The sequence below is a fragment of the Podarcis liolepis genome (assembly GCF_965112155.1).
Source record: "Podarcis liolepis genome assembly, chromosome: 15".
In the NCBI taxonomy this organism is placed as follows: Eukaryota; Metazoa; Chordata; class Lepidosauria; order Squamata; family Lacertidae; genus Podarcis; species Podarcis liolepis.
This window is the reverse complement of record NC_139566.1, coordinates 3,009,284-3,260,739: the sequence shown is the minus strand read 5'-3', so window position 1 is coordinate 3,260,739 and position 251,456 is coordinate 3,009,284. Positions and strand designations below refer to the sequence as shown.

General features: G+C 48.4%; 4 protein-coding genes and 1 long non-coding RNA gene across 11 annotated transcripts; 3 read left to right on the top strand and 2 right to left on the bottom strand.

The window, feature by feature from the left end:
- The first annotated feature begins 13,170 nt into the window (after positions 1-13,170).
- On the top strand, positions 13,171-64,171 carry TUFT1 (tuftelin 1). Of its 4 annotated transcripts, none has more exons than XM_083477287.1 (12): positions 13,171-13,360; positions 40,592-40,666; positions 41,918-42,022; positions 44,682-44,768; positions 47,416-47,487; positions 49,179-49,295; positions 51,114-51,242; positions 52,648-52,742; positions 54,336-54,441; positions 58,963-59,046; positions 60,184-60,275; positions 63,302-64,171. In XM_083477287.1, the coding sequence occupies exons 1-12, from the start codon at positions 13,244-13,246 to the stop codon at positions 63,363-63,365; spliced, it is 1,143 nt and encodes a 380-aa protein (XP_083333413.1). In that variant the 5' UTR covers positions 13,171-13,243; the 3' UTR covers positions 63,366-64,171. The 4 variants fall into 4 exon arrangements, with proteins under 4 accessions (XP_083333413.1, XP_083333412.1, XP_083333414.1 ...); XM_083477286.1 differs by having other exon boundaries at positions 13,172-13,360; positions 60,184-60,287; XM_083477288.1 differs by lacking the exon at positions 13,171-13,360 and adding an exon at positions 25,024-25,131 and having other exon boundaries at positions 60,184-60,287.
- On the bottom strand, positions 63,851-143,124 carry LOC310694452. Its single transcript, XR_014519717.1, has 2 exons — positions 142,502-143,124; positions 63,851-64,692 (listed from the first exon to the last, which is right to left on the bottom strand). It is a non-coding gene; the product is annotated as an uncharacterized lncRNA (long non-coding RNA).
- On the top strand, positions 75,172-118,036 carry SNX27 (sorting nexin 27). 2 transcript variants are annotated; one of them, XM_083477161.1, is made up of 13 exons: positions 75,172-75,656; positions 97,381-97,612; positions 102,758-102,950; positions 105,316-105,380; positions 108,299-108,403; positions 110,559-110,637; positions 111,316-111,479; positions 113,190-113,279; positions 114,152-114,301; positions 114,444-114,572; positions 114,809-114,868; positions 116,438-116,500; positions 117,801-118,036. In XM_083477161.1, the coding sequence occupies exons 1-13, from the start codon at positions 75,238-75,240 to the stop codon at positions 117,846-117,848; spliced, it is 1,797 nt and encodes a 598-aa protein (XP_083333287.1). In that variant the 5' UTR covers positions 75,172-75,237; the 3' UTR covers positions 117,849-118,036. The 2 variants fall into 2 exon arrangements, with proteins under 2 accessions (XP_083333287.1, XP_083333288.1); XM_083477162.1 differs by having other exon boundaries at positions 75,212-75,521.
- LOC310694205 (neuronal acetylcholine receptor subunit alpha-7-like) lies at positions 137,076-159,955 on the top strand. Its single transcript, XM_083477204.1, has 10 exons — positions 137,076-137,466; positions 144,570-144,709; positions 144,918-144,962; positions 145,338-145,447; positions 147,931-148,010; positions 151,235-151,402; positions 152,673-152,867; positions 153,986-154,072; positions 155,852-155,961; positions 157,443-159,955. The coding sequence occupies exons 1-10, from the start codon at positions 137,415-137,417 to the stop codon at positions 157,947-157,949; spliced, it is 1,494 nt and encodes a 497-aa protein (XP_083333330.1). The 5' UTR covers positions 137,076-137,414; the 3' UTR covers positions 157,950-159,955.
- A 1,674-nt stretch (positions 159,956-161,629) lies between these two features.
- CELF3 (CUGBP Elav-like family member 3) lies at positions 161,630-243,907 on the bottom strand. 3 transcript variants are annotated; one of them, XR_014519568.1, is made up of 14 exons: positions 243,054-243,906; positions 213,801-213,883; positions 185,438-185,486; positions 184,125-184,253; positions 181,745-181,824; positions 179,399-179,542; positions 176,825-176,975; positions 175,186-175,335; positions 173,597-173,662; positions 172,529-172,639; positions 170,942-171,085; positions 170,480-170,623; positions 167,468-167,551; positions 161,630-163,016 (listed from the first exon to the last, which is right to left on the bottom strand). XR_014519568.1 is itself a non-coding variant. In XM_083477229.1 (13 exons), the coding sequence occupies exons 1-12, from the start codon at positions 243,196-243,198 to the stop codon at positions 170,496-170,498; spliced, it is 1,377 nt and encodes a 458-aa protein (XP_083333355.1). In that variant the 5' UTR covers positions 243,199-243,907; the 3' UTR covers positions 161,630-163,016; positions 170,480-170,495. The 3 variants fall into 3 exon arrangements, 2 of the variants coding, with proteins under 2 accessions (XP_083333355.1, XP_083333354.1); XM_083477229.1 differs by lacking the exon at positions 167,468-167,551 and having other exon boundaries at positions 184,125-184,250; positions 243,054-243,907; XM_083477228.1 differs by lacking the exon at positions 167,468-167,551.
- Positions 243,908-251,456: the final 7,549 nt, after the last annotated feature.

Sequence of the window (251,456 nt, the reverse complement as noted above, 5' to 3'; positions counted from 1 at the left end):
TTTTATTTAAAATGCATCTCTGGGTTATTTGTGCGGCATAGAAATTCATTCATTATTTTCCCCCAAAATATAGTCCAGCCCCCCACAAGGTCTGAGGGACAGTGGACCGGCCCCCCGGCTGAAAAAGGTTGCTGACCCCTGATTTAAAACATAAGAGTTGTGAGTGGAGAAGATGTGGTGCTTGCAGAGGTTGGATGTTAGCTGTTGTCATCACTAACTATTGGCCATGGTGCCCAGGGATTACAGTGGTACCTCGGGTTAAGAACTTAATCCGTTCTGGAGGTCTGATCTTAACCTGAAACTGTTCTTAAGCACCACTTTAGCTAATGGGGCCTCACTCTGCTGCCGCGCAATTTCTGTTCTCATCCTGAAGCAAAGTTCTTAACCCGAGGTACTATTTCTGGGTTAGCAGAGTCTGTAACCTGAAGTGTCTGTAACCCGAGGTACCACTTTATAGGAACTGGAGTCCAATGTTACAACTACGCCTTGTTTTAACAGATAAGCAATCTCTCCCAACTCTGCAATGACTCTGTGATCCCACAGGAGCTCAATTCAATTCAGCAACAGCATTGAAAACAGAAGGGAGGGAGTCATTGACATTGAGTGGCAAGGTAAAGGGTAGGCCTCTGACCATTAGGTCCAGTCGTGGCTGACTCTGGGGTTGTGGCGCTCATCTCGCTTTATTGGCCAAGGGAGCCGGCATCCAGCTTCCGGGTCATGTGGCCAGCAGGACTAAGCCGCTTCTGGCAAACCAGAGCAGTGCACGGAAATGCCGTTTCCATTCCCGCCGGAGCGGTACCTATTTATCTACTTGCACTTTTGACGTGCTTTCGAACTGCTAGGTTGGCAGGAGCAGGGACTGAGCAACGGGAGCTCACCCGTTGCAGGGATTCGAACCGCCAACCTTCCCAAAAACCCGGAGGGGAAGAATGTTCTCCATTGCTGGGCACCTAAAATAACAATAACCGCACTGGTGCCCAACAGTAATCCCCAAGAACATGGTTCTCAAGGCCTGGCGCTGTCCCTTGCCGGTCCCTAAGCTCTGAAGTGACTGGATTTCTCCCTATGTGGCCCTCTGGTTCTTTGCATCGGCCCCCAGACTTACCCTGGTGCATAGGTGTATTAAAACCTCTCACTTTTGCCTTGTTGTTGTTGTTGTTTAGTCGTGTCCGCCTCTTCGTGACCCCCTGGACCAGAGCACGCCAGGCCCTCCTGTCTTCCACTGCCTCCTGCAGTTTGGTCAAACTCATGCTGGTAGCTTCGAGAACACTGTCCCACCATCTCATCCTCTGTCGTCCCCTTCTCCTTGTGCCCTCAGTCTTTCCAAACACTGTCCAACCATCTTGTCCTCTGTCGTCCCCTTCTCCTTGTGCCCTCCATCTTTCCCAACATCAGGGTCTTTTCTAGGGAGTCTTTCTCTTCTTATGAGGTGGCCAAAGTCTTGGAGCCTCAGCTTCAGGATCTGTCCTTCCAGTGAGCACTCAGGGCTGATTTCCTTCAGAATGGAGAGGTTTGATCTTCTTGCAGTCCATGGGACTCTCAAGAGTCTCCTCCAGCACCACAATTCAAAAGCACCCATTCTTCGGCGATCAGCCTTCTTTATGGTCCAGCTCTCACTTCCATACATAACTGCTGGGAAAACCAGAGCTTGAACTATACGGACCTTTGTTGGCAAGGTGATGTCTCTGCTTTTGCCTAGCAGTTGTACAAAGGTAAGCTATGCATTGCCCCTCCCACTTTTGCCTCTGGCCCCGCCCACCTCAGGAAGCAAACTTCTGCACCCTTGTCGTCGGCGCTATAACTCACCTGGGCCACCAGGAAGTCCCAATATTTGCGACGTGTCACTTGAACCCAGGCCCACGCAGAGCAGTTCTGCAACCTGGTGCATCTCAGTCATAACACATTTTGCTGGGGAAATGTCACAGAGATTTGTTGCATAACTCAAAAGAGTGAAGGGAGTTTGCTGGAGAACTGGGCTGGGTGCCTAGGAATGGGTTTCCGGCACGCCCTGAAATTGAATCCTCCTCTCCTGGCCTACATATTGAGCAAAGCTGGGGGAAGCCGGTCTGATAAGCTGATAAGTTTCCCACACCCTCCTGGTGATTATTCTTCCCAGTCCTTTAAAGGAGCAGAACTCCACCCTGTGGTGTGTGGTTCCAGCTTTTGGGAACTTAGGAAGCTGTCTTGTATGCAGTCAGATCATTCATTCATCCATAGCTGTCCACTTACAGATTTGAAAATAAGGGACCAGCAGCCTCGAAAATAAGGGACCAGCAGCCAAAATAAGGGATTTTCCCAGCACAGGTATGTTCAGCTTCTGAGCCACTCCGGGCCAAAGGCAGAAAGCCCAGCCAGCAGCCAAACGAAGCCTCAAGCGGTGGTTCCCACAGCGCAGCAACCCGGCAAAGGGGATGCAGCAAGGAAAAGCACCGTCCCCTCTCCGCTGGGAAGCGCTGAGCAAAGGCGAGTCCCCAGGCAAGGCGGCCGATTTGATTGGCACAAGGCATGCAAGCTCCACCCCCCAGTCGTTCTCAGACTCCTTATTGGGTGAGCAATGCAGCCAAGCAACACGGTTGGAGCCTCCCTCCTCCCTGGCTGGGAGGGAGGGAGGGAGGGAGAGGAGCTGCTTCCTTTGAAACCTGGGAAATTTAAGGGACATCATCAATAAGGAACAGCAGCGGGACACGGCGCTGGGATAAGGGAGTTTCCTGCCAAATAAGGGACAGTTGACAGCTATGATCTGGAGATCAAACTCAAGACGTTCTGCATGCAAAGCTTGAACTACAAATGGTTTCAAATTGGATTAGGGATTGTGGGTTTGAGATCCCTTCATTGAACACAGTTGGGTTAGATCAGGGGTAGGCAAACTAAGGCCCAGGGGCCGGATCCGGCCCAATCGCCTTCTCAATCCGGCCCGCAGACGGTCCAGGAATCTGCCTGTTTTTACATGAGTAGAATGTGTCCTTTTATTTAAAATTCATCTCTGGGTTATTTGTGGGGCATAGGAATTCGTTCATTTTTTTTTCCAAAATATAGTCCGGCCCCCCATAAGGCCTGAGGGACAGTGGACCGGCCCTCTGCTGAAAAATTTTGCTGACCCCCAGGGATTCATGGGGAAAGGTTTAGCTAGGCGGCCCACATGTTTGCCTAGCATTATTATTATTATTATTATTAATTACTTAATATTATATTAATTTTCTCCTGCCAACCTAGCAGTTCCAAAGCACAAAGTGCAAGTAGATAAATAGGTACCGCTCCAGCGGGAAGGTAACTGGCTGATAAATAGACCGTTGTCAAACGGGCATCTCACTTCTCTCAAAGGGAAGAGATCGCCTTTCGTACCAGGATGGGGCCGCTGCTCTTGTTTTGGTATAATCTACATAAAATCACATGCGCACCTATGCAGTATATATCCCGTTTTCTTTCAGCTTTGTAATTAGACAAGTCGTGTTGCGGCCTGCTTCCCCAATCTGGCGGTATAATCCCAGTAAGATCTGCAGGAATAAAACCTTCCTTGACACAACTTTACGCCATTTCTGAGCTGTGCTTTATTCTAGCCCTCTCAGCTCTGGTCCACAGCCCTAAATTAGGGCTTTCCCCCTCCCCACCCCCACCCCATTGTCATTGTGGGCAAAAACACCTGTAACCGTCAGGCAGAAATCCAACTGGTGCACCTTTCCCCTGGCACAGAAGTCTCTACCTGCTGAGTGGATTTCTGCAGCTCACATTCCATTTCTCGAATTGAATTCGCTCTTAATTGGGCTGTCGCCTGATTTAAACAGAGCTTTATTACCTAATTGATTAATACCATCTTGAAAGAGGCATTCTCTGTTCCTTGCTTGAAATGTACCAAATTCCACCCCCCACCCCAGTAAAAGAGAGAATTATGCCAAAAGACCCTGAAATGTTTACAGCCATTCAAGGGACATTCAGCTTGATGGTAGCAGAGCAGCAAGACTTTCACATCATCGGAAGGCCATATATATATGTATATATCTGTATCTCTGACCACAGCCATTGCCTCCCCCATCTATATATTTTTTACAAGCTAATTCATTTTACTGAAAGCAGATTTAGATCAACGCGAGAGGCAGCTGTGGTTTCCAAGACAAACACCGCCATGAGCCGAAAACTAACACATTAACTTTTTCCCGCCGCCAAACTGGAGATGGCGGATAAATTTGGCTCGGTTCCCGTTTTAACAAAGGAGCTCCTGCGCTTCTTGAAACAGTGTAAGAACCGGAACAGCCAGGTGGTACATGACCCCAGTCAAGCTTGCAAAAATCTATCACTTGCCCGATAATAAATGTTGGAAATGTAAAGAAACTGAAGGTACATTCTTTCACCTTTTGTGGACGTGCCCAAGGATTAAGGCTTTCTGGGAAATGATCTATAATGAAATGAAAAAGGTATTTAAATATACCTTTCTGAAGAAACCAGAGGCCTTCCTCCTGGGCATAGTTGGCCAATCGGTGTTAAAGAAGGATAGAACTTTCTTTATGTATGCTACAGCAGCAGCAAGAATTCTCATCGCAAAGCATTGGAAGACACAAGATTTACCCACTCTGGAAGAATGGCAAATGCAATTAATGGACTACATGGAAATGGCGGAAATGACTGGCAGAATCCGAGACCAGGGAGAAGAGTCGGTGGAAGAAGATTGGAGGAAATTTAAAACTTATTTACAGAAACATTGTAAAATCTTTGAATGTTGATGACGTTGAAATGAATTGAAGGGGTTCTAGCAACAAGGTAAAATGTAAGATGGGATTGATAATAGATAAACTAAATTGGATATGAATTTGCTGAACCAATTTTAAAAAAGGGATACAAAAAAGGGAGGCGTGAGGAAGTCAGGAAAATAAGTTAACTAAAGATGAGTTAAAAAAAGAGGGAGTTTTGTTTCTTCTTTATGTGTTTTTCTTTTTTCTTCTTTTTTATGCCTAATGTTCGTATTTTTGTATTTTGACTTTGTATTTTTCTGTTTTTGTATTCTTTTTGAATTTTCTTATTGATAAAACTTAATAAAATATTATACAAAGCAAAAAAGAAAAGAAAAAAAAAGAACCGGAACAGCCATTCTCCACAACCTGCCCCTCTCTGGATTTTGCAATGCCCTCCTCTAACCCACCAAAAATGTCTATAAAAAGGCAGGCATTGTTTTGTTCTTAGTTATTTATTTCATTAACTTATACCCCACTTTTTCCTCCAAGGAGAGAGTGGTCTCCATCGTTCTCTCCCTCCTCATTTAACCCCCACAACAGCCCTGAGAGGTAGGCTAGGCTGAGAGGCAGGGACTGGCCCCCAAGGTCGCTCCTGGCGAGTTTCATGGCCACGGGCAGAATTTGAACCCAGATCTCCCAAGTCCTAGCCTGACACTCTTAACTGCTACACCAGTTAGGAGTAAGTGTGTGTAGAAATTCATATACAGTGGTGCCCCGCAAGACGAACGCCTCGCGAGACGAAAAACTCGCAAAACGAAAGGTTTTTTCGTTTTCAAGTTGCTTCGCAAGACGAATTTCCCTATGGGCTTGCTTCGCAAAACGAAGCTTGCCCCACAAGCTCTGGGGATAGCGGGAAGCGCAGCGCGTCTTCCCCGCTGTCCCTGGACCTCTTTTGAAGCAAGGGGCGGCGCGGAGAAGATCGCTTCTCCCCGTTGCCAGCCCCGCAAGCTCCGGGGACAGAGGGGAAGGCGCAGCGCCTTCCCCTCTCTCCCCGGACCCCTTTTGAACCAAGGGGCGGCAACGGGGAGAAGCGATCTTCTCTCCGCCCCTTGCTTCAAAAGAGGGGACAGAGCGGCGCTTCCCCTCTGTCCCCAGACGGTCTCCATAGGAACGCATTGATTGATTTTCAATGCATTCCTATGGGAAACCGTGCTTCGCGAGACGAAAAACTCGCAAGAAGAAAAAACTTGTGGAACGAATTAATTTCGTCTTGCGAGGCACCACTGTATTCATGAGAAAGACATGCAAGTAGATCTGCCCTATTCCTGTAATTTGTTTCAAAACTACTTTTAGATATTGAATTTTGTATTGGTGCAGCCCTAACTCTGAGACCTAATGTGGAAGGGAGGGTAAGAAATCTAATAGTAGTAGTAGTAGTAGTAGTAGTAGTAATATAATAATAATGTAATAATCAATAAATAAGAACAATCAGTTGATGATGTATTTATTGAGTTATTACGTTTATACATATCCCACCTTTTTCTCCCAGGAGGGTGGCATATACAGTTCTTCCGCCTCCACAGCCCTGCGAGGTAAGTTATACGTTAGCGAGACAGCGGCTGACCAAAATTTGGGAGACCAGCAGCCACTCCTAACAAATGCATGTTCTTGCTAGTTAGCACGAGAAGGGGTTAATGCCACAGAGCTGTCTTGCTGAGAGGCAGATAGTCAGACCATAGAAAATGTAAATGGTAGAGAGGGCTGTGTGTGATGTCATTTCTCCTCTCTTCCTGTTTCCTGCCCCCTCCCTCCCCCTCTCCCTTCGACCAGTCCTAGCCACAAGCATGAGATGGTTTTCACTGTGAACACAAGCATTTCACCAGCATAGTTTTTACTACTGCTTGTTTTCCAGGACCTGGTCCAGCCCTCTAGGAGTTCCCAAACTGATCTGAGGACCTCTCAGTGATCCACCAGCTCCATTGTTGGACTACAACTCCTATCATCCCTGAGCTCTGGCCTTGCTAGCTAGGGGTGATGGGAGTTGTAGTTCAACAATCTCTGGGGACCCACAGGTTGAGAAGGGCTGCCGGGGAACAGCACACTGTCATAAGAAATAATATGTTTAATTCTCTTATGGGGTATCTAGAGCCCGTGTAGAGCCCTTAAGCAGGTTCCCTATTGGTAGGAGAAAAATAATAGAGGCCAACTAGAGAATACAGTGGTGCCTTGCAAGACGAAATTAATTTGTTCTGCGAGTTTTTTCGTCTAGCGAATTTTTCGTCTTGCGAAGCACGGTGTCGGAAAAGTTTTGGAAAAGCTTCAAAAATCACCAAAGTCTTTAAAAACCTCAAAAAAGGCTACTATGTACACTGTGTTCTATGAGTTGCTCCTCGAAGTCAAGTCGCAACTGTATTAACGGTGCTAAGAAAAAGGAAACAAACTTGCAAGACATTTTCGTCTTGGGAAGCAAGCCCATAGGGAAATTCATCTTGCGAAGCAGCTCAAAAACCGCAAAACCCTTTCGTCTAGCGAGTTTTTCATCTTGTGAGGCATTCGTCTTGCGGGGCACCACTGTATTGAGAAGCAAAGTGGCTAGTAAGCCTGATCTTTATTAAAGGAAATAAACTGTTGCAACAGGGTCCCCACTCACCACACGCAGGAGGGAGGAGAACCCCCAACAATGGTGTGCCAGCCTCTATAAAGATTTTTGAAATTGCCCACCCTGTAGCCCAATAATAATAGTAATAGTAGTAATAGTAATAATAATAATAATAATAATAATAATAATAATAATAATAATAATAATTTATTTGTACCCCGCCCATCTGGCAGGGTTTCCCCAGCCACTCTGGGCAGCTTCCACAAAGACCAAAAATACACTAAGATGCCACACATTAAAAACTTCCCTGAAGCCCAAGACCACCCCCAAAAAACATCATACCTACATCGCAGAAGGAGGCGGTCTACAGCAGAAATTTGAGAGTGTTGCTTCTCTCCTGTCTGCCAGGATCCCTGATAATGCCTTACTTGATTGCATTTTCTGGGTAGCTTGACATTCCTTTGAGATGGTAAATATTTTAGTTCCTGAATCTCTTATGTATATTGATAGTTTGCTCAGTTTAACAGATACTTGCCAGACTGTATCTGAAAAGGAAGGTATAAGCCCCTAGAGTCAAAAGACAATTGGAAAGCTTTTCCCATTTCCTTCCTCCTTGCAGAGAAAATTTTGAAGTCAATTTGGGAGAGTCAAAATGGCTTCAGGATTGCTCTCAAGCACTATACTTATGCATGTGTATTTGCCTTGTACGTTTATGAACATTTATTCTGTATTTGTGACCTTAGAATTCTCATAACAGCACCCATTGCATTCAATATTCAAATTGATCTTTAGTTATTTAACCACTTCACGATCGCTTCTTTTCTTTCTTAGATTGTGTTTTATGGTGCAGCAAATTGAATTCTATCTGCAATTTGCATTCTGTACAGGACAATTTCTAGAAAATGAAAGAGGCAATTAAAAGGCAATTAAGAACCATCCAGCGTCGTTTAGCACGGCCCATTAACAATGGCTACAATAAGCAGGGAAATCATTAAGGGGTCTGCCAATAACCTCAGCCATTTCCCAACGCTTTAAAATACGCACTAAGATGCTGGCAAATCATCGTGAGGACTTTGAACATTGCAAGCTGGTGCAGATAAGTCTCAAACTGCAGATGGCAGCCGAAATTGACAGATTTGTCTATTCCTAAGCCATCCTCCTTTTTAAAAAAATCCATAGCACTGGGCATATTTTTTAAAAAATATTTTATTAGTTGAGTATAAGAACATGTCTGTGTATGAATAGGGTGAGTCTGTGACCTGGCTCAGGAACTAAGTATTTATCATTACAAAAGACTGGCCAGGCTCCCCAGGGTATCCAATCAAGTAAGCATTAACAGGTAACCTGCCAGACAGGAGATAAACAACGCACTCAGATTTCTGTTGTAGACCGCCCTTTCTGTGATGTAGGTATGATGTTTCTGGGGGTGGTCTGGAGTTTGAGGGTGGGCAATTCCAAAAGTCTATATAAGGGCAGACACACCTTTGTTCTGGGTCCTCCTCCTTTCCTGCGTGTGAGGGGAGCACCCTGTTGCAGCAGATCAATAAAGATCAGGCTTACGAACTGCTTTGCTTCTCCATATTCTCTGGTTGGCCTCTGTTATTTTCTACGACCGATGGAGAACCTGCAAAGGACTCTATAAGGGCTCTTGTGTCCCCCATAAGGGAATAAGGGCAGATTTTTTGTTTATTACATTATAAATGCTGAACTTGGAAGCGACAGCATGCTAGGAGCTGTCCAGAACGGGTGTCGCCTCATCTGTTCTGCTCAGGCTCTTCTTAGCCCAGGGAAACAAATTTCAACCAGGTCGTTGTTTTGCTGGCTTTACAAGGAAGGCTTGGTGGCAGGACACCTGCCTGGGATGAAGAATGTGCTGTGCTTCCGACAGAAACCAGTCCTTTGTTCAGAATCTTGAGGACTAGGGACTTGCGTCGTTTTTAGGGGAAGAGCTCAGTGGCAGGACACCTGCCTGGCAGAAGGTCCCAGATTTGATCCTCGGTGGCCTCTGCAGGTAAGGTCGGGAATGTCTCCTGTCTGGAGAACTGCTGCCTGTCCGAGCTGGCTGGATGCTGGGGTCTGACTTGGGAAAAGCGGCTTCCTTCATTGCTAAGTCAGGCATTTCTTCAGCGGGTTGTGCTGACATTAGCTGGTGAGAATATTCACCTCCTTCATTTCCCGGTTCTCGAAGGATTGTGGCTGCTGCTGCAAAGCACAAGAGCGTGCTGGGTGTGTGGGTGTGTGGGTGTTGTTTTTCCCTGGTCAGTTGGCAACCCAAGAAGGGAAGATGCAGCCAGACATCGCAGCAACAAGGCTGATATCAGATTTCTCGCAGCTCCAGTTTATCACCACCTCCCAAATGCGGAAGTTGGGGCTTTGTACCTTTGGAACAAAAAAAACAGTTGATCAAACGCCAGACCCTTTGACAGAGTAGCCGTGAATTTTCCAGGGCAGGCGGAACTCCATGCCACATGAAAGCACCCCCTGTCGCCCAGAGGCACAAGTGCAACTCAGATCTGAGGCCCAGCATTTGAGGCGCCTTCCAGAAGCTCACGGCTTAGTCAACAGCCCTTTGGGAAGGAATCCAAAAAAAGGATGACTAATCCCCTCCGCTTTTTAACACAAGCAAAGCTTCACCTATGGGATTTCTGACTGTAACATTCCACTGCAAAACTTTTTCGAATTCTGCCTGTAATTAAAAGGCACAGAGCCTCTCGGCTGCCTTTTAAGGATGGCAGCCATAGGGAATGTCTGCACATCCTCAGAGGCACTCTTTGTCCTGAGGTTTGTTTACTACGGATGACACTTCACACTGAATGGGCTTAAGGGCCGTGCGAGGATTTGAATCTGGGTCTTCCGGAGCCTAACTTGCGATGCTAAACCAGGAGATGGGATCCTGATAGCCTCAACCTCCTCCAACCCCCGCAAAGTATCTATGGTTTATTTTAAACTATAAGTGCCATGGAAAAAAATAGACAATTGAACATCCCCCCCCCTTTTCTTTGTAAAGGTTTCTCTGCCTTCACATTATTTCTATTGGCTTTTCAGTGAAAATGCCTATTACCGTATTTTTCGCCCTATAGGACGCACTTTTTCCTCTCCAAAAATGAAGGAGAAATGTGTGTGCGTCCTATGGGGCGAATGCAGGTTTTCACTGAAGCCTGGAGAGCGAGAGGCATCGGTGCGCACCGACCCCTCTCGCTCTCCAGGCTTCAGGAGAGCCCCAGCGCCAGCCCCACAAGGTCGGGGGACAGAGGGAGGCGGAACGCTGCCATCCCGCTGTCTCCTGAAGTGGTTTGGAGGCTGATGGTGGGGAGAAGAGTGCTTCTCCCCACTGCCTGCCCCACCACTCCGGGGACAGCAGGGAGACGCAGCGCGTCTCCAGGCTGTCCCCGGACTTGATCTGAAGGTGGGAGACGGGGAGAAGAGCGCTTCTCCCCGCTGCCTGCCCCACAAGCGCCTGGGGGGGGGGAATAAATTTTTTTTCTTTATTTCTCCCCCAAAAAACTTGATGTGTCCCATGGGCCGGTGCGTCCTATGGGGCGAAAAACAAGTCTCGAGGCACAAAGCTCATCTGCTTTCTCTCTCTTTCCGAATCCTGCTTTTCTCTTCCTGCTCTGCCTGCTGTTGTAAACAAAATCTGCCCTTTTTTCCCTTATGGGGTACCCAAGAGCCCATATAGAGTCCTTATGTGGGTTCCCTATTGGTAGGAGAAAATAACAGAGGCCAGCCAGAGAATATTGAGAAGCAAAGCAGCTCGTAAGCCTGATCTTTATTGATCTGTTGCAACAGGGTGCTCCCCTCACCCGCAGGAAAGGAGGAGGAACACAGAACAACGTCTAGACATTTTAAATTCCCTGCCCTGGAGCTCAAGACCACCCCTCCACACATCATACATACATCACAGAAGGGGTGTAACCCAAGACCACCACCCCACATACCTACATCACAGAAAAGGCGGTCTACAGCAGAAATCTGAACGCATTTTCCCTGTCTCCCAGGTTATCTGCCTTTCCTGATAGCCTGTCACCCATTAAAATGCTGATTACTCAATTCCTGAGACAGTGGGAAGGCTCCCTGACCCCACTCCCTCCTTGCAGAGAAAACATTTGGTCAGCTTGGAAATCAAGAATGGTTTCAGGTCGGTCTTCCTCTGCTGATCTATGTACTTGCTTGGTTGGTACACTTATGAACATTTATTATATATCTAGGGACGCGGGTGGCACTGTGGGTTAAACCACACAGCCTAGGACTTGCCGATCAGAAGGTCGGCGGTTTGAATCCCCACGACGGGGTGAGCTCCCGTTGCTCAGTCCCTGCTCCTGCCAACCTAGCAGTTCAAAAGCACGTCAAAAGTGCAAGTAGATAAATAGGTACCACTCTGGCAGGAAGGTAAACGGCATTTCCGTGCGCTGCTCTGGTTCGCCAGAAGCGGCTTAGTCATGCTGGCCACATGACCCGGAAGCTGTACGCCGGCTCCCTCGGCCAGTTAAGCGAAATGAGTGCCGCAACCCCAGAGTCGGCCACGACTGGACCTAATGGTCAGGGGTCCCTTTACCTTTAAAAGAGGATTGGATGTATTAATTAACGGAGGTTACCAGAACCTCCACAGCCAGAGGCAGCAGTGCGTCTGAATACCAGTCGCTGGAAACCATAGGAGGAGAAAGAGTTCGAATCCTGCTTGTTCAAATCCACAGGCCTCTGGTTGGCCAAGGTGAGAATCAGAAGCTGAACTGGTCAGGCCCCCTTTGGCCCGATTCGGGAGGCTTTCCTTCTGTTCTTAATCCTGGGAACCGTAGTTTCCCCATGGGCAGATCTACAGTTCCCAGCACCCTTAAAAAACAACAACACATTGATTGCACAAAACTGGAAGACTGGAGAAATACCAACTAAAGAACAACGGCAATAGAAGTTGATGAACTATGCAGAACTGGCAAAAAATGACAGATAGACTAAGAGAAAAAGACAACAGTGACTTTGAAAAAGATTGGGAACCATTCATATTATATTTGCAGAAACAAAGAAAGTTAATAGACTTGATGGCAGGATTCAAATAAACATCCACATTATCAGCATCAGAAAATGTTTAGAAGATGGTGAAATAGGATGGTGTATTTACTTTTATTTCTATGTTTTTAGGTTTGATGTTATGTCTAGTATACCTGAAGGAGCGTCTCCATCCCCATCGTTCTGCCCGGACACTGAGGTCCAGCTCCGAGGGCCTTCTGGCGGTTCCCTCCCTGTGAGAAGCCAAGTTACAGGGAACCAGGCAGAGGGCCTTCTCGGTAGTGGCACCCGCCCTATGGAACTCCCTCCCACCAGATGTCAAAGAGAAGAACAACTACCAGACTTTTAGAAGACATCTGAAGGCAGCCCTCTTTAGGGAAGCTTTTAAATAGATTATTGTATTTTAGTGTTTTGTTGGAAGCCGCCCAGAGTGGCTGGGGAAACCCAGCCAGATGGGCGGGGTATAAATAAATAAATAAATAAATAAATAAATAAATAAATAAATAAATTGTTGTTGTTGTTGTTGTTGTTGTTGTTTTCTGTTGAGAGATAGCAAAGCGGGTGAAAGGAGAAACAAACCAGAAGCGGAAGTTGGGGGAAGTCTTGGAGGGGAAGGAGGGAGGAATATATAGTAAATGTTCAGAATTTGAGATGTATGTAATGAATGAAATAGGAAAATGAATATTATTTTTTTAAAACAACAACACCACATTCCCACGGGAGAATGTGCTTTAATTCTGTCGCTGTGCATGCAGCCTCCCTGATGTGTTTGAAGACTTCCTTCCATCGTTGGGCCTCCATGATGTAATTTCGAGGGAATGTGACAATTAGGAGGAGGAGGAGCAGCCCAAGGGAAAGATGGAACGCCTCTCTCAGCCGAGCTGGAGGTCAGACCGGCTCCTCTGCTCAGGCAGCTGAGGAGGAGAAGAAGAAGGAGAGGTTGTTGTCGACAGATGCTCCGAGCCGAAAAGGCGCCATGGCCTCCTGGAACCGTCCCAGGAGGCTCTCCATGCCGGCCGGAGGGATAGGGAGAAGCTGGCTGCACCCTCATCTCTGGGGCCCAGAGGAGGACAGGAGGGTCTTCTCCCCCCAGGTGAGTCTCTGAAGGGGAAGGGGCTCCCCGCAGAGTCTGCTTGGTGACCTGGGTCGGCAACTGGCGGACCTTGTGCCAAATTTGGCCCAGGAAGGATGGATGAACTGGATTGGGGACCTTTTGGAAGCACATTCGATCCCCACAAAAAATATGGGAATTGTCGTTTGTCAAGGGTGCTAGGAATTGTAGCTCTGTGAGGGGCGAACTAAAGTTTCCAGGATTCTGGAGGGGTAGGTGTGTTTTAAATATAGTTTGTCGGGGTGCTGGGAACTGTAGCTTTTTTAAAAGAGGTAAATGGCCGTTCTCAGGTTATTGGGGTTCGTGGCTGCTTTCAATGTAGTTTGTCAGGGGTGCTGGGAAATGTAGCGCTGCGAGGGGTGAACTGCATTTTTCACGATTCTTGGGGGGTGTGTGATAAAAGTTGTTTGTCATGGGTGCTGGGAATTGTCGCTCTGGGAGAAGTAAACTATAGTTCTCAGGTTATTGGATGGGGGTGTTAAAAGTAGGTTGTTGGGCGTGCTGGGAACTGTAGTTCTGTAAATTACAGTATACTGGGTTCTTTTTGTGGGGGGGGGCAGTGCTTTAAAGATACGGTGTGCTGGCGACACTGGGAAGCAAAATTGTACTAGATGGAGATCTGTCAAGCGATGTGGGGCCAAGGAAGCTCACGGCTGACCCCTTGGGCAAAATCCGCTCCCGTCTAGACGTCATCCCTGAAGTGGGATAAACGTTTCTCCTAGGTCTGTGAGGATGAGGCCAGATAGAGCCTCTCCAGCCAGGAGTGGTCTACCTGCGGGGAGTCCCTGGAGGTTTTCCCGCCTCAGAAAGGGGGGTCTATCTGGCTGTTGGTGTGGTGAGTGCTTTGGTGAGAGAGAGAAAAAGATGTCTCTTCATTTTATATCTTTCAGAGGAGGCTCTCGTAGGAACATTGGGAGCTGCTGGCTCCAACCAAGTTAGCCCAGGGGTTCATTTAACTCAATATTGTCTACACTGACTGGTAGGCTCTCTCCAGGGGTTTCCGGCAGGGAACATTCCCAGCTGTACCTGGAGATGTTAGGGATTGAACCGAAAATCTTCTGCATGCAGGGCAGCTGCCCTGCCCATTTAAGCTGCAGTCTTTTCCTTAAAAAGAAATTGAGATTCCAGTCCTCAGCGTTCGAAATATGGGGCTTATTTAAAGATAGGAAGAAGATGGGAAGCTGTTTCCCAGCCCTACCAAGAGATGCCAGAAATTGAACCCAGAACCTTCTGCACCCAAGGGAGAAGCTCACCCACTAAGTCCTTCTCCTGCAACGAGTGTTTACATGCTGCATTTGACAAGTACCGTGGTACCTCGGGTTACATACGCTTCAGGTTACATACGCTTCAGGTTACAGACTCCGCTAACCCAGAAATAGTGCTTCAGGTTAAGAACTTTGCTTCAGGATAAGAACAGAAATCGTGCTCCGACGGCGCGGCAGCAGCAGGAGGCCCCATTAGCTAAAGTGGTGCTTCAGGTTAAGAACAGTTTCAGGTTAAGAACGGACCTCAGAACGAATTAAGTTCTTAACCCGAGGTACCACTATACACAAGCTGTGCAGCCACGTAGCTGCTCACCTCTCAGGTTCAACGACAAACGTGTTCACTCTTTCCCACAAGCGTACACAGCCTTTCCCACAAGCGCTGGCCCACGGCTGGAAGCAGCCTGTGCTCCGTTTAATGCGCCGATGAGTCTTGAGTCCGTGAGATGTGCTGGTCAGAGTGTTGGACCAGGACCTGCGCATTGTCCGACTGCTTTAAAAGCTCCCGACGACTCGAGACAGCGAGCCACGCTGCGATCGGCAGAAAACAGATGCCTGCTCTTTTTTATTTTCTCAAAAAAGTATATTCATTTTATAACACAAATAAAAAACACAAACAGAAAAGACAAACAATACAAACCAATTCTTGTCATATCCTTTTTTCCCTAAATATTGTTAGGTGAGCTTCCCCAAGTCCCACCTATCTGATTTTCATTTTACTTCATCTTTAGCAGTTTACATATATCATAATTTCTAACCATCTTTTTTTTATCACACTTAAAATAACTTCACCTTTTATCACTTACAAATAATACTATTTTAAAATACCCGATCTTCTACTTCTAACCCTACAGCCTATACCCACTTCCAAAGCTATTCTAAGGTTTAAATATTAGCAATTTTTTCCAAATATTCCTTAAACTTCTTCCAGTCTTCTTCCACCGTCTCTTCTCTCTGATCTCGGAGTCTCCCGGTCAGTTCGGCAAGTTCCATATAGTCCATCATCTTCATCTGCCATTCTTTGATAGTTGGTAAATCTTGTTTCTTCCAAGTCTTCGCTAAACGGATGCCTTTTCTTGAAGCAATTTGACTTGTTAATGCAGGAGAGGGGAACCTGCAGCCCTTCAGAGGCAGCGGCTGTGTAGTGGTTAGAGTGCCGGACTAGGGAGAGACTCGGGTTCAAATCTCCAGTTGGCCATGGAGCTTTGATGGCCCGGTCACAGCCTCTCAGCCTAGCCTACCTCACAAAATTGTTGTGAGAAGAACCTTGGGATATCAATGTAATAAATATTGGAAATGAGTTATTTCAGGACTTAAGATGTGGGGGTAGCGATTGCATGGTTATCTGTTATTGAGGGGCACCCGGGCTATTGGCTGGGGTGGCCTTGCACCCCAATAAACCCTCGTTCTGGGTGTGTGTGTGTGTGTCAGAGAGTGATACACCTGCTTCGGTGTTGAATATTCACTGACGTGTGCTTGACATCTTTTCAGCAGCTTGATTAAAAAAGAAGTCTGTACGTGTGATTAATCCTCTGTAATTTGACTCATTTAATCAATTAAACAAATTAGCATTTGGACAAAACCTCAATATGTTTTCAAGGTATTTAAGGACGCGTCTGCTGACACGACGATGTGATAAGCAGAGACGCCCTCTCAAGGAAAAGGCATATGGATGGGCTCATCTTGAATTCTGGTAACTCAGCCAGATCTCAAGAAGCTGGCACAGCAGAAGGGGCGTAATTTGAACTCAGGGTCTGATTCATTTGAAAGAAACCAATTGTGTTTTTTGAAAAGAAAGTACATTTGCATGTTGATGGAGAAGTATATTCAAATCACCTGGAGGAGGCAGTCAAATTTAGATAGGAAATACGTCATGCATATCTGACAAAAATTTGCAGGCTACAGACTATTTGGTGTGAAGACTTGCAGGCGGAAGCGCTGAAAGGAATTTATTTATCTTTTTGGTATAGCTTTTCTGTTTCATTTTTAACGAAAATGAATATAATGCATATAAGAGAGAGAACAAGCATAGCAACAGATACCAGATGAAAATTAAAAGATGAAAAGCAGAACTATAAAACTGATACCGAAGGGAACGGATCCAGCAAATGCAGGTTTTCTCCTTCTTCAATGTCCTCCTTTAAAAAAAAAGAAATTCTCTCTCCATTTCCAGTTTTTAAAAGCACAAGGCAACTTACAATAACATGAATATAACAATATTTCTCAATCTCTCTGTCTGATCAGATGTAATACATATTGAGAGGGGAGCTTGCTATCTTTAATGCTCTTTCAGGATAATATTCAGTAGCTGCCTGTCCAGCAGAAAACTCCAAGGTAAAGCTTTCCCCCTTAGCACAGAGCTGCAGTGAAGGACATAAGCTACACCTGCAGAATTTCTGCCTGTCACGTGGTATCTCTGCCCCCCAAACGATGGCAGCCTCTGTTTCTTTTGGCCAAACAAAGTTCCTGTTTCCTTTTTTTTATTCTGTGACTGTGCATGGACCATATATTTAAAGCACCCCTCCAATAATGTTGGGAACTGTAGTTTTTTATGGGCGCTACGAACTTGCAGATCAGTGAAGGGTGAACTGCAGTTCCCAGGATTCTCAGGGTGGGAGGGATGTGTTTTGTGTACACACCACTCAAGTTCCTTCTCAGCCTCACCTAATTAAAATTCCTGACCTGTGCAGGACGTATTTAAATTTGTTTTGTTCTTTGTATTGTTCCAAAATGTCATTGGCAGTGACATTACCAATGCCTTGAGGGTGGACAGGACTTCCTGATGACTTCCAGGATAAAAGTTCCAAGAACAGAGTTGCTCTTCATTATGTGTCATGTGTGTGCAACTACTTTTTGGGGTTTTTTTAATGCCATTGTCTGCAAACACTTTCCCTATTGGTTGACCTTCTCTGATGACACAGAATGTTCAGCTGCCTCCAAAGGGCAGTCGCGGAATGCAGAAAAACGGATGGAACTGCAGAGAGACGACAGCCGGGAAATTAGTATTTCTGTGGCCAGAAACAGTTTTATGAAGGGAGGAATATCAAATATGGCACAGAGGCAAGGAGATCGCTTGAAGCGGAATTGAGGAGTCAAGGGGCTTGGGATAAAATAAGGGGGTGCTAGGACAGGTTGTGTGTGTCAGCGAGGGGTTCAGAGAGGTATTTTGTTGTTGTTGTTGAGTCGTTTAGTCGTGTCCGCCTCTTCATGACCCCCTGGACCAGAGCACGCCAGGCCCTCCTGTCTTCCACTGCCTCCCGCAGTTTGGTCAAACTCATGCTGGTCTCTTCGAGAACACTGTCCCACCATCTCGTTCTCTGTCGTCCCTTCTCCTTGTGCCCTCCATCTTTCCCAACATCATGGTCTTTTCCAGGGAGTCTTCTCTTCTCATGAGGTGGCCAAAGTCTTGGAGCCTCAGCTTCAGGATCTGTCCTTCCAGTGAGCACTCAGGGCTGATTTCCTTCAGAATGGAGAGTTTGGATCTTCTTGCAGTCCATGGGACTCTCCAGAGTCTCCTCCAGCACCAGAATTCAAAAGCATCCATTCTTCGGCGATCAGCCTTCTTTATGGTCCAGCTCTCACTTCCATACATCACTACTGGGAAAACCATAGCTTTGACTATATGGACCTTTGTTGGCAAGGTGATGTCTCTACTTTTTAAGATGCTATCCAGGTTTGTCATTGCTTTTCTCCCAAGAAGCAGGTGTCTTTTAATTTCGTGACTGCTGTCACCATCTGCAGTGATCATGGAGCCCAAGAAGGTAAAATCTCTCACTGCCTCCATTTCTTCCCCTTCTATTTGCCAGGTGATGGGACCAGTGGCCATGACCTTTTTTTTATGTTGAGCTTCAGACCATATTTTCGCTCTCCTCTTTCACCCTAATTAAAAGGTTATTTAATTCCTCCTCACTTTCTGCCATCCAGGTTGTGTAATCTGCATCTCTAAGGTTGTTGATTCTCCCCATTTAAAGGGTAAGGTAAAGGGACCCCTGACTGTTAGGTCCAGTCATGACTGACTCTGGGGTTGCGGCGCTCATCTCGCTTTATTGGCCGAGGGAGTACAGCTTCCGGGTCATGTGGCCAGCAGGACTAAGCCACTTCTGGCGAACCAGAGCAGCGCATGGAAACACCGTTTACCTTCCCGCCGGAGTGGTACCTATTTATCTACTTGCACTTTGACGTGCTTTCAAACTGCTAGGTTGGCAGGAGCTGGGACCGAGCAACGGGAGCTCACCCCATTGCAGGGATTTGAACCACCGACCTTGATCGGCAAGTCCTAGGCTCTGTGGTTTAACCCATAGCGCCACCCGCGTCCTTCTCCCCATTTGGGATCCTACAAAACATAGCTACCAAGGCTAGTAGCCCTTGATAGCTGCCCCCCTCCTCCCTGTATTCATCCAACGTTCTTTTAAAACCGTCCAAGTCAGTGGTCATCGATCTGAATCTGCTGAGCAGGGTCATCCAGAGATTTGGAGTGCGTTGTCATCAATTCGCTGATGACACACAGCTCTTATTTCGCCTTTACATCAGAAAGTGCAGCGGGGAATGTGCTGGTATGGTGTCTTATTTCAGTAATGGGCTGGACAAGAGCCTCAAGCCCTAATCTCCAGACCAGGAGAAAACAAGCAGGCTCCATCTTTCCATGTGATAGCCTTTGAGATATTTGAAGATAGCTCTCATATCTCCTCTCCTCTCTTCCAGGCTACACATACCCAGCTCCCTAAACCATTCCTCATAAGGCTGAGTTTCCAGACCCTTGATCATTTTGGTCGCCCTCCTCTGCACATGTTTCAGCTTGTCAACATCCTTCTTAAACTGTGGCGCCCAGAACTGGACACAGGATTCCAGGTGTGGCCTGACCAAGGCAGGATAGAGTGGGACTATTACTTCCCTTGGTCTGGACACTATACCTCTGTTGATGCAGCCTAGAATAGCGTTAGCTTTTTTTGCTGCTGCATCACACTGTGGACTCATGGTGAGCTTGTGGGTCCACCAAGACCCCTAGATCCTTTTTGCATGTACTGCTGGCAATCCCCCATCCTATACAGTGGTACCTCGGATTACAGGTGCTTCAGGTTGCAGATGCTTCAGGTTACAGACTCTGCTAACCCAGAAATAGTACCTCGGGTTAAGAACTTTGCTTCAGGATGAGAACAGAAATTGGACGGTGGCAGTGTGGCGGCAGCTGGAGGCCCCATTATCTAAAGTGGTGTCTCAGGTTAAGAACAGTTTCAGGTTAAGAACGGACCTCCAGAACGAATTAAGTACATAGCCAGAGGTGCCACTGTATTTGTGCATCTGGTTCTTCCTGCCTAAGTGAAGAACCTTACCTTTGCCCCTATTTAAATTCATTTTAAGGGACGTGGGTGGCGCTGTGGGTTAAACTACAGAGCCTAGAGCTTGTTGATCAGAAGGTCGGCGGTTCGAATCCCTGCGACGGGGTGAGCTCCTGCTGCTCAGTCCCTGCTCCTGCCAACCTAGCAGTTCGAAAGCACGTCAAAGTGCAAGTAGATAAATAGGTACCACTCCGGCGGGAAGGTAAACGGCGTTTCTGTGCGCTGCTCTGGTTCGCCAGAAGCGGCTTAGTCCTGCTGGCCACATGACCCGGAAGCTGTACGCCGGCTCCCTCGGCCTATAGAGCGAGATAAGCGCTGCAACCCCGGAGTTGGCCTAATGGTCAGGGGTCCCTTTACCTTTTACCACTGTACTGCTGGCAAGCCAGGTGTCCCCCATCCTATATTTGTGCATCTGGTTCTTCATGTGCAGAAGCTTACATTTGCCCTTATTGAAATTCATTTTGTTAGCTTGCTTGCACCCAGTTCTCCAATCCGTTAAGGTCATTTTGAATCCTGATTCTGTTTTCTGCAACATTAGCTACCCCTCTCAGTTTGGTGTCATCTGCAAATTTGATGAGCACCTCCTCTATTCCTTCATCCAAGTCTTTTATGAAGACATTAAACAACAACGGGCCCAGGACAGACCCCTGTGGCACCCCACTTGCCAACTTTTCCCCAGGATGACGAGGAACCATGAATGCAGCCGTTCTCAACCTGTGGGTCCCCAGATGTTGTTGGACTACAACTCCCATCATCCCTGAGCTCTGGCCTTGCTAGCTAGGGATGATGGGAGTTGTAGTCCAACAACATCTGGGGACCCACAGGTTGAGAACCGCTGCATTAATCTTTGGGTTCGGTCAGTCAACCAGCTACAAATCCACCTAAGAGCCACCTCGTTCAACCCACAGTTTACCAGCTTCCTCGTGAGAATATCACGGGGGACTTTGTCAAAAACACATTGAAATCTATATATTGTATACTACACTCCCTGTGTTCATATTTAAATCAGTCCTATAACCAAAACCATGAGAACTGGAAACTTAACTGTTATATTTAAGGGATAAGGTGTAGTTCCTAGCAGCAGATCTCAAACACACACGTTCTGGGTAGGGCTGGGAGGCGAGGCCAGAGAAAACCCAGGACAGGAATAAAGTTCTTTGATGTGAACACATCCGTGTCTTTTTATTCTCCGTTCCGGTTGTTGATGTAAGGAAAGGCCAGCGCTTGTGTGAGAGACACACCCCTGAGAGTTAAGGATAAATTACAGGGCTCGCTCACCCTGCCAGAATCGTAAGGTTTAAAACGAAAACAAGAATTGGGTAAGGGCTTTTGTTTGTTTTTGCTCTGGCTGAATCCTTAGGAAAAGCTCCTTGCAGTTTCATCAGTAATTTGGTTCCCCCCCCCTATAGAATCATGAGGACTAGGAACAACCCCTTTTTTTAAACCCTGCATTTGCTCCTTAAATAAACATCAGGGTTTGAGCAATAAAGCTGGGCCTGCCGCTTCTGTCTATTTGCAAACGGCTGTGTATCTTTGCATCCTTATCCAACACAGCGGAGCCACAGGAAGCAGGTACTCTAACACAGAGCCACAGCCTCTCTCTTAAAGTAAGGTGCTAGTCCTCATGGTTCCTGAATACAGGGCTGCTCTAGAAAGCCTTATCTAGGTCTTATACCTAGTCAGGCGAATGGTCTGCCTAGCTTCATTGCCCACGCTGGTTTCCTCTGCGGGGTTTCAGTCCGGGGTCTTTCTATAAAGCACATTTAAAGCGCACACACACAAATCCAAGAAAAAGAATTGTAGTTTGTTAAGGGTACTGAGAATTGTAGCTCTGTCAAGAGGTAAACTATAGTTCCCAGGATCATTGCTGTGTGCATTAAATGTGCTTTAAATGTGTGTACGCAGCTTATTCTTCATCAATCCAAGAAATATTACGGAAACCAAAGATCTGGCTTGTTAGCAGCGTGAAATTCAGCCCTCTATATCACCTCCTGGCAAATAAAAAACCATAGTTTTTGAACTATGGTGCTGGAGGAGACTCTTGAGAGTCCCATGGACTGCAAGAAGATCCAACCTCTCCATTCGGAAGGAAATCAGTCCTGAGTGCTCAGTGGAAGGACAGATCCTGAAGCTGAGGCTCCAAGACTTTGGCCACCTCAGGAGAAGAGAAGACTCCCTGGAAAAGACCCTGATGTTGGGAAAGATGGAGGGCACAAGGAGAAGGGGACGGCAGAGGACGAGATGGTGGGACAGTGTTCTTGAAGCTACCAGCATGAGTTTGACCAAACTGCGGGAGGCAGTGGAAGACAGGAGTGCCTGGCATGCTCTGGTCCAGGGGGCCATGAAGAGCAGACACGACTAAACGACTAAACAACAACAAAATGGGGAGATCAGATTCTGCTTAGAATCATAGAGTTGGAAGGGACCCCTGAGTCCATCTAGTCCAACCCCACCAATGCAGCAATGTGTAGCTGTCCCTTATGGACACAGTAAGAACAGGATGCGAGACTAGGTGGGACTTTGGCTTCATCCAGCAGGGCTCCTCAGATGTTCTGATGGAACCTCCAGCTCATAGGCGCCGACTCCATGGGGCTTGAGGGGGCCCGAGCCCCCTCAAAAATTTGTTTGGGGGGGCTCTGCCCCCCCAATAATCTCCGGCACCCCTCCAGCAGAGCGCCACCGCCGCCCTCCCCCAGCCCAAAATGCACAGGGTCGGGCTGCATGCCTCCTGCCCTCCCTCCCGAGCAAAAGCTCCACCCAATTTCCGCTCCGGAGCTGATTAATAGGCGCAGCACGCTCTCCCCTATTCGCTCGCGAGGAGGCGGCGCCACTTTATTTGCATATTCATGAGCTCATTTATTATTCATGAGCTTTCCCGGGCCCCCCCAATATTTTTTATAAGTCCGCGTCCCTGCTCCAGCTCCAGAGACAGTCCATCTAGATTTCTGGGTTCTTAGGGGCACTTGGCCACTGTGAGAACAGGAAATTGGCTTGATCCAGCTCCAGGGCTCTTCTTACATTCTTAACAGCATGGGGGTGGGAGGACTGACTCCTGTAGACCCCAGTTTTGAAGGCTCCAGGGGGCCAGGAGCCTTCAAAGCAGAACTGATTCCCAGTGATATGGAAAGCCACAGAGAGGATCAGCAGACTCACACTCTCTGCCATTTCCCTTGTGCCAGGCGCTGGTGGGACCTACGGGCATTGATGGGTGGGCAGGGGGGCGGAGGTTCGCACGGCTGAGAAGAGCATGCCTCGCAGCAGGTGCATTAAACATGAGATATGCCTAAAGTGTCAAAATTGAAATGAGGAAAATATGGAAACAATGAGGAGAGGCAGGACTGAGATGTGGAGATATGCTTCAGCGATCCAGACCGTAGGGAGCTCCGAAAAATTAATAATTATAATTTGGGTTATAATTTGGTCTTTTTTATTTTAGTTTTTTATTTTAATTGGAGTATTATGATTGGATATATTAAGTGGATGTTTTTTTATTGGAAAATCAATAAAAATGATTTTAAAAAATAAAATAAAAATAAAATGAGATGTGCCACTCAAGAGAGAGAATGCCACTCATTTGGTTTGTGGCACCTGCCAGATTACATCCTGAGGGCATGTGGGCCTTGTCAGAAAAACAAAACAAAACATATTGGCCACTGTTGAGCTCAGGCTTCAGGGCCTGGGAGCAAACTGGCACAGGCTGTCCTTGCCAAGCTGCAGTGCTGGGTTTATGGGCCAAAGATGGCTCCAGGAGGCCACCTTCCATGTCAGGTCGGTGGAGATGTGCCTGAAGGTGATTGCTTAACAGCACGGGCAAAATGCACTCTGCACATGCTCTTGAGATATGGTGCTTGGTGTTTCTACTTTATATATTTAGTTCTCTTCATTATCACATTTCTACCCCACGTTTCCTCCAAGGAGCTAGTCCATGTCCTTCTCCCCCCATCCCTTCTCAAAACAGCCCTGTGAGGGAGGTTTGGCTGAGAGGTTGTGACTGAACCAACGTCATGGGACTGTGTGGGGATTTGAACCCTGGACACGCCCAGATCTTAGTCCAGCCCTCTAACCACTATACAACACTGCTGCCTATATGTATATATGTGTGTGTATTTATTTGCCCAATCGTTTGCCCAATGAGGGGCTCAAACCCAAGACCCTGAGATCGAGTTTCATGTTCTGACAGCTGAGCAATTTTCCCCTTTGTACAGTAACCTCGTTTCCACACCCAGACAACCCAAACATTAAATGCCTTGCCAGAGTGTGTTGTTTTGTGTAGCTCTGACTGGTGCTGTTTGCAAAACAATTGTGTGTCTCCTGCTGTATCTGGAAGTGACGAAAACTAAAGCAAAGCAGTTTACCTGTAAACTACCTGAGCCTGGAAGGTGGCTTACAATACCATGCACTCAGTAACTAATGCATGACTATTACTAATATTTAATAAGCCTAATCAATAACAATTACAATTGTAATTTTTAAATAAAATTGTCATTTCTTAATTATGTTTATTAATAATCGCAATCAGTAGCCAAAACTTAATTAATGAGTTTATACGTAATTATTAATTGGTTAATAGCCAATAATTAATCATTATTGGAAATATTAAAATGAATTATTATTGACTGAAGGCTGGATCACTGAGGACGGCAGGCATCCTGACTCTAGAGGCAATTCCCTGCCCTCAAACATTTGCAGACTTTATGCAGGGTACTAACCAATTAGTTAATAGATGAATACATTGCCAATGTATTAATATAAAGGGACAAAGCGAGTGCGCATGTGCGGGGGAAAGGGAGTAGGGAGGGGGAAGGGGGCGGAGCCTAAGGAGTCGCCGAGCTGCGGCGGACAAAAGAATGACGGCGAAGGTGGGCGGGCCTTTGAGAGCGCGCGGAGGCGTGGCCAGCGCGAAGGGAGATGACGCTGCAGAACGGAGGGGTGGGCGTGGCCAGCGCTGGCGGGCGAGGAGGCGAAGGGGCGTGGCCGAGGCGGCAGGGGCGGGAAGTGGGCGTGACCGGTATATAAGGAGCGGGCGTGGCCGGATGAGCCTTCAGTCGCCAGGAAGCGTCGCCGGGAGCGGAGCGGGCAGGGAAGGTTTGCTGCAATGAACGGGGCTCGGAGCCTTTGCACGTTGGTGGATCTGCAACCGGAGGGAGAGAACCCGGTAAGCGACTCTGCACCTTTTCAGCCTCCCCTGGTCGAGGCTTTTTAGATAATTAAACTTTTAAATAAAACTTACTTTTCTCTAATATTTAAAACCTTTGCAAGACTGTAGCAATCGTAAAGAGTAACGAACAGGTCCCGTAGCAAGTATTTTACTTTTTAATATCATTTTAAAAAATTCCTTACCGTTTGTAAAGCAGCGTTCCTCTGCACCTTTTCGAGGCTTTATAGATAATAATTAAACTTTTAAATAAAGCTTACTTCTCTCTAATATTTGAAACCTTTTGCAAGACTCTGGCAATCGTAAAGAGTAACAAGCAAGTATTTTACTTTTTAATATCATTTTTTAAAAATTCCTTACCGTTTGTAAAGCATCGTTCCTTGGTAACTTTATTTGCTATTTTTTTAAAGGAAAAGAAAAAGGATTTTAGGTTGCTAAGTGTTACTCAGAGTAGGTCCACTGAATTTTCGGACCCTGAATTAGTCGTGTTTCTTCAATGGGTCTACTCTGAGGAGCATCGAATTAACCGCCTTGGAAAGTGATGTGCCCTGTTGATACTAAAAAGAAAATGAAGTTTTGCAATTGTGCGTGTGTGTGTGTGTGTTTTTAATGCAGTGCTGTATTTAAGAATAACGCGGCATCCGAGATGTAAAAAGAAAAACGACTGTCAAAAAGATAAACAAGTCCTTTCTAAGTCAAAATCTGATTATAATGCGATACTAAAAGCAGCCAGAAGTGTAGGTGTGTGTTTGACAGATCATGGTTGAATCCTGTAAACACTTGGACTGTCATCTTGTCCCTGAGAGTACAACTCCTTGAACCTTAGTGGAGCTTACTTCTGAGTAGATCCATGTAGGGTCGCACTGTTGAGTGCAGCTGGCACTCTGTTAAATACGTACTGTACAAGATTGTGCTGTGTGGTGGTTACTCGTAATGTAAATACTAGCTGTCGCTCATTACACTTCGTAAAGGTTGTCTCTGAGCATGTGCAGTTGGCCCTTGTGTCAGCAAGTTCCAGACATTTATACAGTATTTGTTAGTCTCAGTTTCTTTTTTTGCAAGTCACCCCTAAAGCAGAGGTTACAGCTTTTTGGCTGGGGGGGGGGGAGGCATGGTATCCACAATTCTGGGCCAGAAAGCTCATATTTGGTGTGGAACAGACAACTAGAGACACATTTTTTATCTGGGATTAGTCTGAACTTGTGTTAAAGTCAAGTAGACTCAAGATTTAAAGAACAAATCTATTGCTTCAAACCTAAGTTTGATTGCTCGGAAGTAACTCCCCGTGGAATTCTGTGGGGTTTACTTTTGAGTAGGTGTAGCTAGGATCACCGCCTATATGTATGCATGAGTCTGCTGATCAGATTGCTCTGTTTGCTTCTTCCTTGGGTCTCCTGTTATAAAAATAAAGGAGAAAAGCAAACTATGTTTTAAAGAAATACATAGGACACGCTCCTTTGTAAGGAGGGGGCTGTATAAATTTTTACTAATATTCTTGCGGTGACTTCTGAGTTGTAACACTTAATATTTGAGAGGCTCAACGGTTTTGAGAAGTATTTATTTTGCAGGGTGATCTGTGCAAAATGTCAAAGGCAGTGGCTAGATTTGGGAAATAATTGACTTGCTGCAGTTGAAGAAGGATTCCACAAAAAGTTTTTGTAAGCTTATATTATCTGGCCTTAACACTGACCCTTGGAAGCGAGGAAGGAAAGCTTTTGTGTTCCCATTTTGCAGATGGCAATGGGGCAAATGGAGGCCAGGAGAAAATGACTTCCCTCAGGCCACCTGATGAGTTTGTGAGGACTACCAATGTTCACCGCAGTTGTGTTTTACCTTTTGTCATAGTGATTTTTGTTGTATGAGGTAGCCCGGAGGTGACATCTATTCCCATACGTTTGTGAGGTTGCAGTTACTAAAGGCCTCCCTCCTTCTAGGACTTATTTTAGGGCAGGGTCCATAAAAATCAATGATTGTTTTTTAAAAAATATGATTTTTTTTATTTTAATAGGTTTTTTTTTTTAAAAAAAAAATGCTTTTGGAGGAAAAATCTTTCTAAAGGTAGTTTTCTGTTTAGGTTACATTATAGTCCAAAGGCTGTTCATCAGGAAATAAGGATTTGTTTTAAGTTAACAAACATGGATACATATGCTACAATGTTATTGCTTTAGTTAAATAAGTTGTTTAAATTGTTATTAAGTAAATGATTATTTTTCTCCTTCCACTAAAGTACAGCAGAAAAGTTGTCCAAATATAAACAGTTCACTTATTGAACCTCACAATAATTTCATAATGATCTGTCTATGTATTTCTAATAGTATAACCAAATCAGTGATTTTTGATATCACTGTAAAAACCGCTCTGGAAATTTATTATTCCAAAAAGGAAGCCTTCATCTGGTTGTAATTATTGAGATTATACCAGCAAGAATGAGTCTTTCTGTAAAAAAAATGAGAGATTTAAATCAAGTCTTACTGACTAGTGATTTAAATCGTGATTTGAATCAGACCCACCCTGTTTTAGGGACTCTCCCACCATTACCTCTCACTTGTGAAGACCGCCCAGTGATCATCTCTCTCTGGTGAGTTTGGGGTTGTCCCATCTCCCACTCCCCCCCCCCCAATAAAATTCTTAAAGCAGGATCCCTGTGACTCTTTAGATCCCAGGGTGGATTTAGTTGTAGGGGTCTGGGAGTCAGCGACTGGGGCTTGGCCTGCTACCTGGGGAGTCCCTACGGGTTTCCCAACATCTTACTATTTTGGGTGTGCTTCCAATGGGGTTGCGTGGTCTTTGATCGGAGTGTTTTGTACTGTGAGATGCAGGAATGAGTCTCGTTTCTTTTCTTTTTCTCCCAAAAAATTTTTAATTTTCCAAAAAAATTTTTTTAAACAAACACACAAATAGAAAAACATAGATCTCAACCGTATTTAAACCAAACTTGGTAACATTGTTGAGTGACTTCCTCATATCCCCCTGGTTGAATTTCAGTGTATATCATTTTAACGGTTTTCCAGAGCCACTATTCTTATAAAATTAACTTAGTCCCTTAAAATATTTTTATTTTCCTTTCCAACTCTGTATTAAACATATTAATTCATCCTATTATCTGATTATGTCGTGTCTGTTATTTGCAAGCTTCTCCAATTAGTTTAACTTAACATATTTTACTAAATAGTCTTTAAATTTTGTCCATTCTTCCTGGTAATCCTCCTCCTTCTGGACTCTTAGGAATGAGTCTCGTTTCTCGGGTGCCCGAGAAGCAGCGGAAAGTCAAACGTGATTTAAAACTGTTATCTGAAGGAATTGCAGGTTGGCTGTTTTGACACGTCCAACCTTTTGGGGATGGCACCAATAATGACATGATGATGCCACTCCTTGCTGCTGAAAATGGTTGCTTATCTGATGTCTCCGCTGGGAGATGAGGAGGGCAAATTAATGAGATATTCCTGAAATAGGCCTTTTTGGGGGAAGGGAGGTGGGGGTAGGAGTTGAAAGGATGGATGGTGGGAACATATTTTTCAAAAAAATTAATGCAAGTTCAGGCGGATGATAATGTCTTGCATTTTTGCAAAACAGAGTTGGTGTCTGTTGTGTTCGTTAATTTATTTATTTAACAGAATTTACGTGCCACTGAATTGTAAATCAAACCTCTTAGAGGTACACAGAATTGTAAACTGCCCAGGTTGGTTTGACCCGAGAGCTAAATTTACCTGTGTTTACTCTCCTTAGAGAGGTAGGTAGGGGATTGTAGCTCACCTGCCTTGTCTCTCTCTTCTTCCTTATCTTGTTCTTTGTCTCTGCTGTTATCTGGTTTTGCAAATTCCTCTGCCCACCCAAATTCTTGAAATTGCTGAATCAAAGCATGAACTTTGACCATCTTGCAAATCGCATCCTTCACCTTAAAAGGCCAAGATAATGAGTTTCTCCTTCCTAGCCTTGTCCTTGGCTTAATTTACTGCTCATTCCTTGGCATTTTAAAAAAGTAAAACAACAACAACACTCTCAACAGGAGTTTTTTTCCTTTCTTTAATGCGTAGCTGTCGCTTGGATAAAAATTTGGGCATTTGACCCAGCAAAAAAGAAAGATTTATCCAGTTGACCAGTCAAGTAACAGTGAAGCCTTTTGCAATTTATTTGTGTTGGAACAGAAATGTGATTTAAATCGTTTAAAGTTTAAATAATCAGCAGGCTTAGCAGGTAGGCGGAACACAAAAACAAACTCTGGTTTAGAAGCAAAGGAATCCAGTTCCTTTTTATTTAATGTTCCAACTTTGCACAACACTCCCTAAGGCTTCCAATAAATAAACAGATCATGACACGCGCTTTTTATTTAATCCTGGAACACAGAATCTGCTTCAAGTCAATTTTTTAAGGAAGGATATTAAGCCAAATAACGTAACAGCAAGCTTTTTTTTTTTTAAAAGCCAAACCTGAAACAAAGGCTGGTTTTGCTAAGTAGACAGCAGTCCACTTTGTCAGGCCTCATAGAATCTTTGACTGCTGGCGAATTGACAGCATTTAAGTGGTCAGTTGGCTGGGGTACAAAACTTAATTTTAAGCCGAAGGAGGAAGGCTTATTGAGTGGATTTTAGCATATATATGCTGCTGAGCGAGTAATAAAAGGTCAAAGGGGGGGGGGGACGACCATCTCTTCTGGTTAGAAACAGGGATGCTCACCTGATCCCCATCATTGCTTACCTTTAGGAAAACCTTTTTCCTTTCTGCAAGGCCTTCGGCTTTCAGATATCTGTAGGCTCCTTGATTGGGTGGGATGTTTTAATCCTGCCTTTTAAAAACACAATTGTCTTTTTGTTCTGTTTTAAGCTGGTTTTAATGTTTGCTTGTTGCTTTTGAATTGGCTTTGTGTTTTTTTTAGAAAAGACTCATAAGTTTAATAAATAAAATCATGCACCGTATTTTTCGCTCTATAAGACACACCAGACGACAAGACGCACCTAGTTTTTGAAGGAGGAAAACAAGAAAAAAAATATTCTGAATTTCAGAAGCCAGAACAGCAAGAGGGGTCGCTGCGCAGTGAAAGCAGCAATCCCTCTTGCTGTTCTGGCTTCTGGGATAGCTGCGCAGCCTGCATTCGCTCCATAAGACGCACACACATTTCCCCTTACTTTTTGGGAGGGAAAAAGTGAGTCTTATAGAGCAAAACATACGGTAAATAAGCAACTGGAATGCTTAGCTAGGATGCAACTCAAATCTCCCTGCCCCAAGGTGGTTGTTCCCTGCCCACTCCTAAAAAAAAAAGGTGTTTTGCCAGGGATGTATTGTGTGATCATTGAGAAGGAAAGTTACCTGTTTTTTTTATCTACTGTGACCCTCTGTTCTTATTAGGCAGGGTTATGAATGTGAAGTCCTGGCTTATCACAGACTTCTGAAATGGCGTCTTTGTGACTCAGATTTCATTTGGAAAACAGTATCTTTATTACAAATTTTAGTTTGCAAGACACGGGTTACGTTCAGAAGTGGGCTTTTTGTGTGGGCTAGTTTTCCTGGTCATAAATTGTAGCGCTTGCGTCTTGATTTTCAGCATTTCGTTTACATTACAATGCCTTGCACTAGAAAACTTTGGCTTTTAAAAAATCAGTTTACTGCCGCATCACGCTGAATTTTAAATGGCGGTAAAGAACTGTAATTTTGTCACTGCAAGTTTTCCCGAGTTAACAGTCTTGCAAATGCTCCCTCTCCTACAAGAAATGATTAAGGCAGAAATTAGAGCTAAACTTCCACTGAATACAGCCATGGCATTTCAGGACTCCAACTAGGTATTTTAAAATTCCTAGGCAGGGTCATAGCAATAGCATTCCTCGTCTTCAGGGTGGATTTATAAACATCTTCTCCCACCCTTCCCCACCTTGAGTTCTTGAGGAAAGTGACTGTTTTGACGATTCTTATTTTCATCAGTTGTGTGCTAAGCCCATCCCAAACCTGTTATAAGATGGCGCTGTCTGTTAAACCACAGAGCCGCTTGGGCTTGCCGATCAGAAGGTCGGCGGTTCGAATCCCCGCGACAGGGTGAGCTCAGTCCCTGCTTCCGCCAACTTAGCAGTTTGAAAGCACACCAAAGTGCAAGTAGATAAATAGGTACCACTCTGGTGGGAAGGTAAACGGCGTTTCCGTGCGCTGCTCTGGTTTCACCAGAAGCGGCTTAGTCCTGCTGTCCACATGACCCGGAAGCTGTACGCCGGCTCCCTCGGCCAGTAAAGCGAGATGAGCGCCGCAACCCCAGAGTCGTCCACGACTGGACCTAATGGTCAGGGGTCCCTTTACCTTTCCCTATCTCTTGTTTTGCGATGAGCCAGTTTTGTGGTTACTGTGTGAATGTATCCAGGTTCTAGCAACCGAGGGTGCCTTAGCGGTGACTTCACAGGCGCTGTCCACTAGGTGCCTGTGGCCTTTCTGCAATTACATCCTGGATCACAAGAGCCTGGCTAGCTGGACTCCTATATAAATGTTAGTTACTGTATTACCAAATACGTAACATGCTTGCAGTTGGGAGCTAGTTATTATCAAATACATAACGTGCTTGAGTTTGGGAGTCGGAAGTTTGTGATGTAGGTTGATGACACAACAGCAGCAACAACAACAAACCCAGAGGGATTTTGTGGCTAATATCCTACCTGGGTGGATACTGGTGATTAAGCACACTGAGGACTAGTAACTTGCCTCTCTTCCCAAGTTCAATGCCCAGTATCTCCAGTTAAACCACCTCAAGTCGGATTGTTGTGGAAAAGACTTCTGGCTGGGCTCTAAGCCCTGCTGAAGAGAAAATGTGAAGGCTTTGTACAACAGCCGTGTAAAGGAGGCCACAAACTTTTTCTTCTGTTCACATCTTATCAGGTGGCGGCTGTTCTTTTTATTTATTTATTTAACCTGTCCTTCCTCCAGTTTTCCCAAGGCTGTGTATGTGGTCTCATCTTATCCTACCAACAGCCCTGTGAGGTACGACTGTGTGACCGACTTAAGGTTCACACAGTAGATTTTGGAACCCGGGTCTTGATGACCAGTAAACAGCAGTGCACCACATTGGCTAAAATATGTCAATTAGTGCCTTTTTAATCGATGAGCGTTGGAAAATATCACCTGCATCAAAATCTCCACTTAATTACCGTATTTTTCCGTGTATAAGACTAGGTTTCCCCCCCCCCAGAAAATAATGTCATAAATTAGGGGGCGCCTTATACACGGATACATCCTCCCCCCAAAGCGGGGGCATCTTATACATGGGGGCATCTTATAGATGGAAAAATATGGTAAATGTTTGCCAATCCCTCCCTCTCAGCCTAATCACCCTGATCTATTGAGCTTTGTGACTTGAGTTGAGATTTGAACTCTGAACCTAGTCTGACTCTCATTCTACACCTCACTGCTCCTTCTCCCCCCGGGAGCCACCACAGTTAAGACACCGCCCTCCCATTACCACCCTGTTATTAGTTTCCGTCTTAGAGAAGAAATAAATACATTTATTTATTTCATAAAATTTATACAAATCTTGATTGTAAAAAGCCTCCAAGTGGTTTTCAAAAAATGAGTAAGACTCATTACCCGAAGGCAGCATCTACTCACTGTAAGTGACCATCCCAACGGCTGTTTTAAGGCATCTATTCCTCTTAACCTTGGGAAAAAAACTACAAATAGGGGTTTGGTTATGTGCTTCTTGCTCATTAGTGTTTTGAAAAATACCTATCCCTCTGACCTCATGTTTTCTCATAAACGTCGCTCGCAAATGGGTTCCGATGGAGTGAGGAATGTAAAGATAATTATAACCCGGCGTGGAAAATGGGACTGTAATCTTTCTGCAACATTTAACATGCCCCTTGCCGAGTGGGTAATTGTGCCGGGGACTCGGGAGAATCGCATTTGCGTAATCAAGACATCTCCTGGGACTTAAATTGCGGCGTGTTGCTCGTTCAGTCATTTATTTCTCAGGAGAGAGCCGCGAGGCTTAGCTGCAATTTCGTTCAGCTGATCGCATCTCGGCTTGAAGTGTCGGATCCAGATGTGTGTCACAGCTCTCCTGACACAGCACATAATGCCTTTTGAGGTTTTAAAAGAGGAATCTGGCTGAGCGGTGGACAGCAAAGGTGAATGGAGATACATTGGAAACTGGTTCTCTGAAAACCTGGGGAAATCTGTGATGAAGACCACCAACCCACAGCCCCTGCTAGATGTAATTAGTGTTGTTCTAGATGCTCTTTTCACTTGCAAATTGATTTTGCGATGGCTCTTTGTGCAAAAACGCTAAGGGGTTGTTTTTCAGAGTCTCGAGTCCACAGACAGTGCAGATCTCTAGCAACTGCCAATGCTTGCATGATTTCTGAACTGGGATGAACCTTAAGTGCTTTAAGGTCGGGCATTTCCCTAGCCAAGAAATAAAATAGAAAATTGACCGACTGGCCAGAGCAACCACCCCCAACCTGGTCCACACGTTTTGGACCACATCCGTGAAGCAGAACTCCCTCCGTTGCCTCTGCTGGGGCAGGCCAGCTCCATCCAGTCTCCTCTCCCCCCATATTTCATTGGGAAAAGCCATTCCATCAGGCTGCGTCAGTGGGAGAGTTGGGAATCAATAGGGCACGTCTCATCATCTTTTCTGGAGACCCCGTTGCCTTAGGCACCTCCTGCCCCTGAGCTACGCCAGCATTTGGTCATTACAGGAACACCTGTTGAGAAATAGGTGCTTGAGTTTTCCTCTTCCCTCCCTGTCCCTTTTCCCTTGTGTGTCTTTTTTAAAAAAATTAAAATATTGAGGTAGGGACTGTCTTGTTTGGAATCTGTTAAGCAGCAGCAGGATTATCCACTTCTGTGCCTGTTCTCCTTTCCCATCCCGGCTAGCCACCTAGAAGAATTTGCAGCTAAGAACTTACACCTGGATTTGTGCTTTTTCCTGGGAACTGTAGGGTGTTCAGGGTGCTGGGAATTGTAGTTCTACACCTCCCAGGATTCTCTCAGGAGTGTGTGTGTGTGTGGGGAGGCCATGATTCTTAAAGTGTTATCGCATGCTTCCAAATAAACAAGCATAAGATTCACGAAGGAAAAATTCCGTGCTTAGGCTGTTTACATAGAGCAAGCTCGTTGACCGTTAACAAAATATTAACTTCTACACCTTGACTTGTATTTTCTGGGGTGGTTTTCTGTGTGTGTGTGTGTGTGTGTGTGTGTGTGTAGATATATAATTCCCCCAGGGGCTTTCCCACCTTGATATTGATGAATGCAGTGACTCATTTCCTGAAACACTCAGCCGATCTGTGAAGTTCTGCCCTCCCCCTTACCATATATGGGGCGATTGCAGAATCTCACCTGTGTATTTTGTGTTTGCGTGGCGATGGCTGCTATAGAGACCAGCTTAATAACCGCTTCGCTTGACCTGCCACGCCTTCAGAATTCTTGGTGGGGCTGGTAGATCTCTGCCGCAAATCCTCATATTTCAGGAACTGGAGCCAGTGACCCAAACAGGGAAAAGGTAGTCAGCCGTTGGAAGAAAATCTGCAGTTAGTCGAATCTCTTGGAGATAATCAACCCTCTTTACACCAGCGAATTTCGACCATATGTTAGTGGGCATTGTGATTCAGCAACAACTCCCAAGTTGAAGAAACCATTGTTCTAGATCATGCCCCCCCCCCTTTGAAGGGTTGGACTACGACTCCCATCATCCACTGGCAGTGCCAGCAATGGATGATGGGAGTTGGAGTCCCAGCAGCGTCCATTTTTCAGGCATCAGGTTGGGGAAACCTATGTAGGCGCAGAAATGCGTTTTTTGTTTGTGAGTTGTGTATGGCCACATTCACACCATGTATTTGAAGCACAAATTCTGGTTGTGGTAGTTTAGGCTGCTGAGAGTTGCTAGGAGAATGTCCTCCCCACCCCCAATTGTATCAAATATTCATATAGCATCAGATACTTAAATTGGTTTCTAATTGTATTTTTATTGCTGCTTCTGTTTCTTACGTTGCCACATTATGGCTTGAATCCTGTGGAATTTGGATTGTAACATGATAGAGTAAAATGTGTAAGAACTAAAAGAAGCAATAAAAATAATTGCAAATGCTACCATGGGCAGGAAAAACAACAACCATTAAGCCAGTCCCCCCCCCCCCCCCGGACTCTTGGAGAACCTCTGACCTAGGCATTAGCCCAAAGGAGATGGAGAAAAAGTGGGGGGTGAAGACAAGGCCCGGTATTCCAGCCACCCTCTTAGTTTTGGTGATTCCCACAGGCACCCACCTGCATTCTTCCAAGTTTGTGCATAATGAGGTCTAGAACCTTGTTTGTGTGTACGTGTTTTTAAAAGCTGAAATTCTCTGAGATCAGAATTTGGGGCTCACTATCATACTACGTGTGGGTTTTGCGTGCTCCTGGATAACAGAACGAGCCTGTTTATATTTTTTATTTTGGTTCGGCAGCTCTGCTGTGGGCTTTGATTCGGGAATCAAGAAGGCATTTTCTGCTCTGCCCTGTAGTGGTTGCACGTGGCGCCATGTCTGTTCCACTGCAGTTTGCCTTCTGCCAAAAGCTACATCATGGGGCTCACTCTCTGCCGTGGCGAAACCTCATAACTTGCGTAATTACATTACGTAAATGATAAAGCCCTTACGTTATGCCAGGCGAGTTCTTTTCAGCACAGAGGGAACGTATTGTGAGCAAACCGAAAGCGGAATACTGATTGTATTCTCTGGGTTGAATTCCTTTCCAGACACGAGACAGATAGATGTGGTGCAGTCATTTGACCCTCTTATACCCCACTTGCTATCTCCAGCTGAATCCCCCCCCCCAAAAAAAGTCAAATATCTTCTTGCAAATGTGAGCATGTTTGTTCAGGAAGGAGTCTGCACCTCTGGAGCAGCAGCTGGGTTTTCCTGGGTGTGGAATGACACATTGCGGAGATCCTGCTCCGAGTTTGCCTAAAAAATGTTGCCATCCCGGTTTGTTCCCGATTATTGCTTCATAAGCCCTGGATGTCGTAATTGAGAATTGGGACAGACCCAGAGCAAGGGGGAAAAGCCCCAAAATGTCAGAGGTGGGCGGAGGATGCCTTGCCCTTGTGCCACAAATCGCCCCAGGTCGGCCCGGACTCCTGGCCGCCTGCCAACGTGGTGCTGGAATGGTGTGGTTTTTTTTGAAACTGCAAACAAGGTGACGACAGTGACTTTAATAGGCTTCGCCAGAGCCTTTTGCCCGCCAGGTAATTAAGGTACGCCTTTCTGTGTCACATTGAAAGACGTTGTGCTCTCGAAGCAGCTTCTGGAACGCACGCCCTCTCGACTGGAATTGGGCGTTCAAGGGCTGGCGGCGCACGTACAAATTGCTGGCGATTAAAGCAGGGGGGACGTGGGTCGGTCCTAATTGTGGCCCCCTGGGCGTCCAGGTGGGGTCACGGGTATCCTAAACAGGTGTGTGCTGTTCCACAGAGGTGTGATGTGCTGAAGTCTGCTAGTGCTTTTCCGTCCCTGGACAGGACGCTCTCTCTCGCGCCTTGCCCAAATGCTCATGCTTTGCTGATCACGCCGTACTTGTCTGCGTGCTGATAGCGCCGTGTTAATTAGCTGAACGGCGGAAGGATCTTGGCTCACACCAGCACCCACGACACTCAAGCAGTCTGCTCACGAGGAGCCCACCAGCAGGAAAGGAAAGCAACAGCGCTCTCTCAGATGGTGTGCAAATTTGTCGAGAGAGGCCCTGTGTCAGGTGTTGTGTGACATTGACTGTTGCACCCCTCCCCCTGTGTCACTCCATTTCATAAAATGTGTTCAGGACGTCGAGGGGGTGTCTGAACGTAGGGCAGTTCTCCAGTAAACCAGGCCTAGGCCACCTGTCATTTAGGATTTAATTGTTGTTGTTTAGTTGTTTAGTCGTGTCCGCCTCTTCGTGACCCCATGGACCAGAGCACGCCAGGCACTTCTGTCCTCCACTGCCTCCAGCTGTTTGGTCAAACTCATGCTGGTCGCTTCCAGAACACTGTCCCACCATCTCGTCCTCTGTCATCCCCTTCTCCTTGTGCCCTCCATCTTTCCCAACATCAGGGTCTTTTCCAGGGATACTTCTCATGAGGTGGCCAAAGTCTTGGAGCCTCAGCTTCAGGATCTGTCCTTCCAGGGAGCACTCAGGGCTGATTTCCTTCAGAATGGATAGGTTTGATCTTCTTGCAAGAGTCTCCTCCAGCACCAGAATTCAAAAGCATCAATTCTTCGGCGCTCAGCCTTCTTTATGGTCCAGCTCTCACTTCCATACATCACTACTGGGAAAACCAGAGCTTTAATTATACAGACCTTTGTTGGTAAGGTGATGTCTCTGCTTCTTTTAATATTAAGGATATTAATATTTTTTAAAAAATTAAGGATTTAATAATAATAATAATAACTTAAAAACAAGATTAAAATAAAACATTAAAATGCAGCCTCATTTCAGCAGAAACTCAAAAACTTTTTGGGGGGGATGAAAACGTCAAGTCTTCACCAAGGCCAACTATCCAGACTGGTCCTACGTGGGCCAGAAAAAAGCCAGGGAAGTCCCCAAGTAGGAGTTCCATCACAGAAGGAAAAGGGAAAGAGGGGAAGGGGATCAAGTTGAGTCCAAGCCAAAGGCCAGGCGGAACAACTCTGTCTTACAGGCCCTGTGGAAAGAAATCAGATCCTGCAGGGCCCTGGTCTCATGAGGCAGAGCGTTCCACCAGGCAGGAGCCAGTGCTGAAAAGGCCCCGGCTCTATTGAGGCTAATCTTTGAGATTCCTGCGTTGTCGGGGGTTGGACTAGATGACCCTTGGGGTCCCGTCCAACTCCACATTTCTATGATGCCTTTCAGGTGGTTTCTGACTACAGCTCCCATCCAGGGTTCGAAATTCAACAGGCCCAGGCACATCCCTGCCTGCCACCTGGAGTTGCACGCCTGGGGATCCTTGGATTTTGACCAGGGGTCAGCACACTTTTTCAGCAGGGGGCCAGTCCACTGCCCCTCAGACCTTGTGGGGGGCCGGACTATATTTTGAAAAAAAATAATGAACGAATTCCTATGCCCCACAAATAACCCAGAGATGCATTTTAAATAAAAGGACACATTCTACTCAGGTAAAAACACGCTGATTCTTGTTTGTTTTTTTAAAATGATATTTATTAAAATTTCAGAGAAAAGAATTACATTAAAACAAGAAATACAAAAATAAAAAACAAAAATAAAAATACAAGAAAAATATAAAATACAAAATACAGAATAAAAAAATAAAAACACTTACAAAAGAAAAGAAAAAAGAAAAAAAATGGATCAATCTTTCCATGCCTTACATTCATATCCTTGTTTCCCTGACCTCCTCATACCTCCCTTTTTTGTATTCCAATTCAATTAGTTAATTCAGCAATTTCTAAAACACGCTGATTCTTGGACCATCTGCGGGCCGGATTGAGAAGGCAATTGGGCCGGATCCGGCCCCCAGGCCTTAGTTTGCCTACCCATGATCTTGACTGTTTCCACACATTAGCAACACGTCCTGTAGAATCCTTCCCGTTACGTTTTATCTGCACAATCGGAATGAATTTCGGGAACCAAGAAGTCACATTGGAAAACATGACTTGGAAGCCGCCTCGCCCCAAAATGGCCATTCAGAATTCCATTTTGGTGGCCGTACGCCTGGTTTAAGGAGCCGTTTGGCTAAATACAGATCTGAGTTTCCAGCTCTGCTCCCATCATCCCTTGAGTGAGCTGCCGTTTGCCGTGGAAATGTTCACGCTGAGTTTGTTGGGTGTGTGCACAGCTGCTGAAGGGCTCCGTATCTGCTGTGGATGACTTCGCAGAGAGAGAAAAGACACCATAACTTTAGAGCGTCGCTTCTGCCGTGTCTCAGAGCCCTGATGTCTGGCGCGCGCGCTCTCTTTCTCTGTGTGTGGCTAAAATAAGTCTATTTTCACGCTTGTTTACAAGGCTGAGAACAAGTTGCTGAACAAGTTTGGCTAGGGGCAGAAGGAGAAAAGGAAAGCCTGCATGTTAAGCTCTTTACGCAGCGCGGGGAGGCGGAAGCGAATCCTCCGCGCCAACTGTCTCCCATGAATTAAAAATGAGTGCCTGTCTCTCAGGCAGAACCGCGCTTGCATTGATTCCTGCAGAGCCGAAGTTGGGCAGAGTCAGCCTGAGGCCTGGGAGGGTTTGGGGACTCACAGGAAGCGGCTTTCTGCAGATCCAGACCTGTAGTCCCTCTAGTTCAGTGCAGACTGCACTGGCTGGCAGCTGCTTGCCAAGGTTTCAGGCCGTGGGACGTTCCCCAGCCATTCCTGGAGACGCCAGCGATGGAAGCTGGGATCAACGGCCGCTCTGCCCCTGAGCTGCCTTCTCCAAAAACAAAGCAAGGCTCTGGTCCTCATGGTTCTGAACACATGGGTAGTTTAAATGGGGCCTTCTGCATGCAGAGCAGCTGTTCTCTACCACCTCTGGCTGTTCACTATGAATTGCTAGTCACCCAAAGCTGTTATTTGTTCATAATAGTGCCTTTTTGGGAGAACCTCTTCAGCTGTTAGACGGCGCTTCATTTCCCCTGCTTAAGATCCCTCTGTAAAATCAACCCATCCCGTGAAGCATTGGCATTCTTGAGATCAGGAGATCTGCTACACACCATGACAGAACCAGGCCTCCCGTGTGGTGGCCCCTAGCCTTTGGAACTCCCTCCCACTGCACGTATCAGACAGGCGCCTTCTCTCTCGTCTTTTTGGCACCTGTTTAATAAGTTCCTCTTTCGACAACCTTCTAAAATCTCCATCCCAGCTTCCTTCTCTCTTAGATGGGTCCAAGTTGATTTCAAGCAACTGCCGTTATGTTGAGACTGTGTTTTGTATTTTAGGATATACAGGTGAAACTTGAAAAATTTGAATATCGTGGGAAAGTTCCTTTATTTCCGTAATCCAACTTGAAAGGTGAAACTAATATATGAGAAAGACTCGTGGCATGCGAAGCGAGATATGTCAAGCCTTGATTTGTTACCATTGCGATGATCATAGTGTACAGCTTATGAAAACCCCAAATTAACAATCTCAGAAAATTAGAATATTCAAGGAAATCAGCAAAACAAGGGTTGCAAATCGAGCAAGATTGGACCTCTGAGAAGTAGAGCATTTCTCGCTTTGCATGTCATGAGTCGATCTCATATATTAGTTTCGCCTTTTAAGTTGAATTACTGAAATAAACGAACTTTTCCACGATCTTCTAATTTTTCGAGTTTCACCTGTATATGCATATTTTATAGACAGCATATGCAGTTCTATATAAGGGTTGATTATGTTTTGATCATGCCGCAAATTTGGGATGCCTCGGGGGAAGCGATCCACGAATGAAATCGACAACAGCGCCTTGAATGACAACCTTTCTACGGCTGTTATATTTATTAGAGATCGCTTTGGGATGCAATTTGCAAATAGTGGTGAATGTTGCCAAGCCAACCTATTGAGCGTGTCTACCTTGCCGTCTTGTTTTTCAGGACAGTGTGAAAATACTAAGACTGACCCTCCAGAATGACCTTCCTGGAGACAGGCGCGACCAAGGGAAGCAAAAGGTGAGTGGCTTGTGTGAATAAGGCCTCGCTTGCTATACAGTGGTGCCTCGCAAGACGAAAAGAATCCGTTCTGTGATTCTCTTCGTCTAGCGGTTTTTTCGTCTTGCGAAGCAAGCCCATTGACGGATTAGCGCTATTAGCGGCTTTTAGTGGCTTATCGGCTTATCAGATCAGCTGATAAGCGGCTTAGCGGCTTAGAAAAAGGGGGGGAAGGAAAAAAACCCCGCAGGAACTCGCAAGACATTTTCGTCTTGCGAAGCAAGCCCATAGGAAATTCGTCTAGCGAAGCACCTCCAAAACGGAAAACTCTTTCGTCTAGCGAGTTTTCCGTCTTGCGAGGCATTCGTCTTGCGGGGCCCCATTGTACTATTTTAGCAGCCACGACTGCCCCCAAAGAACCCTGGGAGCTGTAGTTTGTTGCGGGTGCTGAGATTTGTCAGGAGACCCCCCCCCCAGTCCCCCTCACAGAGCTGCAACTCTCAGCAGCTTGACTGAACCTTCCTAGGAAATTTTGGGAACTGTAGCTTTGTGACGGGAATTGGGTGGGGGGGTCTCCTCACAACTCTCAGCACCCTTAAAATGCTACAGTTCCCAGAATGAGGGCCGTATTTAGGTTTGATGAGGCCCTGAGCTACTGAAGGTAATGGGGCCCTTTCTATGTCCAGCTGTCCTTTGTCAACAACAAATTGTCACTGTTTTTTTGTGCTGAATATATGCTATATGGAAATTGATGGACCTAATAGGCATCTAAAGCCATTTGCACATCACAAAATATTTATTTTATCAAAGTAATTGTTGAACTGTAACCTGAAGCGTATGTAACCCGAGGTACCACTGTAATCATCATCATCATCATCCTGCCCTCCCCAGCTGAAGCCGGGCTCAGAGTGACAGTTACATAAGATCACAATCAATTAAGCAATAAGGCGGAAAGTGGTGGGAAGTAGGGGAAGGAGAGGTGGGGAAATATTGTTAAAAAGGTGTAGTTATAGGTATATCAGTACTCTAATCTGAATAGTTAAATTGTGTTAGTAGTGTTATTGTGGTTTTTGTTGTATGTGGTTTTTGTGGTTGTTTGTATTGAAAAAATGAATAAATAAATTTAATAATAATATTAATAATAAATAATAAATAAAAGAAAATCACAATCAATTAATTAAAATACATTCTAAAATAAATTCAATCTAAAATCCAGAGGGTAAGCAGAAAAGGGAACCTGCTCACACGAAGCCTTCGTTTTGTCTCCCGCAGCCGGTGGGGAGGGCCTTTGCCATGGTGGCCAACCGGCCCCCCAGCAGCCACGCCTTGGCCTCGGAGTACGTCAAGTCCAGCGAGGGCGACGAGGAAATCATCAAGGTGAGCTGGGAGCAGCCGGCGCTCGGCTTTCGCGGCTTTATTTTTAGCAGACAGGGTGTTGTTGGCCAGCGAGAAATAGAAGGAAGGAACCGGCTTTTCAGGGAGGGTCTTGTAGTCCAGGGGGGCAGAGCAGCTTCTTTTGCAACCAGAAGGTCCCAGGTGCAAAAGCCCAGCATCTCCAGGCAGGGTTGGGAGAGACTCCCTGCCTGCAGCTGCCAGTCAGTGTAGGCAGTATGGAGCTGTATGCCCAGATGCTTCAGTATAAGGCAGCTTCTGGTGCCTCTGCTCAAAGCAGCCCTCTTGCTCAGAAACATGAGGACTGGAGCCTTGCTTCATTTTTAGGGGGGGGGGTGCAGCTCTGTGGGAGAGTCCCTGCTTTGCAGGCAGAAGGTCCTGGGTTCAATCCTGCCCCCCATATCTCCAGATGGGGTTGGTTTCTTCTTGAAACCCTGGAGAGCAGCTGCCAGCCAGTGTTGGCAGCCCTGAGGTAGGTAGACCCCAGTGACCTGGCTCTGTAGAAGGGCAGCTTCCTGTGTTCCTGTTTAAGGTCACGGCGTAGATTTAAAGCACCTGCCTTCTCCTCAAGGGCTCATTTTATTTTATTTTATTTCATTTCTTTTTTATATATAAAATTTTATTGGTTTTTCACAGTTTTTATAAACACAAACAATACACAAAACAAACAAACAAACACACAAACAAACACGTATAATTTCATATCCTTTTTTCTTAAACCTTACTTCGCCGACTTACTTACCTCCCCTTTCTACATCCCAATTTCCAAAATTATTTCAGCAAATCCTAGCACTTGGTTTTATCAAATTTTCCCTTATTCTTTTCTTTTACTTAATCTTTTACAGCTGTAGTCCCCATTTTTTCCTAAAGCCTTGACATTTTAGCATTCGTTATTTTATTTTATTTCATTTCATTTATGCTTTTCAAGTTTATACATTTCACTAATTTCACAATCCTTTTAACATTTCATAACTTTGGCTTCCTTCCCCCTGTTTCCGCGGTTCCTTACATTTATTTTTAATACCTTTTGCCTATCCAAATTCACTTAATTTGCTCATTTATTCATCTGCTTTAAATATATGCTCTTATAGAACTGCGGGTCATTGCAATAATCCTGCCAATGTTCTTATCTGTTTACAATTTATCAGCAAATATTCAATAAACCATTTCCATTCTTTTACAAAAAGTTTGTTAACTTGATTTCTTACTCTTCCAGTAAGTTTCTCCGCCTGTTCTGTAAGTTTTTGTATCCGTTCTTCCTTTGCTTCCCCTCAAGGCTTCCTGGGAACTCTAGTTTGCCCCCTCACAGAGCTGCGGTTCCCAGGATGCTTTGCAAGGGGAAGCCGGGTGCTGTGGCTCTGACTTCTTTTTCGAAACATGAGGACTAGAATCTTTTGCTGTTAGGAAAAGGTTTGCAGCTCAGCAGCAAGGCTGTGTAGGTGAAGCTTACAGAGGAGGCTGTGTCCCTCCTGGTGTTGCGGGACTCCAGCTCCCATCACCCCTGGTAAAAATAAACTAAATAATAAAAATCAGAAAGTTTAAGGGAAAAAATTAGAAAATTGAACAAAGCCTTAATGGAATAATAATAATAATAATAATAATAATAATAATAATAATAATAATACTACAGTGGTGCCTTGCAAGACGAAAAGAATCCGTTCTGTGATTCTCTTCGTCCTGCGGTTTTTTCGTCTTGCGAAGCAAGCCCATTGATGGATTAGCGCTATTAGCGGCTTTTAGCGGCTTATCAGCTTATCGGATCAGCTGATAAGCGGCTTAGCGGCTTAGAAAAAGGGGGGGGGGACCCCCGCAGGAACTCGCAAGACATTTTCATCTTGCGAAGCAAGCCCATAGGAGATTCGTTTTGCGAAGCACCTCCAAAACGGAAAACTCTTTCGTCTAGCGAGTTTTCTGTCTTGCGAGGCATTCGTCTTGCGGGGCACCACTGTAATAATAATAATAATAATAATAAATTTATTTATATCCCGCCCTCCCCAGCCGAAGCCGGGCTCAGGGTGGCTAACAACAATAAAATAATACAACATTCTAAAATCATTTCATTAAAATTAATTCAACTCAGATTGATGGCAACCATTAGGCTAAAATTCTGTGAAGATTGCCAAAGGAGGGAGTCAGGCTGTGCCCTGGCCAAAGGCCGGCTACAAACCTCGTTTCACTGAACTATTCAGTTTCCTCTGAAGGAAATAGAAAAACCATAAACCTTAAATGACCAAATTTTTTTTAAAAAAGGGGTAGAACTCCCAAAAATTCTGAAGTGTTATAATCATAGGTAAAGCAAGGTTTTTCTAATTTTTAAACTTTTTGATTTTTATTATTTAGTTTATTTCTACAAGCTAATATTTCTAGTCGATTACTTCTCGTTTCAGGGATTTTCATTTGTTTTGTGCAATTCTCAGTTCCGTCTTTTTTCTGCTGACTCCCCTCATCCCTGGTGGCTGGCCATGCTTGATGGGACTTGGAGTCCAGCCACGTCCGGAGGGCTCCAGCTTGCTCCCCAGCCCTGATCCTCAACCGTTCCTCAAGCGCACGCCTGTCCCATCTTGCGCCGGGTTTGCCTCCTTCCTATCAGGGCAGCTTTCCTTCCCAACTTGATGGGCGTTCTGATTTCTCCTCTGTGACTCAGGTCTACCTCCGAGCCCGAGCCGAGGACAGGGCCCAGAACGAAAAGAGCCTCCATCAACTGAAAAGTGACGGCTGTCATCTCCAAGCGGTAATTAGCGTCCTTTTAAATAATGTGTGCTGGCAAGTAGCGGGGAGGTAATTTTGCAAAACGGAAGGAGGTGGTGGCACGGACTCTCAATGGGGCACTGAAGGGTGTGTGTGTGTGTGTGTGCAGAAATAACATAAATACCGTATTTTTTGCTCTATAAGACTCACTTTTTCCCTCCAAAAAAGTAGTGGGAAATGTTTGTGCGTCTTATGGAGGGAATGCAGGCTGCGCAGCTATCCCAGAAGCCAGAACAGCAAGAGGGATCGCTGCTTTCACTGTTATTCTGGCTTCTGAGATTCAGAATTTTTTTTTTCTTGTTTTCCTTCTCCAAAAACTATGTGCGTCTTATGGTCTGGTGCGTCTTAAAGAGTGAAAAATATAGTATTTCTGAAGTTTACTGCAGCGGCTGAAGAGGCAAGCAACTTTTCAGTTGCAGCCGGAAAGGGAGGCTTGCCTCTTCAGCAATTTGGTAAAAACCTGTTGCTACCCAGTGTGTTTTTCTCCCACCGGTGCACAGATTCCGTCCCAGAAAAAAATTATTTGTGCATTCTTGCTGATGCATTCTGCAAAGGGGAGTAAGGAAGGCCCTTAAGACAAGTTGCAAAAGGCAAACCTTTGTGCAGAGGAACGAACGCCTTGTGTTGGAGCTTGGCTATAGAAATCCGCTCCGCCTAACTGGCACCAAAGGGTGTTTTCTCTCTCCCCCCCCCCCGCCTTTTTTGCATCAAGAAGCTCGCTGACTCACGCCCGCCTTAGAAGCGCTGCCGGATCTGAAGCCCTAATTGCTTTGCTAGCTGGAAAGGATCTGTCAGGAGTTGCCTTCTGTGTTTTGTCTGCCCGTCTTGGCCCAGCTGCCTGCGTGCCACACCTCGCAGCGAGGGCCTCTCCCCGCTCTGAAGGTGTTGGCGGTTCCTTTGGCAAAGTCCCCGGCGTTTCCCAAGAGTTTTGGGAGGTCTGCAACCACAGGCAGCCTGATGGGTCTTTGCTCGGTTCCTTCAAAGATGAGAAAGTCTGAGATGGAGAGGGGTGTTTTGTTTTTGACAATAGTATTTATTGATTTTCAATAGACATAACAAAAAAGAAATTATGCAACAACACAATAGAGAAGTGAAAAAGAAGAAAAAAAAGAATAACAAACTTAAAATACGTAAACAGAAAAAAAGAAACTCAATTAATTAATTGAAATCCATTTCCATAAACATTTTAGTTGACTTCCTCTAATCTCCTCCATCTGAATTTCCTCTTAATTTGAATGTAGCAGTTTCCAGTATCATTATTTCATAAAACAATATTACAGTCGTATTCCAATTTCTTTACCTTTCTTATAGTACATTTTCTTATTTATATATTTAAGTCTAATTTAATCCTAGGCCTGATTGGTTCTTTCAAGTGGTTGCATTTCTTTAATATTGGAATATTTGTTCAAATAGTCTTTAAATTTCTTCCGGTCTTCTTGGTAGTCCTTTCTGGTCGCGGATTCTCCCGGTGAGATCAGCCAGCTCCATAAATTCCATCATCTTCATCTGCCTGAGACGGAGAGGTTAGACTGAGCCAGAGGGGGAGCGGAGCGAGGGTTTGGCTCTGTTTATATCCCGTCTTTCCTTCCAGGAATTCCAGGGCGATGTACGGGGTGTTTCTCTCCCCCAACAAAAAAAAATTCCCCGAATTTATCTCACAACAACCCTGTGAGGTCAGCCAAGCTGAGAGGTTGTGATGAGTCTGTCTGTGTTTGTGTGTCGGGGGGAAGAGCAGGAATGACTGGCGTCGCTCAGGAAGCAGCAGCCCCCATGGACCCTGCTAGAAAATTGCAACCTGTGTTGCTGATAGAAGTATTGCGACTCATGCAACACGTTGGCACTTACCGTATTTTTTGCTCTGTAAGACGCGTTTTAGCCCTCCTAAAAAGTAAGGGGAAATGTGTGTGCGTCTAATGGAGCGAATGCAGGTGGGAGGTTCTGCTCAGCGCTTCCTTTAAAGAGCCGCGTGGAGCGATTGTGCAACTCTTGGGGGCTTTTCCCCGAGGAGGGAGAAGGGCTGCCCATCTCCCTCCTCAGGGAAAAGCCCCCAAGAGGGGGCAAACACTCCGCATTGCAGCATAGCTGTCAGCTTACAGATTTGAAAGTAAGGGACCAGCAGCCTCGAAAATAAGGGATCAGCAGCCAAAATAAGGGATTTTCCAAGCACAGGTATGTTCAACTTCTGAGCCCCTTCAAGCCAAAGGCAGAAAGCCCAGCCAGCAGCCAAACGAAGCCTCAAGCGGTGGTTCCCACAGCGCAGCAACCTGGCAAAGGGGATGCAGCAAGGAAAACCACCGTCACCTCTCAGCTGGGAAGCGCTGAGCAAAGGCGAGTCCCCAGGAACGCGGCCGATTTGATCGGCACAAGGCATGCAAGCTCCACCCCCCAGTCGTTCTTAGACTTCTTATTGGGTGAGCAACACAGCCAAGCAACAATATACTTTTAAAAACTGTCCTAAAAATGACGTTACCCATCAGCTGCTAAAAGCCTGGCGATAAATACGGTTTCTTTATCTGCATGATTAAAAGGGTGTGAAAGACAAGTCTGTGTGGAGTTCTGTCACGAAAGAAGTGATGTTCTGGTCCCTTTCCCCATTTTATTTAACTTCATTTGTATGTCTTCAAACACAGAAAACGCTGGACAAGCCGAACGGGATCCGTCCTCACAGAACTACCTCATATCGAAGCGTGTCACTATGCCAGGTCCGTGCGCGAGAGTCCGTGGTGGTGGTGGTGGTGGGCTGACGGTTGGCGTTCACAGGTGGCCTCCATGCCTAGAAGGAACTCAGGTTGGGGAGAAACTGGGCTGGTCACAAAAGGGCCAGCTTGTTCACTCGCTCTGACCTAGAGCTGAAGTTAGGGGAGAGGGGAGGCAGTGTGGTGCAATGGTTAGAGCCTCAGGCCAGTGGGGTAGGGAATCCTCACTCTGCCGCTGGGTGATTTTGGGGGCCCCCGACCTTGCAAGGAGAGGCCAAGGAAGTGAAAGCCCTGTCCCTTGCCTTGGATCTTCTTTCGGGGGGTGGGGGGGAGATGTTAATGCAATTAATTAATGCCTTGAGCAAGGTGAATCAGCTTGCTTGTGGCTCGTTTGCACATTATTTATTATTGCATTTATACCCCACTGTTTCTCCAAGGATCTCTAGATGGCCTATGCACCTCTCCCTTTCTCTTCACCCCCCCACCCTCACAACAACCCTGTTAGGCTCAGAGATGCTGGCTGGCCCACTGTGGCCCCAGTGGGGATTTGAAGCCCAGTCCAGCACTCTAACCATTGCACCACCCTGGATGTCAGCCCCAAATGGGGAGGCAGCCCCAAATGGGGAGCCCCAAATCGTTGGCAGTTCAGGCGTGGGGAGATCTCAGGCCTGGGGGAGCCTAAATGTGCCCCTCCAGGCCTCTGTGTCTGGTCTTTGCCCAGCCACTCTGGGCGGCTCCCAATCGAGTGTTAAAAACAATACAGCATAAAATATTAAAAACTTCCCTAAACAGGGCTGCCTTCAGATGTCTTTTAAAGATAGGATAGCTGCTTATTTCCTTCACATTTGAAGGGAGGGCGTTCCACAGGGCGGGCGCCACCACCGAGAAGGCCCTCTGCCTGGTTCCCTGTAACCTCACTTCTCGCAATGAGGGAACCGCCAGAAGGCCCTCGGCGCTGGACCTCAGTGTCTGGGCAGAACGATGGGGGGTGGAGAGGCTCCTTCAGATATACTGGACCAAAGTCATTTAGGGCTTTTAAGGTCAGCACCAACACTTTGAATTGTGCTCGGAAACGTCCTGGAAGCCAGTGTAGGACTTTCAAGACTGGTGTTATGTGGTCTCGGCGGCTGCTCCCAGTCACCAGTCCAGCTGCCGCATTCTGAATTAGTTGTAGTTACCGGGTCACCTTCAAAGGTAGCCCCACATAGAGTGCACTGCAGTAGTCGAAGCGGGAGATAACCAGAGCATGCACCACTCTGGCAAGATAGACAGCGGGCAGGGAGGGTCTCATCCTGCATACCAGATGGAGCTGGTCAACAGCTGCCCTGGACACACAATTGACCTGTGCCTCCATCGACATCTGTGAGTCCAGAATGACTCCCAGGCTGCGCACCTGGTCCTTCAGGGGTACAGGTACCCCTTTCAGGACCAAGGAATCCCCCACACCCGCCTGCCTCCTGTCCCCCAAAAACAGTACTTCTGTCTTGTCAGGATTCAACCTCAATCTGTTGAGAGAGAGCGAAGTAGGAAACTAACCTATTATTAAAAAAAGCCATCCCCTTTCATTGCTCCACCCACTCTTGTTTCTGGCCCCGCCCACTGCTGGTGTGCGGCCCTTGGGAGGCTGCCCCCAAATGGGAAAGTGGCCCTCCGGCCGAAAAAGGTCCCCCTTGCTTATAAACCTTACCTCCCTTCAGGATGAGCCGACGTACCCCGGAGAAGACATCTCGGTAATGCGGGAGACCACCAAGAAGCTGTTCACGAAACTTCAAGAGGCCGAGAAGCGCCACCAGTCGGACAGAGCTGCCTATGAGGTCAGAACACAAGAAATACCCTCTGGATCAGGCCAGCGGTTCCCAAACTTTTATGGGGGGGGGGGGTCACCGCTCCCTTGGTTCCATAAGCTCATCCCCAGGACCCGCAACCTTAACCTACAAAAATCATGATTATGTGGTTTTTAGCTGTAATACTAATAAGGGAATATGAAAAATGGATTACTAATAGGTAAAAATTTAATGTCACAATATTTTAAGATTAAAGACTAGGATAAACAAAGAGGGGAAGGATTTGCTGAGCTAACAAACTGAACTGGAATACAAAAAAGGGAGGCGTGAGGAGGTCCGGGAAACAAGCTAATGAAAAATAAGTAATGGAAAGATTGAGTTGTTTTTAACTATTTTTATTTTGTATTTTTCTTTTTTCATTTTGTAATATTTTGAAAATCTTAATAAATATCTGTCAGGGGTTTAGGAGCAGAGGCAAGGGCAAGGGAGGAAACAGAGAGCGAAGGGGAGGAGGCAGAAGAAAAGATGAGTGATGACGACGACCCGAGATCTCCGAGTCTTTCCAGTGAATCAGAGGATTCACAGAAAGGAGCACCAGTGGCCAGGGCAAGGGGGGAGTCTAGGGGGGCACCCCAGGAAGATAGAGCCAGAGGGGACTCAGAGGAGAGCAGTTGGAAATCGGGACCAGCGTCACCGCCAGAGAGCAGGGAAGAGGAAAGGAGCCAGGGGGCAAGCGCTGGCAGCTCACCACAGGAGGGAGGGCACGAGTCAGGAGTGGCCACACCTCCATCGGGGAGCGAAGAAACGGTTAAGCGGAAAGTGGAAGGTTGGGCGCGCGCGCCAAGTTCAAATGCAGAGGAGGGTGACGCAGTAAGCAGCCCGGAAAGGGAGCCAGGTCCTAAAGCCCGGCGCAAGGAGACAGGAGGGTCCGGGGGGTCAGCGTCAGAAGAATCCCGGAAGGAAGAGACCCTGGGGGGTAGAGGGACCCAGAGGAGGACAGTCAGGCGGAAAAGGTGGAGCCGGGCTAGGATATTAAGTTGGTGCACACGGGGCGGAGACTCAGACGGAGCCTCGCCGATCTAGCTACTAGACGTAGAGTTGCGCGCAGCAGCGTGAGAATGGAAACTGTAACTCAATAAAGACTTTTACTTAATGATCGCTGGCTAGCGTGATCCTCTGTGAGCTAGGATCTTCAAGCAGCTCTGACAATATCTTTAAAAAAAAAACTAAAATCATGATTCAAAACTGCAGTTTGAGCGACCCGCTTGGGAAGATCGTAACACAATAACATTCAAAGCGGTCGCAATCAGTTGCACATTCTTCAAAATCCAGTTCGGACAGTTTAGCTTGACTAATGCAACAAAACTGACGAACTTGATCCAGGGATAGCGGCTTTTCAAAGTCTGACCATCATTTATACCTCCAGCACACCTGTGTAGGGCTGGCTTTCAGCGTTGCGATACATCACCAGCTAAACATTGCGATATACAGTGGTACCTCTGGATGCAAACGGGATCCGTTCCGGAGCCCCGTTCACATCCTGAAGATAACGCGACCCGCATCTGCGCGAATCGCAATTGGCCGCTTCTACACATGCGTCTAACGTCATTTTGACGTCTCGCAGGGAGGGAACTGCCAGAAGGCCCTCGGCGCTGGATCTCAGTGTCCAGGCTGAACGATGGGGGTGGAGACGCTCCTTCAGGTATACAGGACCGAGGCCATTTAGGGTTGATGATGGTAGGATGATGGTTGCCAGGCTTTTGGGGTGAACAGTGCAATTTCGCTAGCCGTGTTTGTGTGAAACGATCGACATGCATGCAAAAGTGTCCCTCTCCCCTCTTCTTGCAGACGTCCATTTCCCATTATCGGAGAGAAGCCGAACATTCGGGAGCAGCTCTCCGAAGGGCGGAGCTGGACTTGGAAGAGAAGGATTTGAAGCTGGAGGAGCTGCAGAGACTCCTGACGGGGATGGAGAAGGTACTCGCCTGACGGAAGACGCCGGCGGTTGTCCGCAGGGCAGATTGGCGCAGCGAAAGCCGTTGTGCCACTGGGCCAAAATTGAGAGAGAATGCAAATTTGCTTGGTTTGGTGATGCAGCTAATTGTACCTTTTTGTTTAATTTAATTCAGAACCCTCTTTCCTTTAGTTGTCTTTTATTTGGAGTGGCCCTTGCAAGCGGAAGATGGCATTAAAAAGAGTCTAGCAAACTTATCAGAGACCAAACAGTGCCTTAGACTCTGGAAGGGAGTAGCCGTAGACCAGAATGCCTTTAAAAAATAATAATAATAAAATGTAACGATACCATTCAACCAAAAACATGCTGGTTTACAGCTTAAAAGACTAGGACTAGCCGCCTGAGAAATAGTTTCTATCCAAATGCGATTTTGGTTTTAAACCCAGTGTAAGGGGTCTCTAGGGGGACTCGGGTGGCGCTGTGGGTTAAACCACTGAGCCTAGGACTTGCCGATCAGAAGGTCGGCGGTTCAAATCCCTGTGACGGGGTGAGCTCCCATTGCTCAGTCCCAGCTCCTGCCAACCTAGCAGTTCAAAAGCACGTCAAAGTGCAAGTAGATAAATAGGTACCTCTCCGGCGGGAAGGTAAACGGCGTTTCCGTGCACTGCTCTGGTTCGCCAGAAGCGGCTTAGTCCTGCTGGCCACATGACCCGGAAATTGTACGCCGGCTCCCTCGGCCAATAAAGCGAGATGAGTGCCGCAACCCCAGAGTCAGTCACGACTGGACCTAATGGTCAGGGGTCCCTTTACCTTTACCTAAGGGGTCTCTATGGGAGTGTATTGTATTTTTAAAATGGGGTATCAGGTTTTTAGGGGGCTAACCAGGTTGGGATAGCATGCTTGTTGGTTTTGAATGTCTTGTGTAGATTTTTTTCCCCTTCCAATTTCGTTGTTCTGTATGGGACAATGACAATAAAGATTATCGTATCGTAAAGCAACATTTCCCATCCTTGCGCCTCCAGCTGTTTTAGGACTACAACTCCCATCATCCCTAGCTAGCAAGACCGGTGGTCAGGGATGATGGGAATGGGAGTCCAAAAACAGCTGGAGACCCAAGGCTGGGAAACACTGGCTTAAAGTACCCACACCTGCTCAGGATGGGAATCTAAGAAGAACTGTCGCCTTTTCATCCTCTGTGAATCTGCCCCGTCCTCTTTTAAAGACATTCATGTTGGCAGGCGTCGCTGCCTCCAGTGAGAGCAAATTATGTGCGTACTGTGGGTCAGGAATACTGCCCAGCCCCACGGCGTTCTCCGTTCTTCCCCTCCCTAGGTGTAGCTTTTTGGGTTTTTTGCAAGGCCTGCTGTCGGATCTGAGAGCCTCGCGGCAGCCACCTTAACCCTGCCTGCCCTTCTCTCCCCGTTGCAGGAGCACAAAACTCTGCTACAGAAGATGAGAGACGACGAGTCTGAGCTGGAGCAGCTGCGCAGCGTCGAGAAGGACAAAGTTGCCGAGCAGGAAAGGTGAGAGGCTTGAGCCCCAGGCGTGGTGGATCAGTGGGGCTGGGGACTTGTGTCTGACTTGCGTCCAATAGGGTTTTGCGACGAATAGCACAGAACAGGGCGTGGGGTGGGAGGAGAGATAATAAACAGATCTCCATTTGCATATGGGTTACATTCCGAGGCACAACATGTTTATGTGAAATCATGTATATTGGAACACCATTGGAAAAACCACTAAACACCCTCCAAACTTCTGGAAAACCCTTTAAAAAAACAAAAAAATTCGCCAATCTCCACTGTGATCACTCCTTGCTCAAACTCCCAATGCTCCACAGGCCTCAAAGTTCAGTGCTGGGATTGCTAGATGCTATTTTTGAGTCATTTTTAATAATAATAAATTTTATTTATACCCCACCCTCCCCAGCCAGAGCTGAGCTCAGGGTGGCTAACACCAGTAAAATTAGAATAAAAACATAATAGGGGAAAAACAACAACAAAACAATTTAAAATACAGGTTAAAATGCAATTTAAAATGCAGCCTCATTTTAAAAGTAGCCCAATGGTCAAAACCAAAAGGGGAGGGAAAACATAAGGGTCAGACTGAGTCCAAACCAAAGGCCAGGCGGAACAGCTCTGTCTTGCAGGCCCTGCAGAAGGATGTCAAGTCCCACAGGGCCCTGGTCTCTTGGAACATAGCGTTCCACCAGATCGGGGCCAGAACTGAAAAGGCCCTGGCCCTAGTTGAGACCAATCTAACCACTTTGCGACTTGGGACCTCCAAAGTGTTGTGATTTTGCCGTTTTCGTGCTCTTTTGGGGCTGTTTTCACCCCTTTTTATTCCGCGTCTGAGTTCGCAGCGATGCACGCGCCTGCCCCGAGAGCACTTAAATGGGGTTTTGCCCATGCAGCCGCTTTTCTTTTTTTTCTTTTTTTCAATTTTTTAAATTCAAAATTATAACAAGACATATTATCCAAAAACATATCATCCTTGTTTCCTCCCCATTTTTCCTCCCTCCCCCTTCCTTCCCCCACAGAACCCACCCACCCCCACCCCCCGACTTCCCTCAGTTCCAGTCTTTGGTTTCTCTAAGAATGCTGTTTTCTGCATGTTACAAAGTTCTATAGAGCCTCAAACTATTTAGCTGATTATTATCAATAAAAAGTTTGTGAATGTTTATTCAAAACCTGCCAAGGAGTCCAGTTTGCTTTGTTGCGTCTTCAGATACTTTGTAAAGGGTTCCCATTCATCCTTAAAGTCACAGTTATCCTTGTCCTGTGGCTTGTCTGTCAGTTTTGCCAGTTCTGCATAATCCATCAGTTTCTCTTGCCATGATTCTTTAGCTGGGGTTTCTTCAGTCTTCCATCCTTGTGCTACCAGAACTCTTGCGGCCGTTGTCGCATACATGAAGATGTTTTTCAACTTTTTTGGCAGGTCTTTCCTTACAATCCCCAACAAAAATGCCTCGGGTTTTTTAACAAATGTTAAAGGGAACATTTTCTTCAGTCCGTGCAGCTGCTTTCCAAGCTGGAACGAAAAGCGGGATCTTACGAAACTGGCTTTTGCATAACCTGCGGCCTCTTTCTCCTTCTTCTTCTTCGTCCTCCTGCTCTCAGGTCGGCCAAACTGGAGAAGGAAGTTGCCACTTTGCGAGAGAAGATCCACCACTTGGACGACATGCTCAAGAGCCAGCAGAGGAAGGTCCGGCAGATGATTGAGCAGGTGGGTGCTGGGGATGAGCTGTGCGCTGGGATGGAGCGTTTTGGGGGTCTTGTCCCCTCCCTGAGTTTGGGGTTACGCAACCTGCTTCTTTCTCCTTCCTCCACTCTTACCCCTCCGCTTGCCAGCATCCTCCTGTCTCCAGAGATAATGTTGTGCTAGACCTGAGCGTAATACAAAGAGCAGGATGAGTCCAGCATCCTTGTTCCCGCTCTGCTCTCAGCCAACTCCCTCCCTGCCTTGCTTCCTACTTAACAGCCAGTACGAGCAATGGCCCTGCCTGTTCACTTCCTCCTCACCCTTTGTCACTGTCACTGTCAATGTCCGGTTCACAGGCGATCGAAATCCCGGCTGGGGATGTCAGGACCGGGAGCAAGATGGGGTGGGAGCAGGAATGGGGGGTCCAGAAGCCAGGAGTCAAGAAGCAAGGGGCCGAGGATCAAGAAGCAAGGAGTCGCGAAGTCAAGGGTCTGAGGGTCAAGAGGCAAGGAGTCACAAAGTCAGGGGCCGAGGATCAAGAAGCAAGGAGTCACAAAGTCAGGGGTCCGAGGATCAAGAGGCAAGGAGTCACAAAGTCAGGGGCCGAGGATCAAGAAGCAAGGAGTCACAAAGTCAGGGGTCCGAGGATCAAGAGGCAAGGAGTCACAAAGTCAGGGGTCCGAGGATCAAGAGGCAAGGAGTCACAAAGTCAGGGGTCCGAGGATCAAGAGGCAAGGAGTCACAAAGTCAGGGGCCGAGGATCAAGAGGCAAGGAGTCACAAAGTCAGGGGCCGAGGATCAAGAAGCAGGGAGTCACGAAGTCAGGGGTCCGAGGGTCAAGAAGCAGGGAGTCACGAAGTCAGGGGTCCGAGGATCAAGAGGCAAGGAGTCACAAAGTCAGGGGTCCGAGGATCAAGAGGCAAGGAGTCACAAAGTCAGGGGTCCGAGGATCAAGAGGCAAGGAGTCACAAAGTCAGGGGTCCGAGGATCAAGAGGCAAGGAGTCACAAAGTCAGGGGCCGAGGATCAAGAAGCAAGGAGTCACAAAGTCAGGGGTCCGAGGATCAAGAGGCAAGGAGTCACAAAGTCAGGGGTCCGAGGATCAAGAGGCAAGGAGTCACAAAGTCAGGGGCCGAGGATCAAGAAGCAAGGAGTCACAAAGTCAGGGGTCCGAGGATCAAGAAGTAAGGAGTCACAAAGTCAAGGGTCCGAGGGTCAGGAAGCAGGGAGTCACGAAGTCAGGGGTCCGAGGATCAAGAGGCAAGGAGACGCGAAGTCAGGGGTCCGAGGATCAAGAGGCAAGGAGTCACAAAGTCAGGGGTCCGAGGGTCAAGAGGCAAGGAGACGCGAAGTCAGGGGCTGAGGGTCAAGAAGCAAGGAGTCGCGAAGTCAGGGGCCGAGGATCAAGAGGCAAGGAGTCGCGAAGTCAGGGGTCCGAGGATCAAGAAGCCGAGGTTCAAGAACCAGGAAGCAAGAAACCCAAGGCGCGTGCTGCTGTGGCAAAGAGCCGAAGCAAAGTGCTGACCTTATATCCCTTCCTGGCTCTTGCCATGAGGTGCTGTGAGTTACCAAGCAGCCTCACCTGTGTGGCTGTGCCTTGCCTCTTCAGAACAAACTTAGGAAGGCCCCAGTCCTGCAAAGACCTATTGGTCACAGGGCCTGGCTCCTGCATGCACACCTGACACCCTTGGTCTCAACATTGTCCCTTGTAGAACTTGGCAGGTAGGAGGAAGAAGGGGGTGGAGTAGAGGAAGTTGGCTCCGCCTCCTGTTGACACAGGCTCCACCCCATTGACACAGGCTCCACCCCTTCGGCTCTGGCTCCACCTCCCATTGGGATTCTTTCTCTGCCTTCTTCCCCACCAGTCCCAATCGGCACCAGGCTGCCACTGGGAGTAACCCCAAAAGAGCATTTTTGCGTATCTGCTCTTACCTATTTTACTCCGGAGAGTTTATATGTCACTTGAATGTCAAAAAGCTCATTGGACCGCAAAGCAGATTACGGAGAGAATAAAGCAAGGGAATTACCTGTTTTTCAAAAACCTGTCGAACAATTGTTTAAAACCTTCCAAAAAAAAATTAATGAAGAGCTATAAAAAGCCATATTAGAACACACGTCAGTGCTCTGCGTGTCTGGATAGGCTTGTCTTCGTGCATTTGTAAGTCTAGACGGTGAAAGTGAGCTAACAGCCAAACATAACAGAAACCAGATGGTAAGATTAACAAATAAAAAAGAGAGAGTCTCTCCGCCTTTAAAACCAGCCGTGTGTGTATCTCCCTGACTTGGGAAAGAGTTAAACCTTAAGCCCTGTGCCAATTATTTTGGCTTCTGTTTGATTTAAAACTGACCTCCCAGCTTTTGAGTGACTCAGACCTCAAAAGGACTCTTGTAACTAAGCCCTTTTCATGGAGGTGTCTGGGGCTGATGCAGTAAAGATTCATTCTCTCTCTCTCTCTCTCTCTCTGAAAGTTCTGCAAATCGGCAGAGGATTAGGGATTCAAACTTAAAATTGTGTTAGAAAAACCTACCTAAACAAACTCCACGCAGCTGAGAGACCAGCAGCTTTTGGAGCCTCCCAGCTGGTCATTAGAACAACTTACGGGCTTGAGTTTCCTTCTTTCCTCTTCCCTCCCAATTGGTTTTCCTTGTGTGCTGCGGCTTTTTAGATTGTAAGCCTATGGGGAGGGGCTGTTGCATTTTAAAAATGATTTATAAGCTGCTCTAGGAGCCCTATTAATCAGGCAGCATGTATTAACTGCAGAGAGAGAGAGTTCTGTGTCATCGGTGGTAGTGGATTACAGCTGCATTCCTGACCCTTGACCCTGTGGGCTGCTGGGAGTTGAAGTCCAGCAACATCGGGAGCTTTCTGAAAATTCCTCACCCCTCCTTTGACAGCTGTGGCCCCACATCATGGGAGTTGAAGTTTGATGTTGCATCTTTGCTTTGAGATCTGTCTGTCTCTCTCCCACCTTCCCCATGATTACAGGTCCCACTTTCTCTGGGGGTGGGGGTGCTAGTTTTAAACCCCTGGTGCAACTTAAAAGGTAAAGCAGTGTTTCCCAACCGGTGTTCCGCGGCACACGAGTGTGCCGTGAGACGTTGCCTCGTGTGCCGCGAGATGCCTGGAGGGAGGCGGGCGAGTCGGGCGGCGAGAGGCGGGGCGGCGGCGGCGAGGAGAGGCCGCGCCTCCTGCTGCTGCCTGGCGCTCCTCCTCGCAGCCGGCAGCGCTGCCTGGGCGCCTCCGCGCGACTCTGCCTCGCTGGGTTTGGTCTCCCAGCAGAGACGGGTCACACGCGCCCCTCCCTCCCTCCCTCAGCCTGCGCGGAGGGAGAGCCAGAGAGAGGCATCGCTCCTGCGCAGCGGGAGAGGGAGCAGCCGGAGCGATGCCCCAAACGAACGCATGGGACCGGAGGGGAAATCCTCTCCGAGGCGGATTGAGCGCAGCTGAGAGAAGCCTTTCGAGGAGCTGCCGTGTCCCCTGGAAACCCCCTTCCCAGCTCTGCCTGCCTGCCTGCCGTGGGGCTCGTATCGCCCTTTAAAGGGCGCGGGAAACTAGAAATGTGGGGACTTGGGGTTTTCCTCAGGCTGAATTCCGAGCAGAATTCCGAGCGAGGGACTGAGGGACGGCGGCAACTGAGGCGGCGGCGAGGATCCGCGTCGAGCCGGGGGCGGCTCCGCGGTGGTGGTGCCGAGCAGCGGGGCAGCGCGTGCAAAAGGGAGGAGCGCGAGACAGCGGAGGAGGAGGAGGCCGGCATGTCCGGGCAGCAGCAGCAGCAGCAGCAGCAACTCCCGGCGACGGCTCCTCAAGCCCCGCCGCCGCCCCCTCCTCCGCCCGCTATCGCCGCCACCACCACAACAGCCGCCGCCGCCTCAGTTGCCGCCGTCCCTCAGTCCCTCGCTCTGCTGCCTCCTCCCACCCCCAAAGCTTGGAGGTTCCCCAGCAAGGGGGAGGGAAAAAACTTTCACTTTTGTGCGTCCCTCCCGGCGTGACGCTGCGCGCTGACGTCACGGGGCGGGGCTTTAATGGTGGTGTGCCGCGAGATTTTTTTTCAGTAAACAGGTGTGCCGTTGCCCAAAAACGTTTGGGAAACACTGAGGTAAAGGGACCCCCTGACCATTAGGTCCAGTCGTGGCCGACTCGGGTTGCGGCGCTCATCTCGCTTTATTGGCCGAGGGAGCCGGCGTACAGCTTACGGGTCACGTGGCCAGCATGACTAAGCCGCTTCTGGCGAATCAGAGCAGTGCACGGAAACGCCGTTTACCTGCCCACCAGAGCGGTACCTATTTATCTACTTGCACTTTGACGTGCTTTCGAACTGCAAGGTTGGCAGGAGCAGGGACCGAAGAACGGGAGCTCACCCTGTTGCGGGGATTCGAACCGCCGACCTTCTGATCAGCAAGTCCTAGGCTCTGTGGTTCAACCCACAGCGCCACCCGCGTCCCTGGCGCAACTTACCTGGGCCATTTTGGGGCATGTTTGCAGCTAGCTTCTCCTTTTCTGGAGACTCCAGGGCTGTTCATTTCTAACAATCCTCCTTCTCCACAGCTTCAAAACTCCAAGACTGTGATTCAGTCCAAAGACACAATCATCCAAGAGCTCAAAGAACGTGTGGCCTACCTGGAGGCAGAGGTAGGCATCCATTTTTATTAAACTTCCTCATCCCGTTGTCTGCAAGATATTGACATTAAAAGGCCGGGGTTTTCTCATGAGTTGTTGTTCTTCTATGCATTGAGTGGGGCTAACATTGGCTGCAAACCCATATAGTCCCCTTTTAGAGCCATCCAGCGCAGTCCCCTGTCAGCTCACCTTGTGATCATATTTCTCCCTACGATGTTTGTTCATATGGCTGCAGATTATTACAGTTTTATCCAACGTTAGTCCTACTCGGACTCATTGAAATCAACTTGCCTAGCTTAGGTCTGCTAATTTCGGCGGAGGTCTACGCTGAGTAGGGCACCAGTCCTGAAGCCCACATTTTGGATGCTCTCCTTACGTACGAGATACTCTTTTAAAAACGTAAAATGCACCGCTAATAATTCTCAGTGCATTCACCTGCAAAAACCAGGCATGGCGTACACAGCCTTAAAAAAACAACAACCTGTTTTTTGCACGTGCTTTAAGGCTGCGTGCACAGCCTTAAAAACACCTATTTTTGCACATGCTTTCCCATTGTGAAATCTGGAGAAAATGCGTAATCCAATTTTGGGGTGGGGTGTTTGCATTTCGATTTTGCAATCTGGGTGGTTAAAGACCAAGCGCATTCCTTGCCCCAGAAGAGCGCTTGGCTCGGCTGCCCCCTGGTGGGGCGTTTGTGGTGCTACGGGAATGCCGGCCGGGTCCAGAGGGGACTCTTGCAACCTGACTCCAGGTGTGTTGAAAGGACACACACAGGCACGAAATTAACTTGCAGGTGGGACTGCTTTTCCTCCCCGCCAAAATGAGCATCAAAGCAGAGGAAATGGCGCCATCAAAGAGACATTCAATGCACATTTTGCCAGTTTCTGCCAAATGCGTAGTTTTTCTCTTGGCACGCCCCGGCCATGATGCTTTGCTCCCGCTACTGAAATGCCGTTTGTTCTTCCAGTGGTTCAGGCCAGTTCTGTCTGCCTCCCTTTTTCCCGAGCGAAATGTTGCTGGTTTAATGAACATGCCCCCTTTTTTAAATATGGTTTTAGAGCTGGAAGCCCCCCACCCCGAGTTCGTTTAGACCAGCCCCCTGGAAATCAGTGAAATCATTCCTTTCACTCTCGTGTTTTCTCCCTTCAGAACCTCGAGATGCACGACCGCATGGAGCACCTCATTGAGAAACAGGCCCAGAGCGCCGGGGTCCACAATGCAAGGCCCCGCTCCAAATCAGAGTACGTCAACAGGTGAGCGGCTGGGAGAGGGGGCGGGGAGGAGGGGGTTGCCACCTGCCCTTTAGGGGCAGTGGCAGCCAGCCTGGGGTGGAATAATAATAATAATAATAATAATAATAATAATAATAATAATGATAGATAGATAGATAGATAGATAGATAGATAGATAGATAGATAGATAGATTTGTATCCTGCCCTCCCTGGCCAAAGCTGGGCTCAGAGCGGCTAACATCATATAAATAAGACAATATGCACAATACAATATACAGTATGCAAATAAAATAACATTCAACATTCATTAGAATACAGTGGTACCTTGGGTTACAGACGCTTCAGGTTACAGACTCTGCTAACACAGAAATGGTACCTCGGGTTAAGAACTTTGCTTCAGGATGAGAACAGAAATTGCGTGGTGGCAGCGGGAGGCCCCATTAGCTAAAGTGGTACTTCAGGTTAAGTACGGACCTCCAGATCGAATTAAGTTCTTAACCTGAGGTACCACTGTACTATTAAATATCAGCACCTCAAGATTAAACAGAAATCCACTCTTAACAGTTACAATAAGTAATTCCCCAACTCTAGTCAATAAAATAACAGCAAGCCACAGTGCACAACATAATGCAATACAACATGAGAAGCAGAGACTGGAGGGTGGGCAAGGCAGGTGGAAAGAGGCCTTGCCTGGTGGGGTCTCGCCCCTCAACTCCTACACTCGCCCCTCAACTCCTACACTCCCTCAACTCCTACACTCCCTCAACTCTCGCCCCTCAACTCCTACACTCCCTGAGCCATGAGCCCCTTTGGTGCACCCCCTTCTCTTCCTCCTCCCCAAAGCAACTTACACGTTCCTAAAATGTGAATAGCTTAACACGCCTTCAAAGCGATGGGCCAGAATACCTAGGAAGTGCTCATCCACATATTCAGTTCACTGCAAAAAGGGACAAGTCCTACCCACTCACTGCAGAGTAATAATAATAATAATAATAATAATAATAATAATAATAATAATAATAAATTAATGTATTATTTGTTACTATTATTATTTATACAGCGCCCATCTGGCTGAGTTTCCCCCACCACTCTGGGCGGCTTTCAATCGAGTGTTAAAAACAATACACCATTAAATATTAAAAACTTCCCTAAACAGGGCTGCCTTCAGATGTCTTTTAAAGAGAAGATGGCTGCTTATTTCCTTCACATCTGAAGGGAGGGCATTCCACAGGGCGGGTGCCACCACCGAGAAGGCCCTCTGCCTGGTTCCCTGTAACCTCGCTTCTTGCTATGAGGGAACTGCCAGAAGGCCCTCGGAGCTGGACGTCAGTGTCTGGGCTGAATGATGGAGATGGAGATGCTCCTTCAGGTATACTGGGCCAAGGCTGTTTAGGGCTTTCAAGGTCAGCGCCAACACTTTGAATCGTGCTCGGAAATGTACTGGGAGCCAATGCAGATCTCTCAGAACCGGTGTTATGTGGTCTCAGCGGCCGCTCCCAGTCCCCAGTCTAGCTGCTGCATTCTGGATTAGTTGCAGTTTCCGGGTCACCTTCAAAGGTAGCCCCAAGTAGAGCGCATTGTAGTAGTCCAAGCAGGAGATAACCAGAGCATGCACCACTCTGGCCAGACAGGGAGGGTCTCAGCCTGTAGACCTTGGAAGGGGCGTGGCTCACGGGGGGGGGGGGGCCAACCAGAATGTCCCCAGCATCTCCCGTTAGGGCCAGGGAACGGACTCTTGCCTGAAACCCTGAAGAGGCGCTGCCAATCAGTGTCGACGATGGTGAGCAGATTGGCAGGGCAGCTTCCTGTTTTCCTCTTTGAACCCTTGATTCAAAACCATGGGGACTGGGATCTTGACATTCCCCAAGTGAAGGTACGCAGGCAGCAAGCTCCAAGTAGGCCCATGTGAGCGAGAGGCCATCCTTTGGTTGGCATGCAGCCAAGAAAACGGGGGCAGTTGGCAGGCCCCCAGCTGGCTCCAGCCCAGCGGCCGGTGTGCCAGGCGAACTCCAGTCCTTGGGGCTGCATGAATCTGTGACCCGAGGGCACGCAGTTTGTTCAGCGCACTGTATTTTTCGCTCTATAAGATGCACTTTCCCCCTCCTAAAAAGTAAGGGGAAATGTGTGTGCATCTTATGGAGCGAATGCAGGCTGTGCAGCTTTCGCTGAAGCCAGGAGAGCAAGAGGGATCGATCCCTCTTGCTCTCCTGGCTTCGCTTCGCTGGAGAGCCGCTGCACAGTTTTCCCTCTCTGCGCAGCGCCCCTTCAGCGAAGCGGGAGGAGAAACAGAGCTCTTTCCGTTTCTCCTCCCGCTTTGCTGGAGAGGTGCTTTTCTTGTTCTCCTCCTCTAAAACTAGGTGCGTCTTATGGTTGGGTGAGTCTTATAGAGCAAAAAACACAGTAAGGTAAAGGGACCCCTGACCATTAGGTCCAGTCGTGGCCGACTCTGGGGTTGCGGCGCTCATCTCGCTTTACTGGCTGAGGGAACCGGCATACAGCTTCCGGGTCATGTGGCCAGCAGGACTAAGCCGCTTCTGGCGAACCAGAGCAGCACACGGAAACGCCGTTTACCTTCCCGCTGGAGCAGTACCTATTTCTCTACTTGTACTTTGACGTGCTTTTGAACTGCTAGGTGGGCAGGAGCAGGGACCGAGCAACGGGAGCTCACCCCGTCGCGGGGATTTGAACCGCCGACCTTCTGATTGGCAAGTCCTAGGCCCTGTGGTTTAACCCACAGCGCCACCCGCATCCCTAGCGCCACCCGCATCCCTTTTTAAAATACGGTACATCAGGACAAAAGGAAACATGTCTGATCTCCTCCGTGTCCAAAGCAAGACAGCTAAAGCAAAAGCTATACACAAACTTCCCAGCAAGCTGTGCTGGAGTGTAAACAGGCATGTGACACACAGCAATCATTCCTGTGGATGATAAGGTGGAACGGAATATCCCAACACCTTTACCTCCACGTTTCCTAATGTCGGCTTATTCTCTAATATCTCTCTCCCTCCCCTTTGTCTTCTTTCTCTCTCCTGCAGCAAACGCCTTACCAAGTCTCCAGGCCCCAAACCTTTGCCTCTCATCCGAGTGCTGGAAACATGAACTCAAACCCCTCTCCTCCGCTCCCTGCTCCCCGGAAAAGGAACCCTCTGCAAACTCGCCGGGCCCTTAGTCCATCGCCAGCTGCTTCGCCCTTGCTGCTCGCTCCCCAGAGGCAACCAACTCCCTTGTAGCGTGTGGTGGGTCTGTCTGGGGAGCCCCATCTGCCTAGCAGCACGGCCTGCTTGAAGCTGCAAAAAAGAAAAAAAGGAGGATTTTCTGAAAAGGGTTTGATCGGGACGGGACGCGAGGACGTTTGAAGGCCAAAAGGACGCTTTTGCCCCACCCAAAGGCCGCAAGAAGGAACCTTTGCAGTCCTTGCAATTGATCTGTAAGGCTGGTCCCTTTTTGGAAAGAAAGTGCCTTTTTAGTAATTATATATATATATAATTATATATGTCATGTATATATATGGCTATTAGCTCCGTCCAGCGCTAGGAAGTTCAGTTTTTATCCCCGTTCAAGCCAGTACGCCCATCAAGGGTTACTTTCAGATTATTATTAACAGTGTAAAGGCGCATTGGGTTTGACAAAGTTGAGGAGGAAAGATGTGTTCTGGTTTCTTCCCTCTTCTCGCCTCCGAAAGAATTATGTCTCGCCGACTGCCCATCCACCTCTCAGGCAGAGAGTGAACTTCTCCCGTCAAACTCAGCCTAGCCCCCTAGAGAACAGAGATTACCCCATGTCTGCATTTAACCCTGTCGGTTGGCCGCGCCGCACCGTGGCAGAATGTAGAGGATCGACTCGTATCATGTAATCTAGCATTGTGTGAATGTAGAAATAAATACTGAGTTGAGTGTTTAAAAAAAGAGGAGGTGTTTCATATGCATTAAGCAGGGGTCAGCAAACTTTTTCAGCAGGGGGCCAGTCCCCTGTCCCTCAGACCTTGTGGGGGGCCAGACTATGTTTTGCTGGGAAAAGTGAACGAATTCCTATGCCCCACAAACAACCCAGAGATGCATTTTAAATAAAAGGGCACATTCTACTCATGTAAAAACACGCTGATTCCTGGACTGTCCGCAAGCTGGATTTAGAAGGCGATTGGGCTGGATCTGGCCCTTTGGACCTTAGTTTGCCTAGGTAAAGGGACCCCGACCGTTCAGTTGTGGAGGACTCGGGGGTTGTGGCGCTCATCTCACTTTAGTGGCTGAGGGAGCCAGTGTTTGTCCGCAGACATGTGGCCAGCATGACAGAGCCGCTTCTGGCGAACCAGAGCAGTGCACGGAAACGCCGTTTACCTTCCCGCTGGAGCAGTGCCTATTTATCTACTTGCACTTTGACGTGCTTTCGAACTGCTAGGTTGGCAGGAGCAGGGCCCGAGCAACGGGAACTCACCCCGTCGCGGGGATTCGAACCGCCAGTCTTCTGATTGGCAAGCCCAAGAGGCTCAGTGGTTTAGACCAGTGTTTTTCAACCTTTTTTGGGCAAAGGCACACTTGTTTCATGAAAAAAATCACGAGGCACACCACCATTAGAAAATGTTAAAAAAATTAACTCTGTGCCTATATTGACTATATATAAAGTAATTCTCTTGAATAGGAATCAAATAAACACAAACACTTAACATCAGTGGTGGGATTCAAAAATTTTAGTAACCAGTTCCGACATTCAAGCATGGTTTAATATTTTTTCTTTAATGGCAAACAAAAACGTTGCGGACGGTTCTCTGCTCAGCGGGGATCGATCCGCTGATCCCTGCTGAGCCGGCGGATGACAGCTCCATCTTCGCACTGTGTGCGGAGAGGGAGATGTCAGAGCCCTGCTGCTCTCTATGGGGAATCGGATGAGAGCGGACCACCTGTCCGCTCTCATCCGATCCCATCCGATCTGATCCCCACCCAGGACGGATGGAAAATAGGGTGGACACAGTCCGGCGCCCGCCTAGTGGGCGAAAAAATCTTTCGAATTTTTCAATTTTTCCCACGGCACACCAGGCAACATCTCGCGGCACACTAGTGTGCCGCGGAACAGTGGTTGAAAAACACTGGTTTAGACCACAGTGCCACCCGCGTCCTTTTAGTTTGCCTACCCATGCATTAAAGCAAGGGTAGCTTGCTTTGAGTCTGCTTCTAAAAAAGATCTTTGCAGCCTGCTGTCGGTTGATAAACTTTGCAGCTCAAAGGGGCTTGACCCCCCCATCCCTTGGAGAAAGCTCCTTGGTGCGCGCGCACCTGCTTTTGAGAACGTTAGGAGTCGCCTCTTGGCTGGGTCAGAACAAAGGCTACTGCATCTGGATTCATTTTGCAAAAGTTGGGGTCTGCCTGCCGGAAACTTTTGGCCGCCCGGATGCTATGGCACCCATCACCCCTGGCTTATCGCCCATGCTTGTGGGGCTGGTGGGAGTTATAGTTCAGCAACACCTGATGGGCCAAAGGTCCCCCACGCCTGAAACCTATTCTCAGCCCTGCCTGGCTCAGCTACAACTTCCTTCAACCCAGAGCGTGGGCGATGGCAGCTCTCCAGAAAAACAACAACTGCAGGTTGGGGAAGGCAGGGTCTTAGGCCATGGTGGGGAATGTTTTCTGCCTGAGAGCCGCATTCCCTTCTGGGCAACCCCTTGAGGTCCACTTACCGGGGTGGGCTAAAGGGAGTGGATCAACACATGCAAATTTTACCTTTTTCTACAGTAGGCTAGTTTCTAAACACACAGCCCTCTCTCTGTCTGCCCGTCAGCAAGAAGCATCATCAGAGTTCAAGGAGGCATTTCAGCCATGCAGAAATAATAATAATAATAATTATAATAATAACAATTTATTATTTGTACCCCGCCCATCTGGCTAGGCTTCCCCAGCCACTCTGGGCGGCTTCCAACAAAATATTAAAATACAGTAATGCATCAAACATTAAAAGCTTCCCTAAACATGGCTGCCTTCAGATGTCTTCTAAAAGTCTGGTAGTTGTTTTTCTCTTTGACATCTGGTGGGAGGGCGTTCCACAGGGCGGGCGCCACCACCCAGAAGGCCCTTTGCCTGGTTCCCTGTAACTTGGCTTCTCGCAATGAGGGAACCACCAGAGGACCCTTGGAGTTGGACCGGGGTGGAGACGCTCCTTCAGGTATACTGGACCGAGGCCATTTAGGGCTTTCAAGGTCAACACCAACACTTTGAATTGTGCTCGGAAACGTATTGGGAGCCAGTGTAGGTCTTTCGAGACGAGTGTTATGTGGTCTTGGCAGCTGCTCCCAGTCACTAGTCCAGCTGCCGCATTCTGGATTAGTTGTAGTTTCCGGGTCACCCTCAAGGGTAGCCCCACATAGAGTGCGTTGCAGTAGTCCAAGCGATAGATAACCAGAGCATGCACCACTCTGGTGAGACAGTCCGCGGGCAGGCAGGGTCTCATCCTGCGTACCAGATGGAGCTGGTAGACAGCTGGACACAGAATTGACCTGCACCTCCATGGACAGCTGTGAGTCCAGAATGACTCCCAGGCTGCGCACCTGGTCCTTCAGGGGCACAGTTGCCCCATTCAGGACCAGGGAGTCCCTCACACCCACCTGTCCCCGAAGAACAGTACTTCTGTCTTGTCAGGATTCAACCTCAATCCATTAGCTACCATCCAACACTTGAGGGGCATGCAAAGCACGGGAGATGTGGGTGTGTGGCCTGCAAGGGTGCTGGGGCCACATAGAGGCTTGGAGGGGTCCGCATTTATACTGTGGGTCCCCTTTTGTCTTAGTCCCTGCAGGCAGTGGCTTCCACATGGATAAGGATGAACACAACCTGTCAGAAAAACCTATACATGTCTCTGCATTGGAGGACGAGCCTGTTACGATATGGATGCAATGCGGCAGCGAGCTGCAGTTAGCTGGAAAGCAAAACATGATGGGCATGTTGGGACTGTTCCGTGGGAACAGAGGGACAGTCTATTCACAGTGCTGAGCACCGGATTTAGCTCAAGAGTGTAATTTGAGCTGTACAGGAAGTACAGGAGGTGGAGTTTCTCTCTCTGCTGTTGGAGTTTGAAGAGAGCAGACGTGTTTCTCTGTAATGCTGCAAAGACAGAAATAAAGGCATGTAAATACATTTCTGTCTATCTCCCCTGCCTGGGGAGGCAGGGAAGAATGGTGTGTTCTTCTCACGCTTGAGGAGGATCGCCGATCGTGACCTAGCCTGGATCCTGCTCGGGAATGCAGACAGGGAGGTCAACAGGAGATCATGCCGGGTGCCTGAAGAGTGGCCAGTTTCTCCTGAGAGGCAAGATTTCCTGACAGAGCCTTGGGAACCCAGAGAGGTGCTTTATACCAGTGGTGGCAAACCTTTTAGAAACCCAGTGCCCAAACTGCAACCCAAAACCCAGTTATTTATCGCAAAGTGCCAACACGGCAGTTTAATCTGAATACTGAGGTTTTAGTTTAGAAAAAAAAAAGTCATATGTTAACATCTTTTGTCTTAAAAGGAAAATGCAATAACAGAGCTTTCAATGATGCAAACAGCTTTTTATGGAAAGGTAAAAGTTTGCATTGTCCTTGCTTGGGAAATCATGAAAAAGGGAATTACTCCCAGACAACATGGCCGTTTTGACAATTTCCCTTCAAGAAACTCTTCTTTGGGAGATTTCAAATGGCCATCTGCCATGGAAGCTGTAGTTGAGATCCCGCATGTAAACGTAATAGGATGTATAGTAACAATCACAAAGTTAATGGACTTTGTCCCTTTTTCTTTTGTCAAAATATCTGTATTGTGATTCATCCTCTTATACCTATCCCAGATTGGGAGTGTTATGTACTGAAGTTCTCACCCTGGGCTACCAGGGGGATACTGTAGATAGTTTTCACTCAGGTCCACATATGCAAATAAGGGATTGAAAGTGATGTTCAGTGATTGGATAGAGAAAATGGTTGCTGTTGCGTTGTAGTGGAGCTCTATATAAGCAGGCTGGCTGAACCCTTCAGTTCAGTTCTGTCCTGGCTTGTGAATAAGCAAGAGCTGTTTGAAGAATCGCTGTGTCGTCTGATATGTTCACCCACAACATAACAAGGAGGGTTTTTAAAATTTTCTATATATTTGAAACCTGATAAAAACAACTAAAAACTGGCACCATAGAACAAGTCAACCTTTTCTGGTAAGTCTGAGTGGTAGGCCTGGTCCCTGAGAAACTTGCGGGAGGGTGAATCGCCTACCTTTTGACAGGATGATTGATGTGTTGCAATTTAGATCCTGCATCTCAAGATACAAACCTTACCAGGGTGTGGCTTACAAGCAATATCATTCAATGGACAGACTTCAAAAATATATGCTGCTAACCTATTTAAAAGGCACTGGGATCCTTTCCACAGGGCAGCTGGCGATACTCATTTTGACTACGTACCTCTTCGTCTCTTAAGCTGGGAAAAACAATGCAATGCAGATAAAAGTAAGTGGAACCCATAAAATCGGGATTCAGTTTAACTGCCTGCTGGAATGAAAGAAGACTTCACTTGGTGTTGGAAGTTCAACAGGGAGAGTGGGCCTGTCTGACCTCAACTGGAAGGAAGATAGGGAGGCATTGCCCTCACGTCCCACTATTTGTTGTTTAGTCATTTAGTCGTGTCTGACTTTTCGTGACCCCCTGGACCAGAGCACGCCAGGCACTCCTGTCTTCTGCTGCCTCCCGCAGTTTGGTCAAACTCATGCTGGTAGCTTGGAGAACACTGTCCCACCATCTCGTCCTCTGCTGTCCCCTTTTCCTTGTGCCCTCCATCTTTCCCAACATCAGGGTCTTTTCCAGGGAGTCTTCTCTTCTCATGAGGTGGCCAAAGTCTTGGAGCCTCAGCTTCAGGATCTGTCCTTCCAGTGAGCACTCAGGGCTGATTTCCTTTAGAATGGATCGGTTTGATCTTCTTGCAGTCCATGGGACTCTCAAGAGTCTCCTCCAGCACCACAATTCAAAAGCATCCATTCTTTGGCGATCAGCCTTCTTTATGTTCCAGCTCTGACTTCCATACATCACGACTGGGAAAACCATAGATTTTACTATACAGACCTTTGTTGGCAAGGTGATGTCTCCCAGAGTGGCTTACGTACATTCAATTAAAACAAGACAAGTCTCTGCCTGCAGGCTTATAATCAAGAAAGAAAGAAAGAAAGAAAGAAAGAAAGAAAGAAAGAAAGAAAGAAAGAAAGAAAGAAAGAAAGAAAGAAAGACCACCACGACACACAAGGAAAAAGGCACAGGGAGGGAGGAGGAAAAAAACAAATTCGGGCCCCAATTCTTAAACAATTTTTTGGGTGGTATGATCAAATGCTGGCACAGTGTGGGGGTAGAAGGCACCTGCTGGAGCTGGCCTTTCGGCGGAGCTGACGGAGCAAATTTTCTGCCTCCCATCTCTCCCACTGAGGCAGTCGGAGGGAATGGCTGCCCCCAGGTGACAGCTATGGGTGAGGAGGCCTGAGGGAACTGATCTCACAGCAGAGCTGATGGGTTAGCCTGTGTTTGGTGCAATAAACCCCAAAACCCACAGCCCACTCTGAGATTGCACCCATGGCCAAGGGGCGGGGGAAACGCTAGCAGTTGACATCATCCCCATCGCATGCAGAAACCACCCCAAGTTTCAAATTCTGTTTCTTTAGTCCACCCCATAATACAAAGCTCTTGTAACTCTGAAACCGGAGGGAAGCCTGCTTTGTGAAGGCTTGTTGTGTCAGGAATCTGAGGCAGGAATACCTGGAAACTGTAATAAACAAAAATCTGCCCTTATTCCCTTATGGGGAACACAAGAGCCCTTATAGAGTCTTTTGTAGGTTCTCCATCGGTCAGAAATAACAGAGGCCAACCAGAAAATACTGAGAAGCAAAGCAGCTAGTAAGCCTGATCTTTATTGATCTGTTGCAACAGGGTGCCCCCTTCACATGCAGGAGAAGGAGGAGGACCCAGAACAAAGGTGTGCCCGCCCTTATATAGACATTTTAAATTCCCTGCCCTGGAGCTCAAGACCACCCCCAGAAACATCATACCTACAACACAGAAAGGGCGGTCTACAACAGAAATCTGAGTGCGTTGTTTACCTCCTGTCTGACAGGTTACCTGTTAATGCTCACTTGATTGGATACCCAGGGTAGCCTGGTCAGTCTTTTGTAATGATCAATATTTAGTTCCTGAGCCAGGTCACAGGCTCACCCTATTCATACACAGACATACCCTTAAAACAGGATTTGTGAACGAAAAGATAATGGGGAGGCCTTTCCATTTTCCTTCGACCTTGCAGAGAAATATTTGAGGTCAATTTGGGAGGGACAAAATGGTCTCAGGACTTTTTCTGTGGGGTTTCAGACATGTGGTTTATATGTGCAGTTATGAACATTTATTATATTTATAAGACCTCAATTTTTAAATTTCAAAACAAACCCCGCTGTGTTCCAATTCAGCAAAGATGGGACCAAATGAAGACTGTTAATTTGATCCTGCAAGGGTCCCTCTCCTGTATGGTAGAGCAATGTCAAGCTAGCTGCACCCAGGGGTGTGTGTCCCTGCATGCGGAAAATGCAAACGCTTTTACCTGCCCAGGTGCGCGACTCTTGCAGGCGGGCCTTCCAGGCAAACATTTGCTGTTGCAGAGGTTTGGTTGAGTGCAAAACAACAACACGCACAACCCTGCTCTGTTTCCCCTTAAGCCGACGCAGCTGTGAGCATTTGCAAACATTGACTCGATTTGCTTCCCATTAGCCCATATGTGTTGACAATCAAATGCGCAAGCTGTTAATTAATATCGCCCACTTCTCCTCCTCTGGTTGGCGGGTGCCTCTGGGAGGAGAAGGGTGCCTCTCGCCTTTCGGAAGAGGTTTCCCTGAGTCTCCGAGGAAAATGCGGACAGGTATAGAGGGAACTCTGGGAATTGTAGCTCTGGGTGGGAAGGGGGAACAGAGATCTCCTAAGAACTCTCAGCACTCTTGTTGTTGTTTAGTCGTCTATTCGTGTCCGCCTCTTTGTGACCCCCTGGACCAGAGCACGCCAGGCCCTCCTCTCTTCCACTGCCTCCTGCAGTTTGGTCAAACTCATGCCGGTAGCTTCGAGAACACTGTCCCACCATCTCGTCCTCTGTTGTCCCCTTCTCCTTGTGCCCTCCATCTTTCCCAACATCAGGGTCTTTTCCAGGGAGTCTTCTCTTCTCCTGAGGTGGCCAAAGTCTTGGAGCCTCAGCTTCAGGATCTGTCCTTCCAGTGAGCACTCAGGGCTGATTTCCTTCCGAATGGAGAGGTTGGATCTTCTTGCAGTCCATGGGACTCTCAAGAGTCTCCTCCAGCACCAGAATTCAAAAGCATCCATTCTTTGGCGATCAGCCTTATGGATGGTCCAGCTCTCACTTCCATACATCACTATTGGGAAAACCATGGCTTTAACTATACAGACCTTTGTTGGCAAGGTGATGCCTCTGCTTTTTAAGATGCTAACGAACTAAAACTCCCACAATTCTTTGACGTGGTGGTGGAGGTGGGGAACCATGGCTGTTTAGAATTTATGGTGGCTGTAGCTATGTCCACAAATTTCAGTGGGTCTGCACTGGGTTATGCAAAATAACAGCCATAATGCCCAAAATTGTTTATAAAACAGGAAAGCAGGGTACAGTTTAATATTTCTGTGTGTGCACAGTCCGTTAAGTGAGCAGGAAAGTCGCACTGAATATGCAAAGGTTAATTTGTAAATGTCGGAACAACAAATTAGATGGTGTCTGATCTAGCTGGGATTCCTGCCTTGTAGGGGGATTGGATTTAATAATAATAATAATAATAATAATAATAATAATAATAATAATAATAATAATAATAATAATAATAATATATTTATACCCCATCCATCTGCCTGGCCCCCCTTCCAACTCATGATTGATTTTATGGCTCTAAATAACATGGCTATCATAACAGCGAATGTTGTCAGCAAAACTCGGTTTCATTTTTATCTTATTTTCAAGGGTGGGTTCAGGAAACGTTGCACGCTGTGAAAGAACCAAGCCAGGCCCCCGCGCTGTGGTTGCCCATAGCAACCTGCTACCCACTCCCCACTCAGCGGAACTACAGCCCCCGAAAGCCCTTGCGCGAAAGAGGCGGGGGGCGCCTCCCCTGACGCCGCGCGATGACGGAGAACGTAACTCTCCGCTTGCTCACGTTTTTCCCCCTTGGAGCAGCGGCCCTTCCAAAGGGGCGTGTCCTGGTCTGCCTGTCTCGATTCCTGAACTCCAAATCCCATGAGGCATTGCAGCAAAGGCGCGTGCGCAGTCTTGGCATAGCGGCGCCCAGGGAACCGTTTTAGACTTACTGGCTGCCCTGGACTGCAATTCCCATGAAGCTCCGCGACGAGGATTTAGGCTCTAATTAATGAGTTATTAATAATTGAGATCATTTATTAACATGCAGTGCCTAATGTTTATTAGCGCATGGAAAGAGAATTGCATTCCCCCCCTTCTCCCTGATTTTGGATGTGACTTGCCCAAAATTGCAAATCCTGTAACATTTCCCCCCCAGGATTAAACTCCTGTGAGGGTTGGTAGCTACAGCACCGGAGGAAGGAGGCACATCCCCCCCAGCTCGGACAATAAAGGGATTTTAGACGCTGGACTTAATGGTCTTGTGGGGAGGGAGGCAATACGATACGAGATGGTAATGACTGTTGCTTCTAATGTTGCAAGTCTCTCCATCTTTTTATTGCATTTATTAGGATTTCTTTACGGCTTTCATGTCCCATCCTTTAGCCAAAAAAGGCTCATAGACTGTGTATACCTCACCAGCTTAAAACACAGCTACGTGGTTCTTTTTTCTGTTTGGTTCAAAGCTGTTTTTGTGGGGGAAATGCAGGATTTCATACAATCGTGGCTAACTTTGGGAGTGCGATTGATGCAGAGTAAAACGCAGGTGTGGTCTAAACCACTGAGCCTAGGACTTGCCGATCAGAAGGTCGGTGGTTCGAATCCCCGCGACGGGGTGAGCTCCCGCTGCTCGGTCCCTGCTCCTGCCAACCTAGCAGTTCAAAAACACATCAAAGTGCAAGTAGATAAATAGGTATCACTCCGGCGGGAAGGTAAACGGTGTTTCTGTGCGCTGCTCTGGTTCGCCAGAAGTGGCTTAGCAATGCTGGCCACATGACCCGGAAGCTGTACACCAGCTCCCTCGGCCAATAAAGTGAGATGAGCGCCACAACCCGAGTCGGCGACGACTGGACCTAATGGTCCCTTTACCCTTACCTTTGCCATACAGCCACCCTTCCTTCCTGAGACTACATCTCCCATGATCCCCGCCTCCCTGCGCCTTTTCCCTTGGCTCGCCTGAGGGAACCACACAGGGTACTACACTAACTAGACCAGAGTTTCCCAGCTGTTTTTTTTTTTTTGGACTACAACTCCCATCACCCCTAGCTAGCGGGACCAGTGGCGAGGGATGATGGGAACTGTAGTCCTAAAGCAGCTGGAGACCTGAGTTTGGGTCTACTATGCGTGCGTGGAATCCGCTTGCCCGCTTGTACGCATGCGTCATTGTGTGTGCGGCGCCGCCGCCTATGGAAGCCGGCGAGCTGAAAAGGAGGCAGAGGGAGACGGAGGCATATAGAGGGAGAGGGGGCATGGCCGGTCACGTAGCAGCTCTCGGGGGGGGGGGGGAAACAGGGCTCTACCATTGAGCTATGGCTCTTCCACAGCTGCATATATACATATATTAAAAATGCAAATCGCTGAGGTTCCCCATCCCTGCTCTGGTCTTCTGAAACAGGAGGCAATTGGGGAAGCCAGCTATCCTCCCACTTCTCAGCGAGGGGGGGGGGAATTGGGAAGGGCGTTAACCATCTTCCTGGTCCTTGGAGCCAGACTTAACTGTTGTTGTTGTTTAGTCGTTTAGTCATGTCCGACTCTTCGTGACCCCCTGGACCAGAGCACGCCAGGCCCTCCTGTCTTCCACTGCCTCCCGCAGTTTGGTCAAACTCATGTTCATAGCTTTGAGAACACTGTCCCACCATCTCGTCCTCTGTCGTCCCCTTCTCCTTGTGCCCTCCATCTTTCCCAACATCAGGGTCTTTTCCAGGGAGTCTTCTCTTCTCATGAGGTGGCCAAAGTCTTGGAGCCTCAGCTTCAGGATCTGTCCTTCCAGGGAGCACTCAGGGCTGATTTCCTTCAGAATGGAGAGGTTGGATCTTCTTGCAGTCCATGGGACTCTCAAGAGTCTCCTCCAGCACCAGAATTCAAAAGCATCCATTCTTCGGCGATCAGCCTTCTTGATGGTCCAGCTCTCACTTCCATACATCACTACTGTGAAAACCAGAGCTTGAACTATACGGACCTTTGTTGGCAAGGCGATGTCTCTGCTTTTTAAAATGCAGGCTACTACAGTGGTACCTCAGGTTACAGAACTTAATTGGTTCTGGAGGTCCGTTCTTAACCTGAAACTGTTCTTAACCTGAAGCACCACTTTAGCTAATGGGGCCTCCTGCTGCTGCCGCGCCACCAGAGCCTGATTTCTGTTCTCATCCTGAAGCAAAGTTCTTAACCTGAAGCACTATTTATGGGTTAGTGGAGTCTGTAACCTGAAGCGTCTGTAACCTGAATCGTCTGTAACCTGAAGCTAACTAGACCAGAGTTTCCCAAACTTGGGTCTCCGCTGGGTTTTGGGGGGACTACAACTCCCATCATCCGTAGCTAGCGGGACCAGTGGTCGGGGATGATGGGAACTGTAGTCCTACAGCAGCTGGCGACTCGAGTTTGGCTCTACTATGCGCGCGGAATGGGCTCGCCCGCTTGTGCGCATGCGTCCTCGCGCGTGCGTGCGTGCGGCGGCGGCGCCTACGGAAGCCGGCGAGGAGGCGGAGGGAGACGGAGGCAGGGAGGGAGAAGGGGGCGTGGCCGGTCGCGTGACGGCGCTCGCGCTCTCCGAGGGGGGGGCGGGGGGCCCCAGAGCCGCGGCGGCGTCTTGCTCGCGCCAAGATGGCGGACGAGGGGAGCGAGGGGCTGCCGCGCTCCGTCCTGCCGGGCCCGCTGAGGGGCGGCAGCTCCGGGGGAGGCGGCGGCGGCTCGGGCTCCTTGTCGTCGTCGTCGTCGTCGTCGGCAGCAGCGCCGGCTCCCTCCTCCTCCTCTTCCGTCGCCACCGCCGCCACCTCCCCCACGGCTCCCCCTCAGCCGCCGCCGCCGCCCTCTCCCGCCCCCCCGGCGGGGCCTCGCGTGGTCCGCATCGTCAAGTCGGAATCCGGCTACGGGTTCAACGTGCGCGGGCAAGTCAGCGAGGGCGGGCAGCTGCGCAGCATCAACGGGGAGCTCTACGCGCCGCTGCAGCACGTCAGCGCCGTCCTGGGCGGGGGGGCGGCCGAGCGCGCCGGGGTGCGCAAAGGGGACCGCATCCTCGAGGTGTGAGTACGGGGGGGCGGGGACGGGGGAGGGGAGGGGGGAGGGAGGGTCCCTCATCCACCCCCCAAAAACACACACGCACCTGCAGCTCCCCCCTTTCTTCACACGCGTGTGCGTGTGTACACACCAACACGTGCGCAGCGTGAGGCTGTACACCCCGGAGTTTTATTTGCGTGCATACGTGTGTGTGTATATATATGTATGCATATGTATTACACCCATGCATGCATATAATTCAGAGCATCCTCTCCCCCCCTTTCTGCACACGTACACACCAACACGTGTGCAGCGTGAGGCTGTACACCCCGGAGTTTTATTTGCGTGCCTGTGTGGATATGCATATGTATATACACCCATGCAAAGGGGACAGCATCCTCGAGGTGTGAGTATGGGGGGGCGGGCCCCCAAAACACACACCTGCAGCTCCCCCCTTTCTCCACATGCGTGTGTGTGTGTATACACCAACACGTGTGCAGCGTGAGGCTGTACACCCCAGAGTTTTATTTGTGTGTGTGTGTGTATATATATATATATATATAGATAGATATAGATATAGATAAAGATATACAGTATGCATATGTATATACACCCATGCATGCATATAATTCAGAGCATCCTCTCCCCCCTTTCTGCACACGCGTGTGCGTGTGTACACACAAGCACGTGTGCAGCGTGAGGTTGTATACCCCGGAATTTTATTTGCATGTGTGTGTATATATAGATCGATCGATCGATCTATATATATAGATAGATAGATAGATCAGTATGCATATGTATATACACCCATGCATACGTATAATTCAGAGCATCCTCTCCCCCTTTCTCCACACGCGTGTGCGTGTGTACACACCAACACGTGTGCAGCGTGAGGCTGTACACCCCAGAGTTTTATTTGTGTGTGTGTATATGCATATGTATATGCATGCATATAATTCAGTTCTGTTCTCAAGACTCATCAAATACCACAGCTGATGCCTCTGCTTAGGGGTCTCTCCCTAGCTACCTGCAAATCCCAATTTTAGATCTCTTCCCTGTTTTTCCCCCCTGTGGGTCTGTGGCTCCCGAGTTTATGCATAGGTTCAGTTGTGTTGATAAGACTGCCTTATCACTAGCACTGTCCTTTCGCAGCGCCCACACAAGCACACATGTGTAGAGGGAGTATATCTTTATGCCTGAGTTTATGTCTATATATTTAGCTGTGTTTTGATGCTGAAGATGGTGCTTCTTAGTATCATGGCCCCATTCAAGATTTGCACCACAGGTGAGGGGATGCATTTAGTGTGCGTAACCTGCCACAATTATTTATTGTTTGTTGATTTCACCAAATTTATATACTGCTTGGTTGTAATAAAATCTCCAAGTGGCTTATAGTTATGTAGTCATGTTCTTCATATATCTATATATGTATCTGTGTGCATGTACTCCCAGAGCATATATATATGTATGTTAGGGGTGTGTGCACTATGCCCCCCCCCCCACAATTGCATTTTGCTAAGTTATACGCAGAGTAGGCCCATTGGAATCATATGGACTCAAATGAACCAAGTGGATTGATGTCAGTAGGTTTGCACTGAGGATGACTTAGCCAGATACGACCCATATATAGACATGCAGAAAGAGTCTTGTGAAATATTGACGGCCAATAAATTTATTAAGTCTTAATAAGTCTTAATGGGCTTCATTAGGGGCATCTGATGAAGTGGACCGAAGCCTAGCAAAGCTTATATGTCCCAATAAGCCAGCTTTCAAATTCCACAATACTTTTTTTTTTTATTATTTAAAAAAGCTTGTTCTATATGAAGCCAGCACAGCTAACTCTCCTGGAAACATACCTAGTTTCAGAGTAAATAATAGATTATACTACATTTGTTTTTTCACTACAGCTGAGATTTGTTGGGCAGACAGTGGATTGTTCCCACCACATCATATGCACGCTATTTGTATAACCCATTCCAAATTATGTAATCATATTCTCTCTTTTTCTGTTTTAAAAAATTAAATTCTTGCAGTACACCATATAGCTCATACTCCTTCTTTGTATTCAAGATATCCATTAAAGGTGAGGGGATATGTGGAGCTCCCCATCCTTTTGGGGGCAACCCATCTACAATTATATAGAAATGTTCCTCACATATTGGGGGGATACCATATTGTGCTGCTACTTGCATCCTGGCCTGTTCAAGGTTTTCACTATAGTTGAGGGGGTACTTGGGGGGAAGGACACCCACTCAGAAGTTTTATTCCATTATTCCCTCTTTAGAAATGAAAAAAGTTTGATACAGTATTCTGAGATTATATCAGGCTGAGCAAAGGAATGTTTAGTTTGTGGGAGAAGAGTTCTCTGCTTAATGGTTTATGTAGCAATATTCTCCCTGTTAAAGGAAATGTGTAAGGGTTTTTCAGATTACATCATTGCTGCTTTAAACTTTCTTCTACAGGTGCATTTCACTTTGGTATAAACCACCCACAATTCTTATAGCAAAATTCTAATGTTGATTTAGTACCTCTCCAGAGGACAGCATACACAGCACTCTCCCTCGTATATCTAGGATTTCCCTATAACTGCAAGGAGAGATATGGGGAGCCCCTCCCCATTCCTCCATCAGCAGTTAATATTGTGATACATTGCATCAGAGATAATGCTACTCTTTAGAATGGTTGGTTCAAGACTGGCTGCAGCTGTAGGGGATGGATATTATTAAGATACAGTATTATTATTTTTCTTAATTGTTTTTCATGGCTTATTCAAGGCTTTGTTTTAGCTTCAGGCTTTTAGTCATTTCCAGATTCCTCTTTCCCTGTATGTTAATGAAATAAAAGTGAGTGTAATGTTATAAAATGTAGGGAGTTGGTTTTTTTAATCCCACCTTTCTTCCATCATGGAACCCAAGGCAATGGGGTGCATGGGGTTCCCAGGGAGTCTTCTGTTAATACACTGCTCCAACCCAGGCCTGGTTAGTGGTAGCCCCCTGTGCCTTCAGACCATACCCTATGTGGGATCCTCCACTTGGAGACACGTTACTCGCTCGCCTGTTCTCATAAGCGCCTCTCTTTTCTCTGTTAGACAGGTAAAAAGAAGATTTGAAAGTCAGCAGGCAGGGTTGGAATATATGCCTGTGTGTGGCCTTCCTTCCCCAAAGGGATGATTAAGGGGGTATTGAATACAGATGAAAACTGGGAGTCCCTTATTATTTTCCCCCAGTTATAAGTTGGAGAAGCTTGATTCTGATTTTTTTTTAACCACCCTGTGTAACCGACTTTAGTTTCTGCTGAACGTAACATTTTTTGTTCTGCTGTGGCTGATTCCCCTCCTTCTCTCCTAGAAGATGGTTTTGTTGCTACTGGGACTTTATGAAGTGTAAGCTGCTTTCAGAATTTCATGTTAATAAGATAAAAGTGGGGGGGGCAAGATTATTGGGGGCCCTGTCTTCTCTTAGAGGCAATGCCCCCCCTAGTATCATGGGCAATCTCTACCTTCTTGAATATGCTAGTATTGGTAGCTATTTTCATTAAGTAGGGTTGCTTTTAAAAAAATGAAAATAACCAATCTACTCTACCGACGTGGGCTGCTATACATTCGGATTTCCCCAGACATTTCAGCGATTTCTGCCTGGACACTGCTTAAGGGGGCTGAATACCAGACATACGGCAACCCTCCATTAAGAAGCTCCTGGTTCAGTCTATTCCCTCCCAAGCTCTCCCCTCAAACCTCATCTCCATGAAGGTGGAATAGAGAGGAGGACTTGTGTCCAGGAAGTGTCTTTATCTCCTAGCAGGTTATCCATGAAACCGTTGCATTGAAATGGTCCTGCTTAAAAAAGCCTGATATTCCCTGACAAAAGTAGCAGAAAATGTTTCTCAGTATTCTTTGGATTGGAGGCAGTTCTCCCAACCTGGTGTTTTTTTTTGTGTTGCAGCCAACCGAGTTCTACTTAGAGAAGACGAGTTGAAATTAGTGGACTTGAGTTGTATGGATTTCAGTGAGAGTCTGTTCTTGAGTAGGAGTAGCACTGCTTGCAACACTTGGGAGCGGATTTATTGGGTGTGGGTGCAATAGTTAGAAACAAGATTGAAGCACTTCTTTTGCTCTCTGATGAATGTCTTGTTAGGACTGCTGTACAAGTCAGCTGGTCTTTTTCTGTTTCTTCCCCTGTTCATTCTTCAGAGCAAACCAGTTCCTAAGAACATCTGTTTCATTTAAACGTTTTTGTTGAATACCGACAAAGAGTGTCTCTTTACTAGGAGAAAATGAAGAGTTTTGTAGCAGTTGGAAGGATGCGTTGGACGTGCTGAGTTTGGATTCCCTTACTGGCTCCGTGAATTAAACTGTTTTGGTCCATGGGATGGCTAAAAAAATTGCCTACAGGGCCAGCTTCTCTGCAAGACCAGTTACCCTCCCTACTAGTGGGTGCTTTGAGTTTTCTGTGCCGAGTGAGTTTGGGAGATGTCAGGAGAAGGGGAAAAAATGTGTCCTCATTTTAGTCTTGTTAGTTGGGCAATGTTCCCATGAGCTGGAGAAAAAGTCACTGGTTTTTCCATTGCATGAATTAAACCCAGCATGGACAACTTTCTTAGTCAACCCTGGGTGGGGATTTTCGTTTTGCATGCTGCTGGCTTGGCGGACGATTTGTTCCGGTGCTTGGCAGTGGCATAAGGTTGCAGTGCCTGCGTGGAATAGGGTCACTTCCATTTAAGAAGGAGAAGAGGTGGTTTGTGCTGTAAAATGAGGAATTAGGTCAGTGCGAGGTTACCACTAACGTGGCCTAGAACAGCAATATAGCAGCTTCAGGGGTGGGGTTGTGGGGAAACAAAAAATGATATTGGACCCTTCATATCTTCCGGGATTCTGCACCTGACCGAACACATTTGGCGTTTAAGCTTCCATGCACGCACAAATTGGGTCTTACTAAACTCACCATGGGGATCAAAACAGGACTCTTTCTCATGCGTTGGAAGTGTCGAATATACTCCCTATTTTGGTCATACTGGTGGTTTATAGACATTACTGAATCTTTCCATATAGAAAACTTTTAACTTGTCATCCTTCTCTGAGGAACACCTCAGAAGGACTTTGTTGCTGTCTGAATATTTGCACACGCAACCGAGCATGTATGGCTTTAAAACATTTTGCTTGTTCTGTGGTTTATTCTGTGTAGCATTAATCCGTGTAGCATTAAAGATTGTGAGCCCCTTAGCACAATGAGAGGTTGGTCTTTTGCAGGACACCACCTGTTTGATACTCTTCGGGTTCTTGTGAATAAGCTCAGCTTATTCTTGTGACTTGGCTGGAGCTCCTTGCTCCATTTTCTAGGCATGTGCAATCTCTTCCCATCCCCATGGAGAAATTCTGGGAGTCCTATCTCATGTTGCAAGTCAACCCTGCCCTTAATTTTGCCCAATCCCTCTCCTCGGTCTGTAATAGGAACATGCTACTGGTTCCCTACCTTAACAGTGTTGCTGGGTCAGGGCAGGGGCCCACCTAGTCTGACATTCTGTTCTCACAGTGGCCGACCAGATGCCTTTGGAAGGCCTGCAAGTGGACCTGAGTCCAACAGCACACTGCCCACCAGTGATTCCCAGCAAAGTGGTATTCAGAGGCATGCTGCCTCTGAGTCTAAACTGAATCACACCATATAAATGCTCTTACAATGATGATTTAAGCTAGCCCTGGGAAAGATAAGACTCCGTTTACCGGTACTGAAAGGTGAATATGAGCCTTTTTGTGTATTTTAAAGTTCTACTTAAAATATCTAAAGCCTTCCCAGGAAATGTAGCCCTGATTTCTTCTTATACAAGTGAAACAGCACAGAGTTGAAGCTGGCATACTTTTACACTGGATGTAATTTCGCCTCTCCGAGTATGCCCCACGGAGGACCTTGAGGTCCACAAATGACAACATTTTGGAGGTCCCAAGTCATAAGGGGCTTGGGTTGGTCTTCACTAGGGCCAGGGCCTTTTCAGTAATGGCCCCGATTTGGTGGAATTCTCTGTCACAAGAGATTAGGGCCCTGCGGGACTTGACATCTTTCCGCAGGGCCTGCAAGACAGAGCTGTTCCGCCTGGCCTTTGGTTTGGACTCAGTCTGACCCTTATGTTTCCCTCCCCTTTATGATTTTGACTTTTAAAATGAGGCTGCATTTTACATTGCATTTTAAGTTGTATTTTAAATTGTTCTTTTTCTTTTTTCTTATTATGTTTTTACTGAAATTTTATTGGTGTTATCCGCCCTGAGCCCGGCTCTGGCCAGGGAGGGTGGGGTATAAATAAAATTTATTATTATTCTTCAGATCACTGAGGTATGCGTGATCTTGACTTTGGAGGATGACGCTTGTGAGCTGTACCCAATGCTAGTCCTACTGGTGGCAGACCCAATGAAAATGATGGTCTTGGGCCCATGAATTACAGTGGGTCTCCTCTAGAACTTAGTTGGAGGCAAACCCTGTGGATTTCACCAAGGGCCTCCAGCCTTTCCTGCCCACCTCCCATCCCATTTTGAATACTATTTAGGTCCAAATCCTTCAAGTATTATGGTCATGATCTGGCCCTATTCTTTAAGTTTGGGTGTGGGAGCAAGTCAAGCCCTTATTGCATGAGAGGAAGTGATGTGGGGCTCTGTGTGCAGGGCCATCCCACCCGTGAGACAAGATGAGATGACCGCCTCAGGCAGCAGGGTCCACCTGGCCTCCAAGGAATGCATCTCTTGCAGCAGAGGTGGCTGTGGCATGCTCCTTAGAGGCCGGATCTGCTGCTTCCTTGGCATCCTTCCCAGTGCCCCCTCCACAGTGGCCTCTTGGCAAACAGGCACTGCTGCTGGTCTCCTCCCACCCCTAGGGAGGAAATGGCAGGGGCTGCCCTCTGGAGTCCCCAGGGCTCTGCTCGGTGTGATTCAGGGCCCTCTCCTCCCTTGTTCTCGATGTAGATCTTGATTCCCCGCTTGTTCCCTATGCAGATCTTCACCGACCTCTTCTTCCTTGGCAGGTGGGGGACAGGACGGGACGAGATGCCACTTTGTGGTTTGCCTCAGGTGCCAAACTGCCTTGGACCAAATTATGCGTTGTATCCAGCTAGGTTATCCTCTACGGATATCAGGGGCCCCAAGTTAGCCATGTCCTTTAATCTCAGTGGGTCCACACTGTGCTTGACTAACCCTAGGAGTCAGAGTCCAGGAAACTTAAATAAACAGAAGAGTTCTAAAGATTGTTCCTGTCTCTGCCTCACAAATTCCTACCCAGTTGGGGAAGTCAGATGCTTGTGTGCTTGCTAAAGATGTCTGGCTGGCCACATCTGCAAGCAAGTAGGCAGGGCTAAGAGAGACCTTTGGCCTTGTCCACCAATGCATTTCTTGATATACACAGTTTTAAAAATCAAAGTTTTGAATTTCCTGGCCTGGGAAATTTGCAGCAACAAATGCCATCTAATCCAGTGGCTGTCAACAAACAGTTTAGAGAATGAGTTGTTCTTTTTAGTAGTGTCTGGTGGAAAGTACTGGATATTTAGGATGCGCTTGAGAACAAGATAGTTTTTGTTTAGCAGCTTGGGATATGGCAGGGTTAGGCAACCGATGTACAGACCAACAGGTGTTTCTTGGAGGAAACAAGAACAAACGTTCATGTTGACTAGTATTCATCGAAGAGGCACTATTCAGTGATCAAGACCTATATATTTTAGATCAGAGGTGGAAAATCTTCGGCCCCCCTTCCAGATGTGGCCCTCAATGCCTCTCTGTCTGGTCCTCTGGACTTCCTCCAGGTCATGGATCTCCCTGACTTAACACCTTCCTCAGGCGCTTTTGCCTAGCTGGAATGTGTCCTTCAAAAGCTTGCCTGGATGAAAGACTGAAGTGTGTGGGAACTTCTGCTTTTCCACGGCTGGAATGCACCTTGCTGCACAAAGGTTAGAGTCACCTTGATTCCCTGTCTGGGGGAAAAGGTGAGAAACGAATGAATGAATGAATGAATGAATGAATGAATGAATGAATAATAGGTTGCTTATGAGGTAATGCGACCCTGAGGCTGGAAAAAAGTTGTTTGCTTTAGAGGAAAAACCCTGGAATCATGATTCACAATCAATATCTGTAAGCATAGGAATGATTCCTTTTTTACAACACGTGTTATACCGTATTTTTCGCTCTATAACACGCACCCGACCATAACACGCACGTAGTTTTTAGAGGAGGAAAATCCATAGGCATGCCACCCGTAAGCATTTCCTCCATAACACGCACAGACATTTCCCCTTACTTTCTAGGAGGAAAAAAGTGAGTGTTATGGTGCAAAAAATACGGTAATTTCAGCACCACTGATGGCGTTTTGCCACGTCAACAGGTGCCATTGTGCTATTAATTTCTGAGTTGCAGAAGTTAACAAAAGTTCACTCTATGTGACATAAAATCTACTGAGGGCACTTTTTTTGCTTTCTTTTGCCCCAGTTTCATTCTGGTTATTGTGATTGTTCTGCTAGGTTCTGTGCTTCGTTCCCAAGAGCCATGTGCCCCACTTCTAAGAAACCAGACTGAGGAGTTTGCTTTCCCAGAAGTCTTGTTTCCAGCTGCTAAATAGTCTGCTGCTCTTCTGTGGCTTCTAAGCTGAAGGTGGGATGGTGCTTTGCAGTGGGCCAGGGAGAAACAAGTTCTTTCCCCTGGTAGGCTGGTGACACATAGGGATGCAGGCAAGGTAAAGGTAAGGGGACCCCTGACCATTAGGTCCAGTCGTGGACGACTCTGGGGTTGCGGCGCTCATCTCGCTTTACTGGCCAAGGGAGCCGACGTACAGCTTCCGGGTCATGTGGCCAGCATGACTAAGCCGCTTCTGGCGAACCAGAGCAGCGTACGGAAACGCCGTTTACCTTCCCGCCGGAGCGGTACCTATTTATCTACATGCACTTTGACGTGCTTTTGAACTGCTAGGTTGGCAGGAGCAGGGACTGAGCAACGGGAGCTCACCCCGTCGCGGGGATTCAAACCGCCGACCTTCTGATCTGCAAGTCCTAGGCTCTGTGGTTTAACCCACAGTGCCACCCGCGTCCCTACAGTTAGGCAAAGTGGTGAATAATTGTTAGCTGGCATCGTAATCCTCATCCCCAAAATTTATAACTTGCAAAAGTGTCTAAAGCATTCTGGGCATTGGACAGGAAGAAGACATACTGGTCCCTTCATACAGCAGAGAGAAAGTGTTGATTTAACCCAAGCCAGACCCTTGGTCCATCTACCTTAGACTTGTCTACACTGACTGGCAGCAGCTCTCTAGTGTTTCAGAGAGATCCCACCCCCACCCTAGACAGAGATGCCAGGGATCAAACCTGGGTGCCACCTCTTTGCCCATTTGTAGTCTAAAAAAAATAAAATTCAGAGAGAAGAGGGGATTTGGAGGGGGGGACCTTTGCACTGGAGAGGTCAGAGTGTTTCTTTTAAAGTAGAACCTTTGCACTAATTAACCCGTGGGGAGGAAAAGGAATTGCCTCAGAACACCAAGAAGGAAAAACAAAAGTTTTGAGTCACTTTGTAAAGCGGAGCAAAGGAGACAAGAAAGGGAAGGAGGCCAGGACAGGTAGGGCCAATTGATGTTGTAGTCCAGTAACCGTGGGGCGGAGACAAAGGCAGGGCAAAGTCTCCAGAGTTCACATTCTGCATGCAGGAAGTCCCCTGGCATCTCCAGGTTGGTGAAAGCCTTTGCCCTTGGACATTGGAGTAGATTACACATGCCAGGCCAGCCTCCCCCAGTAGCTGACTGGGGGCTGTTGGGAGTCATAGTCCAAAACATCTGGAGGGCACCAGGTTGGGGAACACAGGGCTAGGGGACCAGTGGCCTGCCTGACAAGACAGCTTCCCACACCCATAAGCTTCCAGACAAGGAACCTTCCTGCCACCCCCCCCCTCCAGAGATGATTGAACTGCCCTGGCAGCCAGAATATTGAACCCTCCTGCTTGAAAGCCCCTTTGCTTCCCATCCCGTCCTTGATGCACACAGCGAATCATGAGGTCACCCGCTTGCCTGCGCAACAGAACAAAAGCTAAACTCTTTATCATGCAGTACAAAGATACCCGTCCTTTAAAGGCTGGTTTTTAATTTTGCCGGAGCTGCTGCCGGGAGCATACAAAGTGGAGGGTCTCTGTTCTTTCCGAGTCGCTTCTGATAACAGAACTTGCCCTTCTGTGCACTGTGGAGGGATCTAGTTAGGTCCCCCACCAGATAGGATGACGATATTCCCTTGCAGTCCTGCTCGGTGGCTCTGCTATTACTGGAGTGGCATTGGCAGCAGCGGCTCCCACACCCGTGCCAGTAAATGTGACTTGGCTCATAAATCCTGGCCGCTCTCCTTCTTCCCCTTCTTGGTTTCTCTTTCTTTTTTTACTGTTCCGCTATCAGCCGAAAGCCCTTGAGGGAGGATCGTAAACCATTCCTGCGTTCTGGGCATCACCTCCTTGTAGAGTGGATAGGTTTCTTAATAGGAGGGTGTCAGGCACCTTGAAAAGGTTATTGTGTGGGCAAAGCTACCTGAGGCAAGATGACGCCTTCCTTTTCCTCCCCCACCAGTGCCCATGATCAGGGTAACTTTGATGCCTGCCCCAGCAGAGGTCCCTTCCTGTCCCTTGTAGGATCTGTGACAGTGATTGCATCTTTAAGGCCACACCACCCTGATGGTTTTAGGGTTAGGCAGAGAGGATTGGACAAAGTCACAAGGGATAAGGCTTTCTAGGCTCTGCGTCCACGGTCAGAGGCAGCGACGCTCCTGGACATCTGAACGCTTTGCAACAACTGCCTGATGCATTCAGCCGGACAGGAAGGGAGCGTTACTTGCAAGTAAAGCCCGCTGAAGATGGCAGCCGTTAGTTACCTGCTTTCTCCACAGTCTCAATGAGCCGAGGGGAATGCAAAGCTTGGCGAAGGCATAGAATTGGTCTCTGAAAGCAGGGCGGTTTCCCATCTACATTGGGATATTTTCACAGTGCTTGAGCTTGGGAGAGGCTGCCAGAAAATGGCTCAGTGAAGGGATCGGCAGAGTGAGCAAGGCCAAAATATTTCTGTCTTGTGGGCTGTCTTAGCACTTAAAAAAAAAAATAGCTGCAGGATTCTGCATTAGGACGCGGCATTTTGTGGGTGCTTCTATACTTGCTCAGGAATTGGAGTGTTGGATTCTCCCCCCCCCCCGCCCTGCCCGGGAAGCTCACAAATAGTGTGTGAAGGGTGGTAAAAAGTAAAGCACCCCTGACAGTTAAGTCCAGTTGCGAACGACTCTGGGGTTGCGGCGCTCATCTCGCTTTACAGGCCGAGGGAGCCGGCATTTGTCCGCAGACAGTTTTTCCGGGTCATGTGGCCAGCATGACTAAGCCGCTTCTGGCGCAACCAGAGCAGTGCACGGAAACGCCGTTCACCTTCCCGCCAGAGCGGTACCTATTTATCTACTTGCACTGGTGTGCTTTTGAACTGCTAGGTTGGCAGGAGCTGGGACCGAACAACGGGAGCTCACCCCGTCACGGGGATTCAAACCGCCAACCTTCTGATTGGCAAGCCCAAGAGGCTCAGTGGCATCCGTGTCCTTATGAAGGATGGTAGCCCTCCCTTATTGTTAATCCCCTGCAGCTGGTAGTCAGAGGTAGACTGTCCCTAAACCCAGAGGCTCTATAAAGTCATCATGGCCAATGACCTTTTTATCTCTGCTGTCCAAATCTGTGGCCTTAGGTAAATTTCGCAGCTTAATTAACAGGTTTTAAGAAGTACCCTTCCTTTTGTGGACTTACTGCCATTCAGCTTCTTTGGGTGATTCAGAACTCTGGTATTCAGTGGGGGAAAGACTGCTTCCTTATACTGTTTAGTAATGATACAAAACACTGTCTTACCTATCTGCCCTTTAGGCGCTTTTATAAGAAAAAGAAAGAAAAGGCCCCCAATGTTAGCCTTTCCCCAGTGGAGAAACGGCTCTGTCCTTTGATAATTTTTGTTACCCTTTTCTGCACCTCTTCTAGCTCTACTGTATCCTCCCTGGGATGAGGGGGGCGGTATCCTGAGTTCTGGCCAATCATGAAATGCCTTGGGTAGGGTTAGTTTTCTCCTGGCCTCCTGTACCCCATCTGTGAAATGGGCATAATAAAGTCTGCCCAAAATGATTTGGGCCACAAGTATACGAAAGAGTGCCTCCTTCCGTACAGACTAGCCTGGGGGTTATGATCGGTGAAAAAGACCCTCCTGGTGGTTCTGTTGCCCTCAGACATTTGAGGGGTGGGAGTGGCTCTTGAGAGGGCCTCCTCAGTGGTGGCCCCAAGAATGCAGAACTCACCGCCCATAAAGATGTGCCTGGCAGCATCTCTCTATAGTTTCTGGTGTTGATGTTTTCAAGTGCTTCAAAGCACGGGTTGTTTAAAATTAATATTATTTCAATACAAACCATCACATTAATGTTTTTAACACTCTTAAAACAGTTTCACAACCCTGTTCTTTTGTTCTCATTTAATTTCCGAAACCACCTTCAGCATGACCCCATAACGTTTGCAGTGTGGTTTAGTGGCTGAAGCTCTTCCCAAAAGAGCAAAGATTGTGTTCCTTTGTTGCAGACTTCCTAATTGAAACAAAACAAATTACGCGAAAGCATGCGAGAGGAAAGCGGTGCGGGCAAATCCCTCGCGGGGCTCTTGCTCCATTACTTGGACTGCTTCCAGGCTGTTTCCCCAAAGGAAATAGCTGGCAGGGCTTGGCCTGCGCTGGAAGGTGTGCCTCGCCAGCACCAGACGTCTTTAGGAGGCTTGTTAAATTGAAATTCCCCCGTGCTGAGAATTCTGGATCTGCCGGAGCCGAAGCAAATGTGCTTGTGCGAGATCCGGCTGGCGTGCGATTTCTTTGGGAGCACATTTTTGCTGTGCCTCAGTTTCCCCAGACAAGGCGCTGCATTGGGCGGCCGTGTGGGGAAGAGAAGATGTCTGGAGGGAACCAGCTTTTCAGAGCATAGCTGCAGTTCTTAGCTCATTTGCCTTCCCGACCAGTGGCGGCTGGTGCCCACTGGGAGAGTTGGGTTTTGCCCCCCACCCTCCTGCTGCATTCAACAGTATGGATTCTAAGGAGGAGACTTGCATGCCAGCTGTGTAAGCGAGAAGACAGGCCGGTGGGCTTGGAGGAGGCTGGTGCCCCATTGGCGTCATAGACCAGCCTCCCCAGCTTCCCACAACCTTGAGGAATACACCAGTGCACTTGAAAGAATTTATACCAGTGACAAAAGATCTGTGCTGGCGGTCTATTAGTTACAAGGCCAGTGCTTTGCTGCTTCCATTCCTCCACCTCGTCCTTTTATTTATTTATTTCTATACATCCCACCTCCTCTCCCCCCCCCCCGAGAACCAGGACTTAAGGCTGCTCACAGAAATGAAAACAAATACTGATAAAACACACTTTCTGCCTAAAATGCAGATGGGGGAAAAAAAAGGTACCGCCTGCACAACTTGGCAGTGATGAAAGTGCATTATGCCCCGTCAAGGGGGCTTTTTTTTACATCGTGGCAGAGCCCGCCCGCTGTTTCCATTCCTCAGCTCAGCCTCAGGGTGGGTCATGAACCAGTGACCTGAAGGGTGTTCAGCTGCCCAAAGACCAGCCACCTTTCACCAAGGGGTGGGGAAATTTGCAGCGAGAAAAGAGAAGTGAGGGGCCCTTGGCTCCATAGGCCAAAGCAAATCGAGCGGCAGCCCCCAGTCCGGCACTGGGCCTTCCTGATAGCCAGTGTCTTGGCGGTCGGTCGGTGGCTCATGCTTTGAACAGGAGAGCAAGCAGGCAGGCAGGATGTTCTGCTGTGCTGAAACCGGGGAAGGGCGGGCGGGAAGAGAGAGGCTGCCAAATTCTCATTATTTACACCAGGCCTGTCCAGTCCACCCGCCTTACCCTCCTCGCTGATTGCAAGAGTTGATCTTGTGCACTTGTGCCTGGGGAGGGATAGATAGAGCAGCCCCCCAACCCCCTGACAGCATGTATATGACAGCATATAAGTTATATATTTAGATAGTTTAGTCCCCCCAACCCCCTGACAGCATGTATGTTTTAAACATAAGTTATATATTTAGATAGTTTAGTTCTATCAGTGTTTAATTGTATTTTAACGATTGAGATTTTCTGTGTTTTTAGCAGTTCTTGTTTTTATCCGTAAGCTGCCTAGAGTCCCGTTAGGGAAAAAGGCGGGTTATAAATAAATATAATAACAATGACGATGTCCAAGCTCCCGCACTGCCGTAGATAAAAAAATAAATAAGAAATCCACAGATCTGCTTGGCCTGGCCTCAGTTTGGAATCGCTCTCCTCCTCCCAACAATCCTCCCTGGGGACAGGGCAGGTCTGCTGCAACAAGAAGAGGTTCCTTGTGGGAAGGGACAGATTTCAGGTCCCAGGGGCCAGAACCAGGAAACGTCCCCGAGATTCAGAGCGTGGCAACTCCCTGGTGCTTGTTTTCCCTTTCTTCCAGAAGAAGGAAGAGAATTGAAGCACAACAAACCCGAACAATTAATTCATTCACTTAAAAAAAGAGGCAGCGGTAGCACCAGCGGCCGCTGGCAATCTCTTCCCTCTGTGCTTCTCCGTTTCGCAGATCTGCAGCTCTTGGCTTTCGCTGCTGGTTGTTCCCAGCTGGGTTGCCATGGAGACCTGACTGCAAAAGGTCCTAGCCTTTCAGTCCCCTCTGCTGTGGCATGTGGAGATGCCATGGGAGGGTCGGGAGCCGGATCGGGGCCAGGAACCAGCAGCTTCATCCCCAGGGTTGAAGGTGCAGTTGTGCTGTGTTCTTAAATAGCCCTGCATGCACCCAGTGACTCTGTCATTCTGGCAAGGTGAGCTCCAGGGAACTGGTTCTGTGTTGATCTCTCCCCGACTGGCCTAAGTGCTGTCCTGTGAGGGGGGGGTGTGTGTCTTCCCTGCCCCTGGGTCTGACCGTCGTGGTGGCTGCAGCTGACGTAGCAAAGGAGCTCTGTGTAGTTCCTTCACTGTACAAAGCGTGACTTTGGTTGTTGCTCCCAGCTGGCTGCTGCAGAGATTGGCTTTGCTCATCTTCGCCTCCATGTTTTAGCTGTGCATGTCAACGCAGGAAGTTTAGCTGCAAAAAGGAAGAGAAAGGAGGGTGCAGGTTGTGTCTAGGGAACATCAGAAGCTGTCTGACGCCAAGCCGAAGCATTGGCACTTCCAGCTCAGTATTGTCTTCGCTTCCTAGCAGAGGCACCCGGGAGTTTTCAGACGGGCCGCATTCCCAGCAGTGCCCCGTTGACGACCCTGATGGACCCATTGGCTCCCCTGCAGTCCCCCACCATGCCTAGAGCAGCTTTGCTTCAGCCAGGTTGCAAAAGCCCCATGTACCTTCAGACTGTAGCATAAAGGTTAAACTGTCTGCTTAGATAAATGGCAGCAAAACAAGGCAGAGCAATTTTTTAAAAACCTGACCACAGGTGGGAGTTGGAATCCTGCAACATCGGAACGGCGTCCTGAGTCCAGGCTCCCCACTGCTGGCTAATCCAGCCTCCCTTAGAAGGGAATTGCGCCATCCTGGTGCTGCCACTGAGAGAGACCCGTCTCCCACACAGCCTCCCCTGTCTCACCTGGAGCATGCTCTCCAGCCGTGAGCTGAACTCACATTCTGCAGTGGTTTTAGGCTTCCAATAACCTGGGGGATGAGTGACAGTGGACAGATGAAGTCATTTCAGTGGCAATTTGTTCAGATTGTAAGCTATTTTACTCTTTTGAAATGAACTTGCCCTGGCACGGCCCTTGAAGTAAGACACAAATTTGGATCTCTAGTTCATGGGCAGGCAGTTTCCTTGTGATGGATGAGGCCTGGGATTGGCTCACACCTTGATTTTTTATTTATTTATTTCGGCAGCAGATAATGTCCATTTAGCCGGGACGTTGCTGGCGTGGGAGCCAGGACACCCACCACTCTTTAAAGTGTTGAATAAACTATTTTAGATGCCTTTAGCCAACAATCTTGCCAACCGAATAAACACAGCTAAATTTAGTTCTGTAGCGGGAAAAGAAAGCCAGTGCTCCTCCTTGGAGGTCTGTGAGGGAACTGTGGTCAGGGTGTGCGCCCAATGTGCTGGCGGACGTGAGCCTTCTGAAAACAGACTCGTTTGTTGTGGTCAGTTTTCTCGGGCCTGTGTGGTCAAGACCAGATTTGACAGCCTCCTCTCCACTGCATCCTGCAGCTGTGACTTTATAGGTGAAGATTCCTGCATTAATCCTACTACTACTACTACTACTACTGTACTAAGGGATGTGGGTGCCGCTGTGGGTTAAACCAAAGAGCCTAGGGCTTGCCGATCAGAAGGTCGGCAGTTCAAATCCCCGCGACGGGGTGAGCTCCCGTTGTTCGGTCCCTGCTCCTGCCAACCTAGCAGTTCGAAAGCACGTCAAAGTGCAAGTAGATAAATAGGTACCACTCCAGCGGGAAGGTAAATGGCGTTTCCGTGCGCTGCTCTGGTTCGCCAGAAGCGGCTTAGTCGTGCTGGCCACATGACCCGGAAGCTGTATGCCGGCTCCCTCAGCCAATAAAGCGAGATGAGCGCCACAGCCCCAGAGTCGGACACGACTGGACCTAGTGGTCAGGGGTCCCTTTACCTTTACCTTACTACTGTACTACATTTATTACATATACCCTGCTCATCTGACTGGGTTGCCCCAGCCACTCTTGGCCGATGGGGGTTGGACTAGATGACCCTTGGGATCCCTTCCAACTCTACAGTGCTATGATTTTATGATTCACAGGTGGGACTCTGCCTTGTTCAGGATTTGGTGTGGATATTTTGTGCCTGTATGTATTAAACGAAGCTGGGGGCTCTGCCAGGGTGCAGGCCTTGTAACAACCCTCCCCTTGCCTGCTGGCCCTGCTTTGCACCCTCCTTGAGTGTCTTTGCCTGGCCTGAATATGCCCTTGAACTCTCACTGTGTGACTTGCTCACCTGGGTGGGGGATAGAGAGGGGTGTGTGTAGAAACTAGCTTACTGTACCAAGGTAAAATCTCTGTCCTCTGCCCACTTTCATGGTGTGCACACCCTGGAAGATTGCCCAGAAGGCTTAAAAAGCCCCCGCCCCTGGCTTAAACATGAAACCTGTTTGCTGTAGGTGAGCTGCAGACTATGATTTTTCATCATCATCATCATCAAACCTTTATTGGCATCACTTACAAACATTCAGAATAAATAGGCCAGTGCGATCTCGTCACCATTTCAACAGTACAGTCATTTGCCAAAGGGAAGAGGAGGCGAGAATCTATTTCATCTCTGTGGGTCTCCAGCAAGGGCAGGATCTTGTAGCGTACTTTGGCGACAAAAAAATCGAATAGCGGAACTTAGCTACTGTCTTGGTGAGCTCCTGGTCTCTCCCCTGTAATAAGAAGCGTATAACCTCTGTCTCTGGTTTCCATGTTGGAATACATAGATGGTCTAGAAATTGTTGGCGGAGATCACACATTTTACATTTAAGGACCATGTGAGCTAGAGTTTCCACCAGGTGGGCATTGCATGGGCAGATCCTATCTCCTTCTGCCATACCCGCAAACCTACCCCAAACCATGATTTTTCCCCTGCAGACATTCCCTGGCTGAACTAGCATCCCAGGTAGTTCCGTCCTTTTCCCTGAGACCGTAGACATCGGCTGCCAGAGTCGATAGCTCTGGGCTACATGAAGGGTTGGCTTAATGGAGGCAGCAGTGCTTCTGTGCGCCACTTGCTAGAAACTCTGTGAGGGGAGGTTGCTCTTGTGGTCAGGCCCTGCTTCTGGTTTTCCCATATGTCTCTGGTTGGCCACTGTGAGAACATGATGCCAGACTAGGTGAGCCATTGGCCTGATCCAGGAGCCTCTCCTTGTGTTCTTACGACTTGGTTTAAGGCAGCACCCATTGAGCCTTCCGGGGGACTCCGTTCACATCAGCTTCCCACCTTCTGTCTTTCCATCTTGAAGTCCTGGCAAGTCCTTTCTGAAAACGTGGACACGGTGGTTTAGCATCGTAGGCTGGCAAAGACATTAATCAGTGCAAATCCTATACGTTTATTAAAAAAAACCCTGTCCTCTGACTTTTAGGACCTCAGAAGAAGGACCTTTAACGATGAATTTTATGGTTTGGTGTCTATATCCCGCCTTCCCATTGCTTCTCCCCCAGCCATTCAGACTTACTCTGCGCTGGCTCCGTTTGTAGTTTTATATCCTGTGGCTGGGACCCCAAGGTCCCCGTACAATCTTCTGTTTGCGCACAGGGGCTTTCCAGCCTCCCTTTTTCAGTGGCAGCCCCCTGGGAAGATTGTGGAGGGGCTCCTGAGGCACAGAGGTCTGCAACTGGAAGCGAATGCGAATAACACCCTCTCCCTTTTGTGCATCACACACACACACACACACACACACACGCCACAAGGATTCAGTATTCCTTCTGCAGCACAAAAACACCTTTAGCCTCCCTTTTGACTTGCTTTGCCTGAACACTTCCTGCCGTCTGGCTCACTTTAAAAAGTGGAACTCTCCTTCCTGCCCATAGCCTCCCCCCCCCTCCCCGGCCAAAGGCAAAGCCTCTTCTGGGTGGCCATATATCCCCATCGTCTAGCAGATAACATAGGAAACTGCCTTACGCAGCGCCAGACACTTGATCCCTCTTGTTCAGTGTTGTTTACACTGACTGGTAGCAGCTCCCCAGGGTTTCGGGCAGAGGGTCTCTCCCAGCCGAGCTTGGAGAAGCCGCCAGGATTGAACCTTATGCATGCGAAGCAGGTACTCTGCCACTGAGTCCATCGCCCCACCTTGTCCGCCTTTGAGATTGTGAGTCCTCTGGGGGCAGAGACTGCCGGTGCCGTGTTCTGCTCAGTGCCTGGCACAGTGCCAGTTCTTAACCACAGATCAGTGCTCTCCTTCCAAGCTGTTGGCGAGAGAACAGTAGCATCTTCAGGATTCCCAGGGGTCTCTTTCATGTCTGTTCCACCCAGAGAGCAGCAGAGGTCAAGGTAGCCAGTGGGGTATGTGGAGCAGCGGTAAAGGTAAAAGTAAAGGGACCCCTGACCATTAGGTCCAGTTGTGGCCGACTCTGGGGTTGCAGTGCTCGTCTTGCTTTATTGGCCGAGGGAGCTGGTGAACAGCTCCTGGGTCATGCGGCCAGCAGGACTAAGCCGCTTCTGGTGAACCAGAGCAGCGCGCGGAACCGCCGTTTACCTTCCTGCCAGAGCAGTATCTATTTATCTACTTGCACTTTGACGTGCTTTTGAACTGCTAGGTTGGCAGGAGCAGGGACTGAGCAACGGGAGCTCACCCCGTCGTGGGGATTCGAACCGCCGACCTTCTGATCGGCAAGTCCTAGGCTCAGTGGTTTAACCCACAGCGCCACCCGCGTCCCGTGGAGCAGTGGTACATGGACACTTCTGGCTCTGGGGGTTCTAGGGAAGGCCCCTGAGATGCTGGCATCTACTGCTCCTGTCCCCTCCAGTATTCTCAGTTGTGAACTGGGGAGGGGATGGAAGAAGACAAGCAGTAAAGCAGATGATTCCTCCCACGATGCTTTGCTGTCCTCCATACTGCCATTCTCCAAGGGGGTTGAGAGATTCTGCCCCCCCCCCACCAGCTCACATAGCAAGCCTTGGTGGTGGTGGTGCTAGAGCAGCCTCTTAAGCATGCAAAGGCCTGGAGGAAATGTCTCTGCCTCCCCCTCCTGTTGTTTATTTGGGTGGCCTTCACATCTCCAGAAGCCTCCCTGCGCTGTGGTTAATGAGTTATTCATTTGCATCCCACCCTTTTTCCGCAAAAGAGTGGCATGCGTGGATCCCACCCTCATTTAATCCTTGCAACAGCCCTGAAAGGGAGATTAGATTGAGAGGCAATGACTGGCCAAAGGTCACTCCCATTGAGCGTCATGCTCAAGGGGGGATTCGAACCCTGGTCTCTCCGCAGGTCCTAGTCTGACTCCCTTTTAACTGCATTTGCTCTCTGGCAATGGTTGTCTCTTTTCCTTGGAGGGCTCCCCCTTCCACACTTCCTGTTCTTCATTCGGCTTTGCATTGGTGAATTGGACTCTTAATATACAGAGCTGGGGAACGGCTCTCTTGCTATCCTGCAGATGACCCCCCCTCCACTGGCGAGGGGCACATGGATGACTTGCCTGTTCTCTTGGTCGCTCTGGAGGGAGACCAAGAGCCACAGATGTGCAGGGACTCAGTGCCTCTAATTAACAATTTTACGCACAGTCTAGTAGCTGCTGCAAGGATACAGGCTTCTAATATGCCTATTGCTTTGTTGTTGTTGTTGTTGTTGTTGTTGTTGTTTTGAAGATAAATGTCTCAGGCTCCCTGTGGGTGATTTTCCCCTCAAGCTCAATGTTCTCTCTGAATTCAGGCTCGCCCAAGCTCCTCTGGACTTTTGAGGCATTGTTCTCTGCAAGTAAAAGTCCCCGGAGAAGGAAATTCCTCTCTATTGGGGGAAGTGTGTGTGTGTGTGTGTGTTGCGTTTTCAAGAGCCAGAAAGTTGCCTTCCCCCCCGCCTCCCGCACGGCTCTGTTTACAAAACATTTCCTTCCCAAGTTCCCAAATGATTTTGCCCGTGTGCGCCTTAAACGGGAGCTCCTGTTGAGTTTGTAAATGGCATTGAACAGGGCGGCAAGTTCTGCAGCCTTAGTCAGTAACTAGTCTGAGCTGCAAGGTGTCTCCTGAAGAATTGCTGCCCCTTCAGCTCCCATCATTGTGTGTGTGTGTGTGTGTGTGTGTGTGTGTGTGAGAGAGAGAGAGAGAGAGAGAGAGAGAGAGAGGTTAGGTTACTCTAAATGCACCTCCTCCCCATAGACATCACTTTCCAAATATTTCCACCAAATCGTCTTTACTGCATAGGTTTCTGGGTTAGTGGCACCAGCCAGTGAGTTCAGTAGCTTGGAGAAGAAGTTAGGAACGAGAGCAAAGGACATCTAGCAGCCCTCAATGGGAGGCTTATTTATAATATTTGTTAGTTGCATTTCTCACGGAGTGACACAGATCAACTTGCATTGAAACCAGTTAGGAACATCCAACAACAGTCTAAAAACACAGATAAGACAGATCAGGACTTACTCGTCCCACCCCACTCAGAGAGGCCACAGTGCCCCCATTCAAATCAAGGGCCGAAAGCCGAGGCAAAGAGAAAAGTCTTTGCCTGGAGCCTCCAAAAGATGGTGCCAGGCGGGACTTCCTGGGGAGAGCACCCCACAAGTATAGAAAGGCCTGATCTCATGTTGCCCCCCTCCTTTTATATCCAAGTGGAAGCTTGTAAAAAAGGAGTCTGCGCACCTTGCAGCAGAGATCATCTTGAAATCCACACACCACACAGGTTATTATTAAATGATGCTGGCAGGCAATAGCTAGGCACACTTCTTTTTTGTAATGAGATTTTTATTAAAGTGTTTCATAATATGATAAAGTAGCTGCTGCAAAAATAGAAATAGAACAGGTAGAATACGGAGCCCTCTCTTAAAACTAATTCTTATCCCTTACCACTCACAAAAGATGGTAGCTCATTCTAACTCTCGCCTGTTCCTATCTCTTCCCAGCCTTTTACATGCCTTAAGAGGGGCCCGATACGCCAGAAGTAAGGCAACAGGGAAAGTCCTGAATTTTAACACCCCCTGTCCCTTTATTTTCCTCTGATTTTCAAATCCTAGAGCTGTTCTGTTGCTTCAGTTTCTGCACTCTTTTTTATTTGCTAATACTGACTCCGGTAACGTTGGCGCCAGGCCTCAAGCTTGTGGAACAACCGTCTCCCCCTTCTCCTCTGCCAGGAACGGCGTGAACGTCGAAGGGGCGACGCACAAGCAAGTGGTGGACCTGATCCGGGCGGGGGAGAAGGAGCTGATCCTGACGGTTCTGTCGGTGCCTCCCCACGAGGCGGACAACCTCGACCCGAGCGACGACTCTCTGGGCCAGTCGTTCTACGACTACACTGAGAAGCAGGCGGTGCCCATCTCCATCCCCACCTACAAGCATGTGGAACAGAATGGTGAGAAGTTTGTGGTGAGTACCAGCCCGGCTGGGGGGTCCCCTCTTGGGTGCCTGTGCCTCGTGACGGAGGGCTTTGGAACGCTCTTTCTGCTCCCCGACTGGTATAGAGTCCGGCTAGCAAATGTTTGGGCAAAAGAGAGAGTGCTGGCCTTCAGCGTTTGCCCGTACAGCCTAGGACCCTCGTACCTACAGCACTGCCTCTCCCGGTATGCCCCACGGAGAGCCTCAAGGTCCATAAATAGCAACACCCTAGTGGTCCCGGGCCCTAAGGAAGTTAGATTAGCTTCAACCAGAGCCAGGGCCTTTTCAACACTGGCTCCGGCCTGGTGGAACGCTCTGCCTCATGAGACCAGGGCCCTGCAGGATCTGATTTCTTTCCGCAGTGCCTGTAAGACAGAGTTGTTCTGCCTGGCCTTTGGCTTGGAGCCAGTTTGATTCCTTCGCCCTCTTTCTTTTTCCTGTCTCCTCCTGTGATGAGGCTGCATTTTAATGTTTCAATGTTTCAATATTTTATTTTAATCTTGTTTTTAAGTTGTATTCATTCAACTTGTTTTTACTATTGCTTGTTAGCTGCCCTGAGCCTGGCCTTGGCTGGGGAGGGCAGGGTATAAATAAAAATTATTATTATTATTATTATTTATTACACAACTCTCCTGTCTGTCTCCTTCTCTCTGGGAGAGGAACGGGATTCCTCCTGTTCTGTAATGTGAAGGAGGGGAAAAACAGCAGGAGCCCCCTTTTCTCCAAACTGCTTGTGCAAGTCTTTGGGAACTCCCTGCCTCATCCCCGAGCTTTCTGGCAAGCAGAAAGAACTCAAGAGAAGACGGTCCCATTCACACTACACATGACAGTGATGTCATTTTCAGCAGCCATGGCTTTGCTCCCTAAGGATTCTGGGTGCTGTAGTTTTTTAAGGGTGCTGTGACCTGTTAGGAGACACACACCCTTTCCCCTAGGAGCTACAATTCCCAGAGTTCCCTGTGAAGAGTGATTGTTTGTTAAACCACTACAGTGGTACCTCGGGTTACAAACACCTCGGCTTACAAACTCTGCTAACCCGGAAGCAGTACCTCTGGTTAAGAACTTTGCCCCAGGGTGAGAACAGAAATCGCACGGTGGTGGCAGCGGGAGGCCCCATTAGCTAAAGTGGTGCCTCAGGCTAAGAACGGTTTCAGGTTAAGAACGGACCTCCGGAACGAATTAAGTTCTTAACCAGAGGTACCGCTGTTTGGGAATTGTGGCTATGGGAGGAGACTAGGGACCTCTTGACAACTCTCAACGCTCCCAGACTCCCAGAACTGGCCTGGGTACGGCTCTCGCTGCATCTTCCGATGTCCAAGTCTCCATTCAAGCAAGACCCCTGTTGCTCAGTGGTAGACTTTGCACATGGCAAGTCCCAGGTTCAGTCCCTCAAGGCATCTCCAGCTAGGGCTGCACAGGTCCCCTGCCTGGAACCCTGGAGAGACTCTTCCTGTTGGCGCAGACAACCCTAAGCAGGATGGAGTGAGAGGCAGAGCATCCTCTTGGCAGGCAGTGGTTCCAGGAACACCAGAAGAGCTTGATGGCTCTAATTCAGCGTCCTGCCCTCGCAGCAGCCAACCAGGTGCCTCTGGAAAGCCCACAAGCAAGCCCTGGGCGCCAGAAGCAGTTCTCCCTGCTTGGGATCCCCAGAGGCATTCTGCCTCCGCCAGGGGAGGGTAGAACAGAGTCATTTTGGCTAGTAGCCACAGGTAGCCTTATCCTTCATGACTTTTTCTAAGGGTAAGGCTGGGAAATTGCCAATAAACAGATGAATCCAAAACGATAAAATGGCTGTTTTGTTGTGGCTTGACAAAAACGGCAACCGATTTAATCAGGATAAGAGCAGGCTGTGTGCGCACACTGGGCAAATGCTTTGCAAAAGGCATTCCACAACCCATTTAGCTGCCATTGGCCTCACCTCTGAAGGAGAGGACACCTGGAGCAAATTCTACTCTGACTCAACCTGGTGAAGGAAGCATGGCGATGCGTGATGCACCTCTGAGATTCCTCTTTTGGTGATGGAAAGAAAGCTAACCTCACTCTGGCCACATCCACAGAAAACATATTTAAAGTTTCCCCTGAAGAAGCCTGGGAACTGTAGTTTAAGGGTGCTGGGGATTGTAGCTTTGTGCAGGGGTAAACTATGCTCTTAAAAAGTAGAGACATCACCTTGCCAACAAAAGTCCATATAGTAAAAGCTATGGTTTTCCCAGTAGTGATGTATGGAAGTGAGAGCTGGACCATCAAGAAGGCTGATTGCCAAAGAATTGATGCTTTTGAATTCTGGTGCTGGAGGAGACTCTTGAGAGTCCCATGGACTGCAAGAAGATCCAACCTCTCCATTCTGAAGGAAATCAGCCCTGAATGCTCACTGGAAGGACAGATCCTGAAGCTGAGGCTCCAAGACTTTGGCCACCTCAGGAGAAGAGAAGACTCCCTGGAAAAGACCCTGATGTGGGGAAAGATGGAGGGCACAAGGAGAAGGGGACGACAGAGGACGAGATGGTGGGACAGTGTTCTTGAAGCTACCAGCATGAGTTTGACCAAACTGCGGGAGGCAGTGGAAGACAGGAGTGCCTGGCGTGCTCTGGTCCAGGGGGTCACGAAGAGGCGGACACAACTAAATGACTAAACAACAACAACAAACTATGCTCCCAGGATTCTTTGGGGGAAGCTGTGTCCTTTCAGTGTGTGGCATGAAGGCGACCTAGGTGCAGCAAAACGTGTTATCTGCATGGCCACTCCATGGGGACTTCAGCTTCTTTGCCATTGGACTCCCCTCTGTGAAAACCACCGGCTGTCCCATTCTGCCATGCACTGAGTAAAAGAGCCAGGAGAAGGTGATTCTGTTGCAGAGGACACTCTGTCCGACTGCTTCTTCTGCCCAGGAGGAACCAAAGACATCCCATCCCCATTCCAGAGCTGCTCCACGCTGCCTCTTTTGAACGTTCTCCACAACATAGCCCACCCCTCGTGGGTCTTTCAGTAGCCATTGAAAAGCGGAGTTATTCCTGGTCATGTGCCAGCCCTGCAGGAGTGGGGCGTGTGCCCATCTGCTGTCCCGGCCTGTGCCAAAGCGGCCTGCTGCCCACGAACTCCCAAAGGACCCAGTGAAGCCTTCAGATCCCATCTGGTCTTGTGGGGTTTGGGACCTTTTAGCCTGTGTGTGTGTGTGGCTATAAATTACTCATCAGTAATTGGAATGAGGCAGCTTATTTACGGGCTCTGAGTACACTGGGGAAGTTTGCTCACTGAACGGGCAAGACGGATGTTGCATTGATTTCCACCCCCTTCCTCTCTCCTCCCCCCCCCCTGTGAAACAGGAACTATATTTCCAAGGAGAGGCAAAGAAAATGCTTGTTTAGAAAGGATCATGTGCTAAATTGGAGTCTCCACAAATTTGCTGACCTTTTTTGTGTGTGCAAAATCTAAAAAATACATATATGAAGCTTTTGAACTATTTTTAAGGAAATAAGACTTAGACATTGGTTGCCATAAATCTGGATTTTCCCGCACATTTCAGCGATTTTTGCCTGGGCACTGCTTCTGACTGCAGTATTCCGGCTGTGTCTAGAAAATTCCAGACGTATGGCAACCCTACCAAATAATGTACTGGAGGGAGATCTGATTTTAGGGCAGAATTAGAGGTTTGTTATCCCCCCCGCCCTGGGCAGTGCATCTCTATAGATTACGCAGTTATTTACGTTGTCTTATTCTCCTTAAGAAACAAATCAGAATTCGTGATGGTAAGAACTTCAAGGTTCTTTTGGCATGGCTGGGCTAAGAGGACGGAATAACGAGAACGTGTGTGGGGTGTTGGAGAGCGTGGATAAGTAAAACGAGCTCAGCAGTAAAACACCTGCTTTGCATGCAGAAGGTCCCAGTTTCCATCTCCTGGAGAGACTCTGCCAGTCAGAGTGGACAATATTGACCTTGATGTGAGTCTTACTTGATGCAAGGCAACTTCCTGCTTACAAAACGCTGATTGATAAGAAAAATATTAATAAACTGGTGTTCCAACAGCAACATATTCTATTTTTTTAAAAACACAGTCAGGTAAACAGCCTGGGAGATAGCTGGGGCATTCTGCTTATCCACCCCCTAACTGGACCAAAGAGAGCTGCCTTATTCTGATCCAAGCCATCGGTCCATCATGCTCAGTGTTGCCCACACTGACTAGTATCAGCTCTCCAGGGTTTCAAGCAGGGAGTTTTCCCCATCCTCTACGCGGGGCTGCCCTTGAAGCTGTCCCAGAAACTCCAGCGGCTGCAGAATGCTGCAGCGAGGCTCCTCACGGGGTCTCTGCCATGGGAGCATATTCACCCAGTGCTTTTCCAGCTGCACTGGCTCCCGGTGGAGTACAGGGTCAGATTTAAGGTGCTGCTTTTGACCTTTAAAGCCCTTCACGGCCTAGGGCCCTCGTACCTACGGGATCGCCTCTCCTGGTATGCCCCACGGAGAGCCTCAAGGTCCATAAATAGCAACACCCTAGAGGTTCCAGGCCCTAAGGAAGTCAGATTAGCCTCAACCAGAGCCAGGGCCTTTTCAACAGTGGCTCCGGCCTGGTGGAACGCTCTGCCTCATGAGACCAGGTCCCTGCAGGATCTGATTTCTTTCCGCAGGGCCTGTAAGACAGAGTTGTTCCGCCTGGCCTTTGGCTTGGAGCCAATTTGATTCCCTCCCTCTCTTTCTTTTTTCTTTTCCTTTCTCCTCCTGCGATGAGGCTACATTTTAATATTTCAATATTTTAATGTTGCATTTTAATCTTGTTTTTAAGTTGTATTCATTCAACTTGTTTTTATTATTGCTTGTTAGCTGCCCTGAGCTGGCCTTGGCTGGGGAGGGCGGGGTATAAATAATAATAATAATAATAATAATAATAATTATAATTATTATTATCCTTACCTGGGGATGTGATCAGGGATTGAACCTGGAGCCTTCTGCACTCAAACCAGGTGCCCCACCCCTGAGCTACTGCCCTTCCCCATCACTTTTGCTAGATCTGAGTATATCCTTCGGCAGTGCTTAATTGATGTTTTCTTTTTAACTGTTTATAGTTTTATTATACGTTTGTAATACACGGATTCGCCTTCACCTTGTTTCCCCCCCCCTGCCCTTTTCCCGCCTCCCTCCCAGGTCTACAACGTTTACATGGCAGGCCGGCAGCTGTGCTCCAAGCGGTACCGCGAGTTCGCCATCCTGCACCAGAACTTGAAGCGGGAGTTTGCCAGCTTCACCTTCCCCCGCCTGCCGGGCAAGTGGCCCTTCTCCTTGTCAGAGCAGCAGCTGGATGCCAGGCGGCGGGGGCTGGAGGAATACCTTGAAAAGGGTACGCAGACAAGAGCACGTGGGTCGGGGAGGGGGGCCGTTGGCGTGTTCTCCACCGACAGCCGATTCATCTGAACAAACCACGGTTTGGTCAGCTGCTTCCTTAGAAGGGGAGCTGAAACAAAAGGTTTCAGAAAGGCTAATAATTCAATTTTTTAACAGTATCCCTGCAGTGAATTAGGCCACATATTTTCCATGCATTTATTTTATTAATTAATTCCAAAACATTTATACACAGCTTGATTGTAAGGAGCAAGCAAACCAACTCAAAGAGGCATACACACACACACACACACACACCAATAAAAGTGTCAATAAGAAAAAACTAGCACCAGTAATTTAAGATTAAAAAATTTAAGCAACAGAACCTGTTTTCAAGGCAAGGTAACAAGTCACGCTCTTAAAAGAGGCATTCCTTATAAGGCTTGGTGGGGAGGAATTCCTGTTCGGGGAGAGTGCATTTTTTATTTAGAGTTGCGAGAATAAGCAGATACATGCAGATGCATTAAATCATGCAACCGGCTAAACCTCATTTGATCGATCACCTGGGAAATGTCTGTGGCCCCGCCCAGATGTGGCTGGACTCCAAGTCCCAGCAGCTGCAGAAGCCAGCATGGGCAAATGACGATGGGAGTTGTAGTCCCGAGAGCATCCAGAAGGCCTCTCTAGCTGCCCATCTCTGGCCCTGGCAGTTCTTTAATCCAGTGTTTCCCAACCGGTGTTCCGCAGCACACTACTGTGCCGTGAGACATTGGCTGGTGTGCCGTGGGAGGGAGGCGGGCGAGTCGGGCGGTGAGAGGCGGCGGCGGCGAGGATCCGCGTCGAGCCGGGGGCGGCTCCGCGGTGGTGGTGCCGAGCGGCGGGGCAGCGCGTGCAAAAGGGAGGAGCGCGAGACAGCGGAGGAGGAGGAGGCCGGCATGTCCGGGCAGCAGCAGCAACAACAGCAGCAGCAACTCCCGGCGACGGCTCCTCAAGCCCCGCCGCCGCCCCCTCCTCCGCCCGCCACCACCACAACAGCCGCCGCCGCCTCAGTTGCCGCCGTCCCTCAGTCCCTCGCTCTGCTGCCTCCTCCCACCCCCAAAGCTTGGAGGTTCCCCGGCAAGGGGGAGGGAAAAAACTTTCACTTTCGTGCGTCCCTCCCGGCGTGACGCTGCACGCTGACGTCACGGGGCGGGGCTTTAATGGTGGTGTGCCGCGAGATTTTTTTTCAGTAAACAGGTGTGCCGTTGCCCAAAAAAGTTTGGGAAACACTGCAGTTTAATCGAGCCTCAGGCTGCCCTGGAAGCTTTGAGAATTGAGGGCGACAGGAAAGAGCCTTTGCCTCCTGTCCAGCCCTTCAGATTCCTCCTCTGGCATGGAAGTCTGGTTAAGGCAGAAGGTGCAAAGATTATCCTGGGAGCACCCAGTCCTGTAGCTAAGGAGGTGTGCATTTGATCAGTACTGGATGGGGGGGGCACTTCCTCCCTCTCCAACCCCACATAAATTGCATTAGCAGCCCACCTGGCAAGCGCATAATGTAGTCCCCTCCCCAGTTTTTTACAGGCTAAATGTTCAGGAGTCTGTGCTTAGCAGTGGGGCAGACCCACCACTGTTAATCTCCAAGGAACCTTGAAAACAATCCAGGGACTGAGACCTCCTCTTGTTCTGTCAATTCCCTCTTCCTGCCCGTTAACTTTAAAAAAATATATATATTTTTTACCAACAACCAAAACACAAATAGTGAAACCCCCAGGCGGCTGATACATTGAGTATACATAATCAATAATAACATATTCAAATCAACCATATGTACAATTTTATATACGTTAACACTCCTCCATCCACAAGGTTTATTTAACTTTTAACATTTTAATTGCCCCAAATTGTTCAAACCTACCCAAATAATTCAATATCTTCTCAAGCCAATCCTCCTCCTCCTCACTGACCTTAAACCCTTTCATTCTGTCTATCTTCATAGTTAGATATTCTAAAATTATAATATTATTCAGTTTTTTTCTCCATTGGTTCACATCTAACTCTTCATTTTTCCAATTACTCGCTATAATCTGGCTGGCTGCAGTTACCATCAATTTTACCCATTTACATTCCCCCCTTTTTTTAAACTCAGTGCTACTCAGACTAATAAGAACCATTAATTTAGATATTCCTTCCTACCCACAATTTCTGATATTTCTATACCAATCTGTTTCCAAAATTCATTAACAGACAATCCCACCACATATGACTGTACTTTTCCATCACTCCACATTTCCTCCAACAATTCTTACTTCCAGATTTTGTAATATGATATAACCTTACAGATGTATAATACCATTTTTGTACCAACTTCCTGCCTGCTAACTGAGCCGTTCTCCTTCCCTCTGCAGTGTGTTCCATCCGGGTCATCGGGGAGAGCGACATCATGCAGGAGTTCTTGTCAGAGTCAGATGAGGTAGGCGAGCAAAAAGCCGGACGCTTCAAGGGAGGTGCCAGAGCATGTGCAGTTGATGCTTAAAGTATGTCCTAGAGTGTTGGACAGGGACCTGGGTGGCGCTGTGGTCTAAACCACTGAGCCTAGGACTTGCCGATCAGAAGGTCGGCGGTTCGAATCCCCGCGACGGGGTGAGCTCCCGTTGCTCGGTCCCTGCTCCTGCCAACTTAGCAGTTCGAAAGTATGTCAAAGTGCAGGTAGATAAATAGATACCACTCCAGCGGGAAGGTAAACGGCGTTTCCGTGCGCTGCTCTGGTTCGCCAGAAGCGGCTTAGTCATGCTGGCCACATGACCTGGAAGCTGTACGCCGGCTCCCTCGGCCAATAAAGTGAGATGAGCGCCGCAACCCCAGAGTCGGCCACAACTGGACCTAATGGTCAGGGGTCCCTTTACCTTTAGAGTGTTGGACTAAGTCCTTGGAGATCAGGGTTCAAATCCCCACATGCCCATGAAACTCACTGGGTGACCTTAGGCCAGTCACTGCCCCTCCGCCTCACCTACTTCACAGGATTGTTGTGGGGATTAAATGATGAGGGACAGAACCATGCACGCCATCTTGAGCTCTTTGCAGAAAATGGTGGGCTATCAGTGCAACACCCCCCCCATTAAATAATAAACAAAAGGCTGTAGGTTCAATCCCCGGCTTCTCTCATCAAGGTGTCTAGAGCTTTGAGAAGCTCAGCAATGACTTTGCCTGCCAGGCATTTCAGGAGAGTTGGGAAATCCTGTGTCTTTTGAGTTCTTACTTATTGTTTTTTTGAAAAACTAACACCCACACTCCTGCTTTCTGTTTAAGTGGATTGGCCCGTCACATTTCATTTCATTTTTATGAGCCGTATACTTTGAGCCTCTTTGTGGAGGACATAGTTGGCAGAAGAGCGGGACAGACATCTCAGCAAACGGGAAAAGCAGAACAAGGTGTCCTGGGGGGGAAGGCCCCCACCTGTACGTGCATATCGAACGTCCTGTGGGGGTGTAGATAGAAGCTGCCCTTCCAGAGCAAGAACTTGCTAGGCCCTCCAGGTAAAGAGCCTTCTGAGACATGGGGCTTGGGGACCCGGGGGCCTCAAAGAGCACCTTCCTCCGTATCAACCTTCTCGGGTCCAGCTATCAGCAGGCGAGGACCTGTGGGTGGTGCCACTGCCACGGGGGGTTGCCTGACCTGTCACAGGGGTTTTTTAGTGGTAGTTCCTCGTTTGTGGGGAACACCCACCCACCCACCCCTGTTTATGGAGGCATTTGATAGCTAAAAGTTCCCTTCCTGGAAATTCTGAAATTATTTTAAGGACAAGTGATGGCTTTTATGGGTTTTAAATGATTTTTTAGGAGGTTGTATTGAACCTTTTTTTAAAGAAGTCTTAGTTGCATTAGTATCGATCCTTTTGCTGCCCCGGGCTCCTTTGAAGCAGGGTATACTTCTAAAAGTATAAGGGATGCGGGTGGCGCTGCGGGTTAAAGCACAGAGCCTAGGACTTGCCGATCAGAATGTTGGAAGTTTGAATCCCCACGACGGGGTGAGCTCCCGTTGCTCGGTCCCTGCTCCTGCCAACCTAGCAGTTCGAAAGCATGTCAAAGTGCAAGTAGATAAATAGGTACCACTCCGGCGGGAAGGGAAACGGTATTTCCGTGCGCTGCTCTGGTTCACCAGAAGCGGCTTAGTCATGCTGGCCACATGACCTGGAAGCTGTACGCCGGCTCCCTCGGCCAGTAAAGTGAGATGAGCGCCACAACCCCAGAGTCAGCCATGACTGGACCTAATGGTCAGGGGTCCCTTTACCTTTACCTATACAGTGGTACCTCGGGTTACATACGCTTCAGGTTACAGATGCTTCAGGTTACAGACTCTGCTTACCCAGAAATATTACCTCGGGTTAAGAACTTTGCTTCAGGATGAGAACAGAAATTGTGCAGTGGCGGCGCAGCAGCAGCAGGAGGACCCATTAGCTAAAGTGGTGCTTCAGGTTAAGAACAGTTTCAGGTTAAGAACAGACCTCCGGAACGAATTAAGTTCTTAACCTGAGGTACAACTGTGTGCAGAAGGGTGTTCCCCATGATACAAGGAAGCCACAGTCCACCCCCTCTCATTATGGTGGGCTTTTCCAGACTGGTGGCTGCCATATACCCTTTTAGGCAGGCTCAATTCCCTCAGCCTCTCATGCTAGGAAAGAATCCAGTTTGATAATGCAGGCTTCCACTTGACTAGGTGCAGGGAATCCTTGGCCGTCTAGATGTTGCTAAACTACGTCTCCCATCACCCCTAGCCATTGGGCATGCTTGCTGGGGCTGATGGGAGCTGCACTTCAGCGACGTCTGGGGGGCCAAAGCTCTCCTCCCCACCCCTAAACGGCCTTGGTCCAGGATACCTGAAGGAGCATCTCCACCTCCATTGTTCTGCCTGGACACTGAGGTCCAGCGCCGAGGGCCTTCTGGCGGTTCCCTCGCTACGAGAAGCCAAGTTACAGGGAACCAGGCAGAGGGCCTTCTCGGTGGTGGCACCCGCCCTGTGGAATGCCCTCCCATCAGATGTCAAAGAGAAAAATAGCTACCAAACTTTCAGAAGACATCTGAAGGCAGCCCTGTTTAGGGAAGCTTTGAATGTTTAATAGGTTATTGTATTTTAGTGTTTTGTTGGAAGCCGCCCAGAGTGGCTGGGGAAGCCCAGCCAGATGGGCGGGGTATAAATAAATTATTATTATTATTATTATTATTATTATTATTATTATTATTATTATTGTTATTGTTATTGTTATTGTTATTGTTATTGTTATTGTTATTGTTATTGTTATTAGTGGCTCCCCTCTCTTTCCCCCTCTCTTTGCGACATACCTTAAACAAAAACAATAAATCCTGGCTTTATCTTCCCGCCCTTGCACCCTAGAACTACAACGGCGTGTCGGACGTGGAGCTCAGAGTGGCGCTTCCGGACATCACGACAGTGACCGTCCGGGTCAAAAAGAACAGCACCACGGACCAGGTGTATCAGGTGAGGAGGGCAAGGGGGCATCTAGGGATGCGTTTCCTCACCGGCAACAGAGAGGAAAGAAAGAAAGAAAGAAAGAAAGAAAGAAAGAAAGAAAGAAAGAAAGAAAGAGGGAGGCTCGGATTTCTTTACTCTTGTTCCATCCAGCTCAGCATTGTCTGCACAGACAGGCAGCAGCTGTCTCGGGTTTCAGGCAGAGGGTGTCTCCAGGCTTAACTTCCCATTCTGCACGTGACGCACTGAGTCGTTTGTGTGGGAAAACTCCACCCTGAGAGACATGAAAAGGGAAGTGTGGGGCACCCTTCGTGGCTGTCCGCACCGGGGTGTGCCTTTATGAGCGGCTCTTTGCCTGTCTCCAGGAGCAGAATGAGGCCTTGGCAGGCTCTCCGGGCCAAGCAGAGGAAGCTAGAAAGTCAGGTCATTGTCGCCAGCCTTTTCCACCCCTGCTCAGTTCAAGGCCCCAGCCCTTTCCTCCTCCTCCTCTCACACCTCCCCCACCATCTGAATATCGAGAATTGAAACTGGGTGGATTGAAAAGAGCTGACCTAACCATCTCCAAAGCCTGAATCACTTTGCAAGAGGAAGCTGCGCTGAGTCCTTGCTCTAAAACAGCCTTTCTCAACCTGTGGGTCCCCAGATGTTGTAGGAGTTATAGTCCAACAACATCTGGGGACTCACAGGTTAAGAACCGCTGCTCTAAAATAACAAGCAGATGTGGGGGTTGGGTCAGGTTTCATTCCTCTGTCCTCAGAGTTAGGCTTGAGAATCAGCGGCTCACCCCCTTTTCATTATTATTATTATTACTATTATTGTTGTTGTTGTTGCAGGCGTGAGAATTAGCAGCTCACTCCCTTTTCATTATTGTTGTTGTTGTAAGATAATAACCTTTACAAACAGCCCCAAGGCACAGTGGAACCTATTATGATTATTACTTATTAATTTATTACTCTCCATTCCCTCTAAGGCAGGGTTACCCAACCTTTGGTCTCCAGCTGTTTTGGGACTACAACTCCCATCACCCCTAGCTAGCAGGACCAATGGCCAGGGATGATGGGAATTGTAGTCCCCAAACAGTTGGAGACCCAAAGTTGGGAAACACTGCTCTAAGTTGCCAGGATGGGCCACAGCATTAAAAACAAATGAAAACATCTTGGCTAACAGAATGAGCCCCTGTCTGCATTCAACCCTGTCAGTTGGTCAGCGTGACAGAATGTAGAGAATTGATACGTATAATGTAATCTAGCAGTGTGTGTATATATAGATAAATACTGAGTTGAGAGGGGTTTTTTATTCATGTTTTTATTGTAACATAATGAGCTTTACTAACAACCCAGAGGTGCAACAGCAGGGTATTTCATCACACTGTGTCCAAACCACAAGAAATGAAGTCCCACCAGCTGACATAAAAGAGTTCTGGGTCCTCTGTCCCTCTAGAGGCATGCAATTGATGTTATTTCCCCCTGCTAGAGCCAGTGTGGTGTAGTGGTTAAGAGCGGTAGTCACGTAATCTGGGGAACCAGGTTCGCGTCTCCGCTCCTCCACATGCAGCTGCTGGGTGACCTTGGGCCAGTCACACTTCTTTGAAGTCTCTCAGCCCCACTCACCTCACAGAGTGTTTGTTGTGGGGGAGGAAGGGAAAGGAGAATGTTAGCCGCTTTGAGACTCCTGAAGGGGAGTGAAAGGCGGGATATCAAATCCAAACTCTTCTTCTTCTTCTTCAAAGTCCATACGTTCGTATATGACACAAAGACAGAGGTAGATTTTCTGAAAGGTTTTCCACTGCTGGGCTGTTGAAATCCCGGCTGCAGCTAACGTCTGTGGAGCGACCAGTTTTCACATTATCAGACTGCGTACTCAGTGGCCACAGTGGTGGGAAGGCCTGAACAGGCGATTCGAGCTATTTATTGATATAATTTGAGATATTTATTGATGTGCTTGGGACCAGAATAACGAACCCCAAGGGCACCAAAGATGGAAGAATGTCCTGCAAGCGACAACCCTGCCAGCCGTCCTGTGTGTATATTAGCATCCCTTGAAGGGACAGTCGTGTGCCCAGAGACAGCCCTGCTGTGCCTTGCACTGTCCCAAGGATTAAACACCCCCCCCCCCAGTTTGTCTGATGCTTATTTTTTCTCTTCTCCCTCTTCTTGCCCTCCAGGCTGTTGCTGCCAAAGTTGGGATGGACAGCACAACCGCCAACTACTTTGCCTTGTTTGAAGTGATCAATCACTCATTTGGTGAGGCCTGAAGCCGGGTGGGAGGTTCAGAGTGTGTGGGGTGTGTGTCTTTCTTCTGCATGTTCAGAGATTTCCTTGAGCCCCTTCCCTAGGAGGGAAAAGCTCAAGCAGCAGACAAAATCCAGAAAAAACAAGAAACTGCTAAGTGGGGGGAAATGCATGATACCTTTATAAGATTCTACACATTGCGGAGGAAGCACCATATTTTTCGCTCTATAATACGCACCCGACCATAAGACGCACCTAGTTTTTGGAGGAGGAAAACAAGAAAACAAATATTCTGAACCCCAGAAGTCAGAACAGCAAGAGGGAGTGCTGCGCAGCAATCCCTCTTGCTGTTCTGGCTTCTGGGATAGCCGCACAGCCTGCATTCGCTCCATAAGATGCACACACATTTCCCCTTACTTTTTAGGAGGAAAAAAGTGCGTCTTACAGAGCGAAAAATACGGTAAATGAGCTTTTCTCTCTCCCCACAACCCAGAATATTGTAATTCAGGGCCACCCACTGGAATTAGGCAGTGAAATAGTTTAAAAGGATCTGGTTTGAGTTTAGGCATCTTTGTCTTTGGATCCGTGGGGGGGGGGGGAGCGGGGAGTTAAATGAGCACCCTCTGCATATGTGGTACCAATCCTTCACTTCCTCCTCCCCTTCACATTTCTGCATCCCCCCCCCCACAGTGCGGAAGCTGGCGCCCAACGAGTTTCCCCACAAGCTCTACGTGCAGAACTACACCTCGGCCGTGCCAGGGACCTGCCTGACGATCCGGAAGTGGCTCTTCACCACGGAGGAGGAGGTCCTTCTGAACGACAACGACCTGGCGGTCACCTATTTCTTCCACCAGGTGGGCGCCCTCGGGCGGTCTCTGTGTTCACACGGTCTTTGTGTATGTGTGTCCGTCCGTCTACTCGCAGGCTCTTCTTTTTGAAGGCACCCCGGATTGCAGAGGGTCTCACACGCATAGTGCCTGTAGAGACACGAGAGGACCATATGCGACATGTCATGTTGCAATCTTTCCAGGGAGCGGGAGAAGGAGGTAAAAGGCAGCTGGGGTAGCATGAACAGAAGTGCTTAAAATTATACATGGCATAGTGACAGTGGGCAGAGAGGTTTTCCTCCCTCTTTCAGAATACAGTCATACCTCGGGTTACAGATGCTTCAGGTTGTGTTTTTTTTGGTTACGGATGCGCCGAAACCTGGAAGTACTTCTGGGTTTCAGGAGTTGCGCATGTGCAGAAGCACTAAATCATGCTTTGCACATGTGCAGAAGTGCCGAATCGTAACCCATGCATGCGCAGACGCAGTGCTGCGGGTTGCGAACACTGCGGGTTGCGAACGTGCCTCCTGCATGGATCATGTTCTCAACCCGAGCGTCCACTGTACTACAAGTGACTCGCATCTTACACAGGGGTTTATGTCCCTGCCTACTGCACATATGAGCAAAATTGTGCAAGCCAGAAACCCCTGGGACTGGGCCCACTCACTGCAAGGGTGCAGGGCTGCTTGCTTGCCTTTGGGAAGGAGGTAGCAGGGCCAGAAGTTCAGCAGCACCTTGCTCACCTGGCTTTGGGAAGGCGGCATGGGGACTGTGGGGTGCTGCCATTGCATATTTGTGCAGGTGTTTGTGTGTGTGGGGGGGGGGAGATAAATAAATGCAGAGTGGGTTTCCTCCACCATCCATTTATTTATTTATTCCGCGCCCCCCTCCACACAAAGCTGCAATCACAGAAGTAAAATGTAGGTAAGTTGCGAGTTACCTGTACTTTGCTTTCTTTACAGGCAGTCAGCAGACCATTAAAACATTCTGTAACGATCAGCAGTTATCTTTGATAAAACTAATAACAATGCACATTAATAAAGCTGACACAGAATCAAAATGCTAGACTGCATGTCAGGTGATCATAGGAGGCCTATTGAAAATATATTTATTTACTACTACTACTACTACTACTACTACTACTACTAATTTCTTATTTATACCCCGCCCATCTGGCTGGCCTTCCCCAGCAACTCTGGGCAGCTTCCAACAAAATATTAAAATACAGTAATGCATCAAACATTAAAAGCTTCCCTAAACAGGGCTGCCTTCAGATGTCTTCTAAATGTCAGGTAGTTGTTTATCTCTTTGACATCTGATGGGAGGGCATTCCACAGGGCTGGTGCCACCACTGAGAAGGCCCTCTGCCTGGTTCCCTGTAACTTGGCTTCTCGCAGTGAGGGAACCGCCAGAAGGCCCTCGGAGCTGGACCTCAGGGTCCGGGCAGAACGATGGGGGTGGAGACGCTCCTTCAGGTATACTGGACCGAGGCCGTTTAGGGCTTTAAGCATAAGGACTAGAAACTTGGAAGTCCTAATGACAGGACGTCAGGAGCTGGCATGGCGTTTGAAGCAAAACACAGAGATGGACAGTGGAGTGGAATGGAGGGTGACCAAAGCTGGTCTAGGCATACCCAGGTGATCTTGTGTTAGCCGAGCCAAGGAGAAACAAAAAATACTGGGGTCGGCCCTAGTCGAAGAACCAGGCTGGTTTCTGAATGCTTCTTATGTCACCCAGGCTGTTGATGACGTGAAGAAGGGGTACATTAAAGCCGAGGAGAAGTCCTACCAGCTGCAGAAGCTCTGTGAGCAACGGAAGATGGTCATGGTAAGGGAAGTCCGTCTCTCCACCCCATTCGGAGAAAGGCATTCTGGGATGTGGGCTTTGCTGTTCCCGCCTGCTGGGCTGTAGCGCCTGGAAGCAGCGAAATGCCTTTCCTATATCGTATGCCGAATTTTGTAACTTGGAGTTTTTAAGATCCTTTCCCTCTCTTTTGATTGGTATTTCGTGTTTAGAATTGATCACACTGACTGCATCGAGTTAATAAAGTTTTAATCTTGGCGATGGATGGGATTGGATTGGAAATCAAAAGAGCGGCATCATCTGCAAATAAACTGATTTTATGTTTTGCATTTCATAGCCCTTAATGTCTGAAAACCTCCCTCGCTGCTGTTGCCGGAGGTTCCCTAGTAATGAATAGCCAAGAGCAGCAGTGAGAGAGGGCAGCCTCGTTTTGTGCCTTTTCCAATTTTAACGTTGGCGTTTTCAAAGACGTTTAGTCTAATGCTGGTTATGCTTACCTAATCTAGTCAAATTTTCTATTGATTTTAATCTATTAAAAGAAAAGGGTAAGTAGGAAGCCGATAAAGGAAAAAGGGGAGAGAACCGTACACAAAAAATTACTTTTAGATAGGAGAGTTAAAATTGAGTGAAATGAATTACAAGCCGATACGCCGTTTATTATTTTACTGTTCCAGCATTGGATGGACAGGGCTGGGAAGCATTTTATCGAGCCTTTTAAATCCTCTTAAATGAGCATATAAATGGGCAAGCATCGCTTTATAACTAACCCTAAGAAGCGGGATGTGGGAGCAACGCTGACTGTGCTTGATTGGCTGGCCTTTCAGCCAATCAGATTAGAAAGCAGGGAGGCTGCATCCTGCATCCCTCCTCACTTCCTGCGACTTCCTCCCCTGCAGTACCTGAACATGCTGCGGACCTGCGAGGGTTACAACGAGATCATCTTCCCGCACTGCTCCTGCGACTCGCGGCGGAAGGGTCACGTGATCACAGCCATCAGCATCAAGCACTTTAAACTCCATGCCTGCACCGAGGAGGGTCAGCTAGAGGTCAGCCGCCAGGGGTCCCTGGCTGGGGCGGTTGGGGTGGGTCTCCGCAGTGGGGCGAGAGCGGCTGAAAGGCCCCCACCCCCAAGGAGGTTCCCTCTCGTTCCCTCTCATTGACACCTCCGCCTCCTCTCCGCTCTCCCAGAACCAGGTAATAGCCTTCGAATGGGACGAGATGCAGCGATGGGACACCGACGAGGAGGGCATGGCATTCTGCTTCGAATACGCGCGGGGGGAAAAGAAGCCACGCTGGGTGAAGATCTTCACCCCTTACGTGAGTGTGGGCCGACAGGGAAGACAGCGAGGCATCGGGGAGGCGGCAGGGGCATGGAATACCTAGCGATGCTTTTGGAGCTGCCACCAGGGGGCACCAGCCTCTGACCTTTGTGGCGAAGAGGCGTCTGGTCGGTGGAGCTGCGGCTGGGATGGCGGAGCCGAACGAGAGGTGCAAACCCTCAGTCCTGAGAGATGGTTGTGTTTTCTCTTTCTCTCCCTCCCACCCCATTGCAGTTTAACTACATGCACGAATGTTTCGAGCGAGTGTTCTGCGAGCTCAAGTGGCGGAAAGAGGTGAGGAGTCCCGTTTGGCGTCATTTGTGGGGATGCAAAGCGTGTTTTTGCCTTCCACAAGGAGATCTCTTCTCTACGGTTCTCAGTGTGAGATCTCTTCCCCTACGGTTCTCGGTGCGCAAGACTGGCAAAACTTGTCTGCCAGGTTGGGAAAGGGTTTTGCAAAGTGGTCCTGCAGCAGCCACTAAGAGATGCTCCTTTCAGGAGAGGGCAGAGACCCTGTTCATGTCTATCGCTGTCTTGTGCTTGGCTGGTTCCTGCTTGCAGACTTCCTATTAGAGCAGCGGTTCTCCACTACAACTCCCATCATCCCTGAGCTCTGGCCTTGCTAGCTGGGGGTGATGGGAGTTGTAGTTCAACAACATCTGGGGACCCACAGGTTGAGAAAGGCTGTACTAGAGCATCTGGTTGGCTATTTTGCGAACAGGATACTGGACTACGTGGCGCCTCTTTGGCCTGATCCGGTAGGGCTTGTCTTATGAGTAACAATGTGGCGGGCTCTCGCCTTCATCATCATCAAAATAAATTTTTATTTATCTCCTGCCCTTCCCAGTTCAAAAACCGGGCTCAGGGCGGCTAACAACAAATGTAAAACACCTAATTGTAAAAGCAGCATAAAATACAGTATAAAAAAATGAATAACAATAAAAATCAAAAATCAATTTAGGGGAAACAAGCATTGGATAATCCCCAGGTCTAGCTGGCTGAATTGGTCCTACTTGGGCCAGTGAGGCGGCCAGGGGAGAATTAGCTGTGGGGTCTCAGAGCGGGTGATCTTCATAAAAGGGGAGGGAGAGGGAAGGGAAGGGAAATAAAAGAACAGGCTGAATTCAAATTAAAAGCTAGGTGGAATAGCTCTGTCTTACAGGCCCAAGGGAAGGAGGTTAAATCCTCCAGGGCCCTGGTCTCATGGGACAGAGCATTCCACCAGGTCGGAGCCACCACTGAGAAGGCCCTGGCCCTGGGGGAGGATAGTCTGGCCTCCTTAGGGCCCAGGACCTCTAAGCTATGGTTATTCATGGACCTTAAGGTCCTTTGCGGGGCAGACCAGGAGAGCCAGTCCCGTAATTATGAGGGCCCTAAGCCTCACCTGTGGACTTGCTGGAAGAATCTTTTTACCCACCGTGAGAAAGAAGCTGTTGAATCCGAAGAGCCCGTTGGCCTGATCTAGCTTCAGGGCTCTTATGTGGCACGTGCAAGCCAAGAACTGGAAGAGCTGCCATTTTTATTATCGCTGGGAGCCAGTGGAACGCTGCCTCCAAATTCCTGGCTGCCTCCTTAGTCTTCCCACCCCGCCTAGTGCACCTCCAGATGTTTCGGACTACAACTCCCACAATCCCCTGCTGGCATAGCCATGTGACGTTGGGGCTGGCAGGAACAGTGCAGGCGGTCAGAGCCCATTTGGAGGTGCGCCTGGTTTGGGGAAGACAAGCGATCTGTCAAGGTGGACCTCAAGAGGTTTGATTGGAAGGGTGGAGGAAGAGGCGGGGCTGACACCTCTGCTCCTGGAGCTGATTGGCCGCCGCTCGCTTCCATACTTCCTCTTAAAACAATCCTGTCCTTTCAAAGGTGGAGGAAGAGGCGACAGACAAGGATAACAAGAACTGCAGTAAAGACAACATGTGCAGCAAGGTAAGGGGATGAGGGCTCTCCCAACCCCCCAGTTTTCTAGCGCAAGTGCAGGATGAGAGCTCTGCTTCTTTTCCGTGTTGTGCGGAACGTGTTTGAGGTTGGGAACAGCTAACCCCACTTTCTGGTCTGCTTCAAAGAGGCGCTCCATTTCAAACTGGGCCGAGACGTCTTCCAAGACTTGATCTGGCTCAAAACAGCAGTTTCTGAGTGTTGCTAATAATATTAATAGGGACACGGGTGGCGCTGTGGTCTAAACCACAGAGCCTAGGGCTTGCTGATCAGAAGGTCGGCAGTTCAAATCCCGGCGACGGGGTGAGCTCCCGTTGCTCGGTCCCTGCTCCTGCCAACCTAGCAGTTCGAAAGCACCTCAAAGTACAAGTAGATCAGTAGGTCTGGTGGGAAGGTAAACGGCATTTCCGTGCGCTGCTCTGGTTCACCAGAAGCGGCTGAGTCCTGCTGGCCACATGACCCGGAAGCTGTACGCCGGCTCCCTCGGCCAGTACAGCGAGATGAGCGCCGCAACCCCAGAGCTGGTCATGACTGGACCTAATGGTCAGGGGTCCCTTTACCTTTAATATTATTAATAAAGTTAAGCCTGCAGCTTACTGCGGGAGTTCGTTCCATTCTGGGGATTGCGCCTAAGGCCAAAATTGCAAACAGCCAAAGCAGGTTGGGTTCATTGGTGGGTGGGGTTGCCAAAGTCATTTCCCCCAGAACCCTGCTCTCTTTCCGCCCCCCCTTTATTTATATATTTCCCGCCATACATGGCAAGCTGAATGCGCACGAGTTTAACGTGCATACATTGTGGGCTTAGCATAATAATAATTTGCAGTTGAAGTGGTAATTGGCGTGGCCCAGTGGTCAAGGATTTGGGAATCCCAACATCATCTTTGCACCATGGGTGGTCCTCCCCCAATCCCTGCTTTGAAAGTGCTCTTCTGAGCATGCCCAGTATCACTTTTCCTGCTTGAAATCTTGGGATTTTGTAGTTTCTTTGCCTGGGGAAACTGACTTTCCATCACTCCAGGGCAAGGCGGTGTGTGCCTGAGCCCAAGCCGAGGACCTGGGTCTGCTGGCCGGCCGGCCAACCTCCTTTAATTAACTTTCGCCTCCTGCTGTTCCCCCGCCGCTGAAGGTGCCCATGAAAGCCCCTTCCGAGGATTTTGTCAGGAATGCTTTCGCAACCCTGGCAGCTTTTAAGGCAGATTTTGTGGGGAGGGTCTGTGTCGGTAGATCACTTTTTCCATTGCTTGCCTTGGTATCTCAGCCGTCGTTCTCTCTCTTTTGGTCTCCTTTCCAGAACATCTTTCAGATGATGCGGACACAGCACAGAGACATTACGACTTAGCCTCGCGGCCGCCATGGACAAAAACAGACAAACCACACACAGACACACACACACACACAGACAGACAGACCGAGAAGCAAAACGTATTATCCCTTTCCCCGCCCCCCCCTTCCTGAAAATTAACACTTTTAAAAACGAAAAAGAGAGAGGGGGAAATGGTTTATTGTATTAAAGCCCTTAAAACTAAATATTAATAATACCATTTGTGAATTTCATGTTAAATCAACTGGGGGGCGGGGGGGGGGGGCAGGCAGGGATCCAGCCAAGCTGTTGGAAGCAGGAAGGGTGGGAAGAGAGGGAGGTGGGAGCGGGGAATCCCGTTTCTTACCACCGAAAATTATGGGGGGTCTTCTCCCCCCCCCACAGTTTGCCCCCCTTCCTGTTGTTCAAAGATGGACTCTGCTGAGGGTTTTCTGTTCTTTCCTTTTCCTTTTTTTTTTTTAAACAAACTGGATAGAGAAATGTACATCCATTTGCACTGTTTGGACATATATATGTATGTATGTAAAAAAAATTATATATACAAACTATCACACACGTATATACATATATATATAATTTCATCTCGGCGGCCGTTTAACTTTCAGAATGCTTACATTTCTACACGGAGTTTTCCTTCCTCCGGAATTTGTCATGGTGGTGCTTCTTTTTCCTCTCGTAAAAAATAAATAAATCTGTAACCGGGAAGAGAGGGGGCGGGAACGGAAAACAGCATGTAGGGAGCTGCCTTTGCTCTCATTCATAGGAATTAACTGGAGCCGAAACAAATTTCAAATGCCATCATCGTCCAATCCCAAATTTTGAAACCATGAAAGAAGTTTGAATTTCAATGCTTGAAGCCCCTTTTAAATGTGTGTGTGCGTGAGAGAGAGAGAATTTCTTCCCCCTGTTTTTGTGGCTGCATTTTGGGATGTCGGCAGGAGAAGTGGGGGGAAGTCTCTGGACAAAGCATTTCAGGAAAAACACTTTTGGTTCCAACTGGATTGAAACATCCAAGTTGTGTTTGTAATTCTGGAATTTCAGCTTGAAGATTTTGTTGGGGTTTTTTTGTGGGGGGCAGTGTTTAAATTGAAAAATTGCATCTGGGTGCCTTGGCTACTCCGGGCTTATAACACCTACTCCCCCTGTCACCCCCCACCCTTGTGGCATTTGAGATTTTGTCAGTGTCACCGCCACACATTTAAAATTGAGCAAAGTGGGGCTGGATGAGAAGAGGAGGTGAAAGAAAATTCCACCCTCCCGCCTTACTACAACCCACCATCATGGAAACATGGTTGTTGCTTGAACTGCTAGCTGGCGCAGCCATGATCGGCAGCTGGAGAGTTCTGCCCTATTCCCCTCCCAGAACTACAATTCCCGGCGTGTTTTAACAGTCAGTCCCTCCTCCCAAGGCACTCCGGAAATCGCTGCTTCCCAGGATCCTTGGGGAGGGGGAACCGTGACTGTTTAAAGCATAGCTGTCAACGTTTCCCTTTTTCAAAGGGAAATTCCCTTATTCCGAATAGGATTCTTCGCAAGAAAAGGGGAAAGTTGACAGCTTTGGTTTAAAGTGGTATCATGGCGCTTTGAATGTGTGGTGCAAATGTGGCCAAGGCGAGGAGAAGCCGTGTCTTCCCCATCCTCTTTCTTTCAAAGCATTTATGGCTCGAGATTTCCTGCCAGGAGGCGTACCAAGAGTGGTGGGGCCGGGTCAGTTGCAGGCCAGTTTCCAACCTTTAAAACAACATGGGAGATGATGGCCAAGCAAGCCGGAGTGGTGGCCCGTTCTCGGCCAGGCTTACAGAGCAGGGAAAGCAGGGTGGTGTGTGTGCATTTGCCCAGTGTCTGGAGAAGGCTGGTCCCGTGGTCACAGCTTTGAGGCACATACTGTAGGGAGAGGGGAGCCACCCATATTTTTTGCTCCATAAGATGTACCTGACCATAAGACGCACCTAGTTTTTAGAGGAGGGAAGGAGGAAAGCCCCGTTTTTTGAGGATCAGCTCAAAGTTGTACAGCTTCTTTTGCAAAGGGGAAAAGCCCCTTTTTTTGAGGATCAGCTCAAAGTTGTTGAGCTTACTTTGCAAAGGGAAAAAATCCTGTTTTTATGGGGTTCAACTCACAGTTCTGCAGCTTCTTTAGGAAAGGAAAGGGAGCCGTTTCTACAGTTTCCAGACATATTATCTAATCAGCCAGTCACATGTTGCTGGGGAAACAAATAGCTTCCATCTGCAGAACATTCAACAAGGGAGGACTGGGCAAGGGGGCAGGGTGATCAACCACACATTCGCTCCATAAGACGCACAGACATTTCCCCTTACCTTTTAGGAGGAAAAAAGTGTGTCTTATGGAGCAAAACATACGGTAAATCATTTGCCCACATGTTAGAAGTAGGGGCTGCAGTTGGGCTTAATGGAAAAGTAGGGTGTGAGAACATGCCCAAGCAGGTGTGACTTCACTGCCGCTGGACATACACTTGGATGCTTTTCTGAGGCTTTCCCCACAAGTTCAAGAGTCAGCACCTGACTTGAGAGTGTAAGAAAAGCCCTTCGGAGCAGGGCTAAAGGCCCATCGAGCCCTGTATCTCGCTCTCCCACTGTGGCCAGCCAGGAGCAGCAGGGCAAGAAATCCTTAGTTGTAGTTTCCAAGTCACCTTCAAAGGTAGCCCCACGTAGAGCGCATTGCAGTAGTCCAAGCAGGAGATAACTAGAGCATGCACCACTCTGGCGAGGCAGTCCGCGGGCAGGGAGGGTCTCATCCTGCAAACCAGATGGAGCTGCTAGACAGCTGCCCTGGACACAGAATTGACCTGCACCTCCATGGACATCTGTGAGTCCAGAGTGTAGGAAGCTACAGTGTATATTCCAGGGAAGGATCTTTGCTCAAAGAGGGAGCATGTCAAAGGTCCCAGGTTCCATCCTCAACATCTCCAGATACGACTGGAAGAGATCCCTGCCTGAAACCCTGCAGAGCTGGTTGTTGTGGACAGTCCTGAGCTACATTGTCCAGTGGCCTGTCTTGCTCGAAGGCAGCATCTTACATCCTTGTTGAAACCTGCCTTATTCAGAACCATGAGGTCTGGAATGGCGTTCTGTTTCAAGGGCAAAGGCCGCAGCTCATATGGGAGAGCGGCCAGAAGGTCCCTGGTCTCCTTCCTGGTAGAGCTGAGAACGTCCCTTACCTGAAACTGGGAGGACCTCTGCAAATCAATGTGGGCTTTGCTGAGCTGGAGGGACCCCAATGGTTTGCCTTCCTTGGTTGCTAAGGCAGCAGCCTCAAGCTGTGACCTGGAGGAAACTGGGCAGGGAGGTGAAATTGTAGCCTTATTGGACTTTACCAATTGGTAGGGTGAGCGTTGCTCCCAGATGGGAGGAAGGAAGTCAAATGACACCGAGGGTTGGTTCAGAGAAAGAGTTTATTCTGCTCTCCGGATAGCAGAAGGCACTTGCGTGGTCAGTTCACAGCAAGTCCAAAGAAATGAGAAATTTCATGCAGTATATATATCCTCTAGGCACCCTCTCCCCACTTCCCCAGGAATCCAGCCACGTCAGTTTATACACACAGGTTGGCATCACAGATGTTCCTGCTCCAGTACTTTTAACCATAAAAGGGGGTTCCTCTTCCTGTACTCTTGACCATATAAGGGTATTCCTGTTCCGGCACTCTTATCTTGGGGTAAGAAGGCCACCAACTCTCCTGGCGCTGTTCCCGGACTGCGTCAGAGTGTGGTCAGGATGTAAGATAAGACCCAGACGTGCCATCCCTGCTCCACTGGAACAGTCAAGGCCATACATTGCCGTCATGGACTGATAAAGGAGAGTGCTTTGTTTATACAGCTGGGTTCCTCTTATGCATTTGCTCAACAGCTCAAGTTAATGCATTTTAGAAATGCTCCCTTGCAGAAGGAAAAATGCGGATTTTGGGGCCCGTTCCAGACTGACTACACAGTCAGGTTTTTAGATTTGGGAAACCCATTCCTTCAAAATGACCCCCTCTAATGCCTCAAACATCTATGGGGTGTCTCTTCCTTCAGGCTTGAAGCAGGGTTTGGCTCCAACTTCTTCAGGGTGCAGACTGCAGCTGAAGGGAATCTTCCCATGTAGAATAAGAATTGCCTCCAAACTGTTGGCCCCGTAGGGTGGCCAGCGCTGGCAATGGGAAGATTGTGAGAAAGATCTTCTCTCTCTCTCTCTCTCTCTCTCTCTCTCTCTCTCTCTCTCTCCCCCCCTCCTGGGGCTGGCAGTGTGCCATGTGCCTCTGAGCTAGTGCAGAGCGCTTTCCCTCCTGGCCGAGTGACTCCAGGCAGCCTCTGTTCCCCTCTCTTTTTAGAAGAAGTTCAGACATGGAAGGCACACAGAACTTTCTAGCCAGTCAACTTATTTCCTCAACTTATCGCATCATTCCAGGCAAGGTGGGCCTCACCTCTGCTTTTCAGTGGCTCCTCCTCTTTCTCCGAGAGAGGGCTTCCAGGAGCCGGTTCAAACGTGAGTAGCTGCAGGCACCAGCCGCAGCCAGAGAAGCGTTAGAAAGAAATTGAGTTCCTCTTGTTTGCCGGAGCTTCATGAAGTTCAAACTTCTTTTTTTAGGTTTTTGGGGAGAGGAGACGGGAGTTTTCCAGGGGATTTTCGGGCTGGGGATTTCTGGTAGCCGGGAACATCCGTGGAGGAGCAGAAAGGAGTATTTATAATGGCTGATAAAACGAGCTATTGAGTGACTCTGCCTATTCCTGCACTGTCAGGGGCTGTGGAGACTTCTGTTAACAACCCTGACCTTGGGTATGGGGAACCTCTGGCCCTCCAGGGGCCTCTGAGCCGCAGCTCCCATGATTGACCATGCAAAAGTTCAGCCAAGGTTCCCCACCCCTCCCTTAACTTCTCCAACGTGTATCTCCCAAGACACAGCTATTGCATGGAGGTTTGTTACAGCCCATTATGCATTCAGTTTATCAGTCGCACAACACAGAAGGGGTCTCTGAGCAGATTGCAAAATGTTTTAAACATGATGCGTGACATGAAATCGGGGAGCGAGGAGAGCAGTGCGTCGCAGTAGCTAGAGGTGGTCCTCTTGAGGAATTTGAAACAACCACATGTTCATTCAAAATCCAATTGAAAGTAGCTTAATTTGACAAAACCGAACTTGATCCGGTGGTGCCAGCTTCTCAAAGTCTTAAGAGGCATCAACATCTCTGGCATCCCCCCTCCTTGCCGCTTAGTGCTCCGTCGCAAGGCCATCCCATCATCCACTTTGGGAACCTGTAACAATTGAAAACATTATTCCACCCAGGGGTTGCCAGGAACACTATTCTTCAGCCCTCTGAGCAACAGGGACGTTTTCAACTTCCTCAAACGTCATAAAGATGGAGACAGATACATCGCACTGGGGGGACATTGCGCAACCAGGGGACCACCACCCAGAAGGCCCCGCCATGGGTCAGTGTCAACAAGGCATCACTGCTGTTATAGGCAGATATTTCTCCTCTCCATAGAAGTCCCTGCAATGTGCTCTTACATCTTCAACTTGATTTGCAACCATTTTGACCTCTGGTTTTAAAACGTTGGCTTTTACCTTCGTTGACGTGGCTGCGGTTCTGATGTTGCTCTCTCCGGTAAGAACTTGCAGGAGAAATTGGGGCAGAGCCCCGTCAGGGTACCCAACTTGGTCTCGTCCGGGTGCTGTTGAACTCCCATCATCACCATCCTTGACCATCGGCCTTGCTGGCTGCAACTGGGAGCTGGACTCCGGGGACTTCCAGAGGGCGACCATGTTTGCTGCTCCTGCGCTAGGGAGAAAAGTTTTTGGCGTGATGGTCTCAGCCCTGGGAATCGCCCCCTTTTGCCTGCCAAAGCAACTCGGGGGTCTTAGCAAAGGTCCATTGGCCACCAGGAAGCCCACGCTTGGGGCGTGAAAGCCCAGTGGGCCTGCTCCACCACTTGGCATTCGGAGGTAGACTGCCTCTGATGCTGGAGGTTCTGTAACCCTTATGACCAGTTGTTACCAACACGCCTCCCTATTTAAAGCCATCTAAGTTGGTGGCGTTCTCCACACTTTGTGGCTGCAAATTCATTGTGTGAAGCACCTTGCAGGGTGTTGGTGTGCGAGAGGAAGGGGCAGCGAGTTGTGTAGCCTTGCGCATGCTGAAATTCAGAACCTTGCCACCTGCTGGTAGCTGGTCCCCACCCAGCCCAGAAAAACGGCAGTAGGAGAACCATGAGGAATCCTGGGAGCGACTCGCAAGTAAAATGGAAAGGAGGCAGTGTGCTGAGAGGTGAGAGTTTATGCTCTGAGCACAGATTTGTTCCTGGGCAAAGCTTCAACCCTCTGGGCCCTTGACAGCAAGAACCCAGAACTCATCAAAACCCGTGGCAAAGCTTGGGCTGGGCTGCTTTAGGTGGCGGCGGGAGCTGTGTGATTGCTCTCCTAAAGAACATTACAATGAAACTTTCTGTATGTGGAAATCTAGCATGCAAGGCTGAAGCCTAGCTGTCTCCTTGACATGCTAGATTTCTCTGTTAGGGAATAAAAAAACCCCCTATAAATCAGAGTAACTCAAGAGCCCCAAATCGCCTTCTCCCTTCGCACCCCAAATATAAGCTTGGGCGTTTCTTTGCAATTGGAAGATTTTATTATTTTTTGCTATGCACAGATCAGTTTGGCGGAAAAGCAAATATCAGTGGCCCCCAGGGGACTCAATTCTCCTGAATTTATGAGCTGCATCACTTGAAAGTAGATTCTGGTCCTTTGCCCTAGGCAAGATTTCCTCCCCTTCCCTCACTAATCGGCTCTCTGGCAATCCAGATTAAATCCGTCAAGTGCGTGGAAGCACGAATGCCTTCCATATGCATTGCACCTGTTTTTCTCTTGCTTCTCACGCTCCTCTCCTCCCTGAATTTCCCTCCTGCTTTGCAAGCGACATGTAGGTGTGTTTTTTTAAAAAAAGGCATCCCTTCCGGCTTCCTTTAACGCATCTTCATTTTCCGAGCTGGTGACTTCTCTTCCTTTTTTTTTTTTTTTAAAGGAATTACTCACAAAGCCATCCCTGGCGGCAACTCCAACGCGCCGTGTAAGCTAAGCAGGAATTTATTTATTTCCCCCCTAAATGGGTCAGGGTGTTTGTGTTTTTGTACAACAGCTCGGTGCATTCCTAATTTGAATATTCAGGAGCTGCATTTTCTTTTTTTCGATGGAGAGGCTATTCTTAGCAGCCGTAACAGGATAAAGCTCCCAAGCAGCCGCCAGGCTATGCCGGGTGATGTCAAAAGCAAATGTTTGTGGGGTACGTGTCGGCAACTGGCTGCTTCCAAAGCCACGTCCTCCCTTCCAGTTGGGGGCACAGTTTGGCTCCCACGTTGCATCTGGGACCTGCATGGCCTTCGCGGGCTTGTGCCAAAGGCAGGAACGGCATCCTTAAGGAGAATTTGTTGGCTTATTGGTGCCTTTCTGGGACGCGGCTGGCGCTGTGGGTTAAACCACAGAGCCTAGGACTTGCCGATCAGAAGGTCGGTGGTTCAAATCCCCGCGACAGAGTGAGCTCCCGTTGCTCGGTCCCTGCTCCTGCCAACCTTGCAGTTCCAAAGCATGTCAAAGTGCAAGTAGATAAATGGGTACCGCTCCGGCGGGAAGGTAAACGGTGTTTCCATGCGCTGCTCTGGTTTGCCAGAAGCGGCTTAGTCCTGCTGGCCACATGACCCGGAAGCTGTACGCCGGCTCCCTTGGCCAGTAAAGCAAGATGAACTGGCAACCCCAGAGTCGGTCACAACTGGACCTAATGGTCAGGGGTCCCTTTACCTTTTTTACTGCAATTCCGTACTTAAGGAGTGGGGAACCTGAGGGCTGAATGTGGCCCTTCAGCTGTTTCCACCCGGCCTTCGGAGCTTTCATGAGGCCACGCCCCCACCAGCCTTGTATCCATTGCTCCACCCACTTTTGGCCCCACCCACACCTGGTGTGTGACCCCCCCAGAAGAGTCCCAAGAAGTCCGAACATCAGACTTCGCCAGCCCCTGCCCCACCGAAGTAATTGGGGCTTGCATCTGAGACAGCCTGCCTCACCTTGCATTGCACACAGCTTTTAAAAATTGAGTTTTAAGAGGCAGGGGGTCTCCACTTTGTGCCGAAAGATCTCCAGCAAAGCAACATGAACCCTACAACTGCTTTTTGAACAAAAGCCTTTGGTTGCATTATCCTTGCAGTTCCCGGGAGCATTTCACGTGTTACGTAACACAGGTTTCTAACACCTTTTGGGCATGAGACAGAGAAAGAGAAAAAGCCTCTGAAAGTGACTGTTGTTGAATGCAAGAGCCTCAAGTGTTGGACAAATAAGTAGATCACGCACACACCCTGAACCAAATACTAGAATGGCCAGAGTCCGTCCCTATGCTTTAGCTAAGCCAGCATGTTGTTGCTTAGTCGTTTAGTCGTGTCCGTCTCTTCGTGACCCCCTGGACCAGAGCACGCCAGGCACTCCTGTCTTCCACTGCCTCCCACAGTTTGGTCAAACTCATGCTGGAAGCTTCGAGAACACTGTCCCACCATCTCGTCCTCTGTCGTCCCCTTCTCCTTGTGCCCTCCATCTTTCCCAACATCAGGGTCTTTTCCAGGGAGTCTTCTCTTCTCATGAGGTAGCCAAAGTCTTGGAGCCTCAGCTTCAGGATCTGTCCTTCCAGTGAGCACTCAGGGCTGATTTCCTTCAGAATGGAGAGGTTGGATCTTCTTGCAGTCCATGGGACTCTCAAGAGTCTCCTCCAGCACCAGAATTCAAAAGCATCCATTCTTCCGCGATCAGCCTTCTTGATGGTCCAGCTCTCACTTCCATACATCACTACTGGGAAAACCAGAGCTTTTACTATACGGACCTTTGTTGGCAAGGCCAGCATGGTGCCCTGTTTTGCAGCTTGCATGGGGAGTGCTCCGGGGTCCTGATGTTCATTTCCCCCCCCCCCACAAAACCTGCTGGTGATCCCTGCCGCCGTAGCTTCTGACATTTAATTGAGTTTGGGGCATTTTAACGCTTTTCCCCAAGCTTGAGGACTAGCACCTTATATACAAAGCAAAAAGAAGAGCCCTGGGGTACTCAGAATACCGAATTCCTTGCCCAATTGCAGATTCAGTCATCCCGCATTCCCCCTGTGCCGTGGAGAGAGGATATAGGTGCAAGTAAATTACCGTATTTTTCGCTCTATAACACGCACCCGACCATAACACGCACGTAGTTTTTAGAGGAGGAAAACAAGGAAAAAAAATATTCTAAACGAAACAGTGGATGTATGATTTTTGTGGTTCATGCTGTGGCCACAGACATGTGATCTGACAGTGAGTTTGGGGTAGCCCAATGCAAAAATCCTGAAGATCCATGTGGATCCGTGCTTTGTAACCATGTTTTAAGTGGGGAGGGAAGGAAAAGCACTCAAGGGACAAGGAGCACGCGTGGGGTGGGTGGAGAAGGATGCTGCTAATAATGCAGAAGAGGGGTTTAAGGGGAGAAGGCTCCTCTCCTCTCCCGCTTTGCTCCTTTAAAACAAGCAGGCTCTGCTTCTCTCCCTCCTCCCCGGCTTAGAGAGCTGAAAAGCTTTGCTGCTATTTAGTGAGCTGAGTGGGGAGGAGAGAGGGACAGAGAGCACGGTTTAAAGCAGCCAACCAGACAGGAGTCGCTTACACCTGTGTAAGCGGCTCCTCTCCCGCTTTGCTGTTTCAAAGCGAGCCACGGAGGAGGGAAGGAAGGGGAACCATGGATCCTCTGCTCACGCCTGCAGCAGATCTCTCTCCCCCCCCCCGCCACCCGTAGGCATTTCCTCCATAACACGCACAGACATTTCCCCTTACTTTCTAGGAGGAAAAAAGTGAGTGTTATGGTGCAAAAAATACGGTAACCCTCTGCAAGGACCAAATGGAGAAACCGTTCTTTTTTTTAGTAGCCCGACTCCCCCAGGCACAGACTCTTCAAACGGCTTTCTTCAGCCTGCTTAACCTGTCAGCGAGAAGGAGGAAGCCAACAGTAGCGTATTAACAGCATATTTCAGATTCTGGACTGCCAAAGCCTCTTGCCAGCAGCTGTCAGTCTTTCCACAATGCAGGGGTGGGGGGCGTCCTTCGGGGAGCAGAGCAGCCGCCTTTGCATGCAGAAAGAGTCCCAGGTTCATTCCCGACACCTTTTAAAAAGTAAACAGGAAAGTCTCATTTGAGGGCCTCTGGCAGAGTTTGACAATACTGGGCTGGGGGGTCACTGGTCCGATTCGAAGAATGGTTGAGGGACCTGGGTTTCTTTAACCTGGAGAAAAGGAGTCAAAGGTGATAGGAGAACCACCTTGAAATATCTGCCGCATAGAAGATGGAGCCAGTAGGACCCAAACCGATGGATTTGGATTCCAAGGACAGAGATTCCGACTAAACATTAGGAAGAACTTTCTGACGGTAAGAGCTGTTTGACTGTGGAATGGACTCCCTTGGGAGATTTTTAAGCAGAGGCTGGAAAGGATCTTTGGACTAGATCAGGGGTCAGCAAGGTTTACCGGCCATGGGCTGGATCACTCTCACAGAGATCATCTGTGGGCCGGACTGGCGCAGCGCGATGCCGGAAATTGCTTCTGCGCATGCCCAGATGCCGAAAGCTGCACCTGCACAGATGCAATTTTCTGTGTCTGGACATGTGCAGATGCGATTTACAGCGCCAGTGGCGTAGCGTGGGTTGTCAGCACCCGGGGCAAGGCAAGTAATTTGCGCCCCCTAACCCGTGGATTTGCGCCCCCTAACCTGTGGATTTGTGCCCCCTAACCCTAACCCCCAGATGTTGCGCCCGGTGCGGCCGGCCCCCCTGCACACCCCACGCTACGCCACTGTACAGCGCCACTCGGCGAGTCCCCACGCTGCGCTGGTTTAGCGCAGCGGGCGGGGTACTCTCCGAGTGGGCAGCTCGGGGCCGGTAAAACGGTCCGTGGGCTGCATCCGGCCCAAGGGCCGCCCGTTGCTGACCCCTGGACTAGATGGCTCTCAGGCTCCCTTCTAACTCTACAATTCTATGATAATTATATTCTTAGGAGTTCTTCTCTCTCCACCCCAATTCCTAAATTTAACATGCTTGGCGCTATCTTCAGACAGGGAAACGGGCTTTGATGGGTCTTGTTTTGAGCTCTGCTCATCTGCCTTTGAGCAAAGGCACCGTCTGCAGCTGCTAAGAGCCCCTCCAGGACTAGATTGCGTTTGTGACGCACGTGCCTTTGTTGGGTCACCCCCCCATTCTTCCCACCTTGAGATGAAGCATGTTAAAAGCGGAAAGGATCCCCCCCCCCCGTGAAAGGCACTGATCGTGAAAATCCGACTGCCGATTGCATAAAACCGTCCGCCGGGAATGCAAGCGCCGCCTAACGGAGGGTGATCGCTGGGCACATTTACACAATCGGGTGGATTTTCACCACGACGATCACACCAATCACGAAAATCTGCCCGCTGGGGGTGTGAGCGCCTGCATGCTGATCCGCCCGGGGGGATTTTGTCACCCCCCCCAGGCATGACATCTGGGGCGGGCCACACCCCACCTTGCAACGCCCCTGAGAAATGCCACCCCCACCTCAAATCCTGAACAGCTGCTACCAAGTATATAATTCCTATATACCTGGAATTAGTCTAAACATCTGTCTCTGCTCCTCCCTGATGCTGCTTCTTAAATTAATAATAATAATAATAATAATAATAATAATAATAATAATAATAACCAACTTTCTTTATACCCCACACTCCCCAGCCAGAGCCGGGCTCAGGGTAGCTAACACCAATAAAATCACAGTAAAAACATAATAGGGTAAAAAAGGGGGGGGGAAGGAAAAAATGATAATTTTAAAATACAGGTTGAAATGCAATTTAAAATGCAGCCTCATTTTAAAGCAGCTGATAAAAGATGTCCCATTTACTTGAACCAGTCATTCCCGGGTTCTCTGAAGCCATACGGCGCTCTCTTGCTCCCCTGTCTAGTTTTAATTTATTGTAGACATCTCTACATTGTGACTTCCATTGCAGTACCTTGTATTTTTGTTGTTGCACTTTTAAGATGTGGAGGAGAAAACAGATTCTTTTTGTGGGGTGGGGAAGCAAAGGGTAAAAAAAGAAAAACACAAAATCGATTCCCACTTTCCTGCAGTGTTTCATTCTTCATTTTCTTTAGAGCTAACCACTCTTAAAATTTTGTTCGGTAAAAGTCAATTAGTGTAACTAATTGTAACATATTCTTTTAAATAAAATTGATTTATTGATGAAACGTCTAAGCTTTCAGTTGGTCTTGGGGCAGGGATGCGGTGTGAAATGTATACTGGAGACACGTTTCTTAAACGAGTCTGTACATACTTGGCGTTTGCATTAAAACAAAAACACATCTTGTTGCACCTCGATCCTGCAACCTGTATAGCAGACAAGGGGAACCTCACACCCAGATGCCAAATACAGCCCCTGGGACCTTTATATCTGGTCCTTGGGACCCTGCCCAGGCCACGAACCTCCCGATGGATTCTGGCAATGCCTCCTGCTTGCTGGATGGAAGATGGAGGGGTGTGGGTGTGTTGAAACCACCCTCCCCAGCCACTCTGGGCGGCTTCCAACAAAATATTAAAATACAGGGATGTGGGTGGCGCTGTGGTCTAAACCACAGAGCCTAGGACTTGCTGATCAGAAGGTCGGCGGTTCAAATCCCCTCTACGGTGGTGAGCTCCCGTTGCTCTGTCCCTGCTCCTGCCAACCTAGCAGTTCGAAAGCACGTCAAAGTGCAAGTAGATAAATAGGTACCCCTCTGGCGGGAAGGTAAACGACGTTTCCGTGCGCTGCTCTGGTTCGCCAGAAGCGGCTTAGTCCTGCTGGCCACATGACCCGGAAGCTGTACGCCGGCTCCCTCGGCCAATAAAGCAAGATGAGCGCTGCAACCCCAGAGTCAGCCACGACTGGACCCAATGGTCAGGGGTCCCTTTATCTTTATCCTTTACCTCCCCAGGTCCTAGTCCAATGCTCTTAACCACTACACCAGCCTGGCTCTCTTACTTGGGAGTTGTAAGCATGACCATTGCAAAGGCTTGAGATCTAGAAACTTGCTCAGTGCACCTCCCTGGAAACCTGGCCTCTTCAAAGTGGATGTGGGGAACAAGACCCATTTCTGCCCTTGCCAGGAATGGTGCTTAGACTGCCTGCCCTGCTGGTGGCAAGATTTTTGCAAGCAGAACTACCGTATTTTTCGCCCTATAGGATGCACTTTTCCCCCTCCAAAAATGAAGGGGAAATCTGGGTGCGTCCTATGGGGCGAATGCAGGCTTTTGCTGAAGCTTGGAGAGCGAGAGGGGTCGGTGCGCACCGACCCCACTCGCTCTCCAGGCTTCGGGAACACATCCGCAGCCTAGGCAGCCCTGCGGGAGGTCCCGCAGGGATGTCTAGGCTGCGGATAGCAGCCTGCCGCCCAGCGCGAGGGGCGCCCTGAAGCAGAGCGCCCCCCGCGCCAGGCAGACATCCGCAGCGTGGGGAGCCTTGCAGGAGTTCCCCGCAGGGCTCCCCACGCTGCAGATAGCAGCCTGCCGCCCGGCGGGCGGGGCGCTCTGATGCAGAGTGCCCCTCGGGCCGGGCAGACATCGGCCAGCCCCACAAGCTTGGGGGACAGCAGGGAGGCGCAGCGCCGCCATCCCACTGTTCCTTGACCTGGTTCGGTTTCCCCGACCTGCTTTTGGGGGGGAAATAAAGGGGAAAAAATTTCCTTTATTTCCCCCCCAAAAAACCAGGTGCGTCCTATGGGACGAAGCGTCCTATGGAACGAAAAATACGGTACCTTCCCAGCTTTCCAAAAGCATCCTTTCTTTGGTGGCGCGATGGGGAGGTGTGGGAGAGATTATTTAGGATGTCAGAACTCCCCGGGCTGCTTACAGATAGTCGCCAAACGGAAATAAATTTCCCTTCCTCTCTCTAGAGATTTAGCGGCGCCACGGACTTCTCCGACAGCTTTCAACTACGACTTTGTGGGTCAAATCAATAAATATTCCCAAGGGGGAAAGAGGTGGAAGAAAAGAGGAAGAATCTCTGCTAAATGCAGCCTGGGGTTGAAAAAAGAAACAACCGGGAGAGGCAAAGCAGCTTTGGAAGGAGGTGAAAACAAAAAGGCTTTTTAAGTATTTATAACCCTAGTACTGATAACATCTTTTCTCAAGATGCAGGTTTTAGTGTTTTAAAGAGCCCGGCGGGGCTTGGAACAATTCGCCAACATCCCAGGGAGATTTCAAGGCCAGCGAGGAAAGATACTTGTTTGTTTATTTATTACCTTTTCTTCCAAGGAGCTCAAGGTGGTGAGTCTTGTTGTTGTTGTTTAGTCATTTAGTCGTGTCCACCTCTTCGTGACCCCCTGGACCAGAGCACGCCAGGCCCTCCTTTCTTCCACTGCCTCCCGCAGTTTGGTCAAACTCATGCTGGTCTCTTCGAGAACACTGTCCCACCATCTCGTCCTCTGTCGTCCCCTTCTCCTTGCGCCCTCCATCTTTCCCAACATCAGGGTCTTCTCCAGGGAGTCTTCTCTTCTCATGAGGTGGCCAAAGTCTTGGAGCCTCAGCTTCAGGATCTGTCCTTCCAGTGAGCACTCAGGGCTGATTTCCTTCAGAATGGAGAGGTTGGATCTTCTTGCAGTCCATGGGACTCTCAAGAGTCTCCTCCAGCACCAGAATTCAAAAGCATCCATTCTTCGGCGATCAGCCTTCTTTATGGTCCAGCTCTCACTTCCATACATCACTACTGGGGAAACCAGAGCTTTAACAATAAGGACCTTTGTTGGCAAGGTGATGGCTCTACTTTTTAAGATGCTGCTGGTGAGTCTTGTTCTCCCTATTTTATCCTCCCAACAACCCTGTGAGGAAGGTTAGACTGAGAAGATGTCACTGGCCCAAGGCTGCCCAGTGAGTTTTATACCCAAGTGAGGAGTCAGGCCCAGATCTCCCAGGTTAATCATTGCACCACACTCCCTCTGCTTTAAGGGAGCGGTGGGGGAACCTCAAATGCGGCCCCTTGGCCCTCTTTCTCTGGCCCTCAGAACCTTCCGCAGGCCCCACCCCTCTCTGGTCCTGCTCTGCATCCTCTTGGCTGGGCTGCATCCCTAATGATGATGATGATGATGATAATAATAATAATATTTATACCCCGCCCATCTGACTGGGCATCCCCAGCCACTCTGGGCGGCTTCCAACAAAATATTAAAATACAGTAATGCTTCAAACATTAAAAGCTTCCCTAAACAGAGCTGCCTTCAGATGTCTTCTAAGCATCAGATAGTTGTTTATTTCCTTGGCATCTGCTGGAAGGGCGTTCCACAGGGCGGGCGCCACCACCGAGAAGGCCCTCTGCCTGGCTCCCTGTAACTTGGTTTCTCGTAATGAGGGAACCACCAGAAGGACTTCGGAGCTGGACCTCAGTGGGCAGAACGATGGAGGTGGAGACGCTCCTTCAGGTATACTGGACCGAGGCCATTTAGGGCTTTCAAGGTCAGCACCAACACTTTGAATTGTGATCATACCCGGATGGGGGATAGAGGGGGTGTGTCTTCATTGCTCTTCCCACTTTTCCTCTGCCCCCCCCCCACATGTGGCTTTAAAACATTTCCTGAAAGGGAATGTAGCCTTCAAGCTGGAACAATCTCCTGCTTCCTTTCCGCACCGGTTGCTGAGCATGGACCCAGCCGGTCACATCCTAACAATCATCACTGGTGAAGCAAAGATCACGTAGCTACCTCCTTTTGACTTTTTAATTTTTATCTTTTCTTCATTCTCCTCCTGCCCTCCCACTGCAGGCTGCTAAGTTTTGGATGGCAAAATAAAACCTGACTCCTATTTTCTCCCGATTCCCAGCTTTGGGAAAAAGGAGACCTTTCTCTTCTTTTTGCTTACGTGGGCATTTACATCGCGCACACCCCTGGCCCTCGTGCCAAGAGCCTGATTTCAATTAGAGCTTTGGCCCCTGCCGGTTTCTGCAGTGGCGGCGGCAGCGGCACGATTTATGGCTCCCACCGCATTACAGGACCTGGAGGTGGTCCCTGATGCTGCAGAGCGGAGCTGCAACAGCATGGCCAAGGAGAGACGCGGATGCTGCGGTTTGGGAGGCGAAATGGGGCTGGATCCTGGCAGGGCGAGGAGATGGGATCAGGACCATTGCCGCGAATGGTATACCAGGCGTGCATCTTCCTTTCCAAAAGTGGAGCAAAGAGGGTGTGCGAGCGAGTGTGTGTCTAAACTAGCCCATGCCATGAAAGTAACTTTTATACAGTGGCGCCTTGCAAGACGAAAAGAATCCGTTCTGTGATTCTCTTCGTCTAGCGGTTTTTTCGCCTTGCGAAGCAAGCCCATTGACGGATTAGCGGATTAGCGCTATTAGCGCTATTAGCGGCTGTTAGCAGCTTTTAGCGGCTTATCTGCTGATCGGATCAGCTGATAAGCGGCTTTGCGGCTTAGAAAAGGGGGGGGGGAGGGAAAAACCCAGCAGGAACTCGCAAGACATTGTCATCTTGCGAAGCAAGCCCATAGGAAATTCGTTTTGCGAAGCACCTCCAAAACGGAAAACTCTTTCGTCTAGCGAGTTTTCCGTCTTGCGAGGCATTCGTCTTGCGGGGCACCACTGTATTCATGTCTCCGACCACATTGGCCGACCCTTCCGCAGGAGAATTCAACAGCTCGCATCTGTTTCTCAATGGCCTGGCAGGTTAGGAAACCGCCCAGAGCAGCAAGGAAGCGCAACAGACTCTTTTCAGACTTCAGGATTCCCCAACACGGTGCCCTTGTGGTCTTCCTCTGGTGCCCTGAAAGCCTTTGGGCTGCCCGCCGGCAACTCACTGCATCCTTGGACAGGAGGTGATGAGGGTGATTGAAAGGAAAAACTCCAGCAGCACTGAAGAATAACAAAAGGGTGTTTATTGCTAGCAATAAAGGCTCAGTGGGATTACTTTCCATAAGCTCAGCAAAGCCCCCAAAGGGTGGGACCTCCTTAATATACATAAAGGTAAAGGGACCCCTGACCATTAGGTCCAGTCGCAGACGACTCTGGGGTTGCGGCGCTCATCTCGCTTTATTGGCCGAGGGAGCCGGCGTTTGCTTCCGGGTCACGTGGCCAGCATGACTAAGGCGCTTCTGGCGAACCAGAGCAGCGCACGGAAATGCCGTTTACCTTTCCGCAGGAGAGGTACCTATTTATCTACTTGCACTTTGATGTGCTTTCGAACTGCTAAGTTGGCAGGAGCAGGGACTGAGCAACGGACGCTCACCCCGTCATGGAGATTCGAACTGCCGACCTTCTGATCAGCAAGCCCTTGGCTCTGTGGTTTAGACCACAGCGCCACCCGCGTCCCATTTAATATACATAACTGTTATCTATTAAAGCAATACATATGCATAAACCTCCTCCAGTCTAAAGTTACAACTCAATACAGTGGTACCCCAGTTTAAGTACTTAATTCGTTCCAGAGGTCTGTTCTTAACCCGAAACTGTTCTTAACATGAAGCACCACTTTAGCCAATGGGGGCTCCTGCTCCTGCCATGCAGCCAGAGCACAATTTCTGTTCTCATCCTGAAGCAAAGTTCTTAACCTGAGGTATAATTTCTGGGTTAGCGGGATCTGTAACCTGAAGTGTATGTAACCCGAGGTACCACTGTACTAATTATACCATGTATGGTTTTTCCTTCGTTACCTATTCATTGAGCAAGGGAACAAAGAACTCTCTCTAAGCCGCGCCTTGCTTGATCTCTTTGCATTCCTTTCTACCTGAGGGGGCTAGAAGCTGAACAGGCCCATGAGCTGCCCCCAAACTGTGCCGCCCGTTCTTCGAAATCATGTCTGCATAGATGCCGGAAATCGTGGCCATGCACGGCCCAGGCGAGGTAAACCTTGCCCGACCCCTACTCTACAGAATGTAGAAAAACTGCCTTTTTGAGCTTCGGGACCCACTACAGTGGTACCTCGGGTTACAGACGCCTCAGGTTACAGACGCTTCAATTTACAGACTCTGCTAACCCAGAAATAGTACCTCGGGTTAAGAATTTTGCTTCAGGATGAGAACAGAAATTGTGTGGCGGCAGCAGGAGGCCCCATTAGCTAAAGTGGTACTCGGATTAAGAACAGTTTCAGGATAAGAACGGACCTCTGGAACGAAAAAAACACCTGGATGTACATTTCCAGAATACAATATACAGTGGTACTTCGGGTTACATACGCTTCAGGTTACATATGCTTCAGGTTACAGACGCTTCAGGTTACAGACTCTGCTAACCCAGAAATAGTACCTCGGGTTAAGAACTTTGCTTCAGGATGAGAACAGAAATCGTGCTCCGACGGTGCGGCGGCAGCAGGAGGCCCCATTAGCTAAAGTGGTGCTTCAGGTTAAGAACAGTTTCAGGTTAAGAACGGACCTCCAGAACGAATTAAATTCTTAACCCGAGGTACCACTGTATTGCTCTTGACAGCTCAATCTTTGACTCCCTCGGTCAAAGCCATGACCCAGGGTGCGGTCGCTGTCATGCACTGGTCCAAATCTTTCTCCCGGTTTATCTCTCCAGGTTATCTTCTCATCAATCTGTCTACCTTGCGTATCTATTAGTGACAAGGGGGATAAATTGAATTCAGTTCGTGCTTAAAGGCAAAACTGCCTGATTTTGCACTTTATGAAACAATGCGCGAACCGAAACTCTGCCGTCCCTCGAAATTCGTACTTCCCCGAATTTTTGCAGCGCAGCTGTCCAGCCAAGTGCTGTGATTTAAAAATGCACCAACTGGGACAAAGTGTGCATAAAAACGCGTATATTGGTGAAGATAACATGCAGAAGTGCAGTAAATCCCTGGAAGTTGATTTGCAAAAAAAATGTCCCTAATAGGAGAACATGAGTATCGGCAAATGCACATATGGATAAATGAGCCCTGAAATGTTGATGTCTTTTTGCGAGGAATAAAACCAGGAGACCGTGTGAAAATGTGGAGAAACGAACTTGAGATTGGAAAAAAAAAAACGAGCAACGCCGGAGAAACCGAAATGGACAGATTCATTCATCCCTGATACCCATCTGTAAGATTCTGTTGATTTAAGTTCACAATTATTGTGGGGAGATCAGCTCCTTTCTGAACTTCCTTTGGCGTACACATCTACATGACTGCACTGCAATTTACTGTACCTGCCTCTCTCTTTCAATCTCTTCTTCATCTCCTGTTTGCCTAATCTCTAATGGTCTTTTAATGTGTGTGTGTGTGTATGAGAGAGAGAGAGAGAGAGAGAGAGAGAGATGCCATGAAATTAATGCCCCTTTTAAGTCCCATTAACGCTGACCTTCTAAAGAGCTCATGTGGCTCTTAAAACCTCTCCAGCCAAAACAGCACTGAAATGATTGAATTAATGAGAGCTGAAAAGCATCCAGTGGGCAATGATGATGTTTCATTCTCCTCTCTCCATCCCCTCCCCAGCCTCTTCTAAATAAAGATTCTCGCTGTTTCCCTCGGTGAGTGAGCTGTGCGTCCTCCGCTGAGCCAGTACAGAGCGCGATGAGGAAAGCAGACTAGTTGGCACCAGCTAGGGGGGTCTCCCGTTGCCCCCTTTTCCTTTCCGCGATCCGGTTGCGGACATGGAACCCTCTGCCCGGATTTGTGCCCTGAGCATCTTCCTTCTCTTCCAAGGTAACTTCCTCTCTTTATTATCTGTGCCCCCATTTCTCTTCCCCCTCCACCACTCCCCTGACCAGGTATGCAAAAAATACCCCTCATTTCTTTTCCCTGCCATGAAACACAAGAAACCGAAAACCTCAGAAAAAGGCAGAGAAAAGCAGGTCTCCAGCTGTTTTCAAGAAGGATTTTCCAGGGTGGATTGGACGAGAGATAAAAAGCAAGCCGGGAACCTTTTCCAATCTCCCAGGGCTTTGAAACAGGTCTGGTGTTTTTCTGAAAGCTTTTGTCTTTTCCCCTTATAAACTGTGAGATCTTTTAGCGTTTTAGGACTAGATATTATTGATCTTCCAAGATGTCAGGAAAACCCCACTTTCTGCCCTATGATTTCAAGCCGGAGTCAGGACGAAACCCCTCTCTGTTTCCTGTCCTTACAGAGGGATAAAAAATGGGGCCTGGGTTGGTTTCTTATAAAACCTCATTTTTTTCCTTTCTCTCCTCGGCTTTTACGGTTTGCAGGAATAAAAGCAAATTTGCCTGGGTTGTCTAGCTTTCCCGACTCCCCCCCCCTTTCCACTGTACCCCCACTACCACTGCCTAGCTTATTTCATGCTTGCTGAGTTTAATTTCATACATAGCCTCCGTTTCTTCGGAAGGTGGGAGAATGCGCAGGCTGCCTTGTCAGTTTCGTTTAGGGTCTCAAGTTAAAAGGGGGTCCGTCTCCTCATCCTTTTCCACCCGCCTCCCTCAGTCTTGTTCCAGGATGGATCTGCCCGGTGTGTGTGTGTGTGTTGTTGTTGTGTCAATAGTGGGTGTGTGGGAAACTGCACAGCAAGGCTGTTTCTGCCATCCCAACCTCTCACAATATACAGTGGTACCTCAGGTTACAGACTCTTCAGGTTACAGACTCTGTGAACCCAGAAATATTACCTTGGGTTAAGAACTTTGCTTCAGGATGAGAACAGAAATTGTGCTCTGGCGGCGCGGCGGCAGCAGGAGGCCCCATTAGCTAAAGTGGTACCTCTGGTTAAGAACAGTTTCAGGTTAAGAACGGACCTCCAGAACGAAAAAAACACCTGGATGAATACAAGAATACAAGATACAGTGGTACCTCAGGTTACATACACTTCAGGTTACAGACTCCGCTAACCCAGAAATAGTACCTCGGGTTAAGAACTTTGCTTCAGGATGAGAACAGAAATCTCGTAGCAGCGGCAGCAGGAGGTCCCATTAGCTAAAGTGGTGCTTCAGGTTAAGAACAGTTCCAGCTTAAGAACAGACCTCCAGAACGAATTCAGTTCTTAACCCGAGGTACCACTGTACTGGAGGTTTGCGTTTTCTGAAATTGGCAGGACGGTAGATTCCGAACACAGGAGGAATGGCGATTGCTTCAGCTTCAGCGGCGCTTAATTTATTTATGGGATTTGCAGGTTCTGGCGGCCGAGGGGCTGAGACGCTTTTCAGGAGGGATCAGGGAAAGGCGTATGAAGAGGAAAGGGGCCTGTCAACACCTCTTTATCCCTGGAGCATCCATGTTCAGAGGCAGCGCACCCTCTGACTCCCAGGGGGGCTGGAGGGAATCCACAGGGGGCAGACTGCCCCCTTCCTGGGATCATAAGCGCATCGCAAGCTTCCTTCTATGTCCAGCTTCCTTGGGTGTCCGTGGGGCTGTGAGGGAAGGAGGAAAGCTTCACCCACTTTCTCTTTGATTTATTTTATTTTGAATTTTATTTATTTATTAAAGTTCTTACGTTACATCAGTAAACATCATCATATTACACCACAAGGCTTATTATACTATAATTTTCAACATGTATACAAAGTTTGTATACTAAAAGGAAGGAAAAAAGGGCAAAAAACTATTCCAAAATCATATCTATACCAACACTTTGGACTGGCTGTCTAGCCTGTTGTATATTCCTTTTTTTCAAATGAATGTACTCTTATTATTGCATATTTCTTTACATTTTATCTAATACATTCCTGTATCAATATGTACCCTTGGTCTTCTTTCCCAACTCAGTCTCTCTCCAACGTCAATCAAATGCTAGCGTAGATAGCGAACCTTTACTGCATTTTTGAACATATATCTTATATCTATTCCACTTTTCCATAAATTTTTGTTTTGAATTGCCTCTCAGGCTATTTGTCAACTGCGCCATTTCAGCAAATTCTTGTAGCTTGTTATACTAATCCGTTATTGTCGGGGCTTCTTCTTCCTTCCACCCCTTTGCCACCAAAGTCCGAGCTGCAGCCGTTGCGTATAAAAATACCTCCCTAAAGGCATTCGGAATGTCCCTGCCAACAATACTTAACAGAAATGCCTCTGGTCTTTTTAGAAAGGTTATTCCAAACATTTTCTTTTTTTGGAATAACCTTTGGAATAACCTTTCTAAAAAACTTTACCCACTTCCTCTGTGCCATGTGTAATTTTATACGCTTCTGTCGTGCCACCTCTTAACATTTTCTCTAAACTAAAAAGTTGGAAGGGCCCTCGAGGGTCATGTAGTCCAACCCACCTTCAACTTAGGAATCTCAAGTATTGCGTCCGGGACAGATGGCCGTCCAACCTCTGTTTAAAAACTTCCAAGGAAGAAGAGTCTGCAGCTACCCGAGGGAGACCGTTCCCATACCCCCCAATATTTCTTCGATGAAAATAGGGACGTTCCATTCCATAATGATAATTTTACTCCTTTTATACCCCACACATCTTATTGGGTTGCCCCAGCCACTCTGGGCAGCTTCCAATATATTGAAAAACATAATAAAACATTAAACATTTTTTTAAAACTTCCCCATACAGGATTGCCTTCGGACGGCTCCGTGGTCAGATAACTCCATACCCTCCAATGAAAATAGGGACGTCCTAAGCAAAAGCGGGACATTCTGGGATCAAATCAGAAACTGGGACGGCTTCTCTAAATCAGGAGCATCCCTGGAAAATAGGGACACTGGGATGATCTGCGTTCCCTCCCTGCGAGAAGTGAGATTACAGGGAACCAGGCAGAGGGCCTTCTCGGTGGTGGCACCCGCCCTGTGGAACGCCCTCCCACCAGATGTCAAAGAGATAAACAACTATCTGACATTTAGAAGACATCTAAAGCAGCCCTGTTTAGGGAAGCTTTTAATGTTTAATAGGCTATTGTATTTTAATATTGTGTTGGAAGCCGCCCAGAGTGGCTGGGGAAACCCAGCCAGATGGGCAGGGTACAAATAATAAATTATTATTATTATTATTCCACTGTCAAACAGCTCTTACTGTCAGAAAGTTCTTCCTGATGTTTAGTCGCAATCTCCTTCCTTGTAACTTGAATCCATTGGTCTGAGTTCTGCCCTCCAGAGCAGGAGAAAACAAGCTTGTTCCATCTTCCATGTGACTAAGGTGCTACTGGACATTTTTTTATATATTTCGATCACGCCAGACCAACCTACCTGAATCTTTGAGCAGTTAACATTAAAAAGCAACGACCCAGTACATAGACACTGATCTGTTTCTGGTTTTCCGGCTAAGCTTTTTTCATCACAGCAACCTAATTTAGGGAGGTTGCAGACAGAGAGATTCCCTTTCGATGCTGCTACAGTCAGGCCCGTCTTACCCATAGAGGCTAGTGGCGCGGGGCGCCAGGGCGCCATGTTCTGGAGGACGCTAGGCGAGAGTCCGGCGAACACCGAACGAGTGCGCTGAGTGAGCGAGGGTGCGGGTGCCCCTCCCGTTGAGCGCTGGCTTGGTTTTTTCCCTTTTAGCCTGCAGGCGCTGAATTCTGCGGGGCGCTAGAAGGCTGAAAGGGAAAAAAACAAGCCAGCGCTCAGCAGGAATCATAGAATCCTAGAGTTGGAAGAGACCACAAGGGCCATCGAGTCCAACCCCCTGCCAAGCAGGAAACACCATCAGAGCACTCCTGACATATGGTTGTCAAGCCTCTGCTTAAAGACCTCCAAAGAAGGAGACTCCACCACACTCCTGGGCAGCAAATTCCACTGTCAAACAGCTCTTACTGTCAGGAAGTTCTTCCTAATGTTGAGGTGGAATCTTCTTTCTTGTAGTTTGGATCCATTGCTCCGTGTCCGCTTCTCTGGAGCAGCAGAAAACAACCTTTCTCCCTCCTCTATGTGACATCCTTTTATATATTTGAACATGGCTATCATATCACCCCTTAACCTCCTCTTCTCCAGGCTAAACATGCCCAGCTCCCTTAGCCGTTCCTCATAAGGCATCGTTTCCAGGCCTTTGACCATTTTGGTTGCCCTCCTCTGGACACGTTCCAGTTTGTCGGTGTCCTTCTTGAACTGTGGTGCCCAGAGCTGGACACAGTACTCCAGGTGAGGTCTGACCAGAGCAGAATACAGTGGCACTATTACTTCCCTTGATCTAGATGCTATACTCCTATTGATGCAGCCCAGAATTGCATTGGCTTTTTTAGCTGCCGCGTCACACTGTTGGCTCATGTCAAGTTTGTGGTCAACCAAGACTCCTAGATCCTTTTCACATGTACTGCTCTCAAGCCAGGTGTCACCCATTTTGTATCCTGCAGGTTCTTAAGTTCTTACCTGGAGATGTCAGGGGTTGAATGAGTCCCATTCTGCTCTAATACTGAGCTATGGGACTCCCTTCCCAGGGTACCTGCTGGCTCGCATCATCCCCTGTGAAAAATCCACATGCCATGATTGCACCAAGCGATGAGAAAAATATATAGATAGAAGCAGACCTGTGTAGCAAAGGTGTGCGTCTGTAACATGCTTTCTACCAGTAAATTCTGATTTTGCACACATTTGAGAGTAAGTAAAAGGTAAAGGGACCCCTGACCGTTAGATCCAGTCGTGACCGACTCTGGGGTTGCGGCGCTCATTTCACTTTATTGGCCAAGGGAACCGGCGTTCAGCTTCCAGGTCGTGTGGCCAGCATGACCAAGCCGCTTCTGGCGAACCAGAGCAGCGCATGGAAACGGTGTTTACCTTCCCGCCGGAGTGGTACCTATTTATCTACTTGCACTTTGACGTGCTTTTGAACTGCTAGGTTGGCAGGAGAAGGGACCAAGCAACGGGAACTCACCCCGTTGCGGGGATTCGAACCGCCGACCTTCTGATCGGCAAGCCCTAGGCTCTGTGGTTTAACCCACAGCGCCACCCGCGTCCCACATATGAGAGTTATCCCCGCTTATTCCAGGTAACTATGTGTAGAGGGGTCACGGCTTTTGGAAAGCGAAATGAATAGTTGAATTAGAAACAAAACAATAACAGTGGCGACAACGATGGGATCAGAGTCGAGTTTAGAACTGGGGTCTTCCTGACCTTATAAGCTCATTGCCTGTTCTAAACGAAGCAGCGATCCAGGCCTTCAGCTCCACGGTTTTCGCAGCCTCCAATCTTCGGCTTCATTTAAAGCTTCAGGCCCAAAGAGGCTCGTTCGCCGCTGTGGCAGCTTCAAGACTCTGCTAGCAGCAAATGACAAGCAGAGAAGCTCACGGATGCCCTGCAGCCATCGCCCAAGGCAGTGAAAATTCGGAGCCAGGCGGAGATGGAAGAAGCAGCCCCAGGAGACAGGACTCACAACACCCCTGTTGCCCCAAGGAAGGAAGAAAAACAGTGAACCAGTAAAATGGACAAAACGACTTAAGCAGACGCACACAAGAGGTGGAAACAGGAGCAGACTCATGCATTTGAAACACTCCTGTATTCACGAGGGTCGCTGTCTCAGCATAAATGCTCGCTCTTCTGCATTTGGTTCTGAAATAAAAAAATGAAGGTCTTATATATATATAATAAAAGTTCACAAATGTACCAAGCAAACACATACATAAATATATAAACCGCATGTCTGAAGCAACACAGGAAAAGAGCCCTGGAACCAACTGACCAAATTATTTCTCTGCAAGGTCGAAGGAAAATGGAAAAGCCTCCCCATTGTCTTTATGTTCACAAATCCTGTCTGAAGGGTATGTCTGTGTATGAATAGGGTGACCTGACTCAGGAACTAAGTAGTTATTATTACAAAGGACTGGCCAGGCTCCGCAGGGTATCCAATCAAGTAAGCATTAACAGGTAACCTGCCAGACAGGAGGTAAACAAAGCACTCAGATTTCTGCTGTAGACTGCCTTTTCTGTGATGTAGGTATGATGTTTCTGGGGGTGGTCTTGGACTCCAAGGCGGGCAATTTAAAATGTCATATAAGGGCAGACACACCTTTGTTCTGGGTCCTCCTCCTTCTCCTGCGTGTGAGGGGAGCACCCTGTTGCAACAGCTCAATAAAGATCAGGCTTACGAGCTGCTTTGCTTCTCAATATTCTCTGGTTGGCCTCTGTTATTTTCTCTGACCGATGGAGAACCTACAAAAGACTCTATAAGGACTCTTGTGTCCCCCATAAGGGAATAAGCGCAGAATTTTCATTTATTACAGTACATTTTTCAACAGCCTGTCCTACAATGAACTAACTGGAGAGGGCTATCGTTGCCTAACAGCCACCACGGCTGAGCTCTGTGTCCAAAATGAGGCAGCGATGCTTCTGAAGGCCAGATGCTGGAAACCTCAGGAAGAGAGAGTGGGTCTTGTGTTCGAATCCTGTTTGCGGGTTTAACACAGGCAATCTGGTCGGCTGCTGTGAGAACAGGACGCTGGACTAGACGGGTCTGAAAGATCTTCATTGGCTCCCAGTACGTTTCCGAGCACAATTCAAAGTGTTGGTGCTGACCTTGAAAGCCCTAAACGGCCTCAGCCCAGTATACCTGAAGGAGCGTCTCCACCCCCATCCTTCAGCCCGGACACTGAGATCCAGCTCCGAGGGCCTTCTGGCGGTTCCCTCCCTGCGAGAAGCCAAGTTACAGGGAACCATGCAGAGGGCCTTCTCGGTAGTGGCGCCCGCCCTGTGGAACGCCCTCGTACCAGACGTCAAAGAGAAAAATAAGTACCAAACTTTTAGAAGACATCTGAAGGCAGCCCTGTTTAGGGAAGCTTTTAATGTTTAATAGGTTCTTGTATTTTAGTGTTCTGTTGGAAACCGCCTAGAGTGGCTGGGGAGGCCCTGCCAGATGGGCAGGGTATATAATAATAATAATAATAATAATAATAATAATAATAATAATAATAATAATAATAATTCTCATACCCCTGTGTGATTTGCAGGCTCTCAAGGAGGCGTCTACCAGCGGCAGCTGCTGAAAGCCTTGATGGAGAATTATACCCCCCTGGAAAGGCCGGTGGGGGATGACGCACAGCCCATAACCGTCCACTTCACCCTGAGCCTCATGCAGATCATGGATGTGGTAAGATCCTGAGCCTGGACAGGCTTATATGAAAACAACGCACATCAAATATATCACTTTCCCCTTCCCCTCCCCTGTCCATCTTGGGGTTTTCCTTGGGGACCTGTACATTATGCACTAGAGATCTTTCCCTCCTTATTTGCCCTCTGAAGTTCCTCAATGCCTCACTCCTGAGGTTTTAACATTTCCCTTCCCCTTTTGTTTGCAGGATGAGAAAAACCAAGTTTTGACCACCAATGTCTGGCTGCAGATGGTAAGGTCATGGCTTACGGGGGGGCAGAGAAACCAGATGTACCTGTTGTATCGCGGCATCGACTGCGTTGTATCAGTAGCCCTTCTTCTGATCTTAGCAGCTGACCTCTTGCAAAGCTCACTTTGCTTGCTGCTTTTGTTTGTTGCAGCTGAGCTCTTGCAAAGCTTACCTTGCTTCCCCGCCAAGTAGTGGTAACTATTGCAATGCCTCGTGTTGCTTCAGATGAAGCTCACCTGGGGTGGGAGAACAAACGGGCCCTTAAATATTGGCAACTTCACCTTAAACAACAGCAGCAACACCCTAACCCTTTCCCTAACCAAACTAAACATTGGCAGGGTCCCATCAACGCTGCTTTTTCTCACCCCCCCCCCCCAGTACTGGTACGACCACTACTTGCAATGGAATGAATCGGAATACCCCGGCGTGAAGACTCTGCGGTTCGCCGCTAACCAAGTCTGGAAGCCCGACATCCTTTTGTACAACAGGTGGGAGAAGCTCGTAGCTGGGATATTTTGTGGTGTTCGCTGGGTGGGTAATAAGTTGGGCTTCTAAAAGAGGCAGGTGGCCAAGTCAACCAGTGGTCAAGGAACTCCCTTCTGAGGGAGGTCCAGAGTGTGGCACCAAGGCAGCAGGGCCTTTTTGGTGTTGGCTCCAGCCTTGCAGAATGCTCTCCCCAATGAAGCCCACCTGGTACCAATAACAGCATCCTTTTGGCACCTGCTTAAAACGTATCTTCCCCCTCAGGCGTCTGATGGGTTAGGGCTGCTTCTGGTGTCTTCGGATGGGTTTTGTGTCGCTACCTTTGTGTTTGCTACCTTTTCATTTGGTCTGTTTTATCGGCTTTCGTTGTAAATACATTGTTCTCTCTCCCCCCCCCCCCGCTCCCCTGGTATTTATACTTCTGCGTTTTGTAAGGCTCTCAGAGACTCGTTACGTGCCGGGTGATGAATCAATTTAACAGAGAACAACAACATAACAGATATCTTGTAGCAATGGCTGCAGGCTTAAATTCTGCAGGATCTGATTTCTTTCCGCAGGGCCTGTAAGACAGAGTTGTTCCGCCTGGCCTTTGGCTTGGAATCAATTTGATTTCCCCTCCCTCTTTCTTTTTTCCTTTCTCTTCCTGTGATGAGGCTGCATTTTAATGTTTTAATGTTGTATTTTAATCTTGTTTTTTAAGTTGTATTTCAATCAACTTGTTTTATTATTGTTTGTTAGCCGCCCTGAGCCTAGCCTTGGCTGGGGAGGGCGGGGTATAAATAATAATAATAATAATAATAATAATAATAATAATAATAATAATTACAGTGGTGCCCCGCAAGACGAATGCCTCGCAAGACGGAAAACTCGCTAGACGAAAGAGTTTTCCGTTTTGGAGGTGCTTCGCAAAACGAATTTCCTATGGGCTTGCTTCGCAAGACGACAATGTCTTGCGAGTTCCTGCTGGTTTTTTTTCCTTTCCCCCCCTTTTTCTAAGCCGCTAAGCCGCTTATCAGCTGATCCGATCAGCAGATAAGCCGCTAAAAGCCGCTAATAGCCGCTAATCCGTCAATGGGCTTGCTTCGCAAGACGAAAAAACCGCTAGACGAAGAGAATCACAGAACGGATTCTTTTCGTCTTGCGAGGCACCACTGTATTGGGGCAAATCCCAGCCTTTCCCCCTTGAACTGAAGACAGATTTTCTCCAGGGAGACAGTGGCGTCTGGCCCCTTAGGGCAAATGGGTCACTGTCCCACCAACCTGCCTGCCTTCTGCCTGCCTTTCTTCTTACATCCGGCCCAAGGGGGTGGTCCTACTCTGTCGCCTTCCCCCTTAGCCTCAGTGTTGCCCCTTGCAGAACTCAGCAGGGTCAAAACTAGAATATGCTAGACTGGCTCTCTGGTGCCACCTACTGTTGGGCTCCCTACCTTCCGCCCCATCAGTCTCAACGGTCACCAGCTTATATCCCTGGAAGGAGAGGAAGAGAATTTCATTCCTCAAGAGGCTTTGCACCTAGACTTTGGAGCGACCCAGAGTGGTTCGCCAGGTCCTAGCACAGGACTGTCACGCAAGCCTTTACGTCAGGGGTCAGCAAACTTTTTCCGCAGGGGGCCAGTCCACTGTCCCTCAGACCTTGTGGGGGGGCCAGTCTATGTTTTTTTGGGGGAAATGAACGAATTCCTGTGCCCCACAAATAACCCGGAGATGCATTTTAAATAAAAGGACACATTCTAATCATGTAAAAACATGCTGATTCCCACGGGTCGGATTGAGATGGCGATTGGGCCGGATCCGGCCCCTGGGCCTTAGTTTGCCTACCCCTGCTTTACGTTCTCTGATGGTTAGTTGAAGCAACTGGAAAGAAATCTGATTTAACATGCTTAACATAGAAAATTGAAGGAAAACCACATGAAGATAATCTCTGGATGGTACTTGACGCCAAGTAAACTAGCAAAGTAAACTAGGGACGTGGGTGGCGCTGTGGGTTAAACCACAGAGCCTAGGACTTGCCGATCAGAAGGTCGGCGGTTTGAATCCCCGCGATGGGGTGAGCTCCCGTTGCTCAGTCCCTGCTCTTGCCAACCTAGCAGTTTGAAAGCACCTCAAAGTGCAAGTAGATAAACGGTGTTTCTGTGCACTGCTCTGGTTTGCCAGAAGCGGCTCAGTCCTGCTGGCCACATGACCTGGAAGCTGGACGCCGGCTCCCTCGGCCAATAAAGCGAGATGAGCGCCGCAACCCCAGAGTGGTCCACGACTGGACCTAACGGTCAGGGGTCCCTTTACCTTTACCTTTAAACTAGCAAAAATGTATGTCAGGTACATGCTGGAAATGTAAAGGAAATGTAAAAATGCGAAGGTACATTTTATCATATGTTGTTGGACATGTAGAGTAGCTAAGGGGTTTGGGGCGATGATATATAAAGGAACGAAATCTGAATTCACTGAGCTTCTTCAACTCTCCCCCTCCCCTTCTCCTCCCCCCCCCCAGTGCCAATGAAGAGTTTGACTCCACGTTCCACACCAACGTCTTGGTCAACTCCAGCGGCTACTGCCAGTGGCTGCCCCCAGGTGAGAGGCGGACGGAGAGATCCAGAGGCAGATTGGGTGCCACATAGCGGGAAAGTGGTATCTTTTGCTAAAGGCAAGGTGGTTCTTTTAAAATGAGATTCGGAAGTCATACAAAACACAAGGGAGTGAGAAGATGATAAACAGCAAGCAATATATACCGTATTTTTCGCTCCACAAGGCACACCAGACCATAAGGCGCACCTGGCTTTTAGAGGGGGAAATCAAGAAAAAAAAAATCCCCCCCCCCCAGGCCCAGAGCTTCTTGGGGCTGCCAGGGGAAGCCCGGGTCCCCCAGCCCCAGAGAGCAAAGAAGCCAAGACAGCGAGCGGGATCCATCCCACTGGCTGTCTTGGCTTGTGCCATAGCAGCGCGCAGCCTCTCTGGCCGGAGGGGCTGCGCGTGGCTGAAGAAGCCAAGACAGCGATGGATTCTGCTCGCTGGCTTGGCTTCCTCTTTAGCCGCGCGCAGCCCCTCCGGCCGGGAGAGGCTGCGCGCGGCTATGGCAATATACTCACCTCCCGCAAAACCCCCACAAGAATCGCACACCCTTTAAGGAGCGCACGGCTCCTGCGGGCTTTTCTACGAGGAGGGAGAAGGGACTGACCGGCCGCGTCAGTCCCTTCTCCCTCCTGGGGAAAAGCCCGCAAGAGCCGCGCGAAGCTTGTGTGTGGCTCTTGGGGGCTTTTCCTGCCTGCCTCCCCCCTGCATTCGCTCCATAAGACGCACACACATTTCCCCTTACTTTTTAGGAGGGGAAAAGTGCGTCTTATGGAGCAAAAAATACGGTACATACCAAGTGAGTGCTTTAATCTGCCACTCGGAAGCCCTAAAAAAGCGGCAAAATGTAGCCTCAGTTTACGGTCAATCAGTGGGAAACTCTTCCCACAACTATCCAGTTTATAGCTAGCCAGCCCTTATGGCTTGCCCGACTGGCTACAGGCAGATCATTCAGGGCCGGGTTTAGGTCTGATGAGCCCCTAAGTCACTGAAGGTAATGGGGTCCTTTATATTATTATTATTATTATTATTATTATTAATAATAATAATAATAATAATAATAATAATAATAATAATAATTTATTTGTACCCCACCCATCTGGCTGGGTTTCCCCAGCCACTCTGGGCATCTTCCATAGAAACAAAAAAACACTAAAATATCACACATGAAAAACTTCCCTGAACAGGGCTGCCTTAAGATGTCTTCTGAATGTCAGGTAGTTGTTTATCGCTTTGACATCTGCTGGAAGGGCGTTCCACAGGGCGGGCGCCACTACCGAGAAGGCCCTCTGCCTGGTTCCCTGTAGCTTTCTCGCAATGAGGGAACCGCCAGAAGGCCCTCGGCGCTGGACCTCAGCGTCCGGGCAGAATGATGGGGGTGGAGACGCTCCTTCAGGTATACTGGACCAAGGCCATTTAGGGCTTTAAAGGTCAACACCAACACTTTGAATTGTGCTCGGAAACATACTGGGAGCCAATGTAGGTCTTTCAAGACCGGTGTTATATGGCCTTGGCGGCCGCCCCCAGTCACCAGTCTAGCTGCCACATTCTGGATTAGCTGTAGTTTCCAAGTTACCTTCAAAGGTAGCCCCACATAGAGCGCATTGCAGTAGTCCAAGCGGGAGATAACCAGAGCATGCACCACTCTGGCGAGACAGTCTGCGGGCAGGGAGGGTCTCAGCCTGCATACCAGATGGAGCTGGTAAACAGCTGCCCTGGATACAGAATTGACCTGTGCCTCCATGGACAGCTGTGAGTCCAAAATGACTCCCAGGCTACGCACCTGGTCCTTCAGGGGCACAGTGACCCCATTCAGGACCAGGGAGTCCTCCACACCAGCCCGCCCCCTGTCCCCCAAGAACAGTACTTCTGTCTTGTCAGGATTCAACCTCAATCCATTAGCCGCCATCCATCCTCCAACCGCCTCCAGGCACTCACTGGAGCTGTCCAGCTGTCCTTTGTCAACAACAAATTGTTGCTGTTTTTGTGTGTTGAACATATGCCATATGATAATTTAAGGTCCTAATAGGTATCTAGAGCCATTTGCACATCACAAAATATGTATTTTATCAAAGTACCATGCTTTTCTGTGTATAAGACTATGGTTTTTTTACTCTAATGTTCAAAATCTGGGCTCGTCTTATACACGGATAGTATCTCCCACCCCATTTTCTAAAATGGGAATCCCCCAAAATAGGGGGCGTCATACATGGGGGGCGTCTTATAGAGGGGGAAATGTGGCAATTGTTGAACTGAGATACAATTAAAAAGAAGTATATTAATAGTGAAATAATTATGAAGCTCTAACATAAAATGATTGGGGGGCCATTATTTACACCATAGGAGCCTACACAACACAAAACACTGTTGCTGTATGTACGTTTTATTTTATTGGTTTTTTAACTTATATTTTGGAAATGTACACCCAGCCCCTCCCCCTTCCCGAGGGTCTGAATCCCTATTCGGAAATCTCCAAAATAATGGGGCGCTTTGAAGCATTTATGTCACCCATTACAACAATTAAATGTTAAATTAGAGCTCCCCCTGCGGACGACTTCTAAAAAGCAGAGTTTTTTTGTAGCAGGTAAAAACCAGTATAATGATCATAAATCAGGCAAGTCAAAAGTCCGTTTTGGGGGCCTAATCCAGCCCACTGGTCGATTTAATCTGCCTCCCCATGGCAGTATATGTCCTGGGGTAAAATCCTAAAAAAAGTTCAACAACTTTTGGGTAAAACTGATTTTCCAATAGAAAACATCCAATTAAATATCCAATCATAATACTTCAATTAAACTAAAAAAACCTAAAATAAAAAAGATCAAATTATAGTCTAAATTGTATTTATTAATTTCTCGCGGCTCCCCACGGTCTTAGTCCTGCTTCTCTTTGTTGTTTCCATATTTTCCACATCTCGATTTTAAGGCTTCATAATAAAAAGCTCAACAACTTCAATCCTAAAAAAGTTTTGGTTGGCCCTCACGCATGCTCACTTCGTCAAGTCTGGCCTTCTTTGGAAAAAGTTTGGGCACCCTGTCATAAGCCCTTGTTTCCGCCTTTCTTTTCCATTGCATTTTGGCTACGTATATAATTTCTGTTTGTAATAATAATGATAATGATAATAATAATGATAATAATAATGATAATGATAATGATAATGATAATGATAATGATAATGATAATAATAGTAACCTTGGTGTGGCTCATTTGGCCCGTTCCCCCTGCACCAGGCATCTTGAAAAGCACCTGTCGAATCGACGTCCGCTGGTTCCCCTTCGACACCCAGAAGTGTGACCTGAAGTTTGGCTCCTGGACGTACGACGGCTGGCTGCTCGACCTGCGCATGCTGGAGACCGACACCTCTGGCTACGTGGCCAATGGCGAGTGGGACCTCATGGGTAAGGGGGAACCGCCAGCAAACCCAGCGCCAAGCTCCTAGCCCTCATGAGGTTGGGTTTATTATTATTTTAGACAATAGGGCTCCTGCGGCCAGGGATGGGGCAAGGAGTTCAGCTTTGTTCTCATGTAAATGCAAAACTGCCTTGTTCACGCTTTTTGAAAAACAGTGCAAACTGGAACACAGTTGTTCCGCCTGGCCTTTGGCTTGGAATAATTTGATTCCTTCCCCCTCTTTCTTTTTTCCTTTCTCCTTCTGTGATGGAACTCCTATTTGGGGACTTCCCTGGCTTTTTTCTGGCCCATGTAGGGCCAGTCTGGATAGTTGGTGAAGACTTGACTTTTTTATCCCCCCAAAAGTTTTTGATTGAGTTTCCACTGAAATGAGGCTGCATTTTAATGTTTTAATGTATTTTAATCTTGTTTTTTAAGCTGTATTTCCATCAATTGTTTTTATATTTGGTGTTAGCTGCCCTGACCCCGGTCTTGGCTGGGGAGGGCGGGGTATAAATAAAATTTATTATTATTATTTACTATTATTAATATTATTAGCCTTCTTAATTTGCACTTAGCAGGGCAGTTTTACAGCCAAGTCGGGAGCACAAAATTGCATCTGCCCGGGTAAAACATGCACATAAATGCCTATATATGAAGCCCGGTGCAAAGTCCTGGGCCTTGCAGACTTGGGTAAATGTGAGGGGCATCAGTTGGGACAGATTTCTTAGACTGGCATGACCAAATCAAACTTGTGAAAATTCCCTGTAAAAGGTACCAGAGGCCAATTGACCTCATACTGCACACAGAAATCTCTGGAATGCTGTTAAACCATCTGCTGTTGCTCAGCAACCCCGGAATGGGAGGAGAAATTCAACTGAGTACTCATTTAAACCCAAACTGACCAAATCCACACTTTACAAGCCAATACATGAATTAAACAAAGCCACCCTCCCAAATTCACACTTCTCCGAATTTTGCAATGCGCTTCTCCAGCTGAGCGATATTTATGATATTTTTGCATATACTGCGGTGAAGCGTGCATAGAAACGCATATAATGTGCAAAAAAAAATGTATTAGGAAATCGCTTTGCAAAAATGGTGTGCGGCAGGACTTTTTAAAATGCAAGTTTGCAAACTGATGTGGGCATGTGGAGGAGAACTGAACCTCAGGCTGGGGGGGGGGGCCAAAAACCTCCCCATGAGAAACAGGAAGAAACTGAAACGGATTGATTCTCTGGCGCACGCTGACTCCCCCTTCCTCCTCACCTGCTACAGGTGTGCCTGGCAGTCAGAACAAAGTGTTCTACGAATGCTGCCGGGAGCCCTACCTGGACGTCACCTTTGCGGTCACCATGCGGCGCCGAACACTTTACTATGCCCTCAACATGCTGGTCCCTTGCCTCCTCCTGTCAGCCATGACCTTCCTGGTCTTTCTCCTGCCAGCCGATTCTGGAGAGAAGATTTCCCTGGGTGAGCAGAACAATTCAAGCCGAACAATTATGCTAATTATTGCCTGTGTGGTTCCCCCCTTCCACTACCTAGCACTTTTGTTGTTGAGTCGTTTAGTTGTGTCCGCCTCTTCGTGACCCCCTGGACCAGAGCACGCCAGGCACTCCTGTCTTCCACTGCCTCCCGCAGTTTGGTCAAACTCATGTTTGTAGCTTCGAGAACACTGTCCAACCATCTCGTCCTCCGCCGTCCCCTTCTCCTTGTGCCCTCCATCTTTCCCAACAACAGGGTCTTTTCCAGGGAGTCTTCTCTTCTCATGAGGTGGCCAAAGTATCGGAGCCTCAGCTTCAGGATCTGTACTTCCAGTGAGCACTCAGGGCTGATTTCCTTCAGAATGGATACGTTTGATCTTCTTGCAGTCCATGGGACTCTCAAGAGTCTCCTCCAGCACCAGAATTCAAAAGCATCCATTCTTCGGCAATCAGCCTTCTTGATGGTCCAGCTCTCACTTCCATACATCACTACTGGGAAAACCATAGCTTTAACTATATGGACCTTTGCCAGCAAGGTGATGTCTCTGCTTTTTAAGATGCTGTCTAGGTTTGCCATCGCTTTTCTTCCAAGAAGCAGGTGTCTTTTAATTTCGTGGCTGCTGTCACCATCTGCAGTGATCATGGAGCCCAAGAAAGTAAAATCTCTCACTGCCTCCATTTCTTCCCCTTCTATTTGCCAGGAGGTGATGGGACCAGTGGCCAAGCACCCCCAAACTTGGTCCTCCAGCTGTTTTGGGACTACAGTTCCCATCATCCCTGACCACTGGTCCTATTAGCTAGGGATGACGGGAGTTATAATCCCAAAACAGCTGGAGGGCCAAATTTGGGGGTGCCTGGCCTAGCAGAAGCCCCGGCGTTCGAAGCTCTTTGCAGATATTATCTGAGTGGATTCTCACAACAGCCTCACGAGGAAGGTTGGTGTTTGTTGTACCCATACTGCAGAAGGAAGGACTGAGGCAGAGGAGTGTGGACAAGCCAGCTGAGCCTCCTGGCATTTTTTCCTTGGGATGTTGTTGGTTTTTGCCTCTTTCACTTAGACGCTCCTTCTAACCCAGTGGAATAACAGCCTGTTTTCCCCCCTGACAGGCATCACCGTTCTCCTCTCGCTCACTGTCTTCATGCTGCTTGTGGCGGAGGTTATGCCGGCCACCTCTGACTCCATTCCGCTCATAGGTATGTACGGGAGGGAGATCTGGAGATGGATTGGTTTGGCCAGGGATGGGCAGACCTTAATTGTGCTCTCTGCTCCTAAATGTGATGGAGCCAGACAATTAAACCCCTGTGTTGCAAACAATTATCAGTAATATCCAAGGCAACACAATGACCAAGTAAAACAATATCAATATCAATATCAATATCAATATCAATATAAACTCTTTATATAATCTATATGGAACATAGAACAATATGAAAAACCAAATAAACAGAATCTCATAAATCTCTGAAAGCAAGTCTTATAAGTCTTGTTATGTTACATAACTGTATGACCACTGCTCCATAGATATTGTTGTTATACAATTCCATTGACCATATATAGATGGGTTTATGAAGCATTTTTGTATCCTTCTGCTGTGCCGAAGAAGAATTCCACGAAACAGTGGGTATATCTGGAATCACTGTTCACTGCGTCTGTTTGCGGACCACTTCAGCAGCGTTGGACATCCTAAAACAAAGCTTTACGGCTTGCTTTCATGAGATAAGAATCTGACCCTTTGCTCTTCTCAGAGACTTGCATAGTCTACAAAGACTTTCAGAGACTTATAAAACTTACTTTCAGAGATTTATGAGATTCTGTTTATTTGGTTTTTCATATTGTTCTATGTTCTGTATAGGTTATATAAAGAGTTTATTTTGATATAGCATTATGGTACTTGGTCATCGTGATGCCTTTGATATTACTGATTACTACTGCTCCTAACGCGGGTGGCGCTGTGGGTTAAACCACAGAGCCTGGGACTTGCTGATCAGAAGGTTGGCGGTTCGAATCCCCGTGATGGGGTGAGCTCCTGTTGCTCGGTCCCTGCTCCTGCCCACCTAGCAGTTCGAAAGAACGTCAAAGTGCAAGTAGATAAATAGGTACCATTCCGGCGGGAAGGTAAACGGCGTTTCCAGGTGCTCCTCTGGTTCGCCAGAAGCGGCTTAGTCCTGCTGGCCACATGACCCGGAAGCTGTATGCCGGCTCCCTCGGCCAGTAAAGCGAGATGAGCGTCGCAACCCCAGAGTCGGCCACAACTGGACCTCATGGTCAGGGGTCCCTTTACCTTTACCTTACTGCTCCTAAATGTGATGGAGATAGGTTGCCATGGGCACTTTGTACAGGTTTAGAGATCATAGAATCGTCAAACTGTAGAGTTGGAAGGGACTGTGAGGGTTGAGTCTACCCCCTTGCAATGCAAAAAAGCCCCTGATCCCTGAGATATACTGCTCCTGTACCTGGAAGTTCCATTTAAGCCTCACATCTGTCAATACACCTGTCCCTCTATGGATTTATTCATTCTTAGTTGCCTGCCAGCGGAAGGCAGGCAAATGTTATAGAAACAATAATTAGGATATCACTGCTAGGTAGGGATGAACAAACCTGTTAGTTCCAGTTTCTCGTTTTCCAGTTTGCCGCTGTGTCGTTTTTTGTTTTTAAAAAGCAAACACAACATTTCATAATTGTTTTACTGCACATCTTTGAATAGACACAATTTTGCAAGCAAATTCCCCCAACCCATTGCATTTTTGTATGCTGTTCTCAGGAAAATATATTCCTTTTCCTGCGACTTTCCCCCTAACATATGCATTTTCGTACATATTTTGGTTGCAAGTAGTTTCGGAGGATTCGTTGGTTAGTGTTTTGATTCAGGAAGTGTGAATCAGGCAGGGTGTGATCCTGCAAGATCTGCCCCCCACCTGCCTTGCCCTGATGTGCACTCCAGAATCCTCTGAGTCCTTTCTCTCTGCCTCTAGGACAATACTTTGCCAGTACAATGGGCATGGTCAGCCTCTCTGTGGTCGCGACAGTCTTTGTGCTCCAGTACCACCATCACGACCCGGACGGCGGCTGCATGCCCAGATGGGTAAGCGCTTTTAAAAATCCGTTTTCAGAATCGCTGCTTTGTTTATCACCTAGCGCCTTGTATCCAACGTAGGCGACATTCACGGCACTCCTTTTATTTTTCTTAAATCGTTTTTTTTAATTTTCCAATAAAAAACATCCAATTAACATATCAAATCATAATCCAATAAAAAAGCTAAAATAAAAGAAGACCAAATTATCATCCAAATTATAATTATTAATTTTTCGAGGCTTCTCATAGTCTGGACCTTGAAGCATATCTCCAAACCTCAATCCTGCTTCTCATTGTTTCCATATTTTCCACATCTCAATTTTAACGCTTTAAACTTCTCCGTCTCTGGCTCTGCGGCATTCCTTTCAAAGCACTAGGATCCCACCATAAACACTGTCGTGGCTTCCCCCAGAGAATCATGGGAGCTGTAGTTTGTGACGGGTGCTGAGACAGGTTGCTAGGAGACCCGATTCCCCTCACAGAGCTACAACTCCAAGAGGGGAATACACCTCTCTTTTTCACATATGTAATAAGAGCGGCTACGATTCTCTACACACAAAAATGGAAGATCCCACCAAAGAATGGGGAAGTGAGGCAATGGATTATGTAGAACTGGTCAAGTTAACAGCCAGATTAAGAGAATCTAGCGATGATTGCTTTGTGGAAGGCCGGAAACACTTTTTGGACTACAGTGGTACCTCTGGATACGAACGGGATCCGTCCCAGAGCCCTGTTTGCATCCTGAAGCGAACGCAACCCGCGTCTGCGCGTGCCGTGATTCGCTGCTTCCGCGCATGTGTGTGACGTCATTTTGAGTGTCTGCGCATGCGTGACCGGCGAAACCCGGAAGTAACGCGTTTCGTTACTTCCGGGTCGCCACGGAGCGCAACCCAAAAATGCTCAACCTGAAGCAACTTCAACCCGAGGCATGACTGTATTTAACTTGTGATCAACTTCACAAGAAGGATTTGAAATATGAGCAACGGGAGGAATTGGAGAATGCAGTATGGATGGGATGGTATAAAAGAGAAAAAGGTTTTGTGCGGCAGAAGGTGAGAAATAAGAACACCATGGAATATGGGATGGGAAGCTGGAAAAATGTCTTACGTATGGAAGCGTGCATGTCAATTTTTTGAAAATTTAATCTCAATTTATTACAAAAAAAGGAAACCACCCACCTCTCTTTCCAGGGGATTCTGGGAATTGTAGCTCATCCTCCCAACTCACAGCACCATTAACAAATGATAGTTCCCAGAATTCTTTGGGAGAAGCCAAAATGGTATCATAGTGCTTCAGATGTATGGTGGAAACTTGGCCCAAGAGCATTTATTGGTTTCCGAGTTGTTGACCTTTCCCTGATGATCCGCTCCCTCTTCCCTTCCCTTGTGGACCCACCCTCCTTTCTTGGCTCTGTAATAAACGGGGTCCCCGTTTCCCCTCAACCGTAAACTCCGTTCCCTCTCCTTTATCGTCTTGCTGTTTCCACGCAGGTCCAGGTGGTGGTGTTGCAGTGGGGAGCCTGGCTTCTGCGCATGCGCCAACCCGGCGAGGACCTGGTGGGGCGGCCACACTGCGCCCCCAGCCTGCTGAGTTGCAGCTCGGACAGCAGCGACGGCGGTGGCTCGCCGACCCGGCAGGCCCGTCTCCCCGTGGCACTGCCCAACGGCAACCTCGCCTACCCCGCAGCGCTGCTCCCGGCCAAGCCCCCCGACGTGCCGCGCCCGTTCCTCCCGTCCCCGGAGCTGCCGTCCTCCAGCCCCGAGGAACTGCTTGCCGCGCCTGAGCTGGGCCGCATCCTGGAGGAACTGCACTATGTGGCTCAGTGTTTTCGGGGCCGCGACGCTGCCCAGGCCGCCTGCAGCCAGTGGAAGTTTGCGGCGGCCGTCCTGGACCGTCTGTGCCTGGTCACCTTTGCTCTGGTCCACATTGTCTGTTCCATCGGTATCCTCATGGCCGCGCCCAACTTCCCCGAGGCCATCACAAAGGACTTCCTGTGACGCTAAGCCCGCAAAATGGCAGGTTTCCCCGAAGCCTAGGTTTTGGCGTCTTCCTCTCACGGCAGGACAGGTCTTTCCAACATGGCTTCCCTCCCTAGCAGTAGGATGTTGCTAGAGGCTTCCGGCAAGGAGTATCCGGGACAATTGAGGACAACCGGCCTTACCGGCCAGAACTTCTGACCCACTTGTGAACGCTGATCTGCTGAGTTCTGTGTGCTCATCAGGAGGACCAAACGGACTCCGTACTGACACCCCTGTCCTGCACGCCAAGTCCATAACACTCGCCCTGAAGGATTTCATATCATAGCTGTCAACTTACAGATTTGAAAATAAGGGGCCAGCAGCCTTGAAAATAAGGGATCAGCAGCCAAAATAAGGGATTTTCCAAACACAGGTATGTTCAGCTTCTGAGCCCCTCCGAGCCAAAGGCAGAAAGCCCAGCCAGCAGCCAAACGAAGCCTCAAGCGGTGGTTCCCACAGCGCAGCAACCCGGCAAAGGGGACGCAGCAAGGAAAACCACCGTCACCTCTCTGCTGGGAAGCGCTGAGCAAAGGTGAGTCCCCAGGCAACGCGGCCGATTTGATTGGCACAAGGCATGCAAGCTCCACCCCCCAGTCGTTCTTAGACTCCTTATTGGGTGAGCAACGCAGCCAAGCAACACAGTTGGAGCCTCCCTCCTCCCTGGCCGGCAGAAGGGAGGGAGAGGAGCTGCTTCCTTTGAAACCTGGGAAATTTAAGGGACATCATCAATAAGGGACAGCAGCGGGACACGGCGCTGGGATAAGGGGCTTTCCCGCCAAATAAGGGACGGTTGACAGATATGTTTCAGATTCAAACTTCCTCTAGAATTTACCACTCATTGTTTTTCTGAGAGGGGCCTATTTGAGCCTGAACGCCACGGATGTCAAGAAGGCCTCATTCTCCGTCCTGCCCCGTCGCTGCCGACCGCAGAGCCATTTCCCTTCTGCTGCAGTTCATCTTCCGCCAAAGAATAGGTTATCTGTCTCGCTGCCCGCTTTGGCGAAATTACATAATATATATAATGAATTACCCCGGCATTATGTTACGCTTGACCCCGTGCATTTCGGTGAAAATGAAACATAGAGCAAATGGTGTGTTAATCGTCTTGTGGCATTTACAGACCAACAGCAGCAGCAAATACCACTTGCATTTGCTGTCTCCATTTCCCTTCCATTCTTGGGATGACCAAGTGAACATGGTCCACTTCCATGCCTGGAACTCCTAAATCAGTTTGGGACCCCTGACTTGGTTTATAAACCCTGGAGGAGGTTTTCGTGGAGACTCTTTTATAGCAAAGGAAACTAAATCGATTCACATGTCTTTGTGTGTACACATCCTGCAATGGATCGTGGCCAGGGATTCAAGCCCTGCCCCAGCAGCCTTGAGCCAAGGCCACACGGCCACTCTCTCTGCCTCAGTTTTCCTGGGCTGTAAAATGGGTACATGCCAAGCTACTTTCTTGCCGGGGTCTGCTATGAAGTCAAAGGATGCAATGAAGTTTATGAAAGCGTTTTTGCAACTGACGAGGTTCGGATTCACTGAATGTGGGAATGTTTTTATTGTGTCACACAGTACCAATCTTCTCGCTTCGAAAGGCAATGCTATGAACATTCGTATGTTCACAGTTTTGTGTATGTTAACAAGACATTGCTAAATGTCGTGCCAAAAGGAAGAGGGGGTATCTTTCCATTTTGATGGTTTGTTTGTGATCTTTCTGATTCCCGCCCCCCCCCCCCCGGTATAGTGTGTTACCATTTATGGTGGCATATATATAAATGAATTTTTTTAACACTTGCCTTCCCAGGAGGACAGAGAATGTTAGCCAAATCAAGTACACCTTTTCTCTTCTCTTTTCACAACTTTTCGTAACTACTACAGTACCTCTAAGTGATGGCAACACAGATTGGATTTGCTTTTCAATTAATTTTATTTAGACAGAAAAAAATTAAATTATTAAAAGTGGCAATAAATAATCAATAACTTAAGCATTGATATTGTCTGAAACATATAATCCAACTCTTGGTTTTTTCTTAAAATTCCTCATCACTAAAAGTTCTTCTGATTTTGGGGGTTCCCCCCCTTCTTTATTTTTTTCCTCATTTTTTCCCTTTTCTCCTTCTAAATAAAATGTCCAAGTAGTAAACCCACCTCCCACCTCCCGAGAAGGGAAAAAGAAAAGAAAAAGAGAGAGGGACAGAGAGAGAAAGAGAAAGAAAGATTTAAAAAATCCTCTAAAATCAGAAAAGTTAACATGGTGATGGATAGGAAACCCTTTTTTAAAATTTAATTGCAGCTAATCGCAATGGAATTATTTACAATTACTGGATCAGCAAGAGAGACTTGTAAACATATATTTCTTTTTTCTTCTCTTTCCTTCCTCATGGTATATAACCTTGATTTCAGAGCGCTTGTGAGCATGAGAGGTTTCTGAGCACGGAGGGAGAGAGAGAGATTGTGGTTTGATACCCCCAGCCCTCATCCTTAGGGGAGACATAGGTAAAAATAAATACAAGAAAGGACAAAGACCTTCTGTTTTGCAGTGGGGGCAAGCGGAAGAGTCAGGAGTAGGTTTTGGCCTCGGGGCTTGTTGGGTTAACTTTACACACACACCAATCTACTCAAGAGGGGAGAGTGAGCGTGGGGTGTGTTTAAGCAGAAAGGGAAGAGAAGTATTTTGGGTCTGGGGTCTGACAGAGCAGAAAGATAAGGAATGGGTAATTCAGTCAGTACCGAGAACGGGGAATTTCTGGTAAGCAAGGAGCTTAACTTCGGAAGAGACACCCTGTGTTTGGAGATCGAGCTTTGGTGAGCATCCTTTGACTTGCCCTCTCAGCGTGCGGTGAGTCCGTTCCGTGTCCTCGTATCACCACCCAAACATAAACAAGGTCTGGATAGCAGCTCTGCCATTACGGCCCTGCAGGACAACCGGGTGTATAAAACTGCTTGCCAAAGGGCAGTTGGCGCTCCTCACATGTTTGGATATGGAGATACGAAGGTTAAGGTCTGGTTTCTCTTGATATTTTTTTGCCTTTTGCCCTCTCCGAAAAACCAAAGAATGGATTCGCATGGCGGGAGGGGGATGAGCGGAAAGATTAGCTGTGAAACAGCTGGCAGAAAATGTGGTTAATCCAAAAGATCTTTTGGCCGAAATGGATACAGGTGGCTTCAGGAATGTTGGTAAGTTTTGGCGGCAACCTTGTGGCTGATTTGGAGAGGTGGGCAACTCAGAGATCTTGCAGCCGGCCTCTTCATGGGGCATAGGCTGCATCCAGTCTGTCTGTCTCTGCTCATCTTGTGAGGGATACACTGAATGACAACGGGAAGGAGTATCGCATTTCCACTGCCCGCCAGTTCTGGCTGGCCGGATACTCAAAGACCAGGTGTTTCCATTTTCCCCACTGGGTGGTTTTTGGTGTCCCGCTTTGAAAAGCTCTCCTACATCAGCCAGACTGTGATGCCCAAAGGGAGGCTGGCAGGAAACGGTGGCCAAAAGAGTTCGGGTTTAATTTCAGGTTTGCATGTGGCTCTTTTTCCAGAGAGGCCCTCTCCTAACACAACCAGAAAAAGCTTTCAAGTTTTTGTTTCTCTGTCTTAATCACTTCAGCTGGGGTCCCCAGAGCCTCACATGCCATCTTGGGCTCAAAACAAAAAGTTTTCTCGTCCAGTTGTTGGGTTATTTTGACCCCCTCCTTCCTCTTTGAGGTTTCCTCCATCCTCGAAGCATTTCTGGGTCCCTGAATGGCAATACCAAGATACTTGGGGGGTGGAGGAGAGGCACATTTCCCTTTGATATGAAAAAATATACGTTTCCACTCTGATGCATCCATCCCCAACGCAGATACGACGGGCGGCGATAAGTTTCCAGGAGAAGAAAACAGGGAGAGTGATTTGGGGTTGTTGTTTCCGGGGGTGGGGGAATATAATGACATGCTCTTTCAAAGCCCGGTGGGGAGAGAGGGTCTGGACAGGCAGTTTCTTTAGGGCGAGGACGGCTGCATTTCCACCAGTGCTCCTGTGGCTTTAAACAGCAGCGTATCTGGAAAATATCGGCACCTATAATCTCTTACATGCCTGCATCGTATGATTAAAGGTTTCCAACTCCTAAATGGTGGGCAGGTTGCTGATATTTGCAGCTGCGAGTATCCAACAGAACCCCCCACCTCCCCCCCAAAAAGCTGCTTGCAGGGGAGGCTGCCTCGTTGCACCCCTGTATGAGGCCCTGGTCTGAGATTTCCTGAGGAGGCACTCTCAGGGCAGCGACTCGTGCAGAACTCCTTTGGGGTTGGGTTGTTTTACACGGGCCTGCGTGGTCCCAAAAAATCAACCTTTCCGTTTGAGCAAAGCTTTCTCTCACCTCCTGAGAGGTTGCCTGGATCGGTGTAAGAAATTGGGTGGAGAGTGGATTATCGGAGGCCCACAAGCTGCCCGCAAACCCCTATATTGGCCCATTCCTTAGCCCCCCCAAGTCCCTAGGTTGCTGCACCCTAACAGTGCGAGAGCAAAAGGGCTGAGGACCCCAAAGATGAGGCTGGGTCCCTCTCCGGTTTGGTCCTGAGTCCATCTTTCTTGGCGTGTCTTCTGTCCAAGCTTGCCTTGTCCTAAATTTCCTTCCGCCTTGAATCTTGCTTTTAAAATTATTATTCTAAGCAGGGCTTTCATGAGCTGCATGTCTTGTGACTCCACTTCCCAGAATGCAGTGCTTCTTGGCTGGGTTGGGGGGAGGGAGGGGGCAAGGATTGGAGTGTACGGAGTGGGGAGTGGGGAAAGCCCTGTGGCTGGCAGAAGGGGAGATATATATATATAGAGAGATATATAGTGAGCCCGTCTCATCGCTCATCCCGTCCTCAAAGAGGGGCTTGGTTGGCGCAGCTGAAGGGGGATCTTCCGGGTCTCCGGCCGGTGAGGAAATCGGTGCCCCTCAAGCTCAGAGAGCCAGTGGCTTTCCTATTATCTACGAGGAGGAAGAAGAGCAGAGGAAGAGAGGAAGGGGGCAGGAGGGAAGGGGGCGACATCAAGGGGGCTTTGTTCCTCCAGTAAGCTCCAGACCTAGAAAGAGAGAGCGAAAAGGGGAAACAAACAACAGAAAAAGAACAGAGATATATATATTAAACGTCTTTCTTTCCAGCTAAAGCCACTGGGTCACAGAGAATCTGAGGTGCCTGGAAGCCTAGGACATGCAGACAGAGGAGGGTGGTTTGCGTGGAGTCCTGGGATCGAAATCTTCCCCTCGATTTCTGCCCAACCTGGGTGAGGCGGCCATGTTTGAATAGGCTGCGTCTTCTGCAGCACCTTCCTACTTGGGGGGCCGCAGAAGAGGCTCCCCTGGCCTCCAGAGTCCTCGTCCCCCCTTGACTGTGCCAGAGGATGTATGTCAATAAATCTCGTTTTGAGGGTGTGTTGCGATTCCTTCCCTGGCCGAACAACGCAGCCACGATTAAAACATCAGGCTAGTAAATTTTGAGCGGTCAAGTAAGGATGGATGGAATCCTACCATTTATGCTCCATCCCTTTCTCATTTCCCCCAGTCTTAAATTCAGTTTTCCACGTGTTCCTCAGCAATTTGCAAATTCTTTATTTCTTTTAGAGTAAACCTTGCAAAAATTCGTGTTAGGAGTGAATTTTTCATTGCGTACACATTGTTGTACAAGGTTTGGACTAAAAATGGGCACATCTTGGCAAGCGATTTCCACGAATCGGATGCATTTGTTTGTGTGTGATTCACACTAAAGTTTGCATCTCGGTGCAGACTTCTATCTAGTAAGAATTTTGCACTGCAAAGTTTGGAGAAGCACGAATTTTTGTAGGATTGCTGCGATTCGGTTCACGTCTCATTTCGGACGGTGCGAATTGGGTGGATTTGCATTCAAAAAATGCCAGCGAAACCCCCAGGGTGAAGGCAGCTGGTCTGCGCTCCGTAAACTTACATTAATAATAGTAATAAGAACCTTTTAGGAATAGCCACAGAAATACGCCTGCGGTTAGATTTGCAGGACGAGGCAATGGCGCTGATGGTGAGTCAGGTCTTAATCTTACTCCTTTCTGTCTCTCTGCCTCCACCCCACAAAGCAGGGCAGATTTCCCTCTGTTCCCCACCAACACCATCCCAAGATTCCAGCAGACAGAGTCCCCTCTAGCACAAGACACCTGCTTAGGACCATCCAATTAGCTCTGTTCTGCCATTTTGCCGTGTCTCCAAAGGCCACGGAGAAAGGCAAGATGGCAGCCGACGAGGAACCTGATCCCATTAGGGGACTTTCCGGAGTTTTGGCTTTTTATGGAGAGTGGTGGGCCGAACCCTGCTCTCAGGTTGTCATATTCCACCCCTCCTGCCTCTCTGGAGGAGGCAGTTGGCTCCTATAAATTGTGGTCAGGAAAGATTCCCCCCTTTTCTTAACCTCTGCCCCGAACTCTGTTTTGGTCTTAAAGATAACCCTCGTGTTATTCTACCTTTCCCCCTGCCTTGGGCTTAATAATAATAATAATAATAATAATAATATTTATACCCCGCCCCTCTGGCTGAGTTTCCCCATCCACTCTGGGGGGCTCCCAATCAAGTGTTAAAAACAATACAGCATTAAATATTATGGGGGCTTTGACTCTCTTTGGCTTCCCCCCATCTTAAAACCCCGGGTTGTAGCCACGATAATCCACCCGAGAAAGTTCTTTAAAGAATGTTGCAGTCATGGGAGCGGTGGAAGCAGAAAACGACCCTCCTTTTTTGGGTCGGTGGGTCTGTCGTGCCTGGTGGTTTGAAATGACCGGGATGATCGTCCTCGCTCCCCACCCCCGTCGAGAAGCCGCCCTGTGGAGTCCATCACTGGGGGGGTCCGGCCTCCACATGGCCTTGGCCACGAGCCCCACCCCACGATGCTTTTATTTCTTAGCAACTAGAAATACAGAGACACACACACACACGCACCAACGACGACGACAAAAAGAAAGAAAGCAAACACACGGGAAGAACCCACGACAATAAAGAACGACGACGAGAAAAGAATAGAGGCCTTTTTTTGGAAGCTGGGGATTCTCATGGACAAAAACAGCCCGGCCGGCCAAGCACAACAACACATCGGGATGAGAGATTCCGCGGGCAGCAACGGTTGCCGTGGAATAGCCAATTGGGAATCTCCGGGATGGATGGATGGATGGATGGCAGTGGTACCCAGTAGGTTCGCACAAGGGAGTGATGAAAAATAGGGGGTTGGGGGGAGAGAAAGAGGTTCATGCAGCAGGTCAAAGAGATGGAGATGGTGTAGGGCGGTGGGTCAGGCAGGCAAGGCAGTCCAATGGGGGTCAGGACGGGGAAGAGAACCATGAGTGTTGAGGGGGTGGGTGAATTGTGAGCACAGCCCACAGTGTGGTTTTTTTTGGGGGGGGAAGGGATGGGGGAGAGAATCACCTTTGCCAAACAAGAGTGTTGACTTGTGTCTGTTCCCTTTGCCCCAAACTAATGTATGCAATTTGGGGGGTGCCACGAACTCATGGAATATGACGCAACCCCCCTTTTTCCTGCTGTTCTCAGTCCTGTGCTCCAAATCACTAAGGTAGGTTGGAAGCGCTGCTTTCAATGCCCTTGTTTGTGATGGGAACAGCTCCTGACCTGCTTCACTGGGTACCGCATTTTTCGCTCTATAAGACGCATTTTTCCTCCTCCTGAAAAGTAAGGGGAAATGTGTGTGCGTCTTATGGAGCGAATGCAGGCTGCGCGGCTATCCCAGAAGCCAGAACAGTGAGAGGGATTGCTGCGCAGCACTCCCTCTCGCTGTTCTAGCTTCTGGCTTAGCCCCTCAGTCCCTTCCCCCACCTCCCGGAAAAGCCCCCAAGAGCCGCGCTCCCTTTAAAGAGCCGCGTGAAGTGTGAGTGCGGCTCTTGGGGAAAAGCCTGCAAGTGCCTCACACACGTTCCACGCGGCTCTGCTCAGCGCTCCCTTTAAAGAATCCCCCCCTTGCATTCCCCCTCTAAAAAATAGGTGCGTCTTATGGTCAGGTGTGTCTTATGGCGCGAAAAATACGGTAATTATTCTGCAGTCATCAAATCGGCACTATGTACCTAAACGGGTGGGCAAGGGAACCCAGTCTTGGCCTGCCTTGGGGGTATGCACCCAAGTTGGTCTCCAAAGTGGTTTTCTTCAGACCACACCTGTCTGCCATCCAGCTGATGTCACTGTGGGCCATACGCTGTCAAATCAGATCCCTGCAGCTGGCAGGATGTTTGCCAGCTGGTGAGCAGAATGTTCCTGTTCAGTTTGCAGGCGGCCAAAATACAGTGTGCAGTTTCTTTGCTTCCACGTAGCTCTGTGCTGTTCTTCACAGTCCCAACATAACGCTTCAAAATGCAGCGTCTTGTAATGTCACTGCAATTAACCAAACAATTTAACCCCTGTGTTGCAAACAATAGTCAGTAATATCCAAGGGAACACGATGACCAAATACAATGATACAATATCAATGTACACTCTTTATATAGTATGAAATATATGAAATCACATAAACAGAAAACTTACGAATCTCTGAAAGTCACAAAATATGCACTCTTAATGGATTTCATATATTTCATATTATATAAAGAGTGTATATTGATATCGTTTCGTTGTATTTGGTCACCCTCTTGCCTTGAATGTCACTGCGATTGACAGCTGTGTGGCCCCACCTTCCTTTCCAATTGACACGCCCCGGGGTGGGAAGATTGGGATCTGGTCCGGCGGACCAGTTTACAGGTACAAAACGCGTGTCGAGTGTGCCTGAGACCCCATGTAGCAAAGGTGGAAGGTGGGGGGGGGGGAGAGAGAGACAGGATCAGGGAGTGGGTGGGAGAGGAAAGGAAAACTTTTAAATAATTTTTTTAACATTCGCCCACAGAACAAAAAGCACAAACCAATTGCACAGAGCCACCAGCCAAATGCGTCTGAGAGATTAAGAAACAACCGTACAGACAGGCAAAAAAAATAATAATAATAAAAGGAACAACACACAGCACAGGCAAGAAAATCATAGAAAAGAACAGGCCACAGCGATATGGTGACGACAGCAGTAGAAAAGGTGACCGAAACCAAATACAGGTAAATTGGAGGGTGAGGCAGTGTTCTCAGGTGGGGCAGCTTGGAGTATTAAGGGATGGAAGGGGCAGAGGTGGCGCCCAGTTCAAAATCGAATAGAGACTCTCTTTTTGGAGTTTGGGGGCAGAGACGGGGGGACGTGTGGGTGCAGGGGCCGTGTGTGTGTGTGTGTGTGTGTGTGTGTGGTGGAGGGGGGGCTTGCTGTGCAGGGGGAGGCATGGGAAGGGGGGGGAAAGGAGGGAGGGGGAGATAAGTTCACCAAACGAAAACTACGTTCCAGAAACTCACGGCACATCCAGTAAACGCTAAACCACGCAGACGTCATGCAAAAAGAGTGCAGCTCGGATCACATGACGTTTTTGTTTGTTTGTTCTTTCCAAATAATAAAGAATAATAATAACAATCACTTTTCTTTTTGTTCATTCCAGAGGATGCAACTTACAAGGGGGGGCGGAGCTACGTCTCTCGCGACAGGCGAAGGGGTTGGCTTAGCAACAGAGTCGTCTCAAGATATGATTGCAACACCCTGTCGGAGGGAGGGGGAGGGGGAGGGGGGAGGGAGGGGGTGGGCGTGGTTTCGAGCAGCAAAGAAAAAAAACGGGAATTTGGTTTTCTTTTTGTTTGTTTTTGTGTGTGTGCGTGCACGCGTGGAAAAACGAACGGTTCTTTAAATTTGTTTTTTTTTGCAACTTCACCGATAAGAAAAGGGTTTTCTAAAAAATAAAATAAAAAGGACATTTAGTCAAACGACACTGCTTACTGACACATGGAAAGAAGACACGAGACAGGGGGGTTTTCGACTCTGGTCACTTGTAAACTCCCAGCATGCATTGGGAAGAAAATGGACAGATTGCGTTGTCACAACTTTCCTTTTATAAGAAAAAATGTCCCTTGATTCTTTTAGGAGAGGGGTGGGGGAACCAGTCCCAGCCACTGCAAGGGAGATTAGACTTCCCACCCCTTGGCTTAAAAAAACCCCAAAGCACAACCCACAACTGACAAGGGTCCTTAAGTGAGACTGGTGGCGAGGCACAATCTGATATGACAAATTATACAAATCCACTATTTAAAAAATAACGTTCATCTCCATTGCACCTTTCCCAATTTCATCAAGCTGCCTGGCAAACAGATCTACAAATGTTTTTAATCTTCTTTTGTTCCCTTAAAACAAACAAGACGAAAAAATGATCCCCACCTGTCCAAACTCATTTCTGACAGTATTCTGAGGGCAACTAGACCAACATGGTTTGCAATCCAGCTTACCAAAGCCTCTGTTGAACTTTTTGCCAACTCCTTGGGTTAAAAAGAATGAATTTGTAACACTCCAGAATGGAAAGGGGGCCATAACTGATGGAGGGTGGGAGGTTGGAGGAGACAGCATCCCAGAACTGACTCCTGACATTTAAACATACCAGGAGGAGAAAACACACACGCTCACAATATTTCCTTGATTTGAAAACAACCACCCAGAAGGGTCACCTAGGGCGATGCCCTGCACAAGAGGGCAACCCCCACCACACCTGACAAAGAAGCGTCACACCCGGAGAGATTTATCTGTAGGTGGGGAAATGCGAACGAAAGCAAAGGCATGGTGTGACAGGTTATAATAATAATATTTTTTTTATTTGTACCCTGCCCATCTGGCTGGGTTTCCCCAGCCACTCTGGGCGGCTTCCAACAAAGATTAAAAATACATTAAAATGTCACACATTAAAAACTTCCCTGGCCTTCAGATGCCTTCTAAATGTCAGGTAGTTGTTTATTTCCTTGACATCTGATGGGAGGGTATTCCACAGGGTGGGCGCCACCACCGAGAAGGCCCTCTGCCTGGTTCCCTGTAACTTGGCTTCTTGCAATGAGGGAACTGCCAGAAGGCCCTCGGAGCTGGACCTCAGCGTCCAGGCAGAACGATGGGGATGGATGTCATACCACACCTAGACACTAGTGAATCCTGTCCTCTCTCCCCCATCCCTCCTCACATACAGGTCTCCATTGAGCCTCCGACCTACAATACACAGCCACAACGGCTGGGATCGGACTGTCCAATTATTCTTGACGGCTTTAGAGGAGGCTGCACATGGTCTCTCTGTTGTGGCGCTGACTTGAGCCCCAGGTTATGGGTGCCCAGTGGTGATATAACGTGATGCAACGTGACATCATGGCATCACGGCACTTCCGGGGCCTGGCAGGGTCTCTGACGTTGTCTGGTAGAAACCAGAGGTCGCGTCACAGCCCTGCACTGTGGGTGCTAAGCACCCACGATTCTTTTGTGTGTGTGGGTGCCCTGTCACCCTGGGACCCCTAGACCCGGTGCCTATGTCTCTTTGAATGCCCAGACCAGGGACTCGTGCAGAAACAGAGCAGCAGCAACAGGCCCAGCTGACTCAGAGGACTGAGCTGACATTCTCTTTTCCGAAAATTGCAAACCTTTGCAAAGGTGCAGAGCTCAGCCACAGCGAGGAGAAAAGAAGTATCACCAGAGGCGTTCTGGGTAAATAAAATGGCTTTGGTGGCCGCCTCCTCAGCGCTATTAGCTGTTTCTGCTGCTGCCCCCCCCGTGCCCCCACACTTGTCCAGGCCCCCTCACTTCCAAATGCAAGAGCACAAATGCTTAATCTGAGATCTTGCCAACTCTGCTCTGCTAAGGCTGGCTGAACGTCACCGTAGTCTCATCGTATTTAGAACTGGGTTGAGCATAGATTTAAATATTGCCTTCTCTGCCCCCTCCACCTTGAAACTTCTTCCACCCCCCCAAAAAAATATGACCAGGACTGTGTCGCCCCCTAGTGGCTGGGAGGACACTGTGCAGAATAATGTCAGCCAGAACACACAGCACAGCGAAGGAGCAATCTGTGGCCCCCAACCTCAGGTGTTGCTGGACTCCAACTCCCAACAGCCCCAGCGGCCAGCGTGGCCCCAATGTGCAGGGATGGTGATGGAAGCTGTAGCCCAGCCGTCTCTGGAGGGTCACCGGTTCCTCTCCCCAGGCCTTGGTGCTCTCCTGCGGACTCTGGCAAAACCCCCACTCCCCCAGCCAAAACTTGACAGTGGGTTGCAATCTGGGCTTGCAGCAACTGGTGCAATTGTGTAAAGAGAGATATTTTGCATTTTGAGCTCTCTGGGTCTGTTGGGTGCTGTACGGGGCCCCACCACCAAGGCCTGGCATCAACATGTCCCTCAAAGAACGTGCAGAAGTACTCTGCCAGGAAGGCGTTGGAGTCAATGGGCCAGGAGTTAAGGAAAACAAGCTTTCTTGGAAGAGATTTTACGCTGCGATTTCCCTCTCGGATCCATCAATGCATTTTGAGGGACTTCCGGGGCGCAGGGGTGCGGTGTTGTGGCGCTGCGGTGCCCTCCCTCCAACCCTCGGCAGACGAACGATGCCCAATATGCCCGTCTGCCCCAGCAGTGTCTCCTAAGCTCCCTCGCCTTGGAAGGGGGGGGGGGCACCCACCTGATGGGCAGCCGGTTCAGTAGGGCCGGTTGGCGTCTTTAGGCCTCTTGAGCTGGACTTTGAGGCGTTTCATCCCAATCTGGAAACCGTTCATGGCCTGGATGGCAGCCTGAGCGCTGGCGGGATTGTCAAAACTTACGAATCCTGCAAAAGGCGGAGGGAAAATGGACAAGGAGAAGGGAGGATGGGGTGGGCGAGGGCCTGCTGTGACCTCACAGCATGCAGACGGAGACCGTCCCCCCCTCCGTAGAACCCACCCCTTGCTTGGTTTGGTTTCTAAAGCAAAGGTTTAAGTTGATAGTCCCTATGAGGAAGGCGGAGAAGGCATGCTAGCAGGGTGTTTCTCTCTCTGTGTACCGAGTGCGAGAAGGCCGCTGGTTTTTAGCCTCTGTGGATTGCGGTCCCCCATGATTTGGGGGGACCCTATTCTCTCCCCCCGGAACCCTGCTGGGCTATCCCTACCGAAACATTTGCTCTGATTGGTTGCCCGGTCCACAAAGACTTTGGCGGAGATGACGTTTCCGAAGGGAAGGAACATCTGCAAGATCTCAGAGTCTGTGAACTCCTGCGGCAGGTGGTAGATGAAGATGTTACAGCCCTCGGGACCTGGGAGAGGACGGCCATGTTTCGGGATAAAGGAAGACGGGAGGGAGGGAGGAGAGAGAGAGAATTGTTCGTTGAGAACATGCTGGAACACAGAGGGAGCTGGCTGTGCAATCCACACACCCCGTAACATTTAGATGGAAGGAGGTACAGGGTTATAAAGAGCAGAACTAGCAGGCTGAGAAACAGTTTCTATCCAAATGCGATTTTGGTTTTAAACGCATTGTAAGGCGTCTCTGGGACACGGGTGGCACTGTGGGTTAAACCACAGAGCCCAGGGCTTGCCGATCAGAAGGTTGGCGGTTTGAATCCCCGCGACGGGGTGAGCTCCTGTTGCTCGGTCCCTGCTCCTGCCAACCTAGCAGTTCAAAAGCATGTCAAAGTGCAAGTAGATAAATAGGTACCACTCCAGTGGGAAGGTAAACGGCGTTTCCGTGCCCTGCTCTGGTTTGCCAGAAGCAGCTTAGTCATGCTGGCCACATGACCCGGAAGCTGTACGCCGGCTCCCTCAGCCAATAAAGCGAGATGAGCGCCGCAACCCCAGAGTCGGTCACGACTGGACCTAATGGTCAGGGGTCCCTTTACCTTTACCTAAGGAGTCTCTGTGGGAGTATATTGTATTTAATTACCGCATTTTTCGCTCTATAGGACACACCTGACCATAGGACGCACCTTGTTTTAGAGGGGGAGAACAAGAAAAAATAAATTCTCCCCCTCTCTGTTCAGCGCCCCTTAAGCGAAGCGGCAGGAGAAACGGAGTCCCTTCCATTTCTCCTCCTGCTTCGCTGAAGGGGTGCTGCACAGCTCTCCCTCTCTGCTGAAGCCAGCAGAGTCTGGCTCTCCCGGCTTCAGCAAAAGGAACCCGAAGCCTTTGGAGCGCAGCGCGAGTTCCCGCTGTGCTCCAAAGGCTTCAGGCGACTATCCCTGAAGCCTGGAGAGTGAGAGGGGTCCGTGCGCACCAACCCCTCTCGCTCTCCAGGCTTCAGCGAAAGCAACGCGAAGCCTCCAGAGCGCGGAGGGAGCGCTCCCTCTGTGGTTCGGAGGCTTTGCGTTGCTATCGCTGAAGCCAAGGAGCCTGCATTCGTCCCATAGGACGCACACAAATTTCCCCTTAATTTTTGGAGGGGAAAAAGTGTGTCCTATAGAGCAAAAAATACGGTATGGGATACCAGAGCTTTTAGGGGGGGGGGTAACCAGGCTGGGATAGCTGGGATAGCAGGCTTCTGGGTTTTTGAATGTCTGATGTAGATTTTTTCAATTTTGTTGCTCTGTATGGGACAATGACAATAAAGAGTCTTGTATCGAAAGTGAGACATTGCCGGCACCTCAGGAGCTTCGCAGAGGAAGAGACGGACTGGATTCCAGAATGTTCCAATGGAAATAAATGTCTGCAAATCAATGGCAGCTGTGGGGTGGGTGGGGAAAGGGGCTCAGTGACCCACCTACCTTCCCGCTGCTGCTGCTGCTGCTGTTGTGGAGGCGGCTGCTGGGCGATGATGGTGGCTGGCTGTTGCGGGAAGGCCGGGCTGACCAGTCCGTAGGCGGCAGGGTAGGCGGCTGTGGGGGCAAGCGGGGCAGAGTGAAGCCTAAGCTCCTCACATTGGCCGAGCAACAGGGGCAGAGAGAGAGCGACAGGCCTGCGGTGTTGCCCGACCCGGGGAAGAACACATTGCAGGCACCGCCCAGGCAGAAAGGCTTAAGGCACAGAGCAGGCACCGTGCCCTCATAGGAATGGACAAAACCACCAGCGTTCCTAATCTTGTGTATTTCTGAACCATTTTTTCGCTTGCCAGCATTTTATCCTAAGGTACACATTTTCACATGCAGGTATGCCTAACACACACTTTTAAAAAACCAGCAATTTACCCCATCTTGGGAGTATTTCTGTATGTGGTTTTCACCAATACATGCATATACCATATTTTTCCGTGCATAAGACTAGGTTTCCCCCCTAAAAAATAATGTGAAAAATTAGGGGATACACGGATATCTCTCCCCCCATTTTCTTAAATCTGAGTCCCCCAAAATAGGGGGCATCTTATACATGGGGGCATCTTATAGATGGTTAAATACAGTATATATTTTTTAAAAATGCGCACTTTCCTCTATTGTGCGTTTTTTGTGTTTGGAGAACTGCATGGTAAAATCTGAAGCGATGCAAACTTTGAAGGACAGCTGTGTTTCAGTTCCCATCATTATTCCAAGAAGTAGGCATGAGGGAGCTTCGCGAACCAAACCAAATTCCTCCCTCCTCTCTGGACCCTTCCCAGATCTCGCTGGACCACAAACCCCACAGTTCCTTAGCGCCACTAGCCTGTGGGGTGCCAGAGACATTCCTCATCCCCGACGTAATAGATGCGGCATTCTGAGAAAGCCAATGAGCCAACATCCCTGGCGCCATCTTGGCCATAGAGCAGGCACCACGTCTCTGGCGTTGCCTGGACAACGAGGCCTTGGCAAAAGGAGACATATCGGCCCAGAATCCTATAGATCCCCATTCTCCACCCCCCATACCTGTATAGTGCTGCATCCCGGCGTACGCCTGCTGCAATGGGTCCACGGGGGCTGCTGGGCTCTGTGCTGTGTCAGGGGGCAAAAAGGAAAGAGTACACATTTATGAGACGCTAATGGCCCGCTTCACACACACAAGGCAAAACAAAATATATCTCCAAGTCGGCATGCCGGTCCTGGTTTTGTTTCCTAAGAACTAACCACATTGTGCAGCCATGGTTTGTTGCTAAATAATTGGGCGCAGTATTCCCACCTTGGATCAAATCTATGCTTCCAGGTGCCATAAGAAAGCTGCAGAGATAGCGCAGGATAGTGCGCACCCCAGAAATTATCTCTTTCAGCTTCTGCCTTCTGGATTATAAAGACCAGGACTAGGTGTCTGAGAAACAGTTTCTACCCCAATGCAATTCTGGTTTTAAACACAGCGTAAGGTAATCTCTAGGGATGTGGGTGGCACTGTGGGATAAACCACAGAGCTTAGGACTTGCCGATTAGAAGGTTGGCGGTTTGAATCCCCGCGACGGGGTGAGCTCCCGTTGCTCGGTCCCTGCTCCTGCCAACCTAGCAGTTCGAAAGCACATCAAAGTGCAAGTAGATAAATAGCTACCACTCTGGCGGTAAGATGAACGGCGTTTCCGTGTGCTGCTCTGGTTCACCAGAAGCGGCTTAGTTATGCTGGCCACATGACCTGGAAGCTGTACACTGCCTCCCTCGGCCAATAAAGCGAGATGAGCGCCGCCACCCCTAATATAGGATTACAGTGGTGCATTTGGGGTTGTGTGTGGGGGGGGGGCACGAAATCTAGGTGGTCTCAAGGACTTGGGTGTCCAGGAAAGAAAGACCGAAAAACGGGGGATGGAGTTTGTGTGATCAGAGGGAGAAGGAGACCCGGTGAGCCTCAGATACATGTGAAAAGGATCTAGGAGTCTTGGTTGACCACAAACTTGACATGAGCCAACAGTGTGACGCGGCAGCTAAAAAAGCCAACGCAATTCTGGGCTGCATCAATAAGAGTATAGCATCTAGATCAAGGGAAGTAATAGTGCCCCTGTATTCTGCTCTGGTCAGACCTCACCTGGAGTACTGTGTCCAGTTCTGGGCACCACAGTTCAAGAAGGACACTGACAAACTGGAACGTGTCCAGAGGAGGGCAACCAAAATGGTCAAAGGCCTAGAAACGATGCCTTATGAGGAACGGCTAAGGGAGCTGGGCATGTTTAGCCTGGAGAAGAGGAGGTTAAGGGGTGATATGATAGCCATGTTCAAATATATAAAAGGATGTCACATAGAGGAGGGAGAAAGGTTGTTTTCTGCTGCTCCAGAGAAGCGGACACGGAGCAATGGATCCAAACTACAAGAAAGAAGATTCCACCTAAACATTAGGAAGAACTTCCTGACAGTAAGAGCTGTTCGACAGTGGAATTTGCTGCCAAGGAGTGTGGTGGAGTCTCCTCCTTTGGAGGTCTTTAAGCAGAGGCTTGACAACCATATGTCAGGAGTGCTCTGATGGTGTTTCCTGCTTGGCAGGGGGTTGGACTCAATGGCCCTTGTGGTCTCTTCCAACTCTAGGATTCTATGATTCTATGAGATACCTGGGTACGGATGGACGCCATTTGTGTAAATGGCCTCGGAGGCCGGCTGCCCCGTGCTCTGCGTGGGAACAGGGCTGTAGCCGTTGACGCTGAGGGTGGCCGGGATGGCAGACACTGGCGTGGCGGCAATGGCAGGTGGCGTGCTGGTCCCTGTGGAAGAAGGCAGCGGAAGGTTGGCGGGGCACCAGAAACCTCACCAGGGCTCCGTGATGGAGCCGCTCGTGTCCATAAACCCCATAAATCTCTTCTTGAAATCACACATGCACCAAAGTTTACTTCTCTACGCAGCTCAGGCTGTCAGATCCGCGTGCAAAGCCTCAGTGGGAATAAACGGTGCCAGGCTTTGCATAAGACATTGTGCGTATTTTCGGCTGCTTTCCATAATCTATTCTAGCTAGAATTTCGCCGCTGCTCACCAAGTTTCAAGGCTGTCATAAGGACCGGAATGGATTTGGAAAAAGAACAAACTGGGACCCCCTCATATTTTGGACTCTGGTTGAATTGCACCCAGGTCTCTTCTCCCAGCCCCGTCTTAAAATGAGCTCTGACTTCCCCCATTTGAACTTTCCTTCTTAATAGCAAGAAGGTTGAGAGTGCCTATGAGCAGGAAGTCAGGGGAACTGAATTCCCTTGCCTTAAAAAAACCAAATACTGTATTTTTCGCTCCATAAGACGCACCTTTCTCTCCTAAAAAGTAAGGGGAAATGTGTGTGCATCTTATGGAGCGAATGCAGGCTGTGTAGCTATCCCAGAAGCCAGAACAGAGAGAGGGAGCGCTGCGCTGTTCTAGCTTCTGGCTTAGGGGCGAAGCCTCTTCACGCCACGGGGAGCCTTCACCCCAGTGCCCTGAGGAGGCTTCGTGGGGCTATCCCTGGCTTTTGCGGGAGGTGGGGGAAGGGACAGAGGGGCTGCCCTCTGTCTCTTCCCCCACCTCCCAGAAAAGCCAGCAAGAGCCACGCTCCCTTTAAAGAGCCGCGCGGAGCATGTGTGCCGCTCTTGGGGGCTTTTCCCCGAGGAGGGAGGAGGGCAGCCCATCGGGGAAAAGCCTGCAAGCGCCACACACACACTCCATGCAGCTTGTGAAAGGGAGTGCTGAGCAGAGCCTGGGATGCACACAGGCTCTGCTCAGCGCTCCCTTTAAAGAATATTTTTTTTCTCGCATCCCCCCTCTAAAAACTAGGTGCGTCTTATGGTCCGGTGTGTTCTATGTAGCAAAAAATACGGTAATTAATATTTTTTTTGGCTGGAATGGCTACGCCTGAGCCAAAAATCCACCTATATCTGTAATCAGTAAAGTTGTGGCCATTTCCAATGCAGATCATTGAGTTTATTAATCACGTCTTAAATTTAGTCACTGCCTGGGGGAGTGGCACTGTGACTTGGACCGCAACAAACAAACAAACAAACAAACAAACAAACAAGCAAACAAACAAACAAGGAAACAAACAAACTTCTTGGTGAATCCTCCCCCCCATTTTCCCCCAGAAAAAAACACACATATTGGGAGTGGGGAACATTTCGGACTCCTTCCGGAAAACCCTGGTTGGTCACAGTGCCGATTGTGTGTTTGTGTGCCCTGTGAGGAAGGCTGAGCCCGCCCCCCCTTCCTGTCTGGGCCTCCTTGGCCCCCCAACCTTACCTGAGGAAGTTGTGATGGGGGTGATGGGGGTAGCAATGAGGCCGTTGGGGTTGATGGTGGCCATCTGCTGCATCTGCACGGCGGCCATCGTCGCCATGGGGTTGAGGTAGGCGGAGTGCGTGGCAACAAGAGCTGCCTGTTGCTGCATTAGCTGAGGGCGGAAAAGCGGGGAAAGGGGGCAGGAGACAGACAGAGGGGGGTCAACAACAACAACAACAACAACAACAACAACTTATTATTTATACCCCACACATCTGGCTGGGTTTCCCTAGCCACTCTGGGTGGCTTCCAACAGAATATTAAAATACAGTAGTCCATCAAACATTAAAAGCTTCACTAAACAGGGCTGCCTTCAGATGTCTTCTAAAAGTCTGGTAGTTGTTGTTCTCTTTCACATCTTGATGGGAGGGCGTTCCACAGGGTGGATGCCACCACCGAGAAGGCCCTCTGCCTGGTTCCCTGTAGCTTTGCTTCTCGCAGTGAGGGAACCGCCAGAAGGCCCTCAGCGCTGGACTTCAGTGTGCGGGCAGAACGATGGGGGTGGAGATGCTCCTTCAGGTATACGTAAATATAAAGCACCATGGATGTCCACAGAGTCTGGCCTTACAGCCCCATCAGCATCCTGTTATGTGACCGTCCTACACCTCCTTCCCAGCAGGGGCCAGAGTATTGTCTCGCCAGAGTGGCGCATGCTCTGGTTATCTCTCGCTTGGACTACTGCAATGTGCTCTATGTAGGGCTACCTTTGAAGGTGACTCAGAAACTGCAATTAATCCAGAATGTGGCAGCTAGACTGGTGACTGGGAGCGGCCGCCGAGACCACGTAACACCGGTCCTGAAAGAAATACATTGGCTTCCAGGACGTTTCTGGGCACAATTCAAAGTGTTGGTGCTGACCTTAAGAGCCCTAAACAGCGTCGGCCCAGTACAGGTTGCACACCGTGCCGAACATGGAAGTACCAGAACGGGTTATTAACATTAAATCGGGTTATGAACACTAGTGCATGAACACTGAATCGTGCTTCGCGCATGCGCAGAAGTGTAAAATCGCAACCCGTGCATGCGCAGATGTGGCATTGCGGGTTGCGAACGTGCCTCCCGCACGGATCACATTTGCAACCCGAGCGTCCACTGTATACCTGAAGGAGCATCTCCACCCCCATCATTCTGCCCGGATACTGAGGTCCAGCTCTGTTACAGGGAACCAGGTAGAGGGCCTTCTCGGTGGTGGCACCCGCCCTGTAGAACGTCCTCCCGTCAGATGCCAAAGCTTCATCCCCCCCAAAAAAGGCCAACAACTTTAGCTTCCCACCCCTCCCTTCATGGTTAGATCACTATAATTTTTATACTGGGAGTAGATCACAGTCTCTTGTGAGTTGGACGTGACTGCTCTAGGCTATCTGAAAACTCTGCTTCCTCCTTCCCTTTCTCTGGAGGAGTGCTTGAAACGGGCTTCCTGTGAAGGCAAATCGTTATTATTTTGGTGACGGCCACCTCAAAAAAGATCCGCCCTCATCCTGTTTTCAGCAGACTCCCAACAAAGCAAGAGATGGAAAGCTCATTTTTATTGCATTTTGTTGTTGTTGTTGTTTAGTCATGTCCGCCTCTTTGTGACCCCCTGGACCAGAGCACGCCAGGCCCTCCTGTCTTCCACTGCCTCCCACAGTTTGGTCAAACTCATGCTGGTAGCTTCGAGAACACTGTCCCACCATCTCGTCCTCCGCTGTCCCCTTCTCCTTGTGCCCTCCATCTTTCCCAACATCAGGGTCTTTTCCATGGAGTCTTCTCTTCTCATGAGGTGGCCAGAATATTGGAGCCTCAGCTTCAGGATCTGTCCTTCCAGTGAGCACTAAGGGCTGATTTCCTTCAGAATGGAGAGGTTGGATCTTCTTGCAGTCCATGGGACTCTCAAGAGTCTCCTCCAGCACCAGAATTCAAAAGCATCCATTCTTTGGCGATCAGCCTTCTTGATGGTCCAGCTCTCACTTCCATACATCACTACTGGGAAAACCAGAGCTTTTACTATACGGACCTTTGTCGGCAAGGTGATGTCTTTACTTTTTAAGATGTTGTATAGGTTTGTCATTGCTTTTAAGCTTGCAAAATCTTAGAAGGGGAATGGTTGTGAGGCAGCAGGGAGTGGCTTTCATAAAAAGGAACCCACACTTCTAAAATTTACCCCTGCACATAAGGTAAGGCTCCTCCTCTTAAAAATAAAATAAAATCCCTGCATGTAGAAGATTAGCATCTCAGGGCGAATTGTTCTTGTCCTTCCTTCTTCTTGGCATGCCAGTTATCTATAATGCAGCTTTTTCAGGGGGGTGTTAATGGAAATCCCTTCCTTTTAGAAAGCTAGCGTCTGAAGGATAAGGGCCATCGCCTAGCTTACACCCTGACATGCTAGCTTTCTAGATGCAGTGAGATCATCTTAAGGAAAAGTGTGTGCATATGCACACATCAGCGTCCCTGTTTGTGTACTGAGCCAGGAAACGCCTCCCCCCCCAAAAAAAACACAGCCGGCACCGTCCCCCTCCCCACAACTCCAGGCTCCTAGAGCGAAGGGGAGCCTCTTACTGCTTGGGTGTAGGCACTGTACACCCCAAACTGCAGGGCTATGGGGCTGAACATGCCCAGCTGGTTTGCCACTTGCTGCATCCGGCGGAGACCCCGCTCCTTCTCCGTGTCGGCAAATTTCACCACGAGGCTGGACGAGGCGCCCTGAAAGGAAGAGGGAGAAATTGAGGTCTCCAAACAGAGCAACTTTGCTGAAGCTCAGGCAGACTTTCCCAAGCTGAGACAGTGTGGTGCAATGGTTAGCGTGCTGGGTTGCAACCCAGGAGATAACAGGTTAATAATAATAATAATAATAATAATAATAATAATAATAATAATAATAATTTATTATTTATACCCCGCCCATCTGGCTGGGTTTCCCCAGCAGCTCTGGGCGGCTTCCAACAGAATATTGAAATACAATAATCTATTAAACATTAAAAGCTTCCATAAACAAGGCTGCCTTCAGGTGTCTTCTAAAAGTCTGGTAGTTTATTTCTTTGACATCTGGTGGGAGGGCGTTCCACAGGGTGGGCGCCACCACCAAGAAGGCCCTGAGATACCCCCACTCAGACACGGGCCAGTCACTCTCTCCCACCCTATCCTACACCACAGGGTTGCGAGATGTGAGGCTACAAGGAACCAGGCAGAGGGCCTTCTCGGTGGTGGCGCCCGCCCTGTGGAACGCCCTCCCATCAGATGTCAAGGAAATAAATAACTATTTTACTTTTAAAAGACAACTGAAGGCAGCCCTGTTTAGGGAAGTTTTTAATGTCTGGTGCCGTATTGCTTTTAATATTTGGTTGGAAGCTGCCCAGAGTGTCTGGGGAAACCCAGCCGGATGAGCGGGGTATAAATAACAATAAATTATTATTATTATTATTAAGGGTCAGTGGAATGCCAATACTGATGGCACTTGAAGACACCTGTTTAGATCAACGTTTCCTCCTGATCTCCTGTCTTCACCCCCCAAATTCTTCTTTTAACCGTTATGCTCTGGTTAATGGGCTTTGCTCATGGCATACTTTAATCTCAGGTGTTTTAATATACAGTCGTATCTTGGAGTTGAACGGAATCCATTCCAGAAGTCCATTCGACTTCCAAAATGTTTGAAAATCAAATTGTGGCTTCTGATTGGCTGCAGGAAGCTCCTTCAGCCTATCGGAAGCCACGGAAGCCCCATCGGACGTTCGGCTTCTGAAAGAACATTCAAAAATCAGAACATTCACTTCCGGGTCGCGATCGTTCGGGAGCCAAAACGTTCGAAAACTAGGCTGTTCGACTTCCAAGGTACGACTGTGGTTGTTTTGCTACGTGTTGTCAGGCGAAAGCTCATGTCAGCCCCTTAGCCAGGATAGTCAACCACCAGGGATGATGGAAATCATGTTAACCTGTGGACAGCACCAGCTTGGGGGAAGGTCTAGAGTTTTCTCAAAAATGCACATTATTAGGGGAAAGTGTTGGTTAAATGCATACATTAATGAAAGTAACATTAAAAATGCATTATTGTTAGGGAAATTTGCTTGCAGATATGGGTGCACAAGGGGGAATTGTGTACAATGATTTGTACATTAAAGACAAAATGAAGATTTTTTTTTTAAAAAAAATATAAACTGGTGCAGAAATGCGGAGAATTGAAGTTAAGATTGGAAAAATTAGAAACGGAGAAGAACCCAAAAGGATTGATTCGTGCCCTATTTGCCGCCCCTTGATCGCTGCCGTCTTAAGTCGTGCGTGAATGCATAGCATCGGAGGCTAGCTTGAAAAGTTGGCAACCCCCTGATTTAAACAGCTATTTAATTCACAAAGCAAATTGCCGGATCTCTTTTCTGCACCCTCGGCAAATCTTTTTTTAAAAAAGTTGACAAATGTACAGGCGGCAAATCTTTTGGACTACAGTGGTACCTCGGGTTAAGTACTTAATTCGTTCCGGAGGTCCGTACTTAGCCTGAAACTGTTCTTAACCTGAAGCACCGCTTTAGCTAACGGGGCCTCCTGCTTCTGCCGCCGCGCAATTTCTGTTCTCATCCTGAAGCAAAGTTCTTAACCTGAAGCACTATTTCTGGGTTAGCGGAGTCTGTTACCTGAAGCGTATGTAACCTGAAGTGTATGTAACCCGAGGTACCACTGTACTCTTTTGGGAAAGCGGAACAGAGGGCGATTGTCCACTAGGAGGTAGCAGAGCCTGTAGAATATTTCTTCCCTCTCCCTTCTCGCTCGCTTACTGAAGGCGGAGCCTCAAAATGAAAGGACTTAATGGAAGGCAGGAGGGATTTAGCAAGACAACCTCCTCCTCCCCCTCCTCTGGCCCCCCCACAGCCCCTGGCTCTCCCTGCCCCCCACCAAGGCAGAAGTTGTGGGTCTCACCGGTAACGTGCGGCTTCCGTGCAACGTATTGATGGCAGCTTGTGCTTCTGCGTGCGTCTGGAACTTCACAAAGGCACAGCCTGGCAGAGGGAGAGAAAGGGAAAGACTCGGAGACAGAAACAGGATGAGCTTGGTCGCTGGATCAGGCCTGCGCCCTGTACTCACAGTGGCCAGTCTGATGCATCACTAGGAAGCTGTCAGATGCTGGTGGGGGCTGCTCGTGAGTAACCAGGCAGGACTCTGACCTGTCTTTTACAGGTTTTATTGTGCAAACTATTTACAGTGCAGATCTACCAAGTTCATGTCCGTCTTAGTCACTTGCAGAATCTGGGAGTGGCCCCTTCCGGCTTCTCCCCCAACATAAGAACTTCGGCACCCCAAGTCTCCTCCTCCCCTCCTTGCGTTTCACCCTCCAGTGGCGTGCATCCCTCCTGGCCAGCCCATAGCTGTCAACTTACAGATTTGAAAATAAGGGACCAGCAGCCCAAATAAGGGATCAACAATTACTTTGATAAAATACATATTTTGTTGCATGCAAATGGCTTTAGATACCTATTAGGTCCATGAATTACCATATAGCATATATTCAACACAAAAAAACAGCAACAATTTGTTGTTGACAAAGGATAGCTGGACATAGAAAGGGCCCCATAACCTTCAGTAGCTTATTTAAGGGACATCAATAAGGGACAGCAGCGGGACATGGCGCTGGGATAAGGGACTGCCCCGCCAAATAAGGGACGCTTGACAGCTATGGGCCAGCCTGGCCCGGTGAGGCGCTGGGGCTCTCAGCACCATCCTTGAGCCCTCTTCTCACTTGGCTGGCCCCTTCCCTCTCTTCTCCGCTGGAGGTGTGGCTTTTCCCACCGCTGGAAGAGGAACTGCTCCTCAGGAGTTTCGGAGGCTCTCTGTATCCCAATGGCCCCCCTGCCTCCCTCCCCTGTTCTGATGGCAGCCCCCTGACAGAAGCCCACAAGCAAGAGACCAACCACAGGAGCCCTCTGCTCTCCTGTGGTTTCCAGCGACGGGCATTCGGAAGCACCGCTGACTCTGACCGCAGAGGCATCTCCTCCACGAATTGGTCAAATTCTCTTCAAAAGCCGCCCGAGTCGCTAGCCATCACTACATTTTGTCGCAGAAGCCATTCGCCAGCCTCCCCACCAAGCCGCCCTTGTCTCTCCCGGGTTGTGCTCAGGATGGCAAAAACCAATTGTGTGTGTTTTGAGCTGTGCCTAGCTCTGATTGGCTGGGACCCGTGCCGTCATGAACCCAGCTCACCTGTTTTAAACCTCTGAAAGGCGGGCAGCCCATGGAACTGGGGGCGTGGAGGAGGACCCACTGAAACAGGGTCCAATTGGCTGTTTGGTATGTCGGTCGCCTGCCTTCTAGATGCAGGAGGAAGCCAGAGCCAGGGCCGTCTTAAGCATATCCGGCGCCGTGGTGCAAAGCTCCCTCTGGCCACCCCCACTCCTCCGTTCCTCAGAGTTTTTTTAGGGAGGACAGCGCTGCCAGCGGCGCTGGAGGCAGCGGGCAGCGGCTGGAGGATGGCTCCTTCGGCAGGGAAGAGGCAGAGGCTGGATGTGAGGCCTCCCGGCTCAGCTGGCTGCTTCATGCCGCGGTGGCCATGGCAGGCAGAGACTCTGGGCGCAGCGCTGCTTCGGCACGGCATGGCGGGCAAGGGCGGCGAGCTGATGCCGGGAGGCGCTGCGTCCAGCCTCTGCCTCTTCCCTGGCGCCCTCCAGAACGTGGCGCCCCGGCGCCCCGCGCCACTAGCCTCTATGGGTAAGACGGCCCTGGCCAGAGACAGCCGTCCAATGATCAACGCTCTGTAAGGACGTAAGATCAGGCCAACATTAGCTTGCTGTGCCCCATCGCTTTTTAAAACAGGCCTGCATGAATCAGGCCTGGCGCACCCATGAGGCAAGGGGAGGCAGCCACCTTGGGTGGAAGGAACCCCGAGGCAGCACCGGATGGGTACTCTTCCACCTCTGGCACTGGCAGAGAAGTGGTGCCAACATCAGTGCCAATTTCTGGCACGATCTCGCGAGATCTGGGCGAGATCTCGCTGGAAATCATTAGTGATCTGCCACTGTTTCTCTGGTGGAAGTGGCAAAGCGAGGCGGCACTTTCTGCCTGGCATCTATCAAGTGGCAAAAAGTGATGCGCCCACTCCGAGCATGCGTACGAAATGTTCTTAAGTAACAGGGGGCCCTTAGTCACTTCCCAGAGCAGCAACTCTCTCCAGACGTTGTTGGACTACGACTCCCATCCCTAGCCTTTGGCCAAGCTGGTGCTGATGGGAGTTATAGTTCGAGGGCACCTGCTCAGGGGCAACCTTCCGATGGCAGCGGTGGGCAGTCGCCCCCCCTTCTCCACTCACCTTTGCTGGTGCCGTCGGGACCCCGCAGTACCGTGCACTCGTCGATGTTCCCAAACGGCTCAAACATTTTCCGGACGTCCTCGTCTGTCTGCTGCTTACCCAACATTCCCACAAAGAGCTTCCTGTCTTCTGGAAGGAGGAGAAAGGAGGTTGATCAGATAAAGGCCGTCCGGGGGGAGCCCAGACTGCGCCATAAACATGCCCCCCCTCCATTCAGAAAGCTGGCACAGGTTTTAGTTTGTTTCCGGTCTATTTTACCTTTTCGGACGCCTTGAATTATTGTTGCTATTTCTCTTAGTGGCAATTACGTCTTTTAGGGTTGTATTTTTGACAATCAAGCGGTATATAAATTTCACAAAATAAATAATATATATTACCCCCCCCCCCCAGGAAAAAAAACCGGGGGGGGATTGCGCCGAAAAACAATGGAAGAATAACAACAAGAAGAATAAAATTTCCTCTTGCGTGCCCACGTAATACGGATTCGTTAAGCACGATGGGAAAGTCCCATATTGGTGACTGTGACGATAAGAAGGGGCTCACATTGGGCCTATGACATTGGGAATAAACAACAGAGAAAAGGCAGGAACAAAAATAAAAGACTTTCTCCAGACCAGCCAGAACATGGGAAGCGCCAAAAAATTAATTAATTCAGAATGTATAAATGGCATACATATATATATTTAATTTGGATATGATGTGGCAAGATTAATGAAAAAATTAATTAAAAATTATTATTTTTTAAAAGGGGAGGGAAACCCTGGAACAGTGTGTGTCTGGGGTGTGTGTGTGTGAAACTTATTAGCTCTCCACCACCTTTGCCAAAAGGGACCCCTCCAGAAGCTTTGGACTACGACTGCCAGTTGGCTGGCACTGATGGGAGTTGTAGTCTAAAACATCCGGGGTGTGTGTGTGTTTCAGGGTGGAGAAGGCTGTACAGTCGTACCTCTTGTTACGTTTGCTTCATGATATGTTTTTTCAGGTTGTGTCCTGCGGCAACCTGGAAGTACCGGAAAGGGTTACTTCCGGGTTTCGCCACTCGCGCATGCGCAGATGCACAAAATGATGTCACGCGCATGTGCAGAAGCGGCAAATTGCGACTTGCGCAGACACGCCACTGCGGGTTGCGTTCCTTTCAGGTTGCGAACGAGGCTCCGGAACGGATCCCGTTTGCAACCAGAGGTACCACTGTATTATTAAGGGAATCAAACCTGTCCAGAAAGTGGAGGCCAGCTCCTCAAAAGACCCCAGGTGAGCAGGCAAGCTGCTCTCTGAACCGCCCAGCACCCCAGAACCCCAGAGGGAGACTCTACCTCCTCTGCTTTCGCTGTCGGCTGGCTTCACCTGGATCGGTCGGTTCATCTGGAACGAGAAGGAGACAGAGGCTGTGGATCCAGATCCAGAGGGGTGAGGTGGGGCAAAAGCCATCATCATCATCATCATCATCATCATCATCATCACCATTTATTATTTATACCCTGCCCATCTGACTGGGTCTCCCCTGCCACTCTGGGCGGCTTCCAACCAAAAATTAAAAACAATACAGCGTCAGACATTAAAAACCACCTTCAGGTGTCTTTTAAAAGTAAAATAGTTGTTTATTGCCTTGACATCTGCTGGGAGGGCGTTCCACAGGGCGGGTGCCACCACCGAGAAGGCCCTCTGCCTGGTTCCCTATAACTTCGCTTCTCACAGTGAGGGAACCGCCAGAAGGCCCTCGGAGCTGGACCTTAGTGTCTAGGCTAAACAATGGGGGTGGAGACGCTCCTTCAGGTATACTGGTCCGAGGCCGTTTAGGGCTTTCAAGGTCAGCACCAACACTTTGAATTGTGCTCGGAAATGTACTGGGAGCCAATGTAGGTCTTTCAAGACCAGTGTTATGTGGTCTTGGCGGCCGCTCCCAGTCCCCAGTCTAGCTGCCGCATTCTGGATTAATTGCAGTTTCCAGGTCACCTTCAAAGGTAGCCCCACGTAGAGCGTGTTGCAGTAGTCCAAGTGGGAGATAACCAGAGCATGCACCACTATGGCGAGACAGTCTGTGGGCAGGGAGGGTCTCAGCCTGCGTACCAGATGGAGCTGGTAGACAGCCGCCCTGGACACAGAATTAACCTGCGCCTCTATGGACAGCTGTGAGTCCAGAATGACTCCCAGGCTGCACACCTTGTCCTTCAGGGGCACAGTTACCCCATTCAGGACCAGGGAGTCCTCCTTACCCACCCGCCCCCTGTCCCCCCAAAACAGTATTTCTGTCTTGTCAGGATTCAACCTCAATCCGTTAGCCGCCAGCCATCCTCCAGGCACTCACACAGGACCTTGATAGACTACAACTCCCATCCTCTCCCCTGAGTGTTTGCCATCCTGGCTAAAGCGATGATGAGAGCTGGCAACATCTGCACATGTCCCCCTCCTGCCTGTTTCCCACATCTGGGGCTAGAAATTAGGAAATGCAGTACTGGGGCAGGTGCAACTCCAGTTTCTTAGAAGCACAGCGTTTTAAAACCATTGCTGTTTCATTCCATTTTTGTATCGCTCCTTTCCTGCAAGGAGTTCAAGGGGGCATTCATTACCCCCCCCCAAAAATCTCCCCACATAGCTGACAAGCGTCCCTTATTTGGCGGGACAGTCCCTTATCCCAGCGCCATGTCCCGCTGCTGTCCGTTATTGAGGATGTCCCTTAAATAAGCTACTGAAGGTAATGGGGCCCTTTCTATTTCCAGCTGTGCTTTGTCAACAACAAATTGTTGCTGTTTTTTGTGTGTGTTGAATATATGCTATATGGTAATTTATGGACCTAATAGGTATCTAAAGCCATTTGCACGCAACAAAATATGTATTTTATCAAAGTAATTGTTGATCCCTTATTTTGGCTGCTGATCCCTTATTTTCGAGGCTGCTGGTCCCTTATTTTCAAATCTGTAATTTGACAGCTATGTCTCCCCATTGCATCCTTGCAACAACCTTGCAAGGTAGCTTTAGGCTAAGAGCCCGGGGTCACAGTCGCAGACCTTCGCCATGCCATTTTTAAATAGCCAGGGAGTTCTGGGAACTGCAGTTTGCGATGGGTGCTGAGAGACCCCTCCATAGAGTTACAATTTCCCCACAGTTCCCCGGGAAGAGGGGCTGGTTGCTAAACCACTCTGGGAATTGTAGTTCCTCCGGGAGGGGAATAGAGGGTCTCCTAATAGAGGGTCTCAGCGCCTTCAAACTACAGTTCCCGGGATTCTCCCACGACTGTTTTAAGATTATATAACCGTGCTTTAATGGCAGATGAAGATGCTGGACTATATGGAACTTGCCGAACTGACCGGGAGACTCCGAGACCAGAGAGAAGAGACGGTGGAAGTAGGCTGGAAGAGGTTTAAGGAATATTTGAAAAAAAATATGTTAATATTTACATCGTTGAATAGCTTTGGAAGTGGATATAGGCTGTAGGGTTAGAAGTAGAATACAGCATGTTTTAAAACAGTATTATTTGCAAGTGATAAAAGGTGAAGTTATTTTAAGTGTGATAAAAATAAAAAAGATGGTTAGAAACTATGATATATGTAAACTGCTAAAGATGAAGTAAAATGAAAATCGGATAGGGGGGACTTGGGGAAGCCCACCTAACAATGTTTAGAAAAATAAGGATATGACATGAATTGGTTTGTATTGTTTGCGTTCTTTATTTGTGTTATAAAATGAATAATTAAAAAAAAAAAAAGATTATATAACCATGCTTTAAAGGTGCGATGTCAGCCTTTGGGTGAGGATCAGAAGCCTGCCCCCCCCCCCCAGATCCTAGCCCCCCAAAACCCCAAATGGCGCAGCACATGGGCACCGTATATGTGCTATGGGTCGTATAAAGAAATAAACAGATGCGCGTCTCTCTCTCTCTCCCCCTCGCACAACGACACGGCGGGGTAGGTTTGGCTGGAAGAGATAGTCCAAGGTCGAGTAAGGATTTGAGGCCTGGTCTCCCAGGTCTTAGCCTGACACTCTAACCACTATGCCACACTGCCTCTTGTTTTACAAAGGAAATTGCACACACGCACAAAGCCCCAGGCAGCCTCGGGAGGGTTAAGTCCCTGATGGAGAGCACTCTCCCCAGCCTTCGGGATTAGAAAGAGCTAGATTATCCCAGCAGGCAGCTGGGGCCTTTTTTCTGTAAAAGCAGTTGTAATCACATTAAAGGAAAGCAGGCCTTGCGGAGGCGGACGAGGCCCTCGAAGGCCCGGGAGCAGGGAAAGGAGAGAGAGAAAGGGAGATTTCGCTGGCAAGGGCTTGTCGGCAAGGCTCCCTCTTGCCTCCCTGAAACTGCTGCTGTGGTGGCAAGCTCTAGTGGGCCACAGTATTGTCCACTCTGACTGGCAGCTGCTGTCCAGGGTTTCAGACTCAAGAGCCATTCCCGGACCTAATGGGAGATGTCTAGGACCTTCTGCACGCAAACTGGGTGCCCTGCCACTGAGCCGCAGCTCTTTCTTCAAAACCAAAGCTTCTAGTCCTCATGGTTCCGAAAAAGGAAGGACTTCGATAGCAACAAGGGAAGAGACATTCGACTGGGCCATCTTGCTCAATATGGCCTGCACTGGCTGGCAGCAGCTCTTCAGGCAGCCCTGGGGATTGAACCTGGGACCTTCTGCATGCAAAGCAGGTGTTCCACTAGTGGCATAGCGGGACGTTGTGAAGTGCAGAAGGAGGGCAACACAGCAGCCCTTGTATCAAACAAAGTGCAAGGAGGTTGAACGTTCAAGCTACCGGCATGAAGCAGGAACCCCAGCAAAAAAAAGGAAAGACGTAGCTAGCCTCTGTTTCCTTGTTTCCTCTGGCTTCCCACATGCTAAACTGTCAGACAGACCAGCTTGAGAGCTTCAGCGGCACCTCACTCCTTTGCCAGAGCAAGGGATCTTTGTGTCTATCCACCACCCAGGCACTGCCAGTCAGTGACAGCAATAAGAGTTTGATGGGGAAAAGGTCTGGCCTGGTATCAGGAAGCTTCTTAATGTAAACCAGCAAATAATACGCAAGACCAAAAACAGCTTGAAAACATTAAATGTTTGGGATCATGCAGTTTCAAACAAGCTAACAGTCACCCCACAATAAACACATCATCCATTACAATCCTTAAGAGTGATGATTCCTTCATTGCAGCGGGTCCCTTCCAACTTGATACTTCTATGACAGTTATATGCATGCGATCCTGGCAACAAGCGCAGTGAGATTTACTTCGGAGTGAACACGGATAATAATAATAATAATAATAATAATAATAATAATAATAATAATGTATACCCCGCCCATCTGGCTGGGCTTCCCCAGCCACTCTGGGCGGCTTCCAACAAAATATTGAAATACAGTAATGCATCAAACATTAAAAGCTTCCCTAAACAGGGCTGCCTTCAGGTGTCTTCTGAAAGTCTGGTAGTTGTTTTTCTCTTTGACATCTGACGGGAGGGCGTTCCACAGAGCGGGTGCCACTACCGAGAAGGCCCTCTGCCTGGTTCCCTGTAACTTGGCTTCTCGCAGGGAGGGAACCGCCAGAAGACCCTCGGGAGAGGGACCCTGGCGTCCAGGGTGGAGACGCTCCTTCAGGTATACTGGACCAAGGCCGTTTAGGGCTTTCAAGGTCAGCACCAACACTTTGAATTGTGCCCGGAAACGTCCTGGGAGCCAATGTAGGTCTTTCAAGACCGGATAGGATTGTGCTGTTGAGACACTTGGATACTGTGGTCATGTTTTCCAAAAGTTAAGGACTTATGTTCTCATGCTCTTGACTACTACAATGCCCTGTACATGGTGCTGCCCTTGGAAGCAGTTCAGAAAATCCAGCTTTTCCAGGATGCAACAACCCACACAGCCTCATGTAGAGTGAATCCTTTTCAGTCCTTGATGCTTCGGAGTCAAATTTGGGCCGCAACATTGGGCTTTCCTTTTTCCTTAAAAAAAATCCCCCCAAAGCCAGAATGTGAGGGATTTCTTACAAAGCACGCTTCCCCCTGCCTGTGAAATAAGATAAATTGGTGGCATTGTGTGTGCCGCAGGTGCAGACGGCCTCTCCTAATGAGGTAATCCTGGACCAAAAATAGGGCGCAGAGCGAAGTGGCGCCAGATTATGGGACTCCTTCTCGAAGGAGGTTGATCTCGCCATGGTTTGCAGCTGGCTGTTCAGAACGCATCTTTCTCTGGCGAGCCTTCTGCGGGCAAAACCGAGCTCATTGGCGGATGGGCTTTCTCGTGAGCCGCCGTGGTGCTTTCGCCCAAGCTGCCGCGAGGATGTCAGTGATGTAACACTCATTTTTCATGCTCTGGCTGCTCAATCTCAGAAAATAAAATAAGAGGATTTCGTGGAGCTGGAATAAACGCGGAGAAAGGGTGAGGAAAACAGGAGCAGAGTATCTCCTCTCCCAGGAGAGATGAAAGTATTTGGGGCTTTTAAAATGTGGATGGATCTGAGAGAAATTCAATCGAGGTCACGTCTAAAGGCGAATTCTACTTAATTTGCACGTTCCAAAACAATGCATGAACAACAACAAAAAAATCAGTTGAAATTTTCACTCCCCGAATTTTGCACTGCTGTTCTCCAGCAGGGTATTGTTTACAAAACAAAACATACAAATATACATACTGGGCAAAGTGTGCAAAAAAGCTGCCTATATTGTTGGAAACAGCATACAAAAATATATTATACAAGAGGGAAATCGCATTGCAAAAAAAATGTGCATGTTAAGCAAAATGGTGTAAGAAAATGTGCGGGAGAGAATTCGCACTGAAATGTTCGCGAGGATTTGTTTTTATTTTTCTAGTTCACAAACTGCAGCAGAAATGTGGAGAACAGGATTTAAGATAAGGAAATGGGGAGAAACCGCAATGGGCAGATCCACCCACTCTCTACTCTGGGGACAGGGAGCACAGGCCAAACAGGCTTTTATGAAGTTATGGCCAGTGTAGAGAAAGAGGAGGCTGTAGCAGAAGGCGAGGAATTCTGCCTCTTCTCGAACCATTTCCATTCCAGCTGGTCATCCTAAAAATTATTTAAGAACCGGCAGCTGACTTTGCTTTCTCCCTCCCTTGATATATCACATCTTTTAGACTGCAAGCCTGAAGACTGATTTCATTCCCATCTTCACCCATGACACTAGAACTCAAAGTCACCTGAAAAAACTGATGGGTAGGAAATTAGGTAGAGAACCAAAGGATAAGATTTCTTCACCCAACACATTCTTATGGAACTCCCTGCCACATGATAAAGCAAGGAACACTGCCTTGGAATCCTTTAGGAGAGCATTAGATTAATCTATGGGTCTGCTAACAGCTTGTTGTTGTTGTTTAGTCGTTTAGTCATGTCCGACTCTTCGTGTCCCCCTGGACCACAGCACGCCAGGCACTCCTGTCTTCCACTGCCTCCCGCAGTTGGGTCAAACTCATGTTGGTAGCTTCAAGAACACTGTCCCACCATCTCGTCCTCTGTCGTCCCCTTCTCCTTGTGCCCTCCATCTTTCCCAACATCAGGGTCTTTTCCAGGGAGTCTTCTCTTCTCATGAGGTGGCCAAAGTACTGGAGCCTCAGCTTCAGGATCTGTCCTTCCAGTGAGCACTCAAGGCTGATTTCCTTCCGAATGGAGAGGTTGGATCTTCTTGCAGTCCATGGGACTCTCAAGAGTCTCCTCCAGCACCAGAATTCAAAAGCATCCATTCTTTGGCAATCAGCCTTCTTTATGGTCCAGCTCTCGCTTCCATACATCATGACTGGGAAAACCAGAGCTTGAACTATACGGACCTTTGTTAACAGCTACTAGCTGGCAAATATCTGAAAAGTTATCCCCCGGCTCAGAAAGGGTCTACCTGTGAAAGCCAGATACTGAGGGCAAAGGATGGAGGCAAGGAGGGGAAGCTATTATAAACACCCCTAAGAAATTGGGATCTGTAGTTTATGGGTGCTGGAGATTCTAGGTCTGTTAGGGGCAAGCTACAGTTCCCAGGAGTCTTTTGAGGGAGCAACATACTTTAAATACATGGCGTGCTTAGAGCCAACATTTAGAGTTCCCTGGATTCTCCGCTTTGCGGGGGAAGGAAGAAGCTGCAACTGGTATAAATAAATCTGTGGTGCAGAATTTCTGGAAGTCCCAGGTGTGTGCCTGCTTCTCTAAAGATCATAAAGGGGGAACCTTCTTCCTTTCTTATTATGGAACGGTTAATAGGGTTTTTTAATTATTGATTCCAAGATGCTCAGAGTGTACCTTGATGGCCAAAGACCCCGCAGCGTATTGAATTCAACTATAAATATAAATAAGAATCGATAGCGAGAGGTGCAAGGAGGAGAGAGTGCCAAGTTCCTCACTCGCGAGGTGCAGCAATGGAGACGATTGGTGAGCAACAGAAACGCCCGCACCAGCCCTCCCCACCCCCCAAAAAACAGCAGATTCCCTTCAAAGAGGGATTGTGCGACTAAACCAGATTTAAGTCTGCAAGTGTAGACAGAGCCTTGTACGCAGGGGCTCATTCCTTCCCAACCCCGTCGCCGCAATGAGAACAATTTCATTTATGGATTGCATTTATTTCCCACCCTTTCTTCCAAGGAACTCAAGGTCCTCCCAGCTCTCCATTTTATCAAAACAAAACAACCTTGCGAGGTGGGTTAGGCTGAGAGGCTGGCCCAAGTGAGCTTCCTGGCTCTGTGGCAATTCGAACCCTGATCTCTCCCAGGCAGGGACTAGTCCAGCACTCTAAGCACACTGGCTTTGTGGTGGAGATGGGTTCCTTTTCGGAGGAATGGCCTGATACAATTTTAATAGTAATAATAATAATAATAATAATAATAATAATAATAATAATAATAACTCTCTTCGCTGTTCCACCACTAGATTCCGCTGACCTCCAACCACCTCTCTCGCCCCCCTCCTCGCCCTCCGGCGCTGAAGTTGGGGGTGTGTGTGCTCCAAACCGAGCGATCAGCGTAATGAACGCTCTGCTAATTGACCCGCTGATCGATGGCTATCACTAATGTACTGCGGACAGGGGCTCTGACGATCAAATAGGGGCAGCCTGCGGCAAAAGTGGGGTGTGCTGGGTCCGCAGCGCAGCCAGCTAAGGCAAGGAAGGGAGATTTTATGACACGCACCCGGATATGTCGCCATGAGTCTGAGTAGGGCCGAGACACAGAAACACGTGTTTTAATTCTCGCTTGTGGATCACCAACGTAACGAGCCCAAATGAGACCATCGTTCCTTGACAACTTCTGACCACCAGCAAAGGGCAGGCCCTCTGATCATGTGCAGAGTGCCTTTCCCTCCCCATGGAGGGCTGAAACCCTGACAGGGTGTGACCCTCCAAATGTCCCTATTTGCCAGGGACAGCCCGGGATTTAAAGAAGCTGGGTTTTGGCAACCCCAAAAGGCCACTGTGTTTCAGGGACAACACCAGCCCCGGCCTTATAAGATGGTTGCCTTCACACTGGGGCAGAGGAACGAACGCCCCTCTCCTCCCCATCGTCACAAACCACCCCCTAAAGCTGCTCGCAGGGATTGGGATCTGGTTGCCATGGCGCCCGAGGCCGGGGTACCATTCTTCCTCATCGTCTCCTTTGCCTCTCGTTGCCACAGCAACCGGCGCAGCCAAGTAGTTGGGGATGGGAGGGGAAACTGACCAGTTTCCCTCTTTCTATTATTATTATTATTATTCCTCACCGATAATGCACCACTCCCAGTTTTTATTTCCCCCCTCCTCCTCCTCCTCCTCCCGCTGTGTTCCTGCCACTTAAAATCAGAACGGGAGGACACAGTCACCACCGGGAATTAAAGGGAGAGAGAGGCAGGCGTACGGTCCTTTCATTGGGACTTTGATGAGGTGGAGAAGGGAGAAAATAAAATGTCTCTTGCTGGTTTGTGTATTTGTGTGTGTGTGTTGCATTTATTCAACTCAGGCCTGCAAGATTCCCCATCCCTAAAGAGAATATACATCTCTGCCAGGAGACCATTTATGGGTTACAAACCCCCCTGTGTCACAATTTTAATGCAAGGGTTATACAGGTGAAACTCGAAAAATTAGAATATCGTGGAAAAGTTCCTTGATTTCAGGAATTCAACTTAAAAGGGGAAACTAATATATGAGATCGACTCATGACATGCAAAGCGAGATCTGCTTCTACTTCTCAGAGGTCCAAATCTTGCTTGATTTGCAATCCTTGTTTTGCTGATTTCCTTGTATATTCTAATTTCCTGAGATGGGTAATTTGGGGTTTTCATAAGCTGTTCGCCATGATCATCGCAATGATAACAAATCAAGGCTTGACATATCTCGCTTTGTATGCCACGAGCCTATCTCATATATTAGTTTCACCTTTCAAGTTGAATCATGGAAATCAAGGAACTTTTCCATGATATTCTAATTTTTCGAGTTTCACCTGTAGTTTTAGGATTTGCAGCTAATGGGTTGTATAGACCCATTGGAATGAATGGGCCCAGTTTAGGCATATCCATTCATTCTCAGGTTAACCAACCTTGCTGGATCGTTGTGAGAATTAAAGGAGTATCAAACGAGGCCTTTTAAGAGCAAGCAACCCATTGTTTTTGCAGTCCGGGTTAAGGAAAGACCTCTCTGTCCATCCTTCAAACATGTTACAGGGGTCCCAAAGGGACACATCTAATCCATCGCTCGATTGCTAATTACTCCTGCTCGTGGGATGAGCCAAAGAGTATTTAAAAACTATATTTTTCAGTACTGCCATTTAAACTGGGAGCTGACAAGCAGTTAAGCTGGCTGGCGGCTGGCGGGAGTTTCAGTCAAAAACATCTTTATTATTTCCATCGTCGTCACCACTGAAAATAATAAAGATGTTTTGGATTGAAACTCTCATCAGCCCCCAGCCAGCTAACTGCCCAGTTCGTTGTTAATTACTACTACTTAAAAACGGTAGTTCTATAGGATGGCATGCAACTCAAGCTCTGCTCAAAACAGGCCCATGGAAATTACCGTATTTTTTGCACCATAACACTCACTTTTTTCCTCCTAGAAAGTAAGGGGAAATGTCTGTGCGTGTTATGGAGGGAATGCCTGCGGGTGGTGGTGGTGGGGATCTGCTGCAGTCGTGAGCAGAGGATCCATGGTTCCCCTTCTTTTCTTCCTCCGTGGCTCGTTTTGAAACAGCAAAGCGGGAGAAGAGCCGCTGAGTGGGGAGGAGAGAGGGACAGAGAGCCTGCTTTTTTAAAGGAGCAAAGCGGGAGGGGAGAGGAGCCTTCTCCCCTTATACCCCTCTTCTTCATTATTAGCAGCATCCTTCTCCACACACCCCACGCGTGCTCCTTGTCCCTTGAGTGCTTTTCCTTCCCTCCACATTTAAAACGTGGTTACAAAGCACGGATCCACATGGATCCTCAGGAGTTTTGCACTGGGTCACCCCAAATTCACCATCAGATCACATAGCATGTCCATGGCTACATCTTGCACCAAAAATCATGCACCCACTGTTGCCTGGGGCTGCAGTGGTGCAAAAACGTGGTTACAAAGCATGGATCCACATGGATCCTCAGGATTTTTGCATTGGGCTACTCCAAACTCACTGTCAGATCACATGTCTGTGGCCCCAGCATGAACCACAAAAATCATACATCCACTGTTTCATTTAGAATATTTTTTTTCTTGTTTTCCTCCTCTAAAAACTACGTGCGTGTTATGGTCGGGTGCGTGTTATAGAGCGAAAAATACGGTAATTAATTGACCGTACATCTAAAGCACTATGATTCTACTTTAAGAACAGTCTTGGCTTCCCCCAAAGAATCCTGGGAGATGTAGTTTGTTTAGGGCACTGAGAGGTGATATTCGCCACTTGGAGCTGCTGTTTCCTGAATTCCCCGTGAAGAGGAAATGGCTTTTTAAACCACTCTGAGAATTGCAGTTCTGTGAGGGGAAATGGGGAGGCGGAGTCTCCTAGCAACTCTCAGCAGCACTCCTAACGAACTACATTTCCCAGAATTCCTTGGGAGACACCGCAGCTGTTTAATGTGGTATCAAAGGGCTTTAAATGTAGGGTGCGAACATGGCCTGTCTTAGGCCCATTCATTTCTACTGCCTCCCTTTCCAATGATAGGCTCAGTCTTGCCCATTGATTTTAAACCATTCTGGGGAACCAGAAACCGTTATTCAACTTCAATGGATCTACTCCAGGTAGGGCTGACGTTGGACCCGTAGAGGTGGTAACAAATAATGGTAAAGGTAAAGGGACCCCTGACCATTAGGTCCAGTCGTGACTGACTCTGGGGTTGCGGCACTCATCTCGCTTTGTTGGCTGAGGGAGCCAGCATACAGCTTCCGGGTCATGTGGCCAGTATGACTAAGCCGCTTCTGGCGAACCAGAGCAGCGCACCGAAACGCCGTTTACCTTCCCGCCAGAGCGGTACCTATTTATCTACTTGCACTGGTGTGCTTTCAAACTGCTAGGTTGGCAGGAACAGGGACCGAGCAACGGGAGCTCACCCCGTCGCGGGGATTCGAACCGCCGACCTTCTGATCAGCAAGCCCTAGGCTCTGTGCTTTAACCCACAGCGCCACCTGTGTCCCAATAATGGGAAAGAGGGAAGCTAAAACTTGACATCGGAAAGGGAAATAGTGGAAGGGGAAGAAAGAAAGAAAGAAAGAAAGAAAGAAGGAAGGAAGGAAGGAAAGAAAGAAAGAAAGAAAGAAAGAAAGAAAGAAAGAAAGAAAGAAAGAAAGAAAGAAAGAAAGAAAGAAAGATCTCAGAAAGAATATGCATTAATTTCAATACAAAAGGAGAAGTCCTTGCCCAAAGCAGCTCCCATTCGAAAGCTAAACAGAGGGGAGGGGTGAAGCTGATAAAAACTGGTGAAAAATTAGCATTTATTTCAGCTGCAAGCCAAATTTCCAGAGAGGGATTGGCTCTAAGGGGTGGTGTCAGATATGAACTCATCAATGTGCACGGTTTGTGTTTTTTTTTTGGAACAAACCACCCCATTTCCATTAGCATTCACAGCGTATTTTATTTTATTTTTTAAATCTTGGCCCTTTCCTTCCGATTCAACCCAACACAGGACCGTATCCCGTTTTTACCGGGGCAAAGGGTTCCGTGGTGTGAATTCATTCCCGACGCCGTTCCCTCAGATTTGGATGATTCCAGAAAGGATTGCATCAGGAAATTGCTGATACCACCTCCCCCCCACCCACCCCCCAACCGCCAGTCATTTATGCTATCGAAATCACGAGTGGAGGGGGACAGGAGAGAAAGAAAGAAAGAAAGAAAGAAAGAAAGAAAGAAAGAAAGAAAGAAAGAAAGAAAGAGGGAGCAGGTGCTTTGTAACGATGGCAACGGAAGAATATACTCCATGGTAACCACCCACTCATCTCCAATTTACCCATCAGGTTGCCATGGGAACATGCGCTGACATCATAACTTATCTCTATAAACAATGACCTGGAGACTTTGGCAAAGGGAAGGAGAGAATAGAAGGGGGTGGGAAGGAAAGGTGTGTGTTTTTTGGGGTTGGGGGGGAGGAGAGGAAGGAAATGTTCATAACAAAAGGTGAACGAGCAAGGTATTTGCAGAAGATGATGTGTGTGCGTGGGTCGGTTTGTTTGTGTTTCACAAAAATCGGGAGAGATCAGCTCGCAAAAACAAATTTGCTCCTAAGCCTCCGCTCCACCCCGCCAAACCCCCCCCCCCATTTGGTTTTTATCCGCGCTGATACGCCACACAAGTTTTGATCGGGCAAAACCAGCTTCCACCCGCCAGTCCTGTTGTGTGTGCGGATGACACGGCGTGGCAGAAGCGTGGGCCCTATAGGAGAATCCCCAGCCCCATGGGAGACGCTGTTCCACAGCCCCGGGTTTGTTTTGCTGATTTGGGGAATGGAGCGGCGGTGCCGTGGCGAAGTGCGACAGCCCTGGTTTGGGGGAGACAGGAGCCGAGCTGAGGGGGTCGCATGCAGCCAGCTCTGGGGTGGAGCAGAGGGGCCCTAATGACTGAGCCAGGAGGTCCCTGCTGTGGGGCCAGCTCCTAGCGCCTGCGGAAAGGGGGCTTATATCCTGGGTGCAAGCTGGGTACCCTCTGGGTCGCCGCTCGCATCTCCCACTTCTTCCTGAGGGGGTCTCTGGCATCAGAAAAGACTCCTGGGCATGGGTAGGCAAACTAAGGCCTGGGGGCCGGATCCGGCCCAATCGCCTTCTATTTTTTTTCTTATATATTTTTATTAGGGATTCCAACATAACAGTCTTAACAAAAATACATCATCCACATTATTTCCCCCCCAAAAAAAGAAAAGAAAAGAAAAAAAATCCCTCCCTCCCCCCCAACCCCAGACTTCCCTCAGCTCCTCTCTCTGGTTTCTCAGTACATAATTTTGTCTACATGTTATAAAATTGTAAAGATCCTCAGTTTATTTATCTGTATATTACCAATAAAGAATTTGTGAATGTTTATTCAAACGGCCCAATCGCCTTCTCATTCCGGCCTGTGGACGGTCCGGGAATCAGCGTGTTTTTACATGAGTAGAATGTGCCTTTTTATTTAAAATGCATCTCTGGGTTATTTGTGGGGCATAGGAATTCGTTCATTTCTTTTCTTCAAAATATAGTCCGGCCCCCGACAAGGTCTGAGGGACAGTGGACCGGCCCCCTGCTGAAAAAAATTGCTGACCCCTGCTCCTGGGAGCCCAACAAACAGCAACTCGCCTCTAGAAGGTCCCAGGTTCGGTCCCTGGTGCTGTTAAAAGCAGGATCAGTAAATGTTCCCCACAACTGGAGACTTTGCAAAGCCATTGTTGGGTGAACCAGCAGCTGAAGGTGGATTCCTGGGAGGTGGTTTCCCCTCTTGCAGTTGGGCAGGATGCGATGGGCAACTAAAACGGGCCCTTGCTGCGTTTGGCCAAGAGCCAAACGCTCTCGCCCCATTGCTGGCAAGCACAGCAGCCAGGGGTCTTGACAAAAGATGGCAGGAGCTGAGAGCCATGAGGGGCTCAGGGAAATGGCAAGGATGCTGAAGCTCTGTTTGGTACTCAGGAGAGGCGAGTGTGTGTCTGTGTGTGAACAGAAGAATACAGGAAGGCACCATGTAACGAGGAGAAGAGAAGACTCCCTGGAAAAGACCCTGATGTTGGGAAAGATGGAGGGCGCAAGGAGAAGGGGACGACAGAGGACGAGATGGTGGGACAGTGTTCTCGAAGCTACCAGCATGAGTTTGACCAAACTGTGGAAGACAGGAGGGCCTGGCGTGCTCTGGGCCATGGGGTCACAAAGAGTCGGACACGACTAAAAACAGCAACAACAACCATGTACCGAACCAAACCCTCGATCCGTGTGCCTCAGTATGGTCTACACGAGGCACGTCCAACTCCCAAGAGACTGAGATCTAAAGGTAAAAGGGACCCCTGACCATTAGGTCCAGTCGTGGCCGACTCGGGTTGCGGCGCTCATCTCGCTTTACTGGCCGAGGGAGCCGGCGTACAGCTTCCGGGTCATGTGGCCAGCAGGACTAAGCCGCTTCTGGCGAACCAGAGCAGCGCACGGAAACGCCGTTTACCTTCCCGCCGGAGCTGTACCTATTTATCTACTTGCACTCTGACGTGCTTTAGAACTGCTAGGTGGGCAGGAGCAGGTACTGAACAACGGGAGCTCACCCCGTCGCGGGGATTCGAACTGCCGACCTTCTGATCGGCAAGTCCTAAGCTCTGTGATTTAACCCACGTTTGACTGCGATCTACTCCCACTATAAAAAAACTGGCAGTGATCTACCCCTTGGAATGAAGCTATTGTTCTTCCCTTGAAAGGAAAAAAATCAAGCAGCTAGCCCTCATGGTTTTGAATAAGTTAGGTGCCTACTCAGGGCCAGATTAAGCGATCTTGCATAGTGCTCCAAAACATGTGTTTTAGAGCATTGTGTAAAAAAAAAAAAAAAGTACTTTTTGGGGGGCGGGGGCCACAATCATGTCTGAAGATATGTTACATCCATGCACCAGTGGAAATTTCCTCTTTGAAATACTACTTATTTTTATAATTAATGTCTGAAAGTATGTACCGTATTTTTCGCTCTATAGGACGCACTTTCCCCCCTCCAAAAACGAAGGGGGAAAGTGTGTGTGTTCTATGGAGTGAATGCAGGCTTTCGCTGAAGCCTGGAGAGCGAGAGGGGTCGGTGCGCACCGACTCCTCTCGCGTTCCAGGCTTCAGGAAGCTATCCGCAAGCCTGCGGAGCCCGGCGGGAGTTCCCGCAAGGCTCCACAGGCTTGCGGACAGCTGCCTGAAGCCCGAAGCCCGGGGAGCACGGTGTTGTGCACCCTGGGCTTCGGGCAGCTCTCCATAAGCTTGCGGATAGCAGCCTGCTGTCCCCGAAGCCAAAACAGCGAGACGGGGCGCTGCGTAGCCCTCCGTCTCGCTGTTCCAGCTTTGGGATGGCTGCGCAAAGCCTCCGCAGGGCGGCGGGGTGAAGGAACCCCACCGGCCTGCGGAGGCTACAAAGGATGTCCCCAAAGCCTCAAGGCTTTGGAGTGCAGCTGCGCTCCAAAGGCTTCAGGGATCTTTGAGGCTGGCAGTGGGGGAAAGCAGCGCTTCCCCCATCGCCAGCCCCACAAGCTTGGGGGGCAGTGGCAAGGCTTTGCCCTGTTCCCCGACCTGCTCTTGAACGCACCTTGAACGCACCTTGTTTTTGAGGGGGAGAACAAGGAAAAAAGCCCCCCCCTCTATTCTCCCCCTCCTATGGTCTGGTGCATCCTATAGAGCGAAAAATACGGTATGTACAGCTGTGTCACAAAAAGTACCAAACCAGTTTACAGCTATAAAACAAAACCCCCCTCCATAAATTAGAAACCCTAAAAAAAAACTTTAAAACATACAACATTTCGGAATGGTGTATTCTTGACAGCCGGCGTTGGCCTAGTCAGAAAGGCTTTCAAGCAGGTGTTTCAAAATGAGCACTGAAGGTTCCTGCAAGTCCTGAATTCTGGTTCCTGGACAGGGCAGGCTCCAGATTTATTGAGCCAAACCCACATAGAAGGGAAGGAAATGAAAGTCTGTTGTCGTCGTCCCACAGTTGTCTCTGCTGCTTGGAGACCCCCCCTCCTGCCGGTGCCTCCGTGGGGGAGATTAAGGCACGGATTACCCACATGGAGACACAGGTTTAATTTTCTTTGGCCATCTGTAGATGGCATGCGACACGTTCCCTTTCTAGCAAGACGTGTGTATTATTCCACCCTTTATTCCCAGAAGCAAAACAGAGGGAGATTTGGGGCAGGTGGGTGGGTGGGAAGGAAGGAAGGAAGGAATCTGCTAGTAAGAGACACACTAACTTTCCAATTTATATTAATTTTGTTTATGGAGTTTCTTTGTTCGCTTTTCTTCAACAGCCACGCTAGCAGTTTTCCCGATTTATTGGCATTTTTGTTTCAGTCTTTTTATTTTCCAACTAATTTCCTCATTAGGAACCTGTAGCACTCCTGATGCTATTGGACAGCAACTGTCACATCCCCTGGCCAGCATGTCCAATGGTCAAAGAGGTGGAGCCTGTTGAGATCCAAAGGGACACCACTTCTCTGCCACGGGTGTAAATCCTTCCTTGGGCATAAAGTCCCGTCCCCCAAGAAAATAAGTAGGACTTTATTCTGAGGTTCTTCCCTCCCTGGACCTGTCCAAAAGTGTAACGAACAAATAAATCCGAAGGCAAAATGTTCCTGAGCATGTACAGATGGCACTGGGCTGTTTCCAGTCACACTCAGAGTAGATCCATCGATATTAATGGAAAAGTAGAGACATCACCTTGCCAACAAAGGTCCGTATAGTTAAAGCTATGGTTTTCCCAGTAGTGATGTATGGAAGTGAGAGCTGGACCATAAAGAAGGCTGATCGCTGAAGAATTGATGCTTTTGAATTCTGGTGCTGGAGGAGACTCTTGAGAGTCCCATGGACTGCAAGAAGATCACACCTCTCCATTCTGAAGGAAATCAGCCCTGAGTGCTCACTGAAAGGACAGATTGTGAAGCTGAGGCTCCAAGACTTTGGCCACCTCATGAGAAGAGAAGACTCCCTGGAAAAGACCCTGATGTTGGGAAAGATGGAGGGCACAAGGAGAAGGGGACGACAGAGGACGAGATGGTGGGACTGTGTTCTCGAAGCTACGAACATGAGTTTGACCAAACTGCGGGAGGCAGTGGAAGACAGGAGTGCCTGGCATGCTCTGGTCCAGGGGGTCACAAAGAGGCGGACACCACTAAACGACTAAACAACAACAATGGAACAACATTGGAACAGCAAATGGCCCATATGGTCTAGCCTCCTGCGAACCAGATGCCTGGTGGGGGAGAACCTGCAAGCGGTACCCGAGTGCGAGAACATCCTCCCCTTCCAGGAAATGGTACCGTGAAGCAGCTCAAACTGTGGAACTCACTGCTGCAGTAGGCCAGTGATAGCCATCCACTCATATCCCACCTTTCTCTCCCAAGGAGTAAATAGTTCACTCCCTTCCTCGGTTAATCCCTACAACTACCCTGCGAGGTAGCTTAAGAGCAGGCATAGGCAAACTGAGCCCTCCAGATGTTTTGGGACTACAACTCCCATCATCCCTAGCTCACAGGACCAGTGGTCAGGGATGATGGGAGTTGTAGTCCCAAAACATCTGGAGGGCCGAGTTTGCCTATGCCTGGTTAAGAGGCAATGACCGACTCCACAGTCACGCAGTGAGCTTCCTGACTGAGGGAGGATTTGAACCCAGACCTTGCATGTCCTAGTACAACACTCTAACCACTACGCCATATGGGCTTCCCAGAGTACTTCTGCTACATAAATTCTGCTACATAAATTAAGGAGGTTAATAAATACAGGGGAAGCACTTAGAGAAGCATCTGAAATATTTCCCTGAATTGTTTTATTTGATGTGCTGTAAACCACTTTGAAATTTTTTCCCTTTGAAATATATAGCAGAATAATAATAATAATAATAATAATAATAATAATAATAATAATAATGTTTTAAAAGAGGATTAGACAAATGCACTGAGGATAAGGCTATTAGCAGCTATTTGGCACAATGGCTCCACCAGATGCCTTTGGGAAACGTGGAAACAGGATCAGAGCCCCAAAGCACCACAACTTCCTGCCTGCCAACTCCGAAATTCACACTTCACCAGATTTTGCAATGCAAAGATCTCCAGCCGGGCAATGTGTTCAAGAATTCATATAATAGGACAAAATGTGCCTCACCAAAGTGCACACATGGCTGGAAAGAGCATGGGAAAATGTGTTGCATTGGAGGAAGGGATAACTATGCAAAAAATGCATGTCTTGGGCAAAGTTGCATAACACGCCCCCCCCAAATGTGTGTATTAGAATAAGTTCGCACAGAACTGTTGATGAATCCTCACGAGGAGCTGCGATTCGCAAACTGATGTGGAAATTCGGAGAAGTGAAGGCGAAGTTGGAGAAGTGAGAAGCGGAAAGAATCCGACATCGACAGATCCACCCATTCCCAGCTATAATTTAAATATAGTGGAAATAAACAGGGCTGCTTCTTGCTTCAGAGAGAAATCCCAATTGATTAGCCGGAGGGATTGTGGGGTTGGAACACTTCCCCAAAGGAGAAAGGCAGACAGATTTGGGACCTTGCTTAGCGATCCTTGGGATCGCCGCATGAAAGGATCTCAGAAATAAGAGAGGGGTATGTGGAGGCCTAGAGGTCTGCTGCCGGTCAGAGTCTGGCACTGCAAGTCCAGATAGCCAGGACTAAGGGCAGCCTCACAGATATTCGAATTATCTCCTCCCGGACCTTCCTCCTCTGTCCCCCCACCCTTAAAGAATAGCAAACATCACAGCTCCCATTTTTTCCACGGAGGCTCCAAAGCGATCCGGCTGGGTCTTTTTAAGCTCTGGGATCGCTTGATCCCTGGATATTTTCAGTGCAGTGACCTGTCACCTCTCTCCCTCTCCAGAGCCATTTACCTCGAATGGCGTATCGCCCTCCCTCGGCCACCGATACTAAACAAACAGCTGCTCATCCCCCACCAACGCAGCCCGCAGTAATGCGCCGGCCATGCACAGCATTCTGGGATCTAAGGAGATTTGGGATTGGGCTGGATAATCCCTGGATTTAGGCCTGGCGGAGCCGAGGCAAAGCGTGTTGCATTGGGGGCAGGGAGGGGCGCAGGAAGCCGCTTAGAGCAGTTGGCACCCAGATAAATGCCTTCTGATCTCAGGCGAGAGTGCCGTGCCCTTCCTTCGGAGCGAAGAGACGGGAAACGAGAGCGAAAATCTCACCCGCCACCTTCTTGCGCGGGGAGTGAGGCCTTGTGCAAGGAGCGCCGTTCAAGGTGAATCAGGGCCAACGAGGGCTGAGCCCAGGCCTTGACAAGGGACACAATTTCTTTTTCTTTATTTTTTTTAGCATAAAATGGTCCTGGTTTCAATGGTCCTCAGGGGCGCTGTGGGTTAAACCACAGAGCCTAGTGTAGTGATCAGGTGGGATTGCTAAGAGGAATTATAAGAAATATAGAGTAAGCCATCTGTGTCAGCAATGAAAGCATTGCGTTGACTGGGTTTAAACTATTTTGATACTAGGACTTGCCGATCGGAAGGCCGGCAATTCGAATCCCTGTGACTGGGTGAGCTCCCGTTGCTCAGTCCCTGCTCCTGCCAACCTAGCAGTTTGAAAGCACGTCAAAGTGCAAGTAGATAAATAGGTACCGCTGCGGCAGGAAGGTAAACGGTGTTTCCGTGCGCTGCTCTGGTTCGCCAGAAGCGGCTTAGTCATGCTGGCCACATAACCCGGAAGCTGTACTCGGCCAAGAAAGCGAGATGAGTGCTGCAACCCCAGAGTCGGCCACAACTGGACCTAATGGTCAGGGGTCCCTTTACCTTTTATTGTTTTAATGAGTTAATTTGGTTGTGATACTCATGCTAGTTGTTTCAACCTTCAAAAAGTGGAAAGTTGGAAAGGGGAGGTTGTGGTAGCTGGCCTACTTCTTGGGAGAAAAGCAATGGCAAACCTAGACAGCATCTTAAAAAGCAGAGACATCAGCTTGTCAACAAAGGTCCGTATAGTTAACAACAAAGGTCCTTGCCAACAAAGGTCTGTATGGTTTTCCCCGTAGTGATGTATGGAAGTGAGAGCTGGACAATAAAGAAGGCTGATCGCCAAAGAATGGATGCTTTTGACTTCTGGTGCTGGAGGAGACTCTTGAGAGTCCCATGGACTGCAAGAAGATCCAACCTCTCCATTCTGAAGGAAATCAGCCCTGAGTGCTCACTGGAAGGACAGATCCTGAAGCTGAGGCTCCAAGACTTTGGCCACCTCATGAGAAGAGAAGACTCCCTGGAAAAGACCCACCCGTTTGAGGTGAATCAGGGCCAACGAGGGCTGAGCCCAGGCCTTGACAAGGGAGGCAATTTCATCCACCAAATCAGAACCAAATTTCACCCCAAGTGACATTTCAAAGCCAGTTTGGTGGTTCCTAATGAGGAGGTCCAATCAGGAGCTTCCGAGGGCAACAGAAAGGTTTTCGCTAAATAATAATAAATAATAATAATAATAATAATAATAATAATAATAATTTATTTGTACCCCACCCATCTTGCTGGGTTTCCCCAACCACTCTGGCTGGCTTCCAACAAAGATTAAAAATATGCTAAAATGTCACACATTAAAAACTTCCCTGGACAGGGCTGCCTTCAGATGTCTTCTAAACGTCATATAGTTGTTTATTTCCTTGACATCTGATGGGAGGGCGTTTCACAGGGCGGGTGCCACCACCGAGAAGGCCCTTTGCCTGGGTCCCTGTAGCTTGGCTTCTTGCAGTGAGGGAACCACCAGAAGGCCCTCAGAGCTGGACCTCAGTGTCCGGGCAGAACGATGGGGGTGGAGACGCTCCTTCTGGTATTCTGGACCGAGGCCGTTTAGGGCTTTCAAGGTCAGCACCAACACTTTGAATTGTGCTCGGAAACGTACTTCCGAAATCTTCCAACGTTCAGCTCGGATGCCCGCCAGCTGCAAGACTGGGAGACAACAAAAACCTTCTCTCCCCACTTTGTGGGGAGAAACTGCAGCCACCAGAATTCTCCTGCAAAACTGCTAACCCCAAAGAAGCCTGAGTGGGGTGGAGAGATATGGGGTGTGTGTGTGTGGGGGGGGAGCAGAGCTCTTGCCTTCTCTGCCCGGTTCCTAAGGAAAACAGACGCGGATATCAACCCAGACGCAAAACCCTCCTGGGACGTGGATGCCATTCCCACAAGGCAGAAGGCAGACACATTGCCACTGCTTCTCCCGGCGGACCCTCCAGCCATTGTCAGCTCGGCCACCCACAGCTCGGCGCACCTGCCCCCTTTCCATCCCCCCCTCTCCACCCCCCTTCTTCCCTGCCATGAGCCACCCTGGACGGTGTTTACCTGGCAACGGTGCTTTCTCCAGCCGCCGGTTTCCTAGCAACCGAGCAGCCAGGTGACGCCGCCGTACCAGGAGCAAAGTGGGAGATATTTATAACAGATGTTTCCAGTCCCTGAACAAAAGCGAGGATCGGGAGGGAGATGGAAAGCAAGGAAGCCAGACCGTGGTGCCAGATATATATATATTTCTACAGTTCCACAGAAATAAATAATTCCCCCCCCCCTCCGTTAAATTCTGCCACCAGTTATCATTTGCATGGCTTTCATCCTGAAATCGACGTACTGTGAGCAGCAGAGGGGTGACTTGTCAATTTCAGTTTCTATCCATTTGTCACCCCCCCATCTGAAGTTTGCTTCGCCACCTTTCCGCCTCATTTAGCGCTTCTTCATTTAATTTAAAAAGTCAGCATTTTTGTTTCTCCTCACATGCCCTCTTCCGAATGCAGTTTTGCTTAACGTATACATTTCCTTTTTTTGCAGGCGGTCTCCCTTCACATAGAGCGTCGTCATAATTTTTCACTCGCAGCTGCATTTCTGCGCACGCTCCCTGCTAATAATATTCATATTTTTGTGTGTGTGTGTGTGTATTGGAGAACTGCATCACAATCTGGTACAGCGCAAATTTCACAGGGTTTCGGTTCTTGCCTTCTCTGGAGAAGCGCATTAAAATGCAAGGGGAGTCCTGCTAAATGAGGCAAGTGACCCATCTAGTCCAGCCCTCTGTTCTCACAGGGGCCCAGGCACCCTGAGCAGGACCCGAGTGCGAGAGCAGCCCTCTCCCCTCCTGTGGTTTCCACCAAGGGGTATTCAGAAGTGTCGCTGCCTCCGGCCGTGGAGGGCGGGGGGCTGTAGCCATCGTCGGAGAAGCAAAAAGTTGGGAAGAGCTGTTGCCGAACTCGCCTTGCTTTTGGGCTTCCCAGAGGCATTTGACTGGCCAACTGTGGGGAAGAGGAAACTGGACTAGATGAAGATTTCTGGTCTGAGCCAGAAGGCTTCTTCACTGGAAGGGGTGCCCGAGGGCTGCTTTGCCCTCTTAGCCAACCCTCAGGGAGTGGGAGGTGGGGTGGAGTGGGTGCATGCCAGTGAAGGGCACAGGGCCAAGATAAATATGGGCACGGCCATCTACATGAGCACAATTCAAAGTGTTGGTGCTGACCTTGAAAGCCCTAAACGGCCTCAAAGGCCCAGTATACCTGAAGGAGGTGTCTCCACCCCCATCGTTCTGCCCGGACACTGAGGTCCAGCTCCAAGGGCCTTCCGGTGGTTCCCTCCCTGCAAGAAGTGAGGTTACAGGGAACCAGGCACAGGGCCTTCTTGGTGGTAGCACCCGCCCTGTGGAACGCCCTCCCACCCGATGTCAAGGCAATAAACAACTATTTTACTTTTAAAAGAGAACTGAAGGCGGCCCTGTTTAGGGAAGTTTTTAATGTCTGATGCTGTATTGTTTTTAATATTCAGTTGAAAGCCGCCCAGAGTGGCTGGGGAAACCCAGCCAGATGGGGGGGCATAAATATTAAATTATTATTATTATTATTATTATTATTATTATTATTATTATTATTATTACTACTACTACACACACACAAACCTGTGGGGCAGATGGAGAGGCTCCGGCGCCTGCTTGTGACCTGTGGGTCAGCAGTCTCTCCTCTCCAGTGGAAGGGCCGGTGTAGAGCTAGCCAACGCTATGCCCTCCAATTGTTGTTGGACTACAACTCCCATCATCCCTGACCACTGGTCAAATCAGGTGGTGCTGATGGAAGCTCGGAGTCCAACAATGACTTGAGGGCACCACATGGACTAGAAAACTTGCTGTGTTGAAAGCTTACAAACCAAAGCCTCTACCGCATTCCACACCGTCCCTGTGGAATCCCAGTATACAGACATTTGGGGTGTAATAAATCTGTCAGTTTCGAGTTTCTGTTTCTCACTTTCCCTATCTTTAAATCTGGCTCTTCCCATTTCTGCAGCGATTTGCACTGAAGAAAATCTTCATGAAAACTGTCCAGAGCTTTAGTGCGGTTTCCTCCCAATAAACACATTTTTGAAGGGAGCTCTGACTAACGCACACCGATCTATGAGCCATTTCCCCACATGTAACACATTTTTTATAATATATTCAAGATTTTCACCGACACACCCGTTTTTATAATAGATGCATTTTTGTGTAAAAGCTGCTTGGCTGGAGAACTGCGTTGGAAAATCCGCCCTTGTAAATGTGTCGAAGGAGGGGGCAGGGATTTTTGGTTTTGTCCTGTTCTTATTTTTATTACGAATTTTGTGCTTTTCCTTTGTAATCTTATGTTGTGAGCTGCCCTGAGATGAAGGGCGGTATGTAAACTAATAATAATAATAATAATAATAATAATAATAATAATAATAATAGATTTTGAAGGATCGTTCTTCATTGTTTCACAAAGTGCGAACTCATCACACGATAGGAACCAAAGATAATTTCCTTCAGCAGCTCTCACACACCTTAGAAAGGAATGTAAGCTCTTTTTATATGCAATAACAGCAGCAAGAATATTACTGGCCCAAAAATGGAAGCAAGAAGAATTACCGACGATTGAAGAATGGAGGATGAAGTTAATGGACTATGCAGAATTAGATAAACTAACAGGAAGGATTCAAAACCGGCGGGACCATAAATTCACAGAAGACTGGAGTAAATTTATGGACTATTTGAAATGTATTTGTGAAGATCAGACGATGTTTGTAGGTTTGCAAGAAGTTTGTGAGGAGTATGATTGGAAGTTATGAATTCTGGTGCTGGAGGAGACTCTTGAGAGTCCCATGGACTGCAAGAAGATCAAACCTCTCCATTCTGAAGGAAATCAGCCCTGAGTGCTCACTGGAAGGACAGATCCTGAAGCTGAGGCTCCAAGACTTTGGCCACCTCATGAGAAGAGAAGACTCCCTAGAAAAGTCCCTAATGTTGGGACAGATGGAGGGCACAAGGAGAAGGGGACAACAGAGGACGAGATGGCTGGACAGTGTTCTCGAAGGTACGAACATGAGTTTGACCAAACTGCGGGAGGCAGTGGAAGACAGGAGTGCCTGGCGTGTTCTGGTCCAGGGGGTCACGAAGAGGCGGACACGACTAAACGACTAAACAACAACAATGATTGGAAGTATTGCTAAAATGGAGAAGGGGAAGGATGATTTGTTAAGAGATGTAAAGGCAAGATAAGAAATGCATAAGAAGTGGTTAAAACGGTGGATCATCAGAGGTGCTGATGGAAGTCTAAAATGATCGTATAAGTGATAAGTTTTGTGGTACATTTTATAATTTATATGTTAAAATCAATAATATATATATATTTAAAAAAGCAGCTCTCTCACACCTGTAACCGTAGCTGAAAGGATGGGCACAGGTGAAAAGCAAGAGACAGCTGACTGCTATGGTCAGGGCCTCAGGCCCTGCCAGAACAAAGGTAGCAACTGTAGCTCCTCTTCAGACATCAGGCGAAACACCTGCCCTTTGAACGTCTTGCTGCAGGTGCTAGGAAACCAGGTGTAAGGGAGATAGATGGAAAAGCCCGTCCCTCCCCCCAAATAAATAAGGCAAGCTGTGCAGAGCTGGAACCCACAAACGCATAAAACACCTGCTGTTTTGCCAGCGCGTAAAGAACAAAAGGCTGCAAAAGAGAAAAGCCCGCTGATACAAGTTCAGGCCTGAAGACTGTGAGGCAGCAAGGGTACCCTTGCGCATGTGCAGAGTGCCTTCCCTGCATTAGTGGAAAATGATATACAAAATGCAATTGCTATATTAATTTTATTAATAGAGTTCCTTTGTTCACTTTCTCCAGCTGCCGTTTTCCTGATTTATTGGCACGCTCAAAATATTTTTGTTTCATTCTTTTTATTTTCCAGCTGATTCCCTCATTAATTATCATAGAATATTGAGTTTATAATGTTCTAGTTGCCTGTTTAACTGACTCCTTATTTGCTTTCTTTGACAATTGTTTCTATTTTTCTGCAATCTCTTCTAAAATCTCTTTTTTTCCTTTTTCCTTTCTTTTTAAATGAATTCTGTTGTTACGTTAAGTTATTGTTATGTTGAAATTGTTAATAAAAATTTATAAAAAACAAAACAAAATGCAATTGCTAAATAATAATAATAATAATAATTCTGAACGTAAGGGCAAAATTGCGTCAAAAAATGTACAGAGGTACCTCGGTTTAAGAGCAGTCCGGTTTAAGAACGATTTGGTTTACAAACTCCGCAAAACCGGAAGTAGTGTCCCGGTTTGAGAACTTTGCCTCGGTTTAAGAACGGTTTTGGTTTAAAAACGGTCTTCTGGAATGGATTAAGTTCATAAACTGAGGTACCACTGTATCCCTTAGGAGACCTGACAAAATAAATTGAGGAGTTGTTCCAAAAAAGGACAGAAATGTAGCAAACCGGACGAAAGATCAGAAAAAGGAAAAAAGGGAATCAGCAGGACTGGAATCTTATTGGGTCTTTGGGAAGGGGTCGTAGCAGAAGGTCCTGGGTTCGAATCTCGGCATCTCCAGGGAGAGCTGACAATAATGTCCCCTGCCTAAAACCCTGGAGAGCTGCTGCCAGTCTGGGCAGACAATACTGAACTAGATGGACCAATGTTCTGACTCCATATAAGGCAGCTACCTATGTTCCTGTTCAAAGCGGCCTCAGAACCAATGAGGACTGGAATCTTAACTTTATTTTTACGGGAAGGGGGGTAACTCAGAGGATAGAGAACCTGCTGTCCATTGCCTGAAAATCTGGACAGCTGCTGCCGGCCAGTGTAGACAATACTAAACTATACAGTGAAAGTCAGCTTGCTATAGTCGGCTCAGAACCACATTTCTCCTTCAGAACTTCCCATATCCATATCCCATATTCTTGGGAGAAAAGCAATGACAAGCCTAGGCAGCATCTTAAAAAGCAGAGACATCACCTTGCCAACAAAGGTCCATATAGTTAAAGCTCTGGTTTTCCCAGCAGTTATGTATGGAAGCGAGAGCTGGACCATAAAGAAGACTGGTTGCTGAAGAACTGATATTTTTGAATTCTGGTGCTGGAGGAGACTCTTGAGAGTCCCATGGACTGCAAAAACATCAAACCGTTCCATTCTGAAGGAAATCAGCCCTGAGTGCTCACTGGAAGGACAGATCCTGAAGCTGAGGCTCCAAGACTTTGGCCACCTCAGGAGAAGAGAAGACTCCCTGGAAAAGACCCTGATGTTGGGAAAGATGGAGGACACAAGGAGAAGGAGACGACAGAGGACGAGATGGTTGGACAGTGTTCTCGAAGAGACCAGCATGAGTTTGACCAAACTGCGGGAGGCAGTGGAAGACAGGAGTGCCTGGCGTGCTCTGGTCCAGGGGGTCACGAAGAGTCGGACACGACTAAACGACTAAACAACAAGGGGAGATCGCAGACAAAAGCTAGGTGTATTAGGAGAAATTTGCATTCAAATGCAGTTGAATGTTCATGAGGGCTTTTAAAGAAAATCATAAACTGGCAGTGGAAATTTGGAGAACTGAACTTAACCCTGGGAAAGTGAGAGAAAATGAAATTGACCAATTTGCCCGTTCCTAGAACTTCCATTTGCCAGAATCCTTGCTTTTTTTTTAAAAAAAATGACCCATTACTGATTATTAATATTTTATCAGGTGTGTTTGATGAGGCTTCACTGGCTAACTTCTTTCATTTTCAGTCTCCTTGGTTATTTGGGCTTTTTAAAATAATAATGGGGAAAACGTCCAACGACCCAATATCTTGATGAGTTTTATTATTCTTAGCTGCCTCAGGGGATGTACAGAACAGCAGGGTAAACATCTTTTCCTAAGGAATAAGAATCACTGTTTATTATTTATAAAGGTGCCTAAAGTCACTGGGTGCTGCCAAGAAATTAAACATAAAAACAGGGTCCTGTCTGCAGGTTTGGAATCTAAGGGGAAGCGTCACAGCCCAGTGACAAAGCACCTGCTTTTCATGTAGGTCTTGGGTTCGAGTCCCTGGCACCTCCATGCAGAGATGGGAATGTCCTCAGCCAAAAACCCTGGAGAGCTGTTGCCAGTCAGTGTAGACAATATTGAACTTGATGGACCAATGGCCTGATTTATTATAAGGCAGGTTCCTAGGTTCCTGTGATTAAAATCTCACCCTTCCTCTCCTCTGCCCCGAGATCTCTGCAAATTCTGCCCAGACAAACCTTTCCTGGCATCTGAAATGTTGCTGGACATAGGCAAAGATTATCCTGTTTACTGACTTCTGACGCCACGTGTGTTTGCCAACTTGCACCTTGGACCTCTGCCAACTCCTGCCGACCTAGCAGTTCAAAAGCACGTCAAAGTGCAAGTAGATAAATAGGTACCCCTCCGGCGGGAAGGTGAACGGCGTTTCCGTGCGCTGCTCTGGTTCCCCAGAAGCGGCTTAGTCATGCTGGCCACATGACCCAGAAGCTGTACGCCGGCTCCCTCGGCCAGTAAAGCGAGATGAGCGTTGCAACCCTAGTGCCGTCCACGACTGGACCTAACGGTCAGGGGTCCATTTACCTTTACCTTTATCCACTTTGTAGAAAGGACTCAGGTGCAGCTGTGGTCTAAATCACAGAGCCTAGGGCTTGCAGATCAGAAGGTTGGCGGTTTGAATCCCTGTGACGGGGTGAGCTCCCGTTGCTCAGTCCCTGCTCCTGCCAACCTAGCAGTTCAAAAGCACATCAAAGTGCAAGTAGATAAATAGGTACCGCTCCGGCGGGAAGGTGAACGGCGTTTCCGTGCGCTGCTCTGGTTCGCCAGAAGCGGCTTAGTCATGCTGGCCACATGACCCAGAAGCTGTACGCCGGCTCCCTCGGCCAGTAAAGCGAGATGAGCGCTGCAACCCCAGAGTCGGCCACGACTGGACCTAATGGTCAGGGGTCCCTTTACCTTTACCTTTACCTTGGACCTCTGGAACCAGGCTCCACAAAAAGGCACTGGCGATTCAGACTAATGTATATACAAGGTAAAAGGCAACTAGCTAACTTTATAACTTAAACCCCAACCAAACAAAGGCAGGATTTCTAAGGGCAGCGCTCCAGCAGAACTTCTCCTTGTCTAAGCGAAGAGGTCTCTGTGTGAGAGAGAGTGAGGGAAAGGGAGAGGGTTTGAGTTGTCTTTCGAGGGTGACAACTGAGCCTGAATGCAGGGGCGAAATCTCAGGAGAGTCCATTCCCCAACTGGCTCCACAAAGAGAGAAACGGCCATGTGGTTATTGCAAGAGAGAAGAGACAGACAGACAGAGAGTGACCAGGAAGGTGTGCGTTTGTATGTGTGCATAGGGGACGCACGGCGAGGTGAAGCGCAAACGCCGCAAACAACTTACCCCGGGTAGCGTCTTCTGCTCGTGAAGAGCACTTTGGGCCTTGAGAGCTGACTCGCGGGCGCAGTAGGTCAGGAAGGCGCATCCTGGAAGAAAAAGAGGTGGGAATGTAATCTTCAGACTGTGGCATTTGTTCCGGAAAGAGGTAGCAGCCGCCACCGGCTTTCAAAGGGGATTACAGTGGTACCTCGGTTTATAGACACTTCAGGTTACAGACTCTGCTAACCCAGAAATAGTACCTCGGGTTAAGAACTTTGCTTCGGGATGAGAACGGAAATCACACGGTGGCAGCAGGAGGCCCCATTAGCTAAAGTGGTACCGCAGGTTAAGAACAGTTTCAGGTTAAGAACAGACCTCCGGAACAACAACAACAAAAAAAAACACCTGGATGTACATTTCCAGAATGCAAGATACAGTGGTACCTTGGGTTACAGATGCTTCAGGTTACATACGCTTCAGGTTACAGACTCTGCTAACCCAGAAATATTACCCCGGGTTAAGAACTTTGCTTCAGGATGAGAACAGAAATCGCACAGCGGCAGTGGGAGGCCCCATTAGCTAAAGTGGTACCTCAGGTTAAGAACAGTTTCAGGTTAAGAACGGGCCTCCGGAACGAATTAAGTTCTTAACCCGAGGTACCACTGTAGACAAATTGTTGGAGAAGTCTGCCATGGGCTACTCCTAGCCCACGATGGGTCGGTGATTGTCAGAGGCAGCTTGCCTCTTGAATCCTAGTAAAGGTAAAGGGACCCCTGACCATTAGGTCCAGTCGTGGCCGCTCTGGGGTTGCGGCGCTCATCTCACTTTACTGGTCGAGGGAGCCGGCGTACAGCTTCTGGGTCATGTGGCCAGCATGACTAAGCCGCTTCTGGAGAACCAGAGCAGCGCACGGAAACGCCGTTTACCTTCCCGCCGGAGTGGTACCTATTTATCTACTTGCACTTTGACCTGCTTTTGAATTGCTAGGTTGGCAGGAGCAGGGACCGAGCAACGGGAGCTCACTCCATCGTGGGGATTCGAACCACCAACCTTCTGATTGGCAAGTCCTAGGCTCTGTGGTTTAATGCACAGCGCCACCCGCGAATCCTACTCGCTAGTAAACCAGGGAGGGGAAGGAGAGGTGCTGCGCTGAAGCCCTGTTCGGAGGCTTCCCATCGAGGCATCTAAATGGCCCCTGTAAGAAGAGGACATTGGGTCTAGATGGGTCCCATTTGGACTGATTCACCTGCAGGGCTCTTCTTATCTACTAATGTTATCAAAGGCCTGCGGTGGGTGCTAGGCATCGCACGCACACCAATAATAATAATAATAATAATAATAATAATAATAATAATAATAATAAATAATTTTATTTATACCCTGCCCTCCCCAGCCAGAGCCGGGCTCAGGGCGGCTAACACCAGTAAAATAACAGTAAAAACATAAGGGGGGAAACAATTTAAAATACAGGTTAAAATGCAATTTAAAATGCAGCCTCGTTTTAAAAGTAGCCCATAGATCAAAACCATAAGGGGAGGGAAACATAAGGGTCAGACTGAGTCCAAACCAAACAGCTCTGTCTTGCAGGCCCTGCGGAAAGATGTCAAGTCCGGCAGGAACCTGGTCTCTTGTGACAGAGCGTTCCACCAAGTCGGGGCCAGTACTGAAAAGGCCCTGGCCCTAGTTGAGACCAATCTAACCACCTTGCGACCTGGGACCTCCAAAGTGTTGTCGTTTGTGGACCTTAAGGTCCTCCGTGGGGCAGACCAGGAGAGGCGGTCCCGTAGGTACGAGGGTCCTAGGCCGCTTAGGGCTTTAAAGGTCAAAACCAGCACCTTAAACCTGACCCTGTATCAATATGTAAGCAACCCACAATCTCAGAAGCAGAGGCTGGCACAACCAGTCAGTGAGCTACAAAATCTACCGATCCATCCATCTATCTAATTTACATATGGCCCGTCGGCTGAAGATCTCAGGGCGGTTCACAAGATAAAAATGCAGGATAAACAGACATATAAATAGTTAAAACAAAGACCATTAGGAATGCTGGCCCTGGGGAGTTGGATTCTAGCAGAATCTGGGAGGCCTTCACATTGCCCTCCCTGCTGCAAAGCTCCCATCTCCCGACTTCCCCTCCAATGCTCCGATGCCTCACTTTGCTGCCATTGCAAACTCCACAGTCACACGTTGTTTACTTCTTTTTATTGCTTTTAATTTAATTTTTATTGCAGCAATAAAGTATCAAAACCAGCAACACCATACAATTCTCTGATAACCCACCTTATGCAGCGTTGCACAATATATATATACAGGTGCGACACGGTGTTTTATAGTTTTCAATCGTTTGCAAACTCCCGTTTCTCAACAAACCTATGCAGTGAGCGTCTTCCTTTGACTCTTATGTCCAGAACAAGATGAGACAGCAAAGCTCCTGTCCAAAGATGTTTGTGCCAGTTACGTCCTGAAGGCATTGCAATCTTCTGCCATCCTCTGACGCGTGGGTTTCGTTTCAATGGCAGAGTGTCAAACTCTCACCTGGGGCACCAGGGTTGAAATTCTCACTCAGCCATGAAGGTCACCAGGTGACCCTGGGCCTGATCCTGCCTTCCTCAGCCTGACCTACCTCATAGACGTGTTGTGAGGTGGAAAAAGGGGTGGGGAGAGCTGTGTACTCCACCTCAAGCTCTTCGAAGGAAAGGCGGGGTACAAAAGTAACATGACTTGGGTCTGGGCTACCTGAAAAAATGATCTCCCCAAACAAGCCTGCCCAGGTGAGCACCTTCTCTTGATCCCATCAGTATTCATGGCATGGGTGGTGGTCACAGGAGAGAAAGAGAAAAAGAGAAAGGGAGAAAGAAAGAGAGGAAGAGAGAGAGAGAAGAGGAAGAGAAAAAGAGAGAGGGAGACAGAGAGAGACAGAGAGAGAGAGAGAGTGAGAAAGAAAGAAAGAGAGAAAGAGAGAGAGAGAGAGAGAGAGAGAGAGAGAGAGAGAGAGAGAGAGAGAGAGAGAGAGAGAGAGAGAGAGAGAGAGAGAGAGAGGGGGGGGATAGGGAGAGAGAGAGGGATAGGGAGAGAGAGAAAGAGAGAGAGAGAGAGAGAGAGAGAGAGAGAGAGAGAGAGTCTTTTCTGTGACTGCTCCCAGGTTGTGGAATTCCCTCTCCAAAGGTGTCAGACTGTCTCCCTCTTTGTTATTTTTAAGCCTGCTGGCTAAAACCTTCCTGTCCAGACAGGCCTTTGGAAATTAGGCTTCTGTCAGGTCAAACTGGATTTTAATTGCTGGTTCTAAAAACCTTTTATCTACAGTCATACCTCGGGTTAAATATGCTTCAGGTTGAGTGTTTTCAGGTTACGCTCTGCGGCGACCCGGAAGTAACGGAATGCGTTACTTCCGGGTTTCGCCGCTTGCGCAGTCGCAGGCGCTCAAAACGACGCCGCGCGCATGTGCTGAAGCGGCGAATCGTGACCCACGCAGACATGGGTTACGTTCACTTCAGGATGTGAATGGGGCTCCGGAACGGATCCTGTTCGCATCCAGAGGTACCACTGTATTGTTTTTAACCAGTTTTTTGAATTTTGGACCATGCTTTCAAAACGTCATAAGCTGCCTTGAATCCCAGCTCGGGAGAGAGGTAGGATCCAAACTCATTAAGCAAGCGAGCGAGCAAGCAACCCATATCATTTATAAATCCAACTTTCAACTCTCAGAGGGACGCACCTTTCCCACCCCACGCCCAGGACAGTTCAAAACGTTCCAGTCAAAGAAACGGGAAACCCATTTTAGCAGGCCATAACTTGAAAAGGAAAAGAAATCGTGAAAGGATTTTGAAACCAGGCTGAAAGCTGACATTGTGCCTGCTCAAAGTCCTGTTCAACATCTCAGAGAAGAAAACGGGGACATTTTGAAAACGCCCCCATTGTGGCAGCGAGCAACACTGCCAGGGTTATTATTATTATTGCACACTGCCAAAGCCTTTGCTTGCTCTCTCTGCTATAGTCGTTTGTAGGGCAACAGCTTATCCTCTGCCAATTTAAAAGAGCAAAGGAGGTATTCTTCCTTGGGGGTGGGGTGGGGTGGGGGGAGTTAGAAGTAAAACCTACGGGGAACCAGATTTGTATCCAATACAGTGCGGCTGGAATGTGCTCAGACTAGAGGCAGTGAGGGCCACCAAACGGGATGGCTTTTGAAAGAGGAGAGACATCACCTTGCCAACAAAAGTCCGTATAGTCAAAGCTCTGGTTTTCCCAGTAGTGATGTATGGAAGTGAGAGCTGGACCATAAAGAAGGCTGATCGCCAAAGAATGGATGCTTTTGAATTCTGGTGCTGGAGGAGACTCTGGAGAGTCCCATGGACTGCAAGAAGATCCAACCTCCAAATCTTTCCAACTCCAAATCTTTCTTTCTTTTTTTAAAATCATTTTTATTAAGTTCCCCATTTTAACAATCCAATCAAATCACATTTAATGTTCCACATTATACAAACTCCAAATCTTTCAATTCCAACTTAATAGATTCTTTCAAATAAAAGCACACACCCCAAAACTATATGATTTCTCACCTGGGCTCCCGATCGTCTTAACATCTTTCCAGCAGCCCGAAAGAAAAAAGCTAAAAATATATCTGTTGATGAAGCGCGTGAGACGGAAAGGCAGGAACTTCCCTGAAGGTATTCTCACAGGAGAATTTTCCACATGGATTGAACACTCGGCAGCGTCGCCCAAAGCGCAGAACACGTTTTGAAACCACAGGAATCGGGGCCACCATGAAGTTGGAAATTCATCCAAACTGAGGGTGGGTGGGTCGGATATATAAAGGGACCCTGAGGGTCATCTATTCCAACCCGCTGCAATGGAGGAATCTTTTGCCCAACGTGGGAATCGAACCCACGAACCTGAGATTGAGCATCTCACGCTCAACCGACTGAGCTATCCTAGGCTTACCTGCCTGCTCTGTTTCTCACAACCCATCTATGGGGTGACTCTGCTTGCCAGTTTCCTCCTCCTCACTTTTGGTGTTGCCCCTTGCAGAATTTAGCACAGGGGGGAAGGATAGGGAGAAAACTGGAATGAGTTGGCTCCGCCTCTCCTTGGTTTTGGCTCCGCCTACTGTGAAGTTCTCTGCCTTGCGCCATGCCAGGCCCAATGGGCACCAGCCGCCACTGGGTGGCAGGAAGAAATGGTGAGACACTGTTGTGTCAGACTAGGCCCTGGGAAACCAGGGTTCAAGACCCCGCTTGACCAATCCAGCTTCCCCGATGGGAAGCCTGTGTAATAAACAAAAACCTGCCCTTATTCTCTTATGGGGGACACCAGAGCCCTTATAGAGTCCTTTGTGGGTTCTCCGTCGGTCGGAAAAAAGAACAGAGACCAAGCAGAGAATATTGAGAAGCAAAGCAGCTCATAAGCCTGAACTTTATTGAACTGTTGCAACAGGGTGCTCCCCTCACACGCAGGAGAAGGAGGAGGACCCAGAACCAAGGTGTGCCCGACTTTATATAGACATTTTAAATTGCCCACCCTGGAGTCCAAGACCACCCCCAGAAACATCATACCTACATCACAGAAAAGGCGGTCTACAGCAGAAATCTGAGTGCGTTGTTTATCTCCTGTCTGGACCAGCAAGCTCATTGGGTGGCCTTGGGGTGGCTATAGTCTCTCAGCCGAGCCCACCTCACAGGGTCGTTGTGAGGATAAAATGGAGGCAGAGGAGAACTGCGCAGGCCTCTTTGAGCTCCTTGGAGCAAAGGTGGGGTATAAATATAATACAGTGGTACCTCTGGTTGCGAATGGAATCCGTTCCAGAGGCCCGTTCGCAAACATGAAAAGAGTGCAACCTGCAGCGGCACGTCTGCGTAAGCGTGGGTTACAATCTGCCACTTCTGCGCATGTGTGTGACGTCATTTTGTGCTTCTGCGCATGCGCGAGCAGCGAAACCTGGAAGTAACCCTTTCTGGTACTTCCGGGTCGCCGTGGGACATAACCTGAAAGAACGTAACGTGAAGAGGACGTAACATGAGGTATGACTGTAGTGAAATAAGAAATTTTGTAATTATTACCAGCAGATATTGTGAAACCTAAACACCCCTGATCCCTCACACCTTGGCTCCGAAATAATCACGCAGTTGGAGGCATTTATACACCTCTTAATTCTTTTTTAAAAGCTTCTAAGCATTGTGCAATTATTTAAAAAACCCAAACAGCAAATGAAAAATTTAAAAACACCAAACAGCATTATGAGTTTGGAGAGGAGGCACATCCCCCTAAATGTGTTGTGATGTAATGAAGTTATAATTGATCAAGGTTTGGTTAAACTTTGCCAAAGTTGCACTGAAACCCCTTGGACTGAGTTATGCTAAGGTGTCAAGCCAGCTGGGCAGTGAGGTAGCTAGATGGGCCATGAACAGAACCCAGAACCCAGAGTCCAGAGCTGGCCCATGAAGGGAACCATCAGAGAAAAACAACAACAAATCTCTGGTTACATGAAACATATTCAATAAACACACAAGACGTAACTGGCTGTACGTTTGAAAAAATAATACCGTATTTTTTGCACCATAACACTCACTTTTTTCCTCCTAGAAAGTAAGGGAAAATGTCTGTGCGTGTTATGGAGGGAATGCCTACGGGTGGCATACCTACGGGTTTTCCTCCTCTAAAAACTATGTGCGTGTTATGGTCGGGTGCGTGTTATAGAGCGAAAAATACGGTAAATGCTGTACCTCTTTGAGTTACATGATGAAGTACAACTTTTTCTGACAGATTCAAAATTTCCATGAGATCAGCTGAACAACTTTGCATGGTTGTGTATGGTAGCCTGCGTAGCAGACGTTTTCACATACTTTAACACTCTCAACACAAGCCTTCAAGGCAGTGGTGTGAATATTTTTTACAATGAAGATAAGATCGAGGCAGTGATTAAAAAAAATATGGTTATGGGCAAGCCTAGTAGATAGAAGGTTGTGGCCTCACTAACATCTCAACTCTGGATATATTTCTGGAGGCCACTGACAAAGAATTGATACCAGAAGTGAAACATTACCGTATTTTTTGCACCATAACACTCACTTTTTTCCTCCTAGAAAGTAAGGGGAAATGTCTGTGCGTGTTATGGAGCGAATGCCTGCGGGTGGCGGGGGGGATCTGCTGCAGTCGTGAGCAGAGGATCCATGGTTCCCCTTCCTTCCCTCCTCCGTGGTTACAAAGCATGGATCCACATGGATCCTCAGGATTTTTGCATTGGGCTACTCCAAACTCACTGTCAGATCACATGTCTGTGGCCACAGCATGAACCACAAAAATCATATATCCACTATTTCGTATAGAATATTTTTTTTCTTGTTTTCCTCCTCTAAAAACTACATGCGTGTTATGGTCTGGTGCGTGTTATAGAGCGAAAAATACGGTATATACTATTCATAGTATTTTGCCAACAAAGGTCCGTATAGTTAAAGCTCTGGTTTTCCCAGTTGTGATGTATGGAAGTGAGAGCTGGACCATCAAGAAGGCTGATCGCCGAAGAATGGATGCTTTTGACTTCTGGTGCTGGAGGAGACTCTTGAGAGTCCCGTGGACTGCAAGAAGATCCAACCTCTCCATTCTGAAGGAAATCAGCCCTGAGTGCTCACTGGAAGGACAGATCCTGAAGCTGAGGCTCCAAGACTTTGGCCACCTCATGAGAAGAGAAGACTCCCTGGAAAAGACCCTGATGTTGGGAAAGATGGAGGGCGCAAGGAGAAGGGGACGACAGAGGATGAGATGGTGGGACAGTGTTGTCGAAGCTACCAGCATGAGTTTGACCAAACTGCGGGAGGCAGTGGAAGACAGGAGGGCCTGGCGTGCTCTGGTCCAGGGGGTCACGACTAAACAACAACAACAATTCATTGTATTGAATTGTAGATTTCAACAAAAGTAGCTCATAAACTTCAACAAAAAAAGTAGAAGACCCAGTGGATCAGTTCCTTCTCAGTTTGTGCATAAGGTCCATTTATGTGAAAGTGTCTATTCCATCTATCTGTTCATAGAGTCCAACAGTCCACATGAAAGGTTGTTGCAGTTCCACAGAATCCTTTCACAGAGTCTAAGACAAGGATTTGTTGAAATCTACACTTCAATACCGGGACGCGGGTGGTGCTGTGGGTTAAACCACAGAACCTACGACTTGCCGATCAGAAGGTCGGTGGTTCGAATCCCCGCGACGGGGTGAGCTCCCGTTGCTCGGTCCCTGCTCCTGCCAACCTAACAGTTTGAAAGCACATCAAGGTGCAATTAGATAAATAGGTACCACTCTGGCGGGAAGGTAAACGGCGTTTCCGTGCGCTGCTCTGGTTCGCCAGAAGCGGCTTAATCCTGCTGGCCACATGATCCGGAAGCTATATGCCGGCTCCCTCGGCCAATAAAGCGAGATGAGCGCCGCAACCCCAGAGTCGGTCACGACTGGACTTAATGGTCAGGGGTCCCTTTACCTTTACCTTACAATTCAATACAATGAATAGTATATATTATTTTTTCAAATGTACAGCTAGTTACGTCTTGGGAACCATCAGAGGGCGAGACTCAGAGGGGCTCCTTAGTCTAGCTGGAAATATAAGGTAGCGTTCGGGTTTATGTTTGGGCTTTATGACTTCTGCTGGTTTATTCTCTCGGTTTATTTCTGTTCTTAGAAACACTAATGATTAAACAGTGCCGTGCATGTTGTAAATGAATTCAGTCATCGCTGACGTTACCTGGAAGAGCAAACCAGGTGTTCGTCTCCAGGTGACAGAGAGATGGCAAATAGGCAGAGACTTTCATTGCTTCATTGAATATTCCTGAACTGCAGGACTATTTAAACAAGATCAAAGAGGGTGGGGGTGGGAAAACCCCAATCAGTGTTTCACTTGTGGGGTTTACTAACTGAGCATCTCTCAATCCCCCCCCCCCAATGAAACTAAATCTATTTATTTAAATGGTAATCCTTCACCACAATGAAAACAGGCCTGTGGATTTCTACGCATATCAAAGGCATGAATCTTTTTTCCAAAGAGGGATGTCAGGTCAAAGGCCTGGAAACGATGCCTTATGAGGAACGGCTAAGGGAGCTGGGCATGTTTAGCCTGGAGAAGAGGAGGTTAAGGGGTGACATGATAGCCATGTTCAAATATATAAAAGGATGTCACATAGAGGAGGGAGAAAGGTTGTTTTCTGCTGCTCCAGAGAAGCGGACACGGAGCAATGGATCCAAACTACAAGAAAGAAGATTCCACCTAAACATTAGGAAGAACTTCCTGACAGTAAGAGCTGTTTGACAGTGGAATTTGCTGCCCAGGAGTGTGGTGGAGTCTCCTGCTTTGGAGGTCTTTAAGCAGAGGCTTGACAACCATATGTCAGGAGTGCTCTGATGGTGTTTCCTGCTTGGCAGGGGGTTGGACTCGATGGCCCTTGGGGTCTCTTCCAACTCTATGATTCTATGATATGAAGGTATCTCTGAGTCTTCACCTCACCACTGATTACTTTGCTATCCTACACATGGAACCACTTTATTGACGCTATTTTGCATGCACTTCAGGATAGATAATGCTAAAGATATTTTTGGTCATCTGAATAGTATCCCTTGCTTTTTCCTGTAGGACTAATTGCAGTCATTGACAGCTGTCAACAGGTTTACCATACCCATTGAGTCAATCGCCCATCTCCAAGTACCCTTCTGAGAAAACACCCACACCACCCTCCCACAGTATATAAGGGTCTGGTGACTTGCACCACTCTGACGAGACAGTCTGCAGGCAGGTGGGGTCTCATCCTGTGTACCAGATGGAGCTGGGAGACAGCTGCCCTGGACACAGAATTGACCTGCGCCTCCATGGACAGCTGTGAGTCCAGAATGACTCCCAGGCTGCACACCTGGTCCTTCAGGGGCACAGTTACCCCATTCAGGACCAGGGAGTCCTCCATACCTGCCTGCCCCCTGTCCCCCCAAAACAGTACTTCTGTCTTGTCAGGATTCAACCTCAAAATGATCACAGGGCCAGAGCTGCTTCTTTGGCAGGGTGGGGAATTTTCCAGCCCATGGGCCAGTCTTGGTCCACCGAGTGGGTGGGTGGGAAGGGAGCCCAGTTTGGCCAATGAGGCCGTTTCCCCAAACCACACCCACCAGTCAATCAACTGACATCACTGGCTGATGGGCAGGGTTCAATCCTGCTGCTTTGCCAGTGCTTTCCTTGCAGAGAATGGCCTGGAAAAAGCAGAATTCCTGCAGGGATCAGGACTGAAGTCTCCACTTGCAGGGTGTGGGGCTTCCCACCAGTTGGCCCTGTTAGAATTCCTGCTCCGTGATTGCAGTCATGGGACCGCTAAGTGTGCCAATGTCGGTTGGCATCGGTCGCTGTGATGTTCGGGCAGAAGAAAGCTTTTGAAGCTCCCGAATGATCGACCAGGAGGGAGAGAACATACCAGTCAGGCATGTGTCTCTGCCAGGGTCCTACTCGAGTGTAGGATGAGCTCCTGACAGCCCCCGTGAGAACAGGACGCAGGACTAGATCGCTGCTTAGATTCCACAGAGACATTTATTATTTTTACAGGCGCAAACATTTTGGGCAGCTAGGCAAAGAGGAGCCACGCACAAGAGATCCGACCTATATGCAGAAGAAAAACCCACATCGCACAGCCCTATGGCGAACCGAGCGCCAGGCCAGGCGATCACATTTCCTTGGGGAAACTTGTCCTTCCCAGCTCGCCACTGCGGAGTTCATGCATAGTTTGAAAGGCGGAAAAACTTGCTCCGGTGTGATTCTGTTTGCCCCCATTCCCTCCCGCCGCCACCCTTTCTCAAAAATTCATGAGCAAAATATGTTCCTTTTCTTCCCAGCTGCAGTGCTGAGTTCTATATTTAGATTCCCTGCCAGCGAGCCTGTCGCAAGGAGCAGCGAGGCGGAAAAGCAAAAGCCGTCACACTCCAGCGGGCCCATCTTGCGGCGCCACGTCAGCTGAGCGGACAAGCTGCCGGCAGTAGCTTTTCCTGGGAGAGAGGGGGAGGGGTTGCGGGACAAGAAGATGGCTCTGTGCACAGCCTTGTCCGTTGCTGCTCCCCTGGGCTGAGTAGGAAAAAAAACTGCCTGCAAATGACCTGGGGCCATTGGCAAAAGAGGTGGATTGGTCCCCGTCCCTCCGCTAACCAGCGCGCTGCAAACTGAAATGCGGAAAGGGGCAAAAAAACCAACAAAACAAAACCCACCATGGACTAGAAACTTGAGGATTTGGGTCAGCAAGTCTGGAAGTCCCCGCTTCAAAATTCACCCCGCCGATAAACAGCAAATCATACAGAGATGCGACGGGCACAGTCCTCTCCACGGACAGGACTTGCTCCGAGTCTCTGCACCAAAAGTGAACGAAGGGAAAAGTCGCGCCCAGTGCAAAGGTGTAGCAGAAGCTTCTGCCCTCCTGCAGAGGCTGATGGGAAGGAGGGACGCCTAGAACAAGGACTCATCCAGAGAGGCAGCAGGCAGCCCTCCTCTTTGAACAGGCGCTTTCGAGCTCTATGGCTTTATTGCTGTATTGTTTTTAATACTCGATTGGGAGCTGTCCAGAGTGGCTGGGGAAACTCAGCCAGAAGGGCGGGGTATAATAATAATAATAATAATAATAATAATAATAATAATAATAATTTATTTATACCCCGCCCATCTGGCTGGGTTTCCCCAGCCACTCTGGGCGGATTCCATAAAAATATTAAAATACTGTGATACATCAAACATTAAAAGCTTCCCTAAACAGGGCTGCCTTCAGATGTCTTCTAAAAGTCTGGTAGTTGTTGTTCTCTTTGACATCTGGTGGGAGGGCGTACCACAGGGCGGGCGCCACCACCGAGAAGGCCCTCTGCCTGGTTCCCTGTAACTTGGCTTCTTGCAGGGAGGGAACCACCAGAAGGCCCTCGGCGCTGGACCTCAGTGTCCAGGTAAAACGATGGGGGTGGAGACGCTCCTTCAGGTATACTGGACCGAGGCCATTTATTATTATTATTATTATTATTATTATTATTATTATTATTATTAGGGGTTTCCCCCCAGAGAGACCCCAACACTCCTTTAATGCTGCCCAGGTCTCTAAGATCCTCATTAAAGTTCTTCAAGAGAACACCCATGAAGGGCTTGCAATGCTCCCCACCCAAAAAAGAGGGAGGGGAATAAATCTTTCACACCAAAGACGTGGGTAAGAAGAAATTTCAATTAATAAAATACAAACAACTTATCAACCCGACAATTTTTTTTAAGACCACCGTCCAACAGACAAGCACAGCGCATGTGGGGCTCGAGGGATTACGATGAGTTCAACGAGGGGAGGGACTGTGGGTCACCGTCGCCCTGGCAAATAGAGAAAATGAATTTTAAAAACCCTGCGCCGATAAACGGCAGAGTTTGTCGCTTGCATGAATTATGCAAATGGGCTGCTCTTTGCATAATCTATTCCGTTTCTTCCTCCACCAGGAAACCTCAGTTGCTGGAACATGAGTGCTCAGACGCTACAAAGACTTGAAAGGCAGCCCTGAGGGGGGAAATACACTTTGTACACGCACAGAGTGAGGCCTCTATGATTGCGCCTTCATATTTTCCATGGTGGAATCCTGACATTCAGAAAAACAGATGCTTAAGCCCTGCTGGGCCCTTACTTAGAGGGTGCAGAGCAGACAGAAATTCAACCGGTGCACTGTCCCTATAGCTGCCTGTCAAATTTTATTTTATTTTGGGCCTGTTGAGACTCTGTTATAAGGAATAGAAAACGAGATCTCCAACCTTCCGGAGCCCCTTTGGAAATCTAAGGAACAGCCACAGGCACCACAAAACCGATTCCAAAGAAGAAAAAAGTGATCACACTTAGGAATCACCTACATGCACCCAAAAACAAATGCAGCATAGACAAAAAAGGAGGCCAGGGCCACCCAAAAATAGGCAAAATGGCCCCTGCCCCACAGCCAGCAAACAGACAAAAAAATCTGGGGCGCCCATGTTGGCTGAAGAGGCACTAGATTTTATCTGACTGAGTTCCACTCAGACTAGATGCATTGAAGCGACTGAACCAGGGGTAGGCAAACTAAGGAGCCGGATCCGGCCCACGGACGGTCCAGGAATCAGCGTGTTTTTACATGAGTAGAATGTGCGCTTTTATTTGATATGCATCTCTGGGTTATTTGTGGGGCCTGCCTGGTGTTTTTGCATGAGAAGAATGTGTGTACCATGTACTGAGTTGAATAGGATCCAAAAGGCAGCAGTCTTATTGGTCCTAGAACAAAAGGATCCAGAATGCAGCAGTCTGATTGGTCCGCAGGAGCCACCCAATCCAGCTCCAGGTGGAAGTGAATCTGCAACCTGATTGGCCTGCAGGAGAATCCCAGAATCAGCCACTCACGTGGAGCCCATTATGTAAATAATGTATATAAAGCAGACATTCTGGGGGATCTTCCATTCCTCCTCACCACTATGAGCTGAATAAAGAGCATGAAATCCACTCTCGACTCCAAGTATATTGCAGTGTGCTTTTATTTAAAATGCACCTCTGGGTCTATATGGGACTGGCAGAAATGACCGGCAGAATCCGAGACCAGGGAAAAGAGACGGTGGAAGAAGATTGGAAAAAATTTAAGAACTATCTTAAGAAATACTGTAAAATTAATGAGTGTTAGAATGGCGCTGGTTTTATAAATTAAGGGGTTTACAGCTGTAAAGATTAAGATTAAAAAGAAGAAAGGAGGTTATAAATCTGAGAAGACTGAGAGTAAGAATTTGCTGAAAAAAAGTTTGAAATTAGAATGCAGTAAGGGGAGGTATGGGGGAGTCTGGGAAATAAGTTATACGAAAATAAGGATTTGAAATTATACATGTTTTTGTTTAGTTTTGTGTTTGTTTGTGTTGCTGTGTTTGTTAAAAAATGTTTGTGAAATCTGAATAAAAATAAAAAAATAAAAAAATAAAATGCACCTCTGGGTTATATGTGGGGCATAGAAATTTGTTTATTCTCCCCCTTCAAAATATAGTCTGCCCCCCCCCCACAAGGTCTGAAGGACAGTGGACCGGCCCCCTGCTGGAAAAGTTTGCTGACCCCTTATATAACTGAACCTAAGTTAGTCCGATGCATTGGAGAAACATTAGAAGAAAGAAGTGCGTTGGAAGGCAGATAAAAGGAAGTATTTCACACAGCACATAATAATAATAAAAAAAATAAAATAATAATAATAATAATAATAATAATAATAATAATAATAATAATATATCATTATTTATTATTTATACCCCGCCCATCTGCTCAATCTCGGTCGTGCGTTCGAGTCCCACGTTAGGCAAAAGATTCCTCCATTGCAGGGGGTTGGACTAGATGACCCTTGGGGTACCTTCCAACTCATGCTTCTATTCTCTGTTTCTTACAACCATGGGGCAACTCTGCTTGCCAGCTTTCTCCTCCTCCTCCTCCCTTTTGGTGTTGTCCCTTGCAGGACTTAGCGCACCTGGGGGGGATAGGGAGAAAACTGAGCGGCTTCCAAAAGAATATTAAAATACAATAACCTATTAAACATTAAAAGCTTCCCTAAACAGGGCTGCCTTCAGATGCCTTCTAAAAGTCTGGTTGTTGTTCTTCTCTTTGACATCTGGTGGGAGGGAGTTCCACAGGATGGGCGCCACCACCGAGAAGGCCCTGTAACATCACTTCTTGCAGGGAGGGAACCGCCAGAAAGGCCTCGGCGCTGGACCTCAGTTATACTATGGAACTCACTGCCTCAGGAGGGGAGCACCAGCTTGGAAGGTCTAAAAGAGGATTGTTGGGCAAATTCGTGGAGGAAAAGTCTGCTGATGGCTCCTAGCCAGGACGGCTCAGCTCTGCCTCCACTGAATGCTAGTTCCTGGAAACCGCAGAAGGGGAAAATGCTCGGATCCTGACAGACATCTGGTCAGCCACTGTGAGAACAGGAGGCTGGGCTAGATGGTCCAGACGTCTGATGTTCTGATGCCATTGATTTGAATCCTGGGTAGGATTCGCATTGGATACAATTCATAGTGGGGAAAAGACCAAGCAAGGCAGTGGAGTGGGGAGTCTGGAGAGCTGAGCCCCCATTTCCAGCCCCACCCATGGTTAAAAAGGAAGGTGGCAAAGGCCATCAACATATACCGTATTTTTTGCTCTATAAGACTCACTTTTTCCCTCCTGAAAAGTAAGGGGAAATCTGTGTGCATCTTATGGAGCGAATGCAGGCTGCGCAGCTATCCCAGAAGCCAGAACAGCAAGAGGGATTGCTGCTTTCACTGCACAGCGATCCCTCTTGCTGTTCTGGCTTCTGAGATTCAGAATATTTTTTTTCTTGTTTTACTCTTCCGAAAACTAGGTGCATCTTGGGGTCTGGTGCGTCTTATAGAGCGAAAAATATAGTGTGTGTGCGCGCCCCCAAAACAAACCCTACTCCCCAGATTCCCAGCTTTCTTTCTTTCTTTCTTTCTTTCTTTCTTTCTTTCTTTCTTTCTTTCTTTCTTTCTTTCTTTCTTTCGCAAGAGCATTTGAAGAACCTGAGACGTACCGAACATATTTTGTATCTCACTCTAAACAGGAACTTGCAGTCTTGGAAACTGCTTCACACCTAGGATGAGGCGGTTTTCATTTGGGAGACCAAAAAGCACACACATTTGCATGTGAATTTCTGCCTAAAACAGTGGAGATTTTGTGTTTGAAAGCACGGACAATTCGCTTTCATATGGGAGGGGGAAACACCCCTTTGAAATGAAAATAATGCCCAAGGCTGTTTTTTTGTTTTTAAGATGACGGTTTCACTGCTTTATTCTTTTCGAGAACTGCTTTGAGGTTGTTGTGCTGTTGTTTTTAACAAGCAGTATCTATTTTTAAAAATGAAATAAACAAGCAAATATGAAATAAAATCCATAGGCCCTATCCTTCTCATGTTGGGGTGAGAAACCAGTCTGCTTCACCTTACTCTAGAAAAGGTGTGTTTTTGCGTGTACAGTGGTACCTCAGGTTACATACGCTTCAGGTTACAGACTCCGCTAACCCAGAAATAGTGCTTCAGGTTAAGAACTTTGCTTCAGGATAAGAACAGAAATCGGGCTCCAGCGGCATGGCGGCAGCAGGAGGCCCCATTAGATAAAGTGGTGCTTCAGGTTAAGAACAGTTTCAGGTTAAGAACGGACCTCCAGAACGAATTAAGTACTTAACCTGAGGTACCACTGTATTAGGGTTGCTGGGTCAACAGCATCCTAGACCCTGAGATTTGAGAGCCCTGAGATACAGAGGCGGCCCCTGGTGATATTCCAGGGGCCGTTCTTGGAGATGGAAGTTAATTGGGAGAGGAGAGCTCCAGAACCCTGAATCTCTATGCTATAATTTGCAATCAGCTCCTGCCAGACTGAAGCTTGCAAGCTGCATACATAGTCTCCTTCGTAATTTCTTCTCTCTTTTTTTGGAATTTTTATTTATTTTATAGACAGAAAAAACAAACAATGATTATTCCCACCCACAAAAATACATATATTAACCCCGAAAAGAAAAGCTGAAAAAAAGAGAAAAGAGAGAATAATAATATTAGTACACCCATGTGACTTCCCTCCTCCAATACTCATCAAAGAACTTTAAGTTCTTATTCACATTGCATCTTATGCAGCTTGTCTTTAATGTTCTATATATGAATTTTTCCTAGGTCTACTTTACAAACTTAATCTACACATACCAACACGTTTTCCTCAGAACAGTGTTGACTCACGTACTCTTCAAAACATTGCTATTATTAATATTCTTATTGTTATTATTCAAGGCCCTCTCACCAAACTGGAGATTGAAGTCTTCTACCTGCCGCCTGGAGGAGGCCGGATGAACCTGGAAAATTCAGGTGGGACCTGGAGATCCTAATATACATTCTCTCTGTGTGTGTTCCCTGATTGTTTGGGCTTTAATTCGCAGTCCCTTGGGAACTGTCTGCATCCAGCAAGGCAGTTGGAACAGCAAGGATCTTTCTATTGGTTTTGAGCATCCATCTCAACCCTGCCTTCACCACAAACTTCCACTTCTATCCCTGATCACCAGAGTCTTTTGCTGACAACGCCTGTCCATTTGCAAAACACAATTTATTTCTTTCTTTCAAATGGTGGTTGCATCTACATTATGGCTACCAGATTTTTTTCTATGAATCTGGGGACACTTTTTTTGAAGCTGAGTAGCAACAGGGAGAAAAGCAATGACAGACCTAGACAGCATCTTAAAAAGTAGAGACATCACCTTGCCAACAAAGGTCCGTATAGTAAAAGCTCTGGTTTTCCCAGTAGTGATGTATGGAAGTTAGAGCTGGACCATCAAGAAGCCTGATCGCCGAAGAATTGATGCTTTTGAATTCTGGTGCTGGAGGAAACTCTTGAGAGTCCCATGGACTGCAAGAAGATCAAACCTGTCTATTCTTAAGGAATTCAGCCCTGAGTGCTCACTGGAAGGACAGATCCTGAAGCTGAGGCTCCAATACTTTGGCCACCTCCTGAGAAGAGAAGACTCCCTGGAAAAGACCCTGAAGTTGGGAAAGATGGAGAGCACAAGGAGAAGGGGACGACGAAGGACGAGATGGTGGGACAGTGTTCTCGAAGAGACCAGCATGAGTTTGACCAAACTGCAGGAGGCAGTGGAAGACAGGAGGGCCTGGCGTGCTCTGGTCCAGGGGGTCGCGAAGAGTCGGACATGACTAAACGACTAAACAACAAAGCAACAGGGAGTCAGTAGTGGGGATGGTGAGGCAAAAGACCCTGGACCCAAGCACACATGCATATTGTAAGGTAAAGGGACCCCTGACCGTTAGGTCCAGTCATGGCCGACTCTGGGATTGCGGCGCTCATCTCGCTTTACAGGCCAAGGGAGTCAGCGTACAGCTTCCGGGTCATGTGGCCAGCATGACTAAGCCGCTTCTGGCAAACCAGAGCAGCGCACGGAAACGCTGTTTACCTTTCTGCCGTAGCGGTACCTATTTATCTACTTGCACTTTGACGTGCTTTTGAACTGCTAGGTTGGCAGGAGCAGGGACCGAGCAACGGGAGCTCACCCCGTCACGGGGATTCGAACCACCGGCCTTCTGATCGGCAAGTCCTAGGCTCTGTGGTTTAACCCACAGTGCCACCCGTGTCCCATGCATATTGTCTAAAGGTGCAAAAACCTTCTTTAGCACCCGGTGAAACATAAATGCGCAGAGTATTTAAAAAACTGGGCAAGGGCTGGCCGGCCACGACTCTCGAGCCTCCCCTGATCAGTCAAAACAAAGGGGGAAGTGGGCAGGAGATCGCACAAGACACATCCTATGCGCACAAGACACATCATATGGGGACTTCTGGTGAGGAAAAATGGCGGGCGCCACAGCAGTGAGCAGCTCCTGAAGCCAGCCAGTGCCAACTGCGCTACCAGGCTGGCTCCGGGCTGCTAAGGCCCAGTGGCGTAGCGTGGGGGGTGCAGGGGGGGACCGGCCGCACCGGGCACAACATCTGGGGGTTAGGGTTAAGGGGCGCAAATCCACGGGTTAGGGGGTGCAAATTACTTGCCTTGCCCCGGGTGCTGACAACCCACGCTACGCCACTGCTAAGGCCATGTTTCCCGGGGACAGATTTGCAAATCTGGGGACATTCTGGGGACAGAATTTGTCCAGGGACAGATCTGCAAATCCGGGGACTGTCCCCAGGAACCGGGGACGTCTGGTAACCCTAATCTACATATCTGTTTGCAAAACCAGCCCAGGATACTCTTTTGGGAGACTAACTAAGGTCAGAGAGAGGGAGATGAATGAGGCATCGGATGAAATCACAGAGCATGGCAAAATAGCAGGGGGAAAATTGCACTTTTGCCCATTCGTCCCCTAAATCAGATCAACTGAACAAAAGAAGAAACACACACTCACATACAAACCCTCTACAGCCATAGCCTGTAAGAGCTCTCTGGTTTCAGTGATATCAGATTCACATGGTTCAACTCACGAAGAGATAGATCATCTCAGGAAACTTCGCAGCAGCCGCTTAAGGTGGGCCTCTAGTGCTGTATCCTCATAGCAAAATTTAATTATCCAATTGATGGCTAGTCTTCCCGCAGCTCAAAGCAGCAGCGCCCATGCATTAAGAGAGAGGTAGTTGAAGGCTTGGGGGAACTCTAAGAAATTTATTGTATAAAAAAAACTACTTGCAGGGGAGACCAAAAAGTGTGTGTGTTGAGGGGGGCAGAAAAACTTGGAAAAAACAAGCAAGAGGGGGAACAGAATAGGGTATCTTGGCCAACTGGAAGCTTTGGCAGGAGTGTTCCATGCTGCAACATTTTGTTGCAGACCCCATTTGTTACCCATGTATTACAATTTTTGGGAGGGTTGGGATTTGGGATGGGCAGATGTGTCCGTTTTCAGTTCTCAATCTGAAATTCAGTTCTCCACACTTCCACCTCCACACTTCCACCTCAGGTTTAAAAGGTCCTCAAGAAAATTCACCAGTATTTTAGTGCATTTTTCTCCTAATATCCACACACTCGCATGCAGTTTTAGCCTATGACACATATTTTAGCAAAGCAGTTCCCCCTAATACAACATGCATTTGTACATTATATGCAATCTTATGCACACTTTACCGCAGTTTATGCATTTATGTACATATAGAGGAGGGAGAAAGGTTGTTTTCTGCTGCTCCAGAGAAGCGGACACGGAGCAATGGATCCAAACTACAAGAAAGAAGATTCCACCTAAACATTAGGAAGAACTTCCTGACAGTAAGAGCTGTTTGACAGTGGAATTTGCTGCCCAGGAGTGTGGTGGAGTCTCCTCCTTTGGAGGTCTTTAAGCAGAGGCTTGACAACCATATGTCAGGAGTGCTCTGATGGTGTTTCCTGCTTGGCAGGGGGTTGGACTCGATGGCCCTTGTGGTCTCTTCCAACTCTAGGATTCTATGATTCTACACGCCACTTGGGTGGAGAACTGCATTGCAAAATTCGAAGGGGTGTGAGTTTTGCAGGAGGGCTGCATTTGGGTTCGTCAATTCTTTTGGAAAGTGTGAATTTGGTAGGTTTTTGCCTTTAAATGAGAACTCTGTCAAATTTCTCCCCCTATCCCATGGTTGCTGAGCAACAGCAAATTATCTAGAGGCATTCCAAAGATTTCTGTGTGCAGGATGAGGTCCATTGGCCTCTGGTGCCATTTACGGGGAATTTTCACAAGTTTGATTTTGTCACTCCAGTGTAAGAAATGTGTCCCAACTGACGCCTCTCTCATTTACTCAAGTCTGCAAGGCCCAGGACTTCATCTGCCCCTGGCCTGACCTATCCCCCGTCTCTCAGATGAGGGGATGCCAACTGACCCTGAAAAATCCAGGCTAGTCTGCTCCTGCGCCCATTTCAGCAAGCTGATTTGCAGGAAACTAGGAAAGTGAAACCATTGGCAGAATGGAAATAATGTAGGGTCAGCCCAAGCTCTGCTTTCCTGATACTTCAAGTCTCAGGAGCAAGAGGCCGGTCCAAGAAGCTGGCGAGCCTGTCGAGGTGAGATTTAAACCAGACACAATTTAAACCACACCCTGAATCTCTGTGTTACATCAGTTGTCTGATGGGTAGCAAACCACTGTATGTGGTTGGAGGAAGGATGACGGCTAACAGATTGAGGTTGAATCCTGACAAGACAGAAGTACTGTTTTGGGGGGACAGGGGGTGGGCGGGGGTGGGGGAATCCCTGGTCCTGATTGGGGAAACTGTGCCCCTGAAGGACCAGGTGCGCAGCCTGGGAGTCATTTTGGACTCACAGCTGTCCATGGAGGCGCAGGTCAAGTCTGTGTCCAGGGCAGCTGTCTACCAGCTCCATCTGGTATGCAGGATGAGACCCTCCCTGCCCGCAGACTGTCTTGCCAGAGTGGTGCATGCTCTAGTTATCTCCCGCTTGGACTACTGCAATGCGCTCTACGTGGGGCTACCTTTGAAGGTGACCCGGAAACTGCAATTAATCCAGAATGTGGCAGCTAGACTGGGGACTGGGAGCGGCCGCTGAGACCACATAACACCAGTCTTGAAAGACCTACACTGGCTCCCAGTATGTTTCTGAGCACAATTCAAAGTGTTGGTGTTGACCTTTAAAGCCCTAAACGGCCTCAGTCCTGTATACCTGAAGGAGTGTCTCCACCTCCATCGTTCTACCTGGACACTGAGGTCCAGCGCCAAGGGCCTTCTGGCGGTTCCCTCCCTGTGAGAAGCCAAGTTACAGGGAACCAAGCAGAGGGCCTTCTCAGTGGTGGCGCCCGCCCTGTGGAATGCCCTCCCACCAGATTTCAAAGAGAACAACAACTACCAGACTTTTAGAAGACATCTGAAGGCAGCCCTGTTTAGGGAAGCTTTTAATGTTTAATAGGTTATTGTATTTTAGTGTTCTGTTGGAAGCCGCCCAGAGTGTCTGGGGAAACCCAGCCAGATGGGCAGGGTATAAATAAATTATTATTATTATTATTATTATTATTATTATTATTATTATTATTATGCAGACACAACCCTTTTGGCCGTTCAGATCTGAGGGTTGCTGGTGGGGTCAACTGTAACAGGAGCTGAGGAAGCAGCCTTACACCAAGGCAAACCCTTGAGTCCATCCAGCTTCCTTCTGTTGACACTCGACCAGCAGAGGCTCTCCGGGATTTTGGACAGGAGTCTTCCCAAGCAGATGCTCTCCCACTGAGCTGTGGTCTTTCCGGAGGAGTCATAGAACTGTAGAGTTGAAAGGGACCCGAGGGTCATCTAGTCCAACCCCCTGGGATGCAGGAATCTCAGGTGGCCACCCAACCTCTGTTTAAAAACCTCCATGGAAGGAGAGTCCATCACCTCCCAAGGGAGACTGTTCCACTGTTGGACAGCTCCTACTACCAGGAAGCTCTTCTTGATGTTTAGTTGAAATCTCTTTTGTAATTTGAATCCATTGATTTGGGTCTTAGAGCATGAGAAAACATCTTCCATTTGGCTAACATCTCCAAGGCACGCGGGTGGCGCTGTGAGTTAAACCACAGAGCCTAGGACTTGCCAATCAAAAGGTTGGCAGTTCGAATCCCCGTGACGGGGTGAGCTCCCGTTGCTCAGTCCCTGCTCCTGCCAACCTAGCAGTTCAAAAGCATGTCAAAGTGCAAGTAGATAAATAGGGGTTGTGGTGCTCTCCTCGCTTTACTGGCAGAGGGATCCGGCGGACAGCTACTAGGTCATGTGGCAAGCAAGACTAAGCCGCTTCTGGCGAACCAGAACAGCGCACGGAAACGCCGTTTACCTTCCCGCCGGAGCGGTACCTATTTATCTACTTGCACTTTGATGTGCTTTCGAATTGCTAGGTTGGCAGGAGCAGGGACTGAGCAATGGGAGCTCACCCTGTTGCGGGGATTCGAACTGCCGACCTTCTGATTGGCAAGTCCTAGCGCCACCCACATTCCTTTTAACCCACAGTGCCACCCACGTCCCTTTCAGCTGGCCTTAACTGACCCTTTAACGCAGCAGGCTCTGCCCTATGGAACTCCCTGCCTCTTGAGGCTCAGGTGGAACCACCCCTGACTTCTTTCAGGTGTCTTTTGAAAACTGAATGCTGCTTAGACAGGACTTCCCAAGACGAGCTTCTCTTTTCCACCATCCACCAAGGTTCTATTGACGTTTCCCAATAATTTTTTATGGATATTTATAAATGTGGTGTTTTCGACATGTTGTAAGCCGCCTTGAAAAAGTGGATTATAAACTGGCAAATAAACGAACGAATAAAATGCTAGTTGTGCCGGAACAGGCAATGGGGGCAGGATCCTTTTGGCTTCCCGGAAGGATCCAGCTGTGCGTTGCAACGGAAACAGTGTGCTGGGTCTAAATGAGCCTCCCTTGGGCTTGATCCATCAGGGGTCCGTGAAACTCTCCCAGGCCACGCCGTCTGAGCGAAGACAGATGGGGGTAAGGCCTGTCTATCTTCAAGCCCATCTACCTGTCTCTCCTTTCCTTGTTTGCTTAGTTAGTTAATATGCTCCTACATTATAATGAGCCATTCCCGTTGGGGCAATTAAGAGATTAAATTTGGCAGCTGTTCCTGTTCGCTCTGATTTGGCAATTTCCGTATCCCTCCCTCACCCCCAGCCCCAAATTGGGGGTTGAGCGGAACCAGCTATCACAGCTGCCCTGGGCAAAATTAATTTCATATCTATCCCCCCCCCAAGCCCCTCTTCCTCAGATCTTGCTGTACCAAATTCAACCTAAGCAACAAAGAGCAGCAGAGTTGAATCTTCTGCACCGGTTTTATGGAATGAGAGAGAAATGGACTGCTGGGGGGGGGACAGGAGACCAGGCAGGAGAGCTCCCCCTGGCTTGGGAGTATTTGTCCTGAGAGGGGTGGGGTTCTTCTCCCCCCAAGTTTTCCTTATTAGCTAGGCACCCCTGAGATTCTGCTGCACACCCCCACACCACAAGCAACCACCTGAACTAGCGAAATAAAGGCCTCCTCCATCATTTCCCAAAGACCCTTCTCAAAGAGTTACCGTATTTTTCGCTCCATGACGCACTTTTTTCCTCCTAAAAAGTAAGGGGAAATGTCTGTGCGTCTTATGGAGCGAATGCGTGGTCTCTGGAGCCGAATTGCCCAGGGGCGAAAAGCAGATCGTGCTTTTTTTTTTTTTTAGAAAGAGGGAAGTGGGTGTTGCAAGGAAGCAGCTGATCGGCAAGTGATCAGGGAGGGAGATACGGGAGCCTAGAGATAAAGGAGGCTGCCTGGGAGGTAAAAGCCCGTGGATCCTCAGGATTTTTGCATTGGGTCACCCCAAATTCACCATCAGATCACATAGCATGTCCATGGCTACAGCCTGCACAAAAACACACACACATCCACTGTTTTGTGGGGCCGCAGTGGTGCAAAAATGTGGTTACAAAGCACAGATCCGCATGGATCCTCAGGATTTTTGCACTGGGTCACCCCAAATTCACCGTCAAATCACATATCATGACTGTGGCCACAGAATGAACCACAAAAATCATACATCCACTCTTTCATTCAGAATATATTTTTTCTTGTTTTCCTCCTCTAAAAACTAGGTGCGTCTTATGGAGCAAAAAATACGTATCTAAAAGCGTGCAATGTTGCACAGCTGGCTGGCTGGTGCCGATACAAATTGTGGTCCAAATCACTTGGAGGGCTCCAGTTTGGTAAAGCCTGCCCTATTTTTCCTTTAAAAGAAAATCACCATCAGCTGTGCTTGAAGGAGGGTTTCCCTTTTTTTGGGGGGGGGGTGTATACAGACAGACCGAGGAAATAAAAGCCCCACAATCATTCCAGATTTTATTTTTGATTTATCTCGGCACACGCTGTTCAAATCCTCCTGGAAAAGGAGGCTGACTTTGCCCCTTGAATTGCTTAAAATTTTGCAAGTTATATAAAAGACAGGGTGGAATAAGTTGCCAGACCCCTGCTGTCCTATCTCCCTGCCTGGAACCTGGAGCTGTTTGCTGCTGATTTCGGCATTTTGTGATCAGACAAGACCGGTAGGTAGATCCTGAGCATTATGGAGGATCCCTGTCTTCTGACTTCCAACCAGCCTGTGGTTTGGCTCTCCCTGTCATCTTCCTAGCCCTGAGCTTCAAGTTTGTCCTAGTAGAACACAGCAGGGAGGAGGTTGGGGGCAATGGAGAATTCGTTGGCTCCGCCCATCGTTGGCTCTGACTCCACCCACTGTGGGTCTCCCTGTCTTCCACTCTGCTGGTCTCCATGGGCACCAACCACCAAAGATTAAGGGTGCAAGACAGAAGGAGACCCTCGTGAGTGTGTTTACTCAGAAGCAAGCCTCTCAGGTCTTGGCGAAGCTCGCTTCAGAGTAAGCACGGTTTAGGAATGTCAACTGGGAGCACCATCCCACGCAGGTTGACTCAGAAAGGAGTCCCACTGCGTTCAACAGCGTTTGTTCCCAGGTAAGTGTAGAATGGATTTCAACCTCCCTGTGTGTCCCTGTATCATGGAAAGTGAGAGACTGTTCAGTTCTGGGTTATGTAAACTATAACTTGTTGGGTATCCTTCATCTCTGGTGATTAGGCTTTTGGAAATTGGTGAGCAAGAAAGAAGAAGGCAAGCTCACTGCCAAAGCTGTGTGGTTGTTAAAGATAAAGGTAAAGGACCCCTGACCGTTAGGTCCAGTCGTGGCCGACTCTGGGGTTGCAGCGCTCATCTCGCTTTACTGGCCGAGGGAGCCGGTGTACAGCTTCCGGGTCATGTGGCTAGCATGACTAAGCCGCTTCTGGCGAACCAGAGCAGCGCACAGAAATGCCATTTACCTTCCCGCTGGAGTGGTACCTACTTATCTACTTGCACTTTGACGTGCTTTCGAACTACTATGTTGGAAGGAGCAGGGACCGAGCAACAGGAGCTCACCCCGTTGCGGGGATTCGAACCACCGACCTTCTGATCAGCAAGTTCTAGGCTTTGCGGTTTAACCCACAGTGCTACCCGCGTCCCTTTGTGGTTGTTAGGTGGATATTATATAGACATACCAACTTCTTATATTTCTATGCCAGGGGTGGGGAACATTTCTGGTCTGGCCATCAGACCAGATCTTTCACTCCCCACCCCTGCCAGGCCCTGTGGAGCTCCCTCCCATCAGAGATAAACAACTACCTGACATTCAGAAGACACCTGAAGGCAGCCCTGTTTAGGGAAATTTTAAATGTGTGACATTTTAGTGTATTTTTGGTCTTTGTTGGAAGCTGCCCAGAGTGGCTGGGGAAGCCCAGCCAGATGTGTGGGTACAAATAATAAATTAAAGGTAAAGGTAAACGTACCCCTGACCATTAGGTCCAGTCGTGGCCGACTCTGGGGTTGCGACGCTCATCTCGCTTTACTGGCCAAGGGAGCCAACGTACAGCTTCCGGTTCATGTGGCCAGCATGACTAAGCCGCTTCTGGCAAACCAGAGCAGCGCACGGAAACGCCGTTTACCTTCCCGCTGGAGCGGTACCTATTTATCTACTTGCACTTTGACGTGCTTTCAAACTGCTAGGTTGGCAGGAGCTGGGACCAAGCAACAGGAGCTCACCCCATCATGTGGATTCGAACCGCCGACCTTCTGATCGGCAAGTCCTAGGCTCTGTGGTTTAACCCACAGCGCCACCCATGTCCCAATAAATTATTATTATTATTATTATTATTATTATTATTATTATTATTATTATTGATTACGTTTTTTGCCCACCTTTCTCCAAAGAGCTCAAGGCCGCGTACGTGGTTCTCCCTCTCCCTGTTTTACCCTCACAACAACCCTGTGAGGGAGGTCAGGCAGAGAAACAGAGAATGGCCCCGATGTCTCACCCAGTGGCTGAATGGGGTTCTCGAATCCTAGCTTATCACCACAACTGGCTCAAAGCATCCACAAATATGAAGAAAAAGTACTGGGGGAGGAAGGAGGGACAACAATTTGCCTGGGTCAAGGGCCAGGAACGCAGAATGTGCCCAGGAAACTGAGGACTCATCCTGCCTCCATTGGCATAGCCATTGCGGCTATCAGTCAATCATAGCCCTGTCCCTCTGATCATAAGCCTGATCCTCTGAGCAAGGGTAGCCATGTGGTGCCCTTGCTAGACTACAAATCCCATCCTCCTTGCCTGTTGCTGCACTGGCGGCTGGGCGTGAGGGTCCGAGGACCCCTCTGAGAGAGCTGGTCAGATGTGGTGAGGGGAAAACAACCACAGACTGATCCCAAACGGCTTCTCCTCAGAACACCCAACCCTTTTCCCTCGTTCAGCTACAGAGAAACTGAGGCTACTCAAGGAATTCTAAACGAAAAAATATATTCAAACTGCATCATATTGCAGATTTAGAATATGCTTGTGTTTTTCCAGACCTGGAGGTTTGTTCCCCGCCCCCAAGCCTTGCATGCAAATCTGAGGGAATCGGTTCGTTAATTGATCTTATTTTATTGCCAGTGTTTTGCAACGCCAAACATCCGATACCACCAAACATGAAACTTTAACTCCTGCTCAAACATCCTGTTTATTATTATTATTATTATTATTATTTGGGGGGGGGGAATATCCCATGCCCTGCAACTTCCAACTTACTCAGGCTCTAGGCCTCAATCTCAACTCATTTCCCTTCTAACAAAGATTACCAATTCCTTTTTCAGCCCTTGCTCCTCCGCCTTTAATAGCATCTCAATTTATTGGAACTTGGGGATGGTGTGGTTGAGGGGGGGGGGAAGAGATATTTTTTTCATGGCACTGGAGATAAACATGGTCCCCTTGTAAACACTTGTCAGCTGAACCCTTGTCCGAGTCACGGAAGCACAGGCTGATCACAAAAAGCTGGCAACTTCCTTGTCTGCGCGAAACCTACCAAATACCATTTGCAATAAAACGAAGAGAAACAAACAAACAAACAAACAAACAAACAAACAAACCCAAGAGCCTCACACCTGGTTATTGTGTTCCCAGCTGGCCTGATGGGTGATCAGTTCTCTTTTCCTAGACTTCAAAGACAAGAGCAGCTTCAAATGGGCTCAGCAAATGTTACTTCTTTCCCTTATTGCCCCCTCTCCCAGCAGTTTACAAAGCCAAAACCATTTTTCATGGTGCCGCAAATACCTGCCAAACAACGTCCATTAATCAGGGTTTTGGATCAGCAAGCCCAGACACATACTAGACGCCTCTATCGGTTGCCAAAATTTGGATGCTGATGAAATCTCAGAAATTAAGCGAAGCTGGACCTCAGGAATTTTTGCCACTTTAAAAAGGACCCAAAAAAACCCTTAATGTTCTTAATTATACCCCGTTCCCTTCCTTATGTTCCTTCAGGGTGTACTGAGTGGATTTTGCTCGCTTTCTCTTCCCTCTGAATCAGCACCTGAGGGCAGAGCCGTGTTTACCAGTCGGCATCACAGGGAATAATAATAATAATAATAATCTTATATTGCAACTTTTCCTGCCACTCTCCTACAAAAGTTTGATGCATCTTGAAATGTGGTTTCAAATACAATTTAAACAAAACAATGTCAGAGGTGGCTGCTCTCTTACACAGCTGAGAATAAAGGCCTGGGAAGGGGAGGCAGCGACAATGAGGGGCAGTTTTGCTGGGGAATCTGGAGGGGGAATGATCTGGCAAAAATAATAAAAACCACCCAAGAAAGACGAAAGCTTTCTTGTTCTGGAAACCAAGAGGTCTCCCGAGTTCTGTTGGAACAGGCATGTTGAAACCTGGAAACCGTTCCAGGGGCTGCAATTGTGTCACCCAGCACTGAGCTTCAGCTAAAATCACACATTGTTTCCTCTTCAAGAAGGTGGTTTTAATTTCCTTTTTTTTAAAAAAAAAGAAAAGGCAAAACTTGATAAGCGATTAGGTTACAAAAATCCAGAAGCTCTGCCGTCACAGGTAAAAACAACAACCGTGGATTTATTTAGCGACACTTTAAGAGGAGAGGCATCACTGAAGCCCTTTCTGAAAGGGGGGGGCTGGACCCCTCCCTCTTTCCAACTCCAAAAGGAAAACATAAAAGAGGAAATGAACTGGAGAAAGGGTCTGAAATCTTTTGCCCCCGCCTCTCTCTCTCTCTCTCTCTCTCTCTCTCTCTCTCTCACACACACACACACACACACACACACACACACACACGAATACACACACCCCAAGCTCAAAGTCAGTGGAAATCTGCTCAAAACACCCTCTTCCCCTCTAAACGATTCCTGCTCCCCTGCTAAGTTAGGGTCCTCTGCTTCCGAACCTTACTCCACACGACTCCAAGAAATCAGGATCTAGATGCCCACCCTCCATCCTATTGACAGGCAAGTCTCTAACCCCATCCTGTGGGTGGTTAGACATCCAGGGTTCTATTCATGGTGGCCTTTTGCGGGGGGGGGGAGGCGGGAGAAATCTACTGGCTCTCTACCTCCGGCCATCTGTTACCATCTCCCGCCCCCCCTCCCTCTCCTCCTGGAAAAACCGCTTACCCTCAAATGCCTTGCTCTGACAGCCCCCCCCCCCAAGCCTACAAACTCCGCGCGTAACGCTCGCCAGTGACGAGCCGGGCGGTGCTTTTGGAACGACGAATTTATCCTCTCGCTTAAAGCGTTTTTTTTGTGCGCCCCCTCCTCCAACCGGGCAGTGCAATTCCAGGCGATACTTGGGGCTCAGAATTCTCCTTCTTCTTCTCTCTGCCCCCCCCCTCACCCCCAGTACTGTCCCCATCGGCTTTGTTGTTCTTCGCCCGCTCCTATTCCATCCCCACCGCTGCCACCAGCGCATCCGACGCGCGACGGTACCCGGGGCGCAGCGCTTGGTCTCTGCGCGTAACGCGCGCCTTACCTTTATGCATGCCGGTGTATTTATCCTTAATGACTGTCAACTCGTAGATTTTGCCGAACTGCTCGAAGATAGGCTTAAGGTCCTTCTCCTCTAAATTCCGGGGGATTTGTCCAATGAAAAGTTTGATGGCGTCTGGTTCCTTCATTGGTTCAAAAAGGAGCAAGCTGGAGCGAGCCTCGAATTCAGAATGTTCACCAAAAAGGATAAAAAATAAAGGGGGGGGGGGGACCACGCCGGAACAAAACAAAGAAAAAAAGGAAAAGGAAAAAGAGAGCAGAAAATCCCAAGCTGGAGTTGGTCGTCTTCGTCGTGTGTGCGTGGAAACAAAGAGATCAAAAGCCGCCAGCAGTTTGGGAGACAAAATTTCCCTCCAATCTCGCTTTAATTGAACGGCATTTCCGTCTGCCTCGCTTCTCTCCTAAATCCTTCAATTATTATTATTTTCTTTTTAAAAAAAGAGGATGAGGAAGTGTGGTAGGGGGACGAGAAAGAGAGGGACAGAGAGATTTCCTTTCCTTTTTTTCCCCCCACGGGTGCAAAAAAATACAATAAAATTCCTATTGAAAAGATAAAAATAAAATAACAATTCTTCTTTTAAAAATAATGCAAAGAGTTCTACGATTCGGCCTTATCCCAGGGTCGTGGGCAGCCCCCAGACCCTCATTCTAATTCTTCTGATCAAACAATTACAAAGCTTGCAAGCAGTTAATTAGTTTATTGATTAACTTTCCGTGGCGCGGTTGAGATTCTGGGGTTTCTTGTGATTTTCCCCCCGTCTCCTCCTCCTCCTTCTCCCCTCTCTTTTCTTCGCTTATTGATTCATTTTCGCACCCCGACGGCTCTTTCCCTCCCTCCCACCCCTTTAAAATTTCCTTCCTTCCCTCCCCCCCAGCCCCACCTCAAGAGCGCGATTTCGGCTGCTTTTTCAGGTTTGACGGTCCCTTCCTTTAATGGATCTTGAGCTCTGTTTCAAATCTTTTTCTTTACCAACAAAACCTCCAGCAGCACACACAGCCCTGGCGGCCCCTCCTCCTCGCCCCCCCCGACTAATAATCATGTCAGAGTTAGGGACCGACAACAAATTACCGGCTCAGGAGAGACGAGAGCAGCGCGCGGGCTGAGAGGGGAGCCAGGCAAACAATCCTTAAACCCTGAGAAAGGAGCCCTTTACCTGCTTTCAAAGAGCGACTTGGAAACTTTGCAGAACCACCTGGGGGCAAATAACGCCTCCCTCCCAGGGCCCACCTTATTTCTGCGGGATACTGGGGTGGGATATTGCTTAGGGGCTGATTTAATTTTGGAGATGTTCATTCTCCTGTTATAGATACTCATTTGTTGCATCTTAATTTTCAGATCTTTGGTAATAACCTTTATTGGGATTTTTATTAAAGTGATTTTTATTAGAGTGCCTGGCGTGCTCTGGTCCATGGAGTCACGAAGAGTCAGACGCAACTAAACGACTAAACAACAACAACATTAAAGTGATGCAAAACAGGACCAAGAACAATGCAATAAATAAATAAACATAATAATTCCCCTGCTCTGCTGGTCTCTTTTGGTCTCCATCCTAATCCTATCAGGTTTCACTGTGTTTTTAGATTTTATTATGACTCAACGTGGGGGTTGTTTAATTTCTCTGTGCATATTTTGGTACGTTTTTTATTTACTGCTTATGTCTACTTTTGTTACACTTTTGTAATTACGTAAATCTTCTCATGTTGCAAGCTGCCTTTTCAAGCGGCCCCCTGGTGTCATAATGATTGACAGGTGGGTGGCCCCATCCAGGCGGAAGGCTGATGGGGTAAAGAACTGGCTGGATCCAGTTCCCAACCCCTCCGTCAAAACATGGACAGAATAAAAAACCAGGCAATCAAACCATTCCATTTAAACAACTCCTCAATGGTTCAGATGCAGAGATCAAGGGAAAGACGTCTGTGAAGCCACTGGTGACCAAAAATGGCCCTCTTTATACATCTTGCAGTCGTGAAATCCACAAGTTATTTTTATGCCTCGTATACGACACAGGCCTTCCCCGTCTAATTCGCTCCCTGTAGTCATAAGAACCAAGGAAGTGTTTTCTGGGTCAGGCCAGTGGCCTGCCTAGTCCATTCTCACAGTAGCCACCCGGATCCTTGCAGGATACTCACAATCAGGATTCGAACACAAGAGCCCTAGGCAACCTAAGGCCCAGGGGCCTTATGCAGCCAAATCGCCTTCTCAGTCCGGCCCACTGACGGTCTGGGAATCAATATCTTCTTACATGAGTAGAATGTTTCCTTTTATTTAAAATGCATCTCTGGGTTATTTGTGGGGCCTGCCTGGTGTTTTCACATGAGTAGAATGTGTGCTTTTATTTAAAATGCATCTCTAATAATAATAAATTTTATTTATACCCTGCCCTCCCCAGCCAAGACCGGCCTCAGGGCGGCTAACAACCAATAAAAAACAAGTTGAGTGAAATGCAACTTAAAAAACAAGATTAAAATACAACATTAAAACATTAAAATGCAGCCTCATCACAGGAGGAGAAAGGAAAAAGAAAGAGGGGGAGGGAATCAAACTGACTCCAAGCCAAAGGCCAGGCAGAACAACTCTGTCTTACAGGCCCTGCGGAAAGAAATCAGATCCTGCAGGGCCCTGGTCTCATGAGGCAGAGCGTTCCACCAGGCCGGAGCCACTGTTGAAAAGGCCCTGTCTCTGGTTGAGGCTAATATAACTTCCTTCTCTGGATTATTTGTGGGGCATAGGAATTCGTTCTCCCCCCCCAAAAAAAAATAGTCTGGCCCCCCACATGGTCTGAGGGACGGTGGACTGGCCCATGGCTGAAAAAGGTTGCTGACCCCTGCCCTGCACAAATACAGAGTGGAGTCCCTAAGACGGTTGAATATCGTCTTGCACTGGAAACTCCTGCAGCCAAGTTGGTGCCGAATGTATAGCTTTGCCTTCCTTCGGACCACACTGGTGGTCTTGTCATCTGGGCAGCCCAGGATCTCTATGCACTCTGCCCAGGCTTGCACCCCTAGAGGGGTCACTTGTCCCTCAAGACAAATGGATGGCAAAAACTATTGGCTCTGTCCATGGTGCCAGAGCATAGCCGTTGTGGCTAGTAGCATTCACTGGCCATGAATTTGTGCAATCTTATTTGAAAGCCATCTAAGCTAGCCGCCCCAGAAAGCCAAAGATTGGAAACACATCACTTGATGTTTTGGGGAACTTCCTGAAGATGTGTTAACCCTCAGGATGCTTTCCCCATTTTTATTTTATTTGCAAAATGGGAAATCTCAAAAAAGAGCTGTTTTTCTTCCCCTCTCCGGCTTATAGAAAGGGGCTGGATAACCCCCCTTTTGTCCTATAGAAAGATTGTCACAAATCTCCTCCGATAAGCAACAAGAATCTGACACTAGGTTAATGAACCCAAAACTCTTTGGGTTGGTATCCAGCTAAACAATGTGTAGAGTAGACCCACACTGAAATAACTGGATCGATGTTAGTCATGCCCATGGATGTCAGTGGGTTGTACGAAGTTATCATCAGAGTAGACCAACTGAAATTAATGAGCCTAAGTTAGCCTTGCCCATGAATTTCAATGGCTGTGCTCTGCGTAGGTCTAGCATGGGATACAATCCTTTGTTATTGCAGCATAGGTGAACAAGGGATAATGTCTGTCATTCAAATATGTCAAGGGAGCCCAAAATGCATGGATCCAATCCAGCTCAGTAATGCTAATTACTCCTGCTCATGGGATGAGCAAAGGAGTGATTAAAATCAGGGTTTCATTGGGGACAGCCTGGGCCCAGGACTTATTTTCAGTGCTGATGTTTAAACTGGAAATTGGCAGGTATTTAGCTGGCTGAGGGGGTGGCGGGCATCAAGTTGGGGATGGACTGGTCCAGGAGGACAGATATAAATACAGTTACACACACACACACACACACACACACACACACACACACACACCACAGTGAACACACACATGCCCATCAGATCCACTAAGCACAGCTCACCCTAACAGCCCTTGGTGAAAAATTAATTGGCTTACACAAAGGTTTTAAAACCTTAAGAACACCAGAAGGGCCTGGCTGCTGGATGAGGCCCAAAGGCACATCTAGTGCAGCACATTGTTCTCACAGTGGCCAACCATGTGCCCCAGTGAGAAGCCCACAAGCGGAACCTGGGTGCGAAATCAGCTCTCCCCAACTGCAGTTCTTATGAACCAGAATTCAGAAGCATTTAAGCCACTGGTTGTGGAGGCAACATGGCCAATAGCCACAGATAGCCTATTCCTCTGTTGATGTGCCTAATCCTGTTTTCAAACCATCCAGGTTGGTAGACCTTCCTACAACTTCTGAGAGGGAATGCCAAGGTTTAGACCATGCGCTTTTTGAAGAGGTATCTCCATTGTGAGACAGCATCTTAAAAAGCAGAGACATCACCTTGCCAACAAAGGTCCATATAGTTAAAGCTCTGGTTTTCCCAGTAGTGATGTACGGAAGTGAGAGCTGGACCATAAAGAAGGCTGATCGCCGAAGAATGGATGCTTTTGAATTCTGGTGTTGGAGGAGACTCTTGAGAGTCCCATGGACTGCAAGAAGATCAAACCTCTCCATTCTGAAGGAAATCAGCCCTGAGTGCTCACTGGAAGGACAGATCCTGAAGCTGAGGCTCCAAGACTTTGGCCACCTCATGAGAAGAGAAGTCTCCCTGGAAAAGACCCTGATGTTGGGAAAGATGGAGGGCACAAGGAGAAGGGGACGACGGAGGACGAGATGGTGGGACAGTGTTCTCGAAGAGACCAGCATGAGTTTGACCAAACTGCGCGAGGCAGTGGAAGATAGGAGTGTCTGGCATACTCTGGTCCAGGGGGCCATGAAGAGCGGACACGACTAAACAACAACATGTCCCTTGTATGAGTCCTGTCTCTCCTAACATTGCTAAGAACATAAGAGGACAAGGAGAGACCACTGGATCAGGCCAAGGGCCCATCTGGGGCCGCATCCTGTTCTCACAGGGCCTCCTAAGTGCCTCTTCTGGGAAGCCTACAAGAATCTGAGTGCAAGAGCTCTCTCTCCTGTTGTGGCTTCCAGAAACAGATATTGAAAAGCATGGCTTCTTCTTCGTTTGATGGCCCCGAGTTCAAGTATCATAGAATCACAGAACTGTAGAGTTGGAAGGGACCCCAAGAGCATAGCTGTCAACTTTCCCCTTTTCTTGCGAGGAATCCTATTCAGAATAAGGGAATTTCCCTTTAAAAAGGGGGGAACATTGACAGCTATGCCCAAGAGTCATCTAGTCCAATTCCTGGATGGGCTAGAACCATCAACCTTCAACAGAGAGACACAACTGACCCATTGCGCCACCAGTGCGATGAGCGAAGAGGAAAGCGTCTCCTCATTCAATTTCCCCAGTTTACAATTTGATGCAGAACAGATTTCCTGTACTCAAGCTCTTTCCCCCCAGAATTTTTGGCTGCTTTCGATAGGAAAACGTACGCGCAAAGCTTTAAAACATCTTCTTGATAAATGTCTCTGAGATTTGGCTCAGCTCTAACGCACGGCGCCTGGATGCTCTGCCCAAAATTTCAGACCATTTGGAGAACTGCATTTCATTAGCATTTAAAGAACGCTCAGACCCCGGAGGCTGGTTCGTTAGGGTGAATGGGGCCGTGGCCTGCCAAACGCACGTCTGCTGTCTACCAGTCACCACCTGTATGCTTTCTTGCAACCCGTCCAGCGGGTGGTGACCTCGGCCGCCATCTTCCTCCTCCTTGATATCAGTGTTGCCCATTTATAACTGTGCAGGGAGGAGGAGGAGGAAGGCAGAACCAGAATGAGCTGGCTCTGCCTTCCATTAGCACTGGCGCCTCCTGCTGTTGGGCTCCTTGCATTCCACCCAGTGGGTGCCTTCCATCGCTGTGCTCAGGATTCACAAGGATGCTTGACCTCTTCCATCCTTACAGGCAACCTGCCTGTGTCTGTATATTATAAGACAATGGGGGCAATCAAATACACTGCAGGGGGAAAGAACCCACCGTAGAAATTCAGAACCAAATAGGTGAATCTGTGCATAGACAGTGCAAACTTGATCCACAATGTGATAGAAGAAAGTACTTTTTCACACAGCGTCTACTGTGGAACGCACTTCTGCGCGAGACATTCATGGCCACCATCTTGGATGGCTTTAAATGAGGACTGGACAAATTCATGGAAGATAAGGCTATAGAGCCAGTGTGGTTAAGTGGTGAGACAGCTGGACTAGGACCTGGGAAAGAACAGGGTTCAAATCCACACTCGAATCCATGAAGATCACCGGGTGTGACTTTGGGCCAGTCCTTGCCTCTCAGCCTAACCTACCTCACAGGATAAAAAAATTCCTTGCAGTAGCACCTTAGAGACCAACTAAGTTTGTTATTGGTATGCAAAAGTCCGTATAGTTCAAGCTATGGTTTTCCCAGTAGTGATGTACGGAAGTGAGAGCTGGACCATAAAGAAGGCTGATCGCCGAAGAATGGATGCTTTTGAATTCTGGTGCTGGAGGAGACTCTTCAGAGTCCCATGGACTGCAAGAAGATCCAACCTCTCCATTCTGAAGGAAATCAGCCCTGAGTGCTCATTGGAAGGACAGATCCTGAAGCTGAGGCTCCAAGACTTTGGCCACCTCCTGAGAAGAGAAGACTCCCTGGAGAAGACCCTGATGTTGGGAAAGATGGAGGGCACAAGGAGAAGGGGATGACAGAGGATGAGATGGTGGGACAGTGTTCTCAAAGCTACCGGCATGAGGGAGGCAGTGGAAGACAGGAGTGCCTGGCGTGCTCTGGTCCAGGGGGTCACGAAGAGGCGGACATGACTAAACGACTAAACAACAACAACAACAAAGTGCTACTGGTAGGAATTTTTTTATTTTGTTTCAACTATGGCAGACCAACACGGCTACCTACCTGGAACTACCTCTCAGGGTTTCTATGGAGAATAAATGAGAAATGTAAGAAGAGTTGGTTGGGTTAGGCTAATTGCCCATCTAGTCCAGCATCCCTGTTCTCACACTGGCCAAGCAGATGCCCCCATGGGAAGCCCACAAACAGAATTTGAGCACAGCAACACTTTCCTCCCCTGCCGTTTTCTGATATTTGGAACCACGCAGCACTGCTCCCTGTGGCAGCGAGTTCCACTATGCTCTGTAGGCATACAACCATGTGCACCCCCTCAAGCCCCTTGAAGAAAAAGGTGGACTAGAAATAAAAATAATAAGAAGTAAGTAATTTATTATTTGTAACCCACCCATCTGGCCGGGTTTCCCCAGCCACTCTGGGCAGCTTCCAACAAAGATGAAAAATACATTAAAATGTCACACATTAAAAACTGCCTTCAGATGTCTTCTAAATGTCAGGTAGTTGTTTATCTCTTTGACATCTGGTGGGAGGGCATTCCACAGGGCGGGCGCCACCACCGAGAAGGCCCTCTGTCGGGTTTCCTGTAGCTTAGCTTCTTGCAATGAGGGAACCACCAGAAGGCCCTCGGAGCTGGACCTCAGTGTCTGGGTGGAACGATGGAGGTGGAGATGCTCCTTCAGGTATACTGAACCGAGGCTGTTTAGGGCTTTAAAGGTCAGCACCAACAATCTGAATTGTGCTCGGAAACATACTGGGAGCCAATGTAGGTCTTTCTAGACTTGTGCTATATGGTCTCGGCGGCCGCTCCCAGTCCCCAGTCCGGCTGCCGCATTCTGCATTAGTTGTAGTTTCCGTGTCACCTTCAAAGGTTGCCCCACGTAGAGCGCATGGCAGTAGTCCAAGCGGGAGATAACCAGAGCATGCACCACTCTGATGAGACAGTCCGCAGGCAGGTATATAATAAATGAGCTTCTGCTGCTCCAGAGAAGCGGACACGGAGCAATGGATCCAAACTACAAGAAAGAAGATTCCACCTAAACATTAGGAAGAACTTCCTGACAGTAAGAGCTGTTCGACAGTGGAATTTGCTGCCAAGGAGTGTGGTGGAGTCTCCTACTTTGGAGGTCTTTAAGCAGAGGCTTGACAACCATATGTCAGGAGTGCTCTGATGGTGTTTCCTGCTTGGCAGGGGGTTGGACTCCATGGCCCTTGTGGTCTCTTCCAACTCTATGATTCTATGATTCTACAAGGCCCATTTTCCTTCAGTCCCTGGAGGAAGCCCGGACATGGACAGCCAGGCCCACGCCAGGAAGAGGGAGAAAGCGCCCCCCTCTCTGAGATTCTACCCCGCCCTGCATTCAAGGCAACTGACTCGCCTGGAGTTTTCCTCGCCTTTGCTGCTAGGCTAGGAATTTGTTGAGCATCCCTAAGCCAACCTCCCTCGCGCTGCCCCATTGTTCGGCTATGGAGCTGTCCTCGGTGCTGAAACACAGCTGGCCAGATCACAATTAGAAGAA

Bases quoted from the DNA above. Each gene is read 5' to 3' on its own strand.
- TUFT1 (XM_083477286.1), top strand. From the start codon at position 13,244: ATGGCCTCCTGGAACCGTCCCAGGAGGCTCTCCATGCCGGCCGGAGGG. The intron at 13,361-40,591 runs GTGAGTCTCTGA...CTTGTTTTTCAG, and splicing joins GGAGGGTCTTCTCCCCCCAG to GACAGTGTGAAAATACTAAG. The intron at 47,488-49,178 runs GTCCGTGCGCGA...ACCTCCCTTCAG, and splicing joins GAAGCGTGTCACTATGCCAG to GATGAGCCGACGTACCCCGG.
- SNX27 (XM_083477161.1), top strand. From the start codon at position 75,238: ATGGCGGACGAGGGGAGCGAGGGGCTGCCGCGCTCCGTCCTGCCGGGC. The intron at 105,381-108,298 runs GTAGGCGAGCAA...CTTGCACCCTAG, and splicing joins TCTTGTCAGAGTCAGATGAG to AACTACAACGGCGTGTCGGA. The intron at 111,480-113,189 runs GTGGGCGCCCTC...TATGTCACCCAG, and splicing joins TCACCTATTTCTTCCACCAG to GCTGTTGATGACGTGAAGAA.
- LOC310694205 (XM_083477204.1), top strand. From the start codon at position 137,415: ATGGAACCCTCTGCCCGGATTTGTGCCCTGAGCATCTTCCTTCTCTTC. The intron at 144,963-145,337 runs GTAAGGTCATGG...CCCCCCCCCCAG, and splicing joins CCAATGTCTGGCTGCAGATG to TACTGGTACGACCACTACTT. The intron at 155,962-157,442 runs GTAAGCGCTTTT...GTTTCCACGCAG, and splicing joins GCGGCTGCATGCCCAGATGG to GTCCAGGTGGTGGTGTTGCA.
- CELF3 (XM_083477228.1), bottom strand. From the start codon at position 243,198: ATGAAGGAACCAGACGCCATCAAACTTTTCATTGGACAAATCCCCCGG. The intron at 176,976-179,398 runs GTAAGAGGCTCC...TTCCGCCCTCAG, and splicing joins ACAGTGCCTACACCCAAGCA to CTAATGCAGCAACAGGCAGC. The intron at 173,663-175,185 runs GTATCTCATAGA...CCCCTGACACAG, and splicing joins TGGCGTCCATCCGTACCCAG to CACAGAGCCCAGCAGCCCCC.